The following is a 288,358-nucleotide window of genomic DNA, read 5'->3' as shown; positions in this document are numbered from 1 at the left end:
CAGGTTGACACCTGAGCCAGGCCCTGGTAACCACTGTATCGTCTGTGTCCAAGAGAACCAAAAAGATAAAATATTACTCTTGTAAGTGAAATGTTTACAAAGAAACCAGCAATAGTATTTAAGTACTTCATTGGAAAGGCAGCACACTCAAAGGAGCAAAGAAAGATCTTAGTGTTCTCTATTCCAGGGCTGAAGATGGTCTCTCTCCCAGCCTTATTGCAGTGAACAAAATGCTGCTCAAAGATAATGTCTCAAAGTGCCTAACTTATGGCAAGGCAGTGTCTGAGACATTGGTGAAAATAGAGCAGAAGAGCAAAATGCAACAACCAGATGTCCCTGTTTATGTTCCTCTTTCTTCTGTTGTGTATACTTTCCCCCGATTCCAGCTCAAATTAAATCACATGAAATTATGTTTGAAGATTATCTGTATGTTACTTGAGATGATAATGTTTCATAAATTTTTTTAATGTTATCCACAATAACCCTTGCACCTCACTTGTTTCAAGGACAGCATAGGAATTAATTTAAGAAACCAAAGTACTCCGGTACCTTAACGATCATTAAGCATTGAGTTGATAACAGAAAAAGCCGGAGATGGGTAACTGCAGCTCACCTTGTCAGTTCAAAGGGGAAGCATCTCAGAAGCTGATAAGTACAAAAGTCTTTTGTCGGGCTTCCCTGGTGGCACAGTGGTTGAGAATCCACCTGCCGATGCAGGGGACATAGGTTCGTGCCCCGGTCCGGGAAGATCCCACATGCCGCGGAGCGGCTGGGCCCGTGAGCCATGGCCGTTGAGCCTGCGCGTCTGGAGCCTGTGCTCTGCAGCGGGAGAGGCCACAACAGTGAGAGGCCTGCGTACCGCAAAACAAACAAACAAACAAAAGCCTTTTGTCTTGATAACTATATGCAGCATTCCCTTTGGGTTATTAAAGACCCATTGTGAAGCTAAGAAGACTTCAAAATATTAAGAATAAAAATAGTTTAACTTTTTTAACAATATAAAATTTACAAAGTGCATAGGCAGATATAGTTTTTTTTTTTTTTTTGTGGAACGCGGGCCTCTCACTGTTGTGGCCTCTTCCGTTGCGGAGCACAGGCTCTGGACGCGCAGACTCAGCGGCCATGGCTCACGGGCCCAGCCGCTCCGCGGCATGTGGGATCTTCCCGGACCGGGGCATGAACCCATGTTCCCTGCATCGGCAGGCTGACTTTCAACCACTGCGCCACCAGGGAACCCCAGATATAGTCTCTCTTGATCTATCTCTCTGAGAAGTAGATAGCTGTGTATCCTTGGGAAAGCCACTTATTCTTTCTTGAGCTTCAGCTTCCTCAATTGTAAGATGGGAAAAACAGTGATTCTCCTTAAGCAAGTTACTTAACCTCTCTGTTCCCCAGTTTCCTCATTTGTAAGATGAGAGAAACAATAGTATTAGGTTGAAATTCAACAGTTTTTCACCTACAGAAATGTCAATTTCATATGGTTTATTCTAATAGTTACAGCATGGTTGTGAAGATTAAATGGGTAGATACAACTAAAATAGAGCCCAGGGATTCCCCTGGCGGCCGCAGTGGTTAAGAATCCCCCTGCCAATGCAGGGGACACGGGTTCGAGCCCTGGTCCAGGAAGATCCCACATGCTGCGGAGCAACTAAGCTCGTGCGCCACAACTAATGAGCCTGCGCTCTAGAGCCTGCGAGCCACAATTACTGAGCCCGCGTGTCACAACTACTGAAGCCCGCGGGCCACAACAAAAGAAGCCACCGCAATGAGAAGTGCGCGCACCGCAACGAAGAGCAGCCCCTGCTCACCACAACTAGAGAAAGCCCACGCTCAGCAACGAAAACCCAACGCGGCCAAAAATAAATAAATTAAAAAAAAATTTTTTTTAATCTCTTAAAAGATATAAAATAAAATAGAGCCCAGCTCTTAGTACACACTCAGTTAATATGATCTCAGTTCACCCTCACAATAGTCCTGTGAAAGATAATAGTGTTCCACCTTTGAATTTAAATTTATGTGATAATACATAAATAGTATTTATGGATTTATAAGGGGAGAAAATGGTAGCTTTGTCCTGTGGTTTCTAGGCTGCTCAGTGTTTATATATTTTATCAGCCAGATTGCAAAGCCTTATGAGCTGCTTTTCCCTCCCATTCAAATTTGTCATCCACGTGGTGGTTGGCTAGTTTTGTGTTTGAGGTTTTTTTTTGCGGTATGCGGGCCTCTCACTGTTGTGGCCTCTCCCGTTGCGGAGCACAGGCTTCAGACGCGCAGGCTCAGCGGCCATGGCTCACGGGCCCAGCCGCTCCACGGCATGTGAGATCTTCCCGGACCGGGGCACGAAACCGCGTCCCCTACATCGGCAGGCGGACGGTCAACCACTGCGCCACCAGGGAAGCCCCGTATTTGAGGTTTTAATAAAACCTCATGTAACTTTGTTTACCTTATAAAATGGCTTGAGGCCAAAAGAATAAGTATTCCTATGCTCATCAATTCAGAGAAGGATATAAAAGCATGTCATGTCAGAGGAGATTTTTCAATGGATTCAGTACTGCTTGGTTAAAAAGAAATAAATTAAAATACAATTTATTATATAATAATATAATGTACAGGGATAAATAAAATGAAAGTTCAGAGTTATTTGTTTGTATATTTTGATTATTTTGTGGAAAGTTTTTCGATTTGATTTTGATTTTTAAAATGCCAGTTGTATGCTCCTTGCCAGTGGACTTTGTGCCTTTGCAAGTATATGTGTATAATATTAACATTGGTATGTATTAAAAAGGAATAATTTATTAAATTGAAAGTATAGGATACTAAATATTATGAAAGCAAAATGAGTGAAATAAACAAATATTTTTAAAACTATTTAACCTATATTTTATAAAGTGCCCTTGAGAATGAACTAGAAAATGATATGCATATTGTGTAAAGTGTTCTCTACTGTGAATAAATGTACTATATAAAAGTCAAGATATTATTATAGTTAATAAGCCTTATTATTGGATTCTCTTGCCAATAATTTAAGTAGTATAGTAGCTATTTTTGGTTACTGTTCTCTTCAAGAATAAGTAAACTAATTCAAACTTGTACTTTAAATATTATTTATTTGAGAAATAATGTAGAATGTACGAGGATATTTTCCTGTAAAATATTTTTGAACATGTGTGAAATCTAAATCTTTAAGATGTAGTCATAAAAAAAGAAAAAGATGGAGTCATATTTTGTGAACACTATCAAAAAATAAAGATCAAGAGAAAAACATACTGTAGGTCTTTCTCCCACCCTTTCTTTTTCCTCAAATGTAATCATTTGAGAGGATTACTGTAATTTTTGAAAGGATTGAAAGGAATAGAACAGTAATCTTACTGAAAAGGAATTTTAATAATTGAGTATCAACATATCTTATTTGACTGAAAAAACAATTTTTCCTTTAATAATATATATGTAGTGAGAGAGAAAGTGTGTATGTAGAAATAGAACCAGTAGATTTTTTATTGGGTTTTTTGTTTGTTTTAATTCTAGGATCTTATTTCTAAGTTGTGACTTTAGACAGAAGCTAACATCACCTTCATTTTACCAAAGAGAAGACTAGAGATAAGAGAGGAGTGATTTGCCCCAAGTTTCACAAGTATGCGGGAGCGTTCAATCCAGAGCTCAAATTCCCTTGTCCAACGCTCTTTCTTTACATATGGATACTATTGACTTCTGTTTACTAATCTATCTTAGAATTCAACCACTTTCATTTTCTTACTTTTCTTTCCTCTTAATTGAAAATATCAATTCTTTAAATGTATAATGGTATTATTAGAGTAGACATATACCTATTGAGATAAGAAATAAAATGCCGGTTTTTGCTTGGGAATAATAGAAGACTTTTGGACCATATCCACAACCTAAATGATTAAAATTGAGTCACTATGTGTGGGAGTTACTGAAATATTTATCTGCAAAGTGGCTAATGAACAATAGGAAGATTTATAGATTTTGTCTATTTCAATTGCTTCATTTTCTGTTCATTCTTGTTCAAGGACACATGAGCTCTACCAGCAGACTGAAGTATAATTCAGCTACTATGACTCTTTTTTTAGAGATAATCATATATTTTTAAATTTTATTTATTTTATTTTTGCTGCGTTGGGTCTTTGTTGCTGCATGCAGGCTTTCCTCTAGTTGCAGCGAGCGGGGGCTACTCTTCGTTGTGGTGTGAGGGCTTCTCATGGCAGTGGCTTCTTTTGTTGCGGAGCATGGGCTCTAGGCACACGGGCTTCAGTAGTTGTGGCGCACAGGCTCAATAGTTGTGGCTCATGGACTCTAGAGCGCAGGCTCACTAGCTGTGGTGCATGGGCTTAGTTGCTCCACAGCATGTGGGATCTTCCTGGACCAGGGCTCGAACCCATCTCCCCTGCATTAGCAGGCAGATTCTTATCCACTGCGCCACCAGGGAAGCCCCCACTATGACAATTTTTAATAAAAATAATTTTTAAAAATTATGAAGATATTGTAACTCATGTAGAAAACCTAAGCAATATAAGAAAGTTTCTTTTTCTTTTTTCTTTTTTTTTTTTTTTTTTTTTTGGCTGCACAGCTTGCAGGATCTTAGTTCCCCAACCAGGGATTTTACCTTCACCCTCAGCAGTGCAAGTGTGGAGTCCTAACCACTGGACCACCAGGGAATTCCCAGAAAGTTTCTTTTTCAATTTAAAAGTCCACTTGAACTGCTTCCTCAACTAAGTCTTTCTTTCCCTTCTACCTTCCCAATTTACCATCTTGTTTGATATTTTGTAATTTTTACAAAATGATTTAGATGCAGCTAAGAGTTCACTATAAATTTGACCCAAAGTTAAAGAAAACCAGCCAACAAATATGCGAATAATATATTTCTCATCCTGAGAAAGATAATCTCATTGGATAAAATGACAAATGAATGACAAAAAAACTAACCATCTGTCTAAGACAGCTCACCTACCATTACCTCCACTCATTCATACTCTATTTTATCATCTTATTTTTCTTTTCAGCATTTATAATAAACTGGCATACAACATATGCCTGTTTGTCTTTTTTCCCCGCACTAGATAGTAAGCTCCATGAGAACAGAAAGTTTGATAGATTTTTATTTTCTTAAAATGTGCCTGATACATATAGATGCTTCATAAATAAGTGAATAAATAAACTAGAAATTCGTTGTTTGGGGAATATAATTTTGTAGTGAAGTGAATAAAGCTAACTATATTTGTTGAAAAGATTTCTAAAATCTCTATAGTGACCATGGCAATATTTTGATTATGATTGAGCTTCATATTCTTTTTTAGAATCATAATTCTGAATACCATTTATTATTATATAGTATAATATATGTCATGGGAGTTACAGTAAAATCCATACTGACTTCATAACTGACCCTGTTTTGAATAAATCTTCAGTTTGGATGTGATTTCTTATAATTGGCCAATTTCCCTGAAAGGCAAGTAAGTGAAATATATTGATTAATTGAGAACTGCAGCTAATTGGGTTTTTACTAAAATTTGTTATACTGTCACAGAGCAGGCACTTAATAAATATTTGCCAAATATGTGAAGTCTAGTCAGTTAAAGTGGGCTTATTATTTTATTTTTAGTTTCTCAAATAGAAAGAAAACTTTTCAGTTAAGTCTGTAATATGCAACAGCATTGGAATCCACGCAGCAAACAAGCAGGTTAAAAGTATTTCAAGTTCTCAAGTCTCTTCTTCTTTTTCATATTCCTTTCCCCTTGCCTTTTTTATTTTCTTTCCTTCCCTTTTTTTCCTGAGCAATTTAGGCCTAAATTGTGTGGGGACAAAGAAGATAAGCATCTGTAGGGAGTGTGGACGAGGAAAGCCTCTGCAGCCTAAAGAGCAGTATTGTGGCTCAGGAAGGGTGAGGAGGGTGGAGGGTGTGTTTAGCAGCAATAGGGTATTGGTTACACACAGAGAGATTGATCAAATAAGTAACTACGTTAAGGATAATCGGGAGATAGGGTTTTCATTGTTGCAGGAAGTAGTCACAAATATGGAAAGAGAGAAACTACATTGGATCCTATGGCGTTGGTTTGGAATGGAGATATCAGTGTGAACTCCTGAAGTTTCATAGATAGAGACAGAGGTAAATAGAGATGTTAATATGTGTACATACATGTAGAGATAGCTATATAAATAGATGTTTTTTTCATACATATAGTTCCTTGGTTCCAGATCCTGAGAACAATGACACACCCAAAACAATGGGCACCTCTGCACACCCTCCTCCCAAACCTTGGTTATCTTATTATGCCAAAAGTATGGAAGTTACTCACACGACGCCAGGGACATGTCAAAAAAGAAGTCAGGTTAATGGGGATCATGATGACCGTATCTGAGACTACTTGAAAATCAAACTGACTAATAGTAACAGCAGATTATATCCTTCTGGATAAAATGTATATCCACAAGTCCATACTGATATAAATAAATAAATAATATAGTTGTAAAAAAAGGGAAAAAAAGAGCAATTTTACAATGATCCCCTTAATCATGAGATCAATATTAACATAACAAGTAATGTGCCAATTGATAGGATACTACAGGAATATTGGATACTTTTCTTTAAAACAATATATGAAAGTACATAATTTCAAAAACTATGACATTGGGCCTTCCCTGGTGGCGCAGTGGTTGAGAGTCCGCCTGCCGATGCAGGGGACACGGGTTCGTGCCCCGGTCCGAGAGGATCCCACGTGCCGCGGAGCGGCTGGACCCGTGAGCCATGACCGTTGAGCCTGAGCCTCCGGAGCCTGTGCTCCGTAATGGGAGAGGCCACAACAGTGAGAGGCCCGCGTACTGCAAAAAGAAAAAAAACTATGACATCGTAATATCAAATTTGTCTATAATTTAAATATTAAATATTTTGATTAGAATATTACCCTCATGTAGTGGAATAAAATGAAATGTTTTACTTGTGTTTGATCTCTAGCTGGTCAAACAAGTAATAATTATTACCATATCTGCACATTTAAACTATCTGGAAGATTGTCATTATTATTCTTATTACTAGCAAGGGATCACAGAAGCTGGCTATCTTTCCCCAAAGGAAAAAAAATGTAAAGGGGACTACCTTTTGAATACGCCTTTCCCTATTTTGAGAAATATTCTTCATTCTTCTGTGGAATTGAGTTGTGGTATAAGGGGGCTGGAACATGACTGGAGAGGTGAGAAGTATGTGGGGCCCAGGTTATCTGAGATTTGCTGGCATTTTATCGAAAAGATTTTGCCCCATGCTAAATGGATGCCAGCTTCAGGGAGTTCCTTTTCGTCAGGCATGGTGGTGTGCTGACAGAAGCCAAGAAATAATAACAAGGCTTCTTGGACTTCATGGACTCTTTCTTAATTTGGGAGAAAATTAACTTTTCACAAGTATTATCATTTGAAGAAATTTATGGTATTCATTTAAGAAAACACTCAGAATTCCATGTTACTAAGGACAAGTTAGGCTAAAGTCAATAACATACTATAATGCGTTCAGAATACAAATCTCCTGCTCTATAGTTATGGAAACTTAGACAAATTATTTAACCTCTTTATACCTCATTTTCTTCATATGTAAAATGAGAGTAATAATAACACCCAAGTCCTAGGATTATTATGAGCATTAAAAGAGACAACACATGTAAATTGCTTAAAGTAGTACCTGGAACATAGGAAACAGTCACTAGTTCTAACCATTATCACAATTATTGGAGATCAAGGAACAAAGACAAAGATACAATGCAAAAACAGAAGCTATGTTAAGAAATCAATGATTTCTTGGACTTCCCTGGTGGCACAGTGGTTAAGAATCTGCCTGCCAATGCAGGGGACACGGGTTTGAGCCCCGGTCCGGGAAGATCCCACATGCCGCGGAGCAACTGAGCCCGTGTGCCACAACTACTGAAGCCGTGAGCCTAGAGCCCATACTCCGCAACAAGAGAAGCCACCCACCACAATGAGAAGCCCGTGCACCGCAATGAAGACCCAACGCAGCCAAAAATAAATAAATTTAAAAAATAAAATAAATCAGTGATTTCTTAGAATACATTTTGATTGATCGCTCTCTGAATAAATCTATTTATTGTTATGTACCTGACACCATATTAGGGCATGCAAGTACTCTTTCTTTTTTTTCAATCTGTAAGAATAGGGATGATAATAGCAGTATTCCTCACAACATTATTATAAGGATTTAATTATAAAACTTAGCAATTTTCCTGGGGCTATTAATAAGCATTCAAAAAACACTAGTTGTATTACTATTACTAATTATTATTATCATTATGATATAATAAGATCAGAGTTTGAGAGATACTTGCGAGGGAATAATTACATTTTATAGTGTGAGAAGAACAGAAGAGTTAATATTTCAAGTCTTTTAAAGAATAAATACAGTTTTTCCAGATGGAGAGGAGGGGAAGAGCATTCATGGATTCCCCATGTGTTTTACCTAAATTTGACTTCTCAAAAAGTCAGTGGGCCCACAATTATTCCATTGAGAAAGTGCTTTTGAATTGACCATGTCCACACAGACTAATCAATCAACAGGTAACTGAGCACCAAATCTGTGAAATACACAGATAAAGTGTAAGACAGCCTCCCAGCCAGTTTTCCTATATCCACATTCTCTCTTTGTTAGCATACTTTCCGTGAGGTTGACATACTAATCTTCCTAAATGCAGTTTTCATCATGCCATAACTGCCGGAAAACGTAGAGTAGTTCTCAAATGCCTGCTGTATCAAGTGCAAAATGACTGTCTAGCTTTAAGGACCCTCTGCAGTCTTGCAGTTCAGGGTCTAGCACCAGCACCAACATCATCTGGGAACTTGTTAGAAATAGATAATCTCATACCTCAATCCAGACCTACAAATTAAAGTCTACAGTTTAACAAGATCCCCAGGTATGCAAATTAAAATTTGAGAAGCACTTCTCTACAATACCTATTAATCTAAACCAAACAAAATCACTAACCCATAATACAACCCATGGTCCCATCAAAAAGGATTAAATCCTTTCACTAATATCTCTGCATTCAAAGCAATTGAATTTTGCTCATGTTCTTTACTAGAAATACTTTATTTCCTTCCTACCTGCTATTTAAACCCCATCCATTCCTGAAGGCCCAGTGAAAAAATCTCATATCTTCTGTCCAACTAAGACCATTTCAAACTACACTAACCTTCCTGAATAGTTCTTGCATTTAGGTCAACGCCATTTCATTCCTCTTACTATTCATACATTATTCATTGAATAATCATTTTCTGAATGCTTATTATTGTTTACCAGGCACTATTGCACTGGCCAGAATGAAAACAAAAAGGCAGATTTCCCCTGCCCTCATTAAGCTCACAGTCAGAGCAATAATGGTTCAGTAGAGATACCTTAAACTCCACAGGCAAGAAATGCAAGCTGGTAGATGTAGGGGTGCAGGACCATATTGGGTAAAACTATATGATTTGTGCTTTTTCTCAGTTAAATCTACTTAAATGAAGGAAGTAATGTTGAAATATATTAAAAGCTTCTGTGGCATGAAATAGATTAACATTTTAACTGGGAGACAAAACAGATTGTGCTTTGTTTCATCTTAAATTCAGAACCCTATAGATTATTGTAAGGTTTTTTAGGCCAGCAATGTATTTTTCTTCATTCATTCAACAAATACCATAATCTTTTTTTTAACATCTTTATTGGAGTATAATTGCTTTACAATGGTGTGTTCGTTTCTGCTACCAGAATTTTAAAGTAGCCCCTATTTGTCTTTTGGTGGCTCCTTAGCTTTCAGACATGGTAGGCACTAAATAAATACTTGTTTGCACACATGGAACAACTATTGCACAAATGAAGCCCTTTCCTTCTACTGCTACTCATGACATAAGGAAATGTTCATGAATTTGCAATGACACTTTGGTTTACTAGTAGTGTCTTTTGGATCAAAACGTTCCTCCAGAGTGCCATGGAAATATTTCTGTTTCTCTGTAACTTATGTTCGTGTTCACCAGAGACTGGTTGGAGCACAACCAACCAAATGGGACGGGCTAGTAAAAGATTTTGCGGGTGAGGATTTTGGGAAAAAGTTTCAAGACCATTTGCCAGCAAAATCTCAGCAGGTGTAATTTTTTTGTTGTTTTTGCGGTATGCGGGCCTCTCACTGCTGTGGCCTCTCCCGTTGCGGAGCACAGGCTCCGGACGCGCAGGCTCAGCGGCCATGGCTCACGGGCCCAGCCACTCCGCGGCATGTGGGATCTTCCCGGACCGGGGCACGAACCCGTGTCCCCTGCATCAGCAGGCGGACTCTCAACCACTGCACCACCAGGGAAGCCCAGCAGGTGTAATTTTAAACAACATAATATAAAGATTTGATTTGCATAGGCCCGGAGGGGCAAGGGAGATAAAATACTTAATGAAGTACTAACATCCCATAGTCTTTGAGAGTAAAAATACAAGTTAGCATTTCTTGGTGCTGCAAAACAACTCATCAGCTCTTTAGATAGAAAGAGATGCTTCTGGTAGACAGCCATTCTTCAAAAGATCTCATGCTCTAAACAACAGCACTGGAGTACATAAAGGTTACATACTATGCAAGACCTTTGTGAGCCCCTTGGTTCCTTCAAAGTGATTCAAGAGAGGATCACACAAGGAAATTTCAAAATCTAAGTAAAAAGACTATTTCCAACTAACATAAACTAAAACTTTACGGAATCTAGTATTACACAAAAAGTAAACATTACTTTGACTCAAGAATCAACAACTTCTTTATATTTATAACCTTCAAATAGGTTACAATTTTATCTTATTCAGCAATCTTGCTGAAAATGAGCATTCCCACGTGGCGTGCAATTTTCTCTTTAACTTTTAATTTCTCTGGGTACAGAAAAAAAGCTCTGGACCCTTAATTGAGCAATTATTATTTCTTAAGTGAATATAGAGTTTGAGAATAATGCCAAAATCTTCCTTTCATCCAGAGAACAAGTCTAACATAGGCAGTGGTGTACACCTTGTCTGGCAGCACCCCAGCTTCAGGTAGAAGAGCCAAGTCAAGACTGAAAGGGGAACTCATTCTTCACCTCTATTCAGTCCCTGCCATCTACTGAGATTCTTGAAGGAATGCCAATTAGGACCAATTTACATGTCTCCTTGGAGGTTTTAGATAGCTCTTCACTAAGAACTGTTTGTTTATCTCATTTAGACCATTTCTCCAGAGTAGGATTCGCAAACTTCCTGCTGAATATGCTGTTTGCAGACCATTGCTAGGTTTCCATACCAATATAAAGCACTGGTACTTGAAAAATTCGTTAAGACTCATCTGAGCTCCCAGATCCAAATTTGTGGAGTGCTTCTACCACATTTTTACAACGTTGTCCCAGAATCAAGCAACAGAAAATAAAGGGTTCATATGCAAACAGTACATGGAATATGCTTAGACAAGGAACTTGGGGCTTCATAGTTTGTGCCATTGTTTAAGTAATTCTAATTGTTTTAAGTTTTTCTTTATAGAGAGCTGGAATCTGCTTTTCTGGAACTTGTATCATTTGTCTTAGCTTTCTAAGACACTCACTGTCTCCTTTACATAAGACTTTCAAATATTTGAAGACAGGTTTCATGCTTCCCCTCCTGTATAGGTTTCTCTTTTTAAACATCTATTCCTTCAGCTATTCTTAAGGTTATGCGGCTTCCAAACTTCATCATTAATGAGAAGTTAGCTTTTCAATAACTACATTTTGAACATAATATGCTAATAATCAGCTCAAAGTTCAAAATATATGACTTGTATTTTACAGAATATTTTTTATGTTTGGTTAAGTTTTGATTGAATGCTATGTTTAGTGGTCTGTAATACATAAGATGCAATCTAGAAATTGCTATTAAAATGTTGGACTGGTAGAACCAGGTACAAAAAACATCTTTTTGGTGGTCTCAATTAATGAAAATTTTACTAGACACTACAAAGTGGTGATTGAAAAACGATGCTGAAATATTACTGTCAGCTACGGGTATAAAATTTCTCACCAAAGAACTATCACAACTTCAGGATAAAATGTTTGTTATCTAAATACAAATTTATAGCAGCCACTAAAATTGTTAGGAAGACCTTAGATTACTTTGCTGCTTAATCACAGTTTAAAATAATTTTTATTATACAGTATCAAATTAAAAGTTACTATTTAAAAAAATTCCAAACATTTATAAAAATATAATAAGCTAACACTTTAAATCGGACTTGAAGACAGTTTGGATATTCCTTATCTGCCCACAAAAGTTTCTCTAGTCTTTTGCAAAATGCTAAAGTGATGATTTGTCCAACAGTGTAGATGGTTAATATTCACCCACGTGACATCAACAATTTAATGCATCATGCTTTCACTTCTCATTAAAATTGCTTCATTACTGAAGCTTAACCAAATTTTCTTCATGCTTGGCCCTCCATTTAAGTCTGATACCCTACAGTTTTCTTCCTATATCAGATTTTGCTTTGTCTTGAATTATTTTCTTTCCTTCTTTTACCTGCTTTCAAGAAATAGAAAAAGCCTCTTTGATGTGCCAATTCAAAGTGTGTTCAGATAAAAGGTAAATAATTCAATAGGCTTTTGAGGAGGGTTGACATCTGAATGTTGGAGGTTGTTTACTCATCAGCTCTCCTATTGAGGTCAGGTGACCCACGTTAGTGACTTGCTGGAGTGAGTTTTGAATTTGTAAAAAACTTCTAATAAAGAATAGTGACAGAAATAGCAAAGAAATATCAATGAAGTAGGAAAGTCCAAGTGTATGTCCTTATCAAGTCTTATACTTGTCCAATAGTTACAAACCTCTCTGAAAATATTTATATGTGTGGGTGGAGGCAAGTTGCCATTAAATTGTAAGAAGTGTTATCAGATTTATCAGGACTTGGTTGTAAATTTGACTACACAGTTTTGGCTCATAGAGAAATGAGGAGGAAATATCTGATTAAAGTGTGCATTGCTGCTGAGGCAACTGAATGTTGCCATAGCAATTGAGATGAAATGTGCAAGAAGTGAGATAATTAAATCTAACCCCTTTAGTAGTTTTGACAGTCAATGCACTGCCAATAGGAAAAGTTATCTGCAGTATTAAGATAAAACACATTCCTCATGGAAAGTCTCCTTACTAGTATTTTGTTGTTCCCTTTCTAAATACATTGCTTTAGGTGTCTAATTTGAATGTTCTTTTGTAATAATCAAATACAGTTTTGACCTTGGTCTGCAGCTGCCTAGAATTTCTGCTGGTTTATTGTATCATGGGAGTAGACATCTATAAAAAAAAAAATCCATTTTTTCCCCCTCTAGTTCTTAAAAAAAAGTATACTAAAGCCAAAGCTGTCATATTTGAGCTTGAAATTCAATAATATCTAGAACGTGCTGCCCTCTTCAGGAGCTGATGCTTAAAAATACTTTGACTTTTTTTTTTTAGCAGTTTAGTAATTATAAATATAAGCTATAATATCAAAAGTTGTATTAATAATTCTTCAGAAATAAGCACTACACACAATAAAGTATTTCTAAGTCTAAAATTTTCCCTTGAATATCTTTCATTAAAAATCAATAAATACAAAAAATTTTAAATAAATTATTAATATTTATAATTAAATATGAAAAACAGCTTTCTTAAGAGAAACTATGCTTGTGGGGAGAATTCCTCAATTATTATAGAATGTCAGACTTCCACATTTACTACCCAAACGTTTCTTTAGATTAAAAATGTCTAAAAAGGGCTTCCTTGGTGGCACAGTGGTTGAGAGTCCGCCTGCCGATGCAGGGGACACAGGTTCGTGCCCCAGTTCGGGAAGATCCCACATGCCGCGGAGCAGCTGGGCCCGTGAGCCGCGGCCGCTGAGCCTGTGCATCCAGAGCCTGTGCTCTGCAACGGGAGAGGCCACAACAGTGAGAGGCCCGCATACCGGAAAAAAAAAAAAAGTCTAAAAAATAAGATATTTTCTATGTGAAAAACTAAGTAGGACACCTTTCAAATCTTAATTTTATCCTCCAGTGAAAAGTCAGTAAATTTTGTCAGTATTTGTCATTTGAAATTTTCACTAATTTTCATTTACTGAAACATCATCTTTCTTGGAAATAATGATTTCAAGTGACACTAACACATTATAATTTTTAGTCAGGATTACTTTATTCGAATAAAACATCAAAGGATATGAAATGTCATTATCCAAAAATTAAAGTAAATCCCTTTTCTGCATATGTTATTTATGCTATCATCTAGTTTTAGCAGAGGGAGATGTACTCTGTGTGTTTTTCTCTAGATTAAGTTTATGATTCTTACAAAAACATAAAGGAACAGAAAATGACCAAAAGTTTATGATTCTTACAAGAACATAAAAGGAACAGAAAATGACCAATATGTAATGACATTATATATCAGGATATGAGAAAAGCATATTTTCTTACACCCTGACAAGTTCCTTTTTTTTTTTTTTAATATCTTTATAGGAGTATAATTGCTTTACAATGTTGTGTTAGTTTCTGCTGTACAACAAAGTGAATCAGCTATATGTATACATATATTAGAACTATTGACACTAAGAAAGGTTATTTTGTACTAATTATTAATTGTGAAAGTCAATGTTAATTTAAAAAATTTAAAGGACAGAATAAATTTAAGAACGTATATACCTTCAAAATACAAATTTGTTCTAATTCTTACCATGTGATGCAATTAAAACCTGTTTTTAATCAACAGAAAACAATAAGGAAAAATGTAGCTCTTTATTATCACTTATTTAGTGTGGAAAAATAAGAGCTTGGACTCTTAATTCTGTTTTCAGCTCCTACATCAGATTTTCAGTTCAAGATTCCAAAAACGAAATGTATTTGCATGTAAATAGATGCAATTGTCATTAATGCTGACTTCAAGAAAGTAAAATGCCCCTCAGTTTTCCTTAAAGAGTTTTAAGTATAGCTGTCCTATCTGTCATCAATGAAAAATTCAGCTGACCTAAAGGGGAGAAAGAAAAAAAAAAACTTTTGACAGTATTCTCTTAATCCAATAATATTTGGGGGGGAAAATAAAATGTTTTATTCCTGACTTTGAAAGTACTTTTCACAACAGTTGTTTAATCCTAAAGTAGCTCTGTCCAAAGGCATGTAATACACATTCAAGAATTCTTAGAACACTGATTTGTGTTTTCTGCAATAGATTTACTTCATTTTTGTTTTGGTGCTGATGCATTACATTTGGCAGTTAGGATCCCTGTGGATGGAGATATAATAAATAATAATATTTTCTTTGCTTTCCAGAGTATTTATGGAATGATAAATTTCATCTTTCCCCGAATGGTAAGTAAAGAGTTCTTTCTATATTTGATAGTACTGAACACAAACAAGAAAAAATGAATTGTTATAATAAAAGTGGAGTATCATTTGCTAAATGTATTGAACGATCTGATAATTATAAGGTAGCATATACTCTTGAAATAAATGGATACCGCATTCAAATTCTATAAGCATTCCAAAATTCTCACCAACTATGCTACAGGCTCTTCAGAGGGAATATAAGGTTTTTGCTTTCTCTGTTGGTTTGCATTTGAACACAGTGTACTCCATATTTTGTTTTCTGCGGTAATTTATTTTAAAATACACACAGATATAGAAATAAATGTGGTTTACTTTCTGTGAGCAAAAAGAAGAAGCATATCTGTGATACATATTGAGAGTGGGTGGGTAAGAGTCCTTTGGAATTTTTACTGTTACATAAAAACTGATTGTAATCTATGTTTGACCAGGGCTTTGCAGCATCTGTGAATTTTAAAATGTTTGTTTTCTAAAAGTATATATCATAACTTCTCCAAGGCAAGCTAGCTACTGTATGATTTTGTCTAAACTCATAGTTTTGTTGTCTTTATGTTTTTATGACTTGAAATGGTAATATTAAATTTAGTCTTAATCATAACCTCTTTACAATTTAAATAACAATAAAAATCAATCTTATTGAATGGGAAAGGTCCATGTAAAATGATATTCCTTAACAAGTTATTACTGTCTCCTACAAAATTTTTCCCCCCAGTGGTTCTTGCATATTCCCTATAAAAAGAAGGAATTTCTCACTGTAGAAAAAAATCACTTTGCAATAAACCAATCATCGAAAAGTGCTATGTTAAGTGAAAAAGCAGAACACATTATAAATACATTATATGTTGTGCGCATTTGTGCTTGTGTATCAAGAGGAGAGACAATTGGAACCATACTGTAGGCTTAGAAAAAAGACTAACAAAAGGCACACAAACAGTGGGAACATAGGCAGTTCAGTAGTCTTCATTTCTTCTTAATTTTCTGAATTTCCTATAATAAATATGTATTATTATTCTTATCCGAATAAAAGCATTATTTGAATAACAGGCTATTCAAAACAGTATATTATTATTAACAAAATATATATATACATACAGTTGAGGAAATACCTCTTTGTGACAATTGCATAACCAAAACGATCTTATACAATTAAAAAAGAAAACAAAAACCTCCCAAACCTTCCTAATCCCATAAGGAACTAAAAATACAAATTGAAGATTAATTGAGTAAAATTATATAATAAAACAATGAAGCATTTAAAATTAGGTTGAAGCTATTACTTTTGTTAATTTTACTCTAATACAGAAGCACTCCTATAATTCAGGCATATGTGTGAAAAAAAATAAACCTTTTTAAACTGAAATAAAAAGATCTGCAGCTTCACATTGGTTTTTAGCATATAAGTATTTGGTGTTTTATGAACTTTTTTCAGAAGGAAAAATCTACATAGGAAAAGGCCAAAATATGAAGGTAAACCTTTTAAAATAAACTCACACTTTGTCAGTAGATCATACTAGTTAGTAATAGCAGAAAACTTTGATCTAAAATCTACTGTGTAATTTACCCAGCTACAACCAATTGTCATCTTTGCAACTTGAATGTGCAGACTTATTTTAAGATCCAAGATTAAAAGAAAACAAAGTATGTTAGCAGAAGTGGTGGTTTTAACCTAAAATAATGTTAATAAATCATATTATAGTAAGCATAATAAATAATGCAAATAATCAAATATTTTTGAGATTAAAGATTTCTTCTCAAGAGTAATTTATCATACATTGTAAACTCAGCATTAAAATATCAATTGTAATTACATCTCACGTGTCCAGCAACTTATCTGGAAATAAGCCAATAATTTTAGAAGACATTTTAGGGAGGGAGAGGTGCTCCAGTAAGGATCTAATACAGTTCACATTAATGCTTCCCAGGTCCTCACTTCCATCTTACTTGTTCTCAGTCTGCATAAAATTATGACAGAACTGGTTCTCTGATTGTCTAGCTCACAAACTGGAAGGCAAACTAGCAAAGCTGGGAGGGACCAGAGAAGAACACATTGAAAAGCTAGAGGCTTTTCACACCTATTCACCACCAGTAAGAACTGAGGAACCAAGATTAGTTGTATGATATTGAGTAAGACATATCATACACTTGGGTTCAAAATTCCTGATCTGTTAAATTGAGCAGTCATACTGGAAGATTTTTAATAAAATCTAAATTCCTTTCTAGCCCTAGAATTTTACAATGAAATAATATATCCTTAAACTTACTATACAGAGCAAAAGATAATATTGGGCGATTTGGGAGTTGTTAAAATGAAAAAGGTTTTAATGATTAAAAGGGTAAATTTCATTTATTTGCAAAATTCACTTATATCAATTCAAATTATATACTGTAAATGAGAGATTATATACTGTGTATTTTGCTGATATTCTTTCCATATTACTATTTTTAAAACGTACCTAGAGGGCTTCCCTGGTGGTGCAGTGGTGGAGAATCCGCCTGCCAATGCAGGGGACACGGGTTCGAGCCCTGGTCTGGGAAGATCCCACATGCCGCGGAGCAACTAAGCCCGTGCGCCACAACTACTGAGCCTGTGCTCTGGAGCCCGTGAGCCACAACTGCTGAGCTCACACGCCTAGAGCCCGTGCTCTGCAACCGGAGAAGCCGCCACAATGAGAGGCCCTCGCACCGCATTGGGGAGTGGCCCCTGCTCGCCGCAACTGGGGAAAGCCCGCGCACAGCAACGAAGACCCAACACAGCCAAAAATAAATAAATAAATTAAAAAAAAAAACCCTGAAACTACATACACTGCATCTGGACAATATCCAAAAAATTAAAAAAGATTTAAAAAACGTACCTAGAAATTTAACCTGAATTTTCTCACCTTGAATGAGGTACCACTATATTTAGTGTGTGAGAGAAAATCTAACATCAGCCCCTTCTAACGAATGGGGAGCCAAATTCATCCCTATTTGAACATGGAAATATATATTTCTAATAGGTTTATGCTGCCACGATGCTAAACTGAAATACCAGGAATCAAAAATTTTAATTTATTATTTTATTTTTTGCATCCACTATGTAACATCTTTAGTACAACTAACATAACGTGACATTTTAGAAAGCAAACAAAATTAACCTCCTGTCCATAACAAAGAGCAGGGTCAATGTAACAAATTATTGGATAAATAATACATCTGCTTATTCAAATTATTTCTTTCTGCCTTATAAGTGTGCAAATTTAAATAAGCAGCCAAAGTTCTGAATTACTATGTGAAATGAGTTGAAATGTAAATATATATTTTGTTGACATGTATCTATTAAAACTGAACAGAATAAATCTTCAGCATTACCAAAAATCTTTAACAGATTGGAGATAAATGACAACAATTTAAATAAAGAAAATTTCTCAGTGTAATTTGTATTTCAACAAAATAGATGTTTCCTCTCATCCACAATGAACAAAGTTTGAGTGCATATTTCTGTGAATAGTCACAGCACCTAATCTTTAATCAACAATAAAGTATACTTTATTTCTGGGGATATTAATAAAAATTTGTAACTTTATTTCATTAAAGTGCCATGTTGGACTTAACTGTAGCCAGTAGTCATTTTGCCATTTATTTTTTAAAATTCTACAACAGTTTCCAATATATCAAATGTCCAGTTTTAGGTCAGATGATAGTAATATTAAAACATTGTTAATTGGGCAACAGGTTGATTACTTTCAAGGTTTTGAAAAAAGCAAAGATAAAAACAGGCCTCTCCTTTTCTTTCAATTAAAATTGTATGCAATTATCCTTCTAGATTATAGATCTCTTTTGGGATTTCCGGTTTCAAACAACTTTTTGGTTCATTTCACAGGAATAATATTCATCTTAATTAGGAAAAACAATTGATGCGCTTTTTACAAGAGGGAGTTCACTCTGTGTGCTGATTACTGCCATTAGATTATCCTATTTAAGAAAAAAAAAAGCCCTGCTTTTAAAGCAGTTAGTTAAATATGTTATCTATTAGTAGCCATTGTCTTTGAAGACAGAATGTCTTTCTTGATGAATGGTGAATCCGTTTTGTTTTAACCACTTGGCTTCTAAAATTATTTCAAATATATAAACATACCAATCAAATATATAAACTAAAATTATTAAATAAATTAAAAAATATATTTCTGGGGTACTACTGAATTGTTTTGCACAGTTTATAAGGTTAAAATACTTGTTTCCGGGCTTCCCTGGTGGCGCAGTGGTTGAGAGTCAGCCTGCCGATGCAGGGGACGTGGGTTCATGCCCCGGTCCGGCAAGATTCCACATGCCGTGGAGCAGCTAGGCCCGTGAGCCATGGCCGCTAAGCCAGCGCGTCCAGAGCCTGTGCTCCGCAACGGGAGAGGCCACAACAGTGAGAGGCTCACATACCATAAAAAAGAAAAAAAAAAAACTTGTTTCTTAAAAAAAAATTTTTTTGATATTTAGTAGCTAAAAAGTAAAATTTCAAATACATAATAAGTAACAAATCAAAAATACTTAAGTCCCCTGTTTCCCTTCTACAATTACTTAACCCTCATTTCAACGAGTTAAACACTGTTCTAAATGTTCTCTCTCCCTTGTTTTCCCTTGTAATTTTGTCTCATGTATTTGCATCCCTAAACATACAAATTGGTTTACATGTTTGCAATAATATATAAATGAAAGTTACTTTTTCATTCAACATTAAGTCTTGAGTTTCAACCATTTACTGCACATAACTATAATCCATTAGTTTACACTGTTGTATAGTATTCCATTTTATGACATAATTTATTTCTCCTCTTTAATGTTGATGGATTTTGGGGCTGCTTCAGTTCTTTGTTTTCTTTTTACTATTACCCATAGTCCTGCTATGAACATTCTTTAACATGTACAAATGGATAGGTACAAAAATTTCTCTAGGGCAAGTTGTTCTTAACCTGGAGTGATTTTGCCCTGAGGAATATTTGGCAATGTGTGGAAACATTTTTGGTTATCATAACTTGGAGCATGCTACTGGTTTTTAGTAAGTAAAGGCCAGGGATGCCCTAAACATCCTATAAGGCACAAGACGGCTCCCCCAACAAAGAATTATCTGAACTAAAATGCCAATAGTACAAGGCTGAGAAACTTTGCTCTAGAATATATGCTTGAAAGTGAAATTGCTGAGTCATAGAGTATGGAAAATTTCAAATTTATTAGATAATTGCTAACTGTTGTTCAAAGTATCAATTTTATACCCCTCCCAGGACTATAAATGTCAATGTTCCAATAGATCTGCATTCTTGCCAGCACCTAATATTGTCAGATGCTTTAAAATTTTTTATCAGTTTTGTGAAGGTGAAATAACAACTCCTCAGAGTTTCAATTTTCAATTCCTTGATTACTAATAAGATTGTGTATCTTTTCTCATATTATTGACAATTACAGCCTCCTATTTTATGAGGTACTGATTCCTTTTAAACAATTTTTAAAAAATGAATTTTAGGTAATACATATACTAATCCATTCTTCTTTATTTGTGTGACAAATGTCCTTTTCTAGTTCATGAATTGTCTTTCCACTTTTTTAAGGTGCCCTTTTATGGACAGAGCTCTTAATCTTAATGCAGTTAAACTTAGCAAACATTCCTGTTTTGCTTAATTTTTACATTTTCCACTCAAGAAATCTTACCCTTTATCTTCTGTGTTTTAACATTTGCTTTTTACATTTAAGTCTTTAATCAATTTGAAATTTTTTTCTTTTTTTTTGCGGTATGCGGGCCTCTCACTGTTGTGGCCTCTCCCATTGCGGAGCACAGGCTCCGGACGCGCAGGCTCAGTGGCCATGGCTCACGGGCCCAGCCACTCCGCGGCATGTGGGATCCTCCCAGACCGGGGCACGGACCCATGTCCCCTGCATCGGCAGGCGGACTCTCAACCACTGCGTCACCAGGGAAGCCCTGAAAAATTGTTTTTTATGATGTAAGGCAGAAATAAATTATTAAAACTAGAAACCATAGTCTTAGCACCATGTATTGAATAGTTTATGCTTTCCTCGCTGATCTTCAGAGTCAGACTTTTCATGAATCAAGTTTCCATATACCGTATTTATAATCTAGTTTTCAGGTCTGTGTTTTACTCTACCTCTTCACCAATATTATACTGCTAAAATTATTTTTATAATAACTGTAAAAATTTGGTAAGTTCTTCTATTCTTCTTCAAGAATTCCTTTGTTCCTGTGGCCCTTTACTTTTCTATGTAAGTCTTGGAAAAAGCTTGTCAATGCCACCTCCTACACATGCAAAAAATTTGATTGAAATATTTTAAAATCTACAGATCAATCTGAAGGGAACTTATACTTGTATTATAAATTTTAGTGTTCCAATCCAAGAATATGGTTTACTTTTCCATTTGTTTAGATTTTCTATAACGTTTTTCAAAAAGATTTTATTTCTCCCATAAATTTGTTAGATTTATCTCTAAATACTTTTTAATAAAATATTTTAAAATTATATCTTCCAATAATTTCTTTTGTGTAGTGATAGTTTCGAATGTATGAGACACATGGAAATAAAAATAATTTTGTATTTTTATTTTACTCAACAAATCTTCAAAACTTTCTTATTAATTATCATAATTTATCTGTATTTTCTCTAGGATTTCCTATGTAAGCAATCTAACTTCTGTTAGTAATGCCAGCTTTATTTCTTCCTTTCCAGTTCTTATACTTTCATCTTTTCCTTGTGTACTCCACCTACCAGACCTCTAGTTCAGTACTATATAGAAATTGTAATAGTAAACAACTTTCTTTTTTCCTGATTTTTAAAATGAAATGCTTTGAACATTTCAACATTAAGTTGCAGGTTTTTTGGACTTCCCTGGTGGTCCAGTGGCTAAGACTCTGTGCTCCCAATGCAGGGAGCCTAGGTTCGATCCATGGTCAGGGAAGTAGATCCCACATGCCGCAACTAAGAGTTCTCATGGTGCAACCAAAGATCCCGCATGCCACAACTAAGACCCGGTGCAGCCAAATGAATAAATAAATATTAAAAAAAAAAAAAAAGTTGTAGGTTTTTTTGTAGATATCCTTTATCAAGTTAGAAATTTTCTTTTTATTTTTAGTTTGCTTTGTTTTTAGTTTGTTTGTTTTTAATCTTTGAGGATGCTGAATTTTATCAAGTGTTTTTTCCTACATTAATTTAGAGGAAAATATGATTTTTCTCACAAAGGATTGCCAAGAACTGAAGTATTTCTCACTCTAAGGACATTTACTGAGTGGGGTGAACATGAATTTCACTTTTCATGTCCTTGCTGGCACAAGGGGAAAATGACAAAGCCCAGGATTCAGTGCTGGAATGCAAAATGGATATATCCTCATTGTTAACCTGATCTACAAATAAATCCATCCCACAGAGGACTGCAAGGTAAATTATAAGTCTTAAATGCATAACTAAAGAGAAAAAAATTCTCCCTTGAAATAGCATAATCAGAAACTGACATTACTGTTTCCAGCAAGAATTTTATAATCTCAGTGGTCTAAAGACTCCAAGATAAGAAATTTAGCTTAAACTTGTCCCTAGTTGTACCTTTTGTGCCTGGCAGAATCAAAAGAAAATCCCCTCTGGAGAGCCTAACTTTATTCCATCTCTCCAAGAATTTTTACAGATAAAATTCCATGAGTACAACAAGCCCACAATCAGAAATCACAAAAACACTGTAAAACAAACAAAAACAACAAAGAACAAATGAGCAGGACTCAGGTAAAAAAAGATAAAAAGCAGAATTAGACCCACAAAGACTTCAAATATTGAAATTGCCATTATCATTCTTTTGTGTCCCCTTCTCTTTTATTCCCATTCTTGTTGCACATAAAACTATATCTAAAAATTAAATTATTTTTTAACATTTGATTTCCTCAAAATAACATGTAAACCCTTCTTTTCTATAAAATTAGAAATTAACAGTATAATCAAGTTTTAACTTGCTAAGCTAAACCTAGTTACACTAAAATGGAGTTTGATCTTGACATTTAACTTTCAAGCTATAAGAACTGCAGTGAACAACAACAAAAAATTAGAAATAAGAATAGGTACTTTTCTGTTTAGTTTAAATGAACAAGTATAATTGTAAATATTGTATTAAGCTAAAAATAATATATTTCTGTCTATGTAATATATTGCTGTCTATAATATAGCATATTTTTTTCTATCTTTAGTATTTTTAGATAGATTCCTTTTAGCTAAATGCTCAAAATGATAAATATATTATAAATTATCAGAGTATCTCTAGGATTTTTTTTTTTCTTTTTCTTTTTTTGGATGCCGTGTGGCTGGTGAGATCTTAGTTCCCTCACCAGTGATTGAATCTGAGCCCTCAGCAGTGAAAGCACTGAGCCCTAACCACTGGACTGCCAGGGAATTCCCAAGTATAGTGTTTCTTTTTCAAGAACTTTCTTTACATTTGTGTTTTGAAAATTTTTAAAAAGAATTTGTCTTCTCATTTAACCTTGAACCTCTGATTGGTCTTATGTTGGGCACTTGGCCAAAGCTGAGCCAGTCATAGTCTGTCCTTGTGATTTTATAAACTGGAATCACAGAACAGACTCTTAGGCAAAGAGAGAATATACTGGTTGATGAAACCCAGGGAAGACTGATTCGGAACCTTAATTCTAGTTATTAAACTTTCTAGGGATCCATGAACCAGTAAATTGCCTTTGCTGAAGCTTATTTGAGTTGTTTCTGTAACTTGCAACTAAAATAGTCCTGATACCTTTATATAAGGAAAATTAAATTCGGAGATGGTTTTCCTCCATGCTGATAGTCATAGGAGGTGATGGATGAATAATGCCTTTAATACCTTTTCCACCATAAGGGAAGGGAATTAGGAAGAGTTCCTGGGTGAGTTTTTTTGAAGCCCTGCCTGGACCAGAACATACCTCTCGCCTCTGCTTTATTCCCGAGGCAGGTCAAAGTAAGGATTACCTAAGATTATTCCTTATGACAAGGTTTAGGACCACTAGTATTTGGACAGTTAAACTTCTGGTATCTAGAGGGCTTCCATCAAGAAGGCCTTTCTGCATGTAATATTACTTTGTGGTTACTTTCTACTTGAGATTTTACATAGCCTGAATGGAAGAGGAAAGGACTGAAATTTAAGGGATGAATGTAACAATTATTGAGCATTTTATGCTATGTTAAGGACCTGCCTGGTCTGTTTTATTTCTAGTTAGTTGTTAAGGGATGAATTATGTCCCTCCAAAATTCATGTGTTGAAGTCCAAACCCCCAGGACCTCAAAATATGACTATATTTGCAGATAGTCTTTAAAGAAGTTATTAAGATTAAATGAGGTCATTGGGGGTGAGCCCTAATCCAATATGACTGGTGTCCTTTTAAGAAGACGACATGAAGACATAGAGAGGAAGATGACATGAAGACATCATAGAGAGAAGATGGCCATCTACAAGCCAGGGAGAGTTCTCAGAAGACATAACCCTGTCTGTCAAATCTACCCATAAGATTTCTTTCAAATGTCTGCTCTACTCTTTGTTTTCACTATTACTACCTTAATTTAGGCTGTGTTTTTCTTATTTGAAATATTCTAATAACCAGCAGCTCCTCATCATTCTAATTCAAGCATTCATAGTCATGTTGGTCACTAGATTGTGAATTTGTTGAGAATGAAATCTACTCTGTACTCTCAGTATATAGTCTATGGTTCCTAAACCTGGCTGTGCATCAGAATTTGGGGTGGCATTTTTTTAAAATTTATTTTTGCGGTACGCGGGCCTCTCACTGTTGTGGCCTCTCCCGTTGCAGAGCACAGGCTCCGGACGCGCAGGCTCAGCGGCCATGGCTCACGGGCCTAGCCGCTCCGCAGCATGTGGGATCTTCCCGGACCGGGGCATGAACCCGTGTCCCCTGCATCGGCAGGTGGACTCTCAACCACTGCGCAACCAGCCCCTGCATCGGCAGGTGGACTCTCAACCACTGCGCAACCAGGGAAGCCCGGGTGGCATTTTTTAATTACAGATTTTTAGGCCCCAGACCATATCTGTTGATTCAGAATCTACAGGCTTGTGGGCTAGAAACTGGTATTTTTAATATGTTCCTAAGTTGATCATATAAGTAATGGACAGCTGTTACTTTTATTTGCCCATCTTTTTATTAATGGTCATGTGATATCTTCCTCAAAACTTCCTACCTCGGCCTTTTGTCCTGTATTTCTTACTGTGCCTTTCATTATCACAGTGTTTTTTAAATAATAAATCTACTTATACTTTTTTAAAGTAGAGTGGTTATTCTTTTACATTGATGATGCATTTCAGGAATTTTCCTGTTGAAGGCCTATATTTATTGTAAGTATGTCCGTACCCTGAGAAGCTACAAAAATGTTATGAAGATACTTTAATATGTATAATAGTAAGAATAAATGAAGCCTATCCAGTCTGTGCACAGTGAAACTGATTAAGCAGATTTCAGAACTAGGATGTCCCCGTCACTACTGTCTCCAACTATATGAAAGAACTGGCAGAAACATTTGCTTCTCCTATAGTTATTTTGTGGCCTGGCCGTTTTAATATTGATACAAATTGTGTGGTAGGAACACAAATGAAAAGTGGGTTTAGAGTTCACCTTGGAAAAAAGGAAGTAATGTCTCAAATTCTTCTCTAGACCTCCATATTGTAAACTTAATTCATACACCTATCATATGGCAAAATTTAACAACTTTATACTCTGAAAAGAAAAATCATACTGCTTTTCTTACTTAAAAAAACAGCTTCAAGGCCTAAAGCAGTGGGTCTTTGTATCTACTCACAGATAGGAAACAGGAATCTAGAAAAAGATAACAAATAATGGCAATCCTTTGAGATAAACTCTGCTGTTAGTCTATACTTGAAATCAAAGGCGCTCTTTCTAACCATACTTAGATAACAAAAGAAAAACTTGCTGAATATATCTTCCAAACTGATTAATTCTATTGATACTTGTTTTGTGTCTATTATATCAAGCATTATATAGTATAAGAAGATCAAAACAGACATGATTCCCGATTTTGTGGAGTTTTCAGTTTAGTTAATAGAAGTCCTGGCTTGTTTTTTTTTTTTTTAAAAAGGAGGGATGCTTGCAAGAGCCTGGAATGTAGGCAGAGAGGTAGACTGTGTGAGAAGAGGTCATGCCCAAATGAAGCTTCCTGGAGGGACCACTTATTCTGTGCTCAGATGTCAACAGCCAGGAGTACCTTGGAACTTGAACAAAAAAATGAGCGTGACCTTTCAGTACAGTCTTTACTACCTGTGCATACTTTGTGAAAAGGCTGGTACAAAAAATAATATTATCCATGGTCTACTTTTCCTGTTCTAAATATATACATTCATGTATTCATTACACAAATATTTTATTAAAAGTACTTATAAAATAAGACCCCTTAAGCAGTCTGAAAGACCTCAGTATGAAGTGATATATTAACCAGTGACATATTAACTACCTAGTCCTTGGCTTATTTAACCACATAGAACAATAAAATTTTAGTGTTTTCAAACTTGGGTTAGCATCTCCACGAACAGGAAAATCAGTATTTCCTCTATCAAGATATTGCGTCTTTGAAAATTTCCGACTACAAGAGGTTCTGTTTTTAAACTGAAATATGCCTCGTTGTATCTTGCAGCATCCTAATTCAGCCTCTTTGGACAATTCAGAATAAAGCTAATCTCTCTTTCACATAATAATTTTTTAATTAAAAAAATATAGGTGATATTTTTATAAAACTAGGATAGGCTTAGTAAAGAAGATCTGGAAAATTAAAAGAAGCAGACAAAAGAAGGAAATAGCTATATTCCCAGTACCGAAAACAATCACTTTTAAAATTTTGATGTATCTATTTCCAGTTTTTTAATACTGTAAACAGTTTTGATTCTCTGTTATTCCACATAACTTTATCATATGTAAACATACACACACATACATAATACAATTTAGTTTCTATCTATTGGGGGGAGCCTGCTGTAGAGGATAAGTGGGCAGTACTGGAGAAAGATAGACTTGGGTTCAAATGGAAGCATTATCACTCACTAGCGTTTATGGCCTTGGGTATGTTACTTAATCTCTCTCAGTCTCAGTTTTCTAATCTATAACCAGAACCCACTATTGGGGTTGTGGCTAGCATTAATTAATGTAAAATGATTAGCATAGTGCCTAGTGAATAATAAGTGATGAATAATGATTCAAATTATTATTATTATGTTTACAGTATTCCAATATAGCTATCAAATAAAACAACTTTCAGGCTAAAAGTTCCTCAGTCCTTTCAGCCTTTTCTCATATGAGATGGTTTTAAGTCCCTTTACCACGCAGCCTGCTAAATACTAGAAGTTTTCAAATCTTTTCATTCATATCTTCCGTAAAATGTAACTCTCAGAACTGAGCATGGTAATCTGAACAGCTCGAAGTTAGTCAGATTATGTCCCCCATTATTCTATGCACATCTTAAATTTATTAATGCAGCCAAATTATTTCTTCATCTTTTTCTTCTCTTCTTGTTCTTCTTCCTCTTCTCCTTTTCCTCCCCCTCCCCCATCCTTCTTGTAACCATATTATACCATTGATTCACTGCCAAGTAAAGCTCCTCTATTTTCCCATGAGTACTGTTACTACGTCATATATCCCTCAAATCGAATTTAGGTAGTTGTTGTTTTGGTCCCAAGGCAGGACTTCACAGTTATTCCAACCAAATTGTATATTGTTGGATTTTGTTCATCTTTTAGTTGTTAAGAACTTTCAGATCTTAATCTTGTAACCCAGTGTATTTACTCACCTTCCTTATCTCATGTAACTGATTTTTGATAGGAATGCCTTCTTATGGTTTTATCTCAGTCATTGATAAATATGTTCACATTAGACAAGGCCAGAGACAAAGGCCTGTGGTATATCACTGGACAAACCCTCCTTCAGGCTGATACAGATTCATTAAAATTGCCATTGGGTGCAATCATTCAGCCAGATATGAAAACACATAATAGTACTATCCCTAAACCTGTATTTCTCCATCTGGTCCACAAGGTTATAAAGAAAGACCTTAGGGCTTCCCTGGTGGCACAGTGGTTGAGAGTCTGCCTGCTGATGCAGGGGACACAGGTTCGTGCCCCGGTCCGGGAAGATGCCACATGCCGCGGAGCGGCTGGGCCTGTGAGCCATGGCCGCTGAGCCTGCGCGTCCGGAGCCTGTGCTCTGCAATGGGAGAGGCCACAACAGTGAGAGGCCCGCGTACTGCCAAAAAAAAGAAAGACCTTATTAAATGACTTGCTAGAATCCAAATAGCTAGTGCCTTGATATACTAGTTTATTAACTTTGTACAACAGAACATATAAAATTGGGCTGAATAGCTTATTCTTGTTGAATTTATACTTTTTCCTAACAACCACTTTTTAAAAATGTGCACAAAATTATCTTTTATAAGTATGATCTAGGCTATTCTCCCCCCACACAACATAAGTTTCATGGATCTGAAGTTTGCAGACTCTGCAATTTTTTGAACATAAAGTATTCTTCTCTTATCCCCTCTACTGTATTTTCTCAAAGGTGATCAGCTAAATACTCCATCTCACTTAGAAGTCTCTGGTAATAATTCAGAAAGGTCAAGAGGCATATTGTCAGCTAGACTAGTCAGAGTCTCCCAGTATAGCATACAGGTAAAGTACTCAGACCATAGACTTAACTATCTTGATTCAAATCCTAGGTCTATACTTCTCTAGTTGTGTGATCTGGGACAAACTATTCAACCTGATATAAGGCATGCTTGAATACATCTAAATACTGAGTGTATGACACCTACTAGGGACTCGATAAATGTCACCTATATTATAATCCCTTTACCTATTTTGCCTTTCCATTTTTAGCCAATGTCTAGTGGTCTGACTTCATTCATTCTAGTAGTCTGACTTCATTCATTGAACAAATATTTATTGAATAGTACTTGGTTCATACAAGGCCTGGAGATACTGTACTGAACAAATCAAAGTTCCTGCACTCATAGAGCTTACATCCTAATACAGCAGAAAGAAGTAGATTAAGTATGTAAAATAATGGCAGTCAGTGATTAGAGGAATGAAAAGTTTAAGGGTTAGAGGATGTCAGAGAGAATTATTTTAGAAAGGGTGGTCCAGGTCCTCTCTGAATAGGTGACATGTAAACAGAGATGAATGAACCAGCAGGGAAGAAACATAAAGGAGTAAAGACATTTTGCTTTCTCTTTTTCATGAATGAATGTTACATTTTCAACTTTAGAAAATGGACCTGCTCCTGTATGGATTTTATTCCTCGTTTCATGCTAAGGAGATCAGTTTTGGTTCTCTTTGCTCTCTCTCACAAGCCGAAGCTCATTTTGTGCTTTAGTATTGCTGATGTTATTTTTATAGGTCTATGCTACCTTCACATATTTGTGCTTGATTATGTGTCCCCTTTTACCATCTTCTGCATATGCTGTTTGAAATTCAGCGCCTGTCAGTAGCTCCCTGTGCAGCATACTGGCTTCTTTAGTTTCCTCCCCATTTTCTTGCTCATTAGAATCATTTGTGTTTTGCATAGGCAGAACACTGCTTAAATCAAACTGCAAGAGCGCATGGTTACTTTTCCCCAAGGTTCCAATCATTTTATTTTACCTACTGGTTTCTGTCAGAATTGGGTCCAGAGTAGAGTTCCCCTTACTGCTTACTCTGCCTTCTGGGAAATGAAATTATCAGCAAGGCTGGTCAAGAAATTGTCAGTGTGTTACTTTCTGAGGAACGAGAGTTTCTGTGGATACTTTGAGACTAAAATCCCTAACACTAAGATGTGAGCTGCCCTGATAATTTTGTGGCCTGCACTAGAAAAGTATCCTTCTGACCAGGAAGTCTGTAATGCAATCATATAATGCTATCACTTCTCTGTGTTTTTCATGTTACGTTCATCTAGATTTTTCTCCAGTGTTCCTTTACCCACTCTAATTTACATGTAGGTTCCTTGCTTCTAACCGGCAAGGATTATTCAGTTACCTTTTAATCAGCATGGTCTACTTATAATTTAAAATAGATTGGATTAAAGATTAAATTGTTTATATGACCAAACTTTATGCCCAGGAAACCAGGAAGTTTCCATACAGCTTTATATTAACAAGCAGAGTGAAATCCTAGAAAACTTTGGAACAGAAGGTAGATTCTATTCTAATGAAGCCATATATTAGCTTGCAGATTCATTACATGTCAGAACTGAAGGTCCCTTAACGTAAAGATGAAATGTCTGGACCCTCTACTTTTACAGATGAGCAAATTGTGGCCTAAAAACGTTAGTTAGTTGACTTTTCCACAGTCTCACAGTTAGTTAGGGATAGTTACTGCAAGAAAAGGTTATCTTTTTCCTTAAGGCAATAAATTTCACCCCTACCACGTTACCTTCCATTAATAGCCCAGAGTCTTACTTCGTTTTCTGTGAAATCCAAATAATAATATCTGCCACCCTTCCTACCTCACACAGTTGTTGTGAGAAGGGAAGGAGATAACAGATGTGTAATAACAGTGGTTGTGTAAAGTGGTATTATTATGATAATGATTTTAATGGTTTAATCTGTAGGTTTCTCTGGGCTTTTTTTCCTTCCCGTTTAAGTGATTTGCAATTTAAATTTAAATCTGTGGTGAATGAAATGTGCTTACTTTGTTAAAGATTCACAACAAATCGTAGGCTGCATCACACAGAAGAAAGAGCCTGGGTTTTGGCGTCCCTGAGACCAAGATGGTAATCTTTATTTCCTTACTCAAGGGATACATGACAATGCATCCTCTTAACTTCTCTGATTTTAGTTTTCTCATCTGTTAAAAGGGCTAAACATTCCTATCTTTTACAGTTCTGAAAACCGATACAGAAAGGCTCGATATCAGTGGTAATTTTAATTTCTTTTTCTTTTTATTTTCCTTCTTCCTCAGACTATGAGCTTTTGGATGGCACACACTATTTATTTATCCTTGTATTCCTAGGGTCAGGCACTCAGTAGCTATACACTATGTTTGTTAAATGAATTATTTACCAAGGTGAACAACACAGAGTGGGTCTGAGGGTGGCAGCATTTTTTAAGTCAGTGTTTTTTCAACTCTAAAGAGCACAACATTGCGTTTTGTGGAGGTACTTCAGGAACTGCTAAAATTAGTGATGAGGGCATAACTGAGAGTGAACCCTTGGCCTTTATCTTGCTTTAATCAGAGCAGGCATACTTGTTTCTTATTAATATATTGGGCAGCTGTGTAAGATTGTTTTCAGAGGAAAAGGGTTTTCAGATAAAAGAAAACTGAAACAAGATGTTTAGGCGTTAGTCTTAAAGACACATCTAATGTTTCTTTTACCATTAGGCACCTTAGGCAAGTTAACCTTTCTTTGTCACAATTTCCTCATTTATCATAGGACTTACAGCATTTTAGGTTGGTTATAGATGGGCAGGAAGATATCACATGCACACCTGCCATTTCCTAATGTATTTAGACAAAAATACCAAAGTAAGGAATTCCCTAGCGGTCCAATGGTTAGGACTCCGTGCTCTCATTGCCTAAGGCCCAGGTTCAATCCCTGGTCAGGGAACTAAGATCCCACAAGACAAGCTACACAGCATGGCCGGAAAAAAAAATACCGAAGTGGATTCCACCTGGATCCAGGTGGCCACTTGTATCAGGAACTGGTGCATGCAGATGCAGCGTAACTTGGCTTGGCCTTTCTCTTCTTCGGCTTCCCTATGCGCCACAGAGCTGCCGGGGACACTACCACCAGGGTTGAAAACCACAATTTTTTAAAACTCAAAGTGGCCACTCTAGAATAATTTACACTCATGGCCTAGGTACTTCCATGTAAGAAAATGCTTATAAACATCAGGCTTTCCCAGTTCTAGAACCAAACTAGCACAAGCAAGAAAACCTTCTCTAGGCAGAATGGGGAGGAGCTGGCAAGGCAGGACAGGGCGTCCCCGAGTAGTATCTCTGCCTCCAGCTTCCAGTGTTCCCGTCTCCCTGGAAGTTTATTTGGAAGATTAAATAAAGTAGGGGTAATACTAAAATATTTAGTAGTGTGTAAATTGTTGGGCTTGGGCACTGATAGATCAGAACAGATGCTGGCCATAAACTACCAGCAAGCCTTGCCAAGTCTTGTCCGCTGAATACGAGCCCTAAAGTGAAGTAACATTAAAAAGTCTTCATGATATCTGACACATGGATGGTGCTTGATTAAATGTTCATCCCTTAGCCTGCCCCACCCCCATCTCTTGAACAAAATCCTGTAAAAATAAAACAAAACAAAAAAAGGCAAATCCAAGAAGACATATCCCCAAATAACCTGAGAAGTCAAGCTTATTATCTCATTAGTACAATATATTAATGAGGGGATAATTTCTAACACCAAAATTCATTGTGGTCTATAGTAAAATAGATATATTCTAAAAATTAATTGTACACAATTCCTTGAATTAGAACCCAGCTGTTAAATAATAGTATATCTTAGTTATACCCAGGGACCGCTGTCTCTCTTCTGAGTTTATCATTTTCCCTGCTAGAAATGGTTAATTCATTAAATTTAGTTATATTCTCTCAGTTGTTTTAAGACAATGTTTCCCAGGGTTGGCAGTGGAAATGCGGAACACTCTACCAAAACCACTTGGGTCTTTTTCTCCACTCCCTCAAGTCCTTCCAGAGATTTTGATGCCTTCCTTCCTATTAAACACCTGCCAGAATGAGCCTTTGGAAGTGTGTATACGATACACTAGGTAACTTAGCTCAGAAAAAGGTAAAACTAGCCTTTGGCGGGGGTGGGGTGGGGTTTGTTGTTGCTGTAGTTAGAACAAAAGAGGAAAGATGGAAGGTACCTGTGGAGCAGAGGCAAAACTGAGCTGTATCAACTCAATAGTGCAGAAGACAGGGTGGAGAGATGGACCAGAAGTAGAGAAGAGATGGAAGGACAAGTAATTGACCAGCTTCACCATTTAGTCAGGATTCTCCCTGGTCTCATCAGTTCATGCATTTGCTGAGCATTGGGAATCTTATAACAGCCTTTCTGTTTATGTGGCTGCTAGAAAGACTAAAGGCAAATCTAAGGCTAGCACACATAAACGCATACATCGCCTATACTGACTTTTTCTGCTTTTTTACTTTGCAATCCTTATTTTCTCTTTGCCTTACCATTCTTACTCTTTTTTTTTTTTTTAAATTGGGGTATAGCTGATGTAAATATTATATAAGTTTCAGTTGTATAACATACTGATTCACAATTTTTAAAGGTTACAGTTATTATAAAATATTGGCTATATTCCCTGTTTTGTACAATATATCTTCATGGCATATTTATTTTATACATAGTAGTTGGTACCTCTTCATCCCTTACCCCGATCTTGTCCCTCCTTCCTTCTCTCTCCCCATTGGTAGCCATTAGATTGTTCTCTATATCTGTGAGTCTTTTTCGTTATGTTCACTAGCTTGTTTTATCTTTTAGATTCCACATATGATATCACATATAAGTGATATCATACAGTACTTGTCTTTCTCTGTCTGACTTATTTCACTTAGCATAATAACCTCCAAGTCCATCCATGTTATTGCAAATGGCAAAATTTTATTCTTTTCTATGGCTGAGGAGTATTCCATTGAATTTATGTACCACATCTTCTTTACCCATTCAGCTGTTGATGGACACTTAGGTTGCTTCCATAGCTTGGTTATTCTTATTACTTTTATTTTTATTTGTTTGTAAATCTCCTCAAATTATTTTTGGACTCTGAAGTGTTATAAGTGAATAAATATAAATTAGGATGTGTAACAGACAACTGTCTTTAACTGTATTTAGCTCTTACAGAGTATAATAAGTTTAACCAGATAATCTTCTAATATTATGGATTTAAGGAAAAACGAAGCACTTATAACTAAAAAAGAATGAAAATCATAAGCTATGAACATAACTAAGAGTGAGTGGATTCTTCAAATTGCTAACAAAATAAAACAAAGTACCAACAACAACACTGTCATACATATGCTAATAATTTTTTAGGTAGTCAATATAAAGCTGTATGTTTCAAAATGTACTTCCAAAATTCTTTGCTCTAATACAACCCAGTGTGTAAGAATATGTAAGAATATTCAAAAGTGTTATACATTAACTCATACAATTTTAGGCATTTATGTAGGAGTATTTGAAGAACTGTCAACTGTCTTATGCTACTGATGAAACCAAAATAATAGCAAATTTTGAGGACTTACTACGTGTCAGATACTACCTGTATTAATTCAGATAACACTTACAGCAGCACTATAAAAATACAGGAAATTATTATTTCCCATTTTATAAGGGAGGAAAGAAAATAACAGTTAATTTAAAGATGAGCTTCCATAACTTATGCAAGGATACACAGCTTGAAAAAGGTGGAGCTGAGATCTGAATCCAGGTGGCCTGGTCCAGATTTTAAGCTTTTAAGTTACTTTGCTTTTCTGAAAAAATTTTTTTTAAAAAAATAGCATCTTAAAATTAGCATTAACTAAAGTTAACTGAATTTACACTTTACTTTATAAGGCCCTTTTCAGATCTTTTTCAACTGATCTTTTTTAACGTAAGGGAGAAGAAAAGGTTAATCTTCAATATAGCCTTATTTTTCAAAAGTAATATCATGCCTTTTGGGGAAGGATATGTCAAGTGCTTCAGTGGTGCTGTTTCAAAAACTTTTGGAGAGAAAAGCCATTTAAAATGGTATTTACTAAATTCTTCACTATACAAAATTGCAGAATTTTAAGTAAGCAGTGAACATAAATGATTTCACCTAGGTATAGCCTCATGGAATGCTCATTAAGCATCAAGAAAAGAAATTTCACTTCTTAATGTATGTATTCTATTGAATCAAAAATAACAGTAAAAATGTTTCATACTTTTTAGCATGGACACAGACTAAGTTAATTGGCCAAATTAATTATCCAATTTTATGAATTGAATATAACTTTTATCTTACAATTTGTCAGGAAAAGTGAAAAGGGAGAAAAGACAAATTTTTAAAAATAAATTTATTTATTTATTTTTGGCTGCATTGGGTGTTCGTTGCTGTGTGCGGGCGTTCTCTAGTTGCAGCGAGTGGGGGCTACTCTTCGTTGGAGTGCGCGGGCTTCTCTTGTTGTGGAGCATCGGCTCTAGGTGTGCGGGCTTCAGTAGTTGTGGCACACAGGCTTAGTTGCTCCGCAGCATGTGGGATCTTCCCGGACCAGGGATCGAACTCGTGTCCCCTGCATTGGCAGGTGGATTCTTAACCACTGCACCACCAGGGAAGTCCAAGACAAATTTTTTGAAAAATAAATACTATAATTACTGGAAGCTCAATTTTGTTTTCGTCATTTAGAAGTGCCTTGCTTAGTGAAAAAAAAAGAAAACTTCTAATATGAAGGAGATTCAATCATATATGCCAATATCTGTTCTAGATTGCAAGGGAAATGATTCGTGATGATTTTCTTTTAAATGGTGTCTATCCCAACAATTGACAGACATAATTGTTCTAATAAAGTTTTAATGATGAAGCTGCCTAGATAGTTTTTAATAAAATAATAAAATGGGGGTGGTGGGATGAATTGGGAGATTGGGATTGACATATATACACTAATATGTATAAAATAGATAACTAATAAGAACCTGCTGTATAAAAAAAAAAGAAGAAGAAGAAAAATGGTAGGCAGATGTTTGTGTGCTTTAAGAAAAGAAGTTAGTTGAAAAATTTGTAAAACTGTTAAATAGGGGAGAGCAGTATTTCAATAAGACTATGAAATGAGTACAAAGGTCTTTTCAGAGTGTATATGTTACTCAGGATTTTTAACTGATACAAAGGATATTACGCCAACAATATAATTTATAAGAATTTTTAAATGCTAGCTTTTTTTTTTTTTTTTTTTTTTGGTACGCCGGCCTCTCACTGTTGTGGCCTCTCTCGTTGCGGAGCACAGGCTCCGGACGTGCAGGCTCAGCGGCCATGGCTCACGGGCCCAGCCGCTCCGCGGCATGTGGGATCTTCCCAGACCGGGGCACGAACCCGCGTCTCCTGCATCGGCAGGCGGACTCTCAACCACTGTGCCACCAGGGAAGCCCCTAGCATGTTTAATATGAGTGATTCTCACTTTGTGGAGTAGTTCGTTATGATCACATTTTCTAGGTGGCATGCTATGTAAAATAGAGTTATAGTTCATGGGGAAATGTTTTGACCTGTAATCATAATACAAATTTGTAAATCAAAATAAAAAATAAAATTAGGAATAATAATAATACAAATAATACTAAAAATAAGAAACATAACATACATTAGCAATAGTAAAAAAAAAATTTTTCCTAACTCAGGTTCAGTAGATAATCTCAATTATAGTCTCCTTTGAAAAGTATAATCTTAAGAAAGAATATTTTTTGAACATATCTGAGACAATCAATTACTTCTAGTAATTTTTAGTAAAAGCTTAGCTTGTTTGCTTTAAAACATTTTGCACTTAACAGTTTCTGCTAAATTAACGTCTTAATTATTTGTTTAACTAGTAAGTCTTCTAAACTGTATGTATTAATCCTTAAAAGGGTGTTTGTTTCCATTTATTTGGTTGAAAGAGACTGGTTCCTTTCATTTGTCCTCCCTTGAGCTATATTTATGGGATATTAGGTATTACAGAAGAATCAAAATCATCATTTGTTAATGCCAAGGTACCTTCCCCTTTAGGGAAACTGAACTGGTCTCAGAAAGAAAAGAAAGTACAAGAGTAAACATCAGTGGAAGAGTGGTGGAAAGTGGTTTCAAGTGGGGAGAAAAAGAGAAAGCTATTAAATGTGAATATAAGTAGAGAGGATTAAGCCAATCAGTAAGAATAAGGGGGGCACTATAACTTTATTATTGAGTTATGTAGTAAGTGCACAGAGGAGTTAGTATATATGTACAGCCTCACAGAGCAGCACTATTACTACTACTTAATACATTTCTTCATAGCCTATAATGCGTATTAACAGTATAATTCACACATTTGTTCACATATAAACTATTGGCCATTGGGGCTCAAAAATTAAAATATTTACAGAAGCCAGGAAGAAAAAGTTAGTGAGTGAACGGCAGTTGGGAGAAATATATAGTCCTCTTGATCTATCTTTCCTTTCCCACTTTACAGATATAGAGGTGAAGATACATTTCACTTTCTTTTAATGCCACTGTTAAAGTAGAACACAAAACTTTATCAAAAATTGGGTCACTCGAGGCACAAGACACTGCCTTGGTTATGAGGAGGTATTAAGGAATGGTGGAGAATGTGGTGAGTCCAAGAGTGGACCTTTTGTTTGGAAGGGAAAGCCTCTCCTGCCGAGTGTTGCTATGAGGTAATATATGTCAAAGTTGCTGGATGTTTCCTTTTTTTTTCCCACCAGAAGCTGGAAATCCAAGTTTTAATTGAAGCCTTTTAATTTTTAAAAGTTGACAAAAAGTAGATTAAAAACAAAACAAAACAAAACACTGTGTGGCCCAACATCTATGGGGCTAATAAATTACCTTTGTCGGTTAGATTTTATATAGGTCAGCGGTTTGTGATCTCTATTATATGCTGTGCTAACAGCTGCGCATATAAAGTTTAGTGAGATTTTTAAGGAGTTTACTATCTAGGGGGGAGGAGTAAATCAATAAATACAGTGATGTGTAATAAGTGCTATGATAATCAATGTTCATTTTGATGGTCCTTCAACACTGAAAAATTCCATGTCATCAAAGAAAGATAAAATAATATTCAGTGTGATTTTCTGAGATAGCCAAGTACTTACAAATATATTTTGGTAAGTTTTTTTTCTTTAAAAAAAACAAAAACAGGAATGTAAGCAAAAAGAAACAACATTTAAAGTGTCATCAGAAAGTCAGAACATCTTCCTTGGAAATTTTGATTAATTTACTCTTTTTTTAAATTAATTTTTATTGGAGTGTAATTGCTTTACAATGTTGTGTTAGCTTCTGCTGTACAGCAAAGTGAATCAGCTATATGTATACATATATTCTTCCTTTTTTGGATTTCCTTCCCATTTAGGTCACCATAATTTACTCTTTAAGATAATATTAATAACATTTGCTGGTGATTTGGAAGGAAAAAATTGATTAAAATGCTTTTTGGCTCTTGAATGTAGCGTTCCAGTCTTTGCTTAGTGAATCATAAGTGAACTAAAATGGAAGTATGATACTTTTGACCATAATGTATAAGATGTCAGATGTTTTGCCTTTAAATAAGACCAAAGTGCCGGGGTGCAAAATATAACCCTTGAAAAGCTTCATGTAAGCCCCTTTATTCTAATTTCTGAGGTTCCCTTGACACATCTTTATCTTATATAAGTTGTTGGGACAGAAGAAGTCGAAGGGAGAAGGACTGTTCTAGGTAAAATGCAACAGAAAACCAACTTTTCAACTTCTCTGAGTTGAAAAACTCAAATGCATTAATTAATTTTCTGCCTACTTCCTACCTCCCCAACACACACAGACAGAGGCACAGACACACGCTAAGATAATTAATAGTGCTAGAAACTCCTTGAACAATTTGTCTCTATTTGTTTTTCTCTTCACGTAAAAGCACACATACACACAAACATTGTTATTAACTTTTGGAAGACATTAAAATTTCATTGTAATCGCTAATTTGTGTAGATATTAAAATATTTACATATGGCCTATAAAAACATTTCAATAAATTGACTAAACAAATTTGTTAAGAAGTAAATTTATGTGTGTGTTGTTTATATGTACACTTGTGATAAGTACATTTGTACAAGATTTCTAGGTTGTTTGACTTATAATATCTACATCAGCAAAGCAGTGCTATAATATTTGTATAACAAGCAGCTGCCTTATTGAACTAAATATTATAATAGTATTTATGATTATAGGATTCTAACTCATTTTTCCATAAATGCTTTCCAACAACCAACTACAGCTCAGGCCCTTTGCTAGACAATAAAGAAGCCACTGTTCGTCAAAAATCTGAGAGTAGGAGAAATGATTAGAAAACGACTTCATCTGATTGGTGCATACCATTCTAAGCAGTATAATGTTACTTCCTGTATCATACAACTTGGAGGTATTTGGGAGGCTATCTACATTTCTAGATACAAGAACATGGGTAGGGAGGAAGGTGCTTCCGGAGAGGAAGTTCCAGAAAGCAGTTTTAGACATCTAACGAACTTCTCAAAGACTACTGTCTCCCTGAGAATTCATGATGCTACTTTGGTATATCAGGGGCTTTAAAAGTTGTGTGAGAGTGCTGGGTGATTCTCATACCTCCTTACTAAGATTTGAGTATTATGGGTAATGGGTATACAATGGTATAGTGTTATATCTGGTTTTACGGATGGTTGGATAAGTGGGAGAAGACGTGGAGAAGACAGAGACCTCAAATTTTGTTACATGTCACAAGCAAAGATTGAGATTTTCATGTAAGTAAAGTTAGTACCTCCCTGGTAAATTAAAGTTAAAAGAAATTTGTTGAAAGGATGGATCACAAAATTAAAATAAAACCCAAATGAACCCACCAAAATCTTACATAGTAGAGAGGGGAACAGTACTACAAAGAAAAAACTGGATGGAGTTTCCAAAAGAAAGGTGACTTAGAAGGTTTTACCATATATATATATATATATGATGTAAAACTTGTTTTGTTGTGTGTAGGAGATACATAAGTGAAAGCTTATTTTCCTGCATGTTTAAAAATAAAATTGATGATAACTTATCATAAATTTATTCCATAAACTCACCAAAGTTGGAGAAAAATCCAATGGTTTCATTATTTTTATTAATAAAAATGCATCTTCAGGGGAAAAGAATAATAAGATCTATTTGAGAGAAAATTTTGTGAAGTAATAGTCTGTGAAGAGAGAGTATATAGTTAAAATTCCTGAATGCCATGCATCTTAAACTTATTATATAAATTTTTATGTCCTAGTTTTGTGTACTTGCTTATACATTTTTGTGTATATTCTTATTTATTTTCCATGTGTATTTGCCCTGTTTCCCCAGATGATTTATTTCTCTGGGGATGGCGTATGTTTACTACTTTTTAGTAGCACCTCGAGCACTGAATTGCGGAAAGCAGGTTTTCCTAGTGTTGAATAATTGCCTTTATTAGTCTTGCATTTTGAAAAATATGTCAGCCTACAATCTCAGTAAAAATGCAGGATTAAAAATGAATATAGAAAATCTCATGCATGTTTCTCTGACATTAAATCACCCTGCTGTGTCAAATGTAGCACAAATGGCCTTTTAACAGGGGTCCTGTGCAAACAGTGGGTGATCAAAGCACACATGGGCAGCAACACCAAGTCACACTGCTGGTGTCAAGGACAATGTATTCTGAATTCTGTTTTGTATTTCTTCTATGATATTGTGCCAGAAGACAAATATATAGACACAGGTATATACATATACATGTGCACAAATTTTACAGAAATTAAATAATTCATTCAAATAAATTATTTAAATGATTTAAAAATTCTTTTGTCAAACAGATTAATGGAACCTTGTTATTCGAAAGATAAATCATTTAAAATGAAGTGGCAAAGACTTCAAGGGCTAATAAAGGTTTTATGAGAGATAAACTTTTAATGAATTAATACTTTTGCATGTACTTATTTTCTATAAACATAAATATACACACAAATGCTTACAACGATATTTATATCAACATTTCTGACTGATTTTTTAAGAAAACAGTATTCACAGTGTTTAAAATAATGTATTTTTATAGATTTGGTTTATTAGGAGCTGATGGATTACAATTTACCAAGCAAAGTAGAGGAGGTTTAAATAATACTGCCATAGATATTATTATTTGTGTAATAAGATAAAATAAACGAACTTTTTTTCTATTTGTAACTTATATGAATCCAGTGATCATTAGTCTTGAACAATTTTATATATGCCTTTTTCCAGGGCTTGAAATGTATTTAGCACTCAAGTCTTTTTTGCTGTGGAGGTCTTAATCAGAAAGATATTTTGCTCTAGAAAATTATGGTGAACTAGTATTTGTATAACAAGACCTTAATACCCTGGGAAAAATTTTAAGGATTTTTATGAAGCTCAGTACACATTCTTCAGCTAAATTTTGGCATAGTTTCAGTTGAGACTCCAGTGAAATTCAATTGGTTTATTTTATAATTAAAAACAAGGAAATCATAGTAACAAAAATATATAATGTATAGCACTCGTGTTTATAATAGAAACATCCATAAAGAAAGAAACATGTTCTAACTTTTCTCATTACTCCAGAGGGAATTGCATCTTTAATCACACAAAGCACAACTGCTTTCTAATTTTGTTTAAAAAGTGTTTCAATACTTACAAAAACCAGATCAGGTTATTGTAAATCTAGAGCAAATTAGAATCATTGGCCTCTGCTCAGCTCTATGTAAGATTTCTATGTAAATCATAAACTTAATGGCATACTAAGACACACATCTGTTTCAGTTTTGTAGAAGTTAATAATCTAACTAGAGTATTTAAACACTTCTTTCATTAACTGGAAAATTCAGGCAAAGATAGACTTCCCTCAGTGATAAGGTGTAATATTTTACCTCTGAATTTTGATAAGCTATAAATCTACCTAAGTAGTTAAAGAGTTTTCTAAAGATTGAATTTAGTATCTATTTTTGACATCACATGATTTCTTCCTGTATAGAAATATTCAATATAAACAGGCCAGCATTATCTTCTCAAATCTACATCTGCATAATTCTTTTTGATTTATATAAATCATATTTAAAATCATTTTGTAACAGGGCACTGGCAAGTAAACACTGAATAATTATATGAAATGTCAAAATTCATTAAAAAAATATTTTTCAGATTCCTTATTTGATTACCCATAAGTTTATTTTAAAATGATAAATGATAGTCTTCTGGGGATCCATATTATTTAAAAATAGTTTACATACTTTGATTTCTCAAACATTTACATTTTATAGCTAGCATTCTTTTCTCTGATTTTATTTTAACAAATTCAACTTTTCTCTGATTTTAACAGACTATAAATATTTTTCATGTTATTTCCACAATCTCTTTCCTTGAGACATGCCACTTCATATATAGCAGTAGCAGAGTATATTATAATGAATTATTGTGTTTCAATTATCATTAGATAATAAACAGGAAATTAGTTTTTCTTGCCGTGTATTCTACATTGTCTGAACAATTACATACACGTGGTTTGAATTTGGGTCATTAAATTAAGGTAGTAAGGACATAGTACTAATTAAATTGGTGTCATAAATTACAGTCCCATAATGAAGGGGAACACTCTTTTAATGCACTAATAATCCTCTTTAGTTATATTGTAGATATGTGATTTTGGTAACCAGGATAGTTGGATAAGAGTGTGGATGGTGTAGTGCAGCACATCTCCATCATTGAATCAAAATAATTCAAAGAATGTATTATCCAGGTGATAGTTTGGCAACTTCTTTTTAATGTAGAATAGCTGGAGAGATTATGTGTTTTTATTGTTTAACCTAAATCAGAATTTCTTCATTGAATATCACTCAACAAAACCTTATCATTACCAAATCATTTCAGTATCTCTTTGAGATATCGATGACATTTTAGTATGATTCTAAATTTGGATGCTAATTAAAAGAAAAAGAAAAGATTCTTTTCTAATGCACTTTTACTTACCACAAAAACGTATGCCTATTACATCATTGTTTGGCCTAGGACCTAAGTGATGGATTTCATAGTGACTTTAAGAATGCATTGTAAAGAGTTGCAATAAGTTGAAAACTTAAAGATTTAAATTATTCTTGAAAATAGAGATGGCAACATTCTATTATCAAGAAACTATGATGAGAACTTGGTTGAGAAGAAAAATCTCTGCAAATTGCTGTTCTAGTTTCCACATGCTCAAATTTATTTTTATTAAAATATATACAACCAATAAAGGCCTTTTAAAAATACAGTAAAAAAGATAAGTGTAGTTAAAAAATAACCATCATATTAATTAGAGGACAAAATAATGAATAATGTTAGTAACAGCTTATACGATCAAAAAGTCAAGGTCAAACATCTCATGTTACACAATTTTAGATTAACAAATATTTTCAAAACTGTACCAAAGCAATTTTGTTTAAAAATACTAAGATCACATATTTCAGTTATCATTTTATGCTGTATCATTAGGATAACTTCAATGTATTCTAATATGATATATTAGAAGTGTTATATATCTTTGACTCACTTTCTAAAATGCGAAGAGGGCATTTGTGAATTTGTTTCCTGACTCTTAAAAGCCTTTTGCAAGTTTTGCCATATACAGTGAACTATGACATGAATAATCAAAGTCATATTCTCAGAGGCACTAAAAATTCAATTTAAACTTGCGTGAAATTGCTATTTCACAAAGACTTGTGCTTTTAGGTTACTTTTATTTTAACAATTAAAAAAAATTAAAGAAATTTCATCTGTTTTTTTTTTTTTTTTTTAAGAAGATGTTGGGGGTAGGAGTTTATTAATTAATTTATTTTTGCTGTGTTGGGTCTTCGTTTCTGTGCGCAGGCTATCTCTAGTTGTGGCAAGCGGGGACCACTCTTCATCGCGGTGCGCGGGCCTCTCACTGTTGCGACCTCTCTTGTTGTGGAGCACAGGCTCCAGACACGCAGGCTCAGTAGTTGTGGCTCACGGGCCTAGTTGCTCCGCGGCATGTGGGATCTTCCGGGACCAGGGCTCGAACCCGTGTGCCCTGCATTAGCAGGCAGATTCTCAACCACTGCGCCACCAGGGAAGCCCCTCACCTGTATTGTTGACAGAGGTTTGCATGTATAGAAAAGGGACGAGGAGGCTCAATTTTAAACTACATACTTTAGTAAGAAAACATTTGGTTATGAGAATTTATGATGAAAAAATAATTATAAGAAGTCATAGACAGCTTCCTATGAGTGTTCTTATAGTTACACTTCCTGGTTTGACAGAAACATTGCTAGAAGACCTATAAGACACGATTACAGAAAATCCTCAAGGTGCAGATATTACCAACAATTATGAGAATAATCTATGCGAAAGCAATAAAGACTGACTTTGAGTTGGGTAAGACTCAGTGAAGCAATATTATGAGGAGCAACTTTTTTTTTTTTTTGCGGTACACAGGCCTCTCACTGTGTGGCCTCTCCCGTTGCGGAGCACAGGCTCCGGACGCGCAGGCTCAGCTGCCATGGCTCACGGGCCCAGCCGCTCTGCAGCATCTTCCGGGACGGGGACACGAACACGTGTCCCCTGCATCGGCAGGCGGACTCTCAACCACTGCGCCACCACGGAAACCCGAGGGGCAACTTTTTTAACTTGCTTACTTTTGAGTATCATAATGGTATAAAAATTGTATAATCCTTTATACACAGTTAGACATATATAAATACTCTAACCACACAGAAAGAGTCAAGCTACCAGTTGTTTTGGTGGATATTTTTAAGAAGTATTAATTACAAACTGATAGTTATTTAATAATATATGTGATCAGGTACTTCTAAATAATATCATTAAGTACAGCACACCATAATCATATTTATAACACAGTTTAAACTATCATTATTTTTGGAGACTGCATCTCTACATTTTAGATAGGGTTTGGCCTTCTTGGACCAAGATTTACTCAGCCTGGAGAGAACTGGGAGAAGAATTAAAAGCTTATTGGCAAAAAAAAAAAAAAAAAAAAAAAAGAAAAAGAAAAAGCTTATTGGCTTTCCCAAATGCTTTCATATGTTTATTCTCGCATGGAAAATGAGTTCTGATTTCTTTTCAGCCTACATGCATGGCAAAACTGAAACGAAAAACAATGCTAGGAACTTTCAACGAGTTCTAGTTAAGTCTGGGTATTCACATAATTGCTTTGATCTGCTCTAGAGCTTTAAAAGATTTATTTTCTAGAGTAGGGAAAACGTTTCAGCACTAAGCAACATTGAACAGTAACGAAGAAAAGGGAACACAAAGTTTAGGATGAAATCTAGCTAATTTTATTTCTATTTCTGTATTAGAAACTAGAGCAGTTTCACATGTTTTTATTTGTTTTGTTTTAGAACTTTCACAGAGCTCTCTCATCAAAGGCAAAAATAATGAATACAATCTATTCTCACTGGTAGTTCTCTACAGCTTGTAGCTCAAACTTCACACAATTTCTGAGCCAGCATCAAGTCCTGGATCCTCTCTCTGCCCCACCCAAGTCCACCTCCATGTGGCCCCTTTTAGAACTGGCTTACCTATATCCAAGTTTGCCAGGGTGGGGCATTGAAGAGGTTACTGTGTTCTACTGGCTTATACTAACCGCGATACTTTGCAACCACGCCCATTTTCATACTTTTTCAGATTCGCTAAATTGGTACCCATACCATTAGCATTCATATTTGTATTTTGACAAGTACCTCATCACTTTCCTCTAAATGAAGATGCCTGGATGGTAAATAGCTTTAAAAATTAGCACAATTTCTGTATCAGAAATATGTGAATCCATTGAATAAAATAATCTTTAGTTTCATAAAGATGTTTAAATTAAAAACATGAGTTTCTACAGTTGGAAAAAACATGTATGGTTAAAATGTTTGAAGCCCATCAATCTCTCAAACCACATAAGCTAATGAGTTCCTTCTGTTTTCTTTGAATGAAATCACCATGCGTGGTTAGATGTTGATTTAACATAAAACAAATGGAAATGGGTGTTTCCTTTGTCCTTTGTAGAATTTATTTTTAAAAACAATTAGCAAGTATTATGAATAAGTCAATGATTTTGCCATTACTTAAATAATAGTACAGATTGTGTAGTTAAATTGATTGGATTGCAGGGAATGCATAACATATTCCAACTCCCCTTAGCTTGCTAACATCTGTGGACATTATTAAGTTTCTCATTTCATTTTTTTCTACCATAACACCTGTATTGTTATAAATTATGTTTTGAATTGTCATGAAGTGTCAGACAAATTATGTTTTCTGGATGTGTGTGTGTGTCATTTAAGTGTTCTTTTGTAATGGCAGGTTTGTGGCTAACAGCTTAATCTTGAATGTATCAATGTAATTAAAAGTTCTGTTTCAATTCTTTGTGGATGAAAAGAAGGTTGAAGCATTATTATGTGTAAAGTGCAAGGAAAGAATTAAAAATTCTTTAATATTTAAAACATTATCCTAGAGAAGGGATACATTTAGATATAATTATAAAAACAGCAAGCTTATTATATGCTTACGAAAAAAGTGTTGAACTCTTTGAACTCTATAAAATACATATACTATTGAGTTAAAATTAAAAACTTGTTTGAGGCATTTCCCACTCCCTATAGATTTAACCCACTTCTGACAATTTCTTTCCCCTCCCATGCATCCTCCTTTTTTTGTAGTCTCTTCAGGAACATAGTGGACAGTGACTCACTTATGTCCTGAGCGTCAAAATGCATCAGACCTAAGAAATGAAGACAGTGGGTTCTTCCTGAGATTCTTTCTGAGAGAGTTAAATAAACAAGTAAATGAGCCAACATATGGGCAGCTTAATTCAGGCAAAATTTTCTATTGATTACTTACTAAACTTACTAAATAAAAACCTGAGCCCAAGTTCTGCCTCCCCAAAGAAAATATCATTAAACTGATCCATGCACTCATTGGGACTTCATGAGAATCATGCCTAGATGAATGAAAAATCTTCAAAGATGAACAAAAGAAAGGGCTAAAATTTTTCGGTAAATGCAAATTATTATCAGTTTGACATATCTTGGCTTACAATACTGAATAAAATAATTTTAAATTCCAAGGGAGACTGTGATATAAATGACCACTGAGGTCTGAGAATTCTATAAGTCTTCCTTCTTTTCAACTACTTTAAAGAAGCCTGATTTAGTTTTCCTAGGTAGATCTGTCGTATCTATACATTTTGACAGATGTAAAAACGAAATAAGGTTTCACACTAGCTCTGCATAAGTGTTTTTTTTTTCTAGACTAGTTTATATCCTGCACCGATAATATTTGAATTATGTTATCTAAGAAATTCCAAATGGAAGTGTTCATGTAGTTTAAAGCACCAATGCTCTATGTGGCTCCTCTTATCTTTTGTATTGGTGAGAATGTTAAAACATCAATACATTAAGTAGAAAAAAATTTGATCATCAAGGATTCTTCTTTGAACCTGAGAATTATAATGAATCAACCAAAAGAGCATGTTTCAGTTATTTGCACATATGTACTTTTAACTTGATTTTTTACAAGTTGAGAGAAAACTTGACTAATAGCTGGATTTACCTTAGTACTACAAATATCTGGCTTTCAGACAAAATATAGGTATTTAGAGTCTTCATGTCTTTTGAACAATCTGCTGTTGACATTTTAATAACACTGTTGTTTGAAATGATTTCTGACGTATGATGACTGCAACATACCCACAGCAACAAAAAGTACATATTGTTTCTGAAAGCGAAGAAGCTCAAGTTTCATCCTATTTTCTAGAGATTTTAAGTCTTGGAGAATGTTTTTCTTGAAAATCAATGCAAACAAGCTTCTTTAATTGATGCCTTCATTCATTAGTATAAACAGTGATTTAGACATACATTTTAGCTCAGAAATTTTGTAATTAAAAAAAAAATCCAGGTTTGATTTTACTCGTATGCAAAGGACACAACTGGCTTTCGAACATTTTTCAAGCACGATTTTCTCCGACGTGGTCTATTCTCTTTAGTTTAGGTCCATCGTAGGCGCTGTCTGGCTGCTTGCTAACACTGCCAACTGAGAGGCGCAAGGAAGTGTGGTCAGAGGACAAGAGCAAAAGCAGTTTCAATGTAAGGAAATGAGGGAAACAGACCTAAACAGCACGATGAATGCACTTGCGAGTAAAGCCTTGTAGTCTCCTTTCCTTCCTTTGCTTGTCCTGGTGGGTTTAATCAAAAACAAACAAAACGCTCTTGTGAAATATAGTCAATAAAGTCAAAGTTTGGCTAGCTCTCTGTAACTACAAAGAAAAAGTCATCGCAATTTAAAAAAAATGTAACTTTCATTAACGAGCCCGCCGGAAATCTCAGGTATCAAAGACGCATTAACCATGGAGCGTCCCCCGCGCGCCCCAGCCGGACGGAGGCAGCCGAGGCGAACAGGCGTTCTTTCTCCTCCGAGCAGTCACACAAAAGGAGGGCCGCGGAAACGAAAAGTTTAGGGGCCTCCGGCTCGCCGCGCGGAGAAAAGGGAAAACCTGGAGACGGGGTGGGTAAAAGACGCATCCTGGGCGCCTCTCCGAAGTGCTGGCTAGGAGAGAGCTCCTGAGCCTGGAAGGGAGAGGGGAGGAGACCCCGAGTTCCGGGCCAGCCCCCTGCCCCCCGCCTCGGAGGCCGGAGCGCCGCGCTCTCCCAAATACCTTTCACTCCGTTCCAGAAATAAAATAAATGTTTTTAAAGTGCGTGTGTGTGGACAGGATGGACAGCGCGCGCCGCCGGAGCGCGCGGAGGACCGAGCGCGCAGTGAGTGGAGTTTGGGGAGGTGGGGCTCGGGATGGAATGGGTGTGTTGACGCTGGGGGCTGGATGCGGAGCCCCGAGACCCGGGGGGGCGACCCGATGGGGAGGAGAGGAGGGGCGCTAGCCACCGCAGGCCGCCTCCGAGGCGCGTTCAGCGGCCGTGCGCGCGCGTCCCTCGCCGCCGCCGCCGCCGCCGCCCGGACAGCCCTGCGGCCGCCCCGCCGGCGGAGCCGGGGCCGGCCAGTTCTCGGGCGGCTGCTGGGCCACCGCCACCCGAACAGCTCGAACCCGTAAGTGTCCGCTTTCGCTCTCCTCCGCCTTGCTCGGGTGCACCACCGACGCAGCTGCTCAAATGGGGTGGAAAATGGCCATTGGGCGGCACTGAGTTATAGATTATCTGCTCCACGTTTTGTACTTAGCTGCCTGTAATCTTCTTTTGAGTTTGCCTGAGCCCCTTGCTGGAAAAATCAGGAGGGAGAGGTTTGGTCTTTGCCGCTGTACAAGTTAATATGTTTATATGATTAGGCGAGCTCGCGGGGGTGGGGAGGTGGAGATCTGGGGTGGAGGAGGTGTTGGAAGAGGAGGAGGAGGAGGAGGAAGAGAAGGAGGCTGGGAGGTGACTCCAGTTCAGACCTCGCGGAGAGTCTGTGTCAGGACTTCGCACTCCCCCGTCTCTCTCCCTCGCTCCCTCTCTCTCCCTCACACTCTCTCCGCTCACACACTCACACACGCAGAGGTACCGGAGCGAAATTGGGAGCTTACCGGAGAATCCTTGGGACCGTTGCGGGGGGGGAGGGCACCTCTCCTCCGTTGCTGTGCGTCGCGTGTCTCGTCCCTACACCTCCCCGCTTCCCCGAACCCCAGTCCTCGCCTTCAGCCAGTCTTGGGGCAGCGGCCACCGCTCAGCCTCGGCCCGGAGACCCGAAATGTGAGGAGGGGCCGCTGCAGTCTCCCGCCCCAGGCCGCAGGGTCGGCTCGAGGGATGCCAGCCGGCCGGCGCGGACGGCGGGCTGAGGGGCTTCGCCTGACGAACTGAGTTGGCCTCGCGCCGCCAGCGTCTGCCCGCCCCTCCCGCGTCTGCAGCTCGGAGGGGACTCCCAAGTCTGCGCACCTCTGTCGACCTTTTTGCCTCTGCCACCCCTTTCGCTCTGCTTCCCGAATTTCTTATCTTTCCGAGGGAGCGTGCGGTCTGGGGGCGCGTGCGCGTGTGCAAAAGACTCTTCTCGCGGAGCGGCGTGTGGGAAACTGCAGGAAAATGTTGACCTAACCCCAGGAGCCGCCCGGCGCTGGCTGCTTGGCTGGAGGAGGAGGCGGCGGCGGCGGCCAAGCAGGAGGACGCGCTGAGCCACGGCGCTGCTTCCCGCTCGGACTCGGCGGCCGGCGATCCGCTCGCGGCCGGCCTGGACCCTCGCCGGCCCGGGTGGCCGCTGCCCTCTGCGCCTCTCTCCGCGCGGCCCCCGCGCCAGACGGCCCGCCCCCGGGGGCGCGCTCGCAGACCGAGGTAAGAGCCGTGGGAGCGAACAATGTGCCTCTGTGCCGGGCTACGGAGACCTGTTTGCTTTGCGCCTCCCGCCCTGGGGTGGATGCTGGAGGTGGAGGGAGCCGCGGGTGAGTTGGGGCTCGGCTGTTTGTTTATGTTCGGCCGGGCCAAGGGGGAGACCCGCGCCGACTCGGGTTACTCGCCCCCTCCTCTTCCTCCCCCTCCTCGGAAATCGATCCGCAGAACTCCCCTTCCCGTCCAGTCTGCTGCTGCTTCGCCCTGCAAGCGTAGGGACGCTCACTTGGCTGTAGTCTAGTTGCAGGGGGCTCCGGGAGGAGAGGGCAGGGTAGGATTGGGTTCGGCATGTTTTGATTTACTGAAAGCCTGGGTCAGAAGGTGCCGTTCGCTTTTTCACAGCCCGTCTGGGGAGGGGAAGGTGGGGCGCACCCTCGGTGGGGCCGGAGGCCGGGAGGTGAGCGCGCCCCTGTTCCCCCGCCTCAGCTGCCTGCAGACCCGTGCCGGGCTGTGAGTGGAGCCGGGAGGCCGAGCGCTGTGAGAGAGTTCTGGGCAAGTGGACGGGGGGTGGGGAGGGGGGATGGGGGGATGGGATGAGTTGTTGCGGGTGGTTTCTTCTTGTCGGTTAGGTGGCGTGGAGAGGCGAGGATGTCAGCAAAGCGCAGCCAGATGTGGCCGGGCCAGCACTGTGGCTGGCAGCGATTAGGGGCGGCGCAGCGGGGCCGGGCACCCGGCAGGCTCTGGGGAGGCCGAGTGCCTCCCGCGCCTGCAGTGAGAGGGCAGCAGCGGGCCGCGCTGGGCCTGCGGGCGAAGTTATGGGGTGTGGGCTTCTGGGCTTGGCGTTGGGGCTGCGAGTCTCTGGAAGCCTGGTCTGTGGGAGCCGGGTGCCGGGTGGGGTGCGACGGGGGAAAACGGCGTGGGAGTGGCGCGAGGCCGGGGAGGCCACCCCCCCGCCACCGGCGCTAACCGAGCGTGGGCTCGTTGCTTGGCTGGGGCTACACGACCCTCTGGTGGAGAGGCGGGGGCGAGGGAAGCGACGAAAGCGCCGCAGCGCTGGGGAGGCACTCCTGCGAGAGTCCTTCGCTTGGGATCTGGAAAGTTTGTTCCTTTCGCCAGACTGCGGGGTTTGGGTTAGGGGAGATCGCTGGAAGCTTTACTTTGTGCCAAAGTGTCAATGAGCGGCGGCTAAGGAACGTATGTCTCTATTCATATTTATTTTTGTATCCTCTGCTCACTCCGTCCCCTGAAAGCGTAGTTGGAGGGGCAAGTCCTGCGGTGTCCGTCTTCTTTCCCCACCTTCTGTGGACTCCTCCCCCCTCATCCTTTTCCCCTTCTCTGGCCCCCCCATTCCGTTCTTCCTGATGCAAACTGTTGTCTCAGATTCAGACCCGGGAAATGTTTTCCTCCTGTTTCTTGAAAGGTGTCAGGCTGCTTAGCAGCTTCTCCAAGCAGCCTGGGAGCGTCTGAGCCGCAGCCACCAGCCATATGGTTCCCGTTACAAAGGCCAGGTTCTTAGGCACTCTCCTCCTCGCCCCCGCCCCCAATTCTTAAATTTTCTTTTGCATTCTTTACACTATGTGTACTTCTCTTTTCCAGAGGCGTACATTTAACGGACGTTGGTTGGTCCATTCATTTCCCTGGCAGTGTTTGTCTGGAACGGGCCCCACCGAGTTTGCTCTTTGCTCAACTCGAGTTGCACAATGAGGAAAAGTCACATCCGTTTGGTAAATGATTGCCTGTTGGGATGTCTCTTACTAAATCAAGTTTGATCTTGGGCAAACCTTAAAAGACAGGCACTAAGGAGGCAATCTGCCTCTATAGCAGAAAAATAGAATAGTTTGTGTGGTGTCTTTGGCAACATTCCCAGTTGTGATGGGACTCTTGACCTAGGTAAAAGGTAACTTTGTAACTTAAATTTAGTATCTAAGAAAACCTACTTCTCTTCAGGTGTGTTATGGAACTTTTTGGTGTCCCTCCCTCCACCCTCCAATACATTTATGCATAATAGAATACTGCAGAACAAATGTTCTGTTGTTTAGTTCCTTAAGACATTCCGATTCTCTCCTTTTGTTACTTGCCTCTAAAAGAGGTGCCATTTCACATCATTCTGCACAAATTGTTTGAATTAATGCAAGTGTGAATTCTTACCATTTGAAGGGGACCATTAGCATATCAAAGGTTTCTTAGCTTCAGCTCAATTGAGAAAACTTCAGCCTGTCTTCCATTTGCTTCCAAGTGGAGGCCCAAAGGGCAATGAGAATTGTAAAGGGTAAAAATAGGGAGGTGGATTCAGGCTGTGTTTCTGAACTTTTACTGTTTTGTAATTATGTGAGGGAAAAACATTGTCTCTTGCTGTGGAGCCCTTCCAAATGGAAAGACAATTATCTTCTATTGATAAATGGTTTGTTCCTACAAAAAGAGTGACCTTTTATTTTATGATAGTGACTGTTGCCTGTCTTGTGGTCCCTTCAGTGGAAGAGAGAGTGAGAGAGCTTTTCCTTCTAACTTAATACTTTTCTAGGGCCTACACTTTGTTATATTAGTAAAATGGCTGAGAAAGTCTTTTAATTAATGTATAAAACAATAGAAATCTTGTAATAAGAGGACACTTTTATACCTAGGAAACTTTATTTTTAATATGCTTGTTAAATTAATAGGTAAAAAAAAGTCAGTGGAGAGTTTTGAGTATTAAAAACTCAACATGGACTTGTTAACGCAACTTCTGTTGCCAGTGTAAGTTTGAAAAAGATTTCTAAGTGATACTCAAATTTTTCATGAATTTCATATGGAGATAATTGTTTGAATATTGATTGTTTTGTCTCAAAATTTTTGTATTTTACCTAACAGTAAACTCTAGAGGTCAGCTTAAAGGAGGTTTTTCTTAATATATATAGCTAGAGTATACTAATGCTGTTTTACATTTGCAGAGAGATACGTTCTCTGAATTTCTTTTAACAACTCAATATGCATGAGTGAAGAAACAAATAAGAACAAGTACTTGGGTCATTTTATGGCAAGCAGATGGGTCAAGGGAGAACTTTTATCTTCAACTTCTGGGGAAATATTGGTTTTATTTATTTAGCTTTAGATTTCCTAAAACCTAGTTTTAAGATGAAAGTGAATCTCAGGGACGGTTTGGAGATTTGTAAGCGCATATTTTTTATAGTTTTACCTTTGATGGTTGGTTGATTTTGAACGTGAATTGATATCCCTTCATTAGAGGGTTTTCTTTTACACATGTTCAGAACTCCTTTTTTTTCTTTTAAAAGTGAAAATTAATAAAAAGTTTTGGAGGGAAAAATAATCATTAATCACCTAACATTTTTAGTCTTCAGTGTAATAGGATAATACTTTTTTTCAGATTAAGATGAGGATTTTTTAGTGGCATTCAAATTGTATCTTATTACCCTGAAATCATTTTATGATAGTTTATTTATCTGATCTCTTCAGTTGTCTAAGAGCTACTTTCGAGGTAAAAAGGCCCACATTGATGTAATTGCTATTATTGCACTTAAGTTGCTGTTAACTAGTCTGCTTTGAATGCAGAGTGCTATAAAGAAAACACATTATCCTTTAGAGCTGTTAGTGATGATCTAAAAATTGTCTTGAAAACATTACTCTTCATTTTATATGATGGTGATCGTGAATTCCGCAAGTCTCTAAAAGATGTAAAATGCAGTGAAAAGATTTTTCAACATTTAGATGACAAAATTGGACTACTTAGAGAAAAAAATTAATGTGTTGTAGAAGCACTTCAGCTGCCATTTTCAGTCACTGGGTTACTATGTGTTGGCAACAGAAAGCAAATTTAGAAATGCAGATAGCTCTGGGAGCAGGTAGTTGGGGAAATCAGAATATTGAATCATGTGGGGTAAAACAAACCAATTACTTGAGGTTTTGACTTGAAGATTTCCACTAGATGTAATTTTTTCCAGGCTTTTGACTCTCTGCTTTATTAATGGACTAACGTCAAAGCAGAAAACAAAACTTCCAAATGTTATAAAAACTAGTATAAGTATACAGATCTCACATGGAGTACTACAAGTCTTAATTTAAGACAAGCAGTTGGAGTTTTTATTGCTGCAATTTTCACAATGAGCAGAAACGTTAACACCAAGCTTCTGGGCGTTTCCTTTCTTAAAATTATCAAGAGGAGAGCTTTAAAACTATGGTTTACTTGGAGTTAGAACTTTATTTGATGATTATTGGAGCTTTCTGTGTTTCACTAAAATTTTTAAAATAGTATTTTAGTGTCTTAAGTAATATAGGAATATATGAGCTAAGATTGAGATGTTAGGAAGGTCAGAAGGTAACTAGAAGTCTGCACACCATAGTGATAAAATGTTATTGCTCTATTTTCTATGAAAATATTTATTTGGCCTAACTTTTGTAAATAAATATTCAGTAACACTGAGCTTACTGTCAAGTGTAGTAAGAGATGAAGAGAGCGTTACAGTGTATTTTATTCTAAGGTATGAGCCAAACCCTACCTGATAGAAATCTGTTTTCATTTTAATAAGAATCCATACCACTTGCACAGATTAACTGTACATAGATTAGGAATGAAATGCAGTTTTGGAAATTTGAAGAATTTAATGTCATACAGGATTGCTATTTAAAAATAGTAACTTTAGCTGCTAGACTTGGAAAGGACTTAAAATCCTGTTTGTGTTTTGGTCGTATCAGTTACTAAGGTAATTCGTTTAAATATTAGTTCATATTACCTAAATAGATATCTGTTTTGTAACTATTTTCAAGAAAGATTAAAACATTTCTATTTTAAAAATAGATTATGGTCATAGCTTGGTTAACTTCTCTCTTACATAACACTAATTAGTCTGTAGTCCCACCCAAATATTCATCTCTTCAAATAATTCTTGATTGAAGGTTGAAAGGTTGAAAAGTATTTAATCACCCAGATTACTGTAATTAGACTTGATGTTATCAGAAAAATTGAAACTGTTATCTAAAATCTTTTTGCTACTCAAGATTGATTAAGTAGTGATTATTATTTTTTAATGCTTTAAGAAAAAGGTTAAGGAAATGGGTTAATTTACAGATAGTTAATTATTGGAATTACGGAAGTAGAATCCTAAAATAATGCCATTTTTCTTGACCTGGTGTGATAACTTTTAAAGGAGTAACTATAACTAGGATCTAATTCCTAAATTTTATTCACGACTGCGATGTGGTATTTTGAATTTAATATATAGGTTTTGTTAAATATATGTTATAAACTATAAAAATACCTTAAATGCTATTCTGATGTAAGTAGGTATTGTTTTGAGTGGATCATTGTGTCATATAAGGAAAGGTCCTAAACAACCAAAAATACCTAAAAAATCTTTTTTAGATCATTTATCTGATGGACTTAATGTAGGCTATAATTTATAGACACTTTCCAATATATTCTTACCAAGTTTTTAAAAAGCTGTTTCTTACCAAAAAATTCCCTTATTTTGTAAATAAAAATTACCTTAAAAAAAAAAAAAAAAGGTAGAGCAAATGAAAGAACCAAGTGCTTAACACCTGCAAGTAAAGTGCAGCTTATAGCAAAATGTTATTGATTGCTTTGGAAGCACAGAGCAAGTTTAAATACAATTTGTTTAATTACAACAAAAATGCAGTTTTATGAAGTAATATAGTTTGCCTTTGCAGAGGATTTTATGCATTGTGCAGTGGTAAATAAAATCCCATCAGTTGTATAAATTTGTTCAATTACCAGAATGGCTAAAAGAAAAATAATCAATTTACTTTGAAAAGCAACAGAAATTAGATTACCTTGGTTAGTAGGAACTTGCTAGTGGTGTCTAAATTGCTTAATAATATCGAAAGTTACCATGTTTCACAGTGTAAGGATATTGGCACCTGTTTTTATATGCATACATCTTGTTTACTTGGGGACTTTGGTTATGTGAACATTTTTTCTTTTTCTTTCCATTTTTGTTTTTATGGAAGCTATTGCATGACATAGTTGCTTTTCTGGATTTCTAGAATTCGTAATCAGTTGATATTTCAGATCAGTGTAGTGAAAAATCAGATGTAATTTTACGAATCAAAAGGAACTAATCCATCAGTAGGGATAGCTAGGTTATAATCAGCCAAAGAAACACATATTCAAAATTTTTACTGACTCTAGAATTATACGGGACTCTAAATCTTAAATTCTTATAGTAGTAAAGTGGCATGGGATTCATCGGAGCAGATAGCTGGGCACCTGTTTCATTACCACCTGGATTCATTCCGGCACCCAGATTTATCCAAGTGCAAGAACAGGCACAACTGCCTCTCACAGCTACCCGGCTGTTTTTAGGTCATGAAGTCAACTTCCTGGAATTTCTGGGGAAACCAGTTGAAAAGGGAGGACAAATGTCACTTTAAATAGAGATGTTTAAATCAGATTTTTGCCTGAGGGTAAAATTTAGGTCTGTTTTAGCCCGGATATAATGTCTCCCTCTACAGAGCACAGCATTAATCACGACCTGACAGGAAAACGTATGCTGAGCAAAACGGGCCCCTGTTGGTCTTGCCATTGATTTTTTCCAATCTGTGAGGAGTACATTATAAACATTAAAATTCACACACAGGGATTACACCTTAATCTCTGAATTTCAGTAATGAAATGAGTTGCTTAAAAGAAGCCTACTTAAAGCTGAAGATTCTTTGGGAGACATTTTTTAAAGGATAGATTCAATACTTCAATAAAAATAGAAATATAAGATTAAAAGGCAGGCAGGTTAAGCAGAAGTTAACTTCCTGAAATAATGACCAGATCTTAATTCTGTTTTAAGATGCGTGAAGTAACTTCAAAAAAATTGTTTAATCTGGTAGCTGAAAAAAGAAACAGGGATAAAACTATTAGTTCTTGGACATGAGAGATAGGAGAAGTTGAAAAGGTAGTTAACTTTAGACTTAGATCAATTCAAACAAATACTACTTTGCCAGAGCAAAACCAGATACAACCCTGTGTCTTTCTCTAGATGAATAACAAAAACTTTAGCCATTGTAGTAGCAAAGAAGAATGCACTGTGAGATTCCTAATAAAAGAGAAAGGATTTAATTTTGTTCTTTCTGTTATTAGATAATACTCTTTTAACTCCTTTCTTGGTCGAATATATACACACATGTACTTACTTACATAAGCATACACTTTTGACTATTCTGTTTCTCTGTATACATCAGTATTTATTAACAGCTATTGGCTAAAAATAAGCACAGGTGCAAGTTTAAAATGTAATGTATGATTAAGGTACCTGTTTTTAAACTGATTCTGAAAATGATATGACTTACTTGATCTCTGTTTTGTTCTCAAAGGTATTTCCTGCCTTTGGACCATGAAATTCCTGTGCTGTGCACACTTTGCCTCATTTTGTAGGTGTTTTTACATCAGTCCATACCTCAAACAGATTATTGCACTGGATTTAGAAGACATAATAATCTAACCCCAATTACTGTCAAAAATGGTTCTTGGCTGTCGGGGGCGGTCTAGGTGACCTTGCATTTGACTCATGCTTTCTCTTGTAGAGGAGAGTAAATAGTGTTTATCTGTAGAGAGAGGAAAAGAGAATTCTCCCTGTTTTCTTTATAACGTGAGCTCTAATTTTAATCATTTATTCTTAAAATTAAATAGTATGACACCACTTCATATAATGGGTGAGTGTTTACAAGATTTTCAATAAGATCTCTAGTTGATAAAATATTTCTGTTTTATGTAGATTATATTTACTTAATCAGTTGTCAACTGCAATTTACTACATGAAAAAATCATGTTGAAAGCTATTTTCCCTGTGTCTTTACTTTGAAGAAAAGTATTTCTGTTTGGAATTGTTATTTCTTTATTCCACTGGTACCTTCCCTGCAGAAATTTTATTCCTTTGCTTTAAAAGCCTACCATTTTTTACTGTTTATTACTGTGGTTATTGATAAGAAATTACAGAACACATTTTTTATATAGCATGTTCTTTACTCATTAATCTCAGGATGCTTATGGTATGTATTAAATCTTAAAATTCTTGGCTTTTCTATGGTTAATATCCAAGACAGTTTGGGAAATGTTAATTTTGGTGATGTAAGCTTATGCATTTGTATCCCAGTGATTGCACGTATTTTCGTAGAATTTGATAAAGGCTTAGTGTATTAAATGAAGAATTGATCCATTTTATATATCTTGTTTTCCATTTCAGAAGAGATGGATGTAATTCTAAAACACTTGATTTTGCTTCATATTCATCAACAAATAAAAATTACACTAAAATTATTATGCGCTAGATATTTTCACTTTTACTAAGGACACGTTACTGTTTTTGTCCTTTTCAAAGTTCTGTTTGTCATGTGAAAGATATTTGACTATTAGGTGCTTCCTCTTGATAACATCATTGATGATGAATAATGGGACGTCCCCTCCCTTTGTTTTTTCTGCTGCAAATGCTTTGTCACCCATAGCCTTGATGGAAGCCACTTTTTATATTGCCTTTGGTTTTAAACTAGGTCTGCAGCCTGAATATTTAAAAGTATAAGTGAAACAAAATTTTATTTCTTTCTTGTAAGTAAAAAGCTCACTAAAACCTCTGCTTATTATACGTTGCTTTTCCCATTAACCTTATTTTCTTTGTTTAATTGGAAAAAAGAAATATAATTGATATCTCTGTATATTTCTGTATGTTTTAGTATGAAAGTTAGCATACCTTTCATAATTTTATTTAAGAATCTTAGTTTAAAAAATCACTTTTTATAAGCCTGTCAATTCATTTATAGGTAAGTCAAACTGACTTGCCTCAAATTTACAGTCACTGCTTATATGCTATAAAGGTGGGGTATGCATATTAGAAGGGGGAAATCTTAAAGGAGAGGGGAAATAAACATAGTCCAGAAACAATTTTTTGGCAAACCTTGCCCCCAAGACTTTGAAATCGTTCTTAACTTTGCTTTTTTTTCCCTCCCTTGGCAGAGATACACCTTTATCTCTGTATACCTGGGGAAAGGAACATAGCAAAAGAGGAAAATGTGTAAACAAAAACCTAAGACAGATTCTGAAAAAGATATTATGGAGCGGTAAAGATCATTTTTCAAAGCAACTCAGTTTCTTTTTCCTTTTTGTATTGAATTAATGAAAATACATTTATTTTTCAAAAGTAAATACTCTCTGGTTTAAGTTTATGAATTCTAAATAAGAAGAAAATGTAGTTGTTTCTGTGGTCATTTAAAATTGATTTTTTATCTTTCACTGTAAATCAGTCGTAAGATGCCGCTTTTGATTGCTTACTTTGCAGTCAGAAGATGCACCAGGAAAATGGGTTGGGCAGCTTTGTGTTGGGTGGTCTACCATTGCAGGCTGGTACTGTGTAAGCAAGGTAATGTTTTCTTTTCCTTGAAATACACTTTGTGAGAGCAGCTCTTGGGTGACTGAAAAGTTTGTGTATCCTCCCTGCTCTAGCTGCATTCTTAACCAAGATGAAGTACAAGAATAATAATGTTGAACCACAGATTTTCAGGAGCAGTTATTTTAATCAGATAATTGGTAAGGAGGAGGGAACAATGCTAGATAATAGCATTTTTATGCAATGGTGACCTGCATCTTTACGCACACAACTGCCTCCATGTTTCAGATATTTTTGCTAACCTTTGTTATTACCTGTAGAGGGAGCTTGCATATGAGATAAAATAATCAAAGCAGTATAAATTGATTATTTCCCTTTTGAAAATGATATTTTATTAAGATATTTTTTATTCTTGTTTGAGAAAAATTGTCCTAAGGAAAATAAAGCATTTTGAGATTAGCCAAATTCTAGCGAAATATAATGCCAGGTATTTATCATTTTATATATTTACAGATTACATTTTATTTTCTGTATTTACCTTTTCTTAATTAGTAAAAATTGCTAGAAAGATAATGAAAATAATGAATCAGGTTCATTTTGAGATTCTTATTTTTTTAAATGATTGGCTAAAGCTCTGGGAGGATGGTCTCAGACCTCTCGTTTAATACCTAATAATTGTTAAAAGAGCGATCCGAATATTTTAGATAATTTTCCAGATTATGTAAAATGTAAAACAGTCACTTAACAGTAAGGGGTAAATTACATTCCTCTACATTTAATTAATAGATCAAATTAGGTGTGTTGCATATGCTCTTCTCTAAAAACAAAAATGATCACCTTGGATTAGTGACTTTTACTTGCAAAAATGGACCGATTCGTGCAGTGACACTTAAACAAGGAAACTGCTAATAAGGACCTTCTGTTAAGTGGGTTAGGAAACTGCTAACTTGGTAAAAAATGAATGCAGACATGATAGACTGCTTGATTAAAAACTGAATTCTGTTTATGAACCCCGTGTCAACTAAATTTCTAAGAAGTTATTAATCAGATACTCAGGAATACTTGAGAGTTTTGCAAGCAGGTGTTTTGGTAATCTGGCTGGAAAGACTTTAGGAGCATTTGGATCTCTTTAGCGAGCGAATTTTTCACATTACCTGAGTATGTTTAATTGTGCCAGGAAATTTAAGGACAGGATATTGTGTTAAATTCTACTAAAATTGAATCATTTTATTTTAATTTTACATTTTGGTATGGTAACATTGCTTAAGAATTTGCTTGTTAGGAAGAAGGAGGGTTATCTACTTACTTATCCATCCTTGAAAAGAGATATAATAGTTCATTTTTTCCCTTAGTTTACCAAAGGATGAGATGACAAATAAAAGTATTTATTTTGTATTTTAAAAGACTGTTTCTTACTGAAATTTACTGTTGTGGATTTATTATTTTATTAGCTAATCTTTACTAATGTGGAAAGTTAGATTATTAACTGTTATACAGAATGACCCTGTAAGTTTGGAAACTGTTGTCTAATAATGAGATTTATGGTACTGGCATGGGCTTTTGTATAAGTACTACTCTCCCAGCATGGTCCTGTATTATCTTAACAAGTCTGTGCTACATTTACGCAGAACATTTTCATATCAGGGTAAGAATATTAACAACAGCAATTACATTTCAATAGGATTACGATGGTATGTTTTACAAAAGTGTCCAAATACTCCTTTCCATAGAATTATTGATAGACATCCTGTACTGCCAACTTTACTTCATTGCCTTAAATAATATGATAAAAAGAGATTTCTTATCATAGTTGGTGCTAAATATGATAAGCACTGGAAAATGGAATCTCATATTATAGTTCATTACCCTTTTCCCTCGAATATCACACCTCCCTTCACAGTGAGGTAAGGGTTACTAGAGAGAATTCATTCCAGGAAAATTATTGCGTGAGGAACAGTAAGTGTCACGGAGTGCATAACTTCTGTGAGGTTACTGGAAAAGCACAGCTAGGGTAAGTTCTACTTGTTTTGTCTTAAATCTGAAGGTAGACTACTGAGTGATTTTTAAAATAATGACATTTGAATTGTGAAGAAAATGTGTTATTGAAAAACTATTGTTGTAAAAGGATTATTGTTATTTTATTATATTGGGGATATTTATGATGAGAGAGTTAATTGACAGCTGCTTTTCAGTTTAAAATAACCCAACATTGTAAATTACCAAAGAAATTTTTATTAAACATTCTCGAATGAATAATAAAAAAGAGTATGAATTATGATAAAACATCCTGTCATTTGTATAAATGTTAAGAGTAAATATGTATGTATTAGTTGTTCCTGCATCTATATGAGCAGATCGCTTTTTAAAATAAGCTATGAAGATAATATAATATAAAGAATAATTCTCCAGATAAGGGTAATATGTGTTATGAATGTACATTTGAAATAATCTTTTTTTAGTATAAGTTTTATAAAAATAGAAATTCCTATAAAAAAAGACTTGATACCTTTTTACTGTTTGAACTGAAGCCAAATATTTTAACATGTTAACATCTTAAACAGAAATTAACAAAACTGTAGTAAAGCCTAAATAATATTTCTTCAAAATTTTGTATATACCTATATGAAGAGTCTGGAATGCAAAACTGTGAATCTGCATGTTTTCATAACTGTATTGGAAAATAATTTTTAAATGTATTTTAAATTGCCTTATTACCAGGATTTAAAAACTACAGTTTTCATTTTAATTATAAAAATAAACAGTATTAATTTCTTTTTGCCTTTATGTTTCAAAGGCGTTTCCTTTCATCTATTTGATAGATTTATTCAAATTGAAAAAAAAAGACTTTTTATTATGTATACTTCGTATAACATGATTTTGTGACATTCACATAATATTGTTAATTCAGAACTGCATTAAAGAGTGAAAATGTTAAGACCCTAGAATATCAAATTTCTATTCATTTCTAAAAAGAGTAAGTTATAAGATGTTATGTATTTTTAATAAAAAGTATGCTATTTTAGTAAGAAAAAGATGTTACAAATTATCTCCAATAATTTAGGCATAATTGTATTGCTTATATAAAAATAAATACAATACCTAAGGAAATATCTGAAATTCAAAATAAAAATACTGATGCATTTTACTTATGGATAATTTTGTCTCATATTTGCTTTCCATATTTCAATATAAATATGATTCATAAAACCTTTTTTGAGATTTATATTTAAGAAGGAAAAGAAAACCTATTGAATCATTGAATTTTTATGTAATGTTTTTTTAAAAATTAGTTTATATTTAATGCTCTTTAAATCAGTTTATTGATTCAAAAGGCATTTTTGTTTTGACCAAATGTAAGTCAAAGCAGAAAGGTAGTTGAGTGGCCCTAAGTAAAAAGTTGGTTTAGGCTCAACAAAAAGGCTTAGCCCAGCATTTTACTACTTGTCAGAGCATCGTAACAAATGCTCTGTTCTCTTAGTAGTAGTTACTGGCCCCCAATAACTAATGTAAAAATAAATACCTGGGCCTACGAAATGACTTGAATTACACTTCAAAAAAATCTTTGTTTTAACTCTTTGCTATGTGGGATTCAGATAACAGCTGCAACACACTAAGGTATTTAAGAACACAGTTCTCAAAGCACTTTACTATCTTCGTGATCGCTATAGGACTTTAGGGTTGATTTGTGCTTGTAAAATATTTTGTAGAACTGTGGTGACATAGAATTATAATAAACTTGATGGTCAGTCGTAACTTTTATACTTGGCTGTTTTAATAATGTAGTCACTCTCCCACATCTCCCATGTGGTTTTTTTTCTTAACTAATTTTTTGGTATTGTGTTATACGTTAAGTACGTAAGTTCTTTAGACATTTCAGCCTGGAAACCTATAATTGGTTTCATTAAAATGAGAATAGATATCTTTTAAGACAATTATTATTCAGTTAATAATATTACATGATTAAAAAACCCAGGAACAAATCTTAAGTATCTTAGAATTCACATTTTCTAGAGTTGAATTTTTCAAAAACATTTAGAATTGATTTTTAATAGTTTAAGAATATTCTTTAAAGAAATTAGAGAATAAGAATTAGAGCTCTTTAGAACAATACTAAGTTGAAAACCCTATAGTACAACCATTGCTTAAGTATTTTAAGAATATTGAGAATCTTGTAGATTACATATACTAATAGCTTCATCCTCTATATTGCCTGTTAATTCTGTGAAAACCAAGAGGAGCTATCAAGAGGGTTGCAATTAACTCACCAAGATGTTAACTTTTAATTGAAAATAAACTAAAATATAGCTTTAATTTGTTAGCTTACTTTATTAAAACTGATTTTGCCTGTTTTTAAGGAGTAAGTCATCGCAAACTCCAACATACTTATAAAACTGATGATAATGTCAGATATTTTTTGCATTCTTAAGAACATCATTTTAGTATTTTGTATATTGACTTAGTATTTTTGACATTCCCTCTGATAGAATGTTTTCTTCAGTTGTTTTAATAATTTGATGTTACTCATTTCTGAATTGATGGCTGAGGGCCTTATTTCTCCTTTTAAAAAAATTGTCATGTTTTTCATTTGACTTCCCAGGTAAACTGCTGTTTGACCTCCTAAAGAGAGCCAAGATAAACATTTAGTGATTTCTATCAGTGTACAGTTTTTTTATGTAACGTAGAATCTCATTATTTGGTGGTGGTCTTCAAAGTGTTTCTGTATGACTTAATATATATTAAGGCCTCCATAATTAAAAAAGGATATTTGCTATACCTTTATGCTTGGCATTATTCAACTCTTGTAAAACATTTTTTTAATATTGGGCCTGATAATTGATCATTCATTATAGCATATGTGTGAGCTTTTTATATTTGCATATTTTATTCAACCTACAAAATAAAAACTATTTCATGCATTTTTTTCTCAAAGAAAATATAGAAGCTTTTCATTGAAGCATCTTAAATGACAGTTTGAGGAATGCATGTATACTGCCATCCTATAATTAAATTTGTGTTGTGAATAAAATTATTTAAAAGAAAAAATAAGGTAGTTTGTGTATAAAAAAGATTGGTATGGGCAACTATGTAGCACAGTTGTTGCCTTTGATTGGCCTGCCATCCTACTTTATTTAGATTTGTTTCAATCAAAATATGGTAAGGAAAATATATATATTAGTTATTGGCCAGAATTTGGCTGAAAATTAGGCTCTGTCTATTATCTAAACTTACAAATTATTGCATTATGTGTAAGACAAGTTTCTATTGATTTTCTCTCATCATTTCTGTTAGAATCTACAACTTAGATAAACCTTTGTGGTACTTTTACTGTTTTAATTTGTTGACATTATATTTATTACATAAAAGAGATCTAAAAAGAGTAGAAAATATATGCAGCCCTGTATAAGAATAGGATTTTAGATAGGGAACTATAACAGGTGTCAATAAATCAAGTAGGTAGAAAGTCAGACTAAAACTATTAGGAAGGATTCCGGGAAACAGAATGTAATTTTAGCTAAAATTTTCATTAACACGGCTTATAAAGGTTAACTTTTGGACGGTATCACAGCTATACCATTCTGAATTTTTAAAGCTCTGCTTATCTATTTGAACATTCATTCCTTATCAAATTGGCTTTTTAATGCTGAGTGCTCATGAAAGCTTCAATATTTTAATAATTTTAACATACAATCAAAAATTGATGAAGTATAAGTGTTTGACATCTAGGTTAAAATTTTTTGAAATCACCTATCATGATGGTATAGAAACAGGTTTAAAGATGGGACTTCAGTTCATTTTTGTTGTTGTTGCTGCAAGATTTATGAATAGATTGAAAATTATTTTAACAAACAATTCAGTGGAAATTAGAGTCTCCCTGTCTTTAGTAGTGAGATTCCTTTATATGGACTTTGGGTTTTATTGATTCTGTGCAAGCACAATAGATAAAGAATTGAATGATAACAAATCTAAAACAGCATAGTTTTTGGTTTAATATGTATGTAATATATTACAAATACTAAAAAATTGAAAATTGTTCTTAATTCTAAATATAATAATCATAAACTTATCTTTATCTTTCACAGTATAGTGCAAATACCTAATGGTGTATTTGGTAGTTTAGCTGAAAGACAGATTTTCTGTTTTTGGTTAACTTATGTTCAAGACTGTTAATCTACCTAAAACTCCTTAAACCAACTTTTAATTTATAGGGACATTTATAGGGTACAAATAAGATCATAAAGGTAAAATTGAAAGAAGCAAATCTTAATTTTTGTGTCAGCCTTGCTACCATTCTATGTTGTGCAATTTATAGGTTTCTCAAGGTCAGGAGAAATCACTAAGCCAGAGCGATCCAACTTTTGCCATTATCCTACAACTTACTCCCAGTTTTGATAAATTAAATTGTATTCAGATGCACAGAATTTTTAGTATATAATTCTTTTGAGAGTTTAATTAAAGTAAAAGTCATACCCAAATCTTTTGAAATATAGGGTATTTCACGTGCAGGTATGTTTTCAAAGTACATTATGTTTCTGTAGTTCAGAGCAACCTTTCCTGGCAATGTTGCATGTGTATAAATGACAGGTAAGGGCTTGGGTTTATTTTAGTAATACACAGCGTTTATAATGTTTTGGATTTTACCTTCAAGATGTTATTTTTGGTTTCTTGCAATGCCACAGAAGTTATTATGACAGCACATGTGGTTTTAAAAATGTGACAGAACTTCTAGTACCAAGTTTGTCAAAATTGCCAGACCGAAAGTATGTATTTACTTTCATTGGTCTTAAAGTCTATATTTTGAAATATTTATTGTGCTTTGCTCTTTACAAGAGCAGTTTTATCTGTAAGCACATTTCTCATCTAGGTATCCATTAACTTTGGGGCTTTAATTCTTCATTTTAGATCAACAGCCATTTATTAAGGCCCTGCCTGAAGAAATGTACTGTATAAGGACTGTGCTCTCTAGGTACTTAAAATCTCATCAGAGAAACAGACATTTCCACAAATAATTATAATATAAGGCATACCGTAATGACATGCCAACCTGAAGTTTAGAGGAAAGACTGTGGAAATATCGGGTAGGGTGAGTGAATTCAGAATGAATAATATAGAAAAAAGAATCCATTTAAGTAGACCTGAAGGCAGAGGAGGATTTCAGCAGATGCAGGCTTTTTGAGGAGGAGAAGTCAGAGGTAAAGGTCAGGGAAAACAAAGGCAGAAAATGGTACCTTAAGGAGACTGTGTATGGAGGGTACAAATTGCCCAGGAAGTGGAAGGAGATGAAACTGGGATGTTAGTTAGGGGCGTGTTTATGAAGAGCCTACTGTGCTATGATTAGACTTTCTCATGAAAGCCATAAAAAGCTGTTAATATTTTTCTGTTGAGAAAGTGTTACATTTAATTGCTGACCGTCATGGTGGTGTAACCAATGAACTAGAGTAGGGAAATACTGGAGGAAACGGAACCTACTTAGAAAGTGTGGATGACAGTCCAGGTGAGTGGCAGTGGCAGTAGACAGTGTGGAAAAGTTTTGTAGTGATGGGACAGAATTTGGCCATTGATTGAACTCAGGGTAGAGGAAGAGCTAGGTTCTATATGAGTCATTCATTCCTGCCATTGGCCTGTTGAGAGCAAGGGAGGAGGAACGAGCCCATTTTTCTGACAATGCTTTGAGGTGTGTGCATTGCGCCTAAAGAATATTGGCTGTGCAAAAATTGCTTCAAGTTGATACGTATATTTTTAATGTGACCTGTGAAAAATTATAATTTTGCTTCCTTTATAGATATCTCTAAAAATATTCTTGATTATGCATATGTTTAAGTGATATTCATGTTTTTTTAAGTGCTGATTAAAGTGAAAATTTTTATTATGTGGATCTGAGGCTGTAAGGTTTAGTTTTTTGGTTTATTTGTGTTTTATTTATTTATTTTGTAGATTTATTAAATTTATTTTTTATTTTATATTGGAGTATAGTTGATTTACAATATTGTGCTAGTTTCAGGTGTATATTTGTGTCTTACATGAGGTTCTTGTATTCATAGCCAAAGACTATAAATTGCATAATAGGAAACTGAATAATAACTATGGTTTGATTTAAAGTATTAATAAAATCTAAATTTGTACATTGTAGCTGTAGGGTTTCAAGATTTTAATTTAGTGAAATGCCTGAACAATTTCTTGTATTTAGTTTGAGTATTATGTGAGAAGCTCGTCTTCCCAAATTAGGACAGACATATATATTGTACCATTTACAATTACCATTTAATTATTAAAACCTGTTAAATTTCATATTTAATATTTAGATATCTTTCTGCAAATGAGCTGCTTAGATTTAATGTCAACATTGCTTGACTTATATATTAAAGTCTGTTTAATTGCAAATGCTAGTCTGAGGAAGGGTGGAAAGTTAGGATTTAGAAGTAGCCATGTTTTTTCAACAGCTTTAGTAAATAAAAAATGCTAAAAAGAAATAAATCTGCAATGCCATATGCATTATAGGCAATGTCAGATACCTTAATCGCAAACTAAAGCTGAAGTTTAATTCCCAGTGTGAAATTTACTGTTTTTTCATACAGAGGTGAGATATAAGCCCAAGACTGGCATTGAATTAAGAGTGCTAACGTCAGCCCCACAATATTGGAGGAGAAAAGAGGTGTGGATTTTAATTTTTGCATTCTTTGTTCTGAATGGTGATAAAACTGTATTGTACCTTTATGCTGACCTTATTTAAAACAATTGACTTTTGGGAGGAATTTCACTGTTGGAAACGGTGTGTTCTCAAATTCAAAATATTGCTGGGAGAATATGTAGATGTGGAAGCCTACTTCATCAAAAATTTTTGCAAGAAGAAATTATCTTGCACTTCTAGTGTACTTTGAAAATAAATGTCAACTTTGTTTATTTACCCCATCTTGTTTTTATTTAAAAGCACATTTCTCAGGTATACTTAATATAGTTTTATATAATTTCACATTCTCTAATACTTTAAAAGATTTTAAGTTATTTTCAGTATTTCACTTATTGAATTTTCAAATACAGATGGTCCTCGATTTACGGTGGTTTGACTGAGGATTTTTTGACTTTACTGTGGTGCAAAAGCGATATGCATTCAGTAGAAACCGTACTTCAAATTCTAATTTTTTATTTTTTCCGGGCTAGCTATATGCAGTACAATACTCTCTTGATGCTGGGCAGCGGCAGTGAGCCTCAGCTCCCAGCCACCATGACAAATATGTGTACCTATATAGTCATTCTGTTTTTCACTTTCAGTATAGTATTCAATAAGTTATATGAGATATTCAACACTTTATTATGAAATAGGCTTTATGTTAGATGATTTTGCCCAAGTGTGGGCTAATGTAAGTGTTCTGAGCACATTTAAGGTAGGCTAGGCTAATATATGAGGCTCGATAGGTTAGGTATATTAAATGTATTTGTGACTTAGATATTTTCAACTTTCATGGGTTTATAGGGATTTAATCCCATCGTAAGTTGAAGGAAATCTGTATTTTAAAGAAAAACTTCATCAGGGGATTATTCTGCTGGAGTTTGGTTGGACCTGAATTGCATGTTTAGTTTTTCCACTCACTAATTGTGGACATTTTTGCTTCCTCACTGTTAGTGAGGAGGGTCAGTGGTTTTTAAAACTTCCTTGAGGGAGTTTATTTGACTTCTGCAAATGATAACAGGAAAGTATTTTATGCCAAACAATGATAAATTAAACTTGTGAAAAATAGCCGTTTTTATTTTTTGTGCCTTAAATTGGCAATTCCTCAATATTTAATTAAACATTAACTATTTCAAAAAAATGCTTGAAAAAAAATGCTTGAAAAATCCCTATTTTAGGAGATCTCTACGTTTGTTTCCAGTTGTTTTAAAAAATTGTGTTTCAGTTTTGTACTTCAGTTTCTGAATTCGTTCACTTTTCTTCATCTTTCCCTCGATTCATGGACATTACTTCCCATAGTTCAGTTTATTCATTCACCCCTTCCTCCCTCTCTCCTTTCTATTTACCTTATTTCCTTCCTTCTTTTTTGTTGAAAACATTTATTATATGCTATTTGCGAGGCATTATGCAAGGGTACCCAGAACTGAGGTTATAGATGTGAAAGCCATGGATCCTGTTTTCATTTAGCTCACAATAATTTTGAAAATGATACTTTAGATACTTGTGATTTTGTACACAAATGACAGTGTTCCTCTGGTGTGTGCTGTGTAGGTTGAGGGAAGGAGGGAGTTAGATCGTCAAGTGATCGGCCTCAACTGAGTCTTAGAAAAGGAATAGTGTTGGCAGAGGGGATTTCAGGTAGAAGGAATAGCATAAATATGCTAGGAAAGGTGCAAGGTGAGGTTAAGCCTCCTAGGTCCAAAAATCGAATTAATTACCTTAATAGTTAAAGAGGAAGAACAGGAAATAAAAAAAGGATGTTCATTCCCAAGTTTAGATGTTAGCCAAAAAAGAAATTCATTGAAAATTATAATAATTTTCCAGAAAACTGGTTAATTTATTGTATATTCGCTCTATTAATCACCAGGATATTACATTACTTATCAGAATCGATTAAAGGGATGAGCAAAAGCTGTGGTCCCTAAGGAGCACTTACTTTCTTAATTACATTTAAGTACTATGTACAGTTATTTGTGCCCTTGTGTCATTTCCTTATCTTCCACATCATTGTATCTCTTGCAGTACCAGCCTCAATGCTTCGAACAGAGTATGTATCCTGGACGTTTTTTCGGTTTGGTTTGAAGAGACTTACATTGAAGAAAGATAAATATTGAACATTTTGACAAAAGAGGTTTAAAAAATAGTTTAAAAGCTTAATAGAAGAAGAGTTATAAGACAACCCAATAATAACTATTATGCAAATGGTACAATGACGGTAGGAATTTTTGGAAAGAGGGGTGTTTTTCAGTTGGAGGTGATCCAGTTGGCTTTATGTCATAGGTGTCTTTTAAACCTGTTAAGTCTGTATGGAATTTTCCTAGGTGGCAGGGAGGGGAATGTTTTCTATATGGTTAAAAAAAATCTTGAATATAAGTCAATTTGAAGGGCATATTCAGAATCACTGAGGAAATAAGTTTGACAGACGTAGAGGGTTGAATTATTTTTGAAGTTAGATCCATTTGGGCTCTATTCTTGTTATTTGCTTTTTGCCACTTTTTTTTTTAAACTTTTTCCTTTTACCACCGCCCCTCCAGTCCCTCTTTGTTAAAATAGAGATACTAGGTTTGTTGTGATAATTAAACTACAGTGAGATAATAATATATGTACTTAAGAGAAAATTTGAAAATCAGCAGTTCTGAGGTCTGCCTTTGTTAAGTCACAACCCCAAGTGTTTTCTTTGTCTCATATATAAAGTGATTTCTAGAATTGGTTCCAGTTTTACACATTTTTATGGTTTAGAGTGAAATTAGGAAGAGCAGTCTAATGGAGGTTGGCAAGCTGGATGGAGGGCAAGAAATTAGCCACGAGATTTTTACAGAAGTTGAGAGAGAAAGAGGTCAGGGCAGAAGGAATGAAAAGAATGAGAGGGGATTAAAACATTTCAGAAAAAGAATTGATAAGACTGTGAGTGAATGAGTACCACTTTAAAATGAAGTACCTTTTATATTCACAGAACTGTATTTTATCCAAACTTAATGAATAATGCTCCAGAGAATTTTTGGTTTTGAAAACATAGAGACTGAGTTAATTTCATTTGTGTGTATATGTATCTTTGCATGCACACTTAGCAAGCTTGGGTCAAAGGAAATCTGTCAGTTCATAGTGGGTGTGATTTTTTTTATTTTACCATGTCACACTAATGTATTTCTTTGTTACTGTAAAGCATAAATGTGTAATTCATGTTGAATCAGTATTTTGGCCTAGAAGGTTTTTTAGGAGACTAATAATGGTATAGAGGCTTCATTAATACATATGACTATATAAAACATTATTAATGTTAACAGATGTTGCACTTTAATCCCCTAGAATGATTGTTTGGTACCAGCAGGAAATTTATTAAGCCTGAATTGTGTGAAATTGTGTGTGCATAAGCTGCTACTTAGATTGTAAAAATGCTGTTGAAAACAGTTAAAAAGTTTTAGCTGTAATTGGCAGAGAAGTATTAACTGCTCAAAGAAGTATGTGTGTATGGTTGGCCCATGCGCCTTAACCTTTTTATCATTTATCTTCTTGTATTAATGTCACTAAATTATTAATTCATGAGTCAGGGTGGGAAGTATGAAGGCACCATTTAAATGTGTGGCAGATCTATCCTTATCGCCAGAGACATGAAAAAAGTCATTTTGTGTTATCTGTAAAATGGAAAGGACATTTTAAAATTTCATTTACAGTAATCCACTTCACTTCCAGTAAAACACCTAGATTATTACTACCATAATATAATGCTCTTATTAAAAATTTGTAACCTCCACTCTTTTGTCTTATATATATATATACATATATATACATATACATATATATATGTATATATAGATAGATAGAAAAGTTTAGCTGATGTGTTTTAAATGTGGTTACCTATTAATTGTAGCTTAGAAATATTATTCTTATGGCATGTTATAGTGTGACTATTCAATTTTAGGAAACATTAGCTTGCAGAAAGTAAAAATATTTATTATAATAGTAACAGTCAAATATTGATTAGGAAGAGCCTGGATATAAGGAATTGGAAAACTCTAAAAATTCTTTTGTTCTAACAGAAATGTATGCATTTATTGTGACTTCATAATTCTTTTGGAGTAAGATTGGTGATTCTGGCCTTGTAGAATTTTTAGCTTTATAGCAGAAATTCAACAAATTAGAATTTAGTAGTCTCCTTTTGAATACAATGTGGGACTGGGGTATATCCAGTGTTTCATATGGGTGAGTAGCAGTGATGACAGAAGTTTCACGAGTTTGAAGCCACTTTTACCAACAGCTATTTGAAACCATCATACTAATGGTAGAATACCTCAGGGGTCTTGTCGAAAACCTCATTGCTTTTCAGCCTCCCATTACTTACTGTTTTGATTGGCTTTACATTCTCTCCTGCCAAAGTAGTAAGATAGGTTACTGTGGTAATGCCTTTTATTTTCTTTTCTGGAGTTTCTCCCCGAGCACTGTAAGCTGTACATATGGCTCTGTTATACACACACTGAAACACTAATTTGTTTTGGTCAGTATAATGCTGCTTTATTTTGTTTTTCTCATTCCAGCGTAGTTAACTTACCTTTACATTTAAATTAGTTTCTTAAAATAACAGACTGAAGTTGGTTTGAATATTCTGGTAGATGTTGATGGTTATTGGTCAGTTCATTATTTGACCGAACTGCATTCAGTTATCTCCATCTTGTATCGGTTAATCTATAGCAGGAGTTAGTAAACTGCCTGGCTGGCAATTTTTGCAGTAAAGTTTATTGACACACAGCCATGCTTATTCATTACACGTTGTCTATGGCGGGTTTCATGCTACAAAGGGAGAAGTGTATAGTTGTGACGGAGGCTCTACGGTCCTTAAAGCCTAAAATATTTACTTATATGGTCCTCTACAGAAAAAAGTTTCCTGATCTCTTCTGTATAGTATCAGTCTACATAATTCCTTGCTTCTAATTTTTCTAAACATAATGGGATATTATTGATAGTTTTTAGCTTAAGAGAGCTGAAGAATTACTGGTTGTTATCTTTGGAAGTTATTCTTATTAAGCTCAGCTTTTTGCTTTATATGTGGAGTGGCAACGAGGGATATATTTTCCTCAAATATCAGTTTTCTGATTTGGAAAATTTATAAAAAAATAATGAAATACTGCAAAAATAACATGTCTTTTACCAAGTAAGAGAGTCTTGGCAAGTAATTCAAGATTCTAGTCAATTTTTCTCAGCTTTTTATAACCTGTGTTTCTTTTTATTGAACATTGTTTTTGTTTTTGGTTTTTGGCTGTGTTGGGTCTTCATCGCTGCGTGCGGGCTTTCTCTAGTTGCGGCGAGTAAGGGCTACTCTTCGTTGCAGTGCGTGGGCTTCTCGCTGCAGTAGCTTCTCTTGTTGCGGAGCACGGGCTCTAGGCATGCGGGCTTCAGTTGTTGTGGCACATGGGCTTAGTGGTTGTGGTGCACAGGCTCAGTAGTTGTGGCTCATGGGCTCTAGAGCGCAGGCTCAGTAGTTGTGGCACACGGGCTTAGTTGCTGTGTGGCATGTGGGATCTTCCCGGACCAGGGCTCGAACCTGTGTCCCCTGCATTGGCAGGCAGATTCTTAACAACTGAGCCACCAGGGAAGTCCTTGAAATTTTAATAGAGGTTATAAAATTATATTTTAATGTTGAAAATCCCTTTTCTAAAAACCACATACCTCCCTCACTCCATGAGTCACTAGTTAAGAAGCACTAGACATAAAACATGTTATATTTTAAGTTTTTAATGAACTAAAGTTTTAAATTTTTTTAACAATCATTAAAAATGACTCAGTCCATTATGTTTTAAAATATTATCTATAAACATTTTTCTTGCCTTCCCATATGTCTTCTAATGCCCTTTAGAGGAATCAGACATGCTGACCACATTCAATATCAGTCGAACACTGGAAGTAAGAGTCTGTTCTTGTTCATTCACTTAAACTGAAACTTTATTTCTAATGTTGTTCATTAAGTTAATTTTCAGAAATAATTGATATACACTTTTTCTTTACCACTCAATAAAATACTGTTATTTTGAGTTTTGCTTGTAGACACAGAGTGTATGGTATGGAATGTAGGGCTTAATGGAGACTAACGTGGGCTAAGGCACAGGAACTTGCTTTTTCTGGAAAAAGCATGTCGTCTTGCTGTTTGATCATGTGCGTTTTCCCACAAAGGCGGAGTGTGAATCTGTGAGCTGAATGAGTCTCAGGTTATTGTATTATGGCTGCCGATGTAATAATCTGTAATGTAATCTGTAGGTGGGTTTCAAAAAATGTTTTTTGTAATAGCAACTCTTTTAGATGTAATTTTAAAACTCTGAATTATTAAAGTAATGGCTGAGAGATATTTTGATAAGAGACAAGCTTTTAGTGAAACATATTGCAATAACCCTTAAAAAGCTCCTTTAAGATTACTTAAGATGGAATCAGGACCATAAACATGTTATTGGAATAATTGAGAAAATAATGGAATAGTAAATTTATTGTGTATTCCTATCCTTGTGTATAGTTGCTGAACTTGAGGCTTAGATGATCGTGATTTGTCCCAGCACTCATAGTGGTAGGTTAAACCAGGATTCTAGACTGTGTTCCTCGTCTCAGTCTTGGGCTCTTGTCATTAAGATGATATTGGTTGACCTAAGTTCACATCTCAAGGGAAACACAGGTCTATAAACTGCTTTTATTTCTCTTTTCTTTCATTATTTTGGTATAAAATATATTTATTATCACTAAGTTTTTGGGAGTTTAACAGTTATTAATTAATTCATATTTGGGGTCTTAATCATTTTCTTATGTATTTAATTCTCCTTAGAAGATTATTAACTTTTTGAAAGTGGCAGTCATATCTTCATCTGTTTATAATCCCTTTAGAGCCTAACACAGGGCCAGTATATAAAGTAAATATAATAAATGAATAGGTAACACTCATTTCAGTACTCAATATCAAAAATATCTGGCATGTAATCACTAGATAGTCATTGACCTAAACTGACATACATGCAATTTTACTGTTAATATTATTTATTTTATTTTAGAATTGCAAGTTGAGATGACACTATATATATTGACATAGCTTGCAGCTGAGTTTTATCATTTATTGATTACAAAAGGCAATGTGCTATATACTTCAGAAAATTTTTTTCAGCTTCTTACTGTGTGTTCTTTGTAGTTAATTTTTCATTTTTAAGTTCATTTGACATGTTTTACTCAGATTACCTCATTACCTTTAAGAAACTCCTGATGGTGATATTGATGATCTAATATACGACAGATCCTGGGTCATTATTATTTCATTTAGTGGTTGTACATAGAGACCAAGAGGGAATCTGAATATTGATTCAAAGAATGGCTAGTAACAATGATTTATGAACAAAGGATCCAGTGTAGTGAGCCAAGGATAAGATTGCATCTCGTGAGCAACATTGGATTTTTTCTTTTCTATTTGCCTGAACAGTGAAGAGACCATAATATCACAGAAGTTGACATTAAAATGTTCTTTCCATTGTTAATTATATTTGAGGAAATACTTAGGTTTATAATTTTGACTTGTAAGCAACTTCTCAGGTATTTTGGCTCATAAGATTCATCTAGAATAATTTGTTAATTTATAACATATATCGTTAGCACTTTAAATAACACTGTAAATGAATAAAATTAAGATAGCTTAACTGGAAATACTAAAAATTAAGTTAACATTTAGCTATCATTACCTAAGGGATGTTAGTTTTACTCATGTAAACATTTTGAAAATCAACTCATTATTTTTTTTGTATTTCATCACTTTCATAATCCCAAAATGACTTTGTTCTATTTGTATTTTTTATTCCAAAAGGAAAGATAATAAAACACATAAAGTGAGTAGGCTTATCTGAACTACTTAATTCGTGGCAATAGTGGTTTTAGAACATGGTCTTATATCCCAGCCCTGCTATTGTTTACTGTCCTTGTACAGGATGTATTCTCATTTTAAGGCAAATTGGGGATAATAATTTATATTTCGCAGGTTGTTGTGAAGATTTCATGAATAATATAAGTAAACTATTTAGTTTATCTGTGTAGTTTTATCATTTTGGAGGCACCTAACTCTGTGCCAGGCAATTGTAGCTTTCTATTTAGAAAGGGTTATTTTTGAGCTAGAATGTAATCTCCCTGAGGGTTAGGAGTTTTGTCTCTTAGGTTCCTCAGTACACAGCATGTAATAGATCCTCAGTAAATGTTTGCTGAATGAATAACTTAGCAACTAAGAAAGAATGTCCTTGTAATTAGCCTTGATTGGAATTCAAGCTTTGCTGCCTGCTAGCTGAGTAACTTCCAGTAAAGGAGTTAACTTTTCTGAACCTCAGACTTCTGACCTTTATGGATTAGTGATATGTGTCTGATACAGTATTTCATGCACAGTAGGCACTCAGGAAATATTTTTGGCCTTGGTACCCATAATTTATATTCAACTCAAAAATACTGCACGAGAATTCTAGACCATTAGAAAGTTAAGAAGAAATCAAAAGTTTTAACTTTGGAGAGGAGTGCTATTTAAAAATAGCTTTCCCTTTCCCCCAAATGGGGAAAAAACTAAATTCTACATTGTAGGTGTATTGTAATTTAACAATAAATACAAAATATTTTAAACCAATGGATTTATGATTTTTTTTGATGTAAAAGTTGGGGACGCCATCAACTTTCATGTTATATAAGGTAATATTTTGAACTGGGCATGTAGCTTCGTTTTTTTCCTTTTCTTTTGATACTTCATTTGCAGCTTTATGTTCAGTCATAAAATGTCCCCTATGTTGGTTTGAAAATGACAGCCATTTGTTTTTATTATTTCAACTGGAAGCATTTTAATGAAGAGAATGGCAGACTGCCCTGCATTGTGCCTCCAGAGTCCACAGCTACAAGCCTCTTTTGCACGCTCAGCATGACTCCTAGATATCATAGCAGATAGCAGATATAATTTACTGGGAGCATTCCTGAACTCTTCTCCTTTCTACTCCTCCTCTAAGTCCTCTCACAGGAGAATTTATACCTTCACAATGATGAAGAAGTTTCAATAAAGGGTAAGATCAAAAATGAATGTTAAGGGGACTTTAGTATAAATGGTGTAATTAAAGTACTCTATATTTGATACCAATATCTGCAGAAATGAAACAGAAAGAGGGTGGCGACTATTGGTTGGCCACGTGGTTTTAAAATCGCTATTAGCATTTCCAACCCCAGCCCTATCTTTGTGAAGGGAAAGAAAATAAAGTCCAACGCGAAAAGAATGTCAAATGTCTGGAGCTAAAAAAGGCTTTCTGATTAGTGATAACAAGGGTTTACTTAGGCAACTTACTGAAAGAAAAATCCCAAGGGTGTTGATGTTTTCTCCTATGTTAACAAGAAGGGGAAATTCTGCAATTTATTTTTTATTTTCTAAATCTTTGCAGTGGGGGCAGAGTGGGGTTAATATCATCCTGTTGCTGTTGTTATTGTTGTTTTGGTAAAACATAGAAAAGCAGCTTTCTTTAGTTAGTAAATTCTGTCCCATAGTGACTATAATTTTATAGCACAAATTACATCAGAAAGACTGATTTTGTACAGCTGTCTTTAGCTCTCATTTAAAATTGACATACACTTAGTGCATAGAATTTTAGGCTTACACAAAGTGTGAATGTTTCATTTTATACAGCATTAGTACATAGTAACAAGGATGGGTAACTTTGGTAGGTTTCCTGCTTAATATGTCTCTTTGCCTTTCCGGTTCTCATACTTACGGTTGTTTAGGCGTAATATCCGGTGTTCACAGTAGTTCAGTGTCCATGAGTAGAAATCAAAGATAAAGCTTTAGATATGAATTTTAGTGTCTTTGCACTTAGTAGAATATCAGCTCAGTTAACCATTTTTAGAAAAAAATAAATTATCTTTTTCTCTCATTAATTTGAAGCATGCTGTATCCTACTTCTTTCATTGATGCTTTTCAACAAATGGGTTTTATTCTTTTTCTGTTTTTGCTAGACAGATATCATATATAAGGTTAAATGTGATTTCTTAGTAATGTAACATAAATACACAAATATTAAAACTGATTAGTAATGGTTTCTTAATTTTGCTGACAGCTTAAGGCATGGGATGTTTAATGCAGCTAATAAATATAAGCAGGTTACTGTCTGAAAGGCTACAGCTAACTGTACATTGTAAGTAGTGTATAAAACATTGAGGACTGTTGGGATATAAACAATGCTGAGGCATGTTCCTGGAAGTCGTTGTTCAGCTTTGGAAGGTTTAGTATTAATGATGCATTAATTGACTTTTTACATGACAGTAATAGGATACTTACTCTAAAAAAAAAATCTTGACAGAGGTTTGGTAGACAATGGCAGGTGGTTATAGAAACAAGGTTAGGATGAAATACTTTGAATCCCCTTATTTGAAGGATAAGAAAAGAAATAGTCACTTGTAGTTTGAGTAAAAATGTTCTGTTTCAGTTTTTATTAAGCAATGAACTGTTACTTAGCATTATGTGGGGTTTCATCTGTGCCTTTACACTCCCAATTTTCCCCTGAAGTTCTTGGGAAGAGTTTTTCTAAAAATCTAAGGACAAACTGGTTTTCAATATGGGAAGTCACTTAATCTTTTCTGTTTGTTGAAAGAAAGTTTAATAGCCCTTTTCTGGTTTTGTTCCTTGTTTTTGTTCTTGTTTTGCATTGTGAGACACTTATACTGAGCTTCATTTTGCAGGTAGTTATATAGAGTCTGTTGGCTACATCTATGCCAGTGAGTGTCTTGTGGCTCCAGTTTGATTTAGGAGCAATGTTTTCTTGGGATTAGTTTCACCATGTTTGATTATTTATTCATTCTATCCTTAGCTGATTATGGTCTGCTAAGTATTTCAGTTTTCATTAAATTTTTTAATGGAAGGTTGTTTTTAATTTGGATCACAGCAGTAAAATCTTTTGACTGTTTTCAAACTTGCATTTAAAGCTTGAACTTTAGAAAATAATTTTATTTGATGTGAAAGTGATTTGATGTAGATAGCAGAATGAGAAAAATAAATTTTATATTCTTTTACTCATTGCACAGACAGATGGATGGACTTAAGGCTTTATTTGGGTGAAAGAAGCCATGATTTTATTACATTCCAGAATCTCTTTCTGTTTGTTAGAAACAGTCATTTATACTAAGTCTCATAGTTGACTAGAGCGTATAGTTAAAATCAGTTCATAAAATATTCTATCCTGGCCAGAGACCACAAAAGAGATCTGGGTTGTGTGGTTTCCTCCTCCTTTTCCCTTCACTAACAGAGGTTTTCCTATCTTGGCAGCTGTTTCTTACAAGGCAGTCGCCAGTCCCTGATTTCTTCCTTCTCTTTCTTCCCACAAACAAGGACTCTTTCAAATAGCGGATGACCAAAGACAGACCGATCTTGGATCGCTTTAAGAAAGTGGAAATGTGTTCAAGGGTTGTGCATGTGGGCACGCAGCCTGTATGCATTAGTTCATTGAAAGGAAAGTACCCATTACAACCAAAACCTGGGTAGTCAGGATTCTTTGCTTAAATCGGGAGCATTCCAAAGGCTGACTTAATTACTACAAGTAAAATTAATGCACCTCTTCCACACATTAAAATTATTCTAATTGCTTGAGCCAATCATTGACCAGTCTGTGGGAAGTAAGAAATTGTTCACTGATTAGCCCTTTTGATATGACAGGCCATGAAATTATCTGACTTCTCTCTGTGCTTTATAAAAAATAGCTTGCAGTTTTAAGGCAGGTACTTTGCACAGCAGTTGTAAATGGAAGGTTTACTTTTGATTTTGTCTTTTGAATAGTCTTTGGGAGCTCAGAGTGAAAAATGAATAGAGAGGCAGCCAGTTTTTCAGGGTTGTGTGCCATGTGTCTCCTCCGTCAGATTAATTTTTGATGTATCATTCTTCTTTTTATATTTTTGGCATGCAGAGGAGGAAGCTTGCTTTTCCCTTTGTTTTTGTTTTATTTCTAAGAACATCTGAGGTGTTCTTAGAACTTGGTAATGCCAGTTCTGATTCCCTCATTATGATACGTAATTGTCACAGGTTTCAGAGGGAGCTAAAAAAACTGGGCTGATTATGGATCATGGAGGTGTATATGGAAGCAGTTTTATCTCAGAAACTATAGGCATGATAAAATAAGCTTCTTATGACAAAAATATCTTGCTAGTTCCTTTTGTGGTTTTATGGGCCTTCATATTTAAACACTAGATAATGACTTCAGATTAATTTTTTACCTTCTTTCTGTGTGTTGGTGAAGCAAGATAGTGACTTTGTAGCATAAGTGTCCCACACCATTTAGCATCTGACCCCTTTTCCATTGAAGTTACATTGTAGGGAAGTGATAGCAGAATACAGTGACCTGCTAATAGAATCACATATGATGCATTAAGAATGTAGCAAATGCAGAGTAGCTCAGATAATGTGAAATAGAGAACTCCAAAGTTATCTAGGGAAATTTGGTTTTCTAAATTTTCTTTATGCTTTAGTGATAGCATCTAAATTATGTAAGAGTTCATTTGATTTGCGTTATAGACACAACCTCATGTAACTTTCAGTGCTCCACTTAAAAAAAACTCTTTATTTGCACCAGGTTAAGGATAGCATGGGAAAACTTTAAAGGAAGAATTTGTAATTTCTTTACCCTCAGAAGCTAGATCAGGAGGCTGTATATATTTTGGAACTGCCTTCATAGTATGTGTGTATTGTAAGGCTGGTATTTACTCTTTGATTCCTCATGCTACCCCAGAAAGCAGTAAAACACTTCAGTAGAACCCAGCAAATAACCTGGTTTCACGTGATCCTGGGAACTTAGAAATGCTGATTAAATCACTTCTGAAGTTTTTGTATCCTCTGCATTTGAAGAACTGTGTCCTTAAGGGCTAGTCAGAATTAAACTTGGCTCTTGGTTTTTATATTCTTTGCCACCCCTCCCTTGGTTTTTTAAAAAATAGTGATGCAACCTTGGAGATATAATCATCATGGTCTGCGGTTTTATTTTCGTCCAGTGGATGGACTAAACTACTCAAGGATATGGGTTTGATCTTACTAAGTTTTGCTGTAAGAAAAACTGATACATGAAAATCTAAAAGTTTAAAACGAAATAGTAAAGAGCAATCATTTTATTAAACTGCTCCCTTTATGAATAACTAGTAGCCAGATAATAGTTTGCTATGTGGTGTTTGGAATGCCATTATGATATAAAGTACAACCGTATATTAAAAATTGTACACCCTTGAATAGAAAAATAAACTGTTTCATTATATCTGTAATGTACTTTGCAAGGTAACAGGATAAAAGAGTAGATAATACTGCTGTTACCATCACTAGAAACAAAGAAAGTGTATGTATTTATGAAATTTTGTTGGAGGTATTATGTACCAAAGCTAGTACTTTGATAAAATGACTAATACGTGGCATTGAAAGGCAGATATATTATTCTAGAATAACTTTTTAATCTTTTCAAAGAAAAATTTATCTTTGGAAATTATATAACTATTATGTGAATTCATATGTTCTGATTACCTTTAAGTTTGGGAGGCTTTGATTGTTTCCAGAATGCAAAGCTCAGATATCCAGTGTATAGGAGCAACTTCCTGTTGCATACAGAATCAAAATATATGCCCTTTTTTTTATACTTAGGAGAAGGAGGGAGGAAAGGAGGGAAAGAGAGGAGTTGTTGTTGTTATTATTTTTTCATCTTTTGTGACATTGCAGGACCATAGAGTAAATGATGGATTTGTTTGTTTTTCAGATATGAGGATCAATGATGAAGACTGCTGGGTTCGATGAAGCTGGACATTTATAACTAGATTCATTAAGGAATACAAAGAAAATATTTAAAGGGATCAATAATGGTGTCTTCTGGTTGCAGAATGCGAAGCCTGTGGTTTATCATTATAATCAGCTTCTTACCGAATACAGAAGGTAAGGTAACAGTTTAAATTTTATTTTTTAAGTTCAGGAGAACTTAAACTATGCAATCTTTTGTTTAATGTAGAAGTGGCTCGAATGAATATTTTTTATTATTTTAGAATTAAGTGTTAAAAAGATTTCCTGAATGTCATATTCTTTTTCTGGTGGTTGAATTATTTTCATTACACAGCTATATATTATAGAAAGTGATAGAAATCTGAATTTATATTTTACATACATTTATAAATATAATCATTGTAAATAATCCTGAGAGAACTAAATGAAAGCTTTGCTTTGGTATATATGTTACATTTGTTGACTGAATTTATGCCAGTAAAATTGAAAATATTTTGTGGCAACTCTTTGATTTCATCTTTAGTTTTGTGTGCTACTTAAGTGTGGTCATTGTTCTAATACTTCTAAATAAATTCTTTTTGTATTTTCTGGAAAAAGTTATTTTTTGTAGTGCTTCCTTTCTAATGTTATCTTTATTGAAAACAGACCTGATTTTTAAAGAAGTAAAGACACTTTAGAGGGTTAATGAAATAGTTGAAACCATAATTACTATATGGATTTTCTGGTATCCGTTATTTCTTTAGTCTTACATGTTATTTCCATGTGAAAATAACACCCTTCCAGGTGCTTTTTACAGAGCAGGTCAGAAGTTAATGTGGGGCTAAGATGTGTTAATTTTATAGCTAGTTGGTAGTGGCAGTCATTGTATTCAGCATGAAATTATATTAAACTTGTAAAATCTGTGAAAGAATGCAAAATCTCAGAGAAATGCATGTAAAATATAATGAATTTTTTGGTCACAATTAAATATTCTTGAAGAAAATGTCTTGGAATTTTTAAATTGGCTATATATGTACTTTTAAATGATCCCATTTATACCTGTTAATAAAATCGGAGATGGAAAAAAAGGCATACTGTCAACTAATAGATAGAAGCTTATTATTCTAATGTCTTTGTAATAAGCTTCAAAATGTTAACATTTTTCCGAAAGAATTCCGTGTGAATTGCTTGTTCCAAAATTATGTTTCATCACTTCTCCTTGCTGTCCCAGTCCCCTACTTTCAATATATTGACATAACTTAATAATATAATTCAGATAAATAACAAGTTGAGAAAAATTTTAACATAAGAACTTCTGTATTCAGAAAGTAAATAATGCTCACTTGGATTTGTCACACATGAAAGTTACAAATGGGTTAATATTTTATTTTCAGAAGATATTGCTCTTTGCATCAGAATTGAAAGATACATCAAATCTGACATTAAAATGTAATGTCTGAATGAATAGTACTGTAACGATAAACAACGAGCAGAAACTGAGTTAATAATATGAATCTCTGGCTTGGATTGTTATGAAAATCTTGTGTATAGTCTATAATTTTGCATCTGTTTTTTTAGAGGGAAAAACTAACTGAATTCCTGCTGTTGTGTTTGAATGTTTTTATACATTTAAAAAGATTCCAGGTGTAGATCAATGGCTCATTAGTCCACATAATAAAAAGTTTTCCAATCAAGATAGAGACTACTTTGCTGGCACAGTAGCTTAACTCAGCAGGGGGCTAGCAAACCAGAGACTTTCATGAGATACTGCAGTTTTATTTCTAGTGTCACCTATCAGGTCAGGATGCATATCTGTTGTTAAGGGAAATTTCATTTTTGGCGCATCAGGCCAGGGGGTGTTGCTTTTGAAGCAGTTCCCTCCTCCAGGTAAAAAGAACCTAGGACAAACCCACACTACTAACTGTGAGGGTATACAGAGTTACTGTGCACTTCACTGTTAGAACATTGATCCAGCGTCACATGGTTTTGTCTTAGAAAAGTTTTACGCGACATGATAGTCCTTTATTGCCAGCAAGCAGATAATGCTTTGTGAACACCTATAGAGAAAACCAATCAAAGTGGGGTATGAGAGCACAGGAAAGAAGATATAAATTTAATTATTCAGCCATTAAGTTTCTTCAGGGCCCTTACATGATTGTTACTTTTTCAAATCTTATAGCTATGAGCACTTTTTTTATCAGCTCCTGGATATTTGCCGGTAAGCTCAGATAAGGTTTTCTAGATGGTTTCCTCCCTCCTTCCTCATTTATTGAGTGACTAAATTGAGCCAGGTGCTTGGGGTTCAAAAATGCACAAGGCACAGGTCCTGCTCTTCAGGAGCTTGTGGTCTTGTGCAGGGGTCAAAACCTCAAACACCTACCTATTTGGCCAAGCAGACAAAGTAACTTGAGTGCGGCAGGCCAGTGGAGGTCTGCAGCAAGCAGGAAAGTGCTTGCTGGAGGAGCCATGGTTGCCTTTCCAGTGTTTAGCCCGGTTTTGCCAGTCTTCTCAATAGAAACCAGTCGATAGATTTTTAAGTAGTAGCAACTAAGTAAGATTTTGTTTTTAAACAAAACAAGCCTGTGTACTGTATTCAGCCATGGACCGTGCCTTCCTTTTCAGAGCTTTCTTTTCTCCTGTTTACAGTAGTGTTTTACATTAGTGTATGATTTTAAAGGCTTAACATAATTTTGGATTTGTTTTACATCTGTATATATGAGAGGTAAATTTCCATATATGCAAGGAGGAATTATGTATTTGTTCTAAGTCCAGGCAAACATTATAAATACGTCATGTTTTGTGTGCATGTTAAAGAGCAAATCACTAAACATTTTTTTTTTAAGTTTTACCATGGTAAAAGCTAATTATATAAAGGTTTAATTGTTAGAATTAGCTTATCTTCTCCATTTCTGTCAATTAGTGTTTAAGAATAAAGTCTTACCCGTTAAAATTTACTGGTTTTTGCAAAGTAGGAACAGTGTTTTATTTATTCTTAAAGTCTCTCCTGTGTTTTTTTGAAAATTATGTTTAGAATTTTCAAATAAAAAATGATTATAAAAGACCAAACTTCCACAATATTTTGTAAGTTTTTTTAGAATTTATTTTACTCTTAGAGGACTAAATCTAGCCCTTTAAAAATCAGTTTTGTTGAGAAACTGGGGTGCTTTGATTCTTTTGGCCAATTTTTACAATCAAGTAACCCACTGTGGAAATATGTATCAGTAAGTAGGAAAGTAAATTGAATTTTTGTGTCCTAGAGAATTAAATTATGCTGTATAATGGAGCCCTGGCCAGCATAAGTCAGATATACGAAGGCTTGCTCAAGTGACAAGTTACAAATAATAGCAGTTCTTCAGCGAAGTAGGTAATATGGATTTCAGGTTGAATTCTTTATGCAGTGAGTATGTAATTAGATTTCATTAGTCGAAATTTTAGTTAATTAACTTGAATTACATTGTTGCTTATCCTTATTTCAAAGAAAATATTATGCCAGGTAAAAATGCCACATAGATACAGCTTTACATATTTATTTATATACATCAAGAAAATTTAAGAACATAGCTGTAGAAATAGTATCTTAGCAGTTTTTACTGTACTTTTAAATTCTCTAAGAACATTTTACAATGATTTTTGTGTTAATTATGTCTTAGTAAAAAATGATGTTTGGCTGTAGGGTCTTTTTGCTAGTTGAGTGGCAGGAAAATAGTAGATCTAGGGGTCACTTATGAATTTAAAAAACCTGTTTTGGCTTATAAATATTTTTTTCAGAATGGTCTATAATTTAGTGGAAGGAATAGTAACTTCGTTCTCCAAGGTTAAACTTAAGAAAGATTAGAATAATTCAGACCTATATTTATTCTTTTTATCTTTTATTCTTTTATTGATGCATACATGTAATAAAATGTACAGAATTTATATTTACACACACACACACACACACACACACACATACACAGAATGTCACCTTCACAAGGGCAGGGATCTTTTTTGTTGTTCATCAACATGCAAATGCCTAGAACAATGCCTGGCTTATGGTAAGCACTTATTCTGTATCCGTCACTGAATAGCATAAATCTTTGAAGAGGGTCGTGGTCTTAATAGTTGGTAGAGGGACAATAAACAGTTGTAATAACAGGGTGATAAGTGCCATGATGGTGATACTCCAGAAGCATTGGGTGTGTGTCAAGAAATGCTTCCAGCCTGAAGTGATGATGATTCTTGAGCTGAATCTCAGTATGAGCTGCACAAGCTAGGTAAAGGCAGTGGTGAGCATGGTGGTGGAGAAAAAACCAACCGAGAGAGAACAGCATGGATGTGAAATAAAGTATTGCAGTAGTTCTCAAACTGGAGCATAAGAATCACCTAGAAGGTCTGGGGTGGGGCCCAAGCATTTGCATTTCTGAAAATTTTCTGGGATGAGGCTCATGTTGCTCAGCATCACACTTAAGAACCACTGTAATCTGGTGTGTGGGTAGTTGGGGTGAGGTATATGGTTGCATGGCTGTTGCTATAAAGTAACTTTTTAAAAGTTTTTCCAGAAAAAATTATGATTTAATTCACTGTGATTCAGAAGTTGTCACCAGTTATCTATACCTTTTCATATGGTTCTTTATCCGTCTGATCAGGCTCCTTGGGCATAATTTTAGGCTTCAAAAAGGGATTTTTGTTTTTATTCTTTTTAGACATTGTACTAAGAAAGAAAAAAATTGGAAAATTGACTCCACATTGGAAAAAACAAAACGTATTTTCTGTGATGGGTAAATGTTGTTTTCCGCACTCCTAAACCACCCTTGCTTCAGTTTGTCTCTTCTCACTGTTATAACCTTGTTCTTTTTCTTGTTGGGATTAACTACGTGGCCATTGCCATCATAATGCTGAATTGACTTTACTGTAGGGACTTTACATTTCGCAGTCTAGCAAAATTGACTACTTTTGTTCATTTCAGATTATTTGATTAGTTTAAAGCTAGGAGGTAAATTTTCAGCAAGGTACATGGGGGTTTGGCCGTATGACTCCTATTAAACTTAATGGGGGTCACAACTCCCATTAAATTAATAGGAATTGTACGGTATATCCGTGTTTGCTGCAGGCAAATGTAACCTTATTTTTTAAAATAGCAAATTATGTAAATTAACATTGATATAAAACAAAGCATTTTTAAAAATGATTTATTTATATTTTTAGTGCAGATTAATGCGATTTTATTCCTTAAGAAAGTACCTAACTATATTGCTCTTAGGACACTAAATATTCTTTATTGTGTTATATGAATGCAATGTAGTTTGATTGCAGCAGCGTTCTTCTGCATAGGTTCTGATGTAATTCATTTTCAAAAATATAAATATTAATGCCACTTACATATTATATGACATTGCTTCTGATCTTGTAAAAACCAAATGCCTTACAGTACTACCAGGATTTAAGAGCAAGGTATATGAGTTCTGATTATGACTCAAAATTGAAAAAAAAATAAGATTAAACTTATTGGATACCCTGGCATCTTTAAAAAAGTTAATTTGGAGTATACTTTTGTCATTTTAGATACCAATATTCAGTGTTAAATTATGCCATATTTAGTATATATGGAGATTAATTCTAGTGCTTGCTTGTTGATTTTTTTCTTCTCCCCACTTTTCCTCCCCACTTCCCACCCTATTTCATCCTCTTTTGCTTCTTTTTCCAGTGTTTAGAAAGGTTGACTTATGCATAATCTCTGTTGATTCACAAATAGGTCTATTGCTGGTAGAAAAGTGTTATAAAATCAGTGTGTTACACACAGACCTTAATAACACTGTATTGCTTGGCTGCTTAATTTTTGCAAACCTCCATATTCTGACAGAAAAGACTGCATCAAATATTTATTTAATAAATCTGTTATGAAGTAATTTGCTAAAAGTAAAGAGGTCATAAACTTGTCCAAACAGAAGTAAATTTTTGAAATACTGATTTTACATTCATATTAGACATTTATCACCATTACTATTATATTTTGAAATAATCGATAGTGTATTAAAGGTGGCTTAATTAAAAGCACAGGAGACATGTAAAGCACCTTAATTTTTCTGAACGGTAATTGTGTTCATTACTCCTTACTAAGTAATTTCAATCGTGATGAATCTCTTGCCTCATTTTTTGAATTAATGTACCTTTTCACTTTTTTATATGCTAGGTCATGGTATTAGAGAATAAGATAATACAAATGATTGAGCACATCTGAGTATTAATGTAGAACTGGTAGTTCTCAAAAAACGGCTCCGCGGCCATTGCTCACAGGCCCAGCCGCTCTGCGGTATGTGGGATCTTCCCAGACTGGGGCACGAACCCGTGTCCCCTGCATCGGCAGGCGGACTCTCAACCACTGCGCCACCAGGGAAGCCCTCAAAGAACTATTTATCTGCCACATTACTAAGGGAGTGTCTTACTGAAACATATGCTTGGTACCCTATGGTAGTCTTTATTTTCTTTTCACCTCCTGCAAGACAGAGAACGACATATGACAGCCGTGCAGTCTACATGTATTAGACATCAATGTGGATTAGTGAATATATCATGACATCTTTCAACCCTATTCTTTTACTCCTTTTGTCAACTTGACAGAACTGATTCCAGGAGAATATCTAGCCTTGGCCCCGGGATCTTTTGGCTAAAATGTAAGGCTGAGAAGGGAATTCCATATAAGAGCTTCTGGAAGCAAAAACATTTATAATCCCTCCTTATGAGCATGGGACTCTCCTGAATTTGACTTTTATGTTTGCTATTATTCTTGCTTTGAGGGTTTATTTTTCCTAAAAGCTTTCCCCTCCTCCTGAATTTGAATGTAATACGTTCTTATGAGAAAAGATAAAAAATAAGAAAATTAAGATAAGCATTTAAAATTTTTCATAATTCTAGACCTTGATATAACCACCATACATTTCCTTCTTTTTCCCCAACACACATGATAAAAACAAAATTACAATGTATAAAACAAAATTAGCTTCTTCATTTCCATATACTTTTATATTCTGATTTTTTCCACTTTATTATCATAACTTGTATTACCCTGTCATTATATATTTAGATAATAGATTTTAACAGCTGCATTGTAATTTATCATGTATATGTCAAAACTGATTTAAACTACCTGTTGGCCATTTGAACCTAATTTCTTTCAAGTATAAGTAAAATAAATATCTATATGTTTTTTACATCATATTTGGTTGTTTCCTAGGACTGGAATTCTGGAACTCTGATTATTATATCAGGCATGTATACATCTTCCAAACTGGCTTTTTGGAAGGGTTATACCAATGTTCTCTTTGACGACTGTGTGAAAGTATCAATCTATATGCTTTACCAGCACTGATTTTAAATTTTTAAAAGAATTGACACTTAGATATGTGAAAAAGGATATCTGATTGTAATTTAAATTTCTAATTTGGGGGATAATTGTGAGGACAAAAACATTTTGTATGGATTTACTTATTGGTCATTTGTAATTTTGATGTGAATTTTTTTGTTCACTACCTTTGCCAGTTTTTCGGTTTATGTTGTTACAGCTTTTCTTATTTTTTAAACCCTTTGGTGATATCCTTTTGTGATTTTTATTATGAAAAATGTATTTGTTAGCCTTTTAATTCATACTGATATTTTAACGAAAATTTCAAACAGAAGAGAGAGTTTTATAAAATAATACTAGTCACAGATTTAACAATTATCAATATTTTACTTGATTTGCTTTATTTACCCCCTTTTCCTCTTTCCTTACTTTTTGATGTTCTTTTGTGAGATCTTCCATTATTTTTATCCTTAAAAATCTTGAGATTAGTTAAATATTTATTCACTTGCATTTCCCTGTAGTTCTTACGTGTTTTTATTTAAAATTTTAATCCATTAGGAATTAACTTTGTTATCAGGTGAGAGCCAAGGGAGTAAACTAATATTAATCATTTGGAATGAATCAGATTTTAACTAACACAGTAGATAAAGTTAGGACATACCTAAATTAAAAATGGATAATAGAAAACAGTTTAAAAAAAAAGAGAGGGAAATGAATATAATTTATGTTTACACAGAATGAACTGTGCATGAAAACGTTACTGTTCTTTTGATTCCAATAATAATGCTACTGAAATGATTTTGTTTTGCATCTAGTCTATTTAATAAAGTTTATTTTTAATAAAGTTTATTTTTAAACTATTTAATAAAGTTTATTTTTAAGTTACTGTTCTTTTGATTCCAATAATAATGCTACTGAAATGATTTTGTTTTGCATCTAGTCTATTTAATAAAGTTTATTTTAAAGGTATTTTTGTTGTTGTTGAGAGAAAGAGAGCTAGTGAGAGAGAGAGAGACAGAGAGACAGAGACAGAGAGACAGAGACAGAGAGACAGAGAAGCAAAAAGCAGGACAATAGAGATTAAAATACCCTATAGTGAAGTTCTCCATTTTGGGAATTTTGGAATGTCAAGAAACACCACAATTTCTTGGAAAAAATAGAGGGATTCAGATAAAGTAGAGTTTTGTTTTGCATAAGGATTTAATCAAAAAAAGAGGTTAAGTAAAATTCTCATTTATTTTGCTGGTTATTTATAGAGTACTTCTTACTATGGCTTTTTATCTATCTCTTTGTATCTAATATATGTGTGTATGTTTATATTAATAATCATTAGTTCTCTCTCCCCTTCCTGATTCTATTTTTTCTCTTTGTAGTATTAAAATCTAAACCAGGTTTTGATTAGAGTCAATATAATATGTTATTAAAAGTCAGGGACTTAATAACTTAGTCAAACACAATGAAAAGGATGGATAGGGGCATTGCTGGTGGTTGTGGGGAGAGAGCTCTCTGCTGGATTTTAAGACACCCACTTTTATATGACAGAATGCTGTAATGAGGTGATTGGTGGTAGCAGGTTGATTCCAAAGTTGTAAGTAAAGTGAAGGAGACAGGTGGTGCCCGTTAAGTGTATTCTATTGTTTAAGGAAAGTACTTTTTATAATTTTCTTTTTTGGTTGTTTGTAGTAGATATGTTGAATACCTGAATTTGTTTCCAGGCAGAAAGAAAGGAAATGGAATCCAGTGCAAGGATAGCAAAGGAACATGTATATTTTGATATAGGGAGAGGAAGATTCAGGAAGAGATGTTTACAGGAGAAGAAATTTAAGGGAGGTCATGCTGGATGTTTTTAATCTTCTTTATCTATAACAGTGCACCTCAAAATTTACATATAATTGGGGATCCTGTTAAAATGTAGATTCTGATTCAGTAATCTGGGATGGTCCTTGAGAGTCTGCATTTCTAATAACCTCCCACGTGATGCTGAGGCTGCTGGTCTGTGAGAGGACATCTGTATCAAGGAGTGTTAGGTATTAAAATGTTTAGTCTAGAAAATCAGATTTTGCATGATAGTGATTTCTACGTTTGCAAATTAGGGTTTATTTCTTACCTTAACAACACAGTTGAAATATAGAAATAACATCACTTTCAGTTTTATAATTCAGTTTATTTAAAAAAGGAACTAAGCTACCTTGCAACATTTTACTGCACTTTTTTTTTTTTTTTTTTGCGGTACACGGGCCTTTCACTGTTGTGGCCTCTCCCGTTGCGGAGCACAGGCTCCGGACGCGCAGGCTCAGCGGCCATGGCTCACGCGCCGAGCCGCTCCGCGCCATGTGGGATCTTCCCGGACCGGGGCACGAACCCATGTCCCCTGCATCGGCAGGCGGACTCTCAACCACTGCACCACCAGGGAAGCCCTTTACTGCACATTTTTGTATTTTGTTACACTTTTAGTCCTATTTTATATGCTTTCTATTGACCTTTTATCTGATGATTTGTATTGAAAAATCCCTGAGTAACAATGCAGCCTGACCCTTTCTCCCTAATATTTTCCTCTGTTCCCCATTGATCTGCCCTGCTTTCATTCTGTTACATGGAAACATCATTTGAATAGCATTTTACTATAAATGTTAGTACTTAAAGTAACATTACAAAATCATGTAATGCAAAGTGTATATTATTAACCCATTTAGGAAAAGTTTATATTTCACTGATTTTTCAAAGTCAGCATATTTTAAAAACTAAGAATTGCTGTCATTTTCACGTCAGTATTAATACCCTGACATGTTAACACCATAAAAGGGTATAAGATGGGAGTACTTGAATGTAAACTGGTTATCAAAAAACAGCTCTGCTTAAGATCTAGCAATTTTTCCACTTTATAGTATTATACTTAATCAAAGATTTTATTTATTAGTAGTAGTGGACATGATTTTATTTTCTCTTCCTGTCAGAGATAAAGATAAGTTACTGATCTGATTTATTTTAGCTTTACTATAATACAAATCACAAATTACATTTATTTCTTCATGAAGTTCATTAGATTCATGATCTTTTTAAAGCCAGATAAAAAGTAAGTAAACAGCAAATTTTAAACATATATAGGTATCTTAGAGATCAAAATAGTTTTACAAAATTTTTTGGTAGAATTGAAGAATTTTAAACTTAGAATCTCAACTTGGAGATTAGCAGTGTAGAAGTTTTCAGTTTATTGATGCAGAAACAGGCCTGCCAAGATTGTTCCTTTGCCAAGCTCTCCTTACTACCAGTCCATTTTTCTTTCTGTAGAACTTAATGTTTAGCCTCAGATCATTGGTGTATTTTCTTGCCTCATGAGGTTGTCACTCAGAATATTTGATATAATTTAAATATATTGCTTAATATTGTTTAACTTAATGGTGATCAGAAAAAATTCACTTATTTCAAAGCTTTTAAAATCATTACTATTTCAGATTAAAAACTGTATTAAGATTGACTGTATTTTGCAATGTATGTAACATGTATTACAGAAGGACCAGTCTTGCTAACTCTCTGCAACTTTCAAATAATCTTCAGAAGTTATATAGCCACAGGCCTATATTTAAAAAAAAATCAGTATTTCCCTTTGAAAGTACAAACGATTGCTGAGAATGATTAAACTACCCATAACACTGAAAAAACAACAATAATTTTAACTTTTACTATATTTATCGGTTAACACTGATTAGCAGTCATCAATTAAGCAGTTAAAGGCATGCCTTTGCAGCCCCTCCTTCAGGTATGGGTTTTTGACATTATCTTTTCCCTTTTGTTTGCTTACCGCAGGAAGCTAGTTTAATCCTTCGCTTTGTTTTAGAGTTTAGGCAAATAGAGACTATCCCTGTTAGCTTTCAAAAGCTCTTACTTTTGTTGCATTAATGGCACTCACTGTAGATTCTGTGATCCTGGTTTATTTACCAGAAAGCTTACCTTTGAGAGCTGTCACTCCATTGTTTCAGCTGTGTTGTTAATTGACTGATAGCAAAGATTGAGTAGAAAACCTTTAGTGACAAAAGACTGGGTATAGGTGTGACTCCCAGTCTAAAAGGCTGGTGAATCTTTGCGCCTTGATCCCATTTCTATTTGTACTAAAATACTAAACATGGACTAAAGGAACAAAGTACATTTAAAAGCATTCAGAAATGTTAAGTAACAATAAAACTCTGTAACCATTTAAATGACAGCAGCTGACTATTTGAATTAACTTTATGTTTGGCTTAATTTGGGGCCCTAATTATTCCTAACTTACTGTGAGTAGGTTTCAATTATAGTATCCTGCAGGGATTTGTAGGTAAGGCAACTAAAAGAATCATTTTACATGAAGTACTTTTGTTCAACTGATTAGGCAAGTTAAAACATGATGTAAAATTGAAACCTTCCTGACAAGGCCCAAACAAATGTTTCTAGTAATTTTGTTAAAAAGAAAAATTGAACTAAGTTTAATTTTAAATAATATTTTGGTTTTTTGGGAAGATTGTAACTCAATTGTACATTGTAAAACTGATCTAGATATCGATGTGTCTTAAGATTACATGTTTTAGTAAAGTAGTGAAGCATTAAAGATATGGACAGATTTGTCAGTGGAAACCTTCCTAAGTAATGTTTATTTGCTTTATAATCCTTGATATACAGTTTGACAGCTTGAAATACATAGGCTTAAAAGAAAAATACAAATAAATAACTTGAATGATTAGCACCTCTTCTGGATTTTGGAATGCATTTCAAGTGAACACAAATCAGAGACTCATTTATAGATTTGAAATGCTATATACCAAGAAGTGCAAGGACACAGAATATGGTTGACATTGTGCTACAGTCAGTAGACACAACCCGTATTTAACTCCTCTTCCTAAATACTGTCCCCATTACAGAGCCCACAATAATTCTGAATACCTTTATTAGACTGCAACCACTTTGTGACTGTTAGTGGTACATGCTACTTTGGTTCCTTACTAATCTGTGTTACAGAGCAAAGTATAAAAAAGCTTTTGTTGGTATCAATAAGACCATTTTGAAGCTTAACCATTAACATTTCATTAGAGTCTCATAGCTGCTTAATGTTAATCCAGCCTAGTGAAGAGAGTTAAGAGGCAGCAGCTCTGTTCTCATTCTTACCTTCTCAGTTCCCCTTTAACCTCCAGCCTCTCGACTCTTCTTCATCCTCTCTCTCTCCTCCCCCTTCTTTACCCTTTCTTTCAGTTTTTGAACATCTAGTATATGTTAGTTACATACTTACGTATGCATTATTCGATTGTCAGTTCTATGACCAGTTTTTCACAGAGTTAAAATCTAAAAAGTGTAGCATGTAATTCAAGGACCTTGGCTTTGACTTCAGAGTGGAGTTTTCCTCCCGTAGTTTCAGCCAAGCTATATCACTAAAAGTTCCTTAAAAACAGTGCCAAGAAATCCACCCTTCCCCCTATTCAGTTCCTGTTTGTTCCTTAGGATACTACCTAGTACCTTTAGGAGGCTTTAAATGGGAGAATTTAAATGGGAATTTTCTGAACTTATATAGCAGCACAGTTCAGTAGAGTAGGTCACTAGCTACAAGTCATTACTGAGCCCGTGAACTATGACTAATGTGACTGGAGGGAAACATTTTTTTCAGTCTTTTTTTTTTTTGCCACTTCTTATATCTCCTTTTCATAGCGCTTGGGCACTCAGAAAAATGTTTCAGTTAGTTGAGAGGTGGTTAGGGAGTGTTAGTACCAAAGCAATATTTAAAATATATACTTCATGCATGGTACAGCAGTTTCACTGATTATCACCCAAAAACAATGTGGGGAGTTTGTGAATATGGAAAACAAATTAATGTAGCTGTATCCATAGTATGTGGCTCGCAGGAATGGAGTCTGAGATTAACAGCTGAGTATATGTTAAATATACTTTAAGACTTAACAGTTACAAACGCTAGTTGCTGACTGCAGCCTCAGTTCTTAGATGATTTTGATAGTTCTTAAATTATCTGGGTAGTAATAACTTACATCTAACTAAGGCAGCTAATGGTGGCTTCTATTCCCTAAATGGAGCTTCCTTCTTGAAATCCAATGATGAACCCAGCTGATACTGCCATTTGCTTTCTATGGTTTGAGAGCTTTAGAAAATAAGTTATTATGAAGGCATCAGTTAAAAATGATGAGTAATGGATATCCCTCGTCATTTAGAACATTCTTGTGATTTTGGCTTGTGAACTTCTTCTTTTAGTAACTAGAAAATTCTTTTCTAATTTTAGCTTAGATATAAGAAGGAGGAAACTTTATCCTTATAATAGAAAATGGTGTTTCATTATAATGTTATTTTACATAATCTTATACATCACACTTGAAAATATATTACTTTTTCGGTTAGTGTGTTCTTAATGATTTTATTATTAATATTAAATATTAATATTAAAATGTTTATAGCTTATAATAAAATTGATGGCTTTCTTGGAGAAATCTTGATAAGGTGCCTTTTTAATTATATATATGTGTATATATATGTGATATGTGTGTGTGTATGTTTATATATGTATATATGTGTGTACATATGTATACTGGCAGTCAGTATACAATATATTCTCTATTTAAATAGCATTTGCAAATGAATATCTGGTTTAACATACTGCCTGTGTCTCTGATTTAGAAAAACAATGACAAATTCTATATTTAGTAGAAATTGAGGTAAATGCACAGTGCAACTACAGGAAGTATTTTCTATACTCATTAATTTTGGAAAAGAAAGCATTTGGTTTAGAATGGTGAGTTAAAAACCACTATATTCTATACTTCTACTAAATAGTCTAGCTTTAAATACTTTGTAATTAAAAGGTTTGCTTAGAAAACTTAAGGAGTTTTCATTGACATGCTCAGCATTGATTTGTAGTTTCAGAAGTGCTAGTTTCTGAGCATAGTTCATTATCACCTCTTGTTTTATAACAATAATGGTGTCTCTCGAATTGAAGCATTATTTTATCAACTTCATTCCTGAATGATTTATTTTAGCAAGTCACTCCATTCTTTAAATGTAAGTTTGGCATCATTAAAAAAAGAATATGTTGCCATTTCATAGGGTAGATATGAGAGGGGAGCTCCAGAAATGGTTGAGCTGTGCCATGGCTGCATTATTAGAACAAATGAATAACCATCCACGTGACTACCTGGAAGGAGAGGGTATAGTCTGTTATAGGGAGAGATATTTATGAATATAATCTGGTATATATGTAGAAAAAATAAACAGTAGTACTTTATAAGCACAGTTCATATGTTTGTTATTTAAATATGAAGGGAATAAGAATATAACATTTGACTTATTTGCCTGTTTATAGTTGTTCTTCAAAATATGATCATATGAAAGTATCTGGAAAATAAATCTGCATACATTTAAGTTAAATTTCTGTTTCTTTTTTATTTAGCATTTGCAAATGAATATCCAGTTTACTGTGCTGTCTCTGTATGTCTGTCCCTCTCTCTTTCTCTTGCTTTCTTTCTGTGAATTTAGAAAAAAAAATTAGTTAACTCTATATTTAGTAGAAATATGTTTCATGGTTTTGGCAGCTGAAAAGTATCACACTATATAAATTAAGATACACTGACACAGTGAATTTTTTATTTTACAACTTCATTAAATTATTTTTCTTAACTGCATAAGAACATTTTATTGGTATTTATTCTGCAGGAAGATCCAATACTTTAAATTTATCTTATGAATTTCAATTTTTTTGTTGGTACAGTTGAAAAAAGTACCCAACTGTCAGTCCATTCCAAAAGTGAAGAAGGCAGATATAGCTGGTCCAGAGGAGAGAGGGTCTAGCTGGTGCATAAAAAATTCATGTCAGCGTTTTGACACTGCATTCTTTTGGGGTATCTGTTATCACTGAATAGGAAACTGTTTCAAATTGACAGGCAGACAGAATGTTGTGCTGAATGTGTAAATTGGAATTATCACATCTAGCAGTTCCCTTCACCAGGTGCCGGCTTGGAGCTCGGTTCTGCACTAATGTAGAGAGAGTGCCAGGAATAGTTTTATTTGCTAATTATCCCTTATCTCTTCCTATGTCTAGTTTTTTAGTAAACAGCTTGCCCAGGTGTTTTTAGGAATGCCTAGCAGGACAGTGCAAGACTGCAGGTGCTTATGAGGAAAGGAGATGCCATACAGAACACTGAAAACATCTATATCCATCTCTGTGAAGATTATTGCTTTCAAGGGTTTTACTCCCTAAAGCACTGAAAACAATACTTGTCAGTATTTTGTTGGCCCTGAGATACTGGTGAGGGCAAAAAACTGGGGGTGGTGTTTTAAGCTAGAACATTTAATGAGGCTTTATGTTTGAGTCTTGAAAAAACTAAGCAGTGAAGTTTTCCAAAATTGTAAAAAATGAAAGCAAAACAAGTGTTAAAGGAATATTAAAGATGTTTTTGTTTGTTTCTTCAGACTTTTTGATCTTACTGAGAAGATTTACTACTACATGATATAACTTTTTTATTTTCTTTCACTTTTTAGAAGAAATTCTTGTGTATTGTAGTACTCCGTTTAAAAGCAAAATTTAGAATTCTTTTTGTTTTATGAATTTATATCACAAGCTCTTGCTAAGTACTGCTCAAATTAATTTGTGCTTGAAGCATTTATAATTTACTTTTCTTGAAATTTAATAACTTGAATCACAAAATTATTCATTAATTAGTTCTGTTAATTGTTTTGTTTTTGATGTCATAAATAATTTTCTTAAAAGTTCATGATCTATCTTTTGCCTATCCTTTGGGCATTGAATTTTCTTACTGTATTTTCCGTTGTAGATTGCTTTTTCATTTTCTTTTTTCTAATCATTTTTTCCATTATGGTAAGATAATGAAGTACTAAGTGCTCAAAATATGAAGATTTTTATGAAGTTTCTTCTAGTTTGTCTAGGACTGTGAAAGTTGTCATGGCTTTTCGACAGCCAGTCACATTTCAGTGATACTGCTGAACCGTTCACAGGATTTATCCTGTCAGCTTTGATTTAGGATTAGACATTATTGTCTTTTGTATTGACTTGGTTTCTGTTTCCTTCCACTGATATATCCTGTAGTGAAATTATATTTATACCAGAGTTTCCCATGGATGTGGGAAAGGCTTTATATATTCAAAGGGAGCAAATTTTAGTATAAAGTTTATTTATTCAAATTCTGACTTTTACTAGCTATGTGAATTTGTCTGAATTATTTCACTTTTGAGTTTGTATTTTCTATTAATTATAAAATTGGAGAAATACCTGCTTTTTATAACTACTGACACTTAGAAAAGCGACGTTTAAAAAATCATTCATTAGCAATTATTGAACACCTGCCACATGCTGGGACTATGCTGTTTGCTAGGTATGGTTCTTGCCGTTAATGAAACTTACAACAACTGTGGTATGTTATGACACCTGCAAGGGGACTAGAGAGAGCGGAAGGTTTTCTGGCAGAGATGACTGAACACGTAAGAATTGACCAGCTGAAGAATGAGGCATTCCAGGAGGGGGACTAGAGTATGCAAAAATATTGCCACTGAAAAATGTGAATTGCAAGTGGTCCAATGTGTTTGCAAGGTGAGAGGTGACAAGAGATAGGACTGTAAGAAGAATATGGGCCAGATCATATGAAAGAGTTAGGATTTTATCAGCTAGGTAACAGATAATGAATAATTTCAAAGGTGATTATAGATTTTTATTTTAGAAGTATTTATTTAGTTTGCATGGGTTTACTGCTGAAAGCAGAGAGAACTTTGAATAAGTTCTTGTGGGGTCAGGCAATTAACATGAAAAGTGAAGCAGGCAGAGTATAAAGAAACAAAACAAAACTGGAAAATGCATGCTTGTCTAAAGTAGACAGATGCTACTTCAGGTGATTAATTTGTCGTTATTTTGTTCCTTTGCCAAAGTGAGTATATTGTCAGTTGATCTTTTTTTTTCCCCCCCAAGAAAACCCAAATTGGTTTTGAATGTTACATCCACATACTTTGAAATCTTGGCAACAAATTCAAGCACTGAGGGGGCAGATGAAATGTACCTGTGAGCTGGATTCATCCTATGGTCTGCCCATTTGTATCCTTTTTCTTTCTTTTTAATATTTATTCATTTATTTACTTGGCTGCGCTGGGTCTTAGTTGCAGCATGCAGGATCTAGTTCCCTGACCAGGGATTGAACCCCGGCCCTCTGCATTGGGAGCGCAGAGTCTTCACCACTAGACCACCAGGGAATTCTCCGTACCCTTTTTCTTATGTAAGACTGTCACAGTGATCTAGGTGAGAAAGAATGAGAGACTGGCAAAAATTGCAGTGGGACTACGTAAAAAGGAATGAATTGATGAGATTTCAGAAGTAGAATTGATGAGGTTTGGTAAATCACTGATGAGGGAAAGAGTGATTTATTAAAGTTTGTTGGTGGTAAGGAATGGAGAATAATGGATGTTTCGGAATAAAATAAACTAGATTCTCCCAGGGATTCATGCGGAGTAACACTGCCTGGCTGTCTTGCCCTTGTGGAGTTTGAAAGATGGAAGAAAACTGGTCATCATGTCCAGCGCTGACCCAGGATTTGGAGTAGCAGGAGTTTCTGGGACTGTTTACTTGCAGTGGGTTCCCTTTGTATCTGCCTGCTCTTCTCCCAAATACCAATTGGCATTCCTTTCCCTCTACTCCTTCTTTTCCTTATCTTTTCTCTCTTTGCCTTACTCATAGTTTCTGTTGCCTCACAGTTTTATCTTAGGATAGCTTCTAGTATACTCCATCCAGCCTTGTTGCATTATGCAACTTCAACTTTTTCTCTAATTCTGGAATTGCCCCGTTTCCCAATTCAGATTCTTGAGAAAGAGAGAAACTCATTTGCCTCACTCCTGTTTTTGCATGAAGCCACATCATACATTGCTCTTGGGATCATGGCCTGACTCCCTTGAGTTCAAGAACCATGTCTTGATCCATTGTGTTGGGATGCTGGTAGGATCTCATAGTTGGGTTGGCCTTGCCTTCTCACCAGTGCCTATAAGCAGAGCATTTTCAGTTAGCGTGAACTCAGTGCTGGCAGAAATGGCAGTTTATATTTAGGAATGGTGAGTGATGAGTGTGGGGAGTCAGGGTGCGTCATGAATTCATCAAGATAAGAAATATAGGGCTTCCCTGGTGGCGCAGTGGTTGAGAGTCCGCCTGCCGATGCAGGGGACGCGGGCTCGTGCCCCGGTCCGGGAAGATCCCACATGCCGCGGAGCGGCTGGGCCCGTGAGCCGTGGCCGCTGAGCCTGCGCGTCCGGAGCCTGTGCTCCGCCACAACAGTGAGAGGCCCGAGTACCGCAAAAAAAAAAAAAAAAAAAAAAGCTGAGAAATATAAAAAGAGAAATGGATTTGATGTGTAATTCGTGTAGTCAGTTTAATAAAGTTACTACCATCAAAAACATAAGTAATGATAGGGAGCTGAGACTTAGACAGACTTGTCAGTGGCCCATACTTACAGAATTTTAAAAATATAAGAATTAGAAATTTAGTATTAATGTTTCATATGGCCTTAATATTCCATAATTTATAATAAGCATATAACATGAGGCTTGCTTTAATTATTAAATAATAAACATGAATAAAGTTTGGAAAACTTTTGTTATAGATACACAGAAACAATTAGTATTGAATTTCTCTCCCTAATTTGTACTTTTAATTTAAAACTAAAAGCAGTGGCTGTCCTTTGTTGGCCCTGTACTAGATATCAAGGACTGTGCTAGGTGTTTTCTCTTCATTGTCCTGGGTAATGCTCCCAGCAGCTGTATGGCGTTTGTATTACTTTCTCAACTTTATACCTGAGGAAACTTATGTACATTAAATCAATAGCATTAAATCAATAGTAAAGGTAGAGATGAGATTCATTCATCCCCATGACTGTCTGATACAACATTCTTGATGCTCTTTAGTTTGTGTAATAATGAAAATCCACTTTAGGTTTCAGTTTTGGAATGTTTCCATATGTATATAGCATGGTGCCTACAATTTAGCCATCCATAATTTAAGCAATGCATACGTGTAAAAAGGAAATGGCTTTTAAAAAGGTTCATAAATGAACATGCACTATTCACACTCAGGCTATGTCTGTTTGATGCCTGACAGCCTATTGAGAAAGTGGAAGATGTAGGCATTTACCATATGCTTTTTGTCTCTGGTGCCAGACATCTTACTTAGCTCTGTTTTTTCACTGCATTGACTACATATTTTGGCATTATGTCGACAATCAGTAGAAAAGCCTGTATCAGCCCACAGATGGTTCCTTCTGGTGGCAACCTTCTTCACTCAGATTCACTATCCATTGACAGCTTCTGTGCTGTGCTTTTGTTCCTAATCAGTAAACATACAACTGAAAGATTGTATTTGATTTGAATATATTACTATTTTTAAAATGTGTGCTCTGGATATATGAGAGTATTTAAATAGTTAATGAATAAATGAATAAAAATTTAAAAAATCCATGTTGTGACATATTTAGAGAGAATATCATTGGCCAGATATGCCTTTGATGTAACCATCTTTGGACCCCTTAGAAGAACTTTTCTTGCGTTTATACAGCGATCAGTCTTTTTTCACTCTCACTGCTGTCATCTAAATCTTTACTGTTATATTGGTATTTTGAGACTGGCCCTTGATAATGTATGGGAATGGTAAAATTAACGGCTAGTTTGGAACAAGGAAATAAGGAAATGTAAAGATTAATATGACTACATTTAGACTTAGGGAGATGAAACTGGAAATCAAGGAGGATGAAAGTTTGATATTATAATACTCTGTGAGGTATAAGCAGTTATTTTTAACCACTGAAACTTACTATTATTCTACTGGAATAATAGCAGTGTTGGTTTAAATGAGGCTACATATAGGAAATTTGAAATTCAGTACATGATATGTCAGAATGGAGAAACCCAGACCTAATAACATTTAGGACATAGAACAAATGCCATTGAACCAATAGTACAACTACTCCTTAACTTGATTTATTCATAAAGTCATTTGTTATTTCTTCAGCAAATGCTGTATTTATTGAGTTCTTACTATGTGCAGCATACTTTTGTGGTTGGTGGTGTGAGGAACTGAAACTAAGAAGAATAAACCTCATTTTTCCTATTTTTATAAACTTACTTTTAGGGCAAGAACAGATGTATTATAAAAATATTTAGAGCTAAGACTTAAGACTACATATTCCTTAATCTTTTCTTTGCTGCCTTTCAAAGCATGGCACATCCTCACCCCTTTTCACCCCTTTTGAGATTCAGCTTGAATAGATGGGAACAGGGTCAGTATTTGACCTAGTGTTCTTATTTCTTAAATTACTACAATTGGGGATGATTACTTATATCAGGGCCAGTAAAATTTTAGTACCTTTGAAAATGATAGCAAGTGTACAAAGACCTGAAAAAAAATCATTTACAAAGTTTAAAAGCACATTTCATAAACTATAGACACACTTAACATTTTTTCCCTGAATGTAATGTAGAATGAGAGTGCTGTTTGTAATTGATTGCTTATTTTTTAATTGGATATGACTTATTTTCAGTCTGCTATGGAGTTTTTATTTTAACATGCCATGGACTTTATAGGCATATAATGTTTATCATTGTTTATTTTTCCACATGTTGGAATGTGTTGACTGAATAAATACAGTTTTGATATAAACCTCTGAAATTAATTGTCCAGAGTTTATTAAGTAATTATGTTTGAGCATTCAGATTTTGATAATTAGGAAGAATTGAAATGATGCTACCAGTAAAGTTGTAAATAATGGACATGGTTTAAGACAGTAAAGTAAAATATAGTGACTGAGTTTTATGATATTTTAATAATTTGAACATCAAATTATTCAAAAACATTTGCTACTTTCTGACATGATTGTGCATAAATGTTTTTATTTTTATGAAAAGATACTGTGTTTAAATCATTTGTGTCCATTGAACAGCATTATTTTTGTTTCTATTGTGTAGAATTTTTGAAATGATTCATTCTTCTACCCCTATGATTAGAAATTCTCTTATTAGTAAAAATGACCACAAAAAACAAAACTTTTAATATATTTTGATTAGTGCTCATTTTTTTGGTGGTAGTTGGTTTTTGGTCATTTGGACTGTAATACTGTGTGAGGCTTTTAAAAAATATAAAGTAAAAGTAGTTTAATGGTTTTATTGAATTCTAAGCAAATCCAAACTAGAAAACAAGAAAGAAAAAATTAAAAAGGATTTGAAATACTGACATCCAGAAACTAACATTTTCTTGGAACATCTGTTAGTGTTTTTTTATAAAATTTTTAAAAATACTTGGTTTTCAGTATTTTAAAGAACAAATGACATGCTATTACTTTGAACGCTTTTTTTTTTACAGCATACATTAGAGTGTTAAATGTGCAATACATTTCTGTTAAATGTGCAAAATTTTATAATCACATATTGTATGGCTTCAGTCACTAGGGTCTTTATGTTACCTGGAAAAAAAATGTCCTATGGTAACATGACAAAAGAGGTGGTTTTGGGAAAAAGATAATTTCTAGGAATCCAAGATTTTGGATCTTGGATCTGTGTCTATTAGTTAATTTCCCTGGTCCAGTTTCTTCATCTTAATAAGTTAGGAAATTATTAGATTGGAAGGAGGTGAATATGCTGAATCTAAACTATGAAGTAAAGGTGATTTCTGAGAGTATTTGTTTCTGACTTAAAAAATCTGCTTGCCTTTAGTGTACATTTTCTTTTTTTTTTTTAATTTTGTCTTACAATACTGCTTTCAACATGTGATGGTGATGGTTAAATGTATGATTGCTTTCCAGTTGCCTCACTCATTTTTGTTACATAGCCTCATTAATTTTAGGAGTGCACATTTCACTGAGTAGTTATTAGGTAGCTACTCTTTTCATGTAATGAATAGATCTTGATTCAGAGCTCCTTTTTTTGTAGTTTTATTGTAGCCTCACGAGGGCAGGGACCATGTCTTCTGCCAGTGTGTATTCCTAGATCTCAGGAAAGTGCAAGGAACGGCAAATATTTTTAAATGAATACATATTTGATGAATGAATGGATAAATTAATGAATGAATGAATTTCCCAGGAGATGACTATATTAATAGAACATGAGTGAGTAAGCCTTTTTTAAAAAAGCTGAATTTGCTTTTTATAAACCCTAGAGAAAGAAAAGAAATATTTAATTTTTCATAGCACTTTTATTTTTTGACCAATCAAGGTCACCTTTCACTTTTCACTTCTACTGATGTCTCCCATGCAACCAGCACAGTGTATACATAGAGGAAATACAAAATAGGTATTTGTTGGAGAAGTGAATACATGAATGATCCTTTTTGTATACACATTAGTGTAAAAAAAAAAAAAAATCAGACCTTGTTTTGAAAACAAAAAAATTGCCCATAAAACCAAGTAACATAAAAACTATGCTGGGGAACTTCCTTGGTGGCGCAGTGGTTAAGAATCTGCCTGCCAATTCAGGGGACACGGGTTCGAGCCCTGGTCTGGGAAGATCCCACATTCCACGGAGCAACGAAGCCCACGCCTCACAACTACTGAGCCTGCGCTCTAGAGCCTGTGAGCCACAACTACTGAAGCCCACATGCCTAGAGCCCATGCTCCACAACAAGAAAAGCCACTGCAATGAGAAGCCTGCGCACCGCAATGAAGAGTAGCCCCCGCTCGCCACAGCTAGAGAAAGCATGCGCGTAGCAACGAAGACCCAACGCAGCCAAAAATACATAAATAAATAAAGTTATTTTAAAAAAACAAAAAACTATGCTGGTTTCTAAGTACTAAGTCACAAAGAGAAATGAGCAAACACTCGAAGGCTGGGAATATGATTTTTAATGTCATGTTTGTACTTTCTCATAAACAATATTCTGTATAGGTTTTACGAAGGCAAGGGGTTTCTTCATTTTATGGAGGGTCTAACAGTGAATTTAGATGATTTGTTTGTGATCAACAGCTAGGGCTAGCTGGTGTCAGAACATGAATTTGGGATTAACTTGTACATACTACTATATATGAAATAGATAAACAACAAGGACCTACTGTATAGCACAGGGGACTATACTCAATATTTTGTAATAACCTATAAGGGAAAAGAATCTGAAAAAAAATAGATATGTATGTATAACTGAATCACTTTGCTGTATACCTGAAACTAACACAACATTGTAAATCAGTTACACTTCAAAAAAAACCAAATTAGTTTGTATGGTTCCCAGGCTATTGATCTTTGCCTTGTGTAGGATTGATTCCTTTTTGGCTGTAGGCTCTGTCACATATTAATTGAGGATGGGCAACAGGCAGCTCATGTCGGTCTTCATATTGTATTGCAAGCTGTTGAGGTTTCCAAACCACAGGAACCATTGGATGGGACTCAGGGTTGCTTGATCATAGCATTTTCCTGTTGCCTCCTAAGTATTGCTTAGTGCCTGAGGAGCCTCAGGTTTTAAATGATAGTCCCAGAAAGGATCCTCCTCTAGAAAATGAAAAATCAACCAAAGCCCTGCTGACAGTCATTTTCTTACCCTAGCTGCCCTCCCTCCCCCATCCCCCAATTTGAGGAATGTGATATTTTGCTCTAAACAACAGTGACTCTCTCCTGTGATGATTCTCAAGTTGCTGAGAGTGGGTTGTAGTGAGCAGATTAAAAGATGGCAAGATGAGGGGGAAAACCTCAGTCTCTTGCTGTTATTTAAATTTGATGTAGTGTAAAGTGAGATTTAATTGTTTACATTAAGGCTAATTAAGGGGGGGACCAGATATCATATGTTGAGAGCCTACAACAGAATAAACGAGCATGTTTTCCCACACCAAAAGATTGGTAGTTGAGTTATATACATTAGTTGTAAAAAAAAATAATAATGAAGTTGTCTGAAAAGATTAGAAATCAATACATTTGACCCTAACTTATTGAATTATGTGTCACAAGTATTAAATCACCTCTAGACTTGTAGTTCCTTACTACCAGGAATTAAATTTATCTGGAGAACAGTAGATATTTTATTTTTCAACAGTTTAAGTATTTATAGGAACAACATCAAAAAATAATTACAATTTTCTGATATAAATAGCAGTCTATTGTGGAGGAAGAGCTAAAAATGCTGGAATTCAATTTTTCTTTATTACAAGTTACTAAAGCTATGAAAACAGTGTTACATTTTTAGCACTTCAGATCTTTTAATTTTATACTTTTACTATGTGCTTACTTACCATAGATAGGGGTCAACAATGATATGACAACAATTATAAACATCCTAAATGGTAGGTTGTTAAATATGTTTCATGGCTGAATTCCATATATCCTTCTAACAAAAAGGCCTTCAGTGTGAGCCCCAGAACTGTCAAGAATGAAAATTTTGTCATATGCAAGATTAATTGCTAAGTAATGTGTCTGAGGACAGCATATCATTTGGCAAATGTGTATATATTTAGTGAGGACCTGCTTCTGATTCAGAAGAATTTCAGTGTGATTCCTATAGCATTGATACAGGGCGTAGAAGAATTTTTCCTTTTTCCTCCAAATAGCGGTAATTGATACGTGTAGAATATTGCACCAGCAAATGCATGGATCAATGAATTGACCAGTAGCTTATTTATTAAGGGTAAAATTTAAGTATATATTTATATATATATATAATTGCATGATTATTACACTCTTTCTGTTTAATTTGACATTTAGCCTTATTTACATCTTTGTTAATATGGAAGTTTCAATTACTATAAATGTATTTATAGGGAAGTAGGACAGTGAGATTTCCCCATCTCCTTAGATTTGATTGTCCATTTTACTTTATTTCTAAAACTTGTGAGAGCTCCCATGTACTGCTTTACAGATAGCAGATTCTCCATATGTTAGCATCTCTACCCTTTCTCTCTATTCACTATTCATTCTAAACAAACAGGCTTAACTATTTAAAAGAGACATTAAGTTAGCTGAAGTGCTCTGTTGTCTTTCAACTTCCCATCTATATTTCTAAAACTGTAACCTTGAATTAATGTTTTTCTAAAGTTTAGTGTAATTTTAACTGAACAAAACTAGTTGTGACACTAGCCAAAATTTTTTACTTCCATGCCATCATTCAGTTCTGACTTGTTAGCTAAAATATGTTGAAATATTGAAAGTTGATGAGAATCCTGTATGATTCCCTAATTAGACTTTTACTGATATGAAGATAAATGTGAAGTATTAAAACTGGAAGCATTTTAGCAGCTTTCATTACATTGCAGCTATTTTTTGTCCCTTTTATTTGGGAATATGGAACATTCACATAGTTTCTACTTTAAAGATTATAATTTATTCAACCTTCTTCTTTCTTTCCTTCATACCATCCTTCCAATATGAAAAGATCACTTTTCTCTGAGCACGATTGTTTAGAAGCTTCCTGTTCTAGGAATTAATCTCTGATTCTTCCTAACATATTTTTCTCAAATGTGAGATTTACAGTTTTAGCTACTAATCTTGAGCCATTGATTCATTCCTTTTGAGAGATAATCCACGGAAGTGAGGTAGCCTTTGTAAGTAACCTTTGCTGTATGCCCCACAGACAGTACTGAGAAAAGAATTCCCAGGGTGACAATTCATCACCCTAAGGGAGGGCAAGAGAGGGCTTACATCATCACTTGCCGTGAAAACTTGACTGTGTTAAGGGACATTGAAAATTTTGTTTTAAGGGTCATTTTAAGAGACATTTGAAATAATTTTATTTAAAATGTTCTACATAGATAGTGAAATTTAAAGAGAAAATGGTATTTGTTTAAAGTTCCAAAAGATAAAAGTGACACCAGTTTTGGAAGAAGCAAGGAACAATTTATTGGGTATTATTTGTTTATCGAAGATATTCTTGTCAAGAGTCATAAAGCATGGATCTTATTTTCTATACTATGTGGATTAGGGAAAAGGGGCTTAACATGTTTTGGTAACTTACTGCCCAAGAACATGCAGTTATTAAATTGGTAGAGCCGAGATTCAGATTCAAACTTATTTATTGCAGAGTCCATGTTCTTACTGTTAATTCATGCTGATCTTAGAGGAATAGGAAAGAAATGTTAACATTGCATGCATTTGCCTTCTTTCTGTTTCTGGAACATGTAGACTTTTTCTTTTGCCTGAAAGTCATTCCTCTGCTTGTCACATCACTGATTTTTTTCCTCATCCTTTAGGTCTTGGCTCTAATTAATGTCAGCCCCCAGAGAGGCTTTTCATAACTGTCTTATGGGAAGCACCTTCCAAGTTACATCATCCTATTTATTTTCTTTCTTAATAGTTCTAGTATCTGTAAATATTTGTATGTCTTTCCCCCTATAAACTCTATGAGGACAAGGACCTGTCATTTCCTCTTTTGTTTCCTCAAGTTTTGTTTCACAGAATAGCACTTGGCACACATTAGCATATTTAGCAGCTGTTGGTTCAGTGAATGAATGCAACTCTTTATGTATTTGGCTCCCATATAAGTATGTAGAGATAAACTAAACAAGTACTATTTCCTCAAAAAATTTCTTAAAGAGATAATTAAAACTGCACTTTGGTTTTAATTTCCAGTTGTTACAGTGGCAGTCAAAAGTTATTTGAAAGAAATAATGAGTTATATATAAATTTCCTTGAAAATTATTGGAAATTCTTAATTGAAACTGTGGTTTACTGGTAAAAGCCGTTTTGTAATTTTTACATTCATCTCCCATACAAGACCCACTTTTGCAAGCATATCTTAATGATTGAGTTATTAAGTAGATTGTGTGTCTTACACAAAACAAGGTAATCTCTCACTGATTTGGGGGATTTATATGATTTTTAGTGTTTTATGAAATAGGTACTCTGAAGACCTGTGTATAGCATGCATCGGAATATTACGCATCTTAACATTAACCAAGGGTGAACTTAAAGTACAGAATTGTTAGTGGCTAGTAAATGCTTCCATTGCTAGAATATAAATTGCTATCTGTGGCTATAAATAAATTATACAAAGTTATTTAAGAACTGCATTATGTTTCTAGATAGAAGAATTTGAGATCTGTGTTATATAGAATAGTGGTTACTTTTTAGACCTTGGGAAGCAGAAAAAAATTCCACTAATTTAAGTAGTTTTTCTTAAGTAAATTTAAGTAGGAACTTTTTCCCTTTTAGCCTAATAGAGAGGATAGAGGAGAGAAAATAAACCTAGTAAAATATTTTTAGTGATCTAATAGTAGCCAACTGATTCTGCTAGTATTTTCATGACAGAATTCTAATGCATCTTACTTGGCAATAAGTTACTATTATGATTAGTGTTTGATGATTACTAAGATCACAATGTTTTAAAATGTCTACTTTCCAAAAATAACAAAAAATAGCCTGGATGTAATAGTGTTTTGCTATGCTGGGGGACAAAGTAGTGTTGTTGCTGAGCCCCCTGAGAAGAGGGGAGCATTGTTTTGGGTGTCTGTAAAAACAAACCAAACTTCTTCCCTGGGGGGTTCTGACTTCCCTTGCTCTGTGCACATGGGGCCTGTGCCATGTAGCTCTTTTTTAGAAAGTCAGAGGCAGAGGCAGCTCTGTTGATGTATAAGAGAGAAATAAAAATGAGGCTGGTGGGTTTTTTATTTAATTCTACATTTGAAAGTAACTATTTAGTTTGTAAAATACTATCTGTTTATTTGCAGATTAATTTTTATCCACAAACATTTAAAAGTATGATTGTACACTGCTTTTCCTTACGTGGAATTGCTAATACTAAGTATTCAAATGAAATACAGTCAGTCATAAAGGAAAACCAAATATTTAATTGAAAAGTAAAGAATAAGTAATGTTCTTTAAAATTTTAGTCCGTATGATATTTACACTTCATTTGAGTGAATGTCAGGAATTAACTTATCCATCTGTGAAGAACCAAGATTCTGTTTCATTCCCTGTTCTGTTTTAGATTGTTATCTCTCTATGTTCTGTGACAACCCTACCTTCCAGATTTATGGTGAGATGTAGGCTTTAGTGGTTCTTAAAATTTGGGAGCTTGTAGACTCCTTGGAGAACCTGGTAAAAGCTGGGTAACAACTCCCAGGTAAATATGAAGGTTTCTGTAGACACAAAGTATACCTGTGGAATCTACTTAATAAGAAAATTCAACTTTGGAATGGGGTGTGAGTGTGTGTGTGTGTGTGTATTATAAAAATTACTGACTTTGGGCTTCCCTGGTGGTGCAGCAGTTAAGAATCCACCTGCCAAAGCAGGGGACACGGGTTCGAGCCCTGGTCTGGGAAGATCCCACATGCTGAGGAGCATTTAAGCCCATATGCCACAACTACTGAGCCTGTGCTCTAGAGCCCGCGAGCCACAACTACTGAGCCCACGCACTGCAACTACTGAAGCCCACGTGCCTAGAGCCCACGCTCCGCAACAAGAGAAGCCACCGCAATGAGAAGCCCGCGCATCGCAACCAAGAGTAGCCTCCGCTTGCTGCAATTAAAGAAAGCCCACGCGCAGCAATGAAGACCCAATGCAGCCAAATAAATACATACATACATAAATTTATAAAAAAAAATTACTGTTTTCTTTTACTCTGTAAGGGTTTCATTGGTAATATTCATCTCTGCCACTGCTATATCCCAGAAACTGGTGGTTTTGTTGAAGAAAAGCCGAACAAGGTTTAACTCACACTTAGTTAAAATGTGGGGGAGACATGCATTAACTAAAAAAAATGACAAATGGGACTGGTTTTACAATGATGGTGCTTCGTGCAGTGGTCACTTTCATCCATGTCCCCCCCTTTCTCCATTTATTCTCCACAGTTTGACAAAAGTGAACTCAGTAAAAAGTAAATTAGGTCACTTTCTTTTCCTATTAAAAACCCTCTGATGGCCTCGATTGGTATAAACCCCTAAGTGATCTAATTTAGGATTCTTTCTCCAACTTGCATGAGGCCGGTCTTCAGTAGGGTCCCTTGGCTTCAGGCATACTAATCTTATTACAGTTCCTGTAAACATCTGCCTTTACACCTGTAGTTTCTTTGTCCAGAATCATTTGCCTCTCCCCTACTCACAATTGCTTCTTTTCTTCCTGATTTAGATTAAAATTTAAATGTTCTTATCTCAGAGAAGGTACCTACCCTTGTGACCTTCGAGCTACATTACTTTAAAATACAGTATAAAGATATACAGATCAGTTTTTTTTTAAATAGAGACTGTAATCTTGCTGTTTCTTAACAAAATTCAATTAATATTGGCCACCTCTATTGTTAATATTAGATCACTATGTATAATGACTCTACCATGTCCAAATTGGACAAGTAGGAAATGCACATTTTCCTTTATGAAATGATAGCAAAAAATTAGTAACACTCATTATGAGATTTGTATGAAATTAAAGACTTGGCTTGTGCCAGACAATTATTGAGTTAATTTCATACATATCAGTGTGTGTATCTGCACATAAAACTTTTTATACATATTCATGAAAGTTTTTATTCATGTGAATAAAATGTAGTTAATTTATTAAAAATTATTTTTGATATTCTAACATTTGTTGAAACTGAAGACTTGTACAAAAACTTTTATTTACTCCTAATTATCTAAATTGGAATACTTGGATTCCTTACTCAATCCAAAAAACAAGGAATAACCAGTGTTCCTTTTCTGTTCATATTTGAAATGCTCTAAGAGAAAAACTAAATACTCCTGTTTATCCTTTCTTGAAACATTTTGATATATAAATACAATATGACTTTATAAAGTAACATTTCTAATTATAAGAATCAGTTTTCAAGTAAAACAAAGGTAGAAATAGGTTTTTCTTAGTCATTTCAAATAATAGTTTCATATTTTAGAAAATACCTATAATGATAATCTAATTTTAGCTTATCTGAAAATTATGGACTATGAAATTATTTTCAAGATACAGGAATATAAACTACATTTTAAGTAGTTTGTATTCCTATATCTTCCAGAACTAGTTCTAATGAAGACATTCTTACATTTATTTGCAGACAGAGAATGTTATTAAATGATCAAGGTTCAGGTTTTTATTGGTGTTAATACTGTTAAAATAAAAAAGGGTTTTGTCTGTGCTGTACTCATTTACATGTTAGCATAGATAACACAACCAAAAACACATACTTTTTTGGGAGGGTTTTTCATTTTTCTGGTCATGAAAATGTTTATGTTTATATTGGTTGGCATTTATATAAAACTACTGTACTTTTAAAAAAACTTTGTACCCCTTTATTTAGTTAAAGCATTAGTAAATGATGATCCTCCCAACCTTTTTTTTTTAAGATGTTGGGGGTAGGAGTTAATTAATTAATTTATTTTTGCTGTGTTGGGTCTTCGTTTCTGTGCGAGGGCTTTCTCTAGTTGTGGCAAGCGGGGGCCACTCTTCATCGCGGTGCGCGGGCCTCTCACTATGGCGGCCTCTCTTGTTGCAGAGCACAGGCTCCAGATGCGCAGGCTCAGTAGTTGTGGCTCACAGGCCTAGTTGCTCCGCGGGATGTGGGATCTTCCGAGATCAGGGCTTGAACCCGTGTCCCCTGCGTTAACAGGCAGATTCTCAACCACTGCACCACCAGGGAAGCCCCCACAACCTTTTTAGAAGGCAATATTTTTATTGTCTGGTTGGGTGAGCTATACAACATAAATAATAAATGACTATGTTATTGGTGGAGATTGAAAAATAATGAAAGAAAACTGTACTTTTCAAGTTATGTTTCAATAAATCTTACTTTATTTCCCGTTGATTTAAAATATTAATTTGTCACTAGACACTGATACCCAGAGAAGTTAGAATTGTTTATATATTTAGCATCTTTTTTTTAAGATTAGGATGTAGATTGGTTTGTTCCCTACCTATTTTGTAATTTCAAAGGAAATGTAGGTGCCACAGTAGTAATGAAAAACTTAGGTCACAACCTGCTGAATTTTAAGTTCTCTTGGATATGGAGACAGTGTTCTTTAGAAGTCTGACTTTAGTCTGAAAAACTTCAAGTAGTATCACCTCTCCTCCCTGAAAAGATTCTTATCAACTTATAAAATATGTAGTTTTAGTCTTCAGTATTTTTATTTTCAAAGTGCTTGTACTGCTGGCGATTTGAATAGTCTCTCTAACCTTTTTGAATTGACATATTCCTCTCACCAAGATTTAATTTATTCACACTGTATTAAGTATTGGATGTGATTGACTTTCGTGTTTCAGTCTGGCTCTTGTAATACTCATGTCAGGCTAAGTAGCAGGAGGCATATGTCCCTGGAAATTATTTTAAATATTAAGTATTTTTATTTCTGAAAAGTCATTGCCAACAGAAGACATGAAGATATTTTTATACATATATCTACATAGATATATTCTGGACATCGTAGGGCTAGTACATAGCCAATATAATAATGACTTCCCCATTGTGATGGTGTAAAAAATGTTTTAGTGTTCATTGGCATAAAGGAGTACCGACAGGTCTATGGTGTGCAAAAATAAATAAAATAAGAATATAAGAAATGTAATTTCTTACTGGATCATTTGTTAGCTCTATTAGCTTAAATGCTTAAGTCTTCAGAGAACATGCAGGATTAAAATAAGCAAATTTATGGTATGAAACCAGTATGTGAAATGTAGATTAAAATAACAAACTAAGTACTATGTTTATTCTGTATTACTGCATCTTGTAGAGAAAATGATGAAGTTAAAGCTCAAGTTTATTTTTAATTCAGGGTCTTGACTGAAAAGTAGAGGCATTTTAAGCCACCTACCTGTTTCAAAGGTGGGATGGATAGATGCCTGCTGGTAACACGCTGTAAGGAAAATGGAGAGGTATAAATGAGTTTTGGTGATTTGCCTGCCTCTGAATATAAATGAAGCTGAAAATCTGTCCTGTGCTCTTAATAGTGAACTACTAGAATGTTAAGATTTTTGTGCAAAAAGTAAAGGTTGCTGTAAGGGATGACTATTAGCTTATTTTAATTTTTTTTTTATTATGTGAATACTTGTTAACACTGGATGATTCAATATAATTCAGTTACAATAAATATTTATATAATCTAATATTTCTCTAAATATAGTATTTTGTGAAAATGCTTTGACACATTCTGATTGAAATGTAGAAAAACCTATTTTATTTGAACATCATAAATGATAGGTCAGAGTTATGACTAAACATTAGAGAGAAAATAGAGTAGCCATTACAAGGCGTACCAAATCAACTTAGCTAAAGTAGTAAAAATGTTTTTAGAATTCGAATGCCTTCCACATGACCCAAAATTGGTGAAACTTGTCAAGTGTAATTAGATGGCAGGAAGCTGGAAATTTTCAAAAACATGGATAGTATATTTTATGAATAGTATTGAAATCTTTGAGTAGAGAATGAGGGAACTTGAGATGGTCACATGATTCTTAGTTTCCCCCCTCAGTGTAGCAATGTCTAATTCATACCAGTGGACACATCCAAAGTGCCAGTGTTGCTGAAAAGAATTTCAGTTTTGTTTTAGCTAACCCTTAATAAAGTTTGCTATAGGCTCACATTCCTTGTGATGGTTGTATATCAAGATGAGAAAAGTATTCAAAACTCTGTAATTTTAAATGTAGGTAAAAAGATAGAGTAATGAGAAATTATATTTTTGACTAATTATTTAACTCCAGACTTCTATTGACATTTGGATGGTTCAGTCTTAAGAATGTACAAAGAGTTTCCTAGATCGTTTCCCACTCATAAACTTTCAGAACCACAAAGTCATGATTCATCTTGCGTGGTGGCTGCTCCAACATGCCCTCTCTGTTTTTGTCCATGGCATTGAAAACTGGCCATTCCACCCTTGCTGCATGCCTCTATTTGGAAACAACTTAATTGTATTATATTGTCCAAAGTAGCTTAGCCCTTTTGAAGATCATAGTTCAAGCTGAAAATTAGAGGTGAGCCTTGCTTTATAGTGTCAGTTATACCTTTTGGAGCATTGGTGGAATATTGGTCAAATATTTTAATAAGTTTCAGTCCAGATTAATTTACATTAAAGGTAACAATCAACACAGAATGAAATTGTGAAATGTTTGATCCTGGAGGTTCCTGTCTTTTACCCTTGCTGAAATTAGTCATAAATGTAATTAGTCATAAACGTTAAAATCAGGGAAAAACTGTAAGATTTTATCTTCAAGTTTCCCTAGAATGGTTCTCCAGTTGCTATCTTCCAGATCTGAAGTCTCTCATTGTAAAACAACAGAAGAGCAACATCTTAGTATTTATTAATATGTGCTTGTAAATACCATTTTGTGATTAAATCTGTCTTTTATACAATGTCATGTAGATTTAAAGGAAAGAGGTTCAACAGAAAAGTCATTTGCTTTTGTGATACAGCCTTAGATTTTAAAATTAGTATTAAAGGAAAAACATTTGACTTAGTGAGCAGAAAACTTTTAAGTCCTGATTTGCTCAAGCTACCAAAAGAAAACTACCTGCTTGCCTATGTTCTAAACTCTTAATTTTGTGGGCCGCACACACTTTCTTCCCCAAATCTCTGTAGCAAGTGACCTTGTTAAACGGAAGTGGGGAATAATGGGAGGCAGCCCAGGGAAGGTGGCTCATTTACAAGCAGCTGTTTGCTACTGTCAGAACAAAGGCAAATCAGAGTTGCATTAAGGGAATGTGACAGGCAGAGTGAACAACTGTCCAACTGCCAGCCCACTTCCCTAATAATACTTATCTTCTGCTGTTTGGTTGAAAAACTGACTGGCTTGAGTAGTTATTTCTCAGGGTATGGGATGAAAATGTATAAGAAAATAAAGATCCATTTTTATCATTAAAAAAACAGAATTATGAAGTAAAATTTATTAAAGCACCTCTTTAATGCTTTTGAGTAACAGAAACATTGTGAATAACATTACTTCCTGTAGACTTTTAATGCAGTATTCATTGTTATGTAGTTTTTGCACTATGTTGTGATTAGATTATTGATGTACTTTTGGAACTTTGGAACAACAGTTAAATCTTATTCTTTAAAATAGTATTTGAGTGCAGTACCCTTCTTACATGTTCACATGTAAAAAGATTTGCCTTTTATTTGTGGCTTGATATATGATCTGCCCTTTTGTTACTGTTTTGGACGGGGACTTAGGGTTTACTGTGTGACTTATATGCTGATGTGAAATGGAGAGCATCACCTGTATCTGGCATTTGCATTTTTTAAATATTGCTTTTAAAATGTTCCAGAGAGGTACACTTTCTTCCAACCAGCCTCTTTTATTCACAGTTAATAGTATGTCCTTCATTTGAACTTTTCCCCCCATAAATCAATTATTCATTTGCTGTAGTAGTTCAACTTTTTAAAGTACATAAAGGAAAATACTGTATATCAAGTGCTTGGGGAATGAGTCTTTATTCATTTGAGTAAGAATCTAAACCTTGAGAATTTTCACGTTTTTGTGTCTTTCAATGAACAGTTAAGGTAGTTCAAAAAGTTGACATTTCTAAAAAATTAGCATATTTGAGCTAATTTTTAGAATATTAAGAAAAGCTAAACTATCAAAACGCTTTCCAAATATGACTTTATATGATATAAATGCATTCAAAAATATGAAAAGTTTTAAATGACTGCTCAAAGTGGAATTCAGGTTGATTTTATCATATGCTTTGAATATGTTCCTGAAATATTTTTAAAGCAGATACTTGTATATTGATCTCTTTTCTCATTTACTCCTATCATAACTTTGTATGTAGTCTACCATGAAACAATATTTAAGAATCCCAACATTTGTTTTTAAGGCTGTAGCTTATACGTATTATTTTCTTTTTTTTTTTTTCGTATTATTTTCTTGAAAAGCTCTTAGTAATACTGAAGTGGACAATGTATGATCTTTTACACTCATTCAAATGTGCTATAAAATTACTTTTTCCGTTGATTAGACCATTTCAGATCATGAGAGAAATCCGTGATTTTATCTTTTTTTAATGGATTATTTTTCTTTTTAAATAAATTTTTGCTTATTTATTTATTTATTTTTGGCTGCATTGGGTCTTTGTTGCTACACGTGGGTTTTCTCTAGTTGTGGCGAGTGGGGGCTGCTCTTCGTTGCGGTGCATGGGCTTCTCATCGCAGTGGCTTCTGTTGTTGTGGAGCACGGGCTGTAGGCGCGCAGGCTTCAGTAGTTGTGGCACGTGGGTTCTAGAGCGCAGGCTTAGTAGTTGTGGCGCACGGGCTTAGTTGCTCCGCAGCATGTGGGATCTTCCCGGACCAGGGCTTGAACCCGTGTCCCCTGCATTGGCAGGCGGATTCTTGACCACTGTGCCACCAGGGAAGCCCCCTGATCTACTCTTAACAGAGCTTTTTGTGTAATAACAAGTAGAGTTATTTGACTATTAATAAATGCTTGTTTAACTTGAGTGACCAAGTTAAAGACTATAGAAGTTTAAAAGGGACTTTGGAGATAATTTAATCCACCACCTTCATTTTTGATTTGAAGAATGGTTCATGACTTGATGTTTATTCAGGTTAACATAGTAAATTAGTGGCAGAATCAGGATAACTCAACCCCTCAGGCTGAGAGAAAAATTATTTCCTGCCTTTGGTTTATACAGCTAATCTACTGATGGAAGGTTGGCTTCAGAAGCTCTCAGCCCTAGTTTCCAAGTTATGGACTGGTGGGATATGTACCACTAAGCTCAGTCTCTTATGTAGTAGAGTTGAAAGTGGAATTGATTCTTTTACTGAGACAGGATTCTCCAGATGCTCATCTTAACCACTCCTGCTCAACACCTGATCCTACAATGTTGAGTCTTAATTCCTACTCCTGTCTCTCTAATTATCACCCTTTAAAATGATTTTTTTGAGAGTGCCAGTGAAGTAACAACATTTTGTTATGATAGATATTCTCACTTTAAGTGACCTAAAATGGGATCATTCTCAGGATTCACTTCCAAACTAAAAAATGTTTGCTTTTATCTCTGTCCATCAGAATTTATTGCTGCAATTGACATGACTAAGGTGGCATGCCATAGTGCTTGAGCTCATAGGGGCCAGAGTAGTTGAGTGTGAATCTCAACTTGTTCAGTCTTTAATAGGAGTGTTCTGCTGTTCGTGACCTTGGGCCAGTTACTTAACCTCTCTGTGCCTTGTTTTACTTATCTTTAAAATGCGGATTATAATAGTACTTCTAGGAGGATTAAAGAAATTAATATTTGTAAAGCACTGAGACCTTTGGTTTAAAAAAATAAAAGCCACTTGCTATTTTGGGGAAAGAGGTTAGAGATAGAAGAAATTTTGCTACTGGCTTAAATAGATAGTTATATAGTTACCTTGCCCTTAGAGGTTGTTGAGCATGGCTTATCTGCTTAATAGCAATCAAAACCATTTAAAATGTTTGCCAGGTGTTAATCACGAGTCAGGCTTGACAAAGGCAGTTTAGTTGTGTTTGACAGAAAAAAAAAAAATCCCTGTAAATCATGTTTACAGATTTAAAGAACAGATTGGGACTATTTATAAGAATATAATTTTCCACTTGTTTACTGTATTAGAATACTATGTATTTTTTTTTTTAAATTGGGGTATAGTTGTTTTAACCATTTATGTAGTTTTAATGAATAAGCATTTACAGTTCCTGGTTCTAAAATTGTACTACAATTTGGGGAGAAGTTTTATTCTCCTTTGGTAAGCTTCCCTAGAGATTCAGGGAAGCCACAGTTTTCCAAGTGAGTAAATCTCTTCTGGTCAAAGCCCATCCCTTAGGCACAGGAAGACTATCATGGCGGCCTTCCTTGCCCTTCTTCTGTAACATAACCTAGCACGATGGAGTTTCTCATTAGGTACACAGCTTATGCACTTGCTGTAGGTTCCACATTACACATGCATAAAGATTACTATACTAATTAGTACAGTGTAGGTCAGAAATCTATTATTTGACCTGACATTCTTATAATAATTTATTTGTAAATAAACAAGTATCACTTTACCCAACTCATTGAATATTGACAACATACATCTTTGGAAAATGTTTCAGAATACATGAGAATGTAACAACCTGTGAAATTTAAGTTACTACATGTGTGTTTTTTAAATTACATATTTGGAAGATATGTATGTTTGGACATAACCTATCTATGAATAGATTTGAAGAAATCATGAGAAAAATTGATAGGAAGTTTGCATTTTAGTTGTTTGTTAATATATTTCTTGAATTAGTGTAAAAGGTAGACTGTAGAAGATTTATTTATACTTTTTTAAAAAGCATGCATTTACGACTTCCCCTGGATGTCCAGTGGTTAAGACTTCACCTTCCAGTGCAGGGGGTGCAGGTTCCATCCCTGGTCAGGGAGCTAAGATCCCACATGCCTAGCGTCCAAACGAACCAAAACATAAAACAGAAGCAATATTGTAACAAATTCAGTAAAGACTTTAAAAATGATCCACATCAAAAAAAAATCTTAAAAAAAAGGAGCATGCATGTAAAGGTTATTCTTTTGTTTGAAAGTTGTAAATAATAAATGAAGAATGCTTTTTACATGGCCCTATATCAATCTGTTTCATTTTTCTTTTTTCTGAATTTCTGTCATTTAATGGTCCCCTTCTCGGAGCAAAGGAGGACATTTATTCATTACTTTGCCCAAATAATACTACCACACTAGCAGATGGTCACTTTCCAACTGGTTTGTCTTCAAAAAAGAAATTAAAATATTATAGTACCAGAGAGAGAGAGATGTTATAATGTGTCCCTTTTAAATTAACAGGTCGTTCTTTTCAGCTATTTTGTAATTATAAAATAGCTCAATGTCACATAAAAGACTAAAAGCTAGAGTAAATGGCATCATGGGAAACTTGAAATAAATACAGGCCTATGTGGTTACAGTCTTATTCTTGAACACACTAGAAATTATGATTTTTCTTAAAAAGATACATATTATATACTATGGTAGCATTTTGGTTCTGTTGGATTCTGGTACAATTAATTCATATCAAAAGTTTGCAGTTTTAAAACATATATAAACATTCTGAAAGAAGTTGCCTCCCCCCAAAACCATTTAATTAAAACAAATCTGTTAGCCTAACAATGAAATCACATATTTATCTGCTTCTTCTTTTTGCCCACACCTCAACCCTCTCAAGAAGTGATCTGTTCCTCTGACTGGCTTTGAGACATGAATTATCCCCAGTGTAGGACCAAACTGAACGTAGCATTGTAGGTTTAGAAATGCAACATATATAGATGAATAGATCTGGAGTCAGTGGGATTAGGAAATGTCTGGCGAAAATGAACTGTTCTTAAAACACAGAGTCATTATTGAACAAACTTGGGAAAATGTAAAAATACCTATGAGTAAATGTTTGAAAAAACTAGAATCATTACAGTTGAAAGTAAATCATTTGTTTTGACTTTTCTCTGCCACTAAATTGCCACTAGATATTTATCCAAGGGCAGAGATTTAGATCTGGTCTATCATTTCATCATTTAGAACATAAGCCAATTGGATTAGATAAATCCTAAGGCCATTTTTTAAGCTTTGTAACTAACTGATGGGTGATTAATTACTCAATCCAGAATGAAATATTTAAAATGCATTTGACAAGTGAGCCAGGTATATCTGTAAAGGGGTGGGAGTTCTTACAAAGACTATTCTTTATACTTGTAGTAAAAAATCAAGTGTTACAGAAACTAAAATGTGGACCAATTAAATTTGATTTCGAGTTCTAATTACTAGCACTGTGAACAAAACAAGTCTTTTAAATATGTTGAGATTTGGTTTCTCATCTGAACAATGGTAATAATAATACTTCAAGTTACCTCACTGTGTCTAAAGAGATACCCTGATGTTTGCTCTTTTCAAAGAGTGACCGTTTGAATATCCTTATGAGTGCTCTAGTTGGAAAGCTTTCTAGCATATTCAGATACTGTTGAGGAAGTTATTTCTCAAGTAGTTGGACATTCCTTGTCTCCCTAAGAGTAAAAGGTATGAAACAACTTTCTCTGATTTATACAGTCTCTCTTTACTCCCAGTTTTTACACTACACAGTTTATGCCATATAATTGAATATTTACTTACATATATTTCCTGGAATGGAGCTGTTTCTTTGCTCCCTCAGTAGACCTCAAACTATACAAGATGAAGACACAAGACATTGTCTTCATCTTGCCCTAAAGCTGCCTCGGACAGTGCTAAAGCACCTCAGTGGTGGTCAGTGAATATTTGATTGATTCATTAGTTTGTTCCTTTTTCTCATTATCCATTTTCTTTCATTGAGTGTGAAAGTTGCCTAGTGATCCACACTCCCTTTTTTTCCTGAGTCCACCATTTCAACTGACCTTCCTGCTTTTCTGCTGTGTCAACATAGATGTACTACGGAAGCCTTTAGGTTATACAGAATTTGCATAATTTATTTTATGATTTTAGGTATCTGAGGAGAAATGGGAAGATAGAGAAATGATGATTCATGACATATTGTTCTAACTAGAAATGAGAAAGTTAGTTAAATATCCAAAACTCAGGTCGTTGCTAAGTAGTCAGAGGTGATTTTTCCGCATTATCCTTGCCGCTTGCAGGGTTTACTGCTTTCTACTGTCACTAAGAAACACTGCTTTCCAGCAAACCTGTTGAAGGATTTTGTCATGCCAAAGATACTACTAATAATTAAAATGTACTGTGTAGATTCTGAGACCTTTTGGTATTCATCAGAGTGAAAGTCATTTTTATCTGAAAAATTACAGTAAAAAAACCCTTTTTTTATTTTGCAGTAAAAAAAATCATGCTTTCTGCAAAGCATGTCCAAACAACCAGAGCTGTTTATGTGTATAATGACACAGCAAATGTAAAAGCAGTTTGAAAACTTAGAAACATTGTAAATATACAAGTTAGCTTTCTGGGTTAGAAGATGCCCCTGAGGGAGATGTTAAATGCCTTTTGTATCCACAGCATCACAAACTGAAAACTATGGAGCCTGTTCTCATACGGTGCTCTACTAGCCCCTTTCAACTAGTTCCAGTAAAAAATTTAAATCTAACATATCCATTGTATGTAATGAATCAGTTTCTCTCCATTGTAGCTAGAAGAGCAGAGTTAGAAAAATAGACCCTCAGTCATTTTATGTAAAGCTTTATTCTTCTGTGGAATCCTCATTGAGAAAAACTATAAAATGATCTGTTTTAACCTTCATTTACATAAAACTTTATTTCCCCACATATATGTTTTTGTGAGCTTTCTCCTTCTACATTATTCTTATTTGACCCAATTGGTTAGTGGTTAAGATGTGTTGACTATACAATGTAGTCCAAATCTGGTTGGCCCTATTTGTTTTCAAAGTTTTAAATGTTGAAGCCGTGTTTTATTGACAGCATTTTTTCTACTTAATTATTTCTTTTGTTGGCAGCTCAAACTGTTTCTGTTTACTCTTATTTAGAATGCAGCTGGCAACAGCAGTTCGTTTGTGAAACCAAAGCACACAATTAACTTCCCCAGTTATGGTATGGTGTATTTCATTGGGAGAGTAAGGATTTTATGGGGTATGCTGCTTTAGTCTGAGAAGTTACGCAGTTTATTTTCAGGATGATGTATTTTATGTGAAGAGAACTTAAGCAGAGAATAAAAAAAAAAGTGTAACATTCTAATATTACCTGAGTACTAGTTAAAGTACTACAAAAGTACTTTAATTTTGTTTTTAAGTTAACAGTTGAATCAAGAAAATCAGATACCAATATTCAAAAGTCAGATTAACTTTATTGGAGCCAATAGGAACACTTGGGAACATGTTCTTTTCACATCTATTTGCATGAATAATCAAGGTTTGACTATATTGCTTTGATGTCAATTTTTGAAGAAACATAAATACCCTTCTCTTATTTTCAAGGACACTTTGTAGTTACTAATTCTAAAAAAAAAAAAAAGTAAATCCATTTATTTGAAATAAGATAAAAAATGGGGAGAAAATATTTAAGCAATAAATTTCATAGTGTGAGATTACTATGTCCTGGCAACTTACTGGGTTTCTACTGATATTTGAACCAAACTTTGATTCTAGATCTTCTTCCAGGTATCTGCCAGTTCAATTTTATTATTTTTTCCATTTCTAACACTACCTGAATTCCCATAATTATTACACTTTCTTTATTAGTTTTAACTAGTTACTTTCCTTACTTAGCTGCTTAGGCAAGACACAGGTTTTCTTTGCTTTTGAAAAACTAAGGTACCATGGTATTTTGGAGATCAGAATTATAGTAGTAGTGACACAGTACAAAGATTAAAAGAAAAAGTCTTTAGCTGTTATTTTTTTATACCCACAAGTGTTTTGGATTGTTAAGACACTTTTTCTCTGTTTTCAGATGAAACTGTTTTCTTCATTGTTCATCCCAATTAAACAACCTCATGTTTGTGAATGATTTGTTAAAGAATCTTTATACCTTTTTCTTCCTGGAACTGTATGTTGAGAGAATATAGTTTCCTAGAGGCTACTGTGGAATCTTTTTTTACTAACATTTTACCAAACTTTATGCTCTTCAGTTTACTCCAATAATAATAATAAAAAATTGTACAATTTACTGCTTGATATTTTCATTTTAAATTAAAAATGTGGAAGTTGCTAATATATTGTTGAAAGCTAGAATTTATTGAATGCTTTCTGAGTAAACAGGTGTTGAACAGAGCTAAACACTATGTATGCGTTCTTTCATATAATACTCTATAGTCAATATTATTATCTTTATTGCTGGTTAAGTGCGACCAGCTCTAGAGAAATGCGGTTTGTGTGTGACCCAATATTGAGTTTAAGTAAATAAAAGAGAAAAGAATGAATACATACCTTGAATTTTGGAAGTTGTCCTGCTGATGAGGAAGATAGTTTTGATTTCAGTGTAGACAAATAGCGTTAAGAAGTACACTGGTAACTTTACTTTTATACCATTTAGTACCTGAAGTGAGTAGAGAGAACTTCATGATTGAGTGGTCTGAGTATTCCAGAATACACAGCAAAATGAACTCAAGAAATACTTTTGAAAGCAAATTAGAATTACATTAGAAAACAAATGATTTAAAAAAAATCTAGTTAAGGAAGTCAAAATAATTAATAGAAAACAATGGAAGCGGTGTATGGAATTAGAGACATAAAACTGCCCATTTATTTCAGGATTTTATTTTATAATAATTACTAAAAATGACCAATATACAAAAATAGAAGTAAGGAGGAGAAAGTTAAACCATTTGAGCTGGTGATACATATTTGGCACTGCTTTTATTGTTTTATTTACAATATTTGGTTTATAAATATTAAATGTAATGTTTTGATGTAAATATTTGTTGTATTAAACCTAATATTTGATCTTTATTATCAAAGGAATTAAAAAATTGATGTTTAACTTGAAAACATTAATGATTACTGGTTCACAAACACGTCTTCTGACAATAAATCAGTAACTTTGTAAAAACTTTCTACAAACACAGCTGCTAAAACCTGCCAAGGCAACATGGTCCCATTAACTTATCTAAAGCTTGATAGAAATATACTGCTGCTTACTAGTTAATTACTGTCTCCAGATAGAAGAAGAAAGGCCTTGAATTCAGCATTTGTATGGTCGCATGGCCCTGTTCAGTCGAGCTCAATGCATGTTACATGATTGCCTGAGAGGAATAGAAAAGCTACTTTCTCAGTCTCAGTCTCTGACCAGAATGCATGATAAGGCTTGGTGTCAAAGGGGGCAAGATGGGGATCACAGCAATTATGGCAAAGGCAAAGTAGTTTCCTTGACAACCAGATTGAGGGATTCATTGTGATTTATTATTTACTACTTCAAAACCTCATTCTGTGATTTAATTAACCATTGGGATTTCCATAAATTCTGTTTTTTTCCCCCCAAATTTGAATACCCTATTACTGTTGTTAAAATGTACACTGAAACAGTCCCAAACTGATGTTACTTGAAAACAGGGACAAATTAGGCTTACCCTATAGCTTTGTGAATTTCTAGGCCGGTCACTTAGCTAGCAGTTAACTGAAACTAAAAGGATCTTGTGTTGGGTGATGTTGTTAATCAACACTAACTAAAAACTTAATAATGACGCCCCTGCGGATCTTCAAAGGAGCGTGTTTGCAACAAGTGGATTTTACCTTTTTTGTTGAAAGCGTTTTAAAATAGTTTGTACATGATTTGTATTCCGTGTATCATTTTAGATGTAAAATACACATGTTATTTCTTTGCAATTACCTACATAATTACATACTTTTTATATTGCCCAAGTTACAGTCTTTGAAATTTGGTAATAATCAGGTACTTCTTTGCTAGAAAGCAGAAGTTCAGCTTCTTAGAAGAAATTAACCATCAGATAAGTTTGTATTTCCTCTGTTTTCTCTTCCCAAATACTCCTCAGATACTTATTACCTTTGCAGATGAAGCTCTAAATTGACTAGTTATTCTGCATTATTAATAATCAATGTGATAAGCTTTTTAAAATGTGGTTTTTATTTAAACAACAAAGCCTGCCAAATAAGAATAATTTTAAAACTCACTGAATTCCTATTCAAAACGAAATATTTGCATATACTCTTTTTAATTAAAATAGCATCTGCTTAGCTCATTTACATTCTTTCTGTCAGAATTTCTGCCTGAGGATTCCATATATAATTAATGTAAGAAAAACAACACAGTAATCCCTTGGTGAAAAACTGGTAATGGATTAAAAGACCATAGCTCTGAAATTCCAGGAATTTGACACACTTTCTCAGAAAGATGCACTTAGTCCTGAAGCCTAGAGATATTGAAAATTGCCCCCTACTGTAATTAGTCAAAGATAGACATTCTGAGTATATGTTTTATATGTTTAATAGGGATTATTTTATGTAAATTTGTAACTGGTATTAAATATGGTGAGAGGAGGATCATTACTTTATCCAGAATAGATGAGTGTCCATTGGAAGCTTTAGATTTCTTACTGAACCAAGTGACAGAGTACAGAATGCATATTGAGAATGTGCAGAACAGTTGCCTAGGCAGTGTGACCAGTGTCTTAGAATATGGTGTCTGATGGTAGTTCAGGAACCTCTGGGAATTCACATAATGATCCTGGGCCCCTATTTCTTTATTTAAGGATTTGGACTAGATTGGTGCTTTTCAAATTGTAGAGTACCACCCATTATCAATTTGTGAAGATAGTATTTAGTGGGGTTATGATCAGCACCTAAGGAGAATAGCAAATGGAGGACATTATATATAATAAGAATACTTTTTCATGAGATTTGTATTGATTATGTGTGAACCCAATAATTATATTGTTTTGATATAGAGTATCATACCCGTGGGCATAGTTTACGTGTGTGTGCGCACGCGTGTGTGCGTGTGTTTGTGTAAAGAAATACTGGATGGTTCATCCTAAAAGTGTCTCCCAGTTACAATGCCCCCACATGAAATTTTAAATTTTTCTTAGATTGCAATTTTTAAAAAAAATAGAACTTATCACTTGCAGATACTTTTAGTAATGAAAAGATAAATAAGGAAGATGCAAGTCTCGATATTCTAAGAGAAATAGTACCTATATAAACTGTAATTGTTCCTAATTACTAAATTTGATAATTTAGGCCTTTCTAAAAACTGTGAGAGCATAGAGAGCAAGTGATTAGTTCTGATCGTCAAGTTCAGAAAATACCCCATGATGTTAGAATATATCCTTGAAAGTTGAGTATGATTTTATTCATTTGGGGTAGAGAATTGAAAGAGATGAGTCTAGAAACTTTGAATGTGACTAGAAAGTCAAGAGGTCTTGCCTGCCGTACTTGGGCATTTGGAGTTTATTGTGAAGAACTGGGAGAGCTGTCAAACCTATTAAACCTGCTAGAATGAGATTGGTTTTTAGAAGGGTAAAGGTAAGCAGAGTGGTTGTTGAACTGAAGTAGAGAATGACTCAAAGTACGGAGATGATGAGTGATGAGAGAATTTCAGAAGAGCCATTCATGAAATGATGAGGGTGAGCACTGTAAACAGTGAGTCAGAAAGTCTTCTTTTGATAAACAGTAAAATAAAAATTAGTTGTACAGCGTTTATACACACATTAATTGAATTTTATTGAGTTTCTCAGTACATTGTTTTATTTTAGTGTTTTAGACATACTGAGCAGTTTTTGATACCTTTGCAAAATGCCCAAGTAAACTTATGTGAAATGTTGAAAGACTGAAATGAGGCTCTAGCTTTGTTGATTAAACAAAAGCTATAGTGAAAAGAAATGTTTTGATGGGATGCTTTCAACTATGCCTTCCATATATTGCAGTTTCGTTTAAAAAAATGAAAGTTCTTACAATTAAAAATAGTAATAGTTTAAAAAGTGAACTTGATGTGGTCTTTCTGTCATTTCACTTCTGATCAGATCCTACCTATTTCAGTTGGTGTATTCTTGATATTGGAGATTTTAAAACATTGCCTTACCTGAAGAACCTTCCTGGACACCGCCCTGTTGAGATTTATTTCTATCTTTTGTGAAATCATTCACCTTTCTCTCACTGTATGAGGTGCTCTGTGTCATACTTTTAAGACTGAAGTGCTTAAAACTAGAAATGGAAAAATTTATTTTTAGTATACCGTGTCTTGTTTATTTAGCACATGGTGACCACTCAATAAATGTTTCAGTGATGTATAAGTGACCAAAAAACTGAAATACAGTAAAAGCAGGGGAATTCATAGAAACTGAGTTTAAAAGATTAAATATGGAATTATTGCAAGAAATTTGATCTAATAGCATTTAGACATAGGTTATGTTTGCATGTTAACATATACAATATTTATTAAGTACCCACCTTATTGGGTGCTGTAATTTTGCTTGTGAACAGAATAGAAACTATATATACCCTCATACAGACTTTTCCATCTTTAACCAGAAAGCATATGAATTCAAATTATAGTATAATGGATGCTGGGAAGATATCGTGAAGAAATTCCTAATTATATCTGAAAAGGTAGTGGGGCTGCTATTAAAGATAGTTATATAATTTCTGTTACTGAAGTTATTGGCGTTAGATTTTTGACGTCATGGTATCCCAGTTTTGCAGATCATATAACATTTAACACATACTGAGTGTGAAAAAGTGAATGGTGAGAATATTTGGAAACAGTGGGTAACATCTGATTATTTTGGTTCAGGTAAAATTGTTAGTGCAATATAGGAGATTAAGATACAGGGGTCTAGGAAAGATGACAACCCCTACCTAAAAATATAAGCGGTTGTTTTCCAGCTCCAGAAAGCACACTCTGCTGTGTTCTGTATGGCTTAAGAAAACAGTCTGTGGCTCCTTATGTAGCACGATCTCTCTCCAATTTCCAGAGGGCACATCCATACAGACTTCCAATATATACTTATTACAAAGTAATGTGTGGCCAAGCATGTTTCCTCAGACATAATGAAATGGAATTTTGGTAAGAGGATTAATTTATTCAACAGACTGCCTTTGTGCTGGACACTGAAAGCAAAGGTGAACAAGGCAATAGACCAGGACACAGAACCTTTTAGTCTATTTCTTTTGAATCCTACAGAGGTTTCTTATAGTCTTCGATCATTTGGTTTGGGTAATAAAAAATGTTGACATCTGAATGCTCAGAAAAAATTGTAATAATGTTACATGTAACGAAGTTTTCATCATTAAAATGTTTGTTACCAACCTTTGGCTGACTTTGAAATTTTGCCTATTAGATTTCCAAATAAAATTTCGACTTGTGTTAACACACGGAAGTGTTACTAGGTGAGGGAATTTACGTATTCAAACACATAGTTTACAAAACAAGTTTAATGTAACCTCTGGAAAATCTATGCCAAAACTTATTAGTGTGTCACTTTAATGTGCATTTGATGGGTTTATTTTAAATGCCTAGGAAAGGTTTTGAGGGATTTCTTAGAATTGCAGCGATGCCCATGGTAAAATAGTCTAAAAAGGTGCTGACGTGAAGTGGCCTCGAAGCTCAAAAATAACTACTGATAGGACTTGACAGAGGTACCATGGTATAGTGAGAGGAGCATTAAGGCCAGTCTTCATATTCCTTTTGTAGTAATGTGACCTTGGATAAATACCCCAGAGCCTCCGTTTTCTGAGCTGTAAAATTAACATGACATATGTATTAAGTGCTTACCATAACCAGGCACTGTGCTAGATGCTTGGGATAAAAACAGGAATAAGTATCCATTCCTGCCTTCAAGGAATATTTAGTCTTAAAAGGAGAGACAGATAAACGGATACGTTTGAAACCATGTGATAGTGCAGAGAGTGTCCATGGACGTATTGTCAGAATTATGACACAGCTCAGGGGGTGAGGTGGGATAGCTTCAGAGAAAACTCGTCCGAGGAGGTTTTTCCTGTTTCGAATCTTAAAAAGGGATGTAAGAATCCACTAAACAGCCAGGATTCTGTGGATTCAGCTAAATCATAGTGATGATTGAGATAATGTACACTGTGTCTAGAATATTCTAAATCCTTGCAAGTCATGGTCCCTTTTCCTGACCTGTTTACTAGTGTACTGTGCCTGTACACACACACACACACACACACACACACACACACACACAGTTGGCAAATGAACTTTGTGCCCTCAAAGAACATATAGGAGAGACAGATGGGAACAACAGGGACTAGCTTATTTCTCACTACCTATAATTATGATTTCATAATCTGCAAATTATCTACATATAATGAGTTATTCAATTATATCTGGTTTTTAATTTAGCCAATTAGGCTGTTTCCTTAGTTTACTGAAGATGGAACCCAGAGCTTATGACCAGGTGTCAAATGCAACACTTTTTAAGAAAAGTATGTTGACAAACTTGAGTACTGTACCTTGTCAGGCACTCTTCTGAATACTTTACATGTAGTTACTTATTTCATCCTCACAAAACCCTGTGAGACATAGGAGCTATTATCCTAATTTTACAGAGAAAGAAACTGAAATACAGAGTTTTATCAAATTGCCTGTGGTTAAGAAGTTCCTAGAAATAAGACTTCTTGTTCCAGAAGACTAAGACTTTCAAGATATATGTGCAGCCTCCCAACAACTAGGTTTTAAAGCACACAGGAAGCAAGCAAATTAGGCAGCCTATGGGATATAAGTGGGTACTTTTCTACAAGTGAATGTGGTTGACAAGCTTACAGAATACTGTTGCAGAGTAGAGCAGACACTGGAAGTCAGAAGTCCACATCACCAGGGAGATGGAGAGAGCATCTCTCTAAAGGGCAGGAGTGGTTCTTTGTCTCTGCATTCTTGGGGCATCCTTTGGAATCTGGATGTGCTGGCTCTACTGTTTGCCTTTTCAGTAAGACTCACTGTACAAGAGCAGTGCATGTGGGGCACTGTGATAACCAGTGACCCCTCCTTTAATGCTCTTCTCCTTTGACAATACATTACTTTTCTTTGAAAAACCTAACATTTGTTAGCGTGATTTGCACAGTCTTATGCACATAATTTGTATAAGTGCAAAAGTATCATCCTGTCTTGAAGCAAGTCTGCTTTTTGTTAGTTTCATGATAGTTTTATGCTGTATCTTCTTCTAGGGAAGGTTTTAAGAGAAGGGTGCTTTTGAGCCCTTAAATGAGAGGGAGGCTCTGAAGCTGAGCATATAGGAGAGAATTCTAAGTGGGGAGAATGGCATGCAGAAAGTTGCAAAAGCAGGTACACATGTACTATATTTTAGATTATGAATAAATTATTGACTCAATTCCATAGTGTAAGCAGATTAACTATACATTTTAATAAATTGTATGAAAAAATAAATTATTGGAATTTCCTACATAACACCTTGATGTCACAGGTATCATTTGCTTCTTTCTTTTATATAAATAGTTAATTCCATAAAAATAGATCGCTCACTCACCTTTCAACATGTAAGGGTTAACACAAACAATAGCAAAGTGGGGCTTCCCTGGTGGCACAGTGGTAGGGAGTCTGCCTGCCAATGCAGGGGATGCGGGTTCGTGCCCCAGTCCGGGAAGATCCCCACATGCCGCGGAGCAGCTGGGCCCGTGAGCCATGGCCAATGAGCCTGCACTTCCGGAGCCTGTGCTCCTCAACGGGAGAGGTCACAACAGTGAGGCCCGCGTACTGCAAAAACAACAACAACAACAAGAAAAAACAATAGCAAAGTGACAACCATGGGATGTGCTGGTAAGAAGCCTGGATTGAGTTGGGGGAAATTTGCAGCAAACAGCAAGAAGGTCATTATGAGTTGGAAGAGGTGGGGAGGAGGAAACTCATGTAATCTATAGGAGACAGGCCTTGCTTTAGCAAAATATTTCTTTCCTTATTGAATCAGTGTGTTTGGGCACAGACCACCCCAGGAAAATGTATCTCAGATGCAATGAGGGAATTGATGTAAGGAGTAGGGATATATCCAGTCTTTGGGAAAAACCACCTTGTCCACATAGGCATCTGGTGTGCAGAGTCCGGTAGCTCAGAACCAGGAAGGTCTAGGAAACACTTTGATTCTCAGGGTGAGAGATGGTATATTTTCAGATCATTCCCCAAAAGGGGAATAGGATTTCATTATCCTACTTGGAAGAGTGCCGTTCTGTTCACTTGCTCCCTTTAACCCAAGTTCTGCTTCTTGGTACCTCAGTTTTGATGGCCAGTTTTCATCACCTCCCCAATTGCTGAGCCCAGTTGGTTTTGATGAGCTGGTCACTGTTATCCCAAAAAAGGGTTTCTGCCTCCTGGGTTTCTTTTTTTTCCTATATATTCATGTATATATTCTTTTGCATAATTCTCTAAGAATACATCCCCAAATCACTAAATATTATTAAATTATTATTTATAATATTTATTATTACGTATTATTTATAATATGGTTTATTAGGATTGTATCATTCTATTTTATCAATGTACTTTTGAGCCATTTTACTATTTTGATTCTTTAGTTTGTCTCAAACTTATCATTATGAATATCTTTTTATCTAAATCTGTCAAATGTTGGATTATTTTCAGAACATATATTTACAAAAGAAATTTGGTAAGAGTCTTTTCAGAAATATCGTATCAGTTTGTAATCTTAGAAATGTATGAGGCTGTGTGTTTTACAATACTCATAGATATTTGGTAATTTGATAGAAGAAAATTTCATCATATTTTAATTTTTTGCCTCCTTTGCTCTTACCAATTAAACTGAGCATTGTATATGTTTATTTTCCTGTTTTTTTTTCTTCACCTACTTTGAAATTGATACTCATGATTTGTGAGTACATCTTATATAAAGTATTTAAACTTCGTGGTATTTGTTTAGACAGTTTATCTTGGGAGATGTAGTTTTCTGAAACATGCCTGTTGTCATTATAAATCAGATTCACCTAAACTTACTCTCATTTTCTGATAAGAAGCACTTGTTTTTGAGACTCTTATCAAGCCTTTCTTCTTCTTTTTTTATAGGAAGGGAGTTTTTTTATCTGGCAACATTCAGCTTCATAAGGGTGAAATTTAAAGTATTTGAGATTGTAAAGGGAAATAAACATTTAAAGCAGCAGTGCCCAACCTTTTTGTCACCAGGGACCGGTTTCGTGGAAGACAGTTTTTCCACGGACGGGAGTGGGGGGGGATGGTTCAGGAGGTAATGTGAGCGATGGGGAGTGATGGAGAGCGGCAGTTTATGAAGCTTCGCTCGCCCACTGCTCACCTCCTGCTGTGCGGCCCGATTCCGGTCCGTGGCCCAGGGGTTGGGGAGACCTGAGTTAAAGTAGAGGGAAGGGACATTAGAGTAGTACAATGAGACATAGCAACACGGGCTGAAACGGGGTTCCTAAGAGCCTTTTTTCCTTACAATTCCTTATAATTCATTAGAATGTCTGAATCCAGAAGTTGGAACTGCTCTGTTGCCTCTGTGCTGTTGGTACCTATACAAGGCAAGTATGAAAGATGACACTGGGCTGTGTATGTAAGGGCAGGGTCTATACACTTGGATCTGCTACCGTGCTTTTTCTTGTTCTCTTGATGTTCAACTTGGCAGTTAAATACAAGAAAGGATAAAATTTTAACTGCAGGCAAGTCGTACTGTTTGTTTTTTAAGGCAACATTTTCGCTGTGCAATGTCAGATTAAACTTATCCCTCCCACCTCCACCTCCCTTCCCGATGCTCTGGCGACACAGATTTGAGAATAATTTGAGTGTGTTCTTTAAAACCTTATCTTTTCATCAAAAATTGAACAAACCTCAACATCACAATGCAAAAATAGTAACACCGAAACCACCCACGAAATCAAGGTCATTATATTGTCATTTAAGGAATTATATGATAACCTTCATACCATTTGGGGAAGCAGTTTCTGTTTTCATTCAGAGTATCACAGTAGAATACTTCTATAAGTCATCTCTTTTGTCAGGGAGAACTTCTATCATTGAGTGGGCTTTCTGTAGTTTGTGGAAGTGGTGGAGTTGCCTCCAACCTGAGAATTTCAAGTTTCTTCTCTCCTTTTTTTTTTTGTTTGTTGTTGGGAATTATGAGTTTCTGTGGCTTATCTCTGAATAGCCTGGTGGAGAAATTAGAATGTGCTAAGGACAGAAATACAAGTGGATGAATGAATGAGCAATAAATGTGTTTAGGTGGGGCTGCCAAAGATGTTAGTAAGAGATACCTTTGAAATGCTGTTTTCCATTTGGAGGTGGTTTTGATTATTTTGAGTTTGCATTTTGAATTGAAGTTCACAAAAATGGGTTCACGACTGCATTTGGTTTCATTTATTTTGCAGTTTTTAATTGGTCCAGGAGCATTAGTAAATGAAACAGTAGTACAGCGTTTCTGGAGTAAATCTTTTAATTTTTCTTTTATAGATCTTATTTCCCACTTGGTTAGTTACTCCAATAGCTCTGTGTATCTTTCAGAAATTTATCTTTACAACTTGTTCATGAGATAAAAAATAGCCTTTATTTATAAAGAAAGTTACATCTTAGTAGTTACAGTCTAGTTTGGGGTTTCAAAAATTCCATGTATGTAGTATAATTTATTTTTTTTTTAAGTTTTTCTTGATGTGGACCATTTTTAAAGTCTTTACTGAATTTGTTACAATATTGCTTCTGTTTTATGTTTTGTTTTTTTTGGCCATGAAGCATATGGGATCTTAGCTCCCCAACCAGGGATTAAACCCGCACCCCCTGTATTGGAAGGCGCAGTCTTAACCACTGGACCGCCAGGGAAGTCCCTGTGGTATAATTTAGAATAAAATTTTAAGCATCATTTTGGGGAAAAGGGGGGAAACTAAATAAGTCAACTTTGGTCTCATGAGTTATTTCTTTGAGATGGGAAAGGATTTCAGTAAGAATTTCTCTTTCTAGAACCATATTGGAAGATGCCTTCTCACTTCTAGCAGAAAAGCATTTGTGTCATCTTCGATAGTTTTAGTGTGTTCAGTTAAATAAATATCTTTTAAAAAAAGCCCTAACTTCTTAAAGTCATTTGAGGTTTTAGGGAAAGAGTGCCTTTTATGGCATGTAGGAAGAAAGACATGAAATTTCTCCCTTCTTCAGTGGGGAAAAGGTTAAATGCCTGACATGTTTTAAGTGATCCAAGTGTTAGTGGTTAGTGGGGATAACAGTTTGTGAAAAGTCAAGATAAGAGTTGAGACTGGTTTCAGGCTGTGCTAATCTTTCCTACCTGAAGTGAGAAATAAATACCTCATAGGAATGTATGTGGAGATACAATGCCTTTCCCTTCTAGGACACTTGTTTGAGTCAGCAGTTGAATGTGATTACCTTTGGATTCCTGTTTGGGAAAGAGAGAAATGAGTGGGTGGTTTCCTGCAGTTTCTGTGTAGTTAAATAAGTTTTAGAATTGGTGTTAATTGGCCCCCTTATAGATGCCTTTAATGAGGAAGCCAGTTGTAACCCTGGTAAATTAACATCTTTAGAGTTCATTGTTACCAAATAAAAGTTAATTGACATGGAAGTCTTATATACATTGTTGTCCCTCTTGTGATTCAACTTAAATGTACCTTTTAAAAAATGAAATTATGGTTAATAGTTTTTTTGGGGTTTGGGTTTTTTTTTTCATATTGTTTATGTTTGAATACAAGATATTAACAAAAAGACTTAGAATCTGAATTTTGACTTTCAGATCTGGGAGACCTGCCTGGGGAATACTTTAAATGGGGTCTCCACTCCTAGGTAGTTGTATTCATGAGACTAATACCGTGACAGGAAAGGAATAGAATCCTTTAGCCGGTATGGCTTGGTGTGAGCCACTGGATGAAGGAACGAAACTCATATTTTTGTGTTGTTGCTTTGTTTAACCGCTTTTAAGAACATATGTTCTGAGGTTGGGTGGGTGAGGGGAGGTAATGGAATTTCTAATAACAAGAAGGGTAATAAAAATAACAATAATAAAATTGCTAGAAGATTATAGTAAATAATCAATGTGGAAGTAGAAATAAATTGTTGTACCAGAAGAGACGATGAAATTATTTTCTTATTCTGTGATTATTCTTTAGTTTTTTTTTTTTGTTGTTGTTGTTGTCAGTGAACACTTTACACAGAATTACTTATGAATTTTGATTTGATAGTGCAATGTAAATGACTTGAGAAATTACATTTCCGATAGTAAATTCTTAATGCTAAACTGGTTTTAACTAGTTATTAAAAATAATAAATAATAAATAAATAATAAATATAAGTGTTTACTATTTCCTTGAGGGAAGAAAAAGGAGAGTGGTATAGTTGCTATTCTGGTTTTTTGTGATGGTTTCACATGACCAATGACCACAACTCCTGAATGATTTTTAACTCTAGCAGGTGGTCAGTCTTTTAAGGGTGCATTTCATAGTTGAGTCCCACTGATTTGGAGACTCTGGTGAAGATGTCATCTTTGTTACATTTATATATATATTTTTTATCTCCTGACATAAAATGTTTTAAATACAACATTTCCTGATAATGTACATAGCTTAAACTTCAAAACTAGAAACTTTAAACTAACATATATAAAAAGATAAAATTGTGGTGTGTGTGTTTTCTCACCCTGTATAAAAACATCTTCATCTTGGGTATATTTGACAACTTTTTGTACAAAGAATTAAGGTATAAAATAATGCATAAAATAAAATTAAGCAAAAGGTGATTGCTGACTATGTACCATGCACTGTGTTGGAAACTAAGGACACAAAAATAAATAAGCTTCACTTCTTTCTATTCAGCCGCTCAGCGTTCAGTAGGAGAGGAATATAAGTAAAGAACATGTTGCCTGCTCTGATAGTGGAGCTCATAATTGTTCATGCACTCATTTCATTCCTACACCTATTGTTTTAACATGTCTTTATTTTATGTCTGCTATAAAGAGACCACTGTAAACTGACTCTTTATCAGGCTTGGCATTGTAATAATGGTGGATGATATCTTTCCTCAAGGAGAACTCCTTATGGAAGCTACCCAGACACAGGGATCATTGTCATTTTTTTCACTGTTACATCCCAAGTGTGTGGAAGAGTGCTAGGCACATAGTAGACGCTCATAAATATTTATTGGAAGAAAGAAAATAGATGACCCAAACCTGAGCTCAGGTTCTTCATTCCCCATTGTTAGGGAAGCTTTGAACTGGATTTTGGAGAATAATTGTTTCCTAAGAGAAAAACGAGTAGAACATCCTGTGCAGAGGGCATAGGCACTGAGTAGTAAGGGTAATATTGAGGCTTAATACGAAATTCACTAATATTTAAGAATAGATCAGAATGAAAGTATTGTATGTTTGTGAACTTTCAAGAAGTTATAGCTAGCTATATGCTGAGACTATTAAAAGCGTCTGTCTGTGGCATATATTATTCTTAATAGACATGCTTACCAGGAATTTTTCTTTTAAAGTTCAGTATTAAACTGAGAGTAATTTATAACTTTTAAATTGCTGTATTTTAATGGCACTTGTGAATTATTAATCATTGCCAGATAATTTACAGGTTTTTAAGTGGGAGAGATCAATTTCTTTCTAATAAGGAATTTAATCTCCAAATGTTTTGAAGGACTTATAATGCATACTTTCTCCTTAAAATATTGAGAGACTTTTCAGGAGTAGTCATATTTGAACCTAATAGCTGATGGCATTCTTGCAGTATATTTTTACGTTTTGAGTGTCCAAAGTGTCCAGAATTTTGTTCCTTTTAACAAAACACAGAGGTAAAGTTTTTTCCCTTGCTATTTATGTAATTATGTATTTTAATACATAATTATTATGTATGTATTTTAATTAATATGTATTAATATGTAATTTATTTATGTAATTTAATTAATATGTAATAATTAATATGTATGTATTAATTATGTATTAATTTTTTAATCATGTATTTATTTATTAGGAATTTTTGTGTATTCCAATGTAAATCTTAGTATTTTGTGTATAAATTGATCTTACTTGAAACTGTAAACATTCTTCTAAAAATTTTTTTGTTTGAAGTGCTTCATAATTTAAAATATATCCAAAATAGAAAAAAATGTTTTGTAAACCAGAAAGACACAAGAAGCTAAGGCATGTCACACATATATGGTGAGTTGACTATTTTGTAGTTACATGACCTTAAATTGTTTGAACACTTGCTTTTGCAAGAACTTTATATTTTTGTAAGGATTTGATTTGTGTTTCATGCTAACCGAGTTTACTTAACACACAAATTGCTACATTTTCAAGGCCAGGGTGCTGGAAAATGACATTGCATTCCTTTATTTTTTTTGTTCTTGGTGTGAACACAAGTTCAAAGGTGAAAGTAGTTTTTTTTTACTGTGCACATGCCATGGTTTAGGCTTCTGACATAATACTGACAGGTTAAAGAATTATACGTTAATGAACACAAAACATTAGATATTTTAGAGTTTGATTGATAAAGCTATCTCTTAAAATGGACTAACAGTAACTAAAACAATAGAGTGACATTCTGCAAGCTTAAATGGAATGAGTTTTTAACATACTGCCTTTCAGTATACAAAGGTAAGTTTTTTTTTTGTTTTTTTTTTTTACATCTTTACTGGAGTATAATTGCTTTATAATGGTGTGTTAGTTTCTGCTTTATAACAAAGTGAATCAGTTATACATATACATATGTTCCCATATCTCCTCCCTCTCGCGTCTCCCTCCCTCCCACCCTCCCTATCCCACCCCTCTAGGTGGTCACAAAGCACTGAGCTGATCTCCCTGTGTTATGCGGCTGCTTCCCACTAGCTATCTACCTTACGTTTGGTAGTGTATATATGTCCATGCCTCTCTCTCACTTTGTCACAGCTCACCCTTGCCCCTCCCCATATCCTCAAGTCCATTCTCTAGTAGGTCTGTGTCTTTATTCCTCTCTTACCCCTAGGTTCTTCATGACATTTTTTTTTCTTAAATTCCATATATATATGTGTTAGCATATGGTATTTGTCTTTCTCTTTCTGACTTACTTCACTCTGTATGACAGACTCTAGGTCTATCCACCTCATTACAAATAGCTCAATTTCATTTCTTTTTATGGCTGAGTAATATTCCATTGTATATATGTGGCACATCTTCTTTATCCATTCATCCAATGATGGACACTTAGGTTGTTTCCATCTCCGGGCTATTGTAAATAGAGCTGCAATGAACATTTTGGTACATGACTCTTTTTGAATTATGGTTTTCTCAGGATATATGCCCAGTAGTGGGACTGCTGGGTCATATGGTAGTTCTATTTGTAGTTTTTTAAGGAACCTCCATACTGTTCTCCAGTGGCTGTATCAATTTATATTCCCACCAGCAGTGCAAGAGGGTTCCCTTTTCTCCACACCCTCTCCAGCATTTATTGTTTGTAGATTTTTTGATGATGACCATTCTGACTGGTGTGAGATGATATCTCATTGTAGTTTTGATTTGCATTTCTCTAATGATTAATGATGTTGAGCATTCTTTCATGTGTTTGTTGACAGTCTGTATATCTTCTTTGGGGAAATGTCTATTTAGGTCTTCTGCCCATTTTTGGATTGGGTTGTTTGTTTTTTTGTTATTGAGCTGCATGAGCTGCTTATAAATTTTGGAGATTAATCCTTTGTCAGTTGCTTCATTTGCAAATATATTCTCCTATTCTGAGGGTTGTCTTTTGGTCTTGTTTATGGTTTCCTTTGCTGTGCAAAAGCTTTGAAGTTTCATTAGGTCAAAGGTAAGTTTTATTATACATCCTTGATTTAAAAAATTTTGTTAAAATAACCTCATGAATATGCAGAGATAAATTGAAAAAGTTGAACTATTAGTGAAATAATTTATCTTTTAGGTTTACTCTGAACACTGACTTTTCACCTAAATTAAAATGAAATGGGAATAAGTTTTCTGGAAGCTTCTGAACTAGAGTTCAGCCTGGTGGAAATCATGCCCCCATTCTCATTAAGTATTTTTCTTATTTCCCTTTTAGGAAGAAATTTTATTAGCATACATAAACAGGAGTAAATCAGAGATTTCATATTCCACCACTGGTAATAGATGATGGTCTGAGTTAATGTTTCTGTAGAGCTTGAAGTCACAGCCTCAGTCCCATAGAGGACCATGATAATCAAAAGGGGTGGTGCTTACTGGGACCATACCTGGCATGAGCAGGGCATACATGACAGGGTTCAGTTCAAAGTAATTAAGGAAAACAGTACCAGAAAAGTTGAAGTTTTTATATTATAGCTTTAAAAAGCCTTTTATTGGAATGTATGATTTTATAGAAATGTCCAAAGAGCAGACTGAGGGAGACAATGTTAGAAAAGCAAAATGTTCCTACAAGAGTTTGAAGTCCACCACAGGCATAAGCTAATAGCAGTACACTATTTATTGCCAGAGTAGCATATTTTCTTGCAAAAATGCTCATAAATTATGTGAAATCCAATGTTAGAATTCCAGTTCTGGTCTTACAAATTCCCATCTCATAGCAGTACATCTGTTTATTAGGAGTTATTCCCTGAATATGAAAGATTTCAATCCTAAGTCACTGCACCTGTTGACAGGAGGTGTTTATTCCAATCACTAGCCTAAAGCACAGACTTATTGCTTGACATTTTATAGCTTGGGAGGGAAAAAGTGTCTTCAAAGTCATTTGTTCAGAGTGCAGAAAATGGAGCAAAATAGTTCATTTTACTCTAAGCACCACTATTTGGCAGTGTTCACATTTGCACAGCACAAAGCTGCAATATTGATTTTTTGCTCACAGAGCCTCCCACAAGTTTTTTCTTCGATTGTCAGATGGATTGGATTACACTTTGCTTGTTGGGATGCTTTTTTTTTTTTTCTTGGTTGAAATAGAAATATATTGAAAGTACAGCTTAGAATAAATGTCATAGTAATAGTGTGATTAAAGAGTTTTAATTTGGGCATTTCTTTATGTTGATTATGTTGACTGAGCAATTTCATTGACTACTTGACCATCAGACAACTATTTCCTTTCTTGCCCTTGTTCCTCTAGGACTAGAGGCACCCAGTACACCCTAACTATGTTCTGTACAACAGGGGTCCCCAACCTGCTGCTAAGTGTCATTATCATTTGGAGAGGCATTAAAGTAACATTGAAAAACACGAGTCTGGGAGCTGAAGTATTAGGTTTCAAACCTTGATTTCATTCTTATTGGATGTGTGATTTTGGAAAACATAATTTTTCTGTGCCTCAGTTTCTTCCTTTGTAAAATAGACAATAATAATACATATCTCATATGGTGGTTATGAGATTTGTAGTCAGTATATATTTGTAAAGTCCTCAGAGGGACTTGTAGTGATGATGGGGTGGAGAGGATGGCAAATCCTCTTCCCCCAAACAAGTATAAAACTGAACAAAATTGTCAACAACCACCATTTTAGGGCTCTGGAAATTAACCAGAGACAAATAAGAAATTGGGAACGATTTCTTTAAAAAAAAAAAAAAGCTGATGGAACTTTTGGTACACACAGTTCAAGTTTAAAGCCTTCTAGCCTGGGGCTGCTTCTCCCTGCACTGTGCACTCTTCGGCTATGTCATTGTGGTTAGTTTAGTCAGAGCAAGGCTGGCCTTGAAAATCTGTGACTGAGCTGCCAGGGAGAGTTGGCTTGATTTAGAGTAGAGTGTGGGAACCCGTGCCCAGCAGTGTTGTCAGTAAAAGTAGTAAACACTGTAGAAAACAGATGGGGAAGACTCCTAGCTCTTGCTAACCTGAGGTTGTGGTCCCAGGTGGCGAGACTGAGTGCCAGTCTGAAACATAACCAGGAAACCTTGGAAATGAAAGAGCCAAACGTTCTCTGCGTTCTTGACTGACTGAGAAGCTACACACAGAGCAGAGGAGATGCGAGGGGACGTGGCAGAAAGTAAATAACCAAGGCTGACTTGAAAACTGCTTGAACTTTGAACTCTCCCTAACATACAGGTCAAATCAGCAGAGGGTGGAGACCTTATTATGGGTTCATGGTTTTTGTGCAAAGTCTTTGCTCAATCATTTGCTGATCACTAAGCTATGCAGAGACAGGTGTGATCCCTAGGAAGTCAAGCTAGAAAATAAAAATAAGAATTAAAATAACAACGACAACAATGAACAGAGACACACAGCAGCTGCAAAGTACAGGGGAAGACAGAGTCAGCAGATTAAATTCAGTCAGAATGCTAAAAAGAAAATATCACAACAGCAACAATTCTCAGGGGAAAGGAATCTAGAGTAGCTAACAGTGTATTATTTTAAATGTCTGGTTTTCAACAACAACAAAAAATTTGCAAGCTAATGCAGAGAAACAGGAAAGTTGACCCATACTTAGGAGAAAAAACATTCAATAGAAACTGCCTCTGTTGTGGGCCTGGATGTTAGATTTAGCAGATAAATATTTCAGAGTGGCCATTATGAATATGTTCAAAGATTAAAGTAAAACTATATTAGAGAATTAAGAGGAAATATGATGATGACTTAACAAATATGTAATAGAGAAAACCTATTTTAAAGGACCTTGGAGAAATTCTTGGCATGTCTTAGTTATTGTATCAGTGTGTTGCAAATAAATAAATTTTCTTCCCCAAATACAGATATCCTACCTTCATCTGAACCCAGATATTCTGATTCAGTAGGGCTGGATTCGGGCTTGCAGATATGTCTTAAAAAATACTTACCAGATGACTCTGATGCAAACTCATATTTGGGGGTCAGTCATATACTCTTAGCCAGTGATTTTTTAAAAAGTCCTGGGGCTTCCCTGGTGGCAAAGTGGTTGAGAGTCCGCCTGCCAATGCAGGGGACACGGGTTCGTGCCCCGGTCTGCAAAGATCCCACATGCCGCGGAGCGGCTGGGCCCGTGAGCCATGGCCACTGAGCCTGTGTGTCCGGAGCCTGTGCTCCGCAACGGAAGAGGCCACAGCAGTGAGAGGCCCGCGTACCGCAAAAAAAGAAAAAAGTCCTGAAAAATGTGCCATTAAACAATTAAGGATGAATTCGTGTACAAAGGAAGAAAGTGCAATTAAGAAATGGTACTGATACCTGTGATGATTTCTTCCTGTGACTCAGTATAGTAAGTCATTAATGTGATATAAATAAAAGTGTAAATAAGTGTTTTTAGGAATAAGTTTTGTTCTGACTTTTCATAAGATTTACTTAGTGAAAATGTTGAATTTTAAAAATTAATATTAATTGCAATAGTTTTATTTAAGACTTTCCAAACTTCTTTGAAGTCCCATTGTTGATGGAAGAGTTTGAAGCCATACCCCTTGAAGTTTTCAGGAAAATAGGGGAGAAGTTCCCAAAGAAAGCATAAGAATTTACATTTTTCTGAAAAATTTATGCTTTCTGCCATCCGCTGCTACCATGGCGTCTGTGATAAAGCTTGTGGCGAAGGGGGGCAAAAAAAAAAGAAGCAGGTCCTGAAGTTTACTCTTGACTGTACCCATCCTGTAGAAGATGGAATCATGGATGCCGCCAATCTTGAGCAGTTTTTTCAGGAGAGAATCAAAGTGAATGGAAAAGCTGGGAATCTTGGTGGAGGTATTGTAACAGTTGAAAAAAGCAAAGCAAGATTACTGTAACTTCTGAGGTGCCTTTTTCCAAAAGGTATTTGAAATATATCACCAAAAAAATATTTGAAGAAGAATAATTTATGTGACTGGTTAGGCGTAGTTACTAACAGCAAAGAGTTACGAATTGCGTTACTTCTAGATTAATCAAGATGAAGAAGAGGAGGAAGATGAGGATTAAAACTCAATTATCTGTAATATTTTGTATGAGTTCTTGAATAAAACTTAGGAACCAAAAAAAAAAGTTTATGTGGGTTTTTCTTTTGATTTAATAATTGGCCCGTGTTTATTTTCTCCCTTCCAGTAAGTCTTTGGTTAAAATAGTTAATCCAGAAAGAATCCTGACTAATTCATCCATGTACTTTTGAGAATTTTCTTGGCAGTACCATACAATCTACATTATTGTGCCATAGTCCATCCATGCTAACATTCTCATATGTTTATATTTTAAAGAAATAGAGCAACAAATGTCTTAATTGTTGACCACTTGAAAATGTTAGAATAGCATGTATACCTGATTAAAAGGAGCTTGCCTGTTTAGAATCATAGATTGGTGAAATTTGATAGGACTTTGAAATGACTTTAATCCTTCAGAAAAAGAAATTAAAACCCAGAAAAATAAAATGACTTAGCCAAGTTCACAAGGCTGACCCAGACATCTGTACTGTTCAGTACTCTCTCTGTATGTCCATACTTGCACAGTATAGATTTTGCTCTCAATAAGTTTATGGCACACATCGCTACATTTCCACAAATACAATTTTCATCATTATCTATATGTTGTGTGAACCTTTAAAATAATTGTTTCCTGTCAAATTCACTAACATTTTTTGGTGAATTTCAGATGGTATGAAAAATTATAAAGTTAATCTTGTTTGTATTATCAACATGATGGCTTGAGAAGTCACAGAATCCCTTTCTGTTGATGGCCATTACTAAAAGCATGGGCTCTGGAATCTGAGAACCCTGCATGCGTTAGAATCTAACTCACAGTAATCCTTGAGACCCTGAATTACTTACTATTTAATGCCTTAGTTTCATGCTCTGTAAATGGGTATTGTTACAGTTAACTACTCCATTGTTTTTTGTTGTGTTGATAGTTGTTGATGATGCTGGTGATCATAAAAAGGGTGATCCATAAAAAGCAGTTTGGACAGTATCTAAACATTGTAATTGCTATGTAAATGTTAGCTACTACAATATTTACTTTTTATTTTTTTTTCATATTTGTTTTATATGGAGATATATATATATATATCCATATCCAGTTGGAAACACAGGATTTAAATAAAGGAAGGTTCATAAACGTCTGTCTTTGTGAGAAACACTAATGAACTCCAGTGGTACCTAGAAAATAATTAATTGACAAAATTTAAACATTTTTTTCTTTTTTTGAGGATATAACAATTTTATTGATTATTTATCTGTTTCTTAATGCTCACTCTTTGTTTTCACTGCCAAAGGCAATAGATATTACAGAGGAAAACGCATTGTAATTTATATTGTTTTAAACAGATACTAGTTGTTCAACTTGGCAATTTGGTTTGATAGCAGTTATTGGAATTCTGTATCATGTACCAATCTAGGCATTAGAATTATAACTAACTATCATCAGAGTCTAGCAGGGGAGATACATATTAAAAATGAATATCCACAGCACCATGTGGTAATAACAAGCGATTTTTAAATTTTATACATAAGTATAAAGTTCAGTGGAAACAGGTGAGAGAGCAAGAATTTAGTAAAGAGAACACATGATTTAAGGCAATAATATTATAGAATTAAATAAAGCAACATTCACCATTAAGAACTCATTCAGTTCTATGTAATGAAAGTATAAGTACCATGATCTGTTCTTCAGAAAATTCTGTATTGGAAATCTACTACATTAGTAAAGTGTGCTGATCTTTCTATTTTTTTCCTTTTCTTTTTCCATACTTTACCTTTTTGGATGACTAATATTAAGGCTTTAAAAATCCTTTCTCTGAATTATCAAAACAGCAAGACTTCTGCAACTTCTCAAATATCTTTCGAAAGCAGAGGAAAATTCATTTAGAACCATAACTATAATCCTGCAAACTATCAACAACAAAAATTTAGGAGCTCAAGTTAAAAACCACAGTGCTTCAGAATCAATTCTATATTTTTGACAAATACTACAACTTGTGAATTTTGGCTCCAAGTCAGTCTTATAATAACATTTTCTCATATTTGTAATATTCTCTAATAATATGATTTACAAGGTATTATAATTGCAAATCACCTCTGGCTTTAAAATATGCAGTGCTCCAAAATTTTATATGATGTCACTTGTTTGAATTTTCACACAGCTTTTTGCCACAGAAATGTGTCTGCTTCTGAAACCCTAAAACATATTTTCATTTAAAACAAATATAATACTAGTTTAAGCTGAATTATTTGTATAAGCAGTACAGTATCAGCAAATGGAAGAAAGCAATAACATATGTAAAAGTTTATTTATGAACTTGGGAAAAGGTTGAAAGGTTGGCCCCTTTACTGTTTTTCATGATATTGCCCAGCTCCGTTTCTGTATTCCTTCTTTTTTTTTTTTTTTCTGTATTCCTTCTTCATTGATAGTGCGCTTCTCTTTTTGTAATCTCGTAAGACCATAAATCTTCTTAGTGAAAACCTACCAAGGTTGGCGTTTGCCTCAATCCCCTGAAGATTTCTGTGCTCTAAGCTGTGTCTTTTTCTTCTCTCTCCATCCCAATTACATTTTTAGTTTTCTCAGTAGAACTGAGAACTCAGCCAAGTTTGAGAATTGCTGATTTTCTAAATCATACCAAGGTACAACCCACTAACTAATCCTTTCGCAGGATTGTTTGCATTTTAGAAAGAAGATGCATGTTTATCCAGGAGACTGTTTATTTTATTGTATTAGTGAGAGACATTGTGCAATAGTTAAAGAGAACAGGTTTTAGCATTGGATTGACCTGAACAGAACCTAGCTCTTCAACTTAGAAGCTTATGTCTTGGAACAGTTTACTTCTGAATGTCATTTTTTTTTTTTCCAGTAAAAAGGGATATAAGGGATAACTCATGTGATGCAGAGTAATTAAAAGGATAGAGATAAGAAAAAATACAGAAATTAATGCTAGTCTTTTATAAAAGAAACGCTATAGATGGCAACAAGTTAGAGAACTGAAATAAAAAATTGGGTCAGTGTAGAAGTTTTTGATATGGTAGGTAACCCATAGGTAGCACACCAGCACACAGAGATGTGCTTCTCCCACACATAGTTGTTGTTGGCTGTTCTCGGCTTTCTCTGCTTTTACCTTTGTTCTATGCTCTGTTACTACTTTAGAGGACCCCTGGTTGAGAACCATGATTAAAACCTAAAATTCTAATTTCTTATTCTATTTGGAATCTTTTTTTATAGCACTCATGAACATTGGTTATCTACATTCCGCCTAATACACCATACTTAAGTTCATATGGCACTTTCTATTAAGTGCTTTTCTGTACATTATCTCATTTTAGAGTCACACAGGTAGGAAAAAATAATAACATCATAGATGTTTCATCTGCATTTTGTAAATGACAAAACTGAATCTCAGAAATTTTGCCCCTTTTGGGGGTTTCAGCTTTTTGGACTGGATTGGAGCAGTGCTGGCTCCTTTGAATGCCCATCTGCTGAATCCTTTCATTTATGTCAGTTTTCAGTAAAGAGTCTACAAATTGAAATAAGTTATTGTGCCATAAGTATGATACTGTCATAGTGTCTTAGTTATTTTGGGAGACGCTAAGACAAATGTATTTTTAAGATAATTCCATTAACAGCAATTAATATGTCTACATTAAATGGGTAAGGCCAGTGTCCTGTGTAGCAGAGCTTTGATTTCATTCATAAATGAAAACCGTTCTTTTTTTAATTGTTGCATTCTGTATTTGTATATCTTGTCACTCTTTATAAATCCATTGATCAAATGCGTCATTTTTCTTTGGGTTTACTCAAAAAGGGCCATTTAGTTTCTGATTGTGACTAGGTTATACAGAAAATATTTTATTAAAGTAATTTAAAATTGTCTTATAAAGATGAATAATCCAGCTAAAGATATATATTAAAAATTTAATAATACATTAGTGATTCATAGTAAAGATCCAGAGAATTATTGAATAAATATATGAATGATGGCTTGAAAAACGTACTTCGTATGACATCTCTTGGATATAGACATGACTCATATTACTTGAAAATGCCTTATTAAAATAATATACTTCATAAATGAGTTAATTTTTTTTTTTTTCTTTTTTAAGGTTTCAGCAGAGCAGCTTTACCATTTGGGTTAGTTCGTAGAGAATTATCCTGTGAAGGTTATTCTATAGATCTACGATGTCCCGGCAGTGATGTCATCATGATTGAGAGCGCTAACTATGGTCGGACAGACGACAAGATTTGTGATGCTGACCCATTTCAGATGGAGAATACAGACTGCTACCTCCCAGATGCCTTCAAAATTATGACTCAAAGGTAAATGTTTACGTGTTATTATCCCATTTTAGTTACTACATCCAAATGCGTAAAAGTATTATCATAACTCCAGACTGGATAGATACAGTGCATATCTCAGCCTATTCATTAAAGTGAGTTAGGGTTTTACCTACTAATGTTGCCTTCTACTTTATAATATTTCAACAACATTTAAATCTCTATATCATTTTTATATAGATTGACATATCAGAAGGAATATGTATTACAGTTTTTTTTATACATCATAGAATAAAAGTAATTGAAATGTAATCTTGTTTTTTAAGCCTTCAAAATTTTGAAATATTTTATAATATCAAGAATGTTTAAATGTCTGGGTCTTTGGCAATAATTGTTCCTTAATTTTTTTAAATTAGTAAACTTAATTTTTTCAGCAAAAATGAGCAGAATGTACACAGAATTATCATACTCCATCTCCACACGTGCAAGACTTCCCTAACCATTGACATCCTGACATCCCCTACCATGGTGGTACATTCGTTATAGTAGATGAACTCACATTGACACATCATTATCCCCCGAAGTTCTCAGTTTGCATTAGCGTTTACTCTTGTTGTTGTACATTCTGTGGGTTTTGACAGATTTATAATGACACTTATTCACCATTGTAATATCATACAGAATAGTTTCACTGACCTAAAACTCCTTTGTGTTCCACCTACTCATTCCTCCCTCCATCTAACCCCTGGCAACCGCTGATCTTTTTATTTTCTTACCGTTTTGCCTCTTCCGGAATGTCATACAGTTGTAATCCTACAGAATGTAACCTTTTCAGATTGATTTCTTTCACTTAGTAATATGCACTTAAGTTTCCTACATGTCTTTTCATGGCTTAATAGCTCATTTCTTTTTAGTGTTAAATAATATTCCATAGTCTGGATGTACCCCAGTTTATCCATTCACCACCTACTGAAGGATTTCTTGATTGCTTCCAAATTTTGGCAATTATGAATAAAGCTGCTGTGAACATCTGTTCAGGTTTTTGTGTGAACACAAGTTTTCAGTTCATTTGGGCAAATACCAAGGAGCATGATTTGTTGGATCATATGGTAAGAGTGTGTTTAGTTTTGTAGGAAACTGCCAAACTGTCTTCCAAAGTGACTGTACCATTTTGCATTCCCACTGGCAATGAATGAGAGTTACTGTTGCTCCACACCTCACCAGCATTTAGTATTGTCAGTGTTTTACATTTTGGGTAGTCTAATAGGTGTATAGTGATATCTCATTGTTTTAATTTACAATTCCCCAATGACATATCATGTTGAACACCTCTTAATATACTTACTTGCCATTTGTGTATCTTTATTGGTGAGGTGTCTGTTCTGGTCTTTTGCCCCTTTTTGTAATTGGGTTGTTTTCTTATTGTTTAGCTTTAAGAGTTTTTTATTTTTATTTTTTTGGCCATGCTGCGTGGCTTGCAGGATCCCAGTTCCCTGACCGGGGATTGAACCTGTGCCCCCTGCAGTGGAAGCACGTAATCCCAACCACTGGACTGCCAGGGAATTCCCTTTAAGAGTTTTTTAAAATATATTTTGGATAACAATCCTTTATCAGATATGTCTTTTGCAAATATTTCCTCAATCTGTGGCTTGTCTTCTATTGATCTTCAGTTTTAGAAAAACAAACAAAATAAAAACAACAGATTAAGAAAGTTAAAACATATAGCGCTCATTCTCTCTTTTTTTCCTCATATATAGATAATAGGAAGGAAGGGAGGAAGGGGGGTGAAGGAAGGAAGGAAGATAGAAAGTTATTTGGGTAATATACCAATTTTGGTTAATTTTGTGTTTTAAAAATGATGTGTTGGAAAGTGTGTTATAAACTATAAAATATATGAATGATATCTCTTAACTGGACAGTTGTGTTTCTACAAGTAAATAGAATACAAAAAACTGCTGACAATGGGTATGGACTTTCCTCTGCCTTAACACAGAGCACCTAATTCTTGGCATCTTTTTTTTTTTTTTTTTCGTAAATTTTGGTACTCTTGGCATCTTAATTAGAGTTTTCTTATATGTAAGGTATTAAAATTGTGTTTGTTATGATTGAAAGTAATATCCAGCAATCCCAGTTATTTGGAACATAGAGACTCTCTGAAGGAACACAAGTTTCACAGAGTTATACAATGTTGATTTTGTATTTTGTTTACTGGGAAAACCCTTTATCCTTCTATTCAAAGCTTACACCCTCTCCTCTTGCCTCTTTTCCCCCACTGAAAACAGTCCTCTGTCCAGTTTTGTAGCTTGTATGCTAGTCTACCTTAAAGTAGAGCAGGAAATTTTCTAGACTGAGGTCTGATCAGTGTAGGCACAGTGAAATCATCCAAAGGTGATAAGAGCGATTAAGGAAATAATGGAAAAACTTAAAAAAAAATCCAGTCTATAAGACTGTGGGTACAAATTGCTGTAAAATCTCTAATTTCAAACAGAATAGGTATTAGCATATTTTTATTGATAGCAGATTATTGTAAGTTTTTTGTTAATGTTGATACTGATCAAGATATTTTTAATAAACAAGAGGACATATATAATACTTTTGAAAGATTTCCATCAAAATGCTTTTATTTTTAGTTTTTAAAGGGTAGTTATTAAAAAATTAAGGTAAAATCTTATTTGCACAAATGGCACTGGATAAAGTTTTTTTGTTTTGTTTTGTATTTTGTTTTTTTTAAAAAAAACAAAAGTCCTTTATGGACTATGTAGGATTTGAAATCTGGCTTGTGAAACAAACTACGTAGGATAATATACCTTCTTTAGAAGAATGGATTCTGTGCTCCAATAAAATTGTAATAGAACAATTTGCCCATAGTATTTAAAAAATTGAGAACTGCCTATAGCAGGCAGACAATAAAGGTAACCCCTGATAATTGACCATTTATTCATTCTTAATATGTTGATCCGACTGTTCAGTGGTAGTGATATCACATGAGCATCTAGAACTAAGCCAGAGAGAAATAGGAAGTGAAAAATGATTATGTACAATTACCTGTTTTTATTAGACTGACAGGCAAAAAAGCAGTGGGAGTTAGTGCAAAGAGAATTTGAAAAGAGCTGGCCCTGAGGAATTGTGCTTTGTAGGTAACTTACTTTTGTTTGTAAGGTTATACATTTAAATACATGGTTAAATATCTAGCACAACACATAAGCCTTATCATACTTGTTAATATAAATGTAATTGCATAGTATAGGAAATGTACAAGATAAGATAGCAAGTTATTTTCATTGTTTCATTATGTTATAAAAGCAGGGCTACATTTTTGATAATACATTTTAAAGGAAATAGAGTTTGGGGTATTTAAATTCTGTGAAAGCATACTGTAATTTCCTTGCTATCAAAATCTCTGAACAATTTACGGTGTGTTAGGGAAAATAAGGGGTTAGTTCCAAAACTGCCTGTAGAAACTCCATTTTTATATTGTTGTATTATACTAGTGGCTTATTATTATTTAATCAACACAATGACAATTTAAACATGAACACTTTATTGACAAGGAAGACGATGTTAAGATGACTTGAAAATGAGTTTCATAGTGGTAATTTATAAGTACTCCATTCTGTGTATGTCAGATTATAAACCCTAAAGGAAGTCCACCATATTTGACTATTACATAGTTTGAAATAGCTGTAAGGAAATTAGGTAGACAATATTTTTGCAGCTGAATTATTACAGAATAACTATTGAATGTGTAGAATACTTGTCCCTATTTTTTAAATTTAAAGATACTCTTTCAATATTTACAAATAAAGTAAGAGTTATTTTCACCAAACTCCTAATAATTTGACAAATTTTTCCATTTATAATCATCAGAAAAATGTGTTAATAATGTAGAAAATCAGACTTCTTTTCTTTAATTTAGGAGATTTCTCTTTGGAAAAATTAAATAAAAGCACTAGATATTTTTCTATTAAGTTTGAAACTCCCTGTTTTCTAAATATAATAATGGATATAGGCACAGAAATTTCAATACCATAAAATATGTTTATATTATAATTCAAGGCTTTTCTACCCCCCCACCCCCACTGTCATCACTTCATCAGTTGAGAGTCAAGTAAATAAACACAATTGTAATTCTTGACTGTGGTGATAGTAAAAGTATCAATAATTGTTATTTATTCTCTATTTTCTATTTCCTGCTCACTTAAAGGTATGAAACCAAGACTATTACTAACTGATTCTACTTGTCTTTTAAGTACACTGAATGGCTCATCCTAAAAAGTGAGAAATGAAACTCCTTCCTAAAATGATACGTGTTTTAATACTCTATAAAATGATCACCATTAGAGATAATTTTTTTAGCACTCTTTGAAGATAATCGTAGTGGGGTAACTTAAATATGAAACAGTTTCAGCACTTTGAATTTATTAAAGCAAAGAAAAAAACACCTCTTATTACTACTCTGAAGTATTTGATGAATAAGTAAATTAGAATTTTGCTAACAATACTGTTTCTTTGTAGCATTGGGTACAATCTAGTTAAAGTGATGTGCTAAATTGTACCTGAGATCCTCTTCTGGTATTGCTTATAACTGTCCCTTTGTTCATTTATTCACTCTAAGAACTTGCCAGTTCTCATCAAGGTGGTTTGGTGCCTTAGGTTACGCTTTGTAATTGTCCTTAGGTTTTTCTTTTTTTATTAGCACTCCAGCCAAGAGATCTGAAAGTAAGAAAGTATGTAAATGTTTACTGGGTTTTAAAAAAATATTAAATGTAAGGTTAATGGGCATAGGTAGGTCCAGTTTTTCAGTCTTAACTCATACTATCAGATGTACATCAGTGTACCTCTGTCAGTGCAAAGAGGTTCTAAAAGTAATATGTGCTGCTCTCAAGAAGATGATAAGAATACATGCCTCAGTTTTTTCCCTGCAGTAGGAAAGGTATATTTTGTGTAATTGATTCAAAGATAGGCCCTTTTTTTGTGTGTTGAAATTGCCCAAGGAAAGTAAAATAGTGTCCTAGACTTAGGGAACTAGCCTGATTCCTTCAAAGATTTTAGCCAATTTTTTTAGCCCACTTATGGATACCAACTGGCTAGAACCTCATAGCACAACTACAGTAGGTTACTTATTAAATAAAATACAGTATATTTTTGGTTGTTAAACTACCGATTTAAGTTCCTTTAAGTTATTTGGGAAACATGGTGGAATATAAATAAATAGTTCAGCAAACAGTTGTTTTTACAGATGTGGCACTCACAAGAGTGTTGAAAGAAGAACATACAGATGAAGCAAACATAAACATATACTTGGTAGTTACAGGTGAACAGATAATATTACCTACAGAAGTTATGTGGTTTGAGCGTGCGAAAAGCTCTAGAGAGCACCTGCATTTAAGGGGAAGAGGTAAAGTTACCATCAAGGAAATCAGAACAAGAACAGGAGGGTAGTGTCTCATAAGCCAACAGTAAAGTATAAAAGAGATTCACTTTTTTCTCACTGCTGCTGAAGATTTTTATTCTATTTAGCTCAAATAAAAGAACGCATTAGGATTTTTCAGGATAGGAGAGTTTCAGGATAGAAGTTACGAAAATAACATTCAGCCTTGCATAGGCCATATGAATTAGATACCACTCTAGTCGCAGTCATCCAGGCAAGGAACAAATACATAATCTAGATTTATGAAGTAGGAGTACAATTCAGAGATTTTTTTTAACTTAAGGGGAAAAAATCTAGCTTCTAGAACATGGGAACAATTTAATTAAATTAAGCTAAGTAAGAGCCAAAACTTATTTCAGAGCCTAGATCTTGTCCACAAAGATTGGGATGATGGACATAAGCACAGAGTAGGGACCAGATTAATCTATTCCCATCCTATACCCCATTCAATAACTTCTCTATCCTTGAATTTTCCTTTTCTAAACCTATCAGTGTCCCAACTTATTATCTTCAAGTATAATAATTACATTTTATTTAACAATGTTAACCCAACAGCAATTCAAGTGGTGATAATTTCTTGTGTGCCTGAGGATTTGAAGAAATGTGTTATTTTATACATATGTGCGTTACTTTTTTTCTGTTCCGTGGTTCTTTACATTACAGTAGGTTATAGAGTGAGACTGGAAAAATGAGTGCATTGGCTTCTTCACCTCCCTTCTTGCTACGAAGCAAGGCACATAACTCTCATAAGGACTCTTTATGGGCGGGAAAAACCATAGGCCATTGCTTCTATTTTAAGAGAGTTATTGAATAACAGATTTTTGGAACTGCCGAGGAATTTGGGACTCATCATAGTATAGCTCTCTCTCGTTTCGCTTGGAGAATCAACTGTCATTGCAGTCAAAACACTTCATCCACATTGTAGCATGTATATTCTCCTCACTTATTTTTAAAATATCTTTGAGGAGGAATGGCAGTACACAATATCCTTCTTTTTACTTTGTGAACCTTTAAGAAGGTAATTTATTTGCCACAGAGGCTGAAACCTCAAATCCTCTATACCTGAAACCTCATTAATTAATATCCTAGTTGCATGAAAATTGATTCTTAAATAATATTTAATAATTATTCTTAAAAAATTCTGTTATCTAGTTTTGTATATATACTTCTGTTATTTTCAAGTATACTGATAGATATTAAGTGTGTGTAAAATATTTAAAGAAAGGAGATACTTAAATAACATGCACACATCCACACAAAACCTTCATATGACAACTGATGCATGTTCGAAGATTCTCAGAATTTAACCAAGAAAATCCATTAAAATGTAGTCACAGTTCTGCCAGTGTTCTCTGACAAACTTCATGATAACAGATTTCTGTGTGGGCATACTCTCCTTGACATACAACCCTTTCGACTTTTATATTGATGATTGAGTCTTCATAAAGAAACTTTGTATCCTAGTCAGAGCTATATAAAAGAGGTTTTTTTTTTGGGGGGGGTGGTACGCGGGCCTCTCACTGTTGTGGCCTCTCCCGTTGCGGAGCACAGGCTCCAGATGTGCAGGCTCAGCGGCCATGGCTCACGGGCCTAGCAGCTCCGCGGCATGTGGGATCTTCCCGGACCGGGGCACGAACCCGTGTCCCCTGCATCGGCAGGCGGACTCTCAACCACTGTGCCACCAGGGAAGCCCAAAAGAAGTTTTACTTAGTTATTTTTTTGTTCCCTGACCTCTTTATAGGTATCAATAAACTTAAAACTCATCTTTCTAAGATATTCACATCCCTTCCTTATTAGTCACATTTTTTAGAGGGAAAAGTTAGCTAAATCTGTTCCATCATCTAATTTGATGTTTTGTAATATTTTAGTGGTTGACATATTTTGTTCTTGCGTTATTATCAATAGTTGCTAGTCAAGGGATACCCTTCTCTTGCCTAGTATTTATTCAGTGTACCTATTCATTCTCATAGGGTCTAAGCCTGCCATTTCTGAGAAACTGCAGCCTTACCTTTATGCTGTTTATCCCAAGTGCTTTTATCAATCTGTGGTGTCAGGTTTATCAACCATTTGTCCATCAAGAAAACATGCATCTGGGCAAAAATAAATAACTCAGATGCTGCTAACTCATCATCTCTGAGATGTATTTAGGTTATTTCCTGTTGGGTGATGGATTTGCACTAATTCTTTCACTCTTGGCTGAGTTGTTTTAAGACAGCTAACTGGAATTACAAGCACCTCTCTTTGGCCAAGGATTGGGAGGTTACTAGCACAAACCCTTGAACCTTAGTACAGTGATAAATAACAATTAAAGCTCTAATTGGTATATCTAATTGAGCACATACTTTGCATGTCACTTACTGATAGGCGTTTAAACCAAAGCACGCATTATAGAAAGGAAAGACTATTGGCAGTAATAAACATGAACCATATTAAACATTCACATTTAGTGTGTAAGAAAGACTAATAAATTATAAAATGGCTTAGAAGGCAAATCATCTTAATATCCCTTATGACCCTCCTTTTCAAATGTGGAAGAAAGAAACAGTCACATCAGAGATTCTGCCTTACAGGGTCCTCTGTTTCTCCTTTTAAGATGAAAATTAGTAAAATAATTCTGCTGGATAATGAACACTGAGAGTACAAGTGTGACCTGCTGGTTTTACTGGTGCTTAATATGTGGGTTTTACCTTTGTGTACTGGTGGTCAAGGAAGCCAGAACCATTTTCCCTAAGGACACTATATTTCCTAAGGATTATTCAGTGAAATTAAGAGCCTTAAATAATACCATGAAAGTTTGAATTTGATTTTATTTTTGGACAGCTACTGTCAGATGAGAGATAGGGAATATAGTTTTTAAAAGTAAAGACATATCTCATTTAAACTCTGGTGTTTTTATTATTAGAAGTGTTTTTTATTTTTGAAACTAAAGAGAGGAGAATAAATAAAAGTGAATATGAATATCCATTTGAATTTTAATGTTATAATAATCTTCATAGTCTCAGTTATCACTTATGCCAGCTTTCTCATTTGAGAGGTGAGTGTTATAGATGAGATGACAGTGGTATTTCAGTAGTACATGTATTGTCATATACCTTGTAGATTTTTACTCTCTTAGAACATTCTCTGCTACACACTAAACATGGGTTTCTATTTACAAAGTAAATTTAAACAAATCAATTTAGTGACAGAAACCAGGTCTAATTCAGCATTATATTACTACAATGTATTGGACAATCAAATGTTAAATAACTAGATGAAAGCACGCTAAATCTGTTTACATAAGACTATTTTCAAATACTCATTTGAGTACTTTGTTTTGTACCTAAGTATGATTTCTTTTTAGTGTGTATCTGCTTTCTGAAGTCAATACTACTAGCGTCAGTATATAAATATGACTTACAAGCATCCTTTTAAAAAGAGTTATACTTGGAACAAATAAATATAGTTGTTTAATCACAGTTGTAGAGAACAGAAATAAAATTTTATTTTAGAGTTTCAAATCAAGACATTGCCACTATCTTTCCTTTGGATATGGCTTTTTCTTCTGTTTTCTCCTCTTACGAAAAACTCACAGATAAATGCTACTGAACTGTAGTATGAAGTATATTTTCTACCAGTATAAAAATTTAAAACAAATTATGAATTGTAAGTTCACCTAAGAATTTGGAATTATTTATCTTATGCAGTTCATATAGGCATTTTTATTACCAGGAAATAAATTTATGTATTCATTGAAGCTTTGGAATAATTCTACTGTCTGAAAATATGCTGTTTATTATTTTATTATGTCATAAATAATAACAAAATATAATTTTGAGTAAAGTTGAGAATTTTCCATTCTCATTATCCTTTTTATTTTACTGAGATTTCTAATTAAGTAAAAAAAAATTGCCTATATGTTATTTGGTGGAGAAAATATTTTTAATTGTCGGTTTACTTATAAATCCTTGTTTTATTTTCTTACTAGCAGTTTAGCTGCTTGACTTTGCCACATCAAAAACGTGATAGAAATTGTGAGTCGGTATCATTCATAATATACTCTATTGACTAATTTTATTAAATGAAGAGAGAAAAAGATTTGATATCAATTGCTTAAAAACAGCTTAAACTGTCATTTATTATGGCCCTATTAATTTTTCCATATATTACATAATGAGATTGCACACCTATACTATATTAACAACAACAGCAATAACAGAAAACACCAGTATGGATATCTACTTTTTATATTGCCTAAGAAAAATTACTGTGAGTAATTAGATTTCTGATAGCATTTTACTAATATTTATGTCTTGCAGATTTTAGAGACTTATTCTTTTTACTTACTATTTTCTTTAAATGTCTTATAGCAATTTAGTTACAGTTTTTAGTGCTGTTTGCTATTCCACAATTAGGATGAGAGCTAACATCTCTCAGATGGTCCTAGGAAGAGTCTAGTTTTGAAGAAATATAAAGAAGTGAGCAACTCTGTAATCTTAATATTTATTTCATATAAAACAATCAAGTGTATCGTGTAGCTAATATGTGTTGCAGTTCTCCCAATATTTCTTCGCTTGTCATATGCAACCAATAAAGACGTGGTTTTAGAATGCCCCACGGCCTTGAAGATAATGTCTGAAATGAGAGTCACTCTGTATAAGTTGTCAATCTCAAGACAATTGTCTGTTTTTCAGACTATAGGCCTGTCATTTTTAATGACTTCAACTGTAATTTGTGAAAAAGGTACTGTTTCTAAAGGTGGGTTTATCCTGAAGCTAGTAATGAATCTTTAATGTCAGAGCCTTTTGCTTGCACAGGCCTCTTCCAAGGCATTCTCAGGGTCCCTAGCAGTGGGCTCACAGGGTCATGTTTTTGTAAAATTTGCTGAAGTATGATATTTAAACACAACCTTTTAAGGTTTTGATTTCATTCTCTGACTTCTCTGTTACAATTTCTCTCATTTATGGCTGCTTAGGGGTAGCTAAGAGCATTTGGGGATTCTGTTAAGTGGAGGTTCAGTTGGTGATAAATTCAGTTTGAGTTTAGTGGGGGTATTTTTATGTGGTTTGTAGACACTCATGTACAGTTTAGTTATTGTTAGCTATTCTGGTGAAGAACTGGCCTCTAGAAGTACTCCTGTTACTCATTATACTGCCTTACTGATTGTGACGTAAATATGTAAGGCCGGATGTCATATTACAGTTTAAAAGTGTCCCATGGCACCTGAGATATGTGGTCAGTGGTGGAGAAATAATGTTTGGAATATGTGGAACCAGAAGCTAGGCTGGAAAATTCTTTCAGTCATTAAAGGGTTCTTATAGATAACTAATCAAAACAGAAGTTCTCTCCTGTATATTCTTGGTGGATTATATACAGTAGTACACAGAGAACATATCCAAAGGTAGTACTTACAATTGTAAATGCCCCATACTTTTCTCCGCTTTTAATGAGTATCATATCAAATAGAATGTATCAGAATACCTGTGTTTGTGGAGCACGGGCTGTAGCACTTCAATGCACATGAGCACCTGTGACATTGTAGGTACATGCCTAAAGTATCCAAACCATCAATAATGAAAAATAAATTTTGATCAGCTGTTTAGGAGGAAAAGCAAAATTATAGAAAGTGACACTATGAAATTGTGAAGAGACAATCCTAAGATATATGGTGAAAAAATTATTAAGGGAAGAATTGTAAAGGAATGGGAGGCAATTAAATTATTAAAATGTTTTTTAGTTTTCTGGGTTTTGTAACTTGTGATACTTTTAGGCTTTCTGAAAATTTGTGTTGTTTGTTGTGGTTTCCTTTTTTTTTTTCTAAATAAGTATTCACTTTGGTACCTCATTTTCTACTTGTAATTCTTTTCTATTTTTTCCTTAAATTGGTACCCCTAAGTATTATAAGCTGTAGACCTTACAAAACTTGAATCCACCCCTGCTGTTTTTATTTATAATGTGTTAGTTTCTTGAAATTGGCACAGTGTTCCACTAGACGGTCTTAGGTTGATATGTACATTTTAGGATATTTCTTTGTATCTTTTTAATTTTATCTCATTTTGTCTCCTTTATCTTTAATCTCCAAAGATTTAGGGCTTCACAGAAGAAAGAGTGAAAAATTAAAAAAAATTAACAAATCAATTTATTAATTTAATTAAGTAGATAACAAAATATTCATTCAGTAAAAGAGCTGAGATAGAAAAACCCATTTTCACAGTTTATGTTAAATAAATGCTTGGTTTAAAACCTTACTATTATAATATAGACTAAACTAAGGGAGTTTTTAAACTACATGATTTTTAAACAAACTTTCAAGAAATTATACTAATGAGCTTTACTTTTATACTTTCTTCCCACTCTCCCAATTCTCCAGTTTGGGAAGTTTCCTTCACCCTCACCTCCCACTCCTATTAAAACCTTTATGTGGAGAAAAATATTATTTTTAAATTACTGTGTGATGATTTCATAGTAATCATTAATGATTAGTAAGTAATGATTTCAGTAAATTTCTATAACATTTATAATCAAAAAGTCTTAGTAAGTCAAAACCTTTTTTTATTACTACTCTTAGAACTTTCTAAAACAATACAGCAATAGGAGGAAAGAGAATGAATGCTGAATTTTCTAGGACATTTTAAAATTTGGTAATTTTATTCCATACATTAAATTATCTTATGACGCAGTCCTAAGATATTCTCATCGTTCATTCATGGAATTCTGTATATATAATTTAAAAGACTGTTTATAAGTAACTTTTGAAATCTAACTGTGAGTTATTATGTGAATGAGACTATACCTTTTAAAAATGTATATAAACAGGTATGTTGGATTGAGATAGATAATGGTCATTACAGGTATATTATCTGATACATTGATTTAGAACCTTTATATGTGCATTGCCATTTATTTCAACCCTTGACAAGTAGACCTTTATTAAGCTGTGATGATCACTGAATATGAAATGTAACCAAGATTATTTTTTATTCAAACATAATTTAAATATTCATCAAAGAGGAGTTATGCTTGAGACTGACAGAGACTATTAACATCAAAAAATATAATTAACTGCATTGGGTCTCATGAAGCAGAGTTAGCCAAATAGCCGAGAGGTCTAATTGCTCTAGAATTTGAGAAGCAATGGTTTTATTTTATGCTGTAGCTGTGAAATTAATAGTAATGTGGTTTCCTATGTGGGCCAATTAAAAGCTGCCTGTTAAGGTTCATTGCTGTATAGGAAACCCACTGAATATCCCTTAGTAAACAGTATTGACATGTCAGTATGTACAAGAAGATAAAATACAATAAAAACCGTGAAAATGAGAAGTGGTATTAAAAGACCTGTTTTTGAAAACAGTCCATTAAACTCTTTACACCATTACAGTGTTGCAGTGGACGTTGTGGCATGCCCTCCAGATTCTCCCTTCAGATCAGGCCCGTTTTCCCCCCCTGCCAAGGGAGTTGCCAGTGGATGGGCTCACAGTGAGTCCCTGCCCAGGAACTGCCATGGGCTGAAGGGATCTTAAATCCTTCTGCCCAGAGGCATCCCTCATTGAACGCCAGAGTACAAAGGCTTGGCCTTCTCATCTTTTGCTTCATTTTGAGACATCTCTGAAGGGTTCTGCCAGCCTCAGAGCTCCCTCCCTGAGGAGTTTCCTGGGCCTTTCTCACTCTACCCAATCCTGCTTTACTCATGGCAACACTGATAGTTCTAAGAGCGTTATAAGCCTCTCAGAGCTCCTGGCTCAAATTCTGCTTCCAGTGTTACCCAACCTAAGGAAGGTACTGATATAAAAACAAGTCCTGTCAGTGGTATTGGTTACATACATTATAGGAATCTGTCAATCAAAAACTAAAATGGTTTTAAAGCAAATTTTAAAAATGCCCAATTCAGGTCTAAAACATGGCATTTTACGTTGTAATGTTTATCTTTGTCATGTGGTCCTTTTTCTTTAATCAAGGTAATAGGCGGACCTTTGTGATGTTCTTCTGCTTTTTAGTTGAATACAAAAAGAAAGCATTCTTGATCGAACCCAAAAGATTTTGCCTTGCCCAGGCTGTAGAGATTTAAAAGTGGGCAGACATTCTAATGGCATTTTGACATTAATGAGGTTGCTGAAATGGAAAAGTTGAAGGGTCAAAGATAACAGCGGTAGCAAGATCTTAACAGTGTTTCTTTTTCATAATAATGACATCAAATATACTTAAGAAATGACTGTCATTTCTAACATAAAATATGTAATGTTATGTGTGAGTGTACCACTTTAAGTATTAGACTACTTTTTGTAAATAAAAATAGTGCTAAAATTAGCTATAAAATGTGCAACTTCACATATGGTTTATTAAATTAGGATAATCTCATTTTTTTAGCTGTAATTTTTGTAAGGCATTAAAAATCTTAAAATAGCATAATAGATTTTAATGTGTGTAGTATAATTAGGTATACATTGTGTCTTTAATCTGCAGTGATAGTTTTCCTGGTCATTCATTCTTTAATATGCTTATCCTGTTTATATCTGTGGCTTAAGAGTACATGTTAGTTTTCAGAAGAGCAGTGTTGCTGCTTCACAGCACACAGCGCTGTACTCCCAAGCCTGTACATGGTGTTAGTGGTATTTAAAGCCCTTGAGTGTAACATTTTATAGCTCACGATGAACTGAGCTTTCAGACAAGTTACTGATTTGAAGCTAATTCAAGCTGGGAGTATTACATGGAATGGAAGCCTTCTACCTTCAACTGTTAGAAACTTTTACAAACCACGTAAATCAGAGAAGTTTTACTTTGGTTTATACCCCGGTTATGGAACTGTGCTTGACTTCTGAAAATTATATCTTTATCTTTCATTCATTGATTTATGCCTCCAAATAATTACTGAGTTGTATGGTGGGCAAGCTAATGTGTCAAACACTCTAAAGATATTTGTGAACAACTGGTAAGAATATATATTTTTAAGTGTATGGACTGGTGTTTATGAAGTTAATACATTTTAGAATAAAGCACAGTGTTATACACGTGGTTCAAAGATTCTTAAAACAGACACCTCTCCAAGATATTATAATCTGGTGAAGAAGATGAAATATATATAGAAATAACTATGATACCAAATCTCTCAGACAGCACAGTAAATTTCTAAAAACTGATAGATAAGGGAAAGCGATAAGCAATGGCATGAGGTGGGACAATTATACTATTTGTTGAGGGAGTACTAAGTAACTGTTAAAGGATTTATTCAACTTCTGTCCTCACTCCTTTAAACTTTCCTTACCATGTCCCATCTCATTAACTTTCTTCTTCCTTTTGGGTATTCTGAATTCTTTTCTTGCACTTAGACCTCGGAGGAAAGGATTTTCAAAGATTGTGTTCTTTATATTTCTCAAAATTATGGAACAGTTCTATAAGATACTATATTTTAAAAATTGTTTTTAACTCTGTAATGTCAATATAGAAGATAAGACTAGGGTTTTAAGCCCTTCATACTGACTCTGAAAACAAGGAGTTCACCCTTTTCATAGCAGAGAACAGTAACACATAAGTTCACTTCCATTTGTTTATTTTCTTCTGCTTAGATATTGTTTGGATGTGGCATAATTAGTGTATCGCAATGCTTTCAAAGTTGTAGGTATTCCTATAACTAGGATATAGCAGCAGATAATGTCTTGTATCACTGTTTCTAGTGCCAGGCCCACAGGTGGATATAAAATTATCATTTCCTTCCTTCCTTCCATCCTTTCTTCCTTTCTGTCATTTATGTATCATTTATCTATCTGATTTTAGATAATTTCTTGCCTTTGTGACTGAGATGTAGCAGAGGACACTTCCCTTGATCTGTGCTTTTTAAAAAAGGAGCACTTTTGGTAGTTCGCTGTAGACTGGATGCTTGCGAGTAGGTATTCAGTTATCGAGAATGCCATCAGCAATGCCTTGTTGTTTTCTTATCAGCTTCCTCCTGCTGTCAGCTTGGCACTTGTTTCAATAGAAAAGGATTTACATCAAATGTAATACCTTATTATATACAGCTAACATGGGGTTTTTAATTGTGCAAACACATGAGACTCCTGCAGTGATAGTCAGTTTGATAAAAGGATTAGATTATGAATATTTTGTCACGATTAAAGATTAGTTCTGATTTATCAGAAGTAAGCCAGTGAAATTTTCCATATATTTATCGTCAGGTGAGACTCCAGAGTGTATGAACCACAGAATATCCACCTCTTGGTTATTTATATTCAGATAATGGGTATTAAGGATTATTTTTAGCCTTCCACACCTGTTCTACTGCTAAGAGTATCCCAAGAGTGTGTGGTTCCAGTCTTTTGCCTTTATTGTTTCTCATCTCTTGTCTTACAGAACAGTTAGGCAAACATCTGTACAAAATTTCTGCAGTTTTTATTAAGGGAAACAACAGTGGTATGTATCAACAGGACATTTTGAGTTGTTCCTTCAATTAAAAAACCCTCAATAAAATATAGAAGAATGAGAATTCCAATTTAGGAAGAACTTATTGAATGAGCACTTCTTGCCCTAAATAGGACTAGGCATTCCAAGGAATTTAAAAGAAGCCTAACAACATCTAACTGGAGAGGTAAAACTAGGGTCCTAGAAACAACTAAAGGCATTCATGGTATGAGACCTGTTACGATGAAGTGCCTAGCACTCTTTGGGGTGTTTGGAAAAGAATATAAACAAAAACGCAAGGAGTTTACAGCTTAATTTTAACAAGGAAAATACTTGGTGAGTTAAATAACAATTTTATGCAAAATATAGAAGAGAGCCACAAAGCAGAATATGATTAATTTCTTCTTTCTTAATTAAGAAGAAATCATTCAAGAAGTGTATTGACAGTAATTTCCGTGGGAATTCAGTTCAGATACATCTTTTTAAGTTAGAAAGAACAACATAAGGAAAACACAGATAGATAGTGATTTTTATGAGGCACAAAGTTAATATCAGATAATTAATAAAAAAAAGATTCATGACTTGCAGAATAATTGCATAGCATTTTGTTTTCCAAATGAGAGTTTTCACTTCGTCGACCATTAACTATGTATTTCCCTCTCCTCCAACATTAATTTATACTATTAAGTTCATACTGTTCATAGTATGAATACTATTAAGATATTGCTCACTTGTCCTTTCACATCCCCTTTTACACAAAGCATTCCTATATACTTGTTTATAAACTATGTCACATATTTTACTACCAAAATATTTACAAGTTACATGAGGAAAATAAATTACTGTAAAACAAAAGTAATAATAATAAAAGTGTACTTAACTGAAAAACAAGTTTGATGAGGAAATAATAGTACTAAAAATCATGAAAGATTTCATACTGAAATAATTCATTTTGCGTAAAGAATAGCCGTGCTTTCTTGCCTCTTGGTTAAAAAACCCAAGCACTTATAGAACGTTGTCATTTTAATAAAAACTGAAAAAAATTCCTGAATTGAATAAGTACTTTAACAAAAACTTGTACTTTGTCTTAACTTTTGCATAGATGGTAAATTTTTAAAAGCTACATCACCAAAAGTCTTATGATTTTATGTCCATGCTTTCATTTTGATTACATAGGAAGTTCTGTGAACATTCATTGCTGTGCTATAATCAAAGTGAGGTCTGTAAAAGAGGAAATTATATTAGCTGTCAATTAGACTAGAGATGCATTTCTTTTATAGGCAGAGATTTATAATACTGACTAAATGACATTCCATGAAACATCTTGGGAGGCAGAAAAAAATATTTATGGCATAATTTTCCTGTTTGTCAAAATCACATCTAAACCAAGGGAGTTATCTTTAAGGTGAATTTAAAATAGCAACAACAAAAATCTAGTTTACTCAGTTTTGCACTGTAAAACTCCTTTTAGTTGCAGGTTCTTTTACATTATTTCAAACTCTAATCTTCTAAGCGGGTAATTAATGGACCAGAAAAGCCATTTGTGGGAAAGAAGAGCCATAAGGGTGAACATATTTCTTCACAGAATGATCTTTAAGAAGTAAATAATTACAAAAGGAAAAGATTTGGGATGACCAATCTAAATCTGAGGATAATTAGAAGGAATAGAGTATGAAAATCAAAATGCTTGGCATGTACAATTCTCATATCATAACAAGACTAATTAAATATTTAGAAACCAAAAATCCCCTCACAATTTGAAGAAAAATAACCCATGACAGAAGGATCTGTAACTTTGCCAATAATTAGCAAGGGTTACAGGAAGGAAAAGCGTCACAGATTGGCTCCAAGGCTCTGAAAGGTCATGTCTTATTATGGTGTGTCTTTTATATGGTCTGATAACAAGTTTCTTGCTAATTTAATCTAACTAGGGCATCCCATAGCGATATCCCATTTCCCTTGTTAAAAATGTGATAGTTTCTGCAAGTGCAAACTGTAGTAGGTTAACATTTTTAAAAATAATTGCTCCTAATTGATACAGGTCATAATAATTTTTTAAATTATTAAAAGCAGAGGTCTTGAAAATTTGGACTCGGAAGCAATATTTTTGAAGTATTTCAAAATTTTATAGCTTTTATCCCCACTTGAATTATCTTGTTCCTTTCATTAAGTAGTTAGACCTGATGACCCTGTGAATGAAATTTAGTCTCAGTGGCATGCTTTGTAAATAAATATTTCTTATTTTGCTAATAAAAGCAAGTACATTTATGTGAATGTGCATTTCTGCAAACAAGAGATTTTGTACTGGATTAATAAAGCTGAGTGAGTCCAGCCTAATTTGCATTAAACTGACCCCAAGGTCCAGTAAAATCTGCAAGGAATTTCAAAGGTTTCTAAAACATAGAAGGTTGTTTTTAGAAAATCAGCATTGTCGTTTCAAAATCCTAATTTTAGTAATTAATGTGGAATTTTTGAGAATTTTTTTGAGTTTCTAAGATGCCAATTTAACTATAAATATTAAAGTATGCATACTTTGTGGTTTTAATTCCTGACACAAAATGATTATGGAAGGTATCACTTTCATGTTATTCCTGTTTTCAACATACTGAAAACTAGAATGGCAACAACCTTCTGCATATGAGCCTATGCAGGATTTTATTTCAAACTTTTGTTGATTTGCTGTAGGTTAGCTGATACTTATTTTTTTGGCTTTCTATTTGTTACATACTATACACTTTTTCAGTCAAATAGGTTTATGTTTATATATCAATAGTCCAGACAGATATTTTGTATTCTTGCTTATAGTTATTTAAATAATAAATTGACTTTTTCTATACTTTTTTCAAATACAGTTGTAAAGATTTAATTACAGTTGCAATTTTTAAAAAATTAGGACTATATTTCAAATTTTTGAAAACACCAGCATATAGGAAACTGAATGGAATAAGCTTAATATTATTTATTTTTTTCTAAATTATGTATCCATGCGTGTATCAGTACTCAAGTGTATTTTCCTAGAGATTTCGGGTAGCAACTTTAGTTCAATAATTCAACTTAGTTTCAAGGATTTTAAAACACTTTAAATAATACAATATTATAATGCTTAGAGTATAATATCCTAACATGCCTAAAGAATTAAATACTATATGATGAATAGAAATCTTCTACAATACACAAATTATTAAATAAATTATGAGAACATAGTTATGTGACAAATGGGAACATTACTTTAGAACACCTCTTTTTTACCACATTAATTACACATCATTTAGCTTCCTGATGTTATGTTTACCTAGCAATTAGTTAGGCTTACAAATCATCATTGATAAATATTTTAAAAATGCAGGACCCACTTTCCTTAGCTCTACAGAATGGAAGTTTAGATGATAAAAGGGGATTTCATTACACAGTTTTAAAAAAGGCTTGATTTAACATTCAACTCAGTTTCCCTCTTTCATCTGTGAAGATGATTGTAACATTGTATCTTGGAGCATAACTTCTTTTTATCCCTCCAGTTTATTTGGTTACTATGAGCAAATTTACTTAGGAACTTAACTATTCATGTTTTAAGATAATCTACTATGTGTATAAAAATTTATTGTAAATTTGGACTAAAAAAAGATGGGTTCTAGTGCCTAGCGTACTGCATTCATTCCTTGGTCATTTGGAATTGTTAGTGCATGAAAAAGTTATTTGGAAGCTAAAGGGTACTTTTTCCTCCACCCCTTAAACAGATCTGTCTCCTTAGTGTTGTATTATTGGCTTTCATGATACAAAACTGCTTCCAAATTGACAGAATTCTCTGAGAATCAGGTACAGCTGATTGAAGCAGAATTGGACGTCTGATACTTATTTTCTAATAACTGTGTTTATTTACAAGCAGCAGTAGTCAGGTTAACCATTCATCATTATTTCATTCATTCAAAAACAACTACTGAATTCCTGTTATGTGCCAGGCATATAGTCACCTCTAATAAAAATGTATAGGTTGACAGTGACCTTTTTTCTTTATTTTCCTTTTCCTTCTTGCCCTCTGTGGTAAATTTAAAAAATTTGTATACTTGAAGAGAATAAAATTTACTCATTGACGTATGATTTTTTTTTTGGTAATTGAGGCTCAAGAATGAATATCATTTCTAGTCCATTTGTTAGAGAATGGGTTTATAACATCAACTGTAGATGTTCTATTCAGTTAGAAGATATAGTTCCCCATGTGGATGTGGTTTTAAACTTCCACAGTACCCCTGTGAATGTTCTGTTTATATTTGACATTTTGGAAAGGGATATCATTACATGTTTCCCTAGTATCTTGAAAGCATTTATTTCATCTCCAAAAAGTAAGCAGTTTTAACTAAGACAGAAGGTAGCTCAGGAAAGAAACAGACCTGTTACTGCTAGTATTTTATAATTAAATTTTAAAAATAACAGATGCCACTAAGAGACTGAAATTATTGATGCAGTCTTCACTGAACAGACATTCTCAATAAAGAATTGGACTAATTGTAGAGGATGACTCCAAATTTCAGCAAACATTAATTTTTAGTTTCTGTCATGATATACTAGGCTTTTCTGTTGAATGCTGGAGTATTTGTTCAAGTTGGTAGATTTTGCATTTTTAATCTTCCTCAGAACTGTGGTGAATAATGGCCCCTGGCAGGAGATAATGAAATTTTCTTAATTTATATTTTCAAGCAGAAGCTTCAATTGAAAATGGCATCCTATGGCCTGGAGACATAGCTCTAGTGCAAGTTTCAGGGGAGATGCAATAATAATGCAGTGCCACTGAGATGAGGAAAGATGGGACAGTGAAGAAGTAATTTAAGGAAGAAGAAAGAATGTACCAAAGCTTTATTGTAGCATATCTAATGATCTGTTGAAGATTCCCAATGGTTTTTGGAGCATGACTGGAGAAACTAATGTTATCTTGCCAAAACAGAAGCCCCTGCTTAATCAGCAGAACAAGACTATTGATTAGAACACCTCTCACAATAGATTACACATGGAATCTCATCTCCATACTTTGCACTTGGTAAAGTGTAATAATGAGCGTAAGATAATCAAAACAAGAGTAAAAGCAATTTGTTGGGCATTGTACAATTCAAAATTAGAGTTGGAAAGGAAACAAATTTGCATGAATACTTCAGCCTGTTTTTAAAGCTGTACATAGGAAATCATATGGGAAATACAGGGAATACTCGGAAGAACAAAAGATGTTCTGCCCCTTAAAGATTTGCAAATCTATGTCCATCTCATATAAAGGAGTAATGCTCTTATTACTGATATTTTTGTTGTTGTTGGTAATTCATATTTGTTAAGGGATTGTGCAAAGAGTTTGCCTGCGTTATCTTATTTAACCTTAACGACAAACTTCTAAAGAGGGTATTATGGTTTACAGATGAGAAAGCTAAGGTTGAAAGGTTTAATATGTTGCTTACGGACTCACAGTTAAGTAAGCAGCAGGGCTGGAACTAAAACCCCAATTCTTTTTTATTCTAAAGCCTCTGCTTTTAAACACTCATCTCCCCAGTTAGCAAATAATTTTGCTTCTGAACAGAGTCAAACGATATGCTATGATGGTGATTTCCATACAGCTTATTCTCAGCTTATAATAATGTGTTCATTGTTCCTTCTTTCATTTACAGTTTTAAAAGATTAAGGAAAAGCAGCATATTAATAGTTTGTTTGCATTATTAATATTTCATTAGTGATGAAGCACTACTGTCCCCTAAATAAAAAGATGTTTCTTCAAATTCTGCTGTTTAATCTCTGCATGATAATTTATACATAATTTCCATATACTAGTATGTAAATTAATGGTAATATACATTTGTAAAATGCATTTTTATCAAGTACACATTTTTCTTGGCAATATTTAGATTAGAAAATTAGAGGAAGAAATATTTAATATGATAGAAAGTTGCAACCTAAAATAATGTATAGAAATAACATATAGGTGATTTTTTTAATAGTGCTTTTAAACCAACGATGTAAAATAATGTTTAGCTTTTTATCTACACATGCCAACTTGGAAATTTTTGGAAATGTGGTTAGAATATTAAAAATGACCATACGCTTAGATCTGAGACTGAGTGCGTATGTAGTTTTACATTAACTTAGTAGGTGGTATTAAATCATACATTATATCCCAGAAATTGCTTAGAAGTAAATTTTTGCAAGGGCTGCCTTTATGTCCCTTGAGTTCTTTTTGAAAACAATTGTATCGTATAATGTTTTTCTATAGTTGAGCCACTTTATTAAAATGTATTTTAATAAATAAGTCAAAGGTTGACTATAGAAAAATTTGCAGTGATTATAGTGGATCTTGTTTTGGTTTGTTATTTTTAATGATACCTTCCTTCTAGGGAACACAGTATATTTTTACAGATTGCCAAAATTTTATTTCCAGATTTGTTTAGTGTTAGATATTTTCATTAGCTAGGAAAAGATTATACTTTCCTTCTGTTGTTGAAAATGGGCTTACATGTGATGTATACATGTACTTAGAAATTGTACTTATTTAGGTTAGGAATTTATAAATAACTAGCCTGCTGGCTCAACATTAGAGCAACTAAAACCCTTGATTCTTATGATTAAAATTAGCAAGAGAAGATATGTTAACATTGTAAGCTGTGTTATGTACTTGCTGCATAAATCATAGTCATCACTAAATGCTTTTCTATTTCACTTGTATTTTATTAAGGTTTATAGAGTAAAAGCATGTGTTCGCATATATAATTTATTCTTTACTAAAGTACCTAAACCTGTCTCTAACCCAGTGGTCCTCATAAATCAGAATCATCAGCAGAGCTAGTTAAAACACAGATTGCTGGGTACTAGCCTCCAGAGTTTCTGAGGCTGTTTGGTCTTGGGTGGGACCTGAGAATGAATTTCTAACAAGTTCCCAGTTGGTGCTGGGGCTGCTGGCCTGAGGACCACATTTTGAGAACCCGTGCTTTAACTATCCTCACTCATCTGTGCAGCCTTACAAACACCAAATAAAATAAAATCAATTATTTAAAAGTTGAAGTGTTTCTTTATAATGAACAGTAATTGCATTTCCTTCAAGTCATAATTAAAGGTCCACCTATTTAAAAAACCCTATTTATCCTTTTCTGCCTTATTCTCATTTATACTGAATTTTTATGTTTCACATTTAGGAAAAGTATAAATTTTTAACATCATGAATCCACATGGTATTACGAAAATATACTGATACTTTAATTGTTAATGTAACCATATCTTAACTGATAAATCTTTTTTTCTGGAGGAAGAGAGAAACTCATGAGGGGAACTTCGCTTAGGGCTGAGAATGCAAACAACTGAATGCCTTTCCTTTCTTGGCTTAGTTGTGACTTTTTATTTTCATTAGAGTGAAAACTTGAAGCTGAGCAGTTGATGGGAATTTACTTTGCTTCTGTGGCTAATTGCTTTCTCTTTCCCTATCTTGAATGATAGCAGTTTACAGTTTTATAGCCTTAACCAACAGTGTATTGGTTAAGGAATTTTCAGATTTTTCTTAGTACTAACAGCTCACATTGGGTATTTCCTTTTCCCTAGTTTCCTCACACTTTCTGTATTTGGAAACCTAAGGCTACTTGCATAAAGGAATTTACATAGTCTGTATTTTTAATAATTTCCATCATTTGGTCCTCTAAAATGTTAGGTTTTCTTATCCATGAATCAAGATACTAGTATGCAAATCTGATATTCTTATACCTTTGTGTTCCTCTTCTTGCTGACCCTTTACTATTTTAGCACCCAAATTCCTTTTTTTTCCTCAAGATTAATTTTTTGCACTTCTGATATATAAAATGAACCTTTTTGACATCTGAGAGGCCATGAATTCTAGAAATCTGTATAATTGTATTTGCAGGAACTCCATTAAGTTTCTTTACCTTCAGTTTTTACTTAAGCACACAGACCTAAAATTAATACTTTTTGCTGTCTTAGAGTGAATGCATTGTACAATGTGATTATTAAAAGAAATTTTAAAAATTACGTGGTTGATATAAATTATTATAATTGCTTTTGACATTAATTTGAACTTGTAATTGTGGTCAGGTGACTAATGCAGAGTTGTTCAGAAAAAGAGTAAATATGAGCAGTTATTTTTCATTTTATGGTGTTTGTCTTCTTTTACACAAAATATAATGAAAACAGGACTACTTATCCCTTGTATACTTCCTGCCAACATACTGTGACATTGACTAAAAGATATTTCAAATCCCATTTTAAAGTCATATTTATTTATCTGATCTTACAGTGGGAAGAAACCTGGAAAATCGTCAGTATGTTCTTTAGTTTTGAAAAAATGATATAAATTTCCAAATCCTTTGAGCAACTTCCTTCTTCACCTTGGTCCAAAGTCCTTCGTGCTCTTGATCTATTTCAACCTTGAGTACAGTCCCCTTTCTCTCTCACCTGTTCCTGGTTTGGTGGGGAGGGAGGCTCCAATGGGAAGGGAAGGGTGATGAAGTATATGAAAAGTTTACTCATGAGTGGAATTGTTGTTTTATGGGATTTCTACCATGAATATATTTTGAATAAATATTAAAACCATTTACAACATGGCAGAGCTTCGTTAGTGGCTATAAAATATATATAGAAGGAGTGTATGAAAGGGATATCTAACTCATAAGAGTTTAGATTTCTTTGTTTCTAAGAAGTGTGAGGGTGAGATAAAGGGACGACCTTTGTAGGTATAAGTAAGTACAAGCAAGGAAATTAAAGTTTTTAATTTTTGATGGGGACCAGGTTAGAGGTTGAGAATTCCTGAGATCAAGAAACTTTAAAAAGAAGTAATGAACTCTTGTTACTGTAAAATTTAAGAAGAAAATGAAACATAGTTCAAACAATAGACGTTGGTCTGTTGAGAAATCTTAAATCCATTTGCTGTTTAAAATTTTAGGATATAAAATTTGTTCCACTATTCATGTTAAAATAATTCATTTACACTAAATAGAGAACCATTGGCAAATTTTTATAAATGATTGAACCCATTTAAGAGAAATACGGAATAAGGGGAGTGAAACATGATGTTGCGTAAGAATGTGACACTGCATTGTTTACATTATCCGTGCTTTTGAAAATTATTTTATATGGTATGTTTAAAAAATATGGCATAAGGTATTACAGATTATGATAAAAGTTATCATTAGTTTAATATTTGTACAAACAATTTTAGTTATAATTTATTTAAAATGTTCATTTGAAGTTCATTTATTATACCTTGACCTATAAAATTTACCTGTTTGATCCTATAGAAGTTTTCAGTTCAGGTCTTGCTGCTCAACAGGGAAGAATCAACCTGGTTTGAGTTGAAGTGGCTCTAAGGTGCATGACTTACATACCTACCCCTCTCTAACACAGTTCTCCTTCCACCCTCCGTGAATTAGTTGTGCTAAAAACTGGGCTACTTTTTGATTCTTTATTTGCCATGCTATAGCCTAGTTATTTAATGTACTATAGAATGTCTGGTATTCAAATTATCAAGTGAATTTTGTTAAAATGCTCTTACTCTCCTAGCTTTGTCTTCCTAATTTATATACTAGCAGAAAATACAATAATAACCCTGAAAATATTACATTGCATTGGGTTGTAATCAAGTTAAATATAAAGGAAATGGTTCTTGCCTTTATATAGCTTATAACAGGATCATTTGGACAAATTCATAGAACTCAAATAAATATCATCTTGCCTGGAATTCTAACTTAATTCTAATAATCTCAATGACAATGAATTAATGACAACACAAAACTAAGAAAATACTTCTGATAGGAATAAATAGGACATTCTAGACATCATGTTAGTGACATTCTTTTTAGTGTTGTATTTCAGGGAGTACTAATTTAGAAAAACCTAATTCATAGTCATATCATGTTGGTAGTATAAGCCTATTGCTGTATGAAAATAGTAAGTGTAACACAATGCTTAAGACACTCAGTATTATGTACCACGCACTATGCTAAATGCTTTAAATTCATTCTGTCATTTATGCAGGCCATAGCACGGAAGGTGTGATCAATTAGCTTGGTATCTGGTATTCAAGAGTGTATAAATACCTGTAATAGAATGCTTAACACAAAATGGGATTTAGAGGATAAGCTTAAAACCTGGCTCTTCCTTTGTTTCAGTATGTTGTCAAAATTTACTTTCAAGCTATTCAGTTTATGACTCTCTTTTGTTCAGTTCCATTCTTGTTCAGTACCATTTTAAAGTCAATTTTAATTCTTAAATATGGTGAGTATCCAGGTAAGTTTCTTTTTTTTTCAGTACATGTTGAGCATGTCAAAAATTCCAATTAAAATGTAAAATGTATACTAAAAGAATAGAGAACTGTTAGTGATTTTCTTTTTATTTCCAGTTAAAATTCAGTGTGACCCATGATACAGATATATTACAACATAAAGAAAATAGGACTTTTGTAACTCTTTACAGCAACCTAATATCAGTTGAATTTTTTAATTTATGGTACTAGTTGCTTGAAGAAAATATGGATCAGTTCTCTATTATATTTCTTTAGTAAAAATAAACAAATACATTATTGTTACACAAGTTTGATTTGTTTTGTTTTCCAGGTGCAACAATCGAACACAGTGTATAGTAGTTACTGGGTCAGATGTATTTCCTGATCCATGTCCTGGAACATACAAATATCTTGAGGTCCAATATGAATGTGTCCCTTACAGTAAGTATGAAGCTTGTATTTTTCACTTTCTACAGCATTCCTCGTTGATGCTGAAAGAGGACACATGTGAAAGAAGCATATGTTTATGGCCTACAAAACTATTATGCATGCAGAGCACTAACAGACTTGGGCCTCCAATTAGTTTCATGAAATGTGGAAGGAAGCCATAGTGTGATGCTGGCCAAGTGTCTGTCTGTGTTCTTAAGTGTTTGGCTTTTAAGGCTAGTGTTTTTCCAGAAAACAAACTTGAATTAGCTATTCAATAGGGCAGATAGAAATCTGTACTTTTGCCCAATACCAGTTGCTGACAAATTGGTTTGGCTCACAGTTTTCTAAAGAAGGAATTGACTTTGGTTTTAATCGTGAGCTACTTGAATGGCTACCTGCTGTTGTGGTAACTTTAATGCCTGGTGAAAGCTACCATTGCAGTAACTGAGGCAAGTGCTTTCCTTTTTGTCCCTTGTCCTTAAGAGAGTACTCCTTTACCAGATTCAGTGACTAAATCTTAACGCTAAATAAAACAAACGTAACAAAGCCTTGCACATATTTTTAATTTGCAGCATCCATTTTTAGTATTATCCTTTAGAGGAATATTTAAAATTCAGTTGGAAACTTCATAAGTAGGCTTCAGCTAATACTGTAATTCTGTGTAGTTTTCCTCCTAATCTCAGAATTCATACTTATGAATTGGATTCTGTATTTTCAACAGGAAAAAAACATTTTAGACAATTAAAAAGATTAAGTATATTACTTAATTTTCATCAGGTAATTTGGTTTTGTTCTTGACTTCTTTACTTCTTAAATTGGATAAACGTGTCATGCCACCTTAATTCACAGGCATTTGAATTAAAAATTCTTTAGCAGCAATTTTATGATTTGCTTTAGAGGACTTCCCTCCTTAAAAAAAGATGGACTCAAACTAATAATGAAATTGCTTTTTCCAGAAGCTCAAAAACCAGATCACTAGCTCTGATAGATTCATATGTTCAAACTATCAATATTTCTGAAACCAAAGGGCTGATTTTAGATAGATATACTATGCCCAGTATGGTTGTAATACATACCTACACATCCTGTGAAGGCACTGTCGTCTCTCTCTTCTCTGCCCGCAGTTTTGATAAATTGGCTTTTTGTGGGGTATCAGTTAAAGGCCAAACACAGATTATCTTTTCATCCCTGCTCTGTGTTGTGTTACTGTGAAATGGAGGCTTTTTATGTTTTCAGTATTTTCTATATCATTTGAAGGATTGGAAGCCTACTGAGTGCACTGATCTTTATATCGTTTCTCCTGTGTGTAGTGTTGGTGGCTTACATAATCATTCTCCTTTGCCACTGGAGGAACATTGTATTCTTTTGAGCTAACCAAAGTTTTGTTCCATAAAGTCACTTGCAGTTGAATTTAGTATGATTTCTGTCCTCAAATTAGAAAAGGAATACAGCATCCATTCCCAAACCGTGGAATCAGTCAGAGCTGCCAAGAATTATGTCTTTCTGGAGCCAGTTCCTGTAATCTAGTCTATAGATCAAGAACAGTGTTAAGAAAATATTATTTTCAGACTTTTAAGTTATTTCTTGCGCTGTTTAAGAAAGGAAAATGTGGATATCTTCTGGAACATCTAACTTTCAAAATTTACTTTTTCAGTTCTCCAGAAGTAATGTACACTGTGTAATAAACTTGCAAATAGCAATACTCAGAGAAGTATTTGTTCTTTTTAGTTTTTGTCCTTAAAAAAAAAACAGTAATTAATTTGCTGTTACCTTTCTAGATGTTTGCAGGAGACAGAAATAAGTCTATGGCTTTTTTAAACTACTCCTTGCTAAAGAGTAGAAGTAATTACAATTCCTATATACTGTTCAGTAGTGACACACTATAAAATGCATGATTTTCACTAATATTATAATTAATGCAAAGGATCTTTTTAGATTGTTCTGATCTTATTTAGGACTGTGTATCTTCTTAATCTCTTTTCCCCATTATCCTCTCCTTTTGTTTCTTTATGCTTCTGTCCTTTATAACCATCTCTTGTTTTTATTTTAAGCTTCTAGCTTTCACTTTTCCCTTGTTTTAATAGTATTTTGGTACTTTGTAATGTTTGCATACTCCTTTTACACTTAGTTGATAAAAACTGTCACTGTCAGATAACATTTATTATGTGTCTGTTACCACCTGGCTTTATGCCAGTTTCTATCCAGAGCAAGTTCTTCAGGAGCATATCCATCCCAAACTGTTTCCACTTATTTAAAAAAAAATTTAGAAATTTTCCATGATCTCTGAAAATTTTATAATAAATTTACTCAACAGAGTCCATTATAAATGCTGTTGTTTTTTAACTTTGTATGTTTATAGACAAGCACATATATTTGATTAGTAATTGAATGAATGTGTGTTTAAAAGAAGTCATAAGGATCTTGTAGGATAAAGGAGAGTAATCAGATCAGAGTTTCCATATCCTACAGGTGTGATTTGGTTTTGATTTTTGTACCCTCCTATCTCAAATTATCATTAAGTTATTAAAGTTATACCATAAATTCAGCTATGTTTTATTTTATGAGAAAAAAATCTTTTACTATTGATTCAATCATTATTAATGAATAAACATAAGATTATTCAAAATGAAATAGTGTGTCACTGCAGATACAGAGTATGTAGGCTTTAGTTTGTTTGGGTCGATTTCTTGTCTTGCATAACCGTGTCCTCCACTGATGTTAGTGGGTCACGTATTTATGTTTGTTCTATAGCATAGTAAATGTATTGTTATGAATTAATTCATACAGTCTCTTAAGACAAGTTGCAATATATATTTGTGATGAAGAATGCTAATTTCATTAATTTTATTGTATTTTAATATTTTTCTCGGTTGAGTGAATTTTGGCTGATTTGACAAATATATATCCTTTGGGTTGTCATAAAAATCATAATGTAAGGTCTTTTGTTTTGAATACCCATATTTTATGCACGTCATCAATCATCAAAAGTTTTATTTAATTTTTTTGTTACTTTTACATTTGAACGTTACTTCTCAGTTTTCATTAGAATTATAAATTATATACAATATATATCCATTTTATTTTCTTTAATATAAATATAAAAGTTAAATCATAAATGAAGTCATCCCTATTTAATATTTTGCTCAGTAACTGCCCTGTCATTTTAATGTATCAAATAATAAAACCCAGCCATTTTCAATTAATGGAAAACAAAATATATTTTCTACATCCTTTATTGAACTTGTTTTAAGTTCTGTTTTAAATGCGTAACATATTTTAAAATGTATTATTCCCATCTTTGCATTTAATTGATGTATTTCAGTATAATCATCCTTTCCTAAAAATAAAGAATATAGCTGTATATAAAGATAGTCTGAGCAGACTCAACACTAATGATTTATTTTATCCTCATTTTCCCACCATGCCCTTCCTTTATTGATTCTAAGCAGGTATAATATTGCTCTTCACTGAGCAGTAATTTTAGGACCAGTGGTTTATAAAAAAGAATTGTTCCACGTCAGTAACACTGAATTTCCTTTTCACTGGATGTAGTCAGGTTTACGCATTAATAGAGCAAGTATGTTTCCTGAAAGTGGTTAAATAGACCAAGTTGGACGGGGGAGGTGGTGGCTAATGTGGAAGGTTTCCTATGGCAGAAATATTTGTGTGATATGTTTCTCCCAGGAGGTCAGTATTTAATCTTGATGAATTATCATAATTAAAAAAAATTAATCAAGCTAAGGCGTCTTAATGAAATGTGCAACTACTACAGTATCTTTGAGTAGTCAGCTTGGAGATACAGTATTAGCACACCCTAATGCATTTTAATAAGGGAAGAGGGAGAATCACAGACATTAATCTGGTCACTTTATTAAATTCAGGCAACATACTTCAAAACCTACATACAAAATCTAAAATAGTATTTTATGGTTTGTAATTATTAGAATACTATTTACCAGCAAGAATCTTATATAGCATACTTCCTAACTGCATAATCCATTTCTTTAAACTTCTTGGAGGGAGGATTTTTTTCTCCTATAACTCTACTAATCAGGTTTGTTTTATGAAAGCATTTACCTTTTATGGGGTCTGTGGAATCAAGGTATTTGCTTTGAATGCTTGGTATGATTGTTGTTGCATGCTAGCTTGCTTTTGTGTAAATTGGTGATGGTAGACAATGTCATAATAAGCTAACCATAATTCTTTCTTCCTTTTTTCTCCTTGCCTACTGTGCTTGCTTTTTCCTTGTATGTATTTTGCTTACTTTTTTTTAATAGACTTTGTATTACAAGTTTGAGATATGTGATATAGAGAATTTAATAAGAATTTTATAATATAAAGTATATATAAATGTAAATAAGTAAATTTACTAATTATTAGTGGGGAAGAAAGGTACTACCTTAGCGTACCCTTCAAAATAACTATTGGGGTAAAGGGGGAGGCTTATATATTCCTGAAAAGGAGGCAGATTTTTTATAGTTAAGATAGATTTTTCTAGAAACAGAAAATTTAATAGAAAAAAAGTGAAACGTACTGAGATGCATAATTATATATTTCTTCTTACATAAGTATCTTTGAAAAATGTAACAATATCAGTATTCATTAGCTTTGACCTGAGCTTCAAAATTGAGTTGCCATGTTTATAAATATATTTCCCTGTTGTTATGCTTACCTAATTTTAGTCAGCTTAATAATGAGTTTGCATAAGATAAATGGGGATGATACACCTATGCATGCATTTGTGTCTATAGCCTACCTATTTAAAGTAAAACTTGATAAGAATGCTGAGTGACTTGGGAAAGGCAAGAGTATGTACACCATGCATTAGTGAAGAGTTTCATTATTTATTCAGGTACACTAAGTGAAGCAACATGCCAACATATTTGTATTGCCTCCTTAATCTACTAAAATGATTGATCCATGTTCTTTTATGTAACTTTAGTATCTTTTCTCCTGCTAGGTTTTCCTGTTGTGTTTCTCTTTATCCAAAGTAGTGCAGCTCTTATTCTTCTTATATTTAGCATCTATTACGAATTCAGTCTTAGACTGTCAATTTATTTTAATCTTTTTTCTTTTTTCCTTGCACTTTTTTTTTTCTTCCGATGCTTAAAATAGAAGTGGAGCAAAAAGGTAAATAACGTATACAGTTTGAACCCCAGCTCCCTGTTATGTGCCTTATGGATGTTACCTTCTCCCTTCCCTTCCCCTACAACACTCCTGACATTAATATATAATCAGCAGGATCTCATAAATGCACCTCATAAAGAAGTCGACTGTTTGCAGTGAAATTATATGACCGCTAAATCTGGTGACGGGGTAAAATTTCTGAAGTCGGCGAGGGGGAGCTGTCCTTTCTCTGTTTCTTTTCACTCTTTATCTCTTTTTCTGATACCCTTGGATATTTTATTATTAAAGTGTCATCTTGCCTGGCTTCCAGAACCCTCTCCATAGCATGCCATGGTTACAGGGTCTCCTGGTCGTTTCATCACTCCTTTCCTCGTATTTACTTTTCTCTGCTTCTAATTGCATTTTCCGAATATTTATGTTCCTTCAATTGAAGCACTTTTGTTTTCAGTCTAAGTTCCATAGACGTTCTAAATAAGCCTTCACATTGGGTTTGTTTTATTTGCTTAATTTTGGTGTTCTGCTTTTGGGGGCTTATAAGTGGGCTAAGGAAGGGAGGGTACAAAGTTTGGTCTAAAAGTACTTTGTTCACCCTTATGTACAAAGCTCAGAGTTTTAAAGCATAAATTACCGAATTATAAGATAAAAACACATAGCAAAAATGTAAATTGTTAGCTCAATCATGAATGATCTTAAGCTTAGGTTTGTATTTGTGAAAATAAACCCCAGCTGCTTTGTATGCTGGTACATCAATTATGGTAACTTAAGGAAAGAAAGGTAGTACTTGTGTTAAGTATAATTTCTGGTAAAATTGAATGCTAATAGAGTGAATTTTTCTCTTTTGATCTATGATCATTAAAACTTAGTTTGCCTGTATAGTCTTTTAACTTTGCTTAATTCTTGTTTTTTTCTCTGTGACTGTTAGTTTTTGTGTGCCCTGGGACCTTGAAAGCAATTGTGGATTCACCATGTATATATGAAGCTGAACAAAAGGCAGGTGCTTGGTGCAAGGACCCTCTTCAGGCTGCAGATAAAATTTATTTCATGCCCTGGACTCCATATCGTACTGATACTTTAATAGAATATGCTTCTTTAGAAGATTTCCAAAACAGTCGCCAAACAACAACATACAAACTTCCAAATCGAGTAGATGGTACTGGATTTGTGGTATATGATGGTGCTGTCTTCTTTAACAAAGAAAGAACAAGGAATATTGTGAAATTTGACTTGAGGACTAGAATTAAGAGTGGAGAGGCCATAATTAACTATGCTAACTATCATGATACCTCACCATATAGATGGGGAGGAAAAACTGATATTGACCTAGCAGTTGATGAAAATGGCTTATGGGTCATTTATGCCACTGAACAGAACAATGGAATGATAGTTATTAGCCAACTGAATCCGTACACTCTTCGCTTTGAAGCAACGTGGGAGACTGTGTATGACAAGCGAGCTGCATCAAATGCTTTTATGATCTGTGGAGTCCTTTATGTGGTCAGGTCAGTTTATCAAGACAATGAGAGTGAAACAGGCAAGAATGCAATTGATTATATTTACAATACCCGATTAAACCGAGGAGAATATGTAGATGTTCCCTTCCCCAACCAGTATCAGTATATTGCTGCAGTGGATTACAATCCAAGAGATAACCAACTCTACGTGTGGAACAATAACTTCATTTTACGATATTCTCTGGAGTTTGGTCCACCTGATCCTGCCCAAGGTAAGAATGTTTGCTTGCTAATGCTTATATCTTTTATGAACAGTTTATTTTTAAGACTTCTTAATTTTTTCCTATTTATTTTCTTTCCCTTTTCATAGTTCAAGGGCAAATGATAATATTGTGGCATTTCAAATTGTCACATACTGTGTACTTTTTAGCCTTATATTGGTCCATTTTCTTTTTCTGAATTTCTCCGTTTAAATGTTGGTTTCAAAAAATTGTAGCATCCTTGGTCAGTTTAGATTTTCATTGCTAAAAATGTAATGCCAGCTACAAACCTGTTAGCTTTGTGTGTTTTTTCTACCTGACTTCTGAATTGATTATGTGTAGACCTTTTAACTTCTTGGCGCCAGTGGTTAAAGGAAATTTTTGTTAGGAAGTCCCAGGAGAATTGCTAGGCTTGGTGTACAATGCCAGGCATAAGTATTCTGAAGTTTTGGCCTCTGCTCTCTGGGTAGGAGAAGGAGTCATCTAACATCTTACTAGATCATCGTGTAAAATAACACATTTTTACTTCCCAATAAATTTGTGACTGTTTTAGGTCAGTGTTTCTGTGACTTTAACTGTTACACATGGACTAAGCATTAAATGATCCCAAGTGTTGATTTATGAAGACAAATCCACTAACATTTTTCGATTTGTGTTCTCTTTAGGCATCTTTATGTAGGATCATTACTTTATAAATCTTTGGAAATATATTTTAGTTTAGCAAGTTAATTCAGTTCTGCAGTGAACAGTTTTTGAGGGTAAATGAAGTTTTGGATATTTCATTAAAGCAAGATTACCTCATACTCATATGAGGTAGAAGATAGAAGAATGACCTCTTAATATATTATTATAGAGCTTGCACTTATTATGTCTTTTCTATTTGAGCAATAATATTTGTGTTTTAAAGATCTGAATTATTTCAGTTTTCTGAGTTAATTAGAATTATCATATTATTGAGTTACTTCAAAATTGTAGGAGCCAGAATGTTCCTTGGAGTGACTAAATCAGTCTCTTCAACAAGGTGGAACATAAATTAACATCTTTTTCTTCTGTTAAAGCAGTGTACATTCACACACTTAAACACAATTACATACACCCACACATAGTTTAGGGTATAATGTTACTAAGTTCTAAATATTGTCATAGGGTTAGGACCTCAAAAGCAGAAGTCTTTTGTAATTGAATTTCTAATTTGAGTTATAGAATACAAAAATATGTGATTTTTCTTCTTAACATAAGGGCAATAATGACATATGACTTAGTATAAGCCCCCTTTTTCTCTAATTCATGTATGTCTAGAATTTGTTGGGTGAAAATTGCAGCAATGTCCCATTGTTAAATTTTCAACAATGAAATCTGTTAGGACATAAAAATCTTTGTTGATAGTCTTAGTATTCTTTATTTTTAAATTCAGACCTATCTTTTTTCTCTTGAGGCTAGCAATTTGGGATGGTTCCTATATCTCAGTTGTTTTTCTAAACGCTAGTACTATGCTTCTCCTTTATCCTGTAGGTTTGTAAAAGGCAGAAGGTCAGTAATCGACAAAATTGACACTGTGGAGATACATGTGTTAATCTTTTTTGTAACCTGTATTACCCTCACAGCTGTTAAATTTATCTTGGGTAGCAGTAAATCTCTTTCCCTCCATTAGAAAAAAATAGAAAATAAATTTTAAAAATGTAAATTCATAATCAGGCAGCACCTAAAGTTGAGTACAGATGCAGCTCAACAAAGAATCATTGCCTCCCTGATTGTCACAGAGTACTTCATAAAATACAAGATGAGTAAAAATGTCATTTTCCACATGTGGCTTATGTTCTAGTAAATAACTTGATCCATTTCAGATGAAAGAATCTTTGATAATTTGGATGCTTTTTGGAAAAAAGTTACCAGCTTCGAAAATGAGAAACTTAGCCATATGTGGTAACTGCATTCCTACAGCTGTGTTGTGTTATCCAAAATAGTTAACCATTCTTATATATTCTCAGAAAGTGAAAATTCGTATTGACCCCTTATTAAACCCTTAGTGGTAAAAAGTTTTATCTGACCTAAATTTCTTGATGTTTGAATTGTATTCTCTTATTCACGTGCTCTTTATAATTTACCTTCAAATGCTTTTAGAGAGACTCCTGCCTCGCTCATCTAAGATATGTGCTGTTATCTAACTGCATGTAGATGGGGCATTGCAGAACTATTGTGGCTCATACATTTAGGTCAAACCAGTAAGCCACTGTCAGCAAGTCTTATGTACGGGCTTTGCTACCATGTATATAGCTGAAGTGTACATTGTGCTGTAAAATGGATAATTTTTCATTGTGGACTGTTTCACACTGTATTAGCTTCAGTACTTTTCCCCATTTATAAATCCAAGCCTTTCATTCCTAACAGCACAAGTACATTATTGCTTGGCCTTGATAATGTTTTCAAATACATCTTTCTTTTTTTCTTTAAATTTTTAGCTTTTTGTGATCTCGGCATAGTTAATTTGCTCCATTTCCTTGAACTAGGTCTGTTTTTCCTCTTTTACTTTCTTTCTCTATAAAACGGGCTTAGAAAAATCCCATTTCAGTCATATATTAAGATATATCATATATATCTTTTCTATGTCTTAATCTGAATTGATTTATATATTTACTTAATCTGTCTTCAGATTTGATATCCCAAACATTATTGAAAAATATTGTGTCTTGAGTTTTGACAGTTTCTGAATATCTGTCTTAGAGTAATAATGAAGTATGACACTTAAACAACATGAGGGAAATTTTTTATCAAGAGAGCCAGTTAGGTCTATTACTTAGGAAGTGTTCAGTGTAGAATACATATTTCTTAAAACATCTTCCCACTGATAATGGATGCTAATTAAAAGATGATCAGTGTTTGTAGACATCGAATAAGGGTAAATTTAATAAATCTGCAGTTTTGCCTTACCAGGCTACAGACTCACTCTAACTGGAGTTCATTCAGTGAATAATGGGTGAGTTTTGGGACTTGGAAGAGGGAAATAACAACCCATATTGTCCTTAAAATCTTTTCACACAGGAAAAAGCTGGTGATAATTAGCAAGTTCTTAGTAAATACTGTCGTAGTAAATTGAACCATTCTGTATGTGTTTGTTGAAATTTTCATGGGTACCTATTAAATATGTTTATTAGCATTATTGGCACCGTTTCTACATCTCTGTACTCAAATAATAAATGGTAGGTAGAATGTTAAGTCATTTAATCTGTGTGTTTGATATGGCACCTGATAATTTTGGGACAGGCTCTGTAAAGTAGGGTTTAGATTTATGACATAAGTCTATTGTGAGTTGCCATGTTTTCTGTTACCATTTGTAGGATATTCTTGAGTTTTGAGCCTTTTGCCACATACGGTTCCTTATGAAACTTTTTATTGCTTCAGTATCTTATGTTCCCACATTTTTTCTTCTTTTAAAGATTTATGCAGAACACAGTGTCAGTTAAATGCTCCAAAATAAGGGCAAATTGCTTAATAGGGTGCCATACTTTCCCAGAGTCTCTGAAAATCTTTTATCTAGAAAAGTAAGATCATAACATTTAAGAGTATGGACAAGTGAACCTGAACAAATTGCTTAACCTCCTCCATGGCTCAGTCTTCTCTTCTGTAAAAGGAAGATAATCATAGTGCCTACTTCATGGGGTTGTGGTAAGGATTAAATAAGATGATCTGATGATCCATGAATGGTGATTAGCACAGCATCTGGTACATAAATGCTGAATAAAGTGTAAGCTTTTATCATCATGGGGTGCCCTGTTGTGACCTGTCTTCACCTAGGGAAAGAAATATTAATTTTTAGAAATACCTTTTCATTTCTAGCTTCAACATTAGAAAAAAATGCTTTCCTTGAAGTTGTTAAGCTTTGGCCTTGCAAAATCTTATAGTTGTCCTCCTAAAGGGTTTCATTTTGCCACTTAAAGTTGACGTTCATGTTTATTTTCATGATACCCCAATATTTCATTGGTTTACCTTTGAAGAATGTGTTGCTTCCCTTTAAACTTCTTTTGATGAACAAAAGGTAAAAAGGTGTGAAATTTTATTATCAATGACACATGCAAATATGGTATAGAATGTTGCATGAAATTTTGTGCATTTAATAAAAGTCATTTTATTGCCTACCTTCACTCACTTATTATGAATCTTTACTGATGCTCAGCAAACAGATCACTAACTGTAGTATTGCTAATACATATTTCAGTGATTAAATATGTACTAATTAGCACAGTGTCAAGGGATACATCAGAAGGTGTAGCACTAAACCATTTTGCTCTGCCCTTTTCTCTTTGTTCCGGATCCCCCCGCCCCCGGCTTTTAGATTTCATTCAGCAGCATTCACTTGACACTTCTGCAAAAGATTGTGATGCTTTTGACAAATGTTAATTGAGAAAGCACTGAAAGCCTGGCTGCATTGTAATCAAAAGAAAATTACGAGGTTTAACAGGATGTCAGGGAAGCGCTTTACAGAAAAAGATAAACGGGTTTGAATAGGTTTCTGCAGCAGCTGGCTAGGCATGTTGCTTGGCTGATGTACACAGGCTTCTCTCGTATGGTCAGTAACTGATGCCCTGGAAATAAAACATTGCTTAAGAAGTTTCTCTTGTGATAGAATGAAACAAGGGTGTAAAAAGTGTGTCTTGCACTTATTGATAACAAGAAGTTTCTCACTACTAAAGAACTAGAAACAAGTACACACTACTTTTTCTGATAAATTTAGCATACTCTGTCATAGAGTCAGAATTATGTAAACTATTTATGGACCAGAGCTTAATATTAAGTGATACAAGTGATAATATGAACTTGTTTTCCAAGAAGTTTTAATGTTCTAGTTTGTTTCTTATGTATAGCAAAGCCATAAATTAAGTTAATGTTTTATAAGATTATCTTAAAAAAGAGTTATTTTTAGTTTGCTCTACTCAATTTAAATTTAAGACATCATATTTACAAGGTCTTAAGAGCCAGTAATCTAAATGTTGATAAAACTATAGTGTGATCACCTAATAGATTTTAAATGGTGCCATTAAAGTTTTACTGACAGAATTTTTGTTGTTTTTTTATTAAATTAAGTGTTAATGAGGGAAACATTAAGCTCCATTATTATTTTAACCTAGTGGATTTAACAGTTTAAAAGTAATGTTGGAAGTCCAAAATAACCTTAAATTTTTTTTATTTTAAAATTTCTATGCTTAAATCCACTTTTATATTTTTAAATCCTTTTATACTCTCTGTTAAAGGTCAGTAGGATATGTAGGGTTGTTTTCAAATTAGGCATTATTTGATCGAACCCGTTATCTTGATATGAGATTGCATTGTAACCCCTGACCAGAAGTAGTTTCTTTTTCATACCTGTGTTTTCAAAAGTAAAAATGTCGAAGCCTCAGATGTTTCCTTACTGAAACAGCACAAGCATGCCCAGCTTATCTTCTGTTTGGTTCTAATCAGGCATGCTCAAAAATCTCTCAAGCAAGAATGGCTGCTGGGTGGAAAGATGTTACAGTATTTGTTTTCCTTCAAGATGCAGAGTGGGTGACTTGAAATTTTCTATTGTCCTAATTATATGTAATGGTTAGACTTTTGTTGATACTTTGAATTTTATTGTTTCAGAGTATGAATTTATATAAGAAACGGATTTTTCTAAATGTATTTGATATGACATAATGTATTTGATATGTACATTGAAATTTTCTATATGAAACTGCCCTTCATTTCCTGTTACATGATATATGATTAAATTGTACATAAAATTTATTATCAAATATTTCATTGAGAAGTAAGCCTAGCACAATTAGAGTCATAGAGCAAAATTTATGGTAAATCCTAAACTGCCATTGCTTAGCCAACAATATGAATAAATTGGAATAAATGAAGAGATTTATTCTTCCTCCCACCCTATGGATATTCTCATTAATTTCTCATTTTGTTGGTGTTGGGGTAGTTGGATGGGTAGGGGTTGTGTGTATGTGTGTGTGTGTGTGCACGTTCACATATGAGTGCAAGTGTGTGTTTGAGATTAACATACTCATCTTTTTTCCGTAGTGCCTACCACAGCTGTGACAGTAACTTCTTCAGCTGAGATGTTCAAAACCACAGTATCAACCACAAGCCCTTCACAGAAAGGCCCCATGAGCACAACTGTAGCTGGATCTCAGGAAGGAAGCAAAGGGACAAAACCACCTCCAGCAGTTTCTACAACCAAAATTCCTCCTGTAACAAATATTTTTCCCCTGCCAGAGAGATTCTGTGAAGCATTAGACGCAAGGGGGATAAGGTGGCCTCAGACACAAAGGGGAATGATGGTTGAACGACCATGTCCCAAGGGAACGAGAGGTATTTCCTGTCAAATACTATATATACATTTTAAAACTTATTTTAGGGGCTTCCCTGGTGGCGCAGTGCTTGAGAGTCCGCCTGCCGATGCAGGGGACACGGGTTTGTGCCCCGGTCCGGGAAGATCCCACATGCCGCAGAGCGGCTGGGCCCGTGAGCCATGGCCGCTGAGCCTGTGTGTCCGGAGCCTGTGCTCCACAGCGGGAGAGGCCACAACAGTGAAAGGCCTGGGTACAGAAAAAAAAAAAAAAAAACAAACAAACAAAAACTTATTTTAAGTAGGTTCTGAATTACACAGAAGTGATTTTATTTGAGGAAAGAGATATTTACGATAGCTAACTTCATTGTTGTTTTTGTTACTTTGGTAATATAGCACATGTAGACAACTTAAAGGTTTTTAAACTGTAAAAGTCATTTAAGGTCAGGCACTGAATTAAATTCTCTCCCTCTTAAAGACCTAGGTCAAGCCTGAGATTTTTGCCCATGGATTCTCTAGTGAGGCTTCCTTACAGCTGTCTTTCTCATTGCAATGTATCATTTTGGATGAGTCCCAAGAAAATCAAGGGCTTTTTGTTTGTTTGCTGTAAATGTCTGATATTTCTGTGCTGACTTTATATTTACTGTTTATAGTCTGTATTATACCCTACTTTTCATCAGTTATTGTCAACTACTTCCATTAATGTTTATTCAAAATTTAACACACGGAATAGGATCATCATAGCTGATTTCCCAAATGCATGCAGAAAAAATGGTTTCAATTTCACTGTTGCTTTCTACATCTGTTGTAGGAACTGCCTCGTATCTCTGCATGCTTTCCACTGGAACATGGAACCCTAGGGGCCCCGATCTTAGCAACTGTACCTCACACTGGGTAAATCAGCTGGCTCAGAAGGTTGGTTGGAACCTTTTAATATGATACACATTGGTGATTAAGGGCTTTAACTTCTAACATAAATAATTTAGCTTTGTATGTTAAAACCAGCTTCGTTGCTCTTTGTTCAGTGTAAAAGTAAAAAAATTATGCATAGCTTTGTCTGTAAACTATTTATTCAAAGTTACATGTGTTTTAGGGCATGCTGTTTTCTATGTTAAGCTTTTTAATGAGTACATAGTTGCTTAATTTCATTCATATTGAGTTCTGTTTCTTTTGATGTTTGTAAGACAAACAGTGTATTGGCCTAATAAATCAAGTATCACTAATTTGCAACTGAATCCACAGAATGCAAGCAGATGTTCATATTGCAGGTGATTATGATAGAATAAGAAAAATGACTTTAAAAAGCATTAGGAACTTTAATATTACATTGTAATGCAGTGACATTTTAGTTTCTCCTCTGCCATCTACCTTTCTAAAATGCAAGCGGTAGATAATAGCCCTCACTAATGTAAGTGATTACATTCTCACTTAAATTTCTGGATCATTGGAATAAATACGTAAGATTTTTTAAATAGCAGTTTTAAATGGTTGCAGTGAAATGAGAGAACTATCTCAAAAATGTTTTAAACGATTTCTGTTTTTTACCTTTTGTTTCTTTAAAATGTCTGATTAAGTATATTTTTTGAGGATCTAAGAACCTTTAATCATCTGAAATGAAGAGAAAGTTATTGGTCTCAGTTGCAGATTTTGACATATTTGCAAATACTTTTCTCACCACAACAAAGATACTTGGGAAAAAAATAAGAAGCCACAAACAGAACAAGAAATCTTACTGAGATAGTATAAACTGTCGTTTCAGATCAGAAGTGGAGAAAACGCTGCTAGCCTTGCCAATGAACTGGCTAAACATACCAAAGGGCCAGTGTTTGCTGGGGACGTGAGTTCTTCAGTGAGGTTGATGGAGCAGTTGGTGGACATTCTTGATGCGCAGCTGCAGGAACTGAAACCTAGTGAAAAGGATTCAGCTGGACGGAGTTATAACAAGGTAGGTAGAAATTTTCCGTTATTTTCAATTAGATGTTTTGTATGGCTGCTCTGGATTCTTCCAGCAGTTAACTGTCTAACTTTTGGCCCCCTGGACAAACGCATAGAAACAGAACTTCTAATTTGGTTCATATCTCAAGAAGGAATTATAGTTGGGAAAGGAGCAACGTGCACACCCATCCCCACCCCCCAAATGACGCTAATTACCTGAGGGAGATTTTAGTTGGTGGTAAACGTCATCTGCCTGGTTTTGGTCAGTACTCTCACTTTGGAAGGCCCACTAGGAGAGATTCTGTTACACAACTGATGCACTAATACAGTCAACTCTTGTGATTGTAAGAAAATTGTGATGCATATAGGAATGTTAGCCACTGAAATACTGTTTTCAGTGGTAGGTTTTGAGAGAAGGACAAGTTTCCTTTGATAGGAGTATAGTGTGTTAGTGCTACTAATTTTTCCTACCTTGACAAAAATTTGATAGTTATTTTAACCATACTATAAAGTGTTTATAAGAAATTCATATGAATCTGAAATCTGTGGCTGAAATGGTTTTATGGTTTTTTTCTTCCTTTTCATCACATACTTTGTCTCTAGGTTTATCAAGATACTTTGGATTATCATGTTTAGTAAAATACAGCTGAAAACTGAATACACAATCTTGGCAATCAGTATAGACTCACAAAAATCCAGAGGATTACGGTACATAATAAACGCTGAGCTCAGGACCACCAGCTTAATTTCTGAGGATTTCTTCTTTCCTCAATTTTCAACAGATAAAAATCTAACCTCTGATTTTCTTTTCTTTTACTAAAAAGCTCCAAAAACGAGAGAAGACATGCAGGGCTTACCTTAAGGTATCTCCCCTGTGCTGTCACCCTGCTTTCTCCCTTCTTCAGCTACCTGTTACGCTTTATCATCTTGCTGCATGATCCAGTGTATTTCAGTCTTTGATAATTATATAATGTGCCCCATATCAGCTGTACAAATGTTGGCTTTTCACAGGTATATTACTCTCAGAATAAGCAAATAATTTATTTTCATAATTTTTGCTGTTTTTCCATTCATCCAAACATACAAGAATTTTAATGAAATATCCTCTGAATTGGAAAGTTATCATAAAGTCTCGTTATTTCCTGTTGTCATCTCTGTGGATTGAAAAACAACTTGAGTGAAACAGCTATGATATATTCCTGGCAGTTTATCATATCAAAGACTGTGTAGTCATAATGTATGTGCATGAAAAAGTCAGTGCTTTCTTATCTCTGTGGTGTACTCTTAAATGAAACAGGCTTTAAAGGTCTTGAAATTTTTTGGAGTCATTTCTAGAATCAGGTTGATAAGGGGATGGGTTACTAGAAATGAAATATAAATAATGTGACAGTGCTCTCGATATATGTTATATGTTGGTTTTTATCGAGATGATAGAAACAGAAAGCCACTGTTTGGCTCAGAATCCTTGTCCACTGCAGCCAGTTTTTCTCACTGGTATATCCAAGTAAAATAGGAAACATGGTGAGGCTAACAGTGGAATTATGCCAAGCCAGTTCTGTGTGGTAGATCCAAATAATAAAGAAGTTCCTTTTGCTGGGGATGGTTACTTTCTAACCCTACTCATCTGGGGACCATATTCCTAGTCAATCAAACCTTGAAGAACTAATCTGTATATGTATGAAAACAAAACAAAAGAACTTTGTAAGTTTTGTAGAATAGAGATTATTCAAAAGATATGACTTCACCAGTTTTAGTTGGCAAGATCTAGAAAAAAAGAACAGCATTTCACTAATGAGTAATAGACATTGCTGCATCTGAGAACTTTACAAGAAAAGGCAGTGGGAAAGTCTGTTTTTAGGTGGTAATATTTTGAAAGTCCCTTATTAGCCTGTTTAATGGGGGCAAAGAAATAGATACTGAAGTGTATAGAATTTGTTGTACGGAAATTTTCAGCTCACCTTTAAGGTATTAGTTAATGTGTGAAATGTAATAATTAGTATGTTGCCCAGGACATATATCTCAGTGGGAATAGAATAGCTTTTTTTCTTTGGCAGGGAGACTACTTCAGGAATATGATTAGGCTAATGATCATTTTGATTCCACTAGAAAAATACAACTAGTAATAACTAAGGCACATTACAAATTAATAAAAGCATGCCATCAGCGAGTTATGTGTATAGGTAGTAAATTTCAGCATGACCTTAATTTCTGACCAATGTTATTTTCAGTATGTCTCAAGTGAGCTTCTGTGTTCAGATAAAGCTAATAAAACTCCTTAAGTTACAAATCAGAAGCTGACTTACACTGTGCAAATGAAGCGAGTTCCTGCTTTGTGACAGAGGATTCATTTGTAACTTAGATTAGAGGCTCCAGTCTGTATTTCTTGGTGACTAATGAATCTGGCCTCAGCAGACAATTTCTGTTGCATTCTAGTTAATGGCTGCAGCAGTATCAGTGTGAGCATTTTGACTATTCTATCTCCCATCAGAGAGAGAAAAAAGCCTTTAATGCCACTTGCGAGTACCTTCTACCTGCTAGGAAGGTCGTGGTGGCTCACGTAGCAGACAGAACGAGGATATTAAGTTGGACTAAGCTAATTAATCTTAACTCTGACAGTAGCCTCAAACAGCTTTTCCCCGTGCTCATTTCAATATAGTACCTCAAACTAGCAATTTTTGTTGTTCTTTGTAGAGTGTGTTTTTTTTTTCTCAGTGATTATCAATAGATCAAAACAATTGATATTTGGGCTTAATGACACATTATGGCTAGGTAAATGGGAAAGAGTAAATAAACTCAGTGATTTCAGTTATCCAAGCCATAGTCAGTGTACAGCTACAGTAAGTATCAGTACAAAAGCCTGCCTTCAATTGCTTAACTGACCGGGTTACATTTTTATTTAATGTTGTTTTACATGGTAATAAACTAAACCTACACATATGAATATTTATAACTTGGATATTTATTAAGACTTTACTTTGCCTTTCTGTTTTTCTTAAATTATTAGTATAGGTTTTAAATATTTTGACTGTTCTCTTGATCTCCTTAAAAACAGATGATTGTTTATGAATTAAGGTATACTCTCGAGTGTTTTTTAGCTGGCCAGGCAATTGGAAGAGTTGAAAATGTTCACAGATAACTTATACACTTTGAAATCACCTTGGTTTTTTCCCAGTGATAATAAGTAGACAATGCTATAAGGCACAATTTTGGTTATTATTTTTAGTTCAGGTTCCAAAAAACAATATGGTTTTATTTTCAAGCATAGGTATTATGCTACTCTAGAGATACCAGTGTTTTCTATTTAGAACATTGAAGTCTTGAGGTTTTATGTAGGAGTGACCATGCATGTAGGGGTAATACCTCAGATTAAGAGCTGACACTGGTTTTATTTCTTTGCAACAATTGAAATATGATTAGATAAACAGAAACGAGTCATCTCTTTATACTTAGTCTTTATAATCAAATAGTAGTCTACTGATCTTCAGCTAGTTCTATTTTGAAAGGGTCAGACGTCAAGTTGGCCAGATATATGTTGTCCAGGTGTTCTTCCATAAGAGTGAATCATCATGACAGATAAATATTACAGTTGTCACTAGTCAGTGATTGAAAATCACCTCGGTACTAGAAGTAGTCAAAACTAATGATAGTTTTCTAATGGATGCAGGCAATTGTTGACACAGTGGACAACCTTCTGAGACCTGAAGCTTTGGAATCATGGAAACACATGAATTCTTCTGAACAAGCACATACTGCAACAATGCTACTGGATACATTGGAAGAAGGAGCTTTTGTCCTGGCTGACAATCTCGTAGAACCAACCAGGGTCTCAATGCCCACAGAAAATATTGGTGAGTGAATCTATTGTCAGGTTTAATTTTGATTTAGAAGATAGATGTTTAAGAGAATAATGCTTCCATTGAGTCTTGTGAGTTATTCCCCAGTGCCGAACTTCTATTTTGTCCAATTATTTTTGTCCCTTAATAAGAGATATTATTGATCACACTCATAAAATTAATGCAAAAGCCAAAATCTATCCTATGTCTTTTAAAAGTTGGTGTTTTTTTCCAACTGAAAAATCATTAAAGGAAAACAGTGTGTAGAGTACTTAACTGCAAGAATATGGACTGCTTACGTAATGAAAGTGCGTGGAGCTGTGGCGAATGCCTTTACAATACATTCCTAATGAGGTTAAATTACTTTCTGAAATGCATTCTCCCAAATATTTTAGGCACGCAGATATTTGAGCCAAACGTTTATATTAAACAGAACTGCTTTCAGGTGAAAATGTGGTCAGTGAACTACATCACCCATAGAGCAGAATATCCATGCTTTATAGACTGTAAAACAGCTGCGGATAGTTTTGAAGCATCATTTAGAATTTAAATGCTGGCAGTGAGAGGTAGGAATTCACTTTTGATGGTATTTGAAAGAAGTACTACTGTAAGTACAGTGAAATTATATTAATATAGGCTTGACTGATTTAGAATTCTTATTCAGTGGGGTTGAGCTCCAGTGAAATTTTAGTATCCCTTAGTAAAGTAAAAAAATTTCCAAAGCATAAATGTAAAAAAAACCCCAAAGGGAACACAGACTACTTTTCCATCGAAAGAGTGCATTGGAGCAGCAGATACTGAATGAAGTTTTGCTATCTAGAATGCCATATCTTATTGCCTTATTGTGCCTACCTAAGTATGAGACTTGTATTTAAAAATACAGACAAACAAGGTGTATAGGAGAAATAGACATCAATCAGATTATGATACCTGGATTTAAATTCAGAGCCTTAAGTTTATTTTAAATAACTGAGTTTTTAGGAAAAAAGATGTATTAAAATCATGTTTTTATTTACTTTATGAGGTTTTGAAATGACAAATAACTTAATAATTTTAAGTGAAATCAAAATAATTTGGCCTGCTTTAATGTGGGAGACCAGTCATAAGGAAAGTGATATTCTACCATAGCTTAGTAGGAATAGACAATGAATAAAGCTCCTATTTTATGTCTAAAGCTTTTGTTATTTTGAGGTTTAATTTATTTAGTAGTCTAATAAAATTCCTAACATACACATTAAACAATTTTTCTCAAATGTTTCCAGGGACGTACCTGTAAGGTAAAGGAGTGTGGACTTGATTGTCTCAGAAGATAAGTCATAAAAAAGTATTGTTTGAAGTGTTGTGTTGTGACCTCAATTTGTTTTCTAAATCTTCTGAAGCCTATTTTAAAAAGAACCAAAAAACATAAAATTTCCCATTTAAGCTCCTTCCAAGAGTGCAAAGAAATTTTGATAGGCCAGGTCAACATCCTCTGCTCCTACCGGCTTTACGTATGCAGAACACGCTATTATTATATGTCTGAGATATTTTTATCTCAGTTTGAGAATGGCCAGGAATATTTTTTCCCTGATACTTGTGTTTTTCAGAGTTCTAAATGTTTATCCTTTACACTGGTTTTTTAAAAAATTTTGATTAAAGAAAGAACATTGTGGGTAGAGATTCTCATAGCGTGTAGTACACATTTCACTGCCTTCTCAAAAATAATGCCCTGAACTTAATGTATGCATGTATTTATTACCCAAGAATTATCGATATGAAGGTCATTTTACATATTCCAATATATTTCCATGTCTTTTATTTCACAATTTTGTGAAAAATAATATCCGTAATTTAATATGGCATTCAAGATTCAACTTTTTCCTAGGACTTGTTCTCTTTTTAGACATGAGAACTAAAATAGCCCATTATCCTTTTATGTCTTCACTTTATGTTCTTACCTAAATTTAGGGTGTGGATACAGTATCTTTGATTATTAAGACAATTTGATTCTCCTCCTTAGTGGTTTCTCCTTGAATCCTTATTTTCACTTGATTATATGATTTACCCTTATACATGACCTCGTAAAATGGTATAATTATATGTTATAATTATACCTGATTATAGCTTTTTAAAATCAACTTTGAGGTATAATTTATATACAATAAGAGCAGCTGTTTTAATGGTACTCTTTGATGAGATTTGACAAATGTACACTCATTTAACCAACAGCATGGTCAGTATTTCAGCAACCTCAAAAGGGTCCTTTATAATCTTTGTCAGTCAGTCTTGTTATACCCCCAGCCCCAGGCAACCACTGATCTGCTTTATGTCACTATAGTTTAGTTTTGCTTTTTCTAGACCTTCCGTTGAATGGAATCATAGACTATATACTCCTTTTGATCTGGCCTCTTTTACACAGTATAATGTTATTGAGATTCATCTATGTTGGTGCCAACATCAGTAATTCGGTCCTATTTATTGCTGAATTTCCATTATAAGGACACAACACTATTTGTATATCTATTTATACATTTAGGTCATTCCCACTTTTTGACTGTTATTAGTAAAGCTGCTATTTTCCCAAGTGATTGTACCATTTTATATTCCTAATAGCAATTAGAGTTCCAGTTGCTTCACATCCTCACCAGCATTTACAATTGTCTTTTCAAATGTCTTTTAAAATTTTAGCCGTTTTAGTGGTTTGTAGTGGAATCTCATTTTGGTTTTATTTTGCATTTGTATGGTTGCAAAGTTATGTTTTGCTGAAAACTGTTCCAACTTTTCATGTTCTTATTGGCCATTCATATATCTTTTTGTGAAGTATCTGATTTTTCCCATTTTGAGTTCTTTGTTTTATTATTGGATTATAAAGGTTATTTATATATTCCTGATACAAATCTTTTGTCTCATATATGTATTCTGAATATATAGTCACTCAGCATGTGACTTTTCATTCTATTTTCTTAATGATATCTTGAGAGAAGCAAAAGTTTTTAATTTTGATAAAAAATCCTCATTACCCAGCTTCAACAACATCTAGCCAATCCTGTTTCACTTATTCCTCTCACCATTGTATTATTAAAGCAAACCCTAATATTATATTATTACTTTAAATACTTTAATATGTATCTTAGACTTTAAAAAAAAACCAGCCATTCTCATACTTAAAAAAAATATCAAAAACAGGAAAGATAAAAAGGGGATTTCAGTTATTTGATTTTTGTAAATTTGTTAATACCTAATTTGTTTAACCAGGATACAAACAAGTTCATGTTGTACATTTGACTGATGTATTGCTCTTACTGGAAAGGAAGAGTTTTCCTTCTACCCTTCGAGGTTCTTTGGCTGGTCTAATAACCTCAGGTTTAAATACCACACCCCAATACTTTCTGTTGCAGCTTATGAAAAGAAGCACATCATGTTTGATTGTCTTTCTTTGTGATCTTAAGATTGATTATGTGGTTTAGTTATTATCAGCCTAATCCAGCATAATAAAATTCCCTATCATTTATTTTCCCAATGGGCTTAGCAGCCAGCTTGATTGTATACCTCAATTTAAGCTTAGTTATATTGCAGTAACAAAAACCCTAAAGTCACGGCAGCTCTCAACAACAAAGTTTATGACTGCTTTACTCCATGTCACCTGAGGCTTAGCTTTGCTTTGCTCCCTACCATCTTCAGTCGGCTCCATGTTGCTTTTACCCCGGGACTCAGGCTGATGGAACCTAGTACACTACGGGTCTGCTGGCAGAGGTCCTAGTTTTTCCATTGTACACTGTATTACTTTTCTTCCCCTTTCCTCTCACTGCAGCCACTACGCAGTGATGAATTTGACAAACAGAAGGACAGAGAAATATATTAAAATCCTATCTTCAGCACTGGCTGTGAGTGAGGCTCTGGGTGGCTCTCCTATGAATCACGTGTGTTCACTTTCAGGAAATCTGTTGAACAAAACATATATTATGTCGGCTATACAAAAGTATAGAGAAAATCATAAACATCTGTGTAGCAGTCACCCACTGAGCCACATCTTAGCATTTTACCATATTTGCTTCAGGTTTTGGGGAAAAGAAATAGGTATATATAATCTGGAAATCCCCTGGGTCCCCTCCTTCCTGATCAGATGAAGAAGAGGGTAACCATCATTCTTACTTTGTTAGCATTAGTAAGCTTTTATTTATTTATTTTTGCCCTACAGGTATGTACATTTAACTGTTATTTTTCATGCCTTTAGTGTTAATGATTTCACACTATAAATGTAATTGTATAATTTTCCCTTGCCATTATATTTTTCATATTTATGCACATTGATATGTGCATCTCTAGTTCATTCATTTGCTCTAAGAATGCACAATCATTTAACTATGCCTGTGATAGATATTTTAGTGGCTTACACTTTTTTGCTGATATTATGAAAACTGTGGTGAAAGTTTTTGTATGCCTCTTACTCATACATTTGTGGCTTTCAAGATGTATATGCGTGCACACACACACAACCTAGAAATAGTTTTTGAGTGGTAGAGCATGCCCATGTTTAACTTTACTAAATACTGCCAAGTTGCTTTCTAATGTTGTTTTACCAATTTACGTTCTCACCAGTAATATCATTGTTGCCCGTCACTCTCTTTGTCAACACTTTATTATTGACATGAATTTTGTCATTCTAATAGATTTGAATTGATCACATTATTTGCAGTTCCCTGATTACTTAATGCATTTAATTGGGTATTTTAATTTTCTCTCCTGTGAATTTCTTGTCCACAATTTTTTCCTGTCTATCTCTTTCTATGTAGGTAATGCATTCTGAAAACTAATTCTTTGAAGATTATATAGTTTGCAAATGTTTATTCTGTCTGTGCCTTCTCTTTTGTACCTTGTTTATTAATCTTTTGTTTTACGGAATAATAAACTCAAATTATCAATCCTTTCTTTTAGGATTGATACTTTTGGGATCTTGTTTAAAAAATATAGTGTTTTGGGGGTTTTTTTTGTCCCCGATCAAGAAATTTTTCTCTACTTTGCAGTGATAAAGATTTTATACTTTCTTTAGAAATGATAAAGCTTTGCCTTTTTACATTTATGTTTTTAATCCAACCTGAAATTTATTTTGTTTATAATATTAATGAGGGAACTAATTTCATTTTTTTCTATACAGATAATCAGTTGTTTTAGCACTTTCAGTGCATAAGCCATTCCTGTCCCCAGTGGTTTGTAAAGATATCTCTGTCATATATCAAGTTTCTGTACATGTTGGGAGTGTCTGTTTTACATTGTTGCTTTTGTTTTTGTTTCAATAATATTAATATCTGGTGAGTTCTTTCAACCCTGCTTCTTGAGGAATCGGATTCCTCTTGGCTGCTATTTAGCATGTCTCTTCCATGTGCATTTTAAAATCGTCTTGTCAAGCTCCACATACTCAAAAAAATCTTGTTGGAATTTTTATTAGAATTAGACTGAGTTTGTAGATAGATTTTGAAAGAAGTGTCACAGATTTATCTGTTGAGTTCTCCCAGATTGGGCCATGATAGAATTCTCCATCTGTTGTTAGGTTTTCTAAGTTCTATATTTTTCCCAATAATGTCTTGTACTTTTTCAATTAGGCTTCTTCCTAGGAAACATACACTAATTTTTATTGTGAATAGTATTTTTTAAAAATTACATATTCCGGGGCTTCCCTGGTGGTGCAGTAGTTGAGAGTCCGCCTGCCGATTCAGGGGACATGGGTTCGTGCCCCAGTCCGGGAGGATCCCACGTGCCGCGGGGCCCGTGAGCCATGGCCGCTGATCCTGCGCGTCCGGAGCCTGTGCTCCGCAACGGGAGAGGCCACAGCAGTGGGAGGCCCACGTACCGCGAAAAAAATAATAATAAATTAAAAAAATACATATTCCAATTGTTTGCTGATTGGTGTACAGTTGATTTTGCTGATTGCAGACTTGCTAAATTCTTTTCCTTCTGATAGTATAGAGTCTCCTGCCCATTACTATGTAGTTAAGTATGTTTTCTATAAATAATGAACACATTGCTTTTTCTGCCCAGCCTTTGTACCTTTTATTTTTCTTGAATTACTGCCTTAGCTAGGTCCTTCAGTACAGTGCTAAATAAAACTTGTGATAGGGATGATCCTGACTTAAAAAAAATTGCTTTTAGAGTTTTGCATCATTTTTTCCCATAAGTTCGGATACATAACCATTACCTGATAACAAAACCTTTATCTAGGCAAGGAATTTTTCTTTTATTCTTACTGTTTCATAAAGATTTTTTATACTGAATGAGTGTTGAAATTTGTTGAATTCTTTCTGTTAATATTTTTCTTATTTAATTTCATAATTTGGTTAAAGACATTAATATATTTTCTAATGCATTAATTTCTATATGCCTTTTTGAGTTAAACTCAGTTTGTTCAGGATATTATATTTAAAGTGTATATATAATTTATTAACTGTTTTTACATACTTTAAATAAGTGAGGATATCCTATAATTTCTCTCCTTTTACTGTTCTATGCATCAAGAGTATATATTAGTTTTGTGAAATGAGTTGAAAAACATTCTCTTATATTCACTGGAGCAGTTTGTTAAAGATTCAGTATATATTTAACCATGAGTTCATTTTCTTAAATGGTCATAAAGTATTGTGGTTTCTATTTATTTAAGTCAGTTTTGTTGTTTCAAGAAAATTTTCCCTTTTGTCTGTCTGTTTATTTATTTATTTATAGTATAAAATTGATTGTTGCATCTCTACTAAGATCTATATTAATGATCCTGTTTTTAAAAATTCAAATTATTATTTTTTTACTATGGACATGATTTTAAACTTTAATAAGTAAATATTTATTGAATGAAATTGAAGTTTGATAAGTAAATATTTGTTGAATGAAATTAAGTCTTTGTACATGTGTATCTATATTTGGAACATTTACTGAAAACTTAAAGGATTTCCTTTTTTTACCCTGTCTTCTGTCTTGTTTTAAGAATAATTAATAATTGAGAACCCCTTTTAGTGTGAAGAAGAGAGAGGTATATATTAAATTTATATTTTTGTCACTCATTCCCTTCGCCCACTACCCACAAACATGGAATCTGTTATGAGGACAGGTGATCATCCACATACCCACCTGCTTAATCTTTCTAAGCAAAGTATCTCTACCAGCTTCTGCAGCTGATAAAATTCTAGGAGTTATATGACTCTCATTATAAACTTATATTTCAGGTGCTTGACATGTGGTCTCATAGCTTATAAAAATTTCCAATGTTACGATTTCATATTTACAGCTGAATCTATATGTATTTTGCAAAACAAAGTTGAGAAAGATTTTTAAAAAATAGCATCCAAGAGTTACTCTGTAATGGTATGAGTCCATTTTGCTAAAAAGAGAGTGGGTGAATTCATCATACTCGTGTGTGTGTGTGTGTGTGTGTGTGTGTGCGCACGCATGGCACATACAACACTTACACGCATGTTTGTCTAAGTATAGAAATAGCTATTCAAGGGTATATGCCATCAGAGAGGGTGAAATTCAGAGAAAAATGTATGGACTGTATTTATTGAATTATGTGTTACTTTTTAAAATTCAAATACTGAAATGAAAAATTTTCATCCAGTTTCTCTCATTTCATCAATAAATGGCACATTCTAATTACTAATATGAAATAGTTTTCTTTAGTGGAAACTGATACTTTTTCATTCTTTTAAATAATCATATGCTGATATAAAGTATTGCAGTCTTTATTGGAGTTACAGTAGACAGCATTTATGTTGAAGATGTTACTATTATATTTTTTAAACAAAGTTAAACAACATTGGCCTTGTTGATCACATAAATGTTCTTAATGTTTATGTATTGTCTTGTTTTTCTTACATGTTTTCCAGTGTTGCTACTTCATTTGAATTTTTGAACTTTGGATTATACTGCAGTGGTTGGCAAACTTTTTCTATAAAAGTCCAAGTAGTACACATTTTAAGCTTTGCAGGCTATGTGGTCTAAGCTGCAAATACTTAACAGCCATAGACAATATGTTAATGGGTAATCATGGCTGTGTCCCAGTAAAACTTAATTTACCCAAACAAGTGGCAGGCCAGATTTGGCCCACAGGTCCTATTTTGCCCAACTTGAATATGTAAAAATTGATCATTGCTAGTGAGAATTAATGGGAAGTTTGAACATAACGCCAGACATTTTCTCTTGAACAATGCTATGCTGAGCTCCCTACTTTTAGAAACTAGAGAAAACCTATTACTGCAAAGTTGACCTATGTAATCTTATGTATTAAAATGTGTTATATACATAGAACTAGATGTCTACATGCAATAAAGGCATTCACATTTATAGTTCGTATTTTGTTTTACCATTACCAAGTGATGGTCATTGAAAATTACTTAACATAGAGTCAAAAATCATTTTGAAATATTTTTGTTTAACTTAATGATTTAAATGAAACTTTGATAGTCGTGTACTATAAATCAGACACTCATATTCGTAGGCTAAAAGACTGGAATTAGTTGACAAAAGATATAAAACTATGAAGAAAATGTTAAAATGCTTACACCAAAATTTTTAGAGTAGTAAAGTTTAAGACCTCTTAGAATAAGTTGTTTGTTCATGATTTTGTTGGACTTGAACACTAAAGTTTTTTACGTAGAAAAAAAGGAAAACAGTGGTTTCTTTGCAATTATCATTTGCCTCTTTGTAGTTGAATTTAGAGAATACCCCATTTTTCCCCCTCCTTTATCTTCTGCTTCATCCAGTTCTGGAAGTTGCAGTGCTCAGTACAGAAGGACAGGTCCAAGACTTCAAATTTCCTCTGGGCATCAAAGGGGCAGGCAGCTCAATCCAACTCTCTGCGAATACCGTCAAACAGAACAGCAGGAACGGTAAGATGGAACAAAGTCTTTTAAAAATTGATAGGGTTTTTGTTCAGTTAAACCTATTAATTCTAAAATACTGAGTGTTTGACTCCTAATATAACAATTACAGCTTAGCATTTATAAGCAGATTTAAAGTAATGCCTTCTCTTTCCCAGTAAACTTAATCTGAATAAAGATTCCATAAGGATTTGTTTCATTTTATTCTTATTTTATTGTATCTCATCTTATTCAGAAGCATATTTTCTGTAAAGACATATGACTTTTTACCTTCCTAGGTCTTGCAAAGTTGGTGTTCATCATTTACCGGAGTCTGGGACAGTTCCTTAGTACAGAAAATGCAACCATAAAACTGGGTGCTGACTTTATCGGTCGAAATAGCACCATTGCAGTGAATTCCCATGTCATTTCAGTTTCAATCAATAAAGAATCCAGCCGAGTATACTTGACAGATCCTGTGCTTTTTACCCTACCACACATTGATGTAAGTTATGTATGCTAATGAAGTAGTGGAAAATTATAAAACCAGTGAGGAAGGAAAGCAAAACTAACGTGCTAGAGATAGAGAGAGGGGGAATGGGGAAGTGGCAGAGAGGAAAGAAAAGACCTTCCCATTTGAATTTCAAATGTTGGACTAGGTCAGAGACACAAGTTTATTTAAGTCTGTGAACATAAGATTAAATGAGCCTGGTTCAGTGATTATTAGAATTTAAGTGTATTCTTAATGAAAGCTAATTCAGTAATCAACAGGAAAATGTAAATGACTATAATTTGTTTTAGAATGAAAATTAACTGTTACCGTAGCAGCACGATAGCTCTGCCTTTTTAGTATGGCAGGTCTTTTTGGTTGGTTTGTTTGTTTACAGATCATATAAACACAATTGTTATCAAGCCCTGTGTTTTTAAAAATATAGAGTTGAAGAGATGCGATTCCTCTGCTGTGCCTTAGAATGCAAGTTGGTAGCTAAAAACACTGTGTTGGAAGATTGTCTGCAGAATTTGGCTGTTGTTATAGTAGAGAGAAAAAGTGCCCATAGATAGCCATGTGAATCTCCAGAATTCATTTGTGAACAATACATTTGTGTGGCTATTCTCTTCTTATATCTTCTGCAGTTGCTTCACTCTCTTAAGAGCTTGACATACTAACTACAGGATTCAAATTGTCCCTGTTGGGTCATTTAGAGCAAAAATGGGCCCCAAACAAAATAGATTTTAAAACACTTGGTCCTTACAGAATTTTCTCAGAACAAATTCATGGCTTTAATTTTGTCAGAAAAGAAAAAAAATATGATTCTGATGTACCATCAGTATGTAAAATCATAAGATGGAAATTGTAATTGTGTAAAATGGGTCTTTGGTAATTCAGAGTACACTTTAGAGTGTTTTGGACTATAAAGCCCCTTTTAAGTTAGATATCTGCCTTGTATAACATAGTCTACAGTTCTGCTGATGAAAAACTTTATAGTCCGAAACATGAAAAGTTTAATCTAAATTACCTTTTACACATATTAAACAATGGCTATTGCCATCTTAGAGTGTAAAATCCTAATTTTATCTTGTCATTTTATTTCCCAGCCTGACAATTATTTCAATGCAAACTGCTCCTTCTGGAACTACTCAGAGAGAACTATGATGGGATATTGGTCTACCCAGGGCTGCAAGCTGGTTGACACAAATAAAACTCGTACAACGTGTGCGTGCAGCCACCTAACCAATTTTGCAATTCTCATGGCCCACAGGAAAATTGCAGTAAGTATTTGCACTTCTAATTAGTAGCAGAGAAAAACCTCAGAGATTCAAAACAGCTTGTGTAGTAGTCCCTTCTTTGGGTGTTTATCGTAACTAAAAAGCAAACAAAGTAATGTGGATTTCTAATTGCTTTTACATTGTCCATATATTTTAGGAAGTCTTGGCACTATATTTATTGCTACATCTCAAAATCGTGTGCTTTATAGACTCGTTCTAAGTTTTCCCCTTTGGGCAGGTGTCAGGCAGAAGCGGTCAGGGATTTAAAAAATGAACAGCAATAGGTTATGCAAAAGAGACAGAAGGCTCTAAAGTTTAACATGCCCTCACCATCTTGAATGTTTGAATCTCATTTCAAAACTTTTGTTTTAAATTTCCTAACGACTTTGCACACTGTGCCAGACTGCAGATTTCGAAAGATCAGAATGGCTTCCGGAATATTTCTTAGTATTCATTTCTTCTTGTGATTAAGAGAACATAAGCCAGGAGATAAAAATATTTAAGAACTATAACATGAAAGCTCTCAGATCTATTATGTGCTTAACTTTTAGTATATGTGTATATATATATATATATATATATATATATATATAAAATATAAAAACTCAAGGAGAAACTTAAAATTTGACTACTTGTTAGCCTGGCAAGTCATTAAAATGCCAATTATTTTGAAATAACTAAGTAGTCTTTAATCTGTTGTAAAATGTTTTCTATATGTTTATGTAAGTAATTATTTTGGTCATAATTTTCTACGTAAAATCTACTTTCATAGATCATTCTTTGAATATAAAAATCAATAAGATAATATTGAACTCTTTTATATGATCGTAATTTTTTTTTTTTTAGTATTGAGCCCCATTTGAACACACATGAATATTCAGAGAGTTTAGTATTAAAAGTTGAGCTATCACATGTGAAACCTATCTTACCCTTAGTTAATGTAATGCAGGAATACTAAAGTTCCTCATTTTTTTAATTTTCAGTACAAAGATGGAGTTCACGAATTACTTCTTGCAGTCATCACCTGGGTGGGAATTGTCATTTCCCTTGTTTGTCTGGCTATCTGCATCTTCACCTTCTGCTTTTTCCGTGGTCTACAGAGTGACCGTAATACTATTCACAAGAACCTTTGTATCAACCTTTTCATTGCTGAATTTATTTTCCTAATAGGCATTGATAAGACAAAATACATGGTAAGTACTCCTTCTGTTTGTTGACCTTGGATCTCTGAGAATTATTATTATAACAGGTGTATCCACATATGCTGCTATTAATATTTGACCTTGTAACTTACAATAATTGACATGGCAATACTGAAGGATAATTTGTAATAAAACACAACCCAATCATTAAGTAATATTATTATGAGTTAATTCATTTCTTGTATTAAGGTACAGTTGCATTTTTCTGGGTTGTTATTAAAACACGTAATTTGAATAGAAGAATCCTGGGTATACTAAAATGAAAAGATCCGATTTTAAAATTTTTCATTTTGTTTACATAGTCATTCTAACCAGTGATCATTTCCTCATATTCTGAGCAATTTATTCACCATCATGAGGTCTCAGTGTCGCAAAGAGAACTTAATAATTAGTTAATGCTTTACTCTGTATTCATCTGCACTGGGATGAATTTGAGAATGTTCCATGTATAACAAGAAAATGATGTTAAGTAATTAGAGCTGGGATATTTATCATTAAAGCAAATTTTAAAAAATTCTGTAGTAGAAAAAAATAGAAATAATATATTTGGAAACAACTGTTCTAAAGATTTGTAAAGCAACTTATCTACAAGTAGAATATTCAGATTTAAAAATGAATAGTTCTGGAAGAGAAATTAATATGTTTTCTTATTTGCACTTACTTTTGCTATAAATAATAATGTCTTACAATGATGATATTTCTAGCACACCTAGCATTACACTCCATAAGCATTAAGCCAAATTTGGCAGTATTTTCATTTATGGAAAAAAAAATTTTTAAGAAGCAGTATTTTCTCTAAATAATGGTATGTCTTAAAGACAGTAGTGAGTACTATCGGTGAATATTGTTTAGTTTTAGAGTGGGCTGTTTATATTCCCATATTCTCTTGTGTTTTTTGCTTCTTTCCTTTATAGATAGCATGCCCAATATTTGCAGGACTTCTACACTTTTTCTTTCTGGCTGCTTTTGCTTGGATGTGCCTAGAAGGTGTGCAGCTCTATCTGATGTTAGTTGAAGTTTTTGAAAGTGAATATTCAAGGAAGAAATATTACTATGTTGCCGGTTACTTGTTCCCTGCCACAGTGGTTGGCGTTTCAGCTGCTATTGACTATAAGAGCTATGGAACAGAAAAAGCGTAAGTAATTGCAAGTGACCTGAGTGTTTTTCAAGTGAATAACTTTTTAAAGCCTGTTAGCTGTCAGTGAGGGTCCCTGACAGACTAAAATACCATCTGAAAGCCTTATTGGTAAGAAAATGGGCATGCCATGCACAAGTTACAATCAAGTCTTTTGTAATTTTCTAGGTTGAGAGGATTTGTACTCTGGCAAGGCATATTCTAAATTATGGACTTCTTTTTAACACAAAAGATTGACCTCTAACAAATTGAAAAAGTAAATAACTTTTTGGCCTTAGAAAGATACTAGGTAAAAATTTTTCTGAGCTTAAAGCATCTGACAGGTTTAACTATTCAGTTTTTAAGCTAATGTTTCATTAGCTCTCTTTGTGCAGCCAACCCTCTAGGTAACTCTCGTTCTGAGTTGTGACAGTACCACATTTCAGCCCATATGTTTTACTTTGATAATATTTTATCAAGCAGTTTGAAAGGATTAAAATAAGTCACTGTCATTCGTTTATAAAAAAATATATTTATGGAAAGTGACAGAAGGTAGACCATGTTTCTAAGGATTTTATTTGCTAGAGGCATGAATTTGCTTTCCAATTCTGTTTATTTTTTCCTTTGATAAAATTAGTTATATAAAGATTCTTTGGACTAAAGAAAGCTTTTTGACTACACAGATGATGAAAGACAAATAAAAGAAATTCATTGGGGATTTGATGTTATATGAAAAATGAACCACTAAGTAAAATCTGTCTTAATAAGTTTATGCATCATTTACTCTAATACAGTATGAATTCTATGCTTTGATTTTTTTTTCTAGTATTCATCCATTCCCAGTTGAGGTGTTATATTTGTGCTATACTGTTTTGCAACAAACATTACATCTGACCACTTATTTTTTTAATCTCTTATGTTCCATAGGGTTAAACATTTTAGCTCAGATACAGATCTAAAGGCAAATTTTGAAGATAAGAACTTTTTAAAAATGAGACAATTTGGAATACCAAGTTTCGTGTTTTTCTTAGTAAAGTCAGAGGTCTTAACCATCAGGATTGGGGTGGGGGGGTTATTGTTTTCCCCATATAAGCATAATTATGTATGTCTTTATCAAATTTAAAACCTAAAGTGAAGAACAGTAGAATTATTCAAATTGTTCTTGCCCATGATAAATTAATTTTCAAAGGTAAGTGTAAAGATACTTTTGCTTGTTAGATTTTTAAAATTTTGCTCTACTTGTGATATTGAGCATCCATTGAAGCTACTTAATATTCTTTTCTTTTCATAATAGTTGCTGGCTTCATGTTGATAACTATTTCATATGGAGTTTCATTGGACCTGTTACCTTCATTATTCTGGTAAGCAGACTCTATTTTTCCTTCATTTTTAGCTTGCTGCTTTAGCAGTACAATTGAAACAGGGATAATTTGTTTTACTGTTAATTTATCTGTGCATTCAAAGATTTATAAGCATGTCTAGCTTACAGAATAAAATTATGTAGTATATTTTACATTCGATATCATTATTGAGTTTATACACTTGCTAATTAGTACTATTTTTAAAAACACTCTTTCCTTTAAGAAATACTTTTCCCTCATTTGTAATTTAATTTGCAAAAATGTCAGGTATTAATCTTTATGTTAAGATTGTATGATTTTAAAGTAGTTTGATAATTAGAAAGGAATAACTGATATGTATAGTATATTTTGGTTTTGAGTAGTGAAATTTTTTGTTAAGAGGTTTAGTTCACGAAGTTACATCTTTAAAATCTATAGTATTAGCTCTGCACCAAGCCTGTGTAGCATTTATGAATTGAATGTTTTATGGAAGTAAAAGAACATTAGCTTAATATTTATTATCTTCATTTCCACACAGTAATTTAGTACTTTTAAATAAATGTCCACACCCTAAATTCTTTTTAGGGCATAAAAAAGGTTTTTTTAAGCTTAGCGTAATAAATAAATATTAAATAAATTTTAAACTCATTAGAAATAAAATTACTTTTCTAAGACTTAAAATACCAAATAAAAATATTGGTTTCTAAGAAATTTTATTTTAAAATAAACCTGATACAACTTAAGTATAATGACATTAAGGTATTTTTTAACTTAAATTATCAGTAGTCAAATATTTCAAATATAGTTGAAATTTTTTTAAAAAGCTAAAATATTTGGATTTAAAACTTCACTCGGTTTTAGCATCATGCTGTTACAAATAAGTGTTATTGACCATTAGAAGATTGAAAATGAAACAATCAAGTTTATATATTGCCTGTAACTGTTTATTCCTATTAAGGTTTTTTCTTTAAAAAAGGTGACACAAATAAGCTTATTAAGATATTTCTACTGTTAATAGTATTACAATTATAGCTACTAGTACGTCAGTAAAATTAAGAAAAAAATTTAGTAGTTCAAGGAAACTTAAAACTACTTTTGTCGCTAAAATGAATTCTTTTATACAATTACTTATGAAAGCAAAATGAAAATTTGAGATGAATGCCTGTATGAATCGAACCAGTAAAAAACACTCTCAAGTGTTCTTAGGAAAGCTGATTTCTCATCAGAATTATTCAATCCAGATGATTGTCCCAATTTTTTGTTCTTTGCTTATGCTAGCACAGCCTAAGCCTATCTTGAATTAAACGACAAACAGCTGATATGAAAGGGGTATGATCCTTAAAAACTAAAGCTTTTTTTTTCTCCCTGACCCCTTGGCTGAACATACTGATACTTTGAAAATTGTAAAAATCATTTTAGGGATATTTGATCTATACTTCTGTCCTACTGCAGTTTTGTTTATTTTCTATCTCTGAAGATAAATACTGTCTTTAGAGTATTAAAAAATATTTCACTGGGCGAAAGGAGTTAATGTTCATATATACTCAGCTTCCAGTAAGAAAAGAGGTAAAGGACATTTTATTATATTGCCCTTTTATAGTGAGAGCCTACCATTATTTTTTAGTCTTGTCATTATTATCCTTTACCAAGTCATTTACGTTGAGATGTGAAGGGCTTTGGTGTTCCCAACTTAAAAACAAAACAAAACAAAACAGCAGGTAGCAATCACAGTACAGATCCTGGGAGTAATTCTTCTCCTGCAATTGCTTTGCCCTCTAATCATCCCAACACAGAAAGACAGAGTGGTATTGAAGTGTAAAACGTCATCTCAAATGTAACCTAAAGTGAGATATGTGATTGTACAGCACATGTTTGTTGAGTATTAATATATTTACCTGTATATATCCTTATGGTGATATAGGTCATTTAAAAGTCAGTTCAGACACAGTTTAAAAATTTATACAATATAAATTATATTGTATACTGTCCTTTTAAGGAATAACAAAAAGTACCTATTGATATTCCTAGAAAGCATAGTTTTGCATTTCCAGCTTTTCTGAATTGAAATCACATAACTTAGTAGTATTAAATAAGTACATTTTTAATAATTTTCAATGAAGGAAAAAAACATGTTATGGAACATAAAACTTCCTACTTCTGTATTTCTATAGAATGTCTTGCCTACAGGCGCTAGAGTTATTATATCTATGAGAAAAGTGCTTGTAAGTAATGAGCAGTGGGAAACCATTAGTATGCCTGAAATGGTTTAATGAAAGCTTGGATCATGACACGTCAGGAGCTGTTCTTATCATTTGGACAGCTCCATCTGCATCGTTAATAATTAATTCAGTTCAGTAAGAGTTCAGCTCACACACTCACTTAGAAGTCTTCCTCAGAGAACACCTCTCTGGCTGCTAGTCCCAGGGAGAAATAGGTTTCTGCTTGGCTAACAGCAAAGATCTGGAGATACAAGTGCAGTTTTAGAGTTGCATTTGCCAGGTAGCAAAAGCTCTAGGGAGGATAAAAAGGGTCAGAACATGTGCAGTTCAGTTAGGTTACTTCAGAGTGGTGTTTCTGTTCTTGTGTCTTATCATATCCATGTCAGGACGGCAAGCTTTGGAATGAATTTTAAGCTGCTAAGCTCAAATGGATATGATTCAATTGAGCAGGTCGATAACTATAAAACAAACTGTGCACTCCTATAATCTATGGTACCTTTTTCTTTCTTTAAACTCTTTGTATTTTCATGTTCATCAATATGGGTGAGGATTAGCTAAGCCGTATCATCAAGTAGTGATGAATTTTATCAGCAAATTACATGACAGATTATTTAAACAGTAATTTATGAAATTATTTTTGGGGATAGATAGAAGAGTATTATTTGTTATTGAAAGAGAAAGAATGCCCCATTTAGTGATTTAACTCTTTTTAGCTGAATAGAATTCTTTTCTTTTTAATTTGGTCTCACTCTTTCACATAGAATTCTATTAAGAGGTACCCATCTACCTATTTACCTGTACACACACACACACACACACACACACACACACACACACAGCAGAGTTAAAATCTGATTAATTCCTGGATGAGTTGCCTCATCTTCAAACTTAATCTTCAGTGTGGGCATTTAGACTGGTGAGTTGACATACAACATGTAACACAATCCTGTTAACTTGTACTTACTAGAGGCTTCTACACGAATGATTAATGACATGTATACCAGCTGTAGACAATCTTTATGTACATAGCTGTAACTCCATCTTTTTCATTTCTCATTGATGCATAGCACCTTTCAACCTATCCCAAAATACTCTGTTTAACAGAAGTATATGGCTAGAAAGACCCAGTTATGTCATAGGGAAAATGATAAGAAGAAAGAACTCAGTACGTCATTTGAAACTAAGGTTTTCGGTCTTCAAGTGACTATTTTGGACAATAGATTTTATCAAAGATTTTTTCTGCCCCCTCTATTTCTTGTTCTGATTCCCATAGTTACATTTTAAGAGAACAAGAGAAGAGAAAAGAAGAAAATCTATTGAAATGTTTTATTATACAAAATTATAACTCTTATTAGAGTATATTGCCTCCTGAAAAAGATCATAGGAACAGTTTTTATCCATGAAACTAAAAATTAGCATTTACATTTTTAGATACTGGAGAAAATCAGAGAACTTTAAAACCACAGTTTAAAGAATTTGTTAACACTTCAGTAAGTGTTCTATTTAATTCCAGAAAATATTTCACTCACATATATTTTGGTGGCAATGTTTTAAAATGTTCAGTACCTAAATAATAAGACATTTTTTTGGTAAATAATTTGTATTAGTAAAATTTTTTTAATGCGGAGTTGAGGAAAAGAAAAATATCTCACGCTTAGCAGTTTTTGCTGTTACGCTGTGATTCACAATAAGTCTTGCATACCTTTTTTCGTAATTACTTTGTCTGACAATGATGTTATTTTCTCCTATTAAAGATACCATTGCCTCAGTAATTATATATTGTCGTTGTATTTCAAAGACTAAATTAGTGTTGGATTTAACTAAATTTCTTGGCAACTTAACCATTAGTGCGTTGGCTAAAATTTTATTTTCAGTTTCTGTAAATTGGAGAATTCACAGACACTTGTGAAACAGCCTGACTGCAAGAGTCCTTCTGTGGTTTTATGATTATTTTTCTAGGATTTTAAGTTGTTTTTAAAGAGACTCACTTTTAAAACATCTTCTTGAAACATTTGATTTTAAATATGCTAGAAACAATAGCTTTCTTTCCCCACTCGGGTTTTATGGGTTTGTGTGATATTTAGCTGTGTATGAATATAACTAGCACAGACAGGATTAAGAAAACGCAAATAACTGTTCAAAGTACAATTTGGCTAGTGGGAATAGAAGTGTGTGGACGTTTTAGCTATTTGCTGATTATGGGATGGTAGTGTTTCACAAAGGAAATGGAGAATTGGTTGTTATGGCAAGCCCATCAAGTGGAAATCATCTGAAGAGCACACCTTTGTATGTCATTTAGGATTTCTTTGATAGTGTGTTCTATGTATTAATTAATTTAATATTATATCTTCAACTCATTGGTCATCTCTGACTGAGTGGTAAATCAGATTACTTTTTATAGAAGTGGAACCTTTTTTAAAAAAATACAAAACTAGTATATCTTTTGTTTGTTAGAAGACTGCTAATTTTCTCAACCAGAATAAACTGGTTAATTTTGTTGACAAGACTGGGCCATGGAGCCAGAAGACAGTATATTGAATCTCAGCATTGACATTACAGTAGCTAAGTAGTCTTTGGCAAGATAATTAACATCACAGATTTGTAAAATGGTTATCCAAGTGCTACCTACTACCTCTGGAGATAGGATTATATGTTGTGGGTGGGGTATTTTTTTTCCTGTAATTTTCTGAGCTTTATATCTTGTGACTGTATTATCTTTGTAGCTAGGAAGAAACACTGAACACATATATAACATTAAAAACTTCAGTAGGGTGAGGAGAGATGCATCTAACAGTCTGTTTTTTAAGGATTAAATGAAATATGTTTTTTGTGGCATTTTCAAGTTGGTTAGTTCTGTCTTAACAAGAAACAAATGTCTTTGTATCATATTTAAGCTTTAATTCTATTTTTCATAGGTACACTTCATTTTCATTTCAATTTTATTGGAAAATAAGCTAGCTCTTAAATAACTGATTTTTTGTGTGTGTGGGGGCTGGTTTTTCTTCATTGAAAAATCTGTTTGGATGGATGTAACCCCCACAAGTTCACATTTTGTACTCATTTTCTTTTTATAGCATAATACTTGATACATCCACATTTTTTTCACATTCACATTCTTTATTTTCCTTGTGGTTTAGACATTGTGGTGGGTAATAACTTTTTTTCTTTCCTTGAATGTACTCCTACAACTACTATTATTTTATTCCTGAGGGGATAAGTAATATGCTTAGAAAATAATGAGCTCCAAATTGTGGCCCTTTTGTGCTTCAGAAAATTATTTAACAAAAGGTGTTGGGGTAGAGGGCAACCCTAGGTCTGGAAGTTTGTAATAAAAGAAATAGTTTTATCAGGACATTCAAAAAGAAGGGTTAGGAGGTTTAAAAGATTTTGATTCTGAATCTGTTAGGGCAGCCGTTCTTACATAAGTGTTGTAACTACTTTGTTTCCTTATATGGGTTTTGGTTGGTTGGTTTGTTTTTATGATTATTTGGAGTACTTGTTTTTAGCCATTCTTAAATTGTCCTAGTTAAGGCTTACTGTTATATAAAATAAAAAGTAAAAGCACTACCTTAAAAAAATTAGAGATAAACTGTACCATGCTTCTTTAAAATCAAATTAAGTATTCATTGTACTATCAGAAAGATCTCCCTAATTTCTCAAAGGCAAAAATTTGTGTCTTATCCCTATACAATAAGCACATTCTTGTGTGGAGCAGTAAGGTCAATAAATATTTGTTGAATGAAATGAATCATATTGTAATATTCCTGAAAATGGAAGCCTTTATTTATGTATGACCAACTGGACTTTATAATCTTCAGAATATAAAGCTAGACATTTTTTTACCAATTTATTTACTTTTTCTCTAGACAAGTATTTTAAGAAATTAATTTTTAAGTACTTTTTTAAGCAAAGAGCTTCTTTTGTCCTCAAGTAATTAATGGAATGCTGTCTGCCAGCACTTGCAAATTATGCCTATTTTAGTCCTTAAGAGGAAATTCTACATCTAAGAGAAATAACAAGGCATAGTAGACAAAATGACTGATACGCGGCTTAAAGCCTTTGCTCTGTTCCTTAAACTCGTTAGGAAGGACTTGGAAATTTTCTTTATTGCCTTACATCATTTTTCCTAATTATAAAATCAGAAGTGGTGATGAATGAGGAAAATAATGTTATCATTTTATCAGATGATATTGTGACTCAGTAAAAATAATCACGTTACTGTAACAAAGTTACGTGGATTATTTACTACCAAGGAATTGCTTTCGTCTCTACATATAAACAGGTCCTTTTCTGAGTATACCCTTTGTGCCTTCACTAAATCACTTAATCCTCACAAAATAACTTAATTTTGTCTTTTTTAAAGTAATAATCTGAAGTAAATAAAATGTCAAAAAAATCCAGGAGCGATTTAGCATAGTTTTATTTTTAGAGCATAAAAATGGAAGCTGCCTTCACTCCATCCAGCGTCTGCCAGGCTTCCGTAGAAGCAAATGCAAATTACAAACCTTTAACTTTCCTCAGTCAAAACACAACTCTTACCTTCTGAGTTCTCTCAAGTTGACCTGCCAGACTGTGCTTCCATGTCAGGTTCTATCTTCCCCAGTTGGCATTTGTTGCATCTACATTCTTTGTACAACTGAGTGTTTAGAGGGACTCAAAACAGCCTTTGGAATTTACCTACTTCCATACAGTATAGAGACATCAGGAAGAAAGAAATGGTGGTCTTGATCTTCACCATTACCTTATAAAAAGAGTATGCAAATGTTAATTTTCCTCATTTAATCAGTCAAAATCAAGAACTAGACTTTCAACTAATTCTTAGGGTCCCAAATTCAGGGATCTTTCCATTATAAGCTACATGATGTAAATGCCCCTTCTAAGGAATTCACTTCTGTGTTTTCATTAGATGGTTTTTAGACCCTGGAGTACTTCTAGCTAAAGAAACTAATTTAGGCTGTCTAATTTATTTAATCATCACCACATGATACTGATTTAATGAGGTTTCAGTTTCATGTCAAATGATCTATTAAAAAATCGATCATATGTAGCCAGAGTATTTTTTATTTAGACTCAACTTGATCATTGCATAAGTAAACTAGAATTGAATCAGTGTCTACCATATACTCGTGTTATTCATATTTAACTGCATTAATCCATTAAATATATTTGCCAAAATGTATAATTTTTACTTTTTGTCATAGTGATCTAATTCTTTATTTGTTGTAACAGCTAAATATTATCTTCCTGGTGATCACATTGTGCAAAATGGTGAAGCACTCAAACACATTGAAACCAGATTCTAGCAGGTTGGAAAACATTAAGTAAGTATTTCGTATTTTAATTTTACTGCTTGACAAACTAAGTGAAAGGTATTCTCCACAGGGAATACATGAATACCATCTTTCACCTGTAGAAATTATTCAGAATGAAGTTTTACTGATCAAGGTTGAGTCTCACTGTTACCATGTCACAGACATTGGTCAAAAATTAGGTAATAATTTCTGTCTTGATCTAAAGCCAAGAAATTGTTTCAGTGGCTTTGTGGAAATTCCATATCACTGTAGCAATTTCATTTGAATTTAAAATGCAATTCAAAATGATGTTCCTGTTTGCATGACTGATATGATTATATTGTTTGTTTTGTTAAATGACTTTTTGATTTATTAAGGATTCTGAGCAGTTTCTACTTCTAATCTTGTTTTCCTAAGAGAATTTACTCCATTACTATTGTTAACTTGGAGATTGTCTGTTGTTTTCATGATAATTAAATAAATGTTTACTTTATTTCAATGTTGAAAAAAACTGCAATATCCTATCAATGGAAAAATGTTATCTAATTAACAAAAAATTGATAGCTGTTGATTCATTAAGTCATCTTATAAAAGCATTTTCAGAGTAATTTTTAAAAATATGAGTTAATTTAAAATTTGAGGAGGTATTGTTCAAGTTGGTTATAATGGGATGTGGAAAATATTTTTAATGTTAAAAATGGCAGATCTATAGTAAGGGTAATTTTTTTTTAATTAGATAAAGTTTTAGATAGGTTAGTGCCAGCTTCATTGCATGTTGCATGGTAAGAGAGAGAGCTAATCTTTAGCATCTCTCTCTTTTCTTCCTTTTCCTCTTTCTGTCTTCTCATCTACACCAGTAATTACCGTGTTTGTGATGGCTACTATAATACGGACTTACCTGGGTAAGGTAGAACCCTACATTAACAAATTTATGGCATGATTTATATTTTTTACAAATCTGTCAATATCATGAATTGCCCTTAATTTTTATAATTATTTTGGAATATCTTATTTGCTAGAATATTTTAAACTATAATATGCCTTTATTTTTTAATTGTTTGCCTCTGCATTTTGACTTTCTTAATTTTGACTAATTTTATAAAATATATAAATGCTTTCTTATTACTTCCTATTTTAATTCTGTCTAATAATTTTGTTTCTCTTTTCTGCTTATAATGCTTTCTAGCTATGAAGATAATAAGCCATTTATCAAGTAAGATCATTAGTTAGACATGGAATGCACTGACTTTAAATCCTTTCATTCCGTCCTATTTTCTACAGTTCCTTTCTCCTTAAGCTATTCATGATGAAATCTCTCCCAAATTATTTTATTTTGAAGTTGTTCTCATGTTTTTGTCTCATTTCAGCTAGGCTTCTTCATGCTTCAGTTATAAAACCTTAGGTTCACCTAAGATTAGTTTCTTAGAATCTGAGGTTTAGGTGTTAAGTGATTATCTGCCATTTAACCTTTCTGTATGTGTCACATTATTCAGTGTCTTGAGTGCACCACAGGAATAAAAGTATAGGAGTAAACTAATTAAGGACTCCTTAATTTCTTTTACCAAAATGCACATAAAAGACAATAAAGTCACGGGGGATGTTTTACACCTTGTATTTTAATATAGTTTTCATGCCTTGTTTATTCTGAGTAAGAAAAGGTCATACCTGCTGTTGCTGTTTTCACTGGAGACTGCAGTACTAAATGCTATTGTTCTTTCTTTAATCAATGAAAGGTTAAAGCCAAAATGCTGTTGAATTTGAATGTGAACATAAAGTCAACTGCTACTACTGATATGTTAATATTTAAGTGTGATATGTGTTGTTCTCTCATTGAACCTGTTAATGAAATTCACTTTATTTTTTCAGGTCTTGGGTACTTGGCGCTTTCGCTCTTCTGTGTCTTCTTGGCCTAACCTGGTCATTTGGGTTGCTTTTTATTAATGACGAGACTATTGTGATGGCTTATCTCTTCACCATCTTTAATGCTTTCCAGGGAGTGTTCATTTTCATCTTTCACTGTGCTCTCCAAAAGAAAGTAAGTGAAAACACTTAGAGGCTCTGCTTAACTTGTTCTTTGATTTGAAAATAATATATATAATAGGGAAGATTTTAAGTTACACCTGGAATATTATTAATAGCATTATATTTTAATCATAAATTAATTGTAATGAAAGTCAGGAAGCTCAGGCTTCACATGTAAAATGTGTCAATACCAATCATCTCTTGAATGTCAGTTTGGGAATATTATAAACTAGATACTTATGTTAAGATTTCTTCTTTGGAGTCTACAAAAATGCTTTGTGCAAAGGGTATACAAGAAAAATAAAAAGTTAAATAATCTTGTTCTTTGCTCAATAAAAGGAATGCAGTGGTTCAAAACAAAATTGAGTATAAGGATAAATGGTCTAAATTTTAAAAGCACAAGATATACAGAAAAATGAATATCAGTGTTGTCTTCTGAGTAATTTTGAAAGATCTTAAAACCCAGCAATTTCATATCTCACATCTTATTATTTTGTCCTGATTTAATGTTAAGTGGAGTCAGCAAAACTGACTCAAAAATTAAAGTTGAATGTGAAAAACTTTAATCTATTACAAGAAGATGTTAAACCTATGAGAATAGCTTAGCTACCATTTAAGTTTGAAATGTCTATGCCTATCACCAGGTGTCATCCTTTCCCTGTCTGCATATCTAATGTAGTCTTTTTATTCTGTTATTACTAGTTGGTCACTAAACTGAACAGAGAAATAGAGGTGTGAAAGTGAAAACTATTATGTTTTCAGTCCTGACAAGATGATAGTGTTGTTACTTCCATCAGTTCTGATAAGCTATAATTGTGAGATAATGACAGTGGAATGTGCAATGCTGACATAATAATGTACATTCACAGCAATAGGCATTAGGCAAAACCAACACCGGAGGGTATTATTTGGATAAAATACCATTTTGATTGCCATTGTCTTGGTTATATAGGATTTCAGAGCAGTTAATAGCCATTAAGTGTACAGAAATTTTTGTGAGGTATCATATATTATTTAATAACACTGAACCTTAACTTTCTAAACATTATACAGGTATAACCTTGTAATTACTTTGGTTTTTAAATATTTTCTGCATAGATGAGCATTTTATATACATGCAGATAATCACATATTCATACCTTCTGTCAAATGTTTTTGACAAAGCATAAACTTAGCAGAAAAAATATGAGGTCATCATTATTTCCTCATAGAGTTTGTATATTAATTTTACAGAGATTTTGCTATGCTTTTTAATTAGCAATTACATTTTAAAGTCATTGTGTTACATTTCTTTTGAACAAGTTCTACTTAGTCTTGAATATGTCCTATTGGGTGCTGTCAGGATGAATTGTTAAGAATATAAGATGATTTAGTTAAAATCATGGTTCTAACTGCTTGAGTGAGCATATTTAGGCAGAGAAAATGCTTTGAAAATTCACCCCCATTGTTATTTGTTCTAATAGATATAATTAAATAAAGCTAAGAGGATGAAAATTCAAGTGCACTTAGATTTAAAAGGTCATTAGTGACTTTAATTCTCTAATTTCCCAAGGAATAAGTGTCAAAGTTTTGACCTTTGCAGGCAGATACTGAGCATAGAAATGGTGGGGGGGGAGCAGGGAGGGGGAAGCCTTTGAGTGTTTTTTGTAACCTACTAGAAAAAATAATTTCTTATGCAGCCTCTCCTTCTTCTGTCTTGAAATTTCAAAGTCTGGCTCTTAGCCTCAATGAAACCTGTTTATATGCCAGCAAAGCTGCACAGAATCCAGAACTCGCCCCCGTCCTCCCAATTCTTGACCACCTAAGTGGGGCACTATTATTTAGCAGTTGTTTGGACCTCACTTTTTAACGTTTCAACTTTCTTTTAGGCCTGACAACTTTTCTATCTATTCATATGTCCAAACTTCAGGGGAAAAGGGAAATTACCTGGGTAACTCATTAATGTGAATGGAAATTGCTTAAATAGTTCCCTTGTGTGCTAATGAAGTGAAAAGGCATCTTAGACTCTCTACACTAAATGTTAGAGCTAGACACATCAGAAAATGAAGAAAACATTCCATCCTAATTAATGACATATGTATCAAAGGACTTTTTTTCCTTTATTCTTGTGCCAAAGTAGTCTTTCATTATAAAGAGGTCACCTGCAACACCATGCAATCTAGTAAAATAAGTTTATGTGCTGACCTACCTAAGAGGACACGAAGCATATAAAACTTAAATGACTGAATTACAAGTGGTTAAATGTAATTAAGCAAGGAAAATACTAAATTTTTTTATCTTATTTTCTTAGCATGAAATAGAAAATTGGGTTTACTGAGGCTATAGCTAGAATAAGGCTTTTAAGATATTACCATTGTATTAATAAATAACATTTGCGTAATGAAAACAGGGTATATAAAGCATTTCTACATACGATATCACCCTTTAAAGATCCTACTAGCCAGTGTAGTGGACAGAGGTGTTTTTCTGATTACCGTTTCACCAGTTTCAATTGAACTTGACTTTGTAATCTCCACGGAAAAGTGTTAGTGGGACTTCTTGTCTCGTCGGCTCATTTAATTAGAGAGAGAGGAGCAAGTATGTTTATATTAATCCCTTGGTCTTGTGGTTATTCAATGCAGGTACGAAAAGAATATAGCAAGTGCTTCAGACACTCATATTGCTGCGGCAGCCTCCCAACTGAGAGCCCTCACAGCTCAGTGAAGGCGTCCGCCACCAGAACCAGTGCTCGGTATTCCTCTGGCACACAGGTAACAAAGAGTTTGACAGCATCTTTAATTAACCTTCTTTATGGAAAGCCTTCTGAGACATGTTCTGTTCAGATGTACTAATTGTCTCCTCATTATAATGGTCTAGGTAGCAAATACTTGCCTTCTTAGTATTTTGGTTTTAATTTCTTCCTAAGTATTTCTTCAAGGTGTTTCTTTAGGTGTAAACATCCTTTTTTGAGAGGTATACTTTTTTAAGAAGTATGTCATAATCATTAGATATCCTAAGCTCACATAGCACAGGACTCAGTAGGCATTCAGTAAACATTTGTTGACTAACTAGCCATCTCCACTTTAAAAAAAGACAATAAGTGAACACTCTTTTTAAGATTGGAAAATTAAATACTCCTTAGTAGAGAAGCAACAGAGTATAGACTTCCTTCGTTCTAGAACAGAATCAACGCACATTTTTTTTAAAAAAGGTCAAAAGATAATTCTGCACAGATTGTTCAGGGTACATCTTTGTGTGTCTAATGTAAGGTAAACTTGGGAAAACTAACATAACATATGTCTTGCTATTTTATGTTAATAGAGTCGTATAAGAAGGATGTGGAATGACACTGTGAGAAAACAATCTGAATCATCTTTTATCTCAGGTGACATCAATAGCACTTCAACACTTAATCAAGGTCAGTTACTAGGAAAATTTGAGTTTACAATTTAAATTTTGTGCCTTTTGCCAATTTGCAATAATTCTAGAGAAAATGCTGAATTTTCCTCTCAAATGGGTTTATATCACAAGCTCTTAAACCTGTTGAGTCATCTTTTATCTTTTATTAAAGTACATATAAATTCTTTTTATTCAATAATGTAATGCAAAAAGTATGATTTCAAATACCACGTTAACAGACTGAGGCTGGAAAAAGTAATTTCTGAGAACGTGCTTTGCCACAGATTAAAATGGTTTCCTAGTGAATACAGATTTATTCTTTCTAAACGTACATTTATGAAAGTTTTCTTCTTAAAACATTAATATAATTAGAATAACTACTCTTCACATTAAACAGTACCAGTTTTGCAGTGAAAATTCTTACTTGTAAAATTCTCCTGTTTTTACGTTTCTTTCAAAAAGTAAAAAGTAAATGTCAAAACATTTAAACTAACTCTTCATAAACACATAATTAAACTACATGATAATTTACAAAGTAATTTTTATATTTGAATTATTATTTAATTAAATAATATTTAATTATTTAATCATAGCCTTAAACTTATCACATAATCAATATAATTCCAACTTAAAATAATATGGCAAATAAAATAATTTAGCCAGATAAGGGCACAAGTACATGTACAGACACATATTCCTGAGTACAAGTTTAGTAAATTTCAATTTATTTTGAAAAAAATCATATATTATTGTATATATTCTTGGAAAGGTAATTTATCCAGGTAATTTCAGTTTTGATGTACTGATTTGTAATATAATATGTTATATTTTATCACAATGTAGTATGAAAGACATTCTTCATTGTTGACATTGTTCTGATGAGATTCTGGTTTAAAATGAAGAAAAGCACATGTATGGCATCAAAACCAACTTGAATTTTAAAATATTTTTAGCCAAATTACATTAGTTATGCAAAACGCATGTTTGATAAGTATTGAAAGGTTTGTAATTTGTCAGTTAGAATGAGTGAAATGTGTGTTTATTCCATTGCTCTGATGTTTTACCTAATTCTGTTAAGATGACTATCAAAAAGGAAATGAATTATTCAATGATTCATTTTTGAAACCTGGCAAATAAGATTACAGAAGGAGAATTCTTGTTGGATAGAATTTGTGAATGGTCTAATAATTCATTATACACAGTCTCTTTTTCCCCTCAGCATGTGTGCTCTTGCATTTACTAAGAGAAGCTTGGTGCAGTGTGTCATACTTTTTACCTGTTTGTGAAAGTTGTTTTTCCTCCTGCTTGTATCAGAGTTGGTATTAACACCGATGTTTTCATGAGGGATAATCCCACACCTGTAAATTCTGAAAGTTTGAGATTCCCTCTTTTGGGCCTCAGTGGTTAGGTTTTTAATATTAAGCAGTAACATCTTGAAACATAATGTTGATCTCTGTGCATTTAATTGCCATTTTTGTTTAACAGTGATTTTGTATAAATTAGTAAATGTCATCCTCAGCAGGTGTTTACTTGGGGGACTTAGAAAGCACCTGTGAATTGCTGAAATTTAACTTCCCTCTTCCCTTTCTCCTTCAAATTAGTAGTTCAAATACAGTCAGATAATTTCAGCAGATTTTCCATTGCCAACTTATCCACTACCCTTGATGAATACGAAAAGTACTTTACTGCAACTGCAACACTAAAATAAGAGAACTGATGTATTTTTTTCTGTTTCTTTGCTTTAGGAATGACTGGCAATTACCTACTAACAAACCCTCTTCTTCGACCCCACGGCACTAACAACCCCTATAACACATTGCTCGCTGAAACAGTTGTATGTAATGCCCCTTCAGCTCCTGTGTTTAACTCACCAGGTGTGCTTATACTTACGAATACAACCTCCTTTCTTTGCTGCTAAACAGAACTCTGATCTTTGCCCTCTTTCTAGAACACTCAAGTTGCCATATACTTACTATTACATCCTTAATTTCTCAGTTAAAAAGCATTATGGTATTGCCCATGCCAGGCTTCTAAAACTGCACTATATTATAGTAAAAATTCAGTCATGATAGTATTTACCAATAATTATCCATGTTTTTGACACAGGTGGCATAAATCTTAATATATTATTACAGGACTGACATCACATGGTCTGAGAGCCCATCTTCAAGATTTATATCATTTAGAGGTATCCTATCTACGTAATATACTATTCAGTTGACTCTAAAGCTTGCTGACGGAGTTTGCTTCTGGCATGACTTAGCTAATAATTTGGATGCCTAGGTATAGAAAACTACATCCAGCATTATCAATGTAACCAAACTATAGTATAGTGCAGCTTTATGGTAGTTTTTCTTTCTTCTTAAAAAACTAAGAATAAAGTTAATATTAGTCAGTTTATACCTATAGTTTTTTATTGGGGGAGGGGGAGAGATTGTCACTAACTCATCCTGTATTTTACTGTATTTTCTAATAGCTTATTTATTTAAAAAAATATATATATATATTTAATATTAACAGAATTTTCAAGAGTTTGGTGAAAGTTATTGCATAATTACAGTTAGCATATAATCTTTATTTGTGATTGATATTTGCCACTAAATTAAACACAGAACTTCGTTTCCGTTTTTTTTTTTTCTTGACATTCTTTTTTAACGTAACTGCAGCTTCTCTTTTCATTCTCTTGTTTTTCTTACTTTCCTTATGCTTTCCTCTAGCAACCTACAGAGAGACAAGTATGGGAGTAAAACTTAACTTTGCCTATCAAATGTAAATTTTTTCAGCATGATTTTTAACCGGCACAATTAAAACATAACTAGCAGTCATGAAGTAGACTCAGCGGGCAAGTGGTTCACAATTTGCAACTCAAATGTTCCCAAATTCAAACAGTACATCTATATGTACTGCCTTTTGTCAGTAATAGAGGTCTGTAGCAAATGCTGTCCATACTTAAGTACATGCAATGCTGAAATAATTTGCTCTTCAAAGCCTGAGGTACTGTCAACCAGAATGCTTAATAATTGACTTATCATTTCTGCATTCCCACAGTAATCTTGCTACAGGCTGTGGAAAGTCTTCCAGTGAATTACCTGAACTTGGGCAGAAAAAGTTGCCTCTTCAAAACCAGCCAAAGATGTGCTTAAATCTGCAGTATATCATAGAAAACACCTTTTGGATTACCCAGTATATATTTTTATATTTATTAAACAACAATAAAAAGAAAAGTGACAAGATCAAACCTCGACAGAGGAAACAAATGCTAGCAACTGATCCTCATGTCACTTATAATTTAAAACAGCAAATGTTTCCTAGTAGTAGATCTTCTAAAGTTTGTGACACATATATAAATTTATAAAGCTGGAGATTTGTGTCAATGAGGCTAAAGGAAGCCATGCAAAGAACTATCATAACTTCATTTTGTCAGACATGCCTTGGAACATGATACAAATCGAATTGTCACCTTTTCAAATGTAGAAGTTGGATCAGAATTTTCTAAATAACATGAGTCAATAATAAATATGACCCACCTATTTTCTCATTTTCTGCTAATGATAATTAATTGAGCATTTATTAGGTATTTTTTGGTCATGAAATTGAGTTTTCTAGGATAATCTGCAGCTTTAAGAGTGGAGTGAGCACTAAAAAGGGAAATTTCCTATTTTTTCGAAGAATTAATTTTTTTCCTAAACTCCTCCAAGCCTTGCATACAATGCAGCAGCCTCACAGTGGTCAGTTTCATTTCAATAACATCATTTCATTCTTTTTTTTTCCAGACCTATCTGTAGACAAGTGATTTTTTTCTCTAGGATTTTGAGAATGAATAACCTAACTTTCCATGGTACAGATCATTTAATTTTCTCTAAAACCTTTTTTTTTTCATCTGCCTGAGAAGCACTGTGATGTCTTAGTTTACATGTTTATGTGTCTGTAGAAAAATACAACTCTGATTCAAAGAGAGCATGTTACCATATTTTTTTTCCTCCTGAACCTCTTTTCATATCTTCAGCAGACGTATCCAACCTTTCATTCCTTTAGAAATAAAAATATATTAGCCAAGGCTGACACCCTTTTCCCATTCCACAGTTGATATTTATTCTTGGTTTAATTTCTGTGACCCATACTTAAGAAATCTCCTAACATTTCTGCGTTTAACCTCCATGCCCATGGTGTCTGTGGGCCAGTCTCGTACAGTAGTAGACTCTGCTGGTTCATTCGGTGCTGTCACTGTGACTGATGCAGACTGCAGGGCTGCAGGCAAACTTTGACTGATAGGAGCCTGGGGCCATTGCTATTAGAGAGAGTATTAGTACCAAATAAAAATTCAAAATAATAAGAAATATTCAATGAAAAAGTAAAAGGCTGCTATTGCTGGTAATCTAATTTGTTGAACCCTTGCTCTAAGTTGCTGAGAAGCTTAGAAATTCTTCATCATGTTACAATAAATCATTTTACTTTCTTTTATATATCAGCTACTCTTAGGCCAGATAGCCTGAGCAGACAGACATGATGTGAGTTGTCCAAAGTGAGTCATTCCACCTGCTGTCTGTCGTGTTGTTGGATGGTGCTTGTGGGCCCCTGGTCCAGTCAGTATGAGAGGCGGCTGTCTTTGTTTAACATGAATTCTTTGTGTCTGTCCATTTTTTCATTCTTTTTTTCACTTCATCTCCAGAAAAAGGAAATGTTAGAATGTTGTTTAAAGAGTTGCTTGCCAGTTACGTGGGTTTATGTTGTACATTTGCCTTCAGTTTTTGTATGTGACTTATTCCTTTTTAATTTAGTGTTGTTTAGGACAAATTCTGTTAATTTTATTTTTATAAACCATAGTCTCGTACTTTAAAACGTAAATGTCACTAATGAATTGCTTTGCATTAACTATGCAAGGGCATGGAGTGAAGTCTTTATAAGAGTGTCAGAGATTTGACCAAAAATCAATTCATAACTACTGTCTCCCCGAAATTGATAAAGCAACATTCTGTATACCATCTTCCCTCCCTGGAAAACAGTATTATTCTTTCACACTTGTTCCTGTTATCTAAGGGGTTGCAACTGTTTGCAGTTGGGAATGCAGGAAAGCCTGGCACTTTCCAAGTGTTAGCTTTCAAATACAACTTTGTCCTGAACGACATTAAAAAGTTTTGTACAAAAGAAGTAAAGATTCTTGAGGAAGGAACAGAGGCAGTAACCGAACCCCTCCCTTTTCTGTTTCAGGACATTCACTGAACAATGCCAGGGATACAAGTGCCATGGATACTCTACCGCTAAATGGTAACTTTAACAACAGCTACTCACTACGCAAGGGGGACTATAATGACAGCGTGCAAGTCGTGGACTGTGGACTAAGTCTGAATGATTCCGCTTTTGAGAAGATGATCATTTCAGAATTAGTGCACAACAACCTGCGGGGCAGCAGCAAGGCTCACAACCTCGAGCTCACACTACCAGTCAAACCTGTGATTGGAGGGGGCAGCAGCGAAGATGACGCTATCGTGGCAGATGCTTCGTCTTTAATGCACAGTGACAACCCAGGGCTGGAGCTCCATCACAAAGAACTCGAGGCACCACTCATTCCTCAGCGGACTCACTCCCTTCTGTACCAACCCCAGAAGAAAGCGAAGCCCGAGGGGACTGACAGCTACGTCTCCCAGCTGACAGCTGAGGCCGAGGACCACCTACAGTCCCCCAACAGAGACTCTCTTTACACAAGCATGCCCGACCTTAGAGACTCTCCATATCAGGAGAGCAGCCCCGACATGGAAGAAGACCTGTCTCCATCCAGGAGGAGTGAGAACGAGGACATTTACTATAAGAGCATGCCAAACCTTGGAGCTGGCCATCAGCTTCAGATGTGCTACCAGATCAGCAGGGGCAATAGTGATGGTTACATAATCCCCATTAACAAAGAAGGGTGTATTCCAGAAGGAGATGTCAGAGAAGGACAAATGCAGCTGGTGACAAGTCTTTAATAGTGCAGCTAAGGAATTCCAGCGGCCCCATGCAAGTGTTAGTAAATAAAGACAGGCTCCATGGCCTGATACAGCTCCCTCAAACTCTGCTTGAAGAGATGGCTCTGTTGACCTGTGGTTCTCCAGTGTAAAAAAGATGACTGAACCTTGCAGTTCTGTGAATTTTTATATAACATACAAAAACTTTGTATATACACAGAGTATACTAAAATGAATTATTTGTTACAAAGAAAAGAGATGCCAACCAGGTATTTTAAGATTCTGCTGCTGTTTAGAGAAATTGTGAGACAAGCGAAACAAAACTTTCCAGCCATTTTACTGCAGCAGTTTGTGAACTAAATTTGTAAATATGGCTGCACCATTTTTGTAGGCCTGCATTGTATTATATACAAGACGTAGGCTTTAAAATCCTGTGGGACAAATTTACTGTACCTTACTGTTCCTGACAAGACTTGGAAAAGCAGGAGAGATATTCTGCATCAGTTTGCAGTTAACTGCAAACCTTTTACATTAAGGCAAAGATTGAAAACATGTTTAACCACTAGCAATCAAGCCACAGGCCTTATTTCATATGTTTCCTCAACTGTACAATGACCTATTCAAAAATGGCTAAAGAAATTATATTTTGTTCTATTGCTAGGGTAAAATAAATACATTTGTGTCCAACTGATATATAATTGTCATTAAAATAATTTTAGAGTTTGGAGAAAATATTGTGTGAAGCTCTTGGTTGCACATATGTTATCAAATGTTTTTTCTTACACTTTGTCATTGTAAGTTCTACCCATTTTCACTTATTTTCCACTGTATACAGTGTTCTGCTTTGACAAGTTAGTCCTTATTCTTACATTTTAATTTCTTATGGCCAAAAGAACGTGTTTTATGGGGAAAAAAAACTCTTTGAAGCCAGTTATGCCATGCCTTGCACAAATGTGGTGAAATCTAGAAAAGATTGTTTGTCACCCCTCTGTTTGTTCTTGAACAGGGGCCAAAGAGGGCACTGGGCACTTCTCACAAACTTTCTAGTGAACAAAAGGTGCCTATTCTTTTTTAAAAAGTAAAATTAAACATAAATATTACTCTTCCATATTCCTTCTGCCTATATTTAGTAATTAATTTATTTTATGATAAAGTTCTAGTGAAATGTAAATTGTTTCAGCAAAATTCTGCTTTTCTTTTCATCCCTTTGTGTAAACCTGTTAATAATGAACCCATCACTAATATCCAGTGTAAAGTTTAACACGGTTTGACAGTAAATAAATGTGAACTTTTTCAAGTAGCTAATGTGCACTTTTATGTACGATACATAATTGGCTTTAACACACCGGTCCTTTGCCACCCCGCTCCCCTTGGGTATACTAGGTTCCTTCACAATATAACCCACGGGTATGCAAAAGAATACAGTTCAGCTGCCTGATGGTTCTATATCCTGAAAAGAATATATTTGTATTCTAATTACCATTACCTATGCACAAAATCTGGCAGATAGGTTTCATTAGGGAAATATACTGAAAGTATTTGTGTCTGTTGCATTGCAACAGAGCCAAAAAACAAATATAAATGAAAAAAAGAAGACGTGTTGGAAATCTCAAGTCAAATTTGGGCATTGTTAAAAAAAACTGACTTTTCAGCAGTATTGAGAAGCAAATCCTAAAACATACTTTTACACTTTGAGGATTATAAGTAGCCCTATAGGCAGCTGCAAATGACAATGTTTGTTATCATGGAAAGGTTCAAAAATCATATAATTGAATCTCAACATGCAGATTTTCTCCTGTCTACATCATCAGCATTTATACCAAATTCTTCTAAAGTTTACTGGTTCTCTCAAGGGCTTCCACCACATTAGAAATCACTTTATTTCATGAGGACACAGCCTATTTAAAAAGAGTAATAAGAGGGCTTCCCTGGTGGCACAGTGGTTGAGAGGTCTGCCTGCCGATGCAGGAGACACGGGTTCGTGCCCCGGTCTGGGAAGATCCCACATGCCGTGGGGCGGCTGGGCCCATGAGCCATGGCCACTGAGCCTGCGCGTACGGAGCCTGTGCTCCACAATGGGAGAAGCCACAACAGTGAGAGGTCCGCGTACCACAAAAAAAATTAATAGTAGGGTGACAATGGAGGAGTGTAATCACATATAGTTAATACCTAACAAGTTGGAAATTGACTATAAGAAATTATTAATATTCAAACAGATTTAACAATCGTCTGAGAAGTGTATTCATCCTTGGGTAAAATTCTGCAGGAATTTACAAAACTTTATTTACTAGAAGGGGGCATTATATAATCGAGCATTTTCATTTTCTATTATGTTATATTTCTTGCTGTCCAAGCCTAAAACTCTACAATGTTATGTGATCTGTACTTCCTAGTATACAGGCTAACTAGGGTTAGGCTGGATCAGTGATGAATTGCCAAAAAAAAAAAAAAAAAAGGCAACATTGATTGTTTAATTTGTGGCATCTCTTTCTCTTGAGGCTGTTCTTAAAACTGGTATGATGTGAACAAGTGCAGAAGTACCTAGTACCTAAATAGTTAATGTTCTCTTCAGAATAGGTAATTTACAAGTCTTCACATTAGAGAATACAATTTGGAAGCTATGGTTCATCTTTGCCACCGAAAGAATTGCTTTTAAAATGGATTTCTTTTTAAAAATATATAAATGTTGCCTTAAATTCTATCCAGCATTCCCCCTAGTACAGATAATTTCTTAGGTTTAAAATTATTAATCTATTGACTAGTGCATTATTTATTAACCCAGTATTTTCTTTGAGTCTGTCCAGACTTCACTTGTATATGCAATTTCCACCTTCTTAATTGTTTCTCTTTGTAATAATCACAACCGTGACTTTTTATAAAGTCACATTATTATACCTTATCTCAGGGACAGTTAGTCAACAGGTCTATTAATAATAAGGAGTGGTTGTTTCCATTTATTTTAGATGCAGCTTGATAAATGTTAGTCCAGATTGATCTCTTTTATTTTAAAATATAGGCTTGTGTTTGTTCTATTCACCAACAGAAAAAATTATAGCTTATACATCGTATATATTCATCTTATAGGCTTTTAAAATCATTTATGTGGAAGAGAATCCATTAAAATCCATAAATTGCTTAAATATGTCATCAGCTCAACTCATCCACGTTCATTTGAGGGTAGTTTATATTAATATTTTAACCAGAAAAACAACAGCAACAATTACTTGACAGAAAATCACTGTCACTATCCTTTCCCCCAAAAGAAGTATTATGCACAAATTCACTGCCCAATATCAAAAGAAGAATTCATGTGTACTTGTTACAGGGGGTATTCAGGATGCTTGCTTTATGTATTTATTTAAATGAGAAAAGAGAATATGTAATTTTCCATCAATTCAACTTTGAACCTTCTTAAAACTGACCTTTAAGATGTTCTCGTGGGATAGAGTGTTTTGTAAAAAACTTCAACTCAGTAAAATTTTTATTGTGGTTATACCTTTCTAAGTAGAAAAACTTGAAAGAATGCATACAAGTTGAATTTCTGAAATGAAAGCAGCTCTTCATATTTTATTGATGCTGAATTTTTTTTAAAAGACAGTAATCCCTGAGTGTTTTACAAATAAAACTTAGTACCAAGAGTTCACATGATCCTATGTTCCACATATTTTTCTTTCCATGAAATTGTTGCATTAAATCTCAAATGTCAGTATGAAAAGTTACTGACGTGTTGAATATAGATGAGGATTGCTTCACTGGGTAATAAAATTAGTATGCTTCTGGGTGAAAATGCCATATCACATGCTTCCTGCTAGTTAACATCAAGTTCATTGTGAGTAGCCCTTAAATAGCATGTATTGGCAGACTGGAAGCATTAGTGCTAAAGGATGAGTGAATAGTAGTGGGTTTGGAGATTAATTTATGACGGTCTTATCATTTGAATGGTATAACATGCGAATTTTCTGTTATGTCACTTTGAGTCTTTCTCCCAACAATCATAGAGACACATTATGTTAGCTAAATGCACCAAGCAGAAAAACTTGAATGTTACCACGTTTTTAACCAACATGTACTTTGTGCACTTTATTAGTGCTTTGTTCCAAAATGTATGGGACTGATGGAAATTCCTGGACATTATCCAAGTTCATTTCAAGGCACTATGGGCGCTGAGCTTTCAAGGCCAGGATAACATATCTCTGTCAGAGGACATTGATAATAAGCTGTAAGCGCACCATGTAATTAGGCTAATTAAATGTACTCTGAATGTTTTTCAAATATTGGCGATAGACCACCCCACATCTCTTAATAAGGCTTCTTTGGAGTCTTCATCCTTTTCCTGGTGGCATTACTGTTTACTGAATGTGCAATTTCTCAGTAAGAAATCTTCAGAGGTCAGTTTCATTTTTAAAGCCTATTATTTTAGCTTGTGAATTTTTTCTGAATTCATGCATTGTGAAATGCTGTTAGGCATGCTGGCACTTAACGTTATAAATCACTGTATGAAATAAGAAACAACAAAACAGGTAACCCAGTACAATTGAGCTAACCAAAGTCTTCAGTATGGAAAAAAGTTGCCCCGTGAATCTTTAACACATTTCTCTATCATGTGTTTATTGAAGCTCTTAGAAATATTTAAAAGGCATAGTTAATCTTAAGTAAACCAGTGTTGGGTGAGCATAAGAGACTAGTGATGAATGATCAATCTTTGAATGGTTTTCTGAATATGTTTTTCATAAGCATTTTTAAATCGTATGTCAGAACTAAGCTTTTTAAAAAGCAACATGGCTTTCTCGTTTGATTTTATTAGGCAAAAAATGACTGATCTTTTTTTGATCTTTCCTTAGAAAGACTGACAGCTACTATATAGAATACCCAGGAAAAATGATAAGTATCAGAGATATTGATCAGATGAAGGATTCATTTATGTTTGCTGAAATATCAGTCTTTTTTTTTTTTTTTTAAATTTTTGGCTGCATTGGGTCTTCGTTGCTCTGTGTGGGCTTTCCCTAGTTGCAGCGAGCGGGGGCTTCTCTTCGTTGTGGTGCCCAGGCTTCTCATTGCAGTGGCTTCTCTTGTTGCAGACCACAGGCTCTAGGCGCGCGGGCTTCAGTAGTTGTGGCACAAGGGCTCAGTAATTGTGGCTCGCGGGCTCTAGAGCGCAGGCTCAATAGTTGTGGTGCACAAGCTTAGTTGCTCCACGGCATGTGGGAATTTTCCCGGACCAGGGCTTGAACCCATGTCCCCTGCATTGGCAGGTGGATTCTTAACTGCTGCGCCACCAGGGAAGTCCCTGAAATATCAGTCTTAATAAATAGATGGCTTTTAATCAAAACATAGCAGTAGCACATAGTAAATTCTTTTAACACTCTAATAAAGGAACTACAAGACAAGAATTGCTGTCTAATTTTTAAAAATATCTCAGACTAAATGATTTGGTCCCATTTAATAATTTTGCTAATATTGCAACAAGAATAAAAGTTCTAGCATCTACCATTTAATAGATGCTCATACATGCCAGACTCCGCACTAAATACTGTGTGCTTTGTTGCACTTAATCCACTCAACAATCCTCTAAGAAGGGTGCTCATTATCTACTTTTGCGAAAGAAGAAAAATAATTTGCCCAAGGTCTCACAGCTGGTGAGTGGCCGAGCCTTCACTAGCATCATGTTTAGCCCCAGAGTTTTGAGCATTTAACCAACATGTGTCACCTCTGGTTTTACTCAGAGTCCCAAGAATGTCTCTTGTACCTCATCGACTCTTTCTCTCCTGGTGGTTAGAGAAGGTTTGTTTGTTTTGAGTCCATAGAGCTGTAAAAGAAAATGAAGTTAAAAAGTCAGTTTAAATAAGTCAAAGAGTTTCAGAAGAAGATATCCCTCCTAAAAGATAATTATTTACCTCAAATCTTAGCATAAGCCGGCCTGCTAGCTGGGTGGTAGTCAAATGTAAAGTTTATTGGTTACTGATTTGCCCCCTTTGGAAGTAACTTAAAATGTAGTCATGAGGCAGTTGTAATAGGGAAAAAAAAAAAGATTTTGAGTCAGGATGTTGAATTTCTAGTCCTCCCCTGACCAATAAAATAATATTGGTTTACCCGGTCAATATGATCAACACACAAAAACTGATCAACCACAAAAACTGAGAAACAATTCATTCACGTATAATGTTTTTTATCTTCCTTCACAACTGAGACATAACAGTGGGGGAAAAGTCATGTGAAAAATCCCAATATTTGAGTTCCCTTTAACTTTTAAAAATTAATATTTGTGTTAAAGCTAAATGGGGTGTGTGTGAGGTGGGGGGAGGGAGGGAGAGAGAGAGAGAGTGTGTGTGTGTGTGCGCGTGCGTGTATATGTGTGCATTTCAGTATTTAGGGCATTTCAAGTTCATAGTCTAGCTTTGTCTTTAACATTTGGCTGGAGACCTTTTCTCTGAACAATGAAAAGTTTGAACTAAAATAGTAGTGTATTTTTTTTCCCCAAAAAAAGTGTTCTTCAGAGCCCTGGAGTTAGGGTGTGGAGCTCAGAAGGGCAAGCAGATCAGGGGTTCTCCATGAGTTAAGTTGTTGGAAATGTAGTCCATTAATGCAGGCATTACACTGAGCTTTATGATTTATTGCATTTATTCTCACAACTGTGGAGGGTAAATGTTGTTACAAGTGGGGAAACTGAGTACTTCAACTTAACCGACTGCACAGCAGTGGGTGGGAATTGGACCTTAGCTGGGTGCCTGAGCCAGGCTTGTTGGATTCTGCATCTGGGGACAACCTGGCCCACGGAGAGCCCCCAAGGGCTCTACAGTAGTCAGTGCCACAAAGCCGTGTGCTCCAACTTTCTAAGGAACGGCTCATTACCTAGCTGGCCCTGGGCGACAGAGATAAGAGAGAAAGCACAGGGGACATGAGACCTTGTACTCTGGGTTCCTGTCCCTTGCCCTGGCTACTGCAACTGAGTATGGTCTGCGCTGCCTTGTTGGTTCTCACTTCTGTCCCTGGCTGCTTCCTGCCCTACTTCATCTCTCTCTCCCCTCTATTTCTTTCCTCTTCAAGCCTTTTGTTTTTCTTTTTGTTTTAATTTTCCTCGCATTTTTTTGGTGTGTTATTTATTTGATTTAAAAAAACGTTTTAGTTCTTAATCATATCTACTTTTATATAACATCTTTTCATTTCATGGATTTTAGCCTTTTTCCTTACTAGAGTGTATTTTAGTCTGGATTTCCTCTTTCATCTCTAGATCTTGTCTTCTAGATTCTTATGCTTTTTAAAAAATCTCATATATTTTAAATAATATTTTAGTATTAACCTTTAATCTTTTATGGAATATAAACCTGCTTATATTTGAATTCCTCCTTAATTTTACTTTTCAATTTCCTTCTAGTTTTCTTCTTATTCTTCACATTCTTTAAAAATTTTTGAAAATCCTTCTGTTTCTTTTTAATTTTTCTCCCTTTTTTTCTTCCTTAACAGTTAGCTAGAGTTATGGCCACAAAGATGGTAGCATTGAAAAAAAAAGTTCCAGCATTTCAAACTTACTTGTAATTCTTATATATTATCCAAATTTTAGTGTTCATTTTATATGATAAGGTATTCATATAAATAATTTAATGAAGTACAGGTATTTATTACGGTTATGGAAACTTTGGATTCACATAGACATAGGTTTAAGCCTTTGCTCTCTCGTGGGCAAATTACTTAACCTCTCTCAAATTGTTTCCTCCTCCGTAAAATTGGAATCAGCCTACCTTGCCAAGGGTTGCTCTACGGATTAGAAGTAATATATGTAAAGTGCCTTAGTGCAGCTTCTGGCATGTGATAGGCACTCAATAGATAGTAGCCTTTTTTTTCTTTCAGAAGATACTGTGAGTAGCATAAACATCTCATGACTTCGAGTTTTATGATCAGTCATCGGGACTTCAACTGGATTGCCATTATCTGCCTCAAGCCGTTTGGCCAGAGTATATCAGTAAAATTTTTATGAACACAGCAGGTACAGACACCAGGCTCCCCCGTCTAGGGGACAGGTGACCCTAGGGAGTGCTCAGGGCTGCAGGGACACAGGTTAATGAGAGCCAAAGGCAGTGAGCCTCTGAGTCTCCTCTGGAGTATTACAAAGCAGTCTCTTGCTTTGTTTGTTTAGTTCATCTTTCTTTAATAAATATTAGTTATCTACTTCATGTTCCATGTATAAAAGTAGGTGGTGGAACAATGCAGAAATGAAGGATGTCCCTGCCCTTAAATTAATAATGGTAATGCCTAACATATATTGATCACCTACTGTTTGCTAAGCTCTATATTTAAACCCTTCATGAATATTATTTCATTATAAAAAATTCTAATTTTTGTAACAATTCCATGACATAAAAACTATTATTATCTGCATTTTATAGGTGAGAAAAGTGAGGCTTAGCATAGTGAAGCAACGTGCTTGAAACAGAAGGGGATATTTAAAAGGATAATTACAACACAGTAAGATAAAGGCTTAACTATTGTGAAAGCACAACAGAGAGAGTGATTGACTGAAAGTACTACTGAGAAAGGCTTTATTGAAGAGATAGTGTTGGAGCTGAGTCTTGAAGGATAAGTAGGAGTTTGCTAAGTGAACAAAGTAGAAAGGGAGAATTCTAGGTGAATGGAAAATTATGTGAAAGGCAAACAGATGTGCAAAGACAAGAGATGATTTGAGTGAGAAGTTCAGTGAGGCTGGACAAATATAATGTGTCTGATGGAGTGTTGTGGACCAAAACTCTGGAGATAGATTAAAGCCAGATTGAGAGGGGCCTTGAATTCCCCTTGGGTGCTGGACCTGATATCTGCTGTTTTATGCCCATGTTGGAAGAAGGAAAGGGAATTTGTACTAGTGTGTAGTGAGTTCTCTTATGTGCTTTATTTATATTATTTCATGCCTTATTTACATTATTTCACTTAATTTTCACAATCATACAGGGAAGTAGTCCATTATTATTATTATTGGTGTTATTGTTATTATTATCATCATGACTTAAAATACACAAATTACAAGAGTAGCTCTTCCTGAATTTTCACAGAATGCATATACCAATGTAATTAACACCCACAACAGGAAACAATATGGAACTTCAGAAGCTGCCTGTGTCCTCTTCCAGTCATTACATCCGCAAGGGTAACACTACCTGACTTCTCACCCCATAGTTTAACCTGTTTTTGAACAGTGTAAAGTAGAATATTGCAAAATAGAATATTTTATTTTGATTTCTTTCCTTCAGCACTATGCTTGTGAAGTGCATTCATGCAGCTGTAGTCCATTCCTTTTCATTGCTACATAATGTTCCATTGATGACTATAGCATAAATTATTCATCCAGCCTCAGAGTAGTTACTATTATCTGTCTTTCACAAATCATAAAACTTGGATAAGGTAAATAACCAGTTTTAAAGCACGGAGCTAGAGAGTGGCAGACCTAAGACTTTGATCCAGTATCATCTTATTCTAAAGCCCAAAAGGCAGTATAATATGGGACTTGAATCATTCAATCTCGAGGCACCAATGATTTATTGAATGCATTACACAATAATCTACTGTTTTCCAGGTGCATTTCTACCTACTGAGGGCATAGTAAGGAACAGAGCAGACTCCATCCTAATAAACATTTAGACAAGAAGATAACATCAGCTACCTAAAGGTACTATGAAGAAGACAGTACTAAACACGTATAGAATGCTGAGTCTATAGCAGGCCCTGTTCTAAGTGTTTTGCCTGCATTACTGCGTGTAATTTCAGAACACACCCATGAGATAGGTACGATAGCTCTTCTCATGATCCTAATTTTACAGATGAGGATGCTGAAGCATGGAGAGTCCAAGTATGCTTCCTTCTGCCCCACAGTTGGTAAACAGAGGAATTGGGGTTCAAATCCAGACAGTTTGGCTCCAGAGCCTGTGCACATAACACAGAGCTATGAAGGGTAAATGATAGAGAACAGTGCAGTGAGAAGGCAGGGGTAGCTAGGATGCTGGGAGAGGCCTCCCTGCAGAAAGTCTTCCTGATACGGAGACCCAGCTAGTGAAGAGGAGGTATTTGGTTGCAGATCTGGAGGGAGAAGTTCCCAAGCATAGGAGCACCAAGTCAAAAGGCTCTGAGTCATGGATGAGCTTGGCGTGTATGAGGTCAGAAAGAAGGAGGAGAGTGGAGGCAACTGAGGTCCTCGCCAAGTACAGGTTGGGAACTATAGAGACGAGGGTTGAAATATCACCTTCAACACATTTTTCTAGATGTTGTTATTCTTTCTAACGTGCTGTTTCCTAATCCACTGCAAGGGTCTCTTCTGTGGAATAAATGTAGTGATCCATCATATAACGGCTTAGAACTCTGACAAGGCAAATAGTAAGTGTTCAAACTTTGTTCTTTTTTTTTGTCCTTGCTCTCCCATGCCATTCCCGCCCCGATGGCAGTGGTGCAAACAGGAATTGCTGGACATGTCAGTAGCTTGTGAAAAAATGTGACTGACTCATATTTTCTAGGAGTTTCCTGCCTGCTATTTGTCATTACTGATTGCAAAGCACCAACTGGGATTTGAATTGTCACGAAGGGCATTTCAGGTCGGAATCTTTTCCATGTTCGGGTAGCAGATGTGACAAGGGTTACAGGGAAAGGAGAAGAGGACAGAAAGACCAGGAGGCCCAGTGAAACTTTACCAGGACAACTCTGAAGCCCGGAATTGCTAGAAGTCTGTCAGGGCGCATTTCAAAGGAGACCACGGCCTCTGTTTGGGATTAGTTCTTACTTTTGAGACAGGACGCTCTGCACTGTTTCAAGGTGAGACAATGTTATGTATGGCTCGTCGGATGAGCCTGTTCTAATTATATGCCTCCTTGATTATTGTTCAGCAGATTGATTAGAACCGTATTCAAGACATTTGTAGATCATAGTTCCTGGACACTTCTATATGTTAGCAAATCAAGTGTGATTTATCCCTGGAATTATTGGTTAGGGATGGCTTCTTTTTTTTCAATGCATGTTCTCTCTAGCTTATAATTTTAATTAGCGCTTGCTCCCAGTTCACACGGAGAATAGGGATGATTGTCACTTCAGCACTAAAGCACAGCCTTAGCTTGTAATGCAACTTTGACTTTTTGCATTCAGATTCCTTAATCAATGCTGGATGGAGGATAAGGAAAACTGCTGCATTAAAGTCCCAGTGCAGTAGGAAATTGACTAGCCCTTCAGTTTAGGAGGTGAATTTGAATTAGATTCCTCCTAGGCAAAGCTGGATCTGACAGTCCAGGTGTCCTCATCTACCAGGCCCAATTCTGGGTAGATCCTCCTCCTTCTGCCCTCTGACCCAACTACAAGGGACTAGACCCCCATGCTGGAGAGGGCCCAGTACCACTGGGGAGGCTCTGATGTCAGCCTTCGCTGTTGCTTGCAGCTTCTTGAGAAAATGAATTGCGGCCATCACTGCTGTACCATTGCAGCAGCTTTTCCTGCTTAGACTGCCTCCCCATCTTTCCTCCTGCCACACAGAGACATCGAGTGTTCTCCCTTTTTTTTTTTTTACACTGAGAGAAGTAAGCAGAGCCTTCCTTGGCCTTTATCTTTTGGGGCAAACATCTGTGTATGAGGGAAGTACAATTCCTCCCCGAAAATGTAAAATAACCACGAAAAACCTGCTTTGAATTTCTGATTATCCTCTTTCTACCCAAGATAATATTGTGCTGTTTCTTGAAAGATCTAGTATCTTGAACGAGATAATTATACTCCTCCCGATATTCAAGTAGAATTTTCCCTCTATGAAATACAAGAGAGCTACCTATTTCAGAAAGGTTTAAGTTCAAATTTAATCACTTCATCTCTGAACTTGAAGTGAAATTTAATTATCATCGCCTTGACATACATTGACGAATATACAAACAGTGCCAATGAGAGCAGAAAAGTGAGAATGTATGCTGAAGGAAAGAAAAGAGCTGAGAGGAGTTTGATGGAAGTTTGGAAGTTTCAAGAAAACAATCTGCTTCTCCAAGTTCAAGCTCTTTTCCTCCTGAAAATGTAATTGGTATTAAAATACAATATTTCTTGGCAGTGCAAATATGAATATTTAATGGTAACAAGTTGATGCAGTTTAAATGTTCCTGGGCCCAGGTTTAGCAGAATTTTGTAAGGAAGGTTTACTTTCATAAAACGAAAGGAGGTGTTTGAAATGAAGTAGAATATCCTTGAGGATTTTTATTACCCACTAAAACTTAGAGAAGGCTGTCTTATAGAGTTGAGTTTAATCATCAGGAAACCACTATTAACTTTGCCCTAAACAAACAGTCCAGGTAAGGAAAGAATTTTTCTAAATAAAATGAATGCTTTGATATTTGTTGTATTAGTCAAGATTCTCCAGAAAAACAGAACCAATAGGATGTGTATATACAGAGAAAGAGATTTACTTTAAGGCGTTATGTCCTACGATTTTGGAGTCTGGCAAGTCCAAAATCAACAGGGTGGGCAGGCAACCGGGACACCCAGGGGGGAATTGATGCTGCAGTTTAAATCTGAAGGTCATCAGCCTCAAGAATCCCCTCTTGCTTGGGAGAGGTCCGTTTTTTGTTCTGTTTACACCTTCAACTGAGGCGTATGGAGCCCACTTCCCTTACTTCTCAGTGACAGTAAAATAAAATTTTCATTCTTGACGTTCAAAGGTCTCTATGATCTGACCCCATCCAACTCAGACAAACTATTGACATGACCTCCATGCTTGCATCCCACTAGTTTCTAGCTCAGCTGGGTTATTCAGTGTCTCATCCCTAGCCTGGGATGCTGCCTTACCCTAAATCTTACCCACCATTCCTACTTCGAAAGATTCTCTGACTTCCTGACACCATGATCTACAATTTGATGAATGCTTTAACCAATTATTGTCTGTGCCAGGCATTTTGTCCCAGTGTAAGTGAAAATTAAACACTTTCATATCTGTATTTCTTATTTGTGATTTTAACTCCAATAGGGCAAGTAACTTGCCTGCCTTTTCTTCATGGTATCCCCAGTTTCTAGCAGAGTTCTGATGCATACTAAGCACACATTAAATATCTGTATATATAGAACATATATATTAATAAACTTTGGTTTCTGGCAGTAGAGGTCTAGTTATCCTGACTGATTCTCTCACTGAATATACTTCAAAACGCTAAACAAAATATTTTAAAATGTCATTTAAAATGCATGGATGAGCTAGCTAGAAAGTAAAACAAAAAGCTAAGAGAGGGCTTCCCTGGTGGCGCAGTGGTTGAGAGTCCGCCTGCCGATGCAGGGGACACGGGTTCGTGCCCCGGTCCGGGAAGATCCCACATGCCGCGGAGCGGCTGGGCCCGTGAGCCATGGCCGCTGAACCTGCGCGTCCGGAGCCTGTGTTCCGCAACGGGAGAGGCCACAACAGTGAGAGGCCCGCGTACCAAAAACAAAACAAAACAAAACAAAACAAAAAAAGCTAAGAGAAAGATAGAATCTATAGAGATAAACTAACCTAAGCTGAACACTGAAAACAAGGGCTTATACTGAATCTGGGCCATTCGGTTATCATGGTGTACGGAGTCATAGGCATCAGAAGACAGTGCCCAGGGACCTCTCCTGAAAATGTATAACTTTAAGTTTGTTCTTATGCGGGTTTGCACCTCAAATTCATATTGGGAAATCTCAAGTTTATAATTATTTTAGAGGGGGCCTGAGTACATAAAAGAATAGTAAAAAGTTGACATTTCCTAAATATGCATCCCTAAACTACTCAGAATACCAAGGGGCTTATTGTCTAATGCTCAGGCCTTGCTTTTGGATGCATCTTGAGAACTAGATGCGTGTTTATTTCTCTTTCTAAATCCATTAAGTAAAGCAAATAGCAAAGAGAACATTGAAATGACCAGTACATTGCATTCTGGGAGCTACAATGTCGTAAGTCATGCACTTTTTGCGGCCGGAGTCAGGAAGAACCATGGCATCAGTGCATCCTGGAAGCTGTTGCTTTTCATGAACCCCACCAAACTGAAACAGCAGAGGTCCTGGTATTGCCTGGTCTTGCTTTGGTCAGGAGAGTTGTTTCCCAAGAATACATATAATCATTGGTATTTGGGCTAGGAATTATTTATATCAACCTGCCCACCAGCTGAGGAGCTCAAGAGATTGTTCTAGGAAGACAAATGACAGTGACCAAGGACAATCATACATACTAGTGAGTAAACGAGAAGAATAATGTTGCACTATGATAAAATGTTATAGCAAAAGGGAAAGAAAATATCAGCATTCTCTCTTATTAAAAAGTTATCTGCTTCAGTTTTGGAAAGTGAGAAAAGTTCGGGAGATGGAAGTGGTGATGGTTGTTCAACAGTGTGAATCTACTTAATGTCACTGAACTGTATACTCCAAAATGGTTAAAATGGTAAAATTTATGTCATGTATATTTTATAATTTTCAAAATTTCTCTGGGCTATCATCCCATGTTCAACTCCCTGTTTATCATAAAATATCAATTACTTAATTAAACATTTATTTAACCTATCTACATACAACTGATATAAAATAAACCCACAGACCAACTAAAAACAGTTTTTCCTAAAGCAGACTCTTGGTCTTTATAATACTTTAATGTATAAAAAGCAATATCATAAAACTGTAGGAAATAATTTTACTTTTTGGGGAAGATGGATAGCAACTCATCTGAGGGGACATGAAAAAATAAGCAAACAAAACAAAAGCATGAACGTTAAAGAGTTAAGTATAAAAATTGGGATTTTTAAAGTTTAAAAATGTAGATAAAGAGGTTTGGGTATAGAAAGATCTTATAATCATAAGAGCAATGAAGCCCAAACAATATATATATGATTAGATCACATGAAACATAAAACTATCCATATAAATAATTTTAAAATTATCAAACAATCAATGCTTAATAAAAAATATTAAAATATATTCAAGTTTACTAGTATCAAACAGATATAAATTATTACCAGGAGGAACTGGTTAGTTCTAAAATCATAGCAAAATGTCTAACTAAAGAACCTGACTTACTCTTTTTACTAAGTTTATCAATAGTGAAACCAGAATTCTTCGTACTGTTTTGGCCTTCATAAGTTTATGTGGGAAATTTCTGGGCAAGTTTATGAAGAGGAACATAGATATTTAGGCTGCAGCAAACCCAAAGAAGCTGGGTTTTTTTTTTTTTTTTTTTCCCCCCGGTACACGGGCCTCTCACTGTTGTGGCCTCTCCAGCTGCGGAGCCCCGGCTCCGGACGCGCAGGCTCAGCGGCCATGGCTCACGGGCCCAGCCGCTCCGCGGCATGTGGGATCTTCCCAGACCCGGGCACGAACCCATGTCCCCTCCATCGGCAGGCGGACTCTCAACCACTGCGCCACCAGGTAAGCCCAGAAGCTGGTATTTCTTTAATCTAGAAAAAGAGGTGCTTAAAATAGTAAAAGTAGAATTATTATTATATCAAGGGGCACTAATTGGTTTCATTTCTACAAAAGAAAGAAAAACAGAAAGTAGATCTTGCAGAATAATTTATATTACAGCAAACGCATTTGGGATATTCTGAGACACCAATTTTGCAGTAGGTTATGAAAGATAATTCAAAAATCTTTTCAGATGATATTTAAAAACAGAAGAGATTTTCTTCTATCTCAGGTGCTTCTCTTTTAGGTTAGAAGCTCTACCAAAAGCCTTCTCAAGGACCTCTTTGGTTGCGATTCCAAATCCAGTCTTTATGCAATACAGCTGTAAAAAACCATGTTTTAAATAGATCTCACTTCGCGATGAAACCAGCTTTCAGGCTCTAGGCTGAAATATTCCTCTAATGTTATGGAGTCCACTTACACACGGGAATTGATTTGTTACAAGATCAAGCAAATGGAGCAAGTTATTCACTCCACCGAAAGAGCTCTCTTCGGGGTTTGAAAATTAGGTGTTCCCTCAGGGTTCATATAAAGTGGATTAAATGAAATAACAATGTGAAAATGCCTAACCCAGGGCCTGATCATAGGAGACACCTCAGCAAATAAGACTTGGTACGTTAACAGAAAATATAGTTGAGAACTGGAAAATATATACTGATACATTCAAATATTCAAAGTTGGGCTTACATTACTGCTACGAATAATAATATTTATGGCCTTAATGCAGATAATGCTTATTATGTGCCAGACACTTATTTAATCCTTCGATATTGCTGCGAAGGAGGTACCATTATTATCCAGTCCTAAGATGTAGAAACTAAGGCACAGAATGGTTATGAGCAACGTGGAATGTAAAAAGAGGAGGGGGACGATCCTGTTGGAAAACAGTCTGAGGACAGATTGTGGAATATTTAGGACACTGTGAAAAAAGTTCGTGTTTTATTCTACGTAGACCGATGTGTGTTTCTGAGGAGAGGAATGACTAACCGCAGGTGTGCATAGAGCATTGTGTGTGGTTCTTATTCCAGCGATGAAAGGTGGCGGAGGGGAGAAGTGTAGTCTTGAGATGTTAAAGTGGTTTAGATATTAGATGGGAGAGAGATAAATGGGAATGGGGAGGAGAGCTTAGTTTGAGGGGTTATGGAGGAAGGATTCACAGGACTGATTGCTGATGGTATGTCTGGGAGAGACAAAGGGAAGTTGAGGGTATTTTCTCTTTATTAACAATTTTTTTAAAGTAGAATTTTTCATGAATAGTATCCACACATAGATGACTGTAATTTCTGAAATGCATTGATTATCCACGTCATTAACTTTCATAATTTTAACATTTGTTTATTCAGATTTTAAATATCCTGCCAAAAACCCAGGTCTCTTCATACATAAAAAACAAAGCCAAGCATATTTTTGAATTTGTGACTAAATAACCAAGAGATTCAAATAGACTCGGGCAGTTAATTAAATAGAGTAGCTCAATAAATGTTTCTTGAAAACTGACCGTCTTACCCAGATTATGGTGAATTCTTCTAAAGTTGAGGACTTTTTGGCAAGAGCCTAATCAAAAGTTCAAACAACAAAAACACTAGTCACCGTGTATGTAATATGCTCATAACTGCCAACAAAGTACAGGAACAGAAGAATTTTGAGAATCAGTACTTCCAGTTGTGCACACGAGGAAATAGCACCATACAGATTGGTAGTGCAAGCAAAGCAGCAAGACTCTCTCTTGACTTCTTTCACTCATTCTAGTTATTCTTGGCATCCTGATCTCTCGAACCATTCTCCTCTCTCCTCCCGTACTAACTTTCTTATCACTCAATCCAATTTTTTGCCCTTCCTTCAGTTCCTGCTCCCCATTCTGGAGACATCTTACTTTTCTCCTAATTGCATACTTTTCTGCCTTCCCCTCTCTGTTTCTAGAGTGTTTCCCCTGCTCGATCTGCCAAATACCTTCCCTTACAGCCTTCAGAGATCTCTTTCATTTTTCCTTGCCCCTGGTAGCCCATCACAACTAAGTGTGTGTGATTTTGAATCTCTCTTTTATTCTAATGTGCTACTGACTCACTCCACAAAAACCGCAACTGCTGAACTCAAAACATAATGTAATCCTTATTTAGAATAGGCTTGCTTTTGCTGTAATATCACCCAGGTTGGATAATTCTATTTTGACCACATTAATATTGTGTGGTCTGAAATGCAGGCATGTAGACAACAGGAATTGATTTTATTTAACTCGCTTAGAAAAGCATAAGCACAGCACAATGAGACTAAATGCACTACTAATAAGTACTGCAGTGGATGGACTTGGAGGGTATTATGCTTAGTGAAATAAGTCAGAGAAAGACAAATACAGTACGATATCACTTATCCATGGAATATAAAAAAATGAAACAAACTAATGAAGGTAACAAAAAAGAAACAGACTCACAGGTATAGAGAACAAACTAGTGGTTACCAGTGGGGAGAGAGAGGAGAGGGGCAAGATAGGAGTGGAGATTAAGAGGTACAAACTACTAGGCATAATTTTTTTTTTAAGTACTGCAGTGAGTACCATTTTGTAACACACATACTAGGAATCAGATGAAGGCTGTGTGCAGAATGACCATATTCTGAATGTGTGTATTTGTGTTTCATGATGCAAGGCTTGAACCACAGGCATAAAGGTTCTCTGGAAGTCAGAGATTGTGGACAAGAAAAAGAAAAACAAAAAGAAAAAAATCATGTTTATTTCATGAAACTCTTCAGAGTCAGTCTGCCCTTTCATCCCAATGGGAATGTGTTAGTACCCCCTGTACCCTGGTTTGGGCTGCTGTCATTATTTCTTCTCATACACTCTCCCCTCTGCTTCATTAGCTAATCATAGAGCAGGAGCTGTTCCACCAGTATGCACTGTTTCATCTCACTCTGCAAGTAAAACTAACACTCACTGCTTAATCACTTTTCTCTCAATAGGTAAGGATAATAAAACAGTGGGGAAAATGACAAAATTTACTGCACCATTTTCCACGTTAGGAGTCACACACTAACTTTTTCTTTGACATTCAATCACTCGTGGTAGCACAGTGAGAAACTCATGCAGGTGCGACCTCAGCATCCTCAGTCCTGAAATATGAATCAGCAGTACCTTCCAGTTCAAACCCTGGGCTTACGGCGCCTGCAGAACTGACTGCGAGATAGCAGTAGAGGTCTGAGCAAAAACCTTGGGCCATATCTTCTGTAGGACTTCTATAGTCCCCCATGCGATTGAGGAAAAAAACATGAAATGGAGATCTGGAAGGGACACTTATCAATAGCACCTAGCTCAGGGTCCTGTTTATAGATTAAGAAAACCAGGCCCATGAGTGGAAGTAACTTCCCCAAGTGACTTTGAGAATTGAGTTAAAAATGGGAATTGAGTAATTTGACTCCTGTGATACATGGCTGGGTTAAGCAATACCTGTGAACTCTGATAAACATTTCAGGTTTTGATTTTATTGTATCTCTGGTAAACACTATTTTTTCTTTTTTGCATAAAACATTTTTGCATAAAACATTGACAAGCAGTAGCCACCTCATACGTGTGAGTTAGAAATAGATTATGGTAGACATTACCAGTGTTTTTCAATATGAAATTTTCTTCTCTTCCTAAGACCACTGAACACTACCCTTACTAGCCTTCTTGCAGTTCAGTGAAGCTAAAAGTCACGTGTGTCTCCTCAGAGGTTAGGCAGTGAAAATTTTCATGATTGTTCTAGCACACATTCTCTCTCTGCCTTCATTGTCTAGGGTGGATGCAATGGGTTGAGGTGGCTGAACCGCAGGACTGAAGCAGCCTGGATCCCTTAGTCATCACATGGATGATGAGCTGCTCTGGAGAACCCTCTGAAGGAGAAAAAAGCCCATAAGTATAGTGCATTCTAAGTAATAGGAAGATACTGATATTTTCATGAATTTGTTTGCTATTATTCTCACTCTTCAATATTATGTTATGCAGACAGGCTATATTATTATTTATGATAGATAAATTGTGATTTGAAAGAAATTTTCCTTGACATATGATTTGTCTTCCGTGGTACTCTACCAAACAGATCCTCTACCTGTGATTCTGTGATTCCCATTCTGGGCTGTTGGGATCCTCTACCTGTGATTCTGTGATTCCCATTCTGGGCTGTTGGTGATGGCTTTCTCTCTCAGGATGGCTTTTCTAGAAGACAAGCCTAAAGTGAAAGTTTAAGTGCTGATAGTTTATGAAAGTGGAAACCCAGTGACGAAGAAATGAGGTAAAAGGAAGGTAAGACCAGGACAGGAGAAGAAATATTTAGTAAGTAATTTATGGAGTTGGCCATAGGTTTGTGATCAACCGGTGGCTTGGTTTCTTAGGATGTCTTCAGAGAAGGTGAATGAAGCTATTGTGCCTCAAACAGTATGAATCGTGGACAGGAAGACAGAAAAAGATATTCTCTCATCTTCATCTCCCAGTGGTCAACCTTTGACCCATGGAATTCCCTGAAATTTCTTTCTGCTTTGCATATGTACGGATGTGGCGCATCTCACGCATCAGTCGTGAAAGGGAAGTCCCCAGGTGTGAGGTGAGGTTGCTGTGCTGCGCCTGTGAGCCACATGTGGCGCCGGGACCATCCACCACAGCTGCCAGCAGACACTGGCTCCGCAATGGAGGATCAATGGAGTGGTTGCTTTAGTCACCCCAGTGGGATAGCATGGCAGATGTGCAGACCGTGGAAGATGAATAAACTGCTTTGGTTAAAGTATTGTAACTCTGAAAAGACAATAATACCACGGCTTATTTAGGGGTTAAAAGATATAACATGCTTAGCACAGGGCCTAGCACAAACTAATTGATAATTGGAGGCCAAAAAAAATGATGTGGTAATAATATAGCTTGTTAAGTATGCATAGGACTTTTGCATATTTATTATCCATTGTCCTTTTATTAGATTCCTGATCAATAGGAAGGGCAGCTCTTCTTCCTTTTTCACTGTTGGGGAAATAGAGGCAACAAAGAAGTTATATTATTTTCCCAAGGCCAGTCTGGACTGGGTGGTAGAGCTGGAAGATCCAAGAACAGAAGCCAAATTTCCTAAGACCAATATGTCCAGTTCTCTTTCTTTTAGACGCTTTCGTTCTTAAGTCACCATATTTTTTTTTTCCAGTAACTTAATTGAGAACTAAAAGAGCTAGACAAGGAACCAAAACCCAATATGACTGTTAGGCCAGCATTGCATGTTTTACTTGATACCTGGCTTTTGGTAGCCGTAATAAGCTGAACGTTCCTAGTAAGAAAGAAATTTTTTATTCCTTTTACAACTGAAGAACGGGTGAACCATTAATTCATATCTAATATACAAGGCTGAACCACCTGGACAGATTAATACAGTAAATATTGTGGAAAAGTAAAATTCAGTTTTATTTTCAAGTCACTTTTTCATGAGGAAAACTAAAGAAATCAATAACTATCATTTTGGGCAAGGAAACAAATTGGAAATCTTAGGTCTCTGGCAAAAATGGGTGATGAGAAACCTGACACTCTGGACATTTCTAAATAAAAATATTCATAAAATATAAATTTTGGCTTGTAAGACATGTATTATATGAAATATAAGGAAAAGAAAAGAAATTGATATACAATGTCAATAGCCAGAATTAACTTTATCTAAATATCTCAAAATCAATTTTCTCTTTCACTCTCCCTTACTTCCTCCTTCTCTCCTTTCCTTTACTCTTCTTCCCCTCAAGCTCTCCCTCCTTCCTTGCTTCTTTCCGTTTTTTCTTTTCCCCATGCAAACTATTTTGTTTTTAACTGGCTTTTTATTTTCAATATTATAATCTCAAATAATATTTGGAATTTGAAGGAAAATTTTATTCCGACAAATTTCTACTGCTTCAACGATTTTATCTGGTCATTCTCAGAACATTCCTAATTAGAGGATTCCACTTGACAGTTGTACAACCTCCACCCAGGGATGTTTTCCCAAAGGTCATGTAGTCTGATATCCTAAGAACTTGGCTGCACTTGTTCATTCAGTGAGAGTCATCGGTTCGCTTGACTCTGCCCTCCCCATGTGTACTGCGTAGTGACACACAGAAGCACTGGCCCTAGTCACACACTATTAGGGATTGCCCCGGGCATTTACATTCTTCGTGATGAAATGTTGATTTGCACAATCACAGTATTGTAAAGTTGCAGGTGTATTATTTTTTAGAATTTCACAGATTTCAAGAATGCTCCTAAAATTGACTGAGTTACTAATAAAAATTATCATGCCCTTAGAAGATTTGGTTACTAAGAGCCGTCAGCCCTGCAGAATGGGAATCATTCAGGAAAAAATTAAAAAAAAAAAGACTCCTAGAATAAATTTAGAATAACACATTTTCTACACTATTTTCATAGCCCATGCCATTCTGTTCAGTGTCTGTGCAGACAAGCAGCATCAGGAGAAAACAGCTCTTTCACTGAAAAGGTACAGAGATGCAATTTATGACACCTTTGCAAACACACTGGGGACTGGGGCATCATTTCACTTTCAGCTACTCGTGCGTAGGAAAAGCAAAGGAAAGTATTAATGTGATACATCATTGCCTTTGGAAATTGGGAGAATAATTAAGTTCCTCCCTGATTCCCGTTAACACAGTTTGCCACTTGCAATAACCATCCAGCCACTACACACACCTTGGAATGCTTACTTTATGAAAGAAAACAATGAGAAACCCCAAAATTTGAGACAAAAATTCTATAAAATGTGCCCTGGGAGTGCCATTAGTAGCACAGCAACATTTTTGGTGGCCCTCACTGGATATCACTTCATGGTTTCAAACTACAAATGTTAAAGGCAATTGGATTTTGTATAGTCGATTCAGTGTATCAGTCAGTCACATTGTTCAAAAAAAGCAATTTCGCTAAGCGATTTTGTTGATTCAGTCAAAAGGATCAAACTAGTTGTGATATAACCATGATCATGGTCATATTTCTTAAGGAGGAATTTAGAAGCAGGTGAGAACAGATAGGGTGGAGAGGTCAGAAAAACTTCCCCCAAGCGTGAGATCTGAGTAGTAGTTGGGCTGGTCCTTAAATTATGATCATAGCTCAGAGAGGAGAAGTAGTGGTGCAGAGTGGAGGGAAGAGCAAAAGGTCAAATGAAAAAACAAGAGGGAACAGGGCATATTTTAGTTTATTCAATTAATTTAGCAAATATTTGTGGAGTGACGTATATGTGCCCCACGTTCTGCTGGAGAGTTAGGCTAACAGGACAGGCATCGTTTCATTTCTTGTGGAGATTTCAGGTAACCTTGACAAAGTCACATTGGCTGTAGAGTAGAATGAGATGACAGTAGGAGAATGCATTGAAGGTCAGAAAAAAACCTGTCCTCTCATATTATATTTCATCCCCCCGTCCACAGCCATGCAAGACATGCCTGAATGGTTTATAAAAGTAAGTCGGTGTTGGCACTGGGGGCAGACCTACCTTGCCGAGGTTCAGTGATGTGTGTATGTAGACGGAGTGGCTTAGGGTGGAATACATTGCGTCATGATCTTATGTGAACTGGTTCTCTTTAGAGCTAGGCCCCACTTCTGGTGTGCAATGGTGGGTGAAGGTGAAGGAAAGAAGGGGACCTACTATGTGCAAGACCCTGTGCTGGATTTCATCTTTACAACAATCTAGTTATTAATATGATCACAACAAAACTATTATTGCCATTATGTAGATGAAGAAACTGAGCCTTAGAGACATTCAGTGGCCTCTCCAAAAGCATACAACTAGTTAAAAGGGGAGCCAAACTTGTAACATACATGCAATTAATTCCTCTGCTTCTCTCCTCTCCTCTCCTCTCCTCTCCTCCTGTCTTCCCGCTATTGCTTTTCTGCTATATTGCTACTGAGAAAAATGAGGGCGTTAGGATCAGAAGCCATTTTAGGAAGGAATATAATGAATGTAGCAATAGATTTAGAATCCTATTCTCTGTTCTCAGATGTAAACTTCTGTAGTAAGGGATCTGGGTTAATAATAATAGGTATGTAGGAGGAAATAAAAAGAAAAATTAAGGAAGGGCCACCCTAAGGGTAGTAATAATTAAATTTTAACAAGAAAGGCCTATGTAGACAGAAACCAATTACATTTAGCAAAATATATTTGTGCCTTTTGAAATGATTTCAGAGTATGGCTTTGGCTTTGAACACAAACCTAGTGGAGGCTACGGCTTTTGAGTGTTCTTCCACTGGCAAAAGCCATCTGTGGTAGGTAGAGTAATGGCTCAAAATATGCCCACTTCCTAATCCCCAAAACCTGTGAATTTGTTAACTTACATGGCATAGGAGACTTTGCAGATGTGATTAAGGTAAGGCTCTTGAGGTGGGAGATTATCCTGGATTATCCAAATAGGCCCAATGCAATTGCAAGAGTTATTATAAGAAGGCTACGGAAGGGTCAAAGTCAGAGAAGGTGACGTGGCAATAGAAGCAGAGTGTTGGAGAACTTCATTGAGAGAATGTGCCCACCAAGTGGACCTGGGCAATCGGAGTCTCCTGACCCTCTCCTCTGTCCTTGGAATGTGCATCCTACTTGCCCACCCTGTGCTAGAAGCTACCCCAAGGACACAGCCTTGAAATAGTAGTGTGTTGTTGAGACCATCTGAATGGTACACGTGATACACCCATTTAAGACCTCTACATAAACTTTTATGAATTGGCAGGCATGTGCAGAGATCTACTCATCTTGTGGCAGACCAAGACAAGCCTTGTAAGTTCCCTTGATTGTTAAATCTGCTGCCTACCAATCTGAAGTGGTCTACCTCTTTCTTTGATCTCGCCTTGCCCTCTGTGTATGGGGGACAGTTTTCAAACCAGCAGAGAAGGAGTGAAGGAAATACGACGACATTATGTGGTACCCTGAGCCAAGGAATGCAAACCTCCGCTAGAAGCTGGAACAGACAAGGAAATGGATTCTCCCCCAGAGCCTCCAGAAGGAATGCAGCACTTGTCAACCTACGTTAGATGTCTAAGCTCCAAAACTGTAAGATAATAAATTTGTGTTGCTTTTAGCCATTTAGTTTGTGGTGATTTGTGACAGCAGCAATAGGAAACTAATAAATTATATGAAATACCTGGTACAAGTAGTGACTTTGGAGCTCAGTGATTTCTTTCACCAACTACCAGGAGTTGGGCCAAACTTCACAGTTAAGGTCATGGTCCTCTACAAGATTACCCTCACTTCAGCTGCAAGCTTGGGGTTCACAGGTCACTCTCACATCTGACCAACTGATACAATTCAGGGGCTCTCATTAGTTCCTCAGTTTTGATAATTTGCTGGAAAAACACATAGGACTCAGGAAAGTACTATGATTACAATTTTAATATAGCAAAAATATGCAAATTAGAACCACTAAAGGGAAAGATGCACAGGGTGAAGCCTGGGATGGTCCCAAAAGTGAAGTTTCTGTTGTCTTCTCCCACCGGAGTCAGGGTGCCTGAATGGTGTGTCCCAAAAGATATGTCTATATTCTAACCCCTGGAATCTGTGAATGTGATCTTATTTGGAAAAAGGGTCTTTGCAGACGTAGTTAATTTAAAGGATCTTGAGACGCTCCTAGATTATCCAGGTGGGCCCTAAATCCAATGACAGGTGTCCTTATAAGAGACACATAGAGGAGAGATGCACAGAGAGATGAAGGCCATGTGAAGAATGGAACAAAGATTGGAGTGATGCAGCCACAAGCCAAGCAATGCCTGGAGCTGCCAAAGCTGGAAGAGGCAAGGAAGTGTTTTCCTCTCGAGCCTTTGAAGGGAGCAGGGCCCTGCTGACACCTTGATTTGAAACTTCTGCCCTCTAGAAATGTGAGAGAATAAATTTCTCTTATTTTAAGCCACTAGGTTTGTGCTATATTTTTTTGGCAGCCTGAGGAACTAATGCAGGGATCATATAAGTACATGAGTGCAAGAGATTTTTTACACATCCCCCTTATATTATAAAATGTATTAATGAATTTGCTTTCACAGATTTCTTGTGGCAGTTGTCTCTTCAGCCCTAGATGCTAACTCTTTAGATAATTGTCATTAGGAACAGCACAAAGAACACAATGTGCTATCAAAAATGAAAAGCTGTAACAAAAAGACAAGAAGTCTACTGTTTACTTATTACACACAAGATTTTACCTTTATAATATCTTTTTTTAAAAAGTATTATTTAGTTATTTATTTGGCTGCGTCCGGTCTCCATTGTGGCACGAGGGATCTTAGTTGCCACAAGCAGGATCTTTAGTTGCTGCATGTGAGATTTTTTTTTTTTTTTTCATATGCAGCACGCAGGGTCTAGTTCCCTGACCAGGGATTGAACCTGGGCACCCTGCATTGGGAGCGCAGAGTCTTAGCCGCTGGACCACCAGGGAAGTCCCCCTTTATAATATCTTAAAAGAGCTTTAAAAATATTTTTAGTGGATTTGAATTTACTTCTCAAATAAGTGCTTTCTTAATGTGGAATAAAGGACCACGGATTATTTAAATAGTGGTGATGTATTTACTTTTCAACCTTGGAACCAAAAGTAATGTTTAAAGCTTGTTAAAGATGAAGCTTTAAAATTCACAATTTGTGTCAAGCATAAATATATGAAACAAAAATAAGTACAACTTTGACAATTATTTAATAAATGCAAAATAAAACATGAATCTGAATAATTAATGCTGCCAGGAATATATGGGTTATTTTGGTAACCCAAATTATGAACATTCATTATCTACTTGAGCTATGCTTCTTTGATGACTGTTTCTAATTTTGTATGTCAATTAATTATTTTTTCTATTTTAACAGAAGTAGTAATTTCCTTTCATTTTCCAAATATTTGTTAAACATTATAGATAAGAGTTTACCAGCGTCTTTCTAGGGCAGCCTCAGAATATCTCCATGCTCTGAGTTATATTGTCAATTTCAGATCATTCCATTCTATGCAACTTGCAAAAAACATCAAACCTTACATGCAGAAGAAAAGTAGATTAAGTCAGTGGATAATCTTCAATTTCATGTAATATGGAATTAGATATGAAATAGTTCCAATTATATTTAAAAGTTTGCACTTGGAAAAGCTCTGCATAGCTTTTTTGTATGATGGATATACCTTAGAATGGAGGCTCAAATGATAGGTTTAGGAATATGGACCCTGGTAATTTTGCCACTGATAATCCAGGTAGATTTAGGCAAATCATCAAAACTTTCCGCATTGTTAAATGGCAGTAATAGTACCATCTTCCCAGCTTCCAGGAATTTGTTTTCAGCCTCTAAGAGGGGAATGAATGTGACAGCACTATTGAATATTAAGGATTATTGTCATTTGACAGCTAATCTGACTGTAACCAAAATGCACTTGTACTTATCCTTCAGAACACTCTCCATGCAGATTATTTCATTCTCAAGTGTGATGATCTTTTGTATTTAATGTCAATTGTAGTTCATTAAGAAACTAATCAGAAGTACCTAGTTGAGTTTTCATTTAAGCTCTTTTGGCATCAGTGAGTGACTAAAATTTCCATAGGACAAATTAGGCCTTGGATTAAAAGTTTTTTGCCAAAATCTATGGTATTCTCCATTACCTTTAATACTCACCCTTAAATGAGAGTTGGTGGATTTTTCAGAGAAAGTCTTGGTGCCTAGAAAAGAAAGTCTAGGCTTCCTCAATGTCCTAGCCATCTTCAGATACGTGAACCAGAGGAGATGAACTCTGTTGTCACTGCAGGTGCCTTTCACAAGCACAGCTTTAGGAAGGGAGAATGGACCCTTGGGGGTGGATTATGTGACTTGTGTATCCTCTCCATGGGGTGCCATGTTCCTCCTCTTCCACCTTCTCAATTGTCGGTCTGTCAGGCTCAGCTGTGATCCCTTGTTCCTTAAGCAGCTTTTGCTTTTGGAATTAGGACCTCATGCTTCTTGGTGTCCCCATCACTTCTCATGATGCCCTGGTGTACCACTTATAAACTTGATTGTAATCATTCCTTTTTGTTTGTTTGTTTTTGTTTTGCGGTGCGCGGGCCTCTCACTCTTGTGGCTTCTCCCGTTGCGGAGCACAGGCTCCGGACGCGCAGGCTCAGCGGCCACGGCTCACGGGCCCAGCCGCTTCCCGGCACGTGGGATCTTCCCAGACCGGGCACGAACCCGTGTCCCCTGCATCGGCAGGCGGACTCTCAACCACTGCGCCACCAGGGAAGCCCGTAATCATTCCTTTTCATCCTGCTTCTCCCCTTACTCTTGAGCTCAGGGGCTGTGTCCTTTGTTTGTTTCCCGATAGTGACTCTCCAGGGATGAACTCAAAACTGAATGTTGAATGCATGAATGGATTACTTTGTTTTCATAGTAGCAATGTATTAGGGCAAATCTTTGATTTCGCTTTTATTTAAATTCATTTAATGAATAGCTAAAAGAAAACATTTCACTGGCTTCTGATATTTTTAAATTAAACTATAACTATGGAGGTAATTTTTCTAAAAATCAATGTAGTAAAATGCCCCAAAGTAATGACTTTGATTTTGTGATATTTTAGAGTACAGCTTCAGAAATAGCTAATGTATCACCTTAATTTCTTCTGCCAGGAAGGAAGATAATTTCTATCCCTGATAAGTTAAAAAAAAAAAAATCAAAGAAACAACACCACCCTATGTTCCCAAACAAACGAGATAAGGTTTTTTCCCAGACATGGAAAAATTGGAGGCTGGCTGTCTTCAGGGCCGGTGAAGCGTGAGATAATCCTTATAAACCTGTTGGCAGCTTTCTTTCTGACTTGAGGGCCAGCTGGGGCTCCTCTCTACCTCCCTTCCCCAGTAACCCTGCCATGACCTGTGGTCGCCCTCACTGTTCCGAGACCCGGAAGATTTATTTTCCTCCCTTCTCTGTCAGTCACATCCTGGGTCCCAGTGAACATTCATCTGCCTTCCCCCATATTCACTCTCCTCTGTCCTTTCTGGCCTCTGCATTCACGTGCCTGTGTGTAGGTGAAACTTTCAGACTTAGGACTGCACCTACCGGGAGGGACACACAGCTTCTCCCCCGGCCCGAGTGATGTCTGCAGTGGCTCTGGATGAATCCATGGGTGAAATCAGATGGAACCAGGGCTCTAAGTGAGCTGCCCATTTGCTCTCTGAAATACAAAATCCAATCCATGGAAGGCAAGAATGTCCTAAAAAATTAAGAGATTTCTCAGACAGCAGGCATAATTTCCTAAATTTCTATTGAGCTTACTGGAATGTGTATAAGCCTGACTTAAGCCATTTGGAACACACCATCCCCATCTCCTAATAGGTTTTAAACTCGTTTTTCACATTAGAATGTATAATATTCTATAGGAAAAAGGCAGCCTTGCCAATATAATTTCAAGGCGACTGCATCTTTTATGTAACATATGTTTAACACCCTGGGTATAATAAATACCACAGTGAAACATCCCCTAAATTTCCATGGGCAATTAATTGATAACTGCTCTGTGGATGTTATATAAACCTTTTATTAAAACACATAATTCAATAAAGAGAGATTTAAATCGAAAGCAAGTGAAGGACAGCATTTGGGCTTCTTTGCTTCTATGTGTGGCTAAATTGGGGCCACCAGGTGGGGACCATTGCCCTCTTCAAGGATGGGGTGATCACTCCTGGAGAAAAGAAAGAAACAAGCAACCATCAGTCCTTTTATGTCACAACTTCAAATTAAACTGTGAAAAGCACTGCCATCCGTGAGGCCTGTCTTCTGGCTGGGGTTAGCCTCTGTGGTTGGCACTGGAACTTTCTGTAATGAAAGACAAATTAGCACACTGCACATACAAACAGGGGAATCGACGAAACCAAAAAGAAGCTGCCACAGGAAAACAAAAATTAAACGGGAGACAAAGAATGATGTCCTCAAATATTGGAAATGCTCCTCATGCAACAAAAGTCTCCTTTGTATTGTTTTGCTAAAGCAGACCGTAATTTTGATGTTTCATAAAAATTTAAGTGGAGATTTTCTTGCCATGGTAGACATAACTCTTCTGGAGGAAAGATTTTATATGTTATTCCCATTTTGTGGTGCTAAGGAAACAAAGAACAGTTGAAGATTTTACTGCAGGTAATTTTGCAAATTATTAAAGAAAAAGCCTCCCACAGCCATGCCAGAAACACACTCTCTATCAAAAGCCAAAGTAGCAAATCAACACTGCCTATTTTAGGTATTGTAAGATATGATACTCAAACCCTAAACTAGAAATAAAACAGCCTATAAAAATTTACTGGTGAGATGACTCTGTGATAATAAATAGCTCTTTCAAACCAATGCAGAGAATATCAAAATACTGAAATGTACCTGTGACTGAATGTGTAAAAAAAAGCGCAATCTAATATATGTTGCATGTATGAATGTGTATGTTAAGGCTTTGCTGAAAACTGCATCCATGGGATTTTAAATTATTTAAGGAGCATAAAATAGTTCCTTACATAACTATTTTTAAGTACAGAATTAAGTGTATAATGGGTTCATTCATAAAGTTTGAGGCAAGTTTAAGAAATTTTAAATTATTTTTTTCAATGTGGCATGTATACAGCTCAAGGAAGTTCTTTCTCATGTGTGGGAAACAGTGTCGGCACTTGGCAGTTTGCTAACTTCCACCTTTTCAAAGAAATCAAAAGAAAATTTGACCTGAAGAAATATTGCTTGAAAGAAATGGGAAAGCTCTGTAACATTGTTTGATCAACATCTTTATCTTTTGACACAAAAATCCATTGTCGTAGATTGTTTATTTCCTTTGATAACCATACAAAGAAATTATGTTTGAGGCTTATTTTATTGCTAGAAATAGCTTAATTCTGAGAGTGTGTATCTGACTTTGGTCGAGAGCCTACTGGCAAGTTTCTATCAAATGAAGCTGCTGTTCTAATGACATAAACCTAGAAACATCTTACAGGATTGTAGCAGAATTCTAGAGAAATTAAACATATAGTGAGAGAAAGAAAGAGAGGCAAGGGAAGGCAGAGTGACGGAGAAAAAAACAATAGCAGAGAGATAGAGAGGGAGAAAAGGAGAGTAGGTAGAGAGGGGCAAGGGGGGCAAAGAGATGGAGCCAGAGAGAGAGACAGGGAATGGAAAAAAATGTTCCTGGTGAGCTGCTGAGAGTCCAGTTGTTGTCTTCAAGGTAAATTGAACAATCCTTGCCAAGTTAGCATGAATTTAATGTGATTGGTGTCCTGATTCCCATTTTTGGTTATCGTATGATTATGAATATACATTTGGACAGTTTGTTATGGCAGTCTGTTCCTCACCACTCTTCATCTATGGCTTCATCAGCACAGCATAAGATTTTTAAAAGAAAAAGTGGAAAAGAAGCTCATTCTGCATCCCTGTGCCACCCAGCCCCGGAATGAAGGGCATTACTCAGTGGTTTACCTAAAAACCCAGAAGCTGCAGCTCATTAATGTGAAATCTATATAATGCCTGGCTCACTCGGGCAGACCCCTGGGAATTTCATCAGAGGTTGGCAGTCATGGTATTTGAAGAGAATGTTGCAGCAGCTTCTGGTAAGGATCCCATGGAGCCAATTTGAATCAGTCTGTCAGTGGTTTCTTCAATCTGGGGTTCCATTCAGAGCATCCTAATCAGGATACTTCACCTTATTCTTTCTTCCTATCACATGCCAATGCATAGGTTAAGCTGAAAGACCAAGAGGGAGTCCTGCAGGCTACTCTGGACTGTCTCTGTGGAGCTGGCTCTAGGGCATGTCGCAGAGTAACTAGTGTCATGCTGGGATGGAATTGCTCTTTGCACACCTTAGAGAGAGTGGTTTAGAGCCTAGAAATAGGAATGCAACGCTATATACAACCTTTATGGGTCTTCGCTGGTTCCAGTGATGTGTTCATATGACCCAAGTGACTCCCTCAAAGCCAATCCAGCCCTCATTAAAATCTCAGGGTACTCTGATGCTAAGACCATGTGCTCAGACTGTGCACAGGGTCAGTAGATCCAATTTTAATACAAGAAGGTTAATCTGCTCCATGCTTTCCATGTAGACAATGTTTTTTAACTTTATCCACTGACCAGTTTTACTGGATGATTGATTTTATTTGCTTTTTCTCATACAGATTTCACTGCTTTATGAATTGTCTACTTCTTTGTGTGGGAAAGACATTTGAGAACTTTCTCATGTTCTTATCTACCAAAAAAAAAAACCACCAAAAAACCAAAAAACTTTTGGCCACCAACATAATCCAACTTGTGAACTCCTTCCCAACTCCCCATACACCTTTTTGAACATTATATTCTAGAAATTTCTCCTAAATTTAAAATTTCAGGCTAGTCTGCCTTTGCCCACGCTACTCTATCTGTCTGTGAAGGCTTCTCCTCCTGGCCTGTCTGACCACACTTACTCATATTTGAAGACTAGGTTTCAGTTTCACCTTCTCTAACGTCTGTTCTGACCAGCCCTCCCTCTTTACTCCTTGTCTTGTAGCATAAACACTTCTATGTCCTATAGCACTTCCCAGGATGGAACTCCTGACCCCCTAAGGCACTGACTATTATTTTAGAAGTCTTTGCATTCCCAGAATACGATCAGGAACATAGTAGGTGTTCAACAAAATAAATGAATGAATGAAATAGTGGAAAGAACTTAGACTTGGTCTCAATCAGATCTGTGCATGAAAATCTAATTCTCTCACTTATTAGTCATGTGACATTGGGCAAATTACTGAGTGTTTCTTAGTTTCACAATAGGCATTTGTAAAATGGGGCTAATAAAAATAGCTGCTTCCTAGTGTTCTTATAAAGATTAAGTTAGATAAATATATCAAGAGTCTAGCACCTAAAAAGAACTAACTAACGTATAGTCCTCCCCCACCCCGTGAATGTATAAATGTGCAAATTAAAGATTGAAATAACCAAAGTCAGTAGAAGGAAGCATCTATAAACCTGGCATTTTGGTCTTTTCAAGAAATCTTTCCTTCTCCCTATCTTCTAACTCACCATAGGAGTCCTTTCTCATGATTATGTGTAACTGAATAAACTTTTGGATTCAGTAACTTATCATTAATGCTTGAAACAGCTCTGATTGGCTCTTCCATTTCCTAAAATAGTTTAAAAATTAATGTATTTAACTATCTTCACTCATTTATTTCAAAGAAGATATTTAACGAGTATGTTTTTACTTTTACAATTGTCATGATCAATTTTCTTGTCACCTCCAGACTTATTCTATCGGGTGTGGCTTCTGGAAATGTTCATTATTTGACTGACAGTATTTAGAAGGTAATAATAATAATAATAATAATCAGTAATACTTGAGATGAAGCTAGAGAGGGGGTGTTTTAAAAGAAACAATAATAAATGAATGTGAATTTTAAAAATGTTTAATTCAACAACTAAGGCATCCGAACTATCTCAGAGATTTAATGGTTCGTCTTAGAGCTGCTGAGAAGAAAGAAATAATCTGTTCGTATGTGGCCCTGAATACAGAATGGTAAAGACACAAAGGTTTGTAGTAATTCAAACATCTTTAGTTTGTGTTCTGGAAGACAGAGATGGGGCTTTATATTGTCCATCTAAAATGGGAAATATGGGAAAACGAGAGTCTGCACAATTAATAATAAATTCTTGCAATTACAAAGCATCTTTCATCCCAGCATCCTCAGGAGTTTAGCATTTTTCCCAAAGGCACTGTTCAATGCTCCTCTCATGCAATTGACCTCCAGCACACTGACATGGGGAATCAAAGGCCAAATAGCACTTAACTTTGAAAGATTGAGCCACTGCAGCAAGACCAAACACGCAGCTCATTCTGGTAAACTCTGCTTTTTTTCCTTTAAAAAATGTTGTTTTTTTAGAAGCTAATAAAGCCAGCCAAAGCTTTTAGCCTCTTCCCACAGTCAGTGCTCTGAAACTTGGACTAGCCCTTTTCGTGGCCATGATGGGTCAAATTAATTCTTCATTTTTATGCACAATCATGGCCCTTCTCTTTGCTGGCCCACTGGGACATATACTAATCATTTTTTAATAGCCCATTAGGTGTAGTCGTATCCTGTGGCAAACAGGTCTCTATTAATTTCGAAGTCTTTAGCTTTATGCAGCATATCCAATAATACATTTCTTCATCTGCTCAGGTTAAGAGAGAGCTTGGAAAAAATGGTCAAAACAGTCCTTTGTAAGTTTTCATTACATCATATGCTTTTGGTGGGGGGAGATGGAGGCAATACACTGAATTATATGTGTTAACTGTACAGCATGTAATAGGATCACTATTACCAGTAAATGCCAGTAGATTATTTAAATCAGAGTGGCTAGTCCACCATCTATGTAATAGATACAAAGCATGAATAAATATACATACATTACATTCCTGTTTGGACCTCAATAAACCTGTTACTAATAAATAGCAATCTTGCTGCATCTTGATGGCTCCTTTTTTCTGAAACCTGATTCCTGGACTGCATAATGTTTAATATTTACACATGGGATATGGTACATATTAACTTTGGACATGGTAGTAACAATTTGGTTCTAAAGAGAATTGGCATTTATTGAACATCAATATGCCTGGCACATCATCTCAGATAATTGTAGCAATGAGTCGTTGGGATTATTTTCAAACTTTGAGATAAGAAACTTGAGCCTCAGAGCAGCAAATGATCTAACTGACTGAATGATGTGCCCAAGATTATTTAGTTAATAAATTAAGATTAGCTGAAATTTTACACTGTGGTGGAGGAATTTCCTATTTATTTAAAATAAATAAAATTTAAACTCTTTAAACAAATCTAAATTTAAAATACTTTAGAGTTTTGCTATATAACAACTAGTCTGCGATCTCCAAAATGGCAAGGATTGTGTTCTTCTTATTTATCATTGTATCCACATGCTTACGTAGTGTCTGGCACAGATTAGGTGAATAAATATAAGTAGAAGAAGTGAATGAATGGAAGCCATCTTTCATGGTCATGCCTGTCACCTTATAAAATGACCACACATGTGGACATTTCCTAGGTTGAGCTATGCCTTGATTTTATCTTCTAGGGAGAAATAAAGCTCATTTATTATGTTAGAAATATCAGAAGACATCAACCTTCATAAATTATAAGAAACACTGTTGCTCTTTGGGAGAATGCTCAACGTGTTTCTGATGGATTGCACACTTGCACAATTTTGATTTCATGAATTCAGCAGATATTGCTTTGTTGCTATACTGAATAGTAGATATATGAAGATGAATAAAATTGTGGCCCTATCCTCAGTAACTGGCATGACATAATGGGAAACCGTTGGTTGCTGGGGTCAGAATAAAGCACTAGAAACCTATGACCTTGGGCATATTATTTAGTTTATTTCAGACTTGGTTCTCTTATTTGTATTATTTACTGTTCACTTTCTGTTTCTTTATGTTTTGGGAATGTCTTGTGTAAATTGCATATCTCTGGATTTTAATTCACATGATATTTTAATTTTATTTGGAGAGCTTAGGCAATGTATATTACATTAGTATATTTGAATTGTTTCTTTTCCTTGTTTTGTGCTATTTGTCCTGTTTTTTCTGTTACTTTTTTTTTTTTTTGACTTTACTTTTTTTAAAGCAGTTTTAGGTTCACAGCAAAATTTGGGGAAAGATACAGAGATATCCCATACAACCCCTGTTCCCACACAGGCATAGCCTCTCCCTTTATCAGCATTTCCTATCAGATTGATACATTTGTTACAATTGATGAATTTACATTAACACATTATAATCACCCAAGTCCGTGGTTTACATTATTGTTCACTCTTGCTGTTGTAGATTCTGAGTTTGGACAAATGTATAATGACATGCATCCACCTGTTACTTTTTTCCTACTCCTTTATTGCCTTATTTTGTATTGGATGAGTCTCCAACCTGCTCTGCTCACCCCTTCCTGCAATCTTTTTCCTCTCTCCCTTCTTCAGAAATTGTAAGGTTTATGTCTATTCCTTTAGTGATTTCATAGCTATTGTAAAATGCATTAACAAAATCTAAAGTTGTTCAATATTTTACCCATTGTTCAAGGAATAAAAGGACTTGAGAAAGCATTATTTATTTTGAAATATTTTCAACCTAATTTGTTCTTTGATGTCCCCACCTTCAGCAAATTAGTTATTATCATTGTTTTATATAGCTTTGTATTAGCCTGGAAAGCAGAACCTCAGACAAAGATTTACAAGAAAGTAGTTTATCTAGGAGTATGTTAACTGAGGGATAGTGGAGGGAAATAGGGAAGGAGGGAGAGCCAGTACAAAGATGGGTTGTTGAGTTAACCATGATTAGAGGTGACTGGTTTAGGACCATGACATGAACCTTAATAGATGAGTCTCAGACTGTCCACTTTGGGGAAGAAGTGGGGGGCATTATTAATTGGCTCCCAGTTCCTATTGGTCAAAAGCTCTGGTTATTCTTTGAGATATTAATTACTTGCTAGTCCTAGGTTGAGCATGTGTGAGACTTCCTAGGGAAGGTAGTGAAAAGTGCAGTGCTGTCAGGCTGAAGCTGTGTAAAGCTGATTGAAGTCTGCATGCAGACTTGGCTGGTGCATCTGTGGCTGGAATCAAAAGGTACAGCCAAGAGAATTTGAAGAGGCATAGAAGAAATGTCCAATTCAACATTTTTCTTCTTGCTTCTTAGATCATTTCCTTCTGCTAGAAGATGATCCTTTGTAGTTTCCCTGAGTGAAGGTCTTTTTGTGGTAAAAATATCAATTTTTTTTTTTAATCAAGAATGTCTATTTTTCCCATCCTCCTCAGTTTTTGAAAGATTCCTTCCAGGTTTCAACTAGATAAAGCTCTATGCTGAAAGCTATTTTTTTCTCAAAACATTGAAGATTTTATTTCACTGTCTCTGACTTCTATTGATGGTATGGAGAAGTCAGCCATCTGTTTAATTGCCTTGTTCCTTTGTAGAGGAGCTGCCATTTTTCTCTGGCTCTATTTAGGTTCCTCTTTTTTACTTTGTACCCTATGGTTTCATTCTGATTTATCTAGGTATGCTGTCCTTATAATTTCTTGTTTGGGATTTTTTGAGCTTCCTGCGTATGATAATTAGTGTTGTTTCATTAATCCTGGAGATTTCTCAGCCATTATCCCTTTGAATATTGCCTCTTTCCTACTTTCTCCATTAATTCCAACTGGAATTTGATTAGGTTGTCTCCTTTTTATTTCTGTAAATCTGTGTCCATATTTTATATTTCTTTATTCCTCTGTTTCTTTTTTATCTTCCAGTTCACTAATTCTCTCTTCAGTGCTGTCTATTTTTTAATGCATCGATTGGTTCCCTTAACTTAAATCATTGTATTTTTCAGTTATAGAAGTTCTGTTTTGATTCTTTTTCAAATATATTTAGTGATTCTTTTAAATTTCTCATTCAGTGATCAATTTTCATGCTTTCTTTAAAAAATGTAAACAGATCAATATTATTCATTTTATATTTTCTATATGACGGTCAATTTCTGAAGTCCTTAGAGGTTTATATTTTCTTTATGTTGTTTCTTCCCTTCTCTTCAGATTTGTTTTGTAGTTGTTTTTTCCTTTCTCTGTCTTTTTCTTTTTTTTTTCTTCTGTGAGTGTTCTATTTTCCTTAATCCTTATATGTTCAGTGCTATTCTTCAAGAACCAGGATGAATTTTAATTCTTTTAAAGAAGATTTATGTTTGCTTCTGGCATTTATCTGTTTTTGTTGGCACTACCAACTCTGAATCACTTTATATTTCATAAATTACCCACTTCTTTATTTTATGACCATTTAGGTGACACAGATTTGGATCACTAATATTTATGTGGGCCAGTTGCATTTACAAATTATTAGGAAAATTTTTTTTATTTCCTCCACCAAGAACCAAGATTAGGCAAAAAAATTCTCTTTGCTAATCACTAGTATATGGCATATTTTATTCCAAGTTTACTCTTACATTGAGAATAGAGACCTTTGGGATTTCATTCAATGCAGACATCTTCTACTAGATACTCCATCTTGAACCACCTTTGATTTTTGTCTCCTGTCTGCTGCTCACACTGTATCTGTCAAGGATGAAGCTCAAGATTTCCAAAACTTGGAAGAAACTCTTAGCGCAAAAGCCAAATTTGGAATCCATTTCACTCCAGGATCTTGTTACTTTGTTTTTAGTTCTATGGATCCCTTAATATAATCATGCTGCTTCAGAATACATTTTAAAAAATTCTTTTATATTTTATCTAACATCTTGATTGTTTCAATCAGGAAAATTTAGGAACCAGGAATACAGTTTTTAATGTTGGCCTCCCATTTTTCCCTCTAAACTTATCTTTTAATCCTTTAAACTACTTAAGCATTCTCATTCTCCTATTTCTGGTACCCTTTCCTCTCCAGGTTTTTATTCCTTTCTTTACTTTCTTCGATTTCCCTACTTTTTTTTTTTTTTTTTGCTGTACGTGGGCCACTCACTGTTGTGGCCTCTCCCGTTGCAGAGCACAGGCTCTGGACGCGCAGGCTCAGTGGCCATGGCTCACGGGCCCAGCTGCTCCACGGCATGTGGGATCTTCCCAGACCAGGGCACGAACCCGTGTCCCCTGCATCGGCAGGCAGACTCTCGACCACTGCGCCACCAGGGAAGCCCTATTTCCCTACTTTTACTGTCCTTTCTCTTCCTTGGTAAAATAAAAATCGAAAAGAATCTAGTATCAACGATTTACATTTGATGATTGATTTATTACGTTTTAATGTAGTTTTAATCCTTCAGTCACTTACCTTTTAAGTATCATTTTCTGCTCTATAGAAAGAGTACTTTCCCCCTCTTGTTTGCTGACATTTGAAATTCTTTTACTAGGGGACCAATAGCTTTGGGGCATAAATTCTACTGAATCTCATTTTCCTTCGAGTCTGTGCTGATGGTAAATGTAATTTAATATTTTAGCTAATAATAATTCTCTTCTATTGAACACTTGGTATTTTTTGGGCACCATGCTAAGTGCTTTATCTACATAATCTCAAATCTTAAACCACCTGATGAGGTAAATACTATCGCCTTTAATATATTGATGAGGAAGACTGAGGCTCCAGTGGGTGAGGTGATTTAGCCAAGTTTTCACAGTTAGTGAGAGTCTCACTCTGGCTTGTCTGGTCCCGAAACCTGTTTTTCCCTTCCACTGTCCCACACACTCTCTCTTTAGTAGCTGGACTTAACAAAAACTGCCTCATGACCTCTCCCCTTGGATGACTAATAACTTTATGGGAAAAAATGAGAAGGCTTAGTTCCAATTGTGTTTCTGGGTGACTTATTTTCAGATTCTGGGTGGAGGCTGGAGATCTTAAGATGGGGATATTGAGCCATATATATACTTGCTTCTCACACACATTTCTTCTAACATCTGGAAGCCTATCTGAAACTTTTTTATTTTCAGACTCTCCAAACCCAAAGTTTACCCTTCCTTTTTTCCATAAGACTCTCTGAATCATAATTTTATTCTCTAAAACATCTGATATTATTTCCGTTAGTGTTGATGATATAATCAGACCATAATTGGCTCCTTTACTGACATACTAGAATATTTCCCTAATGCCTCATATATTTTGAGCTCTGGTAATAAAGTTTCTGACAGTAAAGTGTGCTATTTGAGCATAGCTTCCTTAATAATAGATATATTACTCTACTTCCCTAACAAAACCTTTTTTGGATGAAAACCAAGATGGACCAGCCTTGTGTTGAAATCTGCTATATTCACTCCAGAAGGCTTCCAGAGCACTGCTTTTTAAACTCAGTCATTGACTCAGGCTCTCTTTTCCCCTCAGGCAAATGAGGACAATGTCTTTCCTCTTATCTCCTTAGATGATGAGGGTATGAAGTGAGTAGATGGAAAAGCCAATTAAATGCTTTGACTTCCTAAGACAAAACTATTATAAGTCAAGCTACCATGATTACAAAGTTTATTCCATTTTGCAAAAACAAATTAAATAGAGTTGAAATAGTGTTTAGCATGCATAGTTTATATAAATGTGGTTTTAAACTATGTGTATATAAACAACAGTATAATATAAAATACTGTATGGTTGCAGCTCCCAAGTTTTAAAATAACCTCTTTTAAGCTGCTTACCTAATTAGCTATTTTCTGTGTACTAAGGAATAGTTCCCCATGAAGAAGACTTGCAAAAAAAGCAAAGGTGAGAAAGCCTGGGATTGGGTGACAGGAGAGCATTCTCTAGGTGGCCAAACCTGCGCTCCTTTGTGTTATCAGCAATCACATGGAGGAGTATTGGTACAACTGTCAGGATAAGCAGTGATTAGCTGAAATGGCAAGTTTATCTCGGCAGTGTTGTGGTTGTCCAAGATGTGTACTATTCATTAATCTGGGAAGAATTAATGGTATATCTATTCTGTGTTGGGAGCTGGAGATTCAAAATGCTTAAGATGCTGTTGTTGCCTTGGGAGAGGTGTGACACTAAGTTATAATAAAGTGTGGTAAGCTCTTCACTCAACTATGGACAAAAACTCATGGGAAAGCTCTATCCTGGGGTATTAAGGAAGGTGAATACAGATTACTATGAGTAAAATATTACTGTAATACTAAAATAAAGTTCACTGCTGTTAGGATGCTGTGCAGTTGTGTGCTGCACCTAGCACTCTACCCACATTTAATTTTTTTAGCTACAATGCAGAGAAAACAAAATTCAAATCCAGCATGTGTAGTGGCAGGATGCGCAATCAATTTTCTGCACCCACCCCTTTCTCCTCCAGATTTCACTCTCTCAAAAGGGAGTTTAATCTGAATAAAGAAGGTGAAACATGACACCTTTGCTCTGAACAGACTCAGTCACCAAACTGTAAAATGAAGCATTGCAGACATTTGATTCTTTATTGGCATAAATTCTCTGTTGTGTTTCCACAAGGCAGCTCCTCTCATTAAGGTGACGTCCACCCACATCAAAGGAAAAAAGGAAGACTTTGAGTGTTCGCACACCTTCCCGAAGGGCGTCACCTCCTTTCCAATCCCTTTCTCAGTTCTGTTGAACTGTGGCACTTTGAAGCCTTGCCTCACTCACCAGACTTCCCCAGTTTGGTGGATCATAGGAGCTTTTTTTCCGTTCAAGCGTCTAGCAGGAAATGCACTAAGCTGGACTTTATGGGAAGTCTGCTAAAAATATCTTCTTTAGTGTGGGGATATTTCAAAGAAGTATTTAAGCTGCTAATTTTAGCCCATTTTTAAGGGAACATGTTTGCATGGTCCAGGCTGATGGCCTCACGTGTCTCTTTACAAAGCAGAAGGTGATAGGGCTGTTTGTGGGCTGAGTGTCAGGGTTTTTGCTCCCCTTGTCTTGTGGCGGTGCTGGCGTCTGCCCTCCCTTAGATGAAATTGACACAGTGTCTTGTATTTCTGGCTGGAGTAGATCTGGACCAGGAAAGGACATTCCGGGATGTAAATCAAGGTCCACTTATCTGATATTTGTTTCCAGGGGGATCCTTGAGACAGTTCATTCCTTGTCTGCAGAGTCCCGGTGTCTTCTTTCAACAAGAGTTGGGTGTTTGGATGAACTTTAAAGCCTCCTCAGTTTTGATGTGGTGTTGAAACAGAAGCTTTGAATCTTCAAGCTGCTGACTGCAGAGGAAATGCAGGGTTTTACAGATTATCAGCAGATGTACAGAACATACAATAGCCAGAAACTTTTCCCTCCATAGTAGAAACGCTGGGGATTCCACAGCTTCCATTATAGCAAAGGGCAGACTACGTATATTATACAGAGTAGCCCAGAACTGGCGTCTGACTCCTGTCACGCCCCAGCTCCAGGCTGTTCCTGTTCCCATTCTCAGGTTTTCATCATAAGTGAACTCAAACCAGCCAGGGGGGAACGTTTTGTCTCTAGGTATTTCCACCTTCCATCTTCCTTGCCTAGAATGCTCCTTTGTTTTCTTTTCGTACTGGTGTATTAGTTTTGTAGGACTTCTTTGACAAAGTATGGCAAATCGGGTGGCTTAAAACAACAGAAATAGAGGCTGGAGGCTAGAAGTCTGAGATCAAGGTGTTGGCAGGGCCCTGCTGCCTCTGAAACCTGTGGGGGAATTCTTTGACTCTGCCTAGCTTTTGGTGGTTTGCTGGCAATCTTTGGTGTTCCTTGGTTTATAGATGCAACACTTCACTTGGTGTTTTCTCTGTGTGTCTTTACATCATCTTCCCTCTGTGCCCATCTGTCTCTGTGTCTAAAATTTCCCCTTTTTATAAGGACACCGGTCACTTTGGATAAGGGTCCACCCTAATGACCTCATTTTAACTTGATTATCTCTGTGAAGACTCTACTACCAAATAAGGTCAAATTCTGAGGTATTGGGAGTTAGCACTTCAACACATCTTTTTTAAGGGTGGGGCTGGGAATGCTAGAGCACAGTTCAACTCGTAACACCCGGCTAGTATCTTCTCTGAGAACTCACCTTCTGAGCAGTCTTTGTGATCCCCACACTGAGATGAAATACCCTTGCTGTGAACTTGGGATTTCCCCCTATGATGGGCTTAATATACTGTGTCGCCTGCTTCATTGTTCGTTACAATAAATGGTAAACTGCTTGAAGCTGTTTTGTATCCCTAATAGTTGGCAGCATGCCTGGCATAGGGAGCACTTGCTGAACTCACATCAGAAAGATATGAAGTGGGAAAAAAATTCCACCCCTGTGATTTTGCAAAATGTTTAGCACTTGCAGTGAAGTTTTATATTAAATAAGAACACAGCCTCTCAGTTTACTAAATAGATTTTTTTGCCCTGAAAATGACCAAATGGTTATAGTTTGCTTTGGTCAGGAGACTTTGCAATGAATCAGACTCAAATTTGAGAAGTGAGAGGGGTGGTTTGAGCATGTTCACAGACCCCTTTATAGAAGATGAATTGGACAGGGGTCTGGGACAAGTATCTCTAATAATGGGGTGTGTGAGAAAGGATGCTGTTGAGGTGATTAGAGCGTGGGGCAGCTAATCCAAACAGTTGGCTTCTATTCCTGACGCAGTGCAGATTCACTGTGACCTCCGGCAAATCTCTTACCTTTTGACGCTCTTTTAAGTGAGCTTTAAAGTAAGAATGGCAATTATGAACATGTAAACATATGGAATGTGATGAGGACTAATTTTAGGATAGAGTTTAAAGAGATTTTCCTGAAATCTCTTACTTACTTTAAATGTTGTGAGGGTTATGAACGGGCAAACTGGTTTTAAATAAGACCACAAAAAGGTAAACTCATTTGAATAAGTAGATTCAACTTCAGTGAGTTTAGAAGCAAATGTCTTTCTTTCCTCTGGTAAGTAAGCCAGGTGTATAGAAGACAAACTGCTTTACAGGAAAGAAAAAAAAGATTCATCTTAACCGTTTTTTCCTCCTGAATCCATTTTGTTTCTTTCTGTAGAGAGTTAACTGGAAACCTGATCCTTGGAGAGAGGCTGGATGGGAACCAAAATGGCAGAAGTGAAGAGTTTAAGGGAAGTAGAGTTGACTACACCAGTCTCTGGTGGATTTTGATGGAGAAAATAGAACTAGAGACTACACTCTATTATCTGCATGAATTTTAAAGGAAAGCAGTGGAAGCAGCTCCAGAATTTCTGTTTGTGCTGTTTAATGATGGTAGTGTTGTTAGAAGGGATACTGGTGGCCAGGATGCTCAAAGTTTTGCTTGTGGAAAAATTTACATTAAATTATAGAATTAAAGTTAAACACTTCAGAAGATGGTGGAATGGACATTTCTATAATCTCTATCAAACTGAAGTGTTTGATGGAGATTAGAGACATGATTCTAAAATCTCTAGTTTCCCTCTTAGATACCCTCTAAGCTGCCAGTGGGTTCTGGGGCCAATAGAAGGAATATAGGCCAAAGAAACATACAGTTACATACACAGCCATATTCCAACTGAGAATGTGCACCCCTTTCTTTTGGAGGATCAATGGTAAAGGAAACAAAGAATACATTCGTATTTCCGCAGCAAGTTTTCCCAATTGATCCACATAATAAACCGCATAACCAAACGTAGACAATGACCACCTACTGTCTTCTCTGCAGTGTAAGTGGTGTGGGGCTATTCAAGAAGGGCAGGGTGAGAAAATATGAGACATTGTCTCTGTGACAAATTGTTTCTAGTTTGGTTATTGAGATGAGATATAATAAAAGAATACAATTGCAGGATAATACATAACATGTAAATTCTGTAATAAATTATGAGAAGGTAAGAAATGTTGTTGTTGGTTATAAAAGGAGAGACCTTTAGGGGCAGAAGTATTCAAGAAAATTATGAAAAATATGCGACTTCAGCTGAACCTTGAGGAAGATTTGAGTTGGCCAAGGGGATAGGGTAGGCAGCGATGGCAAGTACATGTGTCTGCTTGCTTACTGTCTCCTCTTTTGTCCATGGCAGACACTGTTAATCGACTACCCAAGAGCAGACTTTTCTGTCCTTAGAGAACTATCTACCTACTTTCTTAAATTAGTAATTGATAATTGGGTTTATTTTTCTATTATACTGCAGTCTAGTGTAAAAGTTAAGCTTTGTTTATCTCTGAACCTACTGAGGCACGTAGAAGAAGCTCACTGTAGCGATGACAGAGGTGTGCTGCAGACTCTTGCTTCAATAAAAAACTTCCTTTTCAGCTGCGAGGAAGTAGACTCTACTTGCAGTGATTTAGGGATCTGCCATCACTGCGGCATTTCAAGGTCTTCTGGGCAACCCCAGTCAGTGACTGAGCACTTTGAGGGTAGGAAGATGGGGGACTAGTGCTTGACCATTTCTGCTGTTTACAGGATACTGCTTCAGGGCAGCGTTTGCTCTGGAGCTCCCCATTAGCTTGGCTGAGTATCAGATACGCATTGTAGTTCAAGACTTCCCCTGTCCAATCCTGCTTCCTCCCCCTTTGTCTTTCACAGTCAATACCTGCTAGTTAACCGCTTGCACTCCTACTGCAGTTTCAGTGTCTGCTTCTAGAAGGATTTGCATCGACTTAGAAAAAGTATATGAGATTGAATCAAGTTGGTGACAAGTTTTCCCTGGATCAACTGTTTCACGTTGTCTAGTTCCAAGCTGAGCCTTCATTCTGTCATCTACAAGCATTCTGAGCACCAACAAAGTTTTAGGCTCTGAGGTAGATGTTGGAGATTCAAAGATGGATAAGGCTGATCCCTATCTTTGACAAGACAGACTCGTAAAGATGTACGTAGACACTGAGACTTAAAAGATGAGCAACATGTTCAAGACTTTTCTCCTAAGTGGCCAGCTGAGTTTTGAATCCAAAAAAGGGGTCTTCATACAAAGTAGGAATCTGAAACTGATACAGTTTCAGAGGTGTTCACATTACTTTGTCTTAGTTTATATTCCCCTAGGGAATTCTTTGGAACACTAATCCCTCAAGTGTGAATGAACCTGTTAAATATGTTAAAATAGCTTTCTTGACTGCAGTTTGGGGGATTCTTTTATATGCTAAGGTGTGCTGTACATTTGCAAGAACAGGTCAAGTAGTTGATGTTTTCTAAGCTTCTTTGGCTCAGGAATTGTTTTACAGTACTTCTTTAGGAATGCTATCCTACCCAGTGAAATCGATTGGTGGTATAGTACTTACTACAAGCAATAACTGACATCTATTCAACATTTTCTATTTGCTATTTGCTGTAAAGCACTATTAATGACCCCATTTTTCAGACAAGGAATCTGAGACAGCACAGAGGGTTATGAAACTTGCCCTAAGCTACAGAGATGGACACAGGACCCATGCCCTGCCCCACTCCCTGTACTCTCCTGCCTCCCAGTGTCTTTGATGTTTTGAAGCCAGTGAGCCTGCCTCTTTCAGAGAGCAAGAGGCATGTGACTAAAATTCACCAAGGACACAGAAAAGTACATGTGAAAAAATTACAGCTACCTTGCTCATCCACAGGGACTGTGGGTTTTGTACAATTTAGTGAGACATATGTACAAAGAACTGAAAAGAAGACTGGCTTGGATGAAGTTTAGTGGTTAGGATGAGAGGCTGGGCATTAATGCTTCCATCTGGCGGTCTGGGTTCTCCCTCTGAGAATCAGCACATCTAGGGCTGATTCTCCGTTCTCTCCAATGTTCTTTCACCTCCCTGTTTTGTACCTTCTTCTGTTTTTTAATACCCAGCACCCTGTCCCTTGCACCCCAACACATAATATCAGATAGAAGCCGACAGATATAGTAAGAACCAGGGCTTTGCAATCAGACACCTGGACTGAGATCTTCCCTGTATCAACTTGCCAATTGTTCAAGTCACTTTATCTTTCTAAGCTTTGGTTTTCATTTGGGTAACATGGTGCTATAAAAAATGTCTACATCATAAGATTATTGTAATGATTCAAGAAAATAATATATGTAAAGTACTTAGTACAGAGTGGGCACTTAATAAATGGTGTTGGCTGTAAAGTTTTCTGTCTCTAGCTGTTTCTGAAATTAAATAGCGACCTCTTAAACTGAATATCCTCCCAGATGTAAGGGGAAAAATATCTAATTTCAGGCACGATGCAGGTATTAGGCAAGGGAGGGAATATTTTGCAGGGGGATGCTGGTTTTAGACCCTCTCTAAATAAACCCCCTAAGTGTATGATTACTGTATATAACTCTCAACTGTAAAAGAGACCAGCTCTGGTTTATTTTGTGCTAACTTCTGGCACCACAGGACCAGGTCATCTGCATATGTTCAGCGGTTTGCTGGCCATTGGCCTGTGTTTTCTTAAGACTTTCTCTTGTCACCTCCGTACCTTGCTGGTAATTTGAGTCTTTGAAGAGGCAGACAATGAGGGTTGTAGTTGGCTCAATGTCTATTCTGTGGCTTTATTTGCCTCTTTCCCAGAGATTGAGCATTTATGTCTACGGGCATAAGATCGATTACTGCATTGTGCAGCAGAAATGAAAAGGAAACATTCTTTCTTACCTCTCCAGCTCTGCCTGGCGTTGGCTGCAGCAAACAGCCCTGTCTGAGCAGTCACATGTCCTGAGTGCGTGGACACAGCAACTGTAATTGTACACTTATCTCTGAGACAAAAAATAAATGAAGTTGCTATCTAATTTATTCAGATAAAGATGCAGCTCAAGATGCTCTCAAGATGCAGCATTTCATGTATGGATTTGATTTCCAGGAACTAGAAGTAACTATGAATGCTTTGTTAGGGAAATTACTTCAGCACAAACGAGTCCCCTTGTTTTTCCTTTTCCAGCCGTAGTAACTAATAGCTTAAGATATAAGATAAATTATAAAGTATTTTGTAATTAATATTTTAATTTACTAAGAAGAGAGCTAAATAGTGACTAGACTTCTCTTCCCATTGATAATAATGAATGCAGGCAGTTTCAAATGAAGGAGAGCAGCCAGGAGTTTAATACCTTTGATTAAGAACATGTTTCCACAGTGGCTATTATGTTCCTATTTAAAAGAGCAAAACAAAACTCAGGCTTATTTTATTTTGCAACTGCAGGGGGTCCTATGGCATCAAAAGAAGACGAGAAAATGTTTAAGGATAATTAAAGGCAATTTGCCTCATCGGGATTTTTTCCTCCTCCCTTTTTCTCTTCCCCGTCTTCTCCCCACAATACTTGCTAATTGCTTCTTCAGAGACCTGAGGGTTTTTTTCTTTTTCCCTTCAAGAAACTTGCCTATTTGGCTGTTGTCCACACTTATAATTGACTGCATAAATCAGTGAATCTCCATTAGTTCATTTAAAAAACAGAACATGAGTTACTCCCTGTCTTATCATGCTGGTTAGTTAGACATTAGGAAAGCTAAAGGCAAGAAATGAATTACACGTGTTAATTCATTTCATCTCTGAAAGAATGTCATGATGTCTCTGTGACTGAATAGGAAACCAGAGTAGCTTGATTGGGGTCCCACTGCTTAGGGTGAGCTTGGAACTCTAAGCTTTGTTTCCACTCTATTACCTCTTTAAGTTAAGGCTTCCCTGTTTCTTTATTCATTTAAAAACTTTCTATTTAGAATTTTCATTCATTCCTTCGATTTGAATGCCCCTGACCAGCATTTAAGCCTATAACGCTTAGGTTGCAAAGAGGGAACTTGGTGACCCTCAGAAAAATGAATTGTGGAAAGTCATTCACAGCAGCTTCCCCCAGGGACTGAGGAAACTCAGTCACCTCTGGAAAAATTTTAGCTAAAGTTTTAAAGTAACAGAAATCAGGGTAGGAACTGAGCGCCTAAAATGAGAAGGGTTTTAATTTGACATTATGCTTTCAACTCTGGAAGTTGATAGTAAAGGGCATCACACTCCAGATAAAGTGACTTCCTGGGAAAAAGAATGATCCGTAAATGTTTGACCTCGAAGTTTGCACAGGTTTTCTTTAAACTCAGGTGAATTGAACAATGTGGACCAAAGTGCCATCTGCTGAGTAAGTGCAGAAAGAATGATGCTGAATTTAGTAAAGGATTGAGGTGTGTGTTATGGGTGGGAAACCCCACAATGGCCATGAGTCTAGGATAGGGTGGTTGTACCGACTGCACATTTGTTCTTTGGCTAGAAAAAATATTGGGGAAAAGTGGGGGGAAATCTCAATCTGATTGAATATGTGAGCCTCTGAGTAGTGAGAAGTGGTTTAATTCATCTTCCCAGTTTGCTTTGTGCCAATAACTCTCTGCCATCCCCAAAAGTACAACGGTGTGCGCACTCCTGACCAGTGTGTGCGTAGAGTTTAGGTTTTTGTGATTTTCTATTTTTGTTTTTATAGCTTTGATTTTCAAGTACATTTTACACATAAAAATAGCCAAATATTTGCATATGAAACAGATTTTCTCCAAGTTCTAATTTCAAAAAAAATTAAAACAGGATAATAGAGATAAAGAAAGGCTTTGGAAAATAGCATAGAAAAGAGGATTGGAGAGTGCCCTTGGGGTTAGCCTAACCTCCTTAGATTCTAAGGATAATAAGGTAGGGCATAACTTTTAGCTTGAACATCGTCAAAGAGAAAGAAAGCAAAGTGAACCAGATTCTAGCTCTGTTCCTCTGCCACCCTTTATTCTATGCCCAGAGAGATGGTTTCGGTCCCTAGAATCATGTAAAACATTTTATATCCTGGACATTCTACTTAGTTTCTGACTGTATCAAAGTTAGCCCAACCTTATTTTAAAGAAATATTCAAGAAACTGGAATTAGTTAGAATTGGAGGTGAACCTGTGTATTGAGAAATTAAGATACTCTTTGAATGATAAACTGCAAATGAAATAGAAAATTATGAAGTTTGAGTTAATCTGAAGTCACGTGCATCCTAGGTTTGACATGGTTTTGGAGAAAACTATCTTTAAGCAGAGTGGTGGATCCAGCCCTGCATACTAGCTATTTTCTTGTCCTTATTTCCAGCACCATCACTATGATTCTCCTCCTTACTTACTAGGCACTAGCCACACTGGACATTGTTATGTTCTTCCACATTGCCAGGCTCCTTCACACCCAGCCCTGGCACACACCATGTCTTCAGCTTGAGATATTTTTCTTGGATCCTTCCAATTCACTTTTGGGATAAACTTCTGCTCATCTGTCAGATGACTAATTAAAACGTTTCTTGTTTTGTTCTCATACTACTTTACATTTTTCTTTATAGGACATATAAACATAATTGAAAATCACTTGTGTAATTCCTGCTTTAATATCAGTCTCTCCTTACATATTATGAGTCATAAGAATAGAGGCTGTAATTATCTTATTTACCATTATATAGTAGTCCTAGGCCATAGCCAGACCTTAACAAATTGTTGTTGTATGAATGAATGTATGAATGATATTGGACTTCAAAAAGAGGATGAATACTGAGCTGCTCAAAGCAACTGATGTAGAAGTCACATCTCAGTATTGAGAATGAGCTAGCCTAGGATTTGAAATGCCAAAAATAGAGGAGCAAGTGTCGAACAGTTACTGAGTGGTGAGGGGCACTGGGGAGACCAAAAACAAGCAACGTTGATTATCTGATGTTGAAGCAGAGAACAAAAACGAAGGTTTACCGGGGATGACTACCTGACAAGTGATGGAAGGGGTCTGGTATGCTAAACTAGTTTTATGGTAGCTAAAAAAAAAAAAGTTTTTTTTTTTTTGAAAGTTCCTGGTATCAAACATGCTACTTATGGTAACACAAGTCTGTCAGTGAACTAATTTCTTGATCTGTGACAAGGCTAGGAGATATGGATTCAGTGCTATCTGTCCACACACAGAGAATGCACTATTTCTCATCCTTCTGGATTTCTCTGATACCTGACATTCCACAATATTCTCCAGGAAATTTTCTCTGAGTCATGTACCTTTTCCTTATAACCTCATAGTGCCCTCTCCATCTATCATTGCATATATTTACCTATTTATTTCCTCTACTAGACTGCAAGCTTCTTAATGGCGGTGATTTTTTAATTTGTCTATATATTTCCATGACTGGCTCAGTGCCTAGAATTAGACACCTGAGTAATATTTGGCAAATTCAATGGAATTAAACTTGTTTTATTTAAATTCTTGTTTCCTTTTACCAAGTAAATACATTCGTTGAGAAATGGTTAAAGGTATATTCATGTAAGGAGCCTAGCAGAGTAGGTCATGTAGTCAGACAATAAAGTTTGTTGTTTGTTTAACTTTAGTTATAGATACTTTGTTTAACTTTAGTTATAGATATTTTGACAGATTGATGCAAAAATCACCTCATCTCTGCAATGTGACTTTGCAGCATCTCCCATCATGAGATGGAGCCTCTTTACCCAATACTTGAAACTTGGCTGGCCTTGGAATTTGCTTTGGCCAATAGAATATGACAGAAATGATGTTGTGCTCTTTCCATGCCTTGATTTTCCCTCTGCTCCCTTGAAACTCTTGCATGCTTTATGAACAAGTCTAGACAGTCCTTCCAGATGAAGCCATCCTAGACCAACTAGTTCCCAGCTGACCACAGATGCATTGATTGAGCTCAGCCAAGACCAGAACTGCTCACATGCTGACTTGCAGAATTTTGAGCTAAATAAATGGTTGTTGTTTTAAATCATTACATTTTGGGGTTATTATGTAGCAGAAGTTAATTATTGTAGATATGTTAATTTTATTAGGTTAAGTTAAAATAGCTGATACTATATTTTGCTAAGAAGATGGGTAGTGAGATCTGATCCATGAATAGAGCATATCTTGGAAAGGACAGCCAGAGGTCCTTTCTCTAATGACAGGACAATTTGTAAGCTCCTCAGTGATAGGAGAATGATGTTGGGGAAAACCTGGAATTTGATTATCTAAAAGAGATGAAGCTTAAAAATGAAGGGTCTAAGTTACTTGAAATAGGAAGATCTAGTTTTTGCTTCTGCTATCAATGAAAATGAAGGCTCACAAGTATGATGAGTCTGGTTCTGTATCACATATAAGTTTGGACCCCACGATACCACTATTCAAGGGCTGTGTGGGACGTATATTAATTTGGCCCACTGATGTGGGTTAACCTCTTCTTCTTTTGTGTTCTGTCTAAAACCACTCTCTGCATTGAATTATTTGTGTACATGTCTGTCTCCCCTGTTGGATTGCAATCATTATGATTGTAAGGACCCAATCTCATTCCTTTTTATATTCTCAGCTCTGGCACAGGGTCTGGCACATTGATATTTCTCAAGAAATATCTGTTGAATGAATCCATGATGACAAACCAATTGGGTACATTGTGAACAGTTTTACAAAAAAACTATCTGTAGGATTCTAGAAAATCTGATGATTCTTGATTTAAGCTATCAGAATCAACTGAGCATTTTGTCTGTGTTGTGGAAACATATCCCATTTATTAATAATTGTGGAATGCCTACTATGTGCATTATCTAAGCACCTTTCACGTAGAAATCCTTTAATACTCCCAAGGATCCTATGATGTTGGTCTTGTTGCCCTCCGTTTATTGATGAGGAGACTGAAACAGGAAGAAGTTAAAAAACTGATCCAATATTCCATAGCTGCCAAGAGGACCAGCCAATATGTGAGTCTGGCTCTAGCCTATGTTCTCAGCTACTATAATACAACTGTCTCTAAATGCATACAAGAACGTCCTCGTATGAAAGTAGTCAGAAAATTTGTATTAGCAAGCAGCGACAGAAGAGCATTCTCCTGTACAGTGCATAAGATTTCATACATATGTGTACTCAAAACATGGTTGGAATGTTCCAGTAAATGATGAGATTTCTCCCCAGCAATGTGGAAAGGGGGATATCTATGTTCCTTAGCAATAAAAAAAAGTACTACTAGGAACTTGTCAGTGTTGCTTGTTTGTTCTTTCAGGTATGGAAAGTCCTAGTGAGGTTAGACAGGGGCACGGAAGCCTCTCCCATAGTCCCCTTTGTGACATTCCTCGTGCCTGGAAAGTGACCCTGGGCTCTTACACCACTGTGATTCTGGGAAGAGCCCATTGAGTGGGGCTTTTGGGGAGGAAGAAGAGGGGGCAAGGAACCCTTGAAGGTGAAACTGCAGTGCTGGGTGCCTGTCCTTGACCCGGTCCCTTTCAGGAATGCAGGAGTGGAGAGGGGCGCCTGGTGGGTGGGCTCTTAGATCACGTGACTTCTTTGCTCCTTAGCAGAGTGTGGAGTCGGGTGAATCTCTCTTTCTCTCTCAACAAATCCAGGGGCAGAGTGTCATTCTGAGGGATTGCTTTACCTTTGTGAGTGCTGAATACGACTGGGACAGTGAATGGTCGGCAAAGGCTTGGGAATCCCTGTAATTATGAAACTGCAGCAGGCACTGCAGGGACATTCAGCAAATTTCAATTCTGGAAAACAAAACTAGCTCTTTGGACTTACCCTAATAACAGAGTAGAAAATCGGTCTCTAGTATTTGGGGGTTACCTCCGCGGGGCTTCAGGTTGTGCTGTGCCAGTAGGCACCAGTATGACTGAGTTGATTTTAGGCGGTTTGATTGGTCTGTACCTGTGCCACACTGGCTGTTTTATATGGTAAATGTCACCCATGACCTTAGGAGAAGAAAGAATGTTCCCAAAACAGAACTAGTTCTATGAGACTATATTGAGTCTTTGTTGCACTCCTAAAATTTTTTTCATAATTATTCTAGCTTCACTGTAGGAAGGTAATAAACATCAAAACTAGCATAGTCAATGATCCCTTTCCAGAGATATGACCAGACAAGCCCCCTTTCACTGGGATCCTGGGGAAAGTACATTCCCAGGTGGGGAGAGGAACATTAAACCATGTGTCACTCATTCTGCAGGAATGAAAATGTTGGTTTCCCTGGCTGTAATAATTTAGAGATTAAATATTGGACATGTGACTGCAGGAAGGCTGTGATTTGTTTCCTAAATCATAAAATCTCATTTCCATTTCTCATCCTGTATGTATCTCCTTTGGAAAGCTGTATAACTTGTCCAACTTGCCATTGTGTAGAATTGTGTCAGCGAGTCTGTGGGCCTCTCAATACATCATGTCAAATAGAGACAGCCTTCATAAGCCAATCCCCCACCTGGCCACAATCCCCAGGAAAAAAACTATGCTTTGTTGCATGAGATTGGAAGCTTCAAAATCGGTCTTGGCTATTTTCTATTACTTAGGTCCTTCTAACTTTCCCTTAGCTATTGTAGAAAAGTTGTCTTTGCTAGACTAACCAGCTTCTGGTGCCCTGAAACTTTATCAGAGGGAATACCCTCTAATCATTTTCAATTGTGTGGCAGTTTGGGACCTGACTCCTGATCACCTGTAATACTCAGAACCATGACTGCCTTTTATTTCCTGCCTGCTTGTCACATCTTACTTATAGGAATAGAGTATTTGTAGCTTGCAGAATCTCAAACCTGACCAAGTGATGGATGTACTGTAGATGATTAATCCATATCTTTATGTAGTTTTGAGTCTATTCCTTTCCAATTGTTTTGTGCTGAGGGTTAAACAATTAATTGAATGACTGCTAAGACTTGAGTCTGAACCCTAATACTTTTCCTACGAGTTTGGGTCTACATTCTCTCTCTTTTTTTTAAAGAAGATGTTGGGGGTAGGAGTTTATTAATTAATTAATTAATTTTTGCTGTGTTGCATCTTCGTTTCTGCGCGAGGGCTTTCTCTAGTTGTGGTAAGCGGGGGCCACTCTTCATGGCGGTGCGCGGGCCTCTCACTATCGCGGCCTCTCTTGTTGCGGAGCACAGGCTCCAGACGCGCAGGCTCAGTAGTTGTGGTTCACGGGCCTAGTTGCTCCGCGGCATGTGGGATCCTCCCAGACCAGGGCTCAAACCCGTGTTCCCTGCGTTAGCAGGCAGATTCTCAACCACTGTGCCACCAGGGAAGCCCGAGTCTACATTCTCTTGAACCTGCTGATGGTCAGATGGGCTATTATTATAGACGAAACAAAACAAAAAACTCCATATAAACTGACAATATACAGTCTAGTTAAACATGGCGTTATGATCAGAGAGTGCTATCTCTCTCTGTGTCTCTCTGTCTCTTTTGGGTCTCAGAGGCTGTTTAATCATACTCCTTAGCTCCTGGCAGACAAATTAACATCTGTGTGGTGCGGAGACTCACATATTTGTTTGTTTCAACTTTATCCCCTTTTATCTCTACTCTACCCATTCCCCTCAGAACAGAGGCAGCCAGAATGGAAGGGTTTCCAGAGCCTTAGTTCAGAAATCTTACCCCCAGGTTCTGGGACCTTGAAAATGGCATGTAGGATAGGCTAAATGGGACTCAGCAAATTTTCTTGTGTCATTTGGATATTTTATTGAAACGTATTTGTTCTATTGTCATAGGCAACAATTTTGGCTTGCATCTTTTTGTTTCATATTGTGTTTTTACATTTTTAAATTCATGTAAATGTTATCGGATGATTTGTATCTCATTTTGTTTCTTTTTTCTCTTTCTTTTTTGGATCCATCCATGTTGCCATGACCAAATCTCATATGTTGTTTCTAATTGCCACATGGTACTCCACACTGTGCATACAGTACACATGACTTATCTACTTTCCCAGGGGTGAACTCAGGTTCCTTCCAATACCCTCTCCCCCAGTCACAACCTAGGTAAATAAGTTTACTAATTAACTAATGGGTTTTCCTCTTTAATGTGTCTTTCTTATGTCTATGGCTAAAGCTGAATATGAGATAAATTTTAGTTTTTGTTTTAATTATTTTTTACCCTTAAAAAAGATCCTTTAATATTTTACATAAAGCTCCATAGTATAAAGGTGACTTATAGATTAGTCATGCCCTTTCCTTAAAATTGATCTGTTTTCTTGCTTAAATTTACAATTATCATAGTTTTCTGTTGTGCTCACTGGGTGATGTATATGTTTGACAGGATAACTCAGTTTGTGTTTTTGTCATGGTAGCGGTACCATTTATATAATAATTCAAAATGAAAGCTAAAAAAATTCAATATTACAATAGTTAGTGAAAATCTTAGTAGGGTGTAAGCACCATTAAAAAAAATCCTGTATGTGACAGAAATAGAATGAGTAGAAGATCTGTTTTTCACATATTTTTCTTTGTCTTGAAGAACCCATCTGGCAGCAGTGCCATGGTGGCTGAACCTGTGGTTCAATACTTTCCTACCTTCTTGAATACTAAGCCAATACTAAACTGAAAATGATGAGTCTAGCTTTATTCATAAAAAAACAAAAAAGTTTTTTCACAAGGCTATTTTGGAGAGGAATCCATGGCTGCGAGACTGTCTCACCCAAAGATATCTTCTGAGCTAAGCTTCCAGAGGTGAGTTACAGAGCACATGGGGTCATATGCTCTTCAGCAACTTTGGCTGTGGTGAATTATATTATAACTATGTGCCAGACCAAATCAACCGTGTATAGACTGAGTTGTGATCTATCAAGGAGTCTGTATGAGAATCTGGTCCCAAAGAGGTGCTACATTTAGAAAATGATTAACTAAACCAATTAGATGACCTGTTTGGGGGCTCTTGAAGCATACAGAAAGACACTCAAAATGGAATAGGAAGAAGCAGCTGATAGAGAAAGTAGTTAAAAATGGAATAATAGATTGACTTAATTTCTGTGGATTTCTAGAAGAGATTTCAGTTTTATTTAGACCTAATTGAATATTGAGACAGTTTTCTGTGTGTGATTCTGTTCCTAGAATATAAATTTTTTAAAAAAACCCAAACAATCCCAAATAAAAGCATACAAGAAGCCAAAAACCAAAGTTGAAAGCAGTAATAAGAATGAAGTAGATTCTAACTTTAGTAATTTATATTGTATGTATAAGTAAGTAAAGAGGTTATTGAACCAATAAAAATATATTGGAGCTCTGAGTGGCTATAAAGGGAATGACAGCTCTGATTGTGTCCATGTGTTTAAAATGGAAGGAATGATTCACAACTGATTTTTCCAATACAGTAGCTATTGAACTTTGCACTTGGGCCACTATAAAATGCTGATGGCAAATATCCATGAACTCCACTATGTTTTACTGCCTTCTTTGTAGTTAGGTTATATATGAGTTCTGGTCAATGGCCTGTGGAAGGACATGATATGTGTCACCTCCTGACTATGATACTCATGATCAGTTGTGAATTCTTTCTTCTCTCTCTTTGCCTATCTTGGAGGCCCTGGAAGCCATGTGCTGAGATAGTGAAGCCACAAAATAGAACCTGGAAGAATCCATGATTCACTGCTGGGAAGTGAGCTGCCCTGGAGAGTATCTAGACTTGCAGAAGGCTTGTGAGAATGGATAATAAATTTTATGTGTAAAGTGACTGAGATTCTTGTGGTTGCTTTTTACTGCCAGACTCGTACTGGGTAGGATTTGAATCTGGCCAATCTATTTTACTAGAAGTATTACAACTTTTCCCACCACAGTATGTTCGCTTAAACAAAGTGGAAGGCTCTGAGATAGAAGAGTCTCAGCTTTGTCATCTCAAAAAATGGGGAGACACTTTATAAGAGTGTTACAAAAGCTAAATGAGGTAACCGTTTTAAAATGTAGCTTTTATTTTTATTCATATGTGGTGGGGGCCAACAGATCAGGAGATGACTGCCACTGAAAGGATATCTTGTTACAATTCCCAAGAGGAGCAGGGGAACCACACCATGAGGGCCAAATGGGGTAGCACCAGGGTTGGCCAGGCAGCAGAGGGAATGAGGGGAGAATGTGGGCAAGAGCCTTTATTGTTGCTTCAGCTGGAAGACATGAACAAGGCAGAGTGAGCAGGCTGGCTAGTTCAAAAAATTTCAGCAGGCTCTGGGGTATAGGAACTGTCTTTAGTTGTACTGATCCTGGGGTGACTAGGCAGTGGGATAGTAGACTGGTGTGTGAGAGAGTCTGATAAAGGAGGTGGTTGGGGGCAGGGACTCTGAATTGATTTATTTGCATATGAAAGGTGAGTCATTTATGACCTCTAGGAATTGGCTCGCCCTGGGGGGGGGGGCAGTCTCTTCATGTGTCAAAGCATTAGAATAGAAAGACATGCTTAATAAAATATCATATAGGAAAATACCTGAGTGTCTGACCCAGAGTAGCAGCATGGAGATGAATTCAAAAGCAGGTTGAATGGGAGCAAGTCGGAGACCTAGGAGAACGGGTAGAGGCATTTACAGGATGCACCATCAATCCAGTCTACTTCTATAATGCAAAGAAATTCTTCAAAAATGTGTTGTTAATCATGTCACTTCCTTTTTTTAAAACCCTAAATTAGTTCATGCTCTTCTCCTTGTTTGTGTCACTCTAAACTCCACATTTGTCAGCATCAAAGCTACTTGTTTTGAAAGGCTCGCAAGTGACATTTCTTCTGGGAGAACTTCCCTTAGTCCCACCCATCCCATCCTCATCCTGTGTCCCCTTCCCCAAGGGGGAACTTCAGTGAGTCAGCTTGGACCATGGGTGATTCACAGAGAGGACCTCAGGGTGGGCAATCAGTAGTCCTCAGGCCCAGAAGCTGGGAAATGGGAGCCTCAGCACAGAGGGGCTGCCACAGCATTGATTGCACACATTGCTCCTAGAACTTAGGCAGTTCTAATAAATATCTTCAGCACTATCTCTAGGATTTGTAAATGTTGTCCCGCAGGCTGTTCAGAGAAACAGACTTTTTTGATACAAAGGGCTGGAAATCACTAGAAAACAGAGAGAGTTAGAAAGACAGCAGATTCTATTACCTAGATCTACTGTTTGCCGTGTTCAGAGCCCTCTGAAATAATTGTGACTACAAAATTTCATTAAACTTACATGTCAGTTGGATCCACCCACATATCTTCTTCTTATATTTTTCTAGCTCTTTCCTTCTCCGTTTCTTCAATATAAAATGTGGAGTTTTGAACACATGATCTATAAAATCCCAGACAGTTTTAATAAAATTCTGATTACATAAATTTTTCTCCTTTTAAATCCCTGCCCTTACCAACTGGCTCAGAGAACAGAATCTTGGCCTAATCCAAAGATGTTTTTTGCCCACAAACAACTATTCCAAGATGCAAGAAATACCTAAAAAGAAAAAGGAACAATTGCAATAAATATGAGTTCCTTTACATCACAGATCTCTTTTAAACTAAAAGATTAAATTAAGGCTTATTTTAACTTTATAGAAAATTTGGAATATAGAAAAAACAAAAGAAAACAACTATCTTAACTAATCTCTTAACATTTAATTGTATTTCTACTTTTTATATTTTTTACTTTCTGCTTATTTTTACTTTCTAATTATAGTCATATAGTTATGCAATTTTGCATCCTATTTTTTTCATTTAACATTGAATATCCAAAGCATTCCCACATGTACTGAATGTTCTTTGTAATTAAATTTAAATATCTCTATATTATTTCAAACAAAATGAATTAGAACTTACTTAACACTTTTAATTTGGGAGATTTCTCATATTATTATTTTTTAAAATTTATGCTTAATTGATATAGCTTTTTCCACAACTTTTTTCTAAAGTTTGGATGATGTCTTAAGATAGAATCCCAGAAATAGAAAATGAAGCAGGTTTCAAGGTCAAGGGAAAGCAGTTAGGATGATCAGAGCAAGAGAAGAGACCAAATCTGGAAAGATATTGGTTTATTAACAGGGACCACCTTCTTCTTTATGTCAGATTAAGGACAACATTTATTAACGACTAGACCACATTCTGATTGTTTCAGAAGGTCCAGTATTGGCAGTAAATACCATAAAAATTAATAAAAAAGAAAAGAAAAGAAGGAAGGGAGGGAAGGAGGAAGAAAGTGTAAAAGAATGAACAAACCTGGGTTATTCTTACACATTTATGGGTTTTGTAAATTGATCTTTTATTTTCCTCCCTAATGAAATGATATTTACCTCATCTGGGGGGAACATCGTCAGACAATATCTCTTTATACTCTATTGCAAAAGTCTTGGTGTGGTGAACAGAGAGGTAGATTATGGAAGTCATTCCTCGCCTCAGGCAGAATATTATTATTCTAATATGTGGTTTGGATCTGGGGTGTGAAATTCTCCTTCATTGGAGATTTAGAGGAGAATGGAATGTTGTTTCATTTGGGAAACACAGTTTTGGAAGAAGCATGATGAACTCTTCAAAACAAAGGCTCTTCCGCTATTAAACATTAAAAAAAAAAACTAAATGAAAAGGGCACACTCTTAGATTGTATCTTGTATTTTTTTTCTTTTATCAAAACTGTACTTTTTTTGAAGGATATCTATATCCTCATTTATCAGTTTCCTCATTTCTCTAACTCTTGTATTTCTGTTTGGCAAGGGTGACCAGCAATACCAGATAACCTTTGAAAAATAGCCTAGGAAAATTTCCAGGGTGCCTAGCCATAGATAATTTCAGGGATTCCCTCTGTCTAACTGGTATAAATAACAGATTAAACCCAGGGCCACTGAGTAATGTCTAATTGCTTTTGGGCATAACTCAACCAAGGAATAAACACTCCTATCAGGATTTGGACTTGGTGTTCATGGATGCACTATTTCTTCTGCATAAATATTCTCAAATTCAGGTTAATGCAAGTCAGCCCAGAGAAGTAAAATCAGCATCAGAAAAAAAAAAAAAAAAGTGACGGTCAACTACTGTTGCTGGTGATCATCCAACCATCGACTCTTCCATTCTGTGGCTCTTAGAGGGATGGTTGACTTAGGCGGGCTAAGAAAAGCAGGCAGCATGATTGTGAATTCTTTTTCTGCAGCTGCAGGTAAGTTCCTCTGTGTGCAGCACCTAATCAGCTAATCTCTTAGAGAAGCGGTCGCCAACGTTTTTGGCACCAGAGACCAGTGTTGTGGAAGACAATTTTTCCACGGATGGGGGTGGTGGTGGATGGTTCAGGCGGTAATGCGAGCGATGGGGAGCCACAGATGAAGCTTTTCTTGCTAGCCCGCCTGCAGCTCACCTCCTGCTGTGCGGCCCAGTTCCTAACAGGTTGTGGACCTGTGGTGGTCCGTGGCCCAGCGGTTGGGGACCCCTATCTTAGAGGATCAGTTTACAGCTCTGTAAAAATGGGCCTAACAGGGCTTCCCTGGTGGCGCAGTGGTTGAGGGTCCACCTGCCGATGCAGGGGACACGGGTTCGTGCCTCGGTCCGGGAAGATCCCACATGCCGCGGAGCAGCTGGGCCCGTGAGCCATGGCCGCTGAGCCAGCGTGTCCGGAGCCTGTGCTCCGCAATGGGAGAGGCCAGAACAGTGAGAGGCCCGCGTACCGCAAAAAAAAAAAATGACCTAACAATACTAACTGACCTCTGAAGTGATTTGGTGGGGTACTAATAAAAATTATGGGAAGCAAACATCACATGCTAGACAAACATTTAAGGATAATTTTCTCTTATTTAATGGTTTTGAATTACAGGGCTTTTCTCTGTTTTCTGACTGATCATTTCCTTTTCTGCACCCTCCTTTGTACGCCACGTGCAGTGCCGGTGAGACTAGCTGGACTTTTCGTGTTGGAGTCACCTGCTCTTGCTCTGTAATGCCCATAGTCTGCAACCTATAACGTGCCCACGAATATCTAATTCACTATTACAAAACTTTCCGGAGTGTACATTTTCAATAAAGCAGGCAATAAAAGCACAACTATCCACATACTTTGCTACCTGTATGAATAACTCTAGAAAGATACTTGAGACTGGTAATATCACATTTGAAATCATTTGGATTCTTGGAAGTGCTTGTTTCTGAAGTGTTCATTGATTCATTTATTTAACAATTACATACTGAGCTACTATTTGTATTCTCTGCTTTTCAGTTATGGGGATTAAGGATATAGCAGTAAAGAGAAGGAAGGTCTATGCTCTTAGTTTGGAAATGTATACATAACCAATTAAACAAATTATACAACAGTGTTTTTAAAAAAAGTCACAAGTGCTATAGAGATAGTAAAATTGGGTTGTATGGGACCCTATGGAAAGGAGAGCTACTTAGATTTGGTGGTTAAGGAAGGCTCTTTGAGTGGTGGCAGCTGCTCTGAGACCTGAATGATAAGAAAACATAAGCCATCAGATGAGAAATTTCCATCTGCTGCCACCACCACATCTATCCATCTCGTGAACTCTGCCCTCCTCTCTGGTGCTATTGATGAACTCCCCCTGCTTGCCTGCCTCACCTGTCAACTGGATTCCATCCTCTTCCCTACTTAAGGGAATCACACAGCAATTATTTCTTTGCTCTACTGCAAAACCAAAATTTCACTTTCTAATGGTTCATTCTCATTGATACATAAGCATATTGTGTGATTTTTTTTCTATCTTAAAAAAATACTCTGACTCAATGTCCCTCTCCAGTTACCATCTCAATTATCCACTCCTTTTTACTGGAGATTTCTTACAATCTGTCCTCTTTGTCTTTGCCACTCCACTTTTAGAGCCACTCCAATCATGTTTTCACCCTCAGCACTCACTGAAACAGCTCTTATCAAGTTCACTGATAATCACGATGTTAATAAAGTCATCGGTTAACTATCTAAACCTGACCTATCGGGCTTCCCTGGTGGCCCAGTGGTTGAGAGTCCACCTGCCGATGCAGGAACATGGGTTCGTGCCCCGGTCCGGGAAGATCCCACGTGCCGCGGAGAGGCTGGGCCCGTGAGCCATGGCCGCTGAGCCTGCACATCCGGAGCCTGTGCTCCACAACGGGAGAGGCCACAACAGTGAGAGGCCCGTGTACCGCAAAAAAAAAAAAAAAAAAAAAAAAAAAGATATTCTCAATAAATCTGACCTATCAGTGCTGACAGAGTTGATCATGTTCCTTCTTGAAACACCTGCTGCACTTGAAATACAGGCTCCCACACTAGCCAGGATGCCTGCCCACCTCACTACCTGCTTCCTCCTATGTCCTCTCATAGCTTCCTCTCCTCTCCTCTAGACTATGGAGTTCTCCCTCTGTAGCTCAATTCTCACACTTTTTCTCTTCTTCATCTATATTCACCGCATAGGTAATTTCATGGATTAAATCCCATCTCTATATTAGTGATTCCCTAATTTATTTCTCCAGCCTGGAGGCTAACACTCATATCCAAATGGTTACCTGATACATCCAAATGCAAGCCTAATAGTCTTTCAATTTAACACGTCCAAAAAATCCCTGTGGCCTTAGAAAATGACTCTTCCTTTTCACCTAAAGGGGAAACATGGGAGAAGGAACAGTTTTACAATAGAAAATAAAGCATTCACCTTTGGGCCGTTGTCTCCAGGGTCATTGGTCACGTTGCGCAAAAGTTCAAGAGATTGTCTGGGCCAGAGTTAAAGCGTTGGGGGAATATTTCTGATTTTCACAGCAGTACAGCTGTCAGAGATACGATTTTTGTTCTTTCACTGGCTATCTACCAGTGTGATCTTTGGAAACTTGTAAAGAACAAAAATTTTTTGTTTGTTTGTTTTTGTTTTTGCTGTGTTCATATTCCATTTTTGTAATAGCCTGTGTCATTTGGGAGAGACAATATATGATAAATAGATATGCTTATCCTATTTATGTTATAATAAGCATTTATATCATTTAAGAAGTATTATATTACTCAAGAAATAATAATCCAAATAATCACTAACAATGTTATAGATATTGGAAA

General features: G+C 35.3%; 1 protein-coding gene and 1 pseudogene across 20 annotated transcripts; both read left to right on the top strand.

The window, feature by feature from the left end:
• The first annotated feature begins 82,065 nt into the window (after window positions 1-82,065).
• ADGRL2 (adhesion G protein-coupled receptor L2) lies at window positions 82,066-229,726 on the top strand. Of its 20 annotated transcripts, XM_089920488.1 has the most exons (23): window positions 82,066-82,178; window positions 147,417-147,630; window positions 173,965-174,074; window positions 180,112-180,912; window positions 186,949-187,239; window positions 188,028-188,131; window positions 188,976-189,161; window positions 189,976-190,014; window positions 192,816-192,999; window positions 201,708-201,833; window positions 202,103-202,308; window positions 203,400-203,573; window positions 204,554-204,763; window positions 205,687-205,907; window positions 207,181-207,247; window positions 214,675-214,766; window positions 215,594-215,638; window positions 216,603-216,771; window positions 219,380-219,508; window positions 220,059-220,155; window positions 222,272-222,324; window positions 224,606-224,658; window positions 225,345-225,452. In XM_089920488.1, exons 1-22 carry the CDS (start codon window positions 82,106-82,108, stop codon window positions 224,627-224,629), a joined length of 3,615 nt encoding a protein of 1,204 aa, XP_089776614.1. In that variant the 5' UTR covers window positions 82,066-82,105; the 3' UTR covers window positions 224,630-224,658; window positions 225,345-225,452. The 20 variants fall into 20 exon arrangements, with proteins under 20 accessions (XP_089776614.1, XP_089776588.1, XP_089776554.1 ...); XM_089920462.1 differs by lacking the exons at window positions 222,272-222,324; window positions 224,606-224,658 and adding an exon at window positions 221,882-222,010 and having other exon boundaries at window positions 202,238-202,308; window positions 225,345-229,726; XM_089920428.1 differs by lacking the exons at window positions 222,272-222,324; window positions 224,606-224,658 and adding an exon at window positions 221,882-222,010 and having other exon boundaries at window positions 225,345-229,726.
• LOC149750720 (large ribosomal subunit protein eL22 pseudogene) lies at window positions 137,438-146,087 on the top strand (annotated as a pseudogene).
• Window positions 229,727-288,358: the final 58,632 nt, after the last annotated feature.

The sequence above is a fragment of the Delphinapterus leucas genome, chromosome 1 (assembly GCF_059928025.1).
Source record: "Delphinapterus leucas isolate spDelLeu-1000000601 "Yukka" chromosome 1, BTC_Dleu_Yukka2, whole genome shotgun sequence".
In the NCBI taxonomy this organism is placed as follows: domain Eukaryota; kingdom Metazoa; phylum Chordata; class Mammalia; order Artiodactyla; family Monodontidae; genus Delphinapterus; species Delphinapterus leucas.
Note: the sequence above shows the minus strand (reverse complement) of the source record. Positions and strands in the feature narration are given on the sequence as shown.

Coding starts and splice junctions, on each gene's coding strand:
- ADGRL2 (XM_089920428.1), top strand. CDS start 82,106: ATGGTGTCTTCTGGTTGCAGAATGCGAAGCCTGTGGTTTATCATTATA. Junction 201,834..202,102: donor CAAACAGAACAGCAGGAACG/GTAAGATGGAAC, acceptor TTACCTTCCTAG/GTCTTGCAAAGTTGGTGTTC. Junction 222,011..225,344: donor TCCTGTGTTTAACTCACCAG/GTGTGCTTATAC, acceptor TTTCTGTTTCAG/GACATTCACTGAACAATGCC.